Raw genomic sequence first — 288,358 nt, forward strand, 5'->3', positions numbered from 1 at the left:
ACAGTGCTCTTGCATAGCAAAAATCCCTCCAGAAATTATCTCCTATATGAACGGAATTTTTCCCCCTACTCTCATATGAACACCATCAATGGGTAGAGCCTTTTGATCTATGGCAATGTAAGTGTTAAGTGAACCAAGAGCAAAATTGGGTGGTGACTTATTTTAAATCATACAAGCGATTTTTCCGCTACCTAGCAGAACTCCACCCTTATATTCATTCTATTTTGTTCAAATGAATTGAAATGAAAGAGAATTTATCAAAAAAATCAAGCATGTCTGAAAAAAGAAGAATGGATTTGGGAAAGGGGAGGGGGAGAGAAACCATTCAGAGAAACATATATAGTTGAGCCATGAAGAGAAGAAGAAGGAACTGAAAGTGGAAACAGAACTTCATTGTGTCATAGAATAACAAGAACCAGGTATTCTTGCTGATTCTACCCACTACAAAAGAAGTGTTCTGTTTCCAATTCCAATTCATCCGCAATCTCTCCACAGCACAACTATAATTAACTTTTCCCTTGATAAAACGAGTAACAAATTAAGAGCTCAGCATAAAGACATTCTACTTTTGTGTTTGACCATTCACTTGTTTGTCGATCTAAATTTGAGAAAATTAAAGTAATGAGGTTGTGGGTTTTTCGCCTAAAACAAAATAATCAATGTTTATCTGGAGGGAAAAGAGTAAATTAAAAGTACATTGCATTGCACCCCGAAGACCCCCCCCCCCCCCCCTTCTCTACCGCATTTGCAGTTTACCAATTTTAGATGCCCGAAATGACTCACGCAGTTGGGGCTATCGGTACAGTTCAACCTCAACTCGACCCCATAGGAAAAGACGCCCTTTTACCGAGAGTCCGAAATCGAGAATATACCAGTGTTTATGCCAGATGTGATTACAGATTTTTGTTACAGTATTTACTTGCTTTTGAGCCAGAGGGATGTTTTATGTAAAAATTGCAACATGTTACATTCAGGAGATTGCATAAGTCAAAAAATTAAAAGTACAAAAGTGGTCCACTATACCCTGGTCACCCCTGTATCATGTATAAAAGAAAATGGTGTACTACTTTTTTTTTTTACTTTGTCCTTATTAAACTTGTACAGTACTCTTCTACTGCAAGTAGTACTGGATTAATGTACAATGTTTTAGTTGAAGAAAGGGAAATTATGCATTTATCCAAAATAGGACACTTCAATGTTTTTTTTTTTGTGTGGGGGGGGGGGGTATTTTCCTTTTTTTTTTTGCTGTTCTTAAACACGTTTAAAAAAAAAAAAAAAGATAATTTAAATGCAATTTTTATAAATGTGGGTGTTAAAGACCATTTTCTCAAAATGATTATCATGCAGTAAAAGTTTTCTCACTATTTGTTTATTTTATCTGACATTTAATCTGCAATTATCTTTAAAAGAAAACAAAAAAAAAACATTTTTGTAATATTTTTTTATGTGGTAATCTTTAGCATTTCTGTGAATTCTACGCAACATAGGTGATATTCTTTTAGGTTCTATAAAAATTTCTGTCTTCTTCTATTTATGAAAATTTTTCCAATTTTATTCCTTTTGAATTTTGAGATTTGACTCTTTATCCTTTCCCGGAAACATAAGAATTTACCATGCAAGATAAGTTTTATCAACTTTACATCTTAAATTTTTCTATAATTATTACATTGGAGAAATTTTGACAGCAGTCTTTGTGCAAAATGACCAAATTTCTTTTTTTCATATTTTTATTTATTTCTCAAACCTGTCATGCAAAAAATGTACGCAGCTAAAGCTTTGAGAACTACTTTCTCAGAATGAAAATTTTGGTACTTTTTATCGCTTTCTTTTTTGTAGCAAGTTAGTTCAATGACAAGTTAAGTCCTATTTTATACCAATAACTACCTTAATTTCATCATTATTTAAAATACTCTTTAGACCTATATGATTAACAAAAGATAAATTTTTGCATGATCGGTAAATTTCAAGCAGTACATTTAGTTTTTACTCTACTTTTATCTGCATCTTTCCATCATAATTTTTTATTGTTGATGCTTGTAAATATATAGTGGCGTATGTGTTGAAATGTACCAAAAATTGACCCTCTCCTAATTGTTTAAAATTATCCTCATGAACGTTGCAATAAAAATATCTCTGCATTGTTTATTGATCGGTTTCAGGCAGGTTTCCACTGTACATTGGCAGGTTGCTTCATGTGAACTAAAAGTTAGCTACATACTTTTTTTAATTATCACTTTTTGGTCTAGAAACTTAGTTCAAATACTCAAATTATGGGGAAAATCCATTATTTCAGTTCATTAATGATTAGTGTATTCAGTCACACATTTACCTATCCTTTCACGATACGTGTTAAATCTTCAATGAGTTAATTTCATGTTCCTAGAATTTTCAACAGGGTTATGGAAATTCTATTATATGCACCAACAATTAGAAAATTTAGAATATGTACTGAAAAGCAAATGGTTAATTTCATTGCCAAATTATAACTTATTTTTGCTTGGTGCAGTGCAATAATTTCTTTTCGTGTTGCAGTGATTGGAGTATACTAGGGATTAACATACTCCTACTACTCGTTTTTTATAGATCCGTTGTATGACTTTTAAAATTAGCCACAATAAAATTTATTTGCGCATAAAAAAACTTGTATCCTCCTCCGTGGTATTTTTTTTCTGTTGCACTTACAAAGTCATAATCTTCAATTCATAACTTAAGTTTTCTACTGTTGAGATATGTACATATTTTTATGCTTAACTTAATAAAACGTTCGACTATATATACAAAAATACATTTCTGTTTTTAAAAAGTTACTTTTGCTTTTAGATTTCTTTAGTTTATTTTAAAAGAGCATTACAAAATATTTGACAATTATACAGTACGCAAGGTTGTCTTTTAGGTAACATATGTGGTTCTTAGTGATTGATTTCTTATGTATCAAAGAAGTAAAATTCAATCGTATGTTTTGCTTAAATGTACAGGGTGTTCGGTTTTAACCTGCAAGACCTTTATTTTTGCAACCGTTTGTCCTAGATGAATACTTTCAGTTGCAAAAATGTTCAAAATCAGATGCAGAGTTAAGATATTGAAAGTTTGAAGCAAAAATAAAAATGAGTCAAAAAATACAAAATTTAGCTTTTTATATTGGCTCTGAGCCCCCTAACTAATATTTAGAGAAATAATCTCCATTGAAAATTATTACTGACACAAAAAACTTGAAATTTGTGCGACTAAAACTCAGGAGATATTCCATTTCAAAGTTTTATGGGACCATACAGAAGATGAGATTGGAACTTATTGCCCTTTCAGAAGAATGACAGGTCGCCAAAGTAAGAAAAACAAGGTACTTATATTGTTCATTACTATTCAAAAATAAGTACAAATGTTATGTCGTGATGCTCAAATGCACACTACAAAACCACGACTCAAGCAATTTGAAAAACCACAGTCGTGATGGGCAAAAGCACACTTCAAAACCTTGAACAATTCGAAAAACCACATTCAATGCACACAACTAATTTTAAACACTTGTTAACCGCCAGTAGCGTAACTAGGGGTTGGCAGGAGTGGCTTTCGCTATGAGCCCAGCAGCCAGGGGGGCGTCATTTCAACTAATTAAAAAAAAAATTAAGAGGGTTTTTTTTTTTTTTTTTTGATCATAGAATTTAAAACATGGAATTTTTTTTGTTTTAAACTCGCTAGAAACAACTGACAAGGAACATTGGGCATCATTAAAAATAATTTTAAAAAAGAAAATTTACAATGCTGCCTCCTATTTGTCGAATTAATTAATCAAAATGTTCCAAAAAAAAAAAATTTTTTTTGGAGGTCACAACGACCTCCGGTGACTTCCCATGTGGGCGACCCTGGGGGGGGGGGGCGCAATTTCTTTATTCGCCAGGGGCGCTAGACCCCTTAGTTACGCTACTGTTAACCGCTATATTTTCCCCCAAAAGGTTTTATTGATAGTGAGTGAAAAGTAGTTAGTCAAAAAACGCTGCATTTCGTAACTCGGTGAATACTGGTCGTACTAATTTCAAACTTTTTGTGTTGGAGTTATTTTTCAATGCAGATTACTTCCCTAAATATAAGTTATGGGACCTGGAGCCCGTATAAAAAGTTAAATTTTATGTTTTTTGGCATATATTTATTTTCACTTCTAACTTCCACTATCTTAACTCTGCATCTGATTTTAGACATTTTTGAAAATGGAAGTACACATCTAGAACTAACGATTGCGAAAAAAAAGGTCTTGCAGGTTCAAACCGAACACCCTGTATATATATGCATTTTTCAAAATGTTATTCAATAGAAACCTCGGTTTAAATATTTTAAAACAAATTATGCATTAAGAAGTTTTACTTTATTGTGGAAATAGTAACAAAAATTCAACATTAAATGCAAAAATAGCAACCAAAACTGCATACTAACTTTTCAGAGCTGGAAGGAACATTTTTTTTTTTTTAAAGAAAAAGAAGTGTGCTTTCTGATGAGCTTGCTTAAGATTTGTATAACTGGCACCTAGAAGGTCATAGGTCATATCTATTGCACTGATAGAAAAAGAGCTGCTTGTGGTTCGGAAAAGAGTATATGTTATCTTAACGCTATTTGAGGTAGGGAGAAGCAAAAAGTTAAATGCCAAAGTAAAAAATCTGAAGGTAACCAGTACTAATGATAGGAGGTACTCTAATTCATTTTGGGGCAAAAGTGGTACCATTGAAAAGGGATAACAGATGGAGAAATGGAAGCTCTGTACTTTTGAAGCAAGGGGCCCAAGTCACGTAACAATAGCATTTGAAGTAAAGTATTGAAAGCAGGCCCGTCATTTCAAATTTTTCCAGGTCTTGGTGTCAGGCTGTAGTTTCAATGAAATTGTAACAGGAAACAACAAAAACTACACCCAGTTATATGTAAATACATTAATTTCTCAAAGCCAGGAGGGGCAATTGACACACGCCGAACCTCCTAAATGACGGACCTGATTGGAAAGAAATCAAGTTTCTTTCATTTGTTTCATGCAAAACGTATCAACCATTCGTTGTTGTATAACCAAGTGACTTGGGGTGTTTGCCTCAGTTTTCCCTTATCAATGTATCAGACTTGTTCCCTCCGGTTATACCAGTATACCCTGGCAGATGCTGTTATAAAGCATGAAAAAGAAAAACTTTTCAATGAAATCCTACCTATGAACTTAGGTAGGATTTCATTGAAAGGCACTTAACACTTTTGTTTAGGTTTGAACTTAGCACTTTTGTTTTACTCATAATCATAACTTTAAAAAGTCCACTGATATCCCTTTTGCTTCTCACACTGCCTCTTTATGCATTTAACTTTATGTCTAAAATTATTCCTTTATTGTAGTATAAAGATAAAACAACTTCCTTACATTATTATTACCAAAAATCCTCTTGTCTTCATCTCTGTTCAGTGCGCAGGTACGCATGCTTTTTTCTCATGTATTTAAGTGCAATCAAAACGTCTTACAATTGAAAGAGTTGTTAACATTTAGTGGTAGATCAAAAATCTAGTTGGATATTTTGTGGCCTTGTGAATAGCGTACTTGATGAAATAATGAATTACAAAAATCAACACATCTTGTTTTGTTCTTGAACAACAGTTATATCTAAAATACTAAAAGCACTATGGAGGTCGTCTCCGCCTTTTCACCCTTTAAAAATATTTGAATTCTAAGTTGCCAAACACTCTGAGGCAGTGCTGTCTATTGGAAGGTTTGTAAAGTACACATTGTAAAATGCATAACATTGAATCGTATATTTCATGCATTTGAATGGTGGACCAAAAATATATTCACATCTAAAAATTAAATTTACCATTATAATATTGTGTTATGGTATAAAATAATTGAGAATTTTAATGCTTTGCTATCAAATGTATAGTTTTTCACATCTAAGTGGAAAAGTATTTTCATTAGTTAGTGAACAGAAAAACTCCCTCACTCTTAGAGAGGGAAATATTTGCCAAAGATATTACCTATTCTATATTAAAATCAATAAGCTCAAAAATAACAATAAATAAATAAACATTTCTTATATTTTTAGGTATACCATGAGTTTGTTCGTGATTAATAGTTTTCACTTTCCCAATCCCTGGAATATGTAGAACTTCCCCTGTCTCGAGGTGGAATGTTTTCGGAATCTGCTTCTTCTTGCCAAGTGCTGCCATTTTTAAAATTATATTGCATAGGATATAGAGACTTTTCCATGTCTTTTTGGACGAACTGTTCATCATTCAAGCATCTAAACCTTTCCTCTAAGTCTGCTAACCGTTGCATTGTTAGTTGAAGTTCCCTCAACATTTGGTTAGAAGAATCCTCCATCTCCAACTGTTTATTCTCACTCAATTCTAAACACTCTTTAAGCTCTAAATTTTCCATTTGTATCTCATACAAAGATTGCTTAATACTGCTCAACTGATCTTCCAGTTGCAAAGCGTTTTCAGCCGACAGTTTTAATTGCTGCTCTTTATCGTTCAGTAGCACTTCAAACCTCAGAAGTCTGTCTTCGTTTTCCTTAAGCTTTCCCATCAAAGAAGTCGAGAACCCTGCAGGGCTCTCGTACACCTGCTCTGTCTCTTCCTCTGGTCCATCGCAGCTGTTGAATCCTGGTTTGAAATTGTAACTATGAGCAGGGCTGTCTCCAGTACTGGTCTCCATCTTCTTGCACAAGTCGTCTATGCAGTGGTCAATGTCTTCTAAGTAGCCATAAACCGTCCTGTTTAACTCGTGCTTGTTCATGATTTCATTGCAATGCCTGTCTTTCAGCTGCGAGTGCAAATCCTTAATCATGTCCTGGCAAGACATGAGAGTAGCATGGTAACCGATGAGTTGGGAATGGATGTCCTGTGTCTCGTATTGCTTTCCCTCTAAAGCGATGTTGATGTTTTCAGCGTAAGGTGATGATGATGTCTTTTTTGTCGTGTGATTTCTCTTTTGTCTGGAAGGTGGCTTTGATGTTAATGATTTGACCGGAGAAATAACCTCTATACTTGGCTTTCTTTGACCTGAAATAAAGGAATATTTCAAAATAGCATAAGCACTGTTTCAAACAAAAAATAAAAATACTTTAACCTAACAAGCATAGCAACACCTGAGGATCACCTCTTCCTGTGATCTCCCAAAAGTTAATTATTTCATTGTCAGCAAAAAAAAAAAAAAAAAAAAAAAAATAATTAAAAAAATTCAAGGGCCCCTATCAAGAGAGATCTGCTTTTCTTTTAACAAGGGCTTTTACGAAGCTCATCTGCGTCATTACATGATAAAAATTATCTTTAAATGTGCTTAAGATGTGTTATTTAAATTTTCCATGTGTTTAAAAATTGACTACATCATCTTTTATCACTCTATAAAAAGTTTGATGTTGCGCATGCTCAAAATGTACATTTCTAGCAGGGATATCCACCTTTGGGGGGGGGGGCGGGTTGCGCCCTTGCTCTTAGAGGGAAGCTCCATTCTAGCAGGTGAGATGTAAGATGAAAAAAGAGCGGCAAGAGGCAACCATATCAAATTGTTTTGGCATGAAAAAGCTGTTTTCGGGTCCAATTAAATTTAAGTTTACTATGTCCGCTAGTTTTCGCATTTTCTTCAAGCATGATAGGCTAGTGAATCTCTGTTGTGACTGAATGAAGTTTAAGTATTCCCGAATAGGGGTGCAGAAAAGCGGAAGGGGGTTGACGGTCGACGACTTTTGCTTTCTTGCCATATTGCAAATCCTATCATGGTCAGATGGTTATGACCATCTTCCCCCCTCCGAGGAGAAAATTCTGACTTGTTAGAAATTTCGTTTAAAAATTTCGAATTTTTGGTACTCGCATCGCGCCAAAGAAGTACAACTTCTAACGAGCATGCACGTACTCTTTCCTTTTTTCAACTGTATAGTAAAAAATGAAAATTCAAAAGTTAATGTTCTCTAACCTTTGGCACCAGTTTAGTAATATTCTTTTTATTTTCACTCTCACTAAAAAAATATATGCACCCAGAAGAAGTTCCAAAACTCGGCGGGAATGTAGTCTGGTGGCTATATACTACTTACTGATTTGTAACCTTTTCCATGCCATATTTTCTTAATAAAATGATGTATTTTTTCTCAATTTGTAATCATTTGCTTACCTTCTGATGCACCACGTACGTGATAGGTTTCGTGATCATAGTTCTCCTTCTGGGTGCATATATTTTTTGTGACATAGGTGGCCGGTGCACCAAACAAGTGGAGGGTCAAAAGAAGTCGAAGTGTGGAAGTTAGGGAACGTGGCCCCTGAAGCTGATTTTTTTTTTTTTTTTGAAAATTGGGCTAATTGCTGACTTTTAATATCACTGATGAAATAATTTCTTAAAAAAGGGAATATTGCTTCAAAAATCGGGACAGAAGACCACCTTGAACTTATCTCTCATCCATTCCGAAATTCCAATCTTAAGAAATATGATGATTAAAGTCCTTTTGTTTGAAATTTTTATTTTCTCCATTTGTGAAATTAATCAATCTACCCTATAAAAAATCATTTTCAATCGATTATTAATTTTAACTCTAAAAGTGAGGGGGCAAGATCCCTTTCCTTTTGGAAATGAGGGGTCAGCCCCCCTGCCCCCCCCCGCACGAGCCGCCTATGTGACAGACTGTATTTCTACACAGAGAAATTACAAGTTTTGCTTGCTTCATGTCAATTTGGGACATGTATTATGTTGACATATTCTCTCCCCCCCATTCCTTTAGCTTTTCTACGAATAGCTCTGCCTGAATTTTCTGCAGGTGGCAAAGAAATACAAGATTTCATTAAAAGTAATAATAATTAGGTGATTGATTTACAAAGCAATTACAACTTATGCGTGTTTTGTTTTTCCAGAAATCGAACTCAAAGAGGAATTGCCCGCGTTTAATATTAGATGGACAATATTGTTTATTACGTTACAAAAAAAGCCTGGTTCAATCGTTCAATTCGTCACCAATATATTTATCTATAAGTGTTGGGCCTGATAGAAAAAATTGCGAGACATCACCCGAGACACTTTTATTTATCATAAAATGACTCAAGAGGTTCGTTCGACTCTAAAATCCCTCGAGATCTTCATTTGATTATAAAAATCTTTTGAGGGATTTCTTCTACTGTCTTGTCCAGAATCACTCCAATATGCGTGTCTCTCGGTTATGACCATTACTAATGTCTAAAACAGCAGTTTATAATCAGCCCGATTCACGCACACCCCGGATTAACTTCGCTACTGTTTTTGATTCTGTCACGTGATGAATTTCACTTCGGAAACGATTTCAGTCCCGTGACTGGTAAAAAACGACAGGGGAAGAAGTTCAAATGTTATGAGAATCGGTCGGAATGTTTCCCGTTTTTAGCCTACTTTCCCAGTAAAAGTCAGAAAAAGCATGAAAGAAGGCTTAATGCATCTTAAAAATATCGCGAAAAACAAAAAAAAAGTCAAAAATAAATAAAATAATTAAATAAATATCGAAAAATTAAAAATTGGAAAGTAGGGTATTGAGATGGGGGAAAATGTCTGTCGGTCTGTCTGTCTGTCCCCCCTAATAACTTTTGAATGAATAGTCCGATTCGAACCAATTTTTATTTGTTCGAAAGATCTCGGCGAGGACACCTCTTTCCCATATTTCACTTTGTGATTTAAACTATTTTTTGTTCAATTTTGAACAGTTCAAAAAAGCTTAACATCAGCGCCTACGGGGAAATTCAAGGCAATTCCGAACTGTGAGGCGAATTCGCTTCAAACAAACTTTTGTAAGAAAAAGCTTTTGATGAAAAACTTGTATATAAAATATTTTTTTGATTTGAACAATTTTCCGTTCAATTTTGAACAGTTCAAATCCCTTAACATAAGCGCCTACGGGGAAACTGAAAGTCAATGAAGATTCCGTACTTGAAGGCGGATTTATTTCAAACAAATTTTGTTAGAAATAGCTCTTGACGCCAAACTCCAGACTCTGACTCCGAGAATTTAGATGCACCTGACTCCGAATCCGACTTCTGTGCCCGACAATTAATCGGACTCCTACTCTCCGACTTCGACTCTGGCTTCGTTGCTTTGGCAAAAATTTATACACGGAGGACAAATGTCTGACTCCGATTCTTGGATATTCGTCTCCGACTCCTTTATCCCAAAATGAGATTGACTCCGACTCCGAATCCGCAGCTATGGTTTTAACTGTGAAATACTTATTGTTGATATGACTTGTTTTTATTTTCACGCTAAAGTTTTAATTTAGGTATTCAGTTTTCGGCGAATTAACTCGAAGTCATTTATGTTTCTACATAAAGATATGCGCAGACAATTTTTTTTTTTTGACAATGAAAATTATTTTTTTTTTTAAGTTGACATTTTACTGTTTTTATTTATTTTGGTAAGTGCATTAAGTCATTTAAAAAACTATTTTTGGCAACAGGGGAAAAAGAAACGATTTTTTTTATATGATGTATTTATTTTAATGAGCTTATTAATTTTAATTATTATTATTTCGTTTTGAAAGCTGTTAAAGAATTTTTTTTTAATGGAAAAAAGTGTATTAGTTGCTTTGTTAAAAAGGTGCTGCTATTTTATTTGTTCGTTTTTTTTTTTTTTTAGATGAGTGAGGAATATTTTATTCCTAGAAATTAGCTTAAAATATTTAAAAAAATGTTCGAAACAATTTGAGATTTTAGCTATTTTTGAGAATATTGATAAGGTACTAGAAAGTAGTATGGGTATACGGGAAAGTAGGCTTGTATAGTTCTAGACGGAACTTCTTGTTATCTTGGAAGTGTAGAGATGCATATATTCAATGGATTTTAAAGATTTTGTTAGATTCACAAGAAAATGTAGCGGATAATCCTGTGACTCCGTTGTTGCATGAGTATACTACTCGAGTACTTTTCACCCGAATAATCACTATTTCTTAGTTGGAGACTCCGCTAAGAAGTTCTTCCATATTCGTTAAATAGAATACACCGCGTTTTGGTTCTCTAATAACAAAAAGTGGAGTGGAAAATTTCCTGACAACACTCTGTCTATAAAAAAAAAATCGATTTTTAAATAAACACGAAAAAAAAAAAAAAAAAAACATATTTTACATCGAAAAAATATATACAGTAATATTTCATATGAATAGTAGATCTAAAATGCTTAGAAACTGAAATGTACTCACAGGAAATATTTTTTTGGAAGACGTCAATAAGCTGCCTGTTGAAGTGGATTGATTTCTCTAGTTTTTTCTGCATGAGGAAGTTCAAACGAATGTATTCTGCTAAATCTACCAGTATAGCTTCTGAATTGCTCTGAAAAAAAAATGTCGTAAATCAAAATATAGTTTAACTTTTTAAACGGTTCTACTTGTCCGAAGTATATTTTCGAATTATTAGGGATTGTTATATTCAGTTAATGTTTCGTAACTGTAAATTCAAACGGCGTGTATTTAGCAATAATATAACTTCAAAGGAACCAATTTAGGGAAATAGAAATTACTGTTCAGTTGCCTACTAGCTGCGTCACCCGGCTTTGCACGGTCCACCTCGAAAATAAAAGTTATGTCAAGTGACGCGTGTTCAACAATTAGGCTTGAACAAAAAAAAAAAAAAAAAAATAGACAGTAAAAATTTACGGCAGATTGCGGAAAAATAACCAAAAATTAAACATTTAAAATCTCTCTTTTACAGGAAAAGCCTCAAAACAAAAGCTAGAATTTTATTTGTTCATATTCGATAAAGTATCATAGTTAATAGTTTTAAATTGATATCTCTGCTAATTATTATCGGAGGATTATGTTAAATAGCCAATCAAAAAGATGGGAAAATTACGAATCTGTCGATACCTGGTTCGATGGTCAGTTCACTGGCGTTCGGGAGAATTAAATCGGATATAAATACATACATAGGTACGTACATAGATACATATGCTCAGTTTTTAATTGTATAAGATCAGTGCCTTTTTTAATTATCTTTCGTTTAGTTTCGTTCTGATGTTTCTTATACTATAAAAAGTAGTCGAAATATATTTAAAAGAAAGTTTGATGAAATATGTACCAGAAAAGGTCTGTTAAATTAATTTATTTCCCTAGTTACAATGAAAGTTGATCATACTTATCGTCATATAGTATTTATATAAATTAAACCTATAACCTTGAAACTTTTAAGCAAAATATTTTTTATCAGATTGGCTTTATACTACAAATCTGTCATTACCTTACATTGCAAATTGAACAAGTATCTATTTTACCCAGCGTAATCCTCATATAAATAATAGCTGATGATCGAGTAACCCGTGTGTTTCAACAATAAAACTCGCGCCACGGCATGATAATTTGATGATATGTTTTGGTAATGTTTAACCTGCAGGGGAAGGCTTTATTGAGACAAGGCTGAACTCAATCCGGTAACTTAACTGTTTTACTGGTAAAACTTTCATTTTAGGAAAACGAGGAAACCAAAACAATTAACGCTATCTACTGGAGTTAAGGGTTAATCCACTGATATTAGGGTTCAAATTTCAACTATCAAAATATCGCCAAACAAGCAATTGCTTCGTTCAAATATAGAAACAATTTTCACCCGTCATACCATAACGGGCGATTTTCTAGTACTATTAATGATTATGCTAAACCGTTTACCGCTTATACAATATCTTAAAAATTTGGTCAGTATTTTATACATTTTAATAATAAAATCTATTTTTGACCTTCCAAAGAGTTTTACCCAAAAGGTGTGCATTAAAACTTCACGAAACGTATTGATCACGTTGGGGCTAATCTAACCTGGCACGTCATAATGCTGTGGTTAGGATCTGCGTAGCCTTCACAATGCTGCCTTGCTAGGTTTGCCCCAACTTTAGTTGAAAGTATTGAATGTGGGTCTTGCTATAAATTCATTAGAATTTTCTCAAATTAAATTGTAGACATTGATTATTATCAACCTGTAAGAGAGGAGGGAGAGTACGTAAAATCTTTACAAAATATCAAAAATGAAAGATTTTTGCTCTTTAAATGAAGAGAAGTAATCTTATACTGTGATAAATGCTCAGAAACGTATATAAGTACAATAAAGGCTACCAATGAAATAATATTTTTAACTTAAGGGTTTATTTTACCATCATCATTGTTCCCTTTAGTTCTTTGCGCTCCAATGTCGAATGTGACTCAGCATGAGTTTTTGTCTCAAGTTTCTCTCGAGTCTCCCTCGACATCAGTTTTTAACTTAAGTACTCTGATTTGAGTTAACGCGACGCTTTTTTTTTCTCTCTCGACAATCCAGAATAGAAGGAAAACACAGACTTGTAAACAGCAAAACCAGCAGGGTGTTGATGAGCGATGGAGAATCGGAATTTCGTCTTCTACAGTTCCCCCCTAGTGACGTCATAAAAATAGAGTTCATTACTGGTCAGAAACAAATCTGATTTGGATAAAATTTTTGTTATGTTTCATTTGTCCAAAGTCTTAACATTACTTGATTTGTTTAAACCACCAAACTTCCTCGTTTCGCAAAGAAGCAACTGCAATGCTAGAACTAAAACCCTGGAACGTTATGGTGCTGGCCAAATAGGTTTTATCTGTCCCATGAGTTCGGCTATAAACTTCATTTGCATATCACCTAGAACATTTTTTAAAGAAAATTCCAAATCAACAGAAATAGCACAAACCTTATCTTCTGAAGCTAAAAAGGTCACCATTTGGTTTCTGACGTCACATAAATTGTTAATTTCATCAGTAAGTTGAAAATTAGCTTCTTCAAACATTCGTAAATAGTTCTTCAACCGCTCCAACCACCTTTTAACCTTGTTGGCTGTAATTTATTGCATAATTAGCTCAAGCTGCAAAGCTGTATGTTAAATATAGCACAGAAAAATACACTGAATCGATTATTTCAGAAAGGGCGTAAGTCCAAGGACTTATACCCTTCTGAAATAATTGGTTCATCTGTAGATAAAGATTTATTATATAGAGGAATAAACTTATTTAAGGAATGTGTTAGTTATAAAACATTTCAGGAAAATAAAATATTTTAAAATATTTGATGAATGTATGCCTCTGTTCTGGTTATCGGGCTACTTGGGTCTGGAGGGAATCGTATGTGCTTTTGACGTTCTGCTGCTCATCATCTGCAGTAAAAATTCTAGTATCCTTTATCAAAAAAAAAAAAAAGCCACAAAAAATGCTGTGATTAGGATTATTTGCATACCCGTTAACCGATAGGTTGCGACAAGTGTAAAGCTTGGTGCCTGGAAAATTGTGTGTTGCTTTTTTTTTGCTGAAATTAGGTCCTCAACGTGATAAATCGGAAACATCGAAGGTGCTTATTCTTATCGTAATATTGTTTAAAGTTAGAAAAAAAAATCATGTTGGGTCAAATGATCGCTTCTCTCGGACTTCTTCTGACGACACTCTATCATATCCAATAAATTATATCCATTATTTAAGTTCCGGATGTTGAAATCACTGCAGAGTGTTCGAGTTTCGATGGGGCCCTAAAAAGTAACATGTAGTATGTAAGGAAGTAAACGTGTGCGAAATCTCTACCCGTTATACCATCGCATTTGTGATTATTTATTGGTTAAAGTAGATTAAATAATAATCATTTTGTAAACATAGATTGCATACATTGATGTTTTTGAAATGAGTAGATCAGTGGAGCAGGCCCGGATCTGCGTACCCGCTGTGCGGGGAGGCCCAAGAAATTGAAAAAAAAAAAAAAGAAAAAAACTATTCACGTTACAAATATGCGCTGATGACCTCTGGAGAGAGACCCTACAGATTTTGTTGCCGCAGGGCAAGCAATTTATAGATCCGGGCCTGCTACAGAGATATTACGTTACGAAAAATAGAAGTTTCCCTTTTGTTTAAGGGCTTAAGCTATTAGTCAGAAAAAGAAAATCAGAGAGCTACTGAATATGTTCGCACATTACTACATCTCTTTTTCTGTTGAAACAATTTTAAAAACATTCTTCGTGCAAATGCAAAGAGAGAAAGTGGATAAAGTCTGACCGCGTCTGACCTTTGACTCCAGCTTGTTTCAGAATTGTTCATTTTCGTGAAGAGGCGATATGGAGAGGAAAGTTAGAACGGAATTTACAAGCGCGTCATTAGTTCTAGAGTTAGAACACGTAACCTTGTAATTTAAAAAAATAGCCAAAGAGGTGAAACATTTTAATTTTGTGCAGTCAAGGCAGATGTCTCATTGAACATGTCACATCCTACGTAAGTGGGTGGGTCTTGGTTTTACTTCTTTCAGCAGCCATTGGTGATGGATAACTACGACTCCCGTAATTAATTTCAATGGAAAATTGGCGAGAGTAGGGTTGCAATAAAAAAGGCAAAGCTTGTCATTGTTACTTTTCTTCGCAACTCAATGCAGTTATTGCTGCAACTTAAATCTTTCAGCTCTAAATAATCACATAATGAAAATATACTAGGATTACATTTTTTTCTCATTTAGCCAAAATGTTGCTAAACTCCAAAATATGGCACGCGTCCTTTCTTTCTTTTCTACCTATTTTAAGGCACGGATTCGTTTTCTCAAATGGTTGACAAGGGTCAATTGTTCGCGGTCGTACTATATAAACTAGAGATTACAAAAATAAAAGAGATTGACAGAAATGTGCCCCAAATGGGTGCAATTACCTGCTTTCTTAGTCGGAACATGGATGACATTTTTACTTCTTCTCGAATCGCACCTACTCTGAAGACAAACCAGGATCTTCCTCTTGAAGGGATCTGCGTCAGAAACATATGTCGTAGAATAGTCTGAAGACTGCGTCGTTTCTTCCACTCGCAACCCCATTCTTTTCCTGGAAAGGGTTGTGTCGGGTTCTGACCAGATATCAGAATCCGAGGACAGGAACACCATTCCTCCGCGCTGCTGGTCTTGCCTCGTCTCTTCGGGCAAGATGAGGTCCATCATGTCGATCGACCTCACATTGACCATTCCGCTGCTTTCGTCAGAGGCCCCCCGATCTTCAGACTGTTCGTAGGACATGAGAACCGAGTCGCTGAAGCTGCCAAAGCTCACAGACCGCTCGATACGCTCGATGCCAGAGTTTTCTCTGGTGTTGATGGAACCGTCCGAGCCATAGTTCTCTGTGATCTTCAGCCCACGAGGGAAAGGTGGCGAAGAAGCTGCAGGACGAGAGAGTTTTCGGGGACGTTTGTGGACGTTTGCATCGCTGGACGTGCCCTGAATGGGAGCTTCACGGTCGTTCAGTAGCAAAATAATTTCATCGCTGTCAGAGCTAGGTTCTTGAATGGATACCTGTTATAAAAGGTACACTGGTAAACAGAGGATAGTAGTAATGTAGCACCATAGTTAGAAGTGTGTATTAGTAAGGTGAATACTGTATAATAGTAAGATAGTATATTGGTAAATAGTGTATCACAGTAAGATAGTACTTTGGTAAATAGTGTATAATATTAAGATAGTACTTTGGTAAATAGTGTAGGGTAGACCAGGGCACATTTATGAGGATTTTTTTCAATGAATTTTCTAATTTTTATGTTTGAACCTCGGAAATTTTAGACATTGTGGTTTTATAAAGCAGTTAATGAAGTCAAAATTTGTATATTATTGCTCAGCTTGTGATTTTAACCGTAAAAAAAAATGTTTTTTGAGTTCAAGTCGGTTGCGTAAACTTGCCCCGAACACGGGGCAGGTTTATGTATCGAATGGGGCACGTTCACGCATATTAAAAATGATACCAAATAGTAAGTGAAATAGATATTTAATTAAATTGAAATATTTTATTTCTTTTAAAACACTTTAAAAATAAGAAAATCGCAAATAATTAATTAAACATCATTTTACAGGCTAAACTAAAATCATAGGACTTATTGCTGATTAAAAACAAAAACTATATAGTCATCTTCATCACTGTTAGATTTTACTAACGAAAATAAAGTATTTCTTTTCGCATACTTCTCATGGGACTGCGTTTTGACATCTAAGACGTTGAACCCTGACTTGTCCTTTTTTCAATTGGTTGTGTGCTTTCAAACAATAGATGCAAGCGCAATTGTCTACTTCGTAAACAGGATCGTTCACGTATTTCCTTTTTACAGAGTGTACTAACTTTTCCCTGTTGGAGGTTTCGGTTTCATACTTTTTTCTTTGATATCTTCTATTTCTGCTTCGATAGAAACTTGTAGATTTTAAAGTAATTTCTCCGTTTTGTTTTGTTTTGCTCATTTTGTTTCTTTTCTTTGTAGCTTCTAATCGCTCTTGTCTGAGGGCTTCTTTAATCGGAGTATCAGTTAGGGCTGTGAGCATCCTCTTTTTTTTTTCCTTTTCTGGTTCCTAAGCTTTGGTCCTACTTTTCATATGGTCTCAGTTGTCCATTATGCGATGATGCAGAAGGCTTGCTGGGAAAAATACTTGGATTATTGATAAGCCTTTTCATTATTTTGACATCTAATGTGGTTCTGTTTGAACATAATGTCTTATCATTTAAAATAAAGAAAATATCATAGGTTGAATAGTGTATAAAGTTAAAGCTGAACAAGCATGAAGACATCACTCTATGATTGTAAGCTATAAGATACGTTTCTTTTACTTAACTTAAAATAAATGATTATTTTAAAATTAAATAACCTAAAATTACTAAAGGTTTGAAACAGTACAGAGTGAAAAAAGCGTTCTAGGCCCGTTTAGAAGTAAGACTGAGTAGTAAGACACATTAAGAACGTGCGTAAATGTGCCCCGTCGGCAAGTTTTGATTTATTTTTCATGTGCAACAAAATTTAATATATTTTCTGTCCACACAAACACAATTCTCAGAAAATGATAAAATTCTGCTCATTTTTGTATATTTATTTGTTCTTCACTAAATAGTATTTATGCACTATAAGCTTTAAAACGTTCAACACAAAATTTACTCGACTTGGTAGAAAACAGATTTTTATATCTGCATGATAAATCAAAGCTCGACTGATGCTCAAAAACTTGTCAAAATATTTGCTATTAAACTTATATCATCAACTTCCAACATTAGGCCTACTTTGGTCTTTATGGTTTACTTTGATCTAAGTTTCACAAATACATAATCACCAGCTTTAGCAATTTTTGTAGCTTAACTATCAATTCCTACTAGGTCATCATAGTTGTCTTGTATTTCACTAATACAAATATTTAACCAGAGTTGCTTTTAATTTTAAAATCCTCATTATTATAGGGGACCCACTTACCTCTTATAGCGAAAACGTACGGGGTAAGTGAGACGCATCCTCTTAAACACTTATTAATAATATTTCATACAAAAATTCTTGTTGTAGTATGAACTTTAAGTTAAACTATTCGGGAAAAAAATAATGATCATAAAAAAAAATAATAAGAACTGAACTGGAAACACTTTTTGGAAAAATGTTGCTTGAACTCGGAAAAAAATATTTTTCAGATTTTTTTTTTTTTTTGACTAAGTGCTATGAACTGGAAAAACATTCCACGAATCTCAAATATGTGCAAAACCAATCACTGCGATGAACTTGAACATGATCAGTGTCAAAAAGTTTGAAAACCTTATCCAAATTTTAGTTTCAGGGGGGTCACCTAATACTTTCCCCCCAACCAACGCTACATAACATATACTACGAAAGGAAACTGGGCATCATTGAAAAGAATTTAAAAATAGAAAATAATAATATTAAAGTTTCAATACTGTCTCCTAATTTGTCGAATCAATTAGCCAAATGTTCCCCCCAAAATATTTTCTGGGTGGTCTTTTCTGAGGCACAGCAGTGACATATCCAGTAGCACATTTATCTTTCAGCAAGATTCCGCAGTGTGTCACATCTCTAAATCGACTCTTAGATTTTAAACAGAAACAGGGATTTCGTTATTAAACTGATGGCCAAGTAACTCTACCAATCACAATGCGATTGAGAATTTGCAGCATAATCAAATCCATACAAAAAGGTTCAAGACTTAGTTGACGTCAACAAAATTTAACTCATTGTCGCATTGAAGAGGGTATGAAAACAGTTTCAGTAGTTTTAGGCCGTGGTGGCCTGATCGCTGAGGCATGGGACTTGTGGCCGGAGGGTCCTGGGTTCGATTGTAGCCAGTCGGAGATCCAAAGTCTTCATTAATGGTAACTGGGGGACGTTAAAAATGCGCGTGGTCACAAAATCCATTGAGTGAAACGATACCTCTGGGAGTGCTGGGCCATTGATTGCTCGGTTTCTAGTCTGGGTCAAAAAATAAGAGCTGTTTTCAAGGTCCCATCCAACTGGTTAAACCACAAATAGTGGTAGGTACGGGGGACCCAGGAGTGAAAAGTATCAGTGGCCTTGAATGTAAACAGCTGGCGGAATTCATGTCAGAAGGATTAAAGTTGTAATTGGAGAAAAGAATGATGCGACAAAGCATTGATATTGTTTCGTTTGAAAACGGTTCTTTCTCTTCTAGTTTTAACATTCTATTTTTTTGACTCAATGAAAAACCATCAACACAATAAACTTTTATTTTATTCTGTCTACAATAATTTTTAATTACGTTTGTATGAAATATTATGTACACTTAAAAGTCTAAAAAAAGCGGCACTTTCATTTAAATACCTATACTTTGCACTTATATTTTGTTAGATTAAGCTTTTTCCGAAAAGGAAAAAGCATTATATTTATTATTATTATTATTATTTTGAATTTGGGTTGCTTCCCTTCTATAAATAAAAAGAAATGTATAAATTTATGAGTAAATTGGACATAATCGTGCACGTTAGAGATTTACGAGCATATTTTACTTACGGAAACTTCCGCCATATCACAGCTATTTCTGTGAGAGAGTTCAATAGCCGACATGGAGTGCATACTGGAATCTTTGAAATATTCAGCAGACACTGAACGCTGATTGGTATAGAAGTCTCGTGACTGTTGTCCATAAATGCTTACGTCTCCATAGCTACTGTGATGTGCCTCAAAGATGTAAGCAGAGGATGCAGGGTGGTTGCTCACTTGGTTCCTATTGTGAAAAATTTAAATTACACTAACTTTTGAGTTTCTGAGGAAGTCAACACAAACGTAGTTCAAAATGTCATTGCATTGATTAGCTTGCACCGTGGACGACGAAGCCAAAAAGTGCCAACCTGTACAAAAAAACACATTCCCTTCTAGATACGTTTGGATATCTTCAGGTTGGGATCCGCTTTCCCATACTGCTAATTTATATAAAAACCTGCTGATGTCCTGCTTAAAACAATACTTGAGAGAGACTTTCGAATTCAGTTGTGAATCTTTTTCACAATATTCAGAATTTCACCATTTGGTAATAAACATATAAATCCGGCACCCTGAACAGCGAAATGTGCAATTTGTAAACCAGTTTCGCCAGGCAATCCTTAAAGTAGGCGACTAAAAATTTTGAGACTTTAATTTGACAATTTTTACTGACAGTTATAGGACGTTGATAAATATTAAGTAAAATGCAGATGCATGATTTTAAAATTATATAAAGCTATTTGAAAATTAAAAAAATTGTAATGGTAAAAAGTTTCAATCATAACAGTTTGGATAAAAAAAAAAACTAGCCGAATACTGGTTTTTCTAATGTTTTAGAATTGTTTCTAGCCAAGTGTGATCAAAAACAATCAAATTGGCTAATATTAGCTAAACCTGGCTCCCTGACGCAGACCCTAATCACAGCATGACGACACGACCAGGTTAGGTTATCCCAACTAGAAACTAAAGCATTAAAAATGCTTTAAAAAATAGGAGTTTAATAACCTCACAATAGCATTTCCTTAAAAAATGCTCCATCAAAAATCTGAACAGTTTAAGAAATTATTTAAATTGGATTGCAATTCTATCTGACATGCAGAGAGAAAAGTAAAAAAAAAAAAAAAAGTAGTTACATACGTTTGCTCATCTTCCAAGTTAGCTTCTGGCTTGGAATACTCTATATCCAGTTGGCTGTTAGAGGAAACACCATCTGGAGCAATTCTTTCCTTAGCTGTATAAAAAGAATTAATAACTTGGTTTCATTTAGGACAAAGGTTTCTCAATTTATGGTTGCAGCAAGGTGACTACACTCCGTATTTCTTAAAGTTATAATTTCGACCAAACAGTTTTTTTACATATTTTATTCACATCAAAAATTATTCAAAAATATCACTAGTGAATCGTCATATTCAAAAAGGTATACTATGGTAGATGAAACAATAATTAAAAAAAAAATCTATCCATGCAGTAAGAAATGCACGCAACTGTCTAAAAGAAAATGGTAAACAATTCAAGACAGTAGAATCCCGAAAACTCGGCCTAATGTAAACTGAAAAGTGGCCGAGTTTGGGAAAATGTTGAGTTATTGAGAATGCGCGAGCAACAAGTTTTTTTCTCTGAGTTTGTGGCTGAGTTTGAGCATAGTTTTTAAGGGAATAACTAGCGATCAAGTACATAATTAAGCTTTTGATTTTACCAATTTATCCAAAAGTGCTTCGTTATTAACACTTTTGGTTGAAGTTAGAAAAATACACCCGAGCAAAATACTTTTCATATGATGTGACAACAATACTCTTTAATTTTGTGCCATTCTAAATTGCCTGTGTGATCGTTGGATAGATCAAATAAGAACGCTAGAAAAATTTTAAAATCCTATGCGTCATATCCTCATGTATATAATAGCGAATGATCGAGTAACGCTCCTGACGTGATCAACAATGAAACTCGCTCCATGATATCGCGTGATGATTTGATAATATTTTTTGATAATGTTTGACATGAAGGGAAACGCTTTATTTTGACTAGGCTGAACTGGACCTGGTATCGTAACTGTTTTAGTGGTAAGACCGTGTCATTTCAGGGGAATGAAGAAACGAAAAAATGGTCAACAATGAACGCTATCTACTAGAGTTTAGGGTTAAATAACTATCAAAATATTATCAAACAGGCACTTGTTGCGTCCAAATGTAGAAGCATTTTTCAAGTGTCATATCTCGACGGGCGATTTTCTAGTATATACTATATTATATTATGAGAACACCACATTACTATCTTAAGAGCGTGTTAAATGACGTGCTTTATTTTCAAAGCTAACTAAAGAATGATTACCTGAAAAATCTAAAAACCAAAATTTTTCGCTATAATAAACCTGACTGCATACACAGTAAAGTAATCAAAGTGTTCCAAAAAATATGTCTTGCTAACATTTGTCGAATGGCGCGAAGCTGAAACGAAGAATTAATTGATGCCTGGGAGAAAAAAAAAAAGAGTTGAAGTTAACATTGATTGGTCACAAATAACGAAAGGGCCCTATTGAAGCATCTTATGAATACAAAAAGGAAAAAGCAAAATTACTAGTTTCAACCTTCTACAATTAACCGTTATAAGTTATGCGAGATACATACACACATAAAGAAGTCTCAACAAAACTAATCAAAATGGAATCTAGGATGGTCGGGGTTGTTTCCGAAATTGTAAAAGCAGTTTTTTTTCTGAGAGAGCATGTTGAAAAACATAGGATTTATCTATTTTTTAAATAATTTGACAAAGCTTAATATTTTTTAACAATTATTTTAATCGGTGCGCAGATTGAAATTCAATTTTTACGCTTCTGCACCTGACCTCACAAGTGATGAAATGTCCTTCACTGATGCCATTAGCGTACAGTGCAAATTATCCTAACCTGTCAACTCGGTTGACAGCAAAGCGTAAATATTTAGCCCCGCAATGGAGTAGGTCGCCAAAGTACATCACTTGTGACGTCATAAAGATCACGCCTTATTTCCGAAATCGGATAATTAAAAAAAATAAATAAATAATAATTGTTGGGAAAATAAAAGCTTTTTCTCGCTCCGTGTCATTTTTTTTTTTTTTTTTTTTGCTTATTCTATCAATTTCAGTGACGAGTAGAGTAACGGGCCCAGTAACAGACAAGGGTCCAGTAACAGACAGTCATAAGTTTGGATTTAAATAATAAGAGTTTTAGGTGGGTAAAACTGACGTTGATGCGACTCATGAATACGGTGCAACCATCTAGCTCATCAGAGTGAGTTTTATAAGCCAGTTGGTATTTACAAGGAAGTGACGGAAGGTTATGAGCAGCCACCACGAGGTCAGCTGGTGTTTCATGTTCATTTGAATTTAATAAGGCTTTAGTTCTCAAAATGAAGATCTTTTACTCATTTTGAAGAGAAAAAGAGAATTTTATCCATTACTCATCCTTTCCTCATCCCATCTGGGTATCATCAGATTTTTTGGTATCTGTTATGGGGGTCGGATATTTTTTTGAAGTTGAGCAATTAAAAATAGAATTAACTCATTCAGAGGATCCAGAAGCAGCCAAACGTTGAATGAGATGTCGTTGCATGAGAGAAAAATACTTTAAAAAAGTCTAAATACATTAAAAGGCTCAGAAAATTGAGTTTACCTGAGAGCGATGTCTTAAGCATGTCTTTTACTGGTACCGTTACCCTAGTACTTTTGACAGAGGGAAACAACCCCATTGTGTTCAGTCATCACGCAAAACTATACAAAAGCGATTTATAGGTGATGAAAATGGAATTTTGGAGCGAGATTCCCTGACTTGAATCATCCCTTTGTTTTTCACAAGGGAAGATTTTGGAAACAATGCAAAGAGTCAATGGTTGCTACAACAGCTAAATTTCTACCGTAAATCTTACTTACATATGGCATGTATGGGAGTTTTCAGATGTTTTCCGTAATGCTTTATGAGGGATAGTGCTGGCAGGTTTTTAGGAGATATATCTATATGTAGCAGTTGGTCCAAAAAGTCAGTCACTTCCTTTAACTGCTCCTGCAGAATGCTGCATACGGCCTGCGAATCATTCACTTGCTGTTGAAGTTCTGCTAACTGCTGTTTATGTATCTGAAATATGTTGTGGAATATTTTAAGTTAAGATTCTAAGTTATGTGAATGGTTTACCCCCAGTTTCACTGATATTTAAAATTTCCTCCCTTTTACGTATATCAAAAGGTAAGATAAGTATAAGACTTTCCTCCCTGTAAAACAGAGGGGAAAGAAATTTCTGTCGGAGTAACTGGAGGGGGGTGGGGAGACACCATGCAAACGTCTTGCACACATTGAAAAAATATTGGGTCAAAAGTTTCGCATAAAGTCCCTATTTTTATTTTCCCTTTCAAGTCAGCCTATTTTTTGATGCTTTGATTTGTTCTCACGGTTTGGCCATGCTTGAATATGGCCCCATTAACAGTTGCAATTTTATAGCTCCGTACTAACCGTATCATGAACATTTTGTTGAGTACTTTCCAGCCTTAAAAGCATCCTTCCTTCTGTAGCAAATCAACTAATATCTATCCACTGAACATAATTATCGTCTGCAGCATTTGTTATTTTTGGCTGTATTTTGTTAAGTTATTTTGGTAAACTTCTTTAGTGGCAATACTTGGTTTTTACTATTATCGGTTGCTGCTCATTGAAAGCAAAAAAAAAAAAAAAAAACGCTAGGAATATAGTGTATGGATACTGAAGATTCTGAGAATGAGTTGAATTAGAAAAAAAAGGTCTATTCTAATGTGTTTATTATTTACTTCTTGTATTGTTATCTGATAAGTATAAGAACGCACAGCTTTTAATGTGAACCTCAAATTTGTTTATTTATTTATTATTCTACTAAAAATGGCTGCAAAAGAAAACTCGAAAGGTATGGATGGAAGCCACAATTCGAAGAGTACGACAACTCATCAAAGCATGAAATTGGAAATTGGATGAAACGGCAAAGGTAAGCATAAAAGGTCCTCCTTTTTTTAGTCAGATAAGCATGATATATGCTTTTTTTTTTTTTTTTTTTTGTTCAAGAACTCAATTTTTCAAAACCCAAAACTGCCGGAGATGTGAATGATCAAACCAAATTTAATAATTTGGATGAAATCGCACTCACTGAAAACGAAAAATCAGTGAAAATATTTAAGATATTGATAACGAAATAATACTGATTCAAAAATTCGCTTGTAAACTCATTTAAGAAGAGTGAAAGTATAAAATTAGAAGATTAACTCGGAAGCTTTGATTTAGGTGATTTAAAATAAAGCTAAACTGCTACCAAACATAATTTTCAACAGCAGATCCATCACGTGGTTAAATAAAAATAGAAAAACTACTTGAAAACAAATTTTAATTTATAGCAACAGAATAAATAAATACAACTAGCTTTTTTGATTACTGACAACATTAATGCATGCTCTGAAAATAAAGTAAATACTCAGAATGAGGAAATGAAAATAGAATTTTGAAACTCGAACAATATGCATGCTTTCATTCGTTTGAGGTGTCTGACGAAAGTTTGAATCAACTGAACAATACGGATATGTCTTGCAAAGTAATTCAACTAGGAACAAGTACTTTCTGGGGAAACCTTTTTCGACCAACAAGCAAAATTCCGTTCCAAAAAGACGTTAGTATTCGTTTGAGCACAAAATTCAAGCTTAACCAAATACTGAAAAAAATGTTGTGTAACCTTACTCCATAAAGCCGATGGCAGCTTAGCTGCCTCCACTGCTATGGAGTAACTTAACTGATATAACTGGTGTAAGTTACACATCGTTTGTGGAAGGTTACCAGGGCCCGACTAACACAAAATGAGGCCCAAGGCCCATAATTATTTGGAGGCCCCTACAGACTATGGTAGAGTGTAGTGGGAGGCCCATCGGTTTGCATTTTTTGATTCCCCTTTTGTCTATCATAGAAAAATGTTAATCATTATCATGTATCATGTACAATTTTAAATCCCGTTCGGGACCCCTTTAATCATGGGGCCCCCTAGTTATTACAACATGGTGAATCTGCTACTGGCAGAATTTATAAAAATTCCCTTTTAAGATTTTTTTTCCCAATTAATAATTCATTATTTATATGAAAAATGCAATGCATAAATCTTTTAAAAAATTGGGGCCCCTTAGGAGGATGGGGCCTCAGGTCCAGGCCTAGTAGGCCTGTGCGGTAATTAGGCCCTTGAAGGTTACACCATGATAATGTAACTATAGCGTAGCGTCTCACTCATTTCTGCGTAAAGTTACATCACAGTTTTCTGCATGCTTACCGAGAAATTGCTTGAAAGATTACAAATTACCAAAAATTTAAGCTTTCATCTGACTTTCTTGAACGATTAATCAAGTTGATGCTTTTTAACAACCAATTTACAACATTTATTTTAATTTGCAATATTTATTAATGTTAATATGCAAACAAGACATTTTTATTGGAGACTAAGAGATGAAATGACCTGAGTGATTTCCGAACTCAGAACGCAAATCTCACAGACTCGCAAAGCAAGAACTTTTACCGCTTGACTACCAAGGTCGGTTTATGCTTCTCTAATAAGAGTTTACCTGCTCTGCGCCGATTCTGATCTGTACGCATGAATTCTACTGAAACCATAGTGCAAGGTTCTAACAACAATTTGAGTTTTTAAAACAATGATGCTACACATTTCAGAATTCGTGCAACGTTTCATCCATTAATACTGGTAACCTTACACATTTGTTTTACCGTGAAGAGGTTAAGTGTGAAATTCGAGAGACATGAAAACGAATTTTTTGAATTTTCATTCACTGAAGTTATATGCATTATAATAGGACCAGAGTGCCCCTGAAAACTTTTAAAATCATTAAACATTACTGATAGTTATCAATTCAAACGTGTCTTATACAAACTTAAACAGCCATATTTTTCAACTATATAGTACGAATTTGCTTTATCACTTGCAAACGAAACATTGAATCTCAGACATAAATTCACAAAGGGTAGAACATTCCGATAATTCATTCATTTTAAAACGAAACTGTTCCGCCCACCCTGTATAGAGGTCAGAGGAGTTTGACTGCGATGGGGAGGTCCCGGGTTTAAATCCCGCTTCGGATATGGCTGCACTCTCTCTCTCTCTCTCTCTTGACCTTGTCCTTCCTTTGTGTGAATGTGTTGTGAATGGTTGCCTACCTTATAAACGGGTTCGTCTGCCGTGTGTGCACGGTGGCCTGACTTCACACCAAATTACGGTGCAGTTGAAAAAGTGAAACAGCGCACCCCAAATTGCCAGCCTAGATGGCACAACACGAAACTATGAAATGTAAAACGTTCTTTTTTTTCTGTCATAGTTTTTACATTACTATTGATTTTGAAATTGAAAACTTGAAATAGTAACCAAATAGTGACCAAAAATATTTTGAATAATAACGATTACTGAAACTTTTTGACTATGTAAGACATCAAATACTATAAACGTCTCGGTTAGTCTGTAGTTTATGCTTAAGAATCATTGTCTGTTATGAATAAAGCTCACTTAAAGTAGTTTAATATGAGGAAAGTGAAATGGTGGAATATTTACTCTCTTTTAAGAGCTATCTTTTCAGCAAAATTTTATCGATGTAGTATCACATGTAGGCTGTTATCGCCAGGAAAAAGTTAAGCTGAAGAACAAAGCATATGATATTGGGCAGTTCTCAAAAGGTGGGAACAAAAAAGTTAACTTTGAGCAATTTCAAAAATTTTCGAATTTGACATCAATTTTGATTTTATTCTATAGTATGCATACCTAGAACACAATATATGAACATGAAAAGACAGCAGGTATTTGTAAAAATTGTTAATTAGCAAATTAAATCAGCAATCTGTAGGTAACAGATTTTGGACATTGCTTTCCTGTAGGTAACGGATTTTGGACATCATCATAACGTAAGTTTCATCATTTTTGACAATTGTTAATCTGTTTTTTAACTTTTCCAATGAAAATTTTATTTATTACTTTTTAAATTTTGCAATTTAATAATAAAGAGGATATTAATGAAATACTTGAATGGCTATACATGCTGCTCCTTACATTTAATAAAGTTTTGGAATGATTTTGAAGAAATTGATGCAAAGTTAAAAAAAAGCTTCAAATTAAAAATAATACAATTGTAAAAAGTGACATCAGTTTTAATAATGAATATTTTTTCTAATGTCATAAGAATTAAAATGATGTCTAAAAAAATTATTGAAGAAAGAAATTCGTATTTCTATTTGGAGATCGTTAAATTATGTTTCCAAAAGAAAGAAGAGAAAAAGAATTCTAAAATAATAAAAGCGGAAAAAAAAAAAAAAAAAAAAAATTGCTAGCGCAGGTGATAAATTCGCCAAAAGTGGTACAGCTGACGATAAACTACATTTGTCAGACTGGAATTCCCCTCTGGTAACCTTTAGCGTACCGTATACTGTGTTGTCGCCAATGTCGCCAGCGGAAGTTTGCTTGGCGATGTTAGCGCAAAATGGCTTTCGTTCGATCATAGAAAGCCATGTTACTACTGTAATTTATGCATTGTTCAATGTGTAACGTATTAATTATGCAAAATACCAATGGATTAAAAAAGATAACATTATAATAACCTTTTTTATGGAGGTTAGAAGACAGTGGATCATCAAAAATTATGAATAAACGGACAGAATTATCGGCATCAAGATCGTAACGCCATTTGGACATCTCACATGTATGTTTAAGAAAAATCATTTTTCTTCTAAGATACTGCATAAAAGCTTATGAAAACACTTTTAAACAATCAAAAATTGATTCTGAGGATCGATAAATACCTTTAAAACAAAAACATCATATACTTAGTTCTCAAATAATAGCATTTTAAAGATCGCAACTTTTGGACATACATCAAATTTCAAAGTTACGTTTTTTTTAAATCGTTTACAAAGTAAATAATCTATCTTTATTTTTGTTATCTGTGTAAAATATTAACAAAAAGTTATTCAGTGTAAGATTCATACCTTTAATTTTTTTTTTGAAACGTATGGAAATAATTAAAAAAAATTTTTTTTTAATGGTACATTTGCTCAGTTAACGTTTTGGTATGTCCAAAATTGTGCCTTTTAGCAAAGAAAATATTTTTTTAAGGGCATTTGAAGAGCATTTTTTCCATAATTTATGTCAATTCTTGTCTCTATACAGTATTATAGTTTAACTCAAAAATTTTTGAGTTAATTAAAATGAAAGTTATTTGGTGTTGAAGCTTCAAAGTTGAGGTCTGTGTTTGTTCCCACCTTTTGAGAACTGCCCAATACAAGCAGTTTTCAAAAATGAATACTCATATTGTAATATTTTGTAGCAGGTCAAAAGTTAATTTATTATTATGAAATGATAAAGTTCTTGTTATTAACATTTTTATATCAATTGAGACCTAAAAATATTCTGTGCAGTATTTATTTATTTAATATCAAGTTGATTATTATTTTAAATTTTTGGTACGATGAATCAAGTTTATGCGGGACAAAGTGAAATAGCTTATTTTGTTTACTCATTCAATTATTTTTTAAATTACGCATGTATTTATTTTATTAATTCATTTATTTAGAATTCCTCCAATTAATAAATCCCCTTTTTATTTATTCATTCACTTACTTTCTTATTCCTTCCCTATTTTATTCACTAATTTATTTTTTCTCATATATTGATTAATCCTTTTTATTCATTTATTCGTTTGTTGACTCATTATCTAATTCATTTCTTCATTCTGTTTTTTATTTACTCATCCATTTGATCAAAAATATTTTTAATTAAGAAACTATTTCATTGGAAAAATATTTCATTATTCACTTTGTCCGTAGAAAAACAAATTGAAAATTTTCCATTTTTTAAAAGTTACAAATTGACTGAAAAAAATAATGTTTCAATGCAAGTTTTACTTTACATAACATTGTTCTTATAATAAATACATTGTTCTTTCTTCTGTACCGTTATTTTCAAAAAAAAAGTAAGTCTTCATTTTGAAAAAAAAAGTAAGCTGTCTTGACTGTATTTCACTTTGCCCCACATTTTTTACTAGTACAATTGATAGTATAAATATTACCTGTTGATTTGAGATTCCGATGGAACCCATTTTGTTTTTGTTATCAATTCGATGGTAATAGTTTTTGGCACTTGAGTGAATAATCTTTTCAATCACATCTTCATCTGACAGAACTTTTCTGCCCGTATACTGTAAAGACAGGTAATTTATTACAGTTCAATTTTGAAAAAAAGCTTTGTTACAAAACATTTCCAAAAATTTATGGTTTAAATATTTAAACAATTATTTAACAATTATTTATAAGCCAAAATATTTATAAACAAAGTTTTTGAAACGAAATCAATAATGGAGTAGTAGCTTAATGTCCAATCAACACCATCACGTGGTGCAATCTGTTAGTAACTATGTTAGTACATTGTGAACGGACGTGGATGGGCTTCCTCCAAAACGCATTTGGCCTGCGTGGAGGATTTTGGCCCATACCTTTCCAACAAAGTTTCTAAAATATGTCTAAATATGTTAAAATTAAACAATGGCCCTCGGTTTCCAGGCGTTGGAATGTTCCTCATTACAGCAGCGATCAAGTAGACATAAAGACAAAGGGTGCTAAGAATCACCGGTTTGGACCAGGCTGCCTTAAAATGATGACTTTGGCTGCGTATAATGGACGATCTTTATTTGCAGAAAGTCAGCTACAGAAATTAAAAGAAGAATTAAACAGGATTAAATGGAATGTTTTAGGAATTTCTGAAGTAAGAAGAAAAGGTAAAGAAATGATTGAATTGAAAAGTGGTCCTATACTTTACTAAGGATGGAGGGACAAGTGGAGTAGGATTCCTTGTGCACAGAAAGTGGAAGAATCATATTGTAGAATTTGATAGCTCCTCAGATCGAGTTGCAAGAGTTGTCATCCAATTATCAAGAAGATACAAAATATAGATTATCCAAGTTTACGCACCAACGATAAATTATCCAGATGAAAGAGTAGATGAATTTTATGAAGAAGTAAGCAAGATGAACCGAAAACGAAACTACTATTTGAAGATTATCAGGGGGGACTTCAATGCAAGAATTAGCATAAAAATAAATGATGAGCAGATGCTTGGTAAATATGGCTATGGTCTGAGGAATGACAGGGGAAACAGACATGTGGAATTTGCAGAGTACGAACAACTTTACATCATGAACTCATTTTTCAAGAAGAAGCCACACAGAAAATGGACCTGAAGATCCTCAAAAGGGAAAACAAGTAAGATTGATTATATTCTGGTAAATCTTAAGCATGCCATTCAAGACTGTGGAGTTATTAATAACTTTAATACAGGCAGCGATCATAGGCTAGTTAAATGTAGATTTCAAATGAATATCAATATTGAAAGGATGAAACTTCTTAAGAACAAGAGAATGTCTATCAATATTGAGAATCGGCAAACAACAAGAAGATTTTCAAGTAGAACTGAAGAACCGTTTTGAAAGCTTAATAGATGAAATCGAAGAACAACAGAATATCACTGAAATAAATAGAGCACTACTCGACACTTAAAACGAAGCAGCTTCCAAAATAGCAGGACAAGCATAAGTGGAATCAAATAGGAAACTAACTGAAAAAACTCGAAAATTGATGGAACAACGCATAAATTTTAAATTAAAACAAGATGATCACAAAACTAAAATTGAATATACGGAGCTTTGTAAGTTATTAAGGAAATGCATTACAGAAGAGGTGAGGAAATTTAATTGAGATTTTGTCAGGAAAACCATTGAAGATATTAAGAGTCTGAAAATGGCAAAACGTAAGTTATATATTGGACGGAAAGGAATTTACTCAATGAGAAAGAAAGATGGAGGAACTACCAGAAATGTAAGGGAAATTCTGCGCATCGTTGAAGAGTTCTACAACAACTTACACAAGTCGGAAGATAAAGAAAATAATGCTAGGTTTGATAAAGATGATGATAAAACATTAGAAATACTCACGATCCCTACTCACGATCCCTATACTGAAAGACGAGGTGTGTACTGCTACAAAGTCTATGAAAAATTGAAAGTGTCCAGGTGAAGATGGAATATCAATTGATCTCGTAATAGAAGCAGGAGAAGAATTCGCAAAAATGTTAGCTAAATTATTTAACAAGTACCTTGAAAAATCTGATGTGTCAGAAGATTGGAATATTGCAGCGATGGTTCTTCTTTTCAAAAAAGGTGACAAAGAAGATATAAAAAAATTACAAACCTATAAGCCTCTTACCAGTGATTTATAAGATTTTCACAAAAGTTATAACCAACAGACTCGAAACTGACTTAGATGAATCTCAACCAAGAGAACAAGCTGAATTCAGAAGTATTTTCAGCAATATGGACCACATACAAGTAATTAGAGAGTTAATTGAACGACACAAAGAATATGAATTACCACTCTGTTTTGCCCTCATCGACTTTGAAAAGATATTCGATTCAATATACACACACATCTGCATTAATAAAAGCACTAGAAGCTAAGGGAGTGGAGATAGTATATACTAACATTATTAAGCATATGTATAAGAATGCAACAGCAAACATTCGAACAAATAAAAGAAAAGCCAAAATTAAACTGAAAAAAGGTGTCAGGCAATGAGACACAATCTCATTTAAATTATTTACTGCAGTTCTGGAAGAAATTTTCAAATACTTGAGTTGGGAGAAAAATGGCATAAAAATAAATGGAGAACATCTTAGCCATCTTTGTTTTGCTGATGACATTTTAACCATCAGTAAAATTCAAATGAATTAGAGCAGATGTTGAATGAACTTGCAGAAACCAGTCTTCAAGTAGGACTAAAGATGAACTTTCAAAAAGCAAAAGTGATGTTCAATGAATATGCTTCAAAGAAGAAAATAGTTATTAAAGAGAAAGAAATTGAAAATTTACAAAATTATGTGTACTTAGGACAGAGGAAATATCTGTGGATAACTTCATAATGAATGAAATAAATAGGAGGATAAAAATAGGATGGAGTACCTTTGGTAGAAACAGTATCATCCTAAAGAGCAACATACCTCTATGTTTAAAAAGAAAAATCTTCAACCAATATGTTTTGCCTGCAATTTTGCATGGAACTGAAACGTGGACACTTACATGCAGGGCAGTACAGAGATTGAGGACAACTCAAAGAAGTATGGAGAGATGCATGCTCGGCATTACGAAAAGAGATAGGAAAATAAATTCTTGGGTCAGAAATCAAACGAAAGTTTTTGATATTGTTACAAATTCTGTAAATAGTAATTATTGTAGGAACGTAACCTGTAAATAGTTTCCCGTAATGAATATACAACCCCTTTTTCATATGGCTAAAGTATACGATCCCTATTTCCTTTTTGTTCATTGATAAAATTTGATAACGGTCTACTACTTTACAGAAGCGTGTGGAATATTTGAGAAATTTCTTTTCGGTGTATTTAAGCCGTTAGCGATGGATAAACAGTTCAGTTTCGATTGATATTTCGAACTGAGAGCATTTTGCTCTGTTTATAGCGAGGCATTTCGCTGTGTTGTTTTCGTATTTGGAAGTAAATACGTGTTTAAACGTTGAGTTTACGGTGTTGTGTGATAATTGCTTAATTGCTGATGAATAATTTAGCAGTTGTTGAAGATCTTTCCTGTACATAGTGTAAATAAATTTCCTGTGTTTTTATCAAGAACTGTGTTTTCATTTCAAGAAAGTGGGAGTCGCACCGAATCCGTTACAATTTGGCGCCCAACGTGGGGCTACTTCAGGACTTTCTTGCAGTAAGTGTGACTTTGGACATTTTTTTTTTCATAAAGACTTTTTAAATTTGGACTTTATTTTTATGGTGATTACCCGCGCAATGGATGAACAATTAAAACAACTGCTTGATGCAATCAACTCTGTGAAGAGTGATATGGCGGCTAATCAAGAACAATTAAAAAATGATATGGCGGCTAATCAAGAACAGTTAAATAGTGATTTAACTGCTAAAATTACTACAAGTCAAGATGAAATAAAAAGTGACCTAACGTCGATGAAAACCATGATGGAGAATCAACTAACCGCCATGGGAGATAAAGTTGATGCTCTGGAAGAAAAATTTGATACTGTGGAAGAGCGTATCGCCAATGTGGAAAATAAGTTGGAAGAAGAAGACAAGAAATTTACTTCATTTAAAGAAGAAATAATTAAAGACATGGAAAGGAGATTGGCGACCGCGAAAAACAGCTCTGCACAGTTTTGCGCTCCCACATCTGTTGCTCGACCGTCCATTAAACTGGCCACATTTGATGGGAAAAGTTCGTGGCAGGTGTACAAGACCCAATTCATGATAGTGGCGGAAGCGAACGGATGGGACTCTGCTACCAAGGCCTGCCATCTTGCAGCATCCCTGAGAGGTGACGCAGCGGACATTCTCCAGACCCTTCCGGACAGCCAGCGCCTGGATTTCGCCGCCCTCACAGCTGCGTTGGAGCTTCGCTTCGGTGAGAAGTGCCAGAAAGATTTCAGCCGACTCCAGTTGAAGTCCCGTTTCCAGAAAACTGGGGAAACCCTGCAAGAGCTTGCGGCGGACATCGAGAGACTGTCTCATCTTGCTTTTTACGACTGCCCTGCGGATGTTCGAGACAACCTGGCACTCAACTACTACATCGACGGGGTTCGAGATCCGGAAATCCAGAAAGCTCTACGGATGGCGGATGTCAAAGACCTGAATTCTGCCGTTGTGTATGCGATGAGATACGAGGCCGTGTGGATCGCCATCTAATCCGGACTCAGGAAGCTGATGAGTCTGATTCCAGGTTGTCCCACCTCGCTGAACTTGAGAGACAACTCGGTGACTTGACAAGACATTTGAGCAGCATAACAGCCCAAAAGAAACAAGAGCAGAAGTGCTGGAAATGCGGTAGTGAAGGACACCTGCGAAGGAGTTGTCCGGCTCGCCAAGCTACGCGAGGGAAGGAAATCACCACCACTAAAGCTCTGCAGATTTCCTCTTCTAGTAGTGGCAGTGATGGACTTTTCATTTACGCACATGTAAATGGGAACCCCTGCAGACTGATTGTTGACACTGGAGCCAATGTGACAATCATTAGGACAGATGTGGCTCGTGAATTTGGATTGAAACTGCTGTGGACATCGCCACGCGTAAGTCTCCAGACTGTGACAGATGACAAAATTGAGATTGACGGTAAAGTGGACTTGGAAATAGTGTTTGGGAATGCCCCCTACCATCATACGGCATTCGTAGCTAATATCACGGACCCCTTCATTCTCGGATTGGACTTTTTGAAGAAATATGACTTCACTCTCGACTTCAAGACTAATGAGCTGCACTCGATGAGAGAAGACATAGCCGTTTTCCCTGCAGAAAGTGATGTAAAATCCGCTCATCAAATAATAGCTCAAACAGATTTATCGATTCCCTCAAGGTCAGAATCATTAATACCTGGCTCCCTTGAAGAAAGCAATAGTTTTCGATTTGGACTCATTGAATACCCTAACCTAAGCAATAACCTAAAAGGAGTGCTGGTAGCATCTACGCTTGTAGACCTTTCTAAGGATGTAATTCCTGTGAGAGTCGCCAACGTGAGTGAAAGGCCAAGGAATATCCGGAAAGGTGAAGTGTTAGCAACTTGTACTCCAGTAAACTGCATCATTAGAAGAATCAATTCCCCCGAGACTGTGTCTTCTGAGTCCTTGACATCGAAGTTAATTGGGAGTGCACCATTAACGAAAGACCAAAGAACTGCTGCGGAACAATTGGTGGATGACTTCAAGCATCTGTTTTCATCTACATCGGAGGATGTTGGCCGTACGAATTTAACGCAGCATAGGATCTACACTGGAGAACACCCCCCTATTAAACAGCATCCAAGACGACTACCGTTCGCCAAGAAGGAAGAGGTTGAGACCCTCCTGAAAGAGATGAAGGAGAATGATGTAATCGAACCCTCATCCAGTCCTTGGGCCTCTCCCATCGTCTTGGTCCGAAAAAAAGATGGCTCCACCAGATTTTGTGTTGATTACCGACGGCTGAATGAAATCACCAAGAAAGACAGCTACCCTCTTCCACGGATAGACGACACCTTGGACACTCTTTCCGGACACAAGTGGTTTTCGACCCTGGACTTGAAGAGCGGCTACTGGCAGGTTGAAATACACCCTGATGACCGAGAGAAGACAGCGTTTACAACTCGACAAGGCTTATGGCAGTTTAAAGTGATGCCCTTCGGCCTCTGCAATGCACCAACTACGTTCGAGCGTCTTATGGAGACAGTATTAAGAAGACTTTCCTACGAATCCTGTCTGGTCTATTTAGACGATATCATTATCGTGGGACGCAGCTTCGAAGAACATCTGGCAAATCTTAGGAAGGTGCTGCAAAAGCTTAAGGAAGCCAATCTGAAGTTAAGTCCGTCCAAATGTAATTTGTTCCGCCGGGAAGTGAACTACCTTGGTCACATCATCTCTTCTGAAGGTGTACAAACCGATCCAGAAAAGGTGTCTGCTGTCAAGAGTTGGAGTCGTCCCGAAAACATCCATCAGCTGCGAAGTTTCCTGGGGCTCTGCACCTACTACAGGAAGTTTGTAAAGGTTTTTTCCAACATTGCACGACCTTTGCATAAGCTGACGGAGAGCAAGCAAAAGTTCGAATGGTCCAAAGAATGCGAAGATGCATTTCTACGACTGAAGGAGGCTTTAACATCAACGCCTATCCTCGCCTATCCTCAGCCTGAAAAATCCTTCATCCTGGACACTGATGCGAGCAACGAGGGCATCGGAGCTGTTTTATCCCAAGAAATTGACGGAAATGAACATGTCATCGCTTACTGGAGCAAATGCTTATCAAAGTCGGAGCGAAATTACTGCGTCACCAGAAAGGAGTTACTGGCCATAGTGAAAGCTGTAGAACACTTCCATCCTTAACTCTACGGCCGAAAATTTCTGCTTCGGACAGATCATGCCTCATTAACTTGGCTTTTGAACTTCAAAAATCCGGAAGGCCAGATAGCCAGATGGATACAGCGGCTCCAGGAATATATGGAGATCAAGCATCGAAAAGGGTTATCTCACGGTAATGCTGACGCTTTATCAAAGAGACCCTGTCCTGAGAACTGCTACTATTGTTCCCGAATCGAGAAACAGTATGGAACGACTAGCCCTACCGCCTATCAGGTGACAGTGACTCCAATATCATCAGAACCTGATCCATGGAGTGACGACCAAGTTCGAAAAGATCAACTTGAAGACCCCGACATAAAACCAATTTTGGAGTTCATGGAAAGTGACAGTCGGCGACCTAGCTGGCAGGACGTTTACATCTTCAGTCCTGCAACAAAAAGATACTGGGCTTTATGGAACTCGCTCCATTTACGGAACGGCGTGCTACACCGAAAATGGGAATCTGACGACGGCAAAACATCTAGGTGGCAGTTACTACTTCCCCGATCAAGGATTTCAGATGTTCTGAAAGAAATACATAGTAGTGCGACTGGAGGACATTTTGGTGTCTTGAAAACCCTCAATAAAGTTCGGGAGCGCTTCTTCTGGAGTAAGGCGAAGGATGACGTGGAGAAGTGGTGCCATTCTTGTGACGCCTGTGCTGCTCGTAAAGGACCGAAGAAAAGAAGCAGAGGGAAGCTACATCTGTACAACGTTGGAGCTCCTTTCGAACGAATTGGGATCGACATCCTGGGTCCTCTACCAAGAACTGCTGATGGGAACAAATACATTCTTGTTTCCATCGACTACTTCACCAAATGGCCGGAAGCATATCCCATTCCAGATCAAGAGGCTACCACCGTAGCAGAGACTCTAGTCCAACATTGGATCTCGAGATACGGAACACCTTTGCAGATTCATTCCGATCAAGGGAGGAATTTCATCTCTGCTGTGTTTAAGGGCCTATGTCAAATTTTCGGAATTGAGAAAACTAGGACAACACCACTACACCCACAATCGGACGGCATGGTGGAGAGATTTAACCGCACAATCCTGAATAATCTCTCGCTTATGGTATCCAGAACTCAACAGGATTGGGACAAGAAGCTACCTTTGTTCCTGCTGGCCTACCGCAGTGCTGTCCACGAGACTACCGGATACGCCCCATCTCAGATGCTCTTCGGACGAGAGCTTCGGCTACCTTGTGATCTCGTCTTCGGTCGTCCTCCGGATGCGCCTTCATCGCCTGAGGAGTACATCCAGGATCTCCAGGCCCGGTTGGAAGACGTTCATAACTTCGCACGAGAGCGAATCAACATCGCGGCGGAGAAGATGAAGACCCGATACGACACAAGGTCTACTGGACATGAATTCAACGAAGGCGACAAGGTTTGGTTATGGAATCCCATCCGACGGAAAGGTCTGTCACCCAAATTGCAGTCGCATTGGGATGGACCCTACAAAGTCCTTAACCGACTAAATGACGTCGTAGTGAGGATCCAAAAATCACCTAATGCAAAACCTAGGGTTGTACATTATGATCGATTAGCCCCATACTATGGCCATAGTTCATGAGTATTACGTAAACAACCATGGTTGATAACATAAAAGTTGTAGATAATTTTTTTGCTTTTAATGTTTAGTAATATTTCTTGTTATTATTGTGTTTCCTATGTATCTGTTAGTTATTAATTAATGCGAATATTTGTAAACTTTTGATAGAAGTTCGACACCCTTTCTGGGGATTGTACTGCCCGGGACGTGCAGTCCTTAGGAAGGGGGCAATGTTACAAATTCTGTAAATAGTAATTATTGTAGGAACGTAACCTGTAAATAGTTTCCCGTAATGAATATACAACCCCTTTTTCATATGGCTAAAGTATACGATCCCTATTTCCTTTTTGTTCATTGATAAAATTTGATAACGGTCTACTACTTTACAGAAGCGTGTGGAATATTTGAGAAATTTCTTTTCGGTGCATTTAAGCCGTTAGCGATGGATAAACAGTTCAGTTTCGATTGATATTTCGAACTGAGAGCATTTTGCTCTGTTTATAGCGAGGCATTTCGCTGTGTTGTTTTCGTATTTGGAAGTAAATACGTGTGTAAACGTTGAGTTTACGGTGTTGTGTGATAATTGCTTAATTGCTGATGAATAATTTAGCAGTTGTTGAAGATCTTTCCTGTACATAGTGTAAATAAATTTCCTGTGTTTTTATCAAGAACTGTGTTTTCATTTCAAGAAAGTGGGAGTCGCACCGAATCCGTTACAATATAAAGAAAGAAGTAAGCGCTTGAAATGGCGATGGGCTAGACATATTGCTCTAAGACAAGATAACCGATGAACCATTAATGTGTTAGACTGGTACCCACGTGATGTGAAACGACCTAGAAAACGCCTGCAAACTAGATGGAATGATGAAATTCGAAAGTTGGCGGGCATCAGATAGAAATCTCAAGAACAGACAGAAAAATTTGGAAGTAGTTGGAAAAGACCTTCACCCAGCAGTGGACTGACAATGGTTGAAAGTGATGGTGTATATATATATATACAGTCGAATCTCGATAACTCAAAGTTTATAACTCGAACATTCCTTTATCTCGAAGTTTTCATCGGATCCCAAACTCTTGAGACTGTTGAGGAAACTTCCCATACCTCGAACTACCAATAACTCGAAAGTTTTAGCCGATCTTGGGACATCGAGTTATCGGGAGTTGACTGTATATACATACATATATATATACATGCATATATTTATTTCTATGCATATATATATATATATATATATATATATATATATATATATATATATATATATATATATATATATATATATATATATATATATATATATATATATATATATATATATATATATATATATATATATATATATATATATATATATATATATATATATATATATATATCTTTTGTAGCATATAAATTATATATACATATCATTTTTATGCTACAAAAAATATTTTTGAACTTCGAAAAGAAAATAAAAACAATATAAGGAGAAAAAGATACTGTAAACATTTCCCTGATAGTTGAATATTTTATCATCTTCCTTCCGTGTTCTTTCGATTCTATCCTTGTTCTATTTCACTTGTTTTCTTTCGCTTCCAATGCGGTCATTTTCAAGCCTATTTGGTCATTGCTTTTCTCCATTATCCAACGTATGTGACCGCATGTTCTAGTAATGGTTTATTTATTTTTTGAAGTCAAGGCTTTCTATTTTAGATTAAGTTACTTTCTTCTCTTTGTTACTTTTATGGGAATTCTTTTATGATTTAAGAGAAATGTTCCGGATTTGAAAGTTTTGTATTTGAACATTCGTCAACTACGCTAGTATTCTTCAAACTTAGTCGACTACTGGCAACTTTCGTATTAAGAAATTTCTTTTTTTTTGGGGGGGGGGGCGGAGGGGGGCAAGCTTCTCCTTCTTAGAAAAAAACCCTTCTGCTTATAAATTATAATTTTCGCTTGAAGTGCAAATGTTTTAACCTCCCTCAAGAAAAATAAAATAAGACCTAGTTTACAAATGTTTTTTGTATTTGTCAAAATTATTGACAATTTAAAATTTTTTCTCTTCTTTCTTTTCGTTTCAATCCGGCATAAACTGCAATTTTTTCCATCTATTTGTTCCCATTTTTACCTTATTCTATGTATACATCTTTGAAAACTTTTCTCTCGTAAATTGGGTTCCGTTCAAAAAAGTCAAGTTTTATATTTCTTTCAGAAATGAAAAACTCTTTTTTTTTTTTTGCCCTATAGCTCACGCGGTGGGCTAAATGCTTTAAAAGTTATTTGGACTTTAATCGTTCAAACGTTCATAGTTGAAATATACTTGAAGATAACAGCCGTTTCGAATTAGGTTTTGCCGTCCTTTGTACATTTTTTTATAGGGAGAGAAAATCTGAACTGAATCAATATTTCACGTGTTTAATTATATATATTTAAAATTATTTTATTGCGTACATTCATAAAATTTTACTCTATAACAAGTATTTATCGAAGTTATAGCACCCAGTTTTAGTTTTGAAAGTTGCGGGAATATTGAATCAGTTATTAAGCAAAAGAGGTCTTACACAAAAAGACTAAAGCTTTTTTTTTTCCAGTGTTTTTTTTTTTTTTTTAATGGAAGTAATTTAAAAAAGGTCTGCTTTCATGCCAGTTTCACTTTGAATGTGACAGAAACAAAAATCTTTGCGTCTGCACACGCTATTGGTTCTATAAAACTTCTCTTTAATCCCTCTTAAAAATTGCTTTCTCCGTGAGGACAATATTTTGTGGGTTGTTATATGACTCAAAGAGTAGGAAATGCTCCGCTATTGGCGTAAGGAAAATATAGCAACAGTGAAATACAGTAAATTCTCATAAATGTGAATCCTATTAATCTGGACTTAACTTAATTCGGAAAGCCATTTTGCCTCTCCATTTAAAAAAAAAAAACGCTCCATTTTTGAACTACAACGATTAAAACTTTAATGGACTCTGTTCACTCACCTCTCTTCTCGTTTTGTAGAGCATCTGCAATTTCTCGGTTATTTCCTGGTCTCCAAGCAGTAGAATGCACATTTCTTGGATTTTGTTCTGCGTATGCTTGAGGCGTTCTTCCTTCTTGTGGTACTCTTGTTTCGTGGACTCTACTTCTTCCACGGCTGACGTCAGTTTGTCAACCAGGGAATTGATCTCTTCAGACATCTTATTCAAACTGCATTTCTCCTGGTTCAACTCCATCTTCAACGCCTCTCCTTCCATCTGGCTCCTATAGAATTTGAATCAGGGCTAACAATATGTATGAAGATTAAGAACAATTTTTTTTAATGCAGCGATAAGAAAGAAGACCTTTTTTCAATTAAGGTGAAGTTTTGTTTTCCAGAACTTTAACTCTTTATCTCAGAAATGGAGGTATCACCAATGCCCCTGTAGTTAAAACTAGAGCCCCTTCATATACCAGGCCGAACTGTCCGCCATTTTGGATCAAAAGTCAGAGAAATATTACCACACTAGATGTGTTTTCGCTTCCTTTCAGCTTCATTTTATGTAAGCGTAATGCATTCGTTTTTGTCCCAAATTGACATTAGAGCAACAGAGTGTCATATTTTGAAAAAATAAACAAACCAACAAGACATCAAGAAATCGAAAACATTTCAATTGGTGAAATATTACATATATTATTATTATTCGGTTATTTGTATGATTAATTAACTTGCTAATTAATTATGAAACTACTATTACTTTACATTATTAATGCTCTTAGTAGTATTAGTGTAACTATATAATTTTATGTGCTAATACTATATACTTGAATTTCCAATAAAGTGAATTAGTCCTATTTTTGGCAGCATTGCATTTTTGGATCTTAGCAATTAATTTATTAACTGATTTAAAAATGTCACAGTTGTATTAAAAAAAAGCATATTCCTTGAAACTAAATTACTCCATAGCAATAAAAATAGCACAGAAAATGTACATAACAATGTTTACTGCTTTCGCACTGCCAAGTCTTAGCTTCGGATTTCAAGCAAATCGTCAATAAAATTAATTTTTTTTTATTTTGGGTTATTAATTTTGAAGTTTAAAGAAACGAAATCCTTCCTGTGAACTATTAGCACACACTGCGGCACATTCACTTATTTTTACGATCTTAACATTCTTTCCTGCATCTTTTAATAATTCACCCTATGGAAATGGCTCAGGAACAGACGGTCACTTTGATCCAAAATGGCGGATGCGTCGGCTGCCTAGGTTATAGGGTCCTTAGTTAAAACTAATGTATTTACTCTAATATTTCTTTTAACAGTTGGGGATGGGGGGTCGGGGGAGAGGGGAGTTGGTCGGTCGAGTGGAAACACAGGCGAAAAAATGATAGTGGTGTAATCTGCAAAAAAAAAAAAAAAAAAAGTCTATTCTGATGGCTACCATTACCAAACTGGTAATGATATAAAAGATATCATCAAAAGTTATGTCAGACAAGAACATAGATGAGTTCAAGTAATATTATCAAAAGTGTAAAGATACCTCCTGGATGTATAATTTAAAGAATATTGTGACAACGATGTCACCTAAAGCATCTAGAAATACCTAGCAGTATCAACAAAAATATTTTGCTGGCTTGTTACTATCTGATTGCTTAAGCAGCCGAAAACTCAACAATTTGACGAATTTAATCTGGCGGTGAACATTTTATTAGATGAGATATTTTCGAGAAATAATTGAGAAGTTATTTATTTAATGGATTTCCTAAATGGTCTTCTCTACGCTTACCTCCATACTACGCTTGAAGTTTTAGTAAATCATACTTAAATTACTTCAGTTTTACTATGTTTCACCAAAACTGCTTTTTAAATAGTACTTAATAAATCATTATTATATGAATGCTTTATTACCATAGCATGAATGAATAAGCATTGTGTCAATTAAACATACTCAAAAAACAAACTCTTGTAATGTTTGTTTTCGGTTTCATTTACTTTGAAAGTAAAAGAAACGTTTGAATATGATTTTATGTACTTTAACGCAGTAATTCACTTCATTTCTGATCATTCCGAGTTTCAAACATAATATCTAAAGCGTCGTTTATGCACATCTTTGAAACAACACTCATAACCCATGAAATGTCACAGTTTAAAGCTTAAACAATTGAACTGTTACGACAGTCTTCGAAGCACAATGACATTCAAACTTTTTTGGTTAAATATATTGTTGATTGAGTTATCTGGCTATCCGTTCTTCACCAGACGAGCAAAAACTTCGATTAAGCCTATAAGTTCTACACGTCATTAGGTATTTTCATATACAAAATAGCGAATTCACTGATCGAGTAATTCTGAAGTCACCAACAAGGAAACTCGCATGATAATTTGATAATATTTTTTGGAAATGTTTGACATGCAGGAAAATGCTCTATTTTGAACTGGATCCGGTAACTTAACTGTTTTACTGGTAATAAGAGTCGTTTAAGGAGAAGGAAGAAACGAAAAAGTGGTCAACAAGTAACGCTATCTACTGGAGTTTGAGGTTAATCCACTGGAGTTTGGGTTTAAATTTCAGTTCACCAATGAGGCAATTGCTACGTTCAAATGCAGAAGCAATTTTCACCCATCATACCACAACGGGCAATTTTCTAGTTTTTTTAATAAACTTTGCCACTGTTGGAAGTCAGATTTAGGAATTAGTGGATTTTCGGGGCAGCTTGCTCAGAGCTCCTCCCCGATTAGGAAAAATTTCCTACGGGCTTCAATTATATATTTTTTAACCTTGTTTTGAGGTTTCGTGAACGATTCGTGAACTTTTGAGTAAACGAAAAATCCTGAACAATAATGCATCAAGAGCTAAAAAAAAATGATTTAGATACACAATGGGGTTGTTTCCATCAGTCAACAGTACTACTTTTTGTCCTTGAAGTTGATAGAATGAGCAAAATAAAAAAAAAAAAAAACATGGTGTGATGAAAATCTTTTACTTTCAAAACGTTTCATTTTTAATTTTTTTAAATGCCCAATTTTTCAAATAAGGCGTGGTCTTTATAACGTCACAAGTGATGTACTTTGGCGTGTTACTCCATTGGCGCGCTGAATGCTTACCTTTGCTGTTTACCGCGTTTCCACGATATGAAAAAAAGGAAGTGAATTAAATATTGCGCTCTGCTCTTGTTATAAACCATATCGTTGCCAGTACATGCGAGTAAAGAAGTGAATTAAATATTCCGCTCTGCGCTAATATCATTTCATCACTTGTGATGTCATGCGCAGAAGTGTAAAAAATTAAACTGAACCTACGCACAAATTAAAATAATTTTTAAAAAGGATTAAACTTTGTTGGTCAATTCCTATGTTTTTAAGCATGCTCTTTCGGATTCTTTTTTTTTTTTAATTTTGGAAACGACCTCATTAGAGAAGCAATTACAATTACGTTGACTCAAAAGAGATATCTAATTATTCACTAATTGCCTCTATATTAAATGAGTTTCTGGAATTCATTACATGTGAAAGCAATGAACTTTATTTTCAAACAATCATTTGGCGAAAAAACTTGATAGAAAAAAGATTTAAAGTAAGAAGAAAAAAAAATAAATAAAAAACATTCGGAACAAAAACTTAAAAAGAGCAAATTTTGTGGAAAATATTATAAAAAATGCCAACAAAAGAAACAGTAATTAAGAATAAGTTTATTCATTTTTGTCATTCATTGGCTTTAAATAAACGAGCAGTCATTAAAAGAGGCGGTGGAAGAAGAGATTTGAAAAGTCAAAATCATCGTAATAAAATTTTTGAAAAATATTAATAAAGTAAAACATAGAGTATGTAAAGAAAAACTGAAAGAAGAGATATGAATTTAATAATAGAAGAAGGAAGAAAGTAATACATTGTAGTTTGAATTCTTCCCTTTAATCCTCCCTTATTTGAAATATCTTCATTAATCATGAAATCAGTTGAAAACATATCATACTTTGGATCGAATCTCAAATTGATCTTTTGGTTAAAATCTGTAAAAACGTAGTTTGTTCTTAGTAAAAGTTTTGCGTGTGAAAACAAGATTTCGCTCTTTGAAATTATATGAATAAATCACATTAATGATTTTGAAGATTTCGATTTGTTCATCTTATGCATTTGTAGTTAATTGCATTTCCAATTTTAGTATTGCTCAAATCTGATATCAATGGAAGACATGAGTAAAGTTAATCTATTAGAAAACGCTCCAGTCGTATTGATTCGTCAAAAAAACGGGGAAAAGGAGCAAAAGAGCCAGAAGTAATAATCAGGATCATCATTTTTGAATTTAATTCTTAACAGTGTATCGATAGACTGGTTTATGTTATACATTGAGCAAATTTCGTAACACATTAATAGTACGAAATCAATTCTACAAAATTAAGTTTTGTTAGAATTAACAATGTAAAACGGTTGAGTAATTTGCTAATTGCGTCAATAGTTACTGCTGATTCATTATATTTGTGAAAACGAAAATCGATTAACTACTCGCTATGGTTAGTTACAAAAGCGCACACATTGCTAGTTAAAGATGTATAATAGTCTGGTTCTGATGAGCTGACTACCGATTCACTGAGGGTTAAACATCGCGGCGTACTTTTAGAGCATCAGTCTGACATCAGTTGCAGCTGAACTACACTCATGTCCAAAATTAAGATCACAAACGTAAAGTCTGAGAAAATTGAAAAAACTATTCACTGTGTTGCCACACAATTTGGCACAGAGGTATATTACAAAAGGAGAAAGAATATAGAAACATACTGTCTGACCATCGATTACATGGAAAGGCTAATATCCGGTTTATAGGCGGAAATGGATGCATATGTTAGTTTATAGGGGTGTTAGTTGGTTTGTTACAGATGTGCACTTTTGCCTCTCTATTATTTAGCCTTAGTTTTGTAAAAATGAAAATTTGCTCTCAGCAACATTTTTTAATCTAAAGTATATTCGTTCTATATTCTCACGGTGAAAATAAATTGATTTATTTATTCACAACAAAGTTCTTGAGCTTGCCATTTTGCTTTTACGTTCCTGAACGAAATGAAAATATTTTCTTTTCCTTTTGTTGTTTCCATGGTAGCTATCTTTGTTTTCCCTTACTTCATTTTAGAGAATGCAATAAATGAATAAGGCACTAGTGACATTATAAAAAGAGTGCATCAAAGTCCCATCGTTATTTTCCCTTCTCCCCTGCTAGATTTATTCAGAAGGAATTGTCTTTACTTGGCAGATTGCCAAATTACATACAATCCGCGGTCAATCAGTAACAGCATGGAAAATATTTTAATTGTAAATTAAGAAACAGGGTACATCAAAAAATGTTAAAATTATGAATCAGAGATAAAGCTTTTATCTCGTTAAAGGTCTGTCTAATATGTAATGTGATCATTGTGATCGGCTATACAAGCTCCACAACGAGCTTCCATACTGTTTATGAGGATGTCAATAAAAGCGGTGGCGTGATGGTTAGGCGCTGGCCTTCTACGTCTGTGGACCCAGGTTCTGACCTGAGGTGGCCTGTCGGTGGATTTCTGAGACGTAGAAAATCATCAGCGCCCATGTCGTATGATTATGCAGCATGTAGAAGATCCCTTGGGTATTCGTTTGGCTTAGAACTCCCTCGGAAAAATTAAAACTCCTAGAGCAAATTTCGCACCAAAGAGAGCTCAGGTGCTTCCTTCTGGTGGAAACAGGTAGTCCAAATTATCCACGCCATTGACATCCGCACCCTAATGATGGCATATGAAAGTCTGGACGCCATATCGGGGATCGCACTAGGCCTGCTAAAGGCTAAATAGAGTAAAACGCAGAAAAAAAAAACAAAGCCCATTCTTCCAAAAGCGCAGCTTTTAACTCTTGCAGGGTATTAGGAGGGGGTTACGCTGTGCAATGGATCTTCCTAGACCATCCCAAACTTTTTCAATAGGATTGAGATCTGGACATCTCGAGGGCCAGTCCATACGTCGCATATTCTCTTCCTAAACATGTTTATGACATTAATTTTGGACATAAGTGCATTAATGATTAAGTGCTAGCGCAAAGAGATCCTGTGTAATTTCGTTAAGAGTTGTTTTTGCTGTAATAAAAGATAAGTTGGCTCAGTTAAGGATTTATTTTGCCGGATTAACGTTAATCCAGATTGCATTTTAGTAAAGCCCAGAAAAACGAGGCTGTACTGTACCTGCTATCTGTTCTTTCCAACTTACCGGAAAAGTTCCTCATGAGATTCTTCAAGATCCCTTTGCTTCCCTTCGAGGTCTCTCTGGCGCACCTCTAGGGCCTCCCTCAATTGCATAACTTCTGTCTCTTTGGTATCCAGCGCTTCTTCTAGTTGATTCTGAATTCTTTTAATTATGAGCTCTTTCTGCTGTATTATCTCTTGGAGCTCTTGAATGGTGTTCTCTCCCTCGATAACTACCTTCGTTTTCTCACTTAAAAGACTCTGTAAAATGATTAATATTTTTAGCATAAAAATCAACAACATGCTTGAGTAATTTTTCGACTATGTAATGAACATATAGGACACGTTCAGAAACAGGGAATGAACGGTCTCACCGATGCCACCGCAAGCATTCGGAAACGGCGAGTAGCTGTTCTGTGACGACACCCGCCCACTAGCGTTCGGAACATTTTTGTAGTATTAACTAGATACACAAAGAGAACCGATTAAATGGGCAACCGAGGCTTTCTAGATAGACGGGCAAGCGTCCGAAAAGCGCATGCGCGGAAACAACTTTTGCCACTGATCCGGTGCAAACCGCTCTCACCTATCTCTCACTGCAATCTCGACGTGGTTAGCGAGATAACATGGCCAATCCCGTCGTGTTTTAAGTTTTACTCTCTTTGAGTGAAGCGTAATTTACTGCTGAACTAGAACTAACCACGCTGTAACCACGAGTGTTCGAAAACAAAGTTATTCTACTGGGCTCACCAGAAAAGCACCAGTAGGGCCGTTTCGTTTTCGACCCCAGAAAAAACCCGCTTTTCACGCATTCCGGTTATTTGCAGGGTTTATGTGGAATCTTTCTACTCCTGCTAGTTTCTGGAGTGAAAGCAGTGTTTTTACCCGGAAAGCATTACTCGAAACAAGTTCGTCTACTGGCCGCTAAGGATGCTATGTAAAAACCGCTTTCTCTGGTATAATGGGAGAACCTCTTTTTACATGAAAACGGGGAATTTTTCAATCTTTTTTGTGGAAGCAGAGTGGGGATTTACCGGATCGAAAAGTTTGTTGTGAACGCGGCTAATGATTGTCATAACCACAATCTGAAGAGCCACGCGGTGTAACCGGTGAATTGTTTCCGAACGCAGGGGTGATAGAAAAAAAAAATCTGCTTAAATGCTCTTTGTTGAATAAAGAAAACCCATGTGACCGATATTTGGGATACCAGGGAGATGATGATGCTGACATTTAGTGACTAAATTCTTTTGTAGTTCATGAATTTATACGCAATTCCTTCTCCTTTGAGTCGAGGTATTTTTATTGTTTCAGCGTTGGTAGTTTTACTGTTCTATATATTTATGAATTTGTTATCATTGTTCGTTTAACTCGATTTTTGAACTCCAATCTCATGATACATAGGAGCCTATGATGTAGGAACGAGTGCTTTTTCATTAAAAAAAAAGAGTATTATGTACTTAATTCAGATAATGACACATAAGCTTTGAAAAATCTAACTTTTGTAATAATTATTAAAAATCCTGGAATCACAATCAGTTACCCAATTAGATATTTGTAACTAATGTTTCTCAAACGTATTCTCACGATTCTTCAAAGGAAAGTTAAGTCAAGACTTTGCTAGAAGCATCCTTCTTTCTTGAAACTCCTTACCTTAAGATTGCTACATAAATTGGGAGAAGGAGAAGAAGGGACTCTTACCAGAAGGCTCTTATTCCAGGAAGCAATGTCATAAGCCTAAAATTTTCTCTACTTTTGGCCCGTAGTGTTTTGTTAATATTTGTCGTGCATTGTGTCTGCGCAGAATTTTCTCCGCTGCTTAGTAGGTAGCTATTTAATACACAATTCAAGCAGAATGTGTTATAAAACAATGTATTATCTTCCGTCGAAAATCAGTTTTTCTTTAACTGCTTAAAATTATAAGGGTTGTTTTTCAGAAAAACTGCAAAAATGATCGATTTTTTTAAAAAATGAATATATAGATGTAGTGTAAGGTATTTTTTACAAGTTCAGTCGCGTGAGAAGGCTGAATATGAATTGAGGGAAGGGGGAGCCATCAAAATATTGTACGACCAAAGTGAGAAATATTTCATGGTAAGTTTTTTAATCTGCAAGTATTAAAATCAAGCTAAATCAAACTGTCATACTTAGAAGTCTAAGAATAGCTAAAAATTGAGATCGGCAATTATTACTGATATATTACCTCTCTTGCACTAAAGAACTACTTTAGACATGAAAACGTGATTTACACACACACACACACACAAAAAAAAAAAAAAAAAAGCTACGTAGTAGTGCCACCGATGGTATATAATTTCAATAATGTAGCCTATATATTTTTACAAGAATGATTCTCAAAGGGACATTAGAAATAAATTAACGCGATATTCCCTATGAGAAAACCAAAATGAAAGTAAATACCTGCACAGTTTCTTCCGATTCCTTCAGAGAGTGTTGCAACTGCGTAATCAAGTTGTCCTTTTCTTGACACATGCTGTTGTGATGCTGCGTAGACTGCGCCAATTGGTCCTGGAGAACTTGTATGCTGCGCTGAAGGATTTGGATTTTATCCAATCTCCGGGTGCATTCTTCTTGAAGACCCTTTCAGGAAAAATATATAGTAAAAATTAACTTCAAAATCACAAAATAATAATAATAATAATAATAATAATAATAATAATAACAATAACAATTAACTTGAATTCTGAAGTTTTGAATTCAAATTATGTTTTTCGCAATCACAAGCTGCGACAGGACCCTACTCATTGGGGGCTATCGTTTCTAGAAAAGGACTCCTGTCCCCCTAAGCCTGCCCCTCCTCCTGTGTGGTTACGTGTGTGTAGTTGTGTGTGTGTGTGTGTATGTGTAGGCGCGCGTGCGTGCATGTGTAGGCTTGTGTGTGTGCGTAGACCTGTGTGTATGCACGTAGGCGTGTGTATGTTCGTAAAAGCTTGTGTATGAGTGTGTGTGTGTGTGTGTATGAGCGTGTGTGTATGAGCGTGCGTGTGTGTAGGACACGGACGCCACCGACCAGGAGAAACTGATTCCATCAGGAGGCAGTGCTCGGAGGGGCGTCTGCCGAGGCCTGTGGGTGGTGATGCTGCTGGTCCAAGCTGAAAAAGGCACGGACCTCAAAAATGGTCAAATGAGAACAATAAGCAATCGTGATTGCTCAAAAAAAAAAAAAAAAAACCCAAGAAGTTCCGTCCAAAACTAAACGAACCTACTTTCCCGTATATCGATGTCAACTTTCTAGTATGTGATGAATATTCTCAAAATTAGCTAAAACTGCAAATTATTTCGAAGATAAATTAATAACCTTTTAATCTGATTTCTTGCAATAAAATACGCCTCGCTCATCTGAAGAAACATATACGTAAAAAATGAATAAACGAACACATAAAATAGTAACACCTTTTAAACAAAGCAGCTAATACATGTATATTATTTCCCATTGAAAAACACTTTCATCGTTTTCAAAAAGGATTAAAAATAATAAGCTCATAAAAATAAATACATTGTATCAAAAAAAAAAAAAAAAAAAAAACGCATGTTTTTCCCCTGTATCCAAAAAATACTTTTAAAAAAGAATAAATATACTTTCAGAAATAAATACAAAATAATAAAATGTCAACTTAAAAAATAATTTTTATTATCAAAAAAAAAAAAAAATATCAACAATCATTATTTCACAGTAAAGACTATAGCGTCGGAGTCGGAGTTCATCTCATTTTGAGGTTAAAGAGTCAGAGTCGGGAGTCAAAGATTTTTAGTTCAAGGATTCGGAGTCGGAATCGGTCACTTTCTTTCAAAGTCCGCAACTCTGCCAATGTTTACGGAATCGGAGTAGCACTAATTTTGGGATAAAGGAGTCGGAGTCGAAGACTTTAAATTTCTAAGAGCCTGAGTCAGTCATTTCCCCTCCGCGTCTATTTTTTTGCCAAAGCTACGGAGTCAGAGACGAAGTTCGACATAATTGTCGGGTACAGGAGTCGGATTCGGAGTAGACGGCTCTAAAGTTCTAGGAGTCGGAGTCAGGAGTTGGGCATCATGAGCTATTTCCAAAAAAATTTGTTTGAAGCAGATCCGCTTTTAAGTGGGGCATCTATATTGACTTTTAGTTTCCCCATAGGCGCTAACGTTAAAGGATCTGAACTATTCAAAATTGAACGGAATTTTTTTCATATTAAAAAAATATTGTTTTCATCATCAAGAGCGTTTTCTAGCAAAGTTTGTTTGAAGCACATTCATCTCTACGTTTGTGTGGGATTTATGTTTGCCTTAAATTTCCCCGCAGGCGCTTGTTTTTTTTTTTTTTTTTGAAATTGACCTGAAATTTTGAATTGAAATTTTTTTGAAAAACACCTATTAAAAGTGGTAGTTCTCAGTAAAAAGGAGAAAGAATGAAATTTACCATATTTTAGCCCCGTAAAATTATGGTGCCAAGGTCCATGGACCCGCAGGACCCTGCTTAAATTAGGCCTGATGTCAGACCAAGATTACTTAAAATTTAAACCATTCTGTTTCTTTGCAAATGCGGTGAATGTTGTAAAGGGTGTCCCGAAATTAGCGCAAGATTTGAATTTGCCACCATTTTGTGGTAAATAGTTGGCAACCTTAAAAAAGGAACAATTTAACTGCTGAGAGTTTATGGTTCATAAAATTGAAAGGGTCGCGGTGGCTTGATCGGTAAGGCATTGGACTTGGGGCCGGAGGGTCTCGGGTTCGATCCTCGCTGGTCGAAGATCCACCGTCGTCATTAATGGTGACTGGGCGACGTTAAATATGCTCGTGGACACAATGTCCTTCAAGTGAAACGATACCTCTGGGGGTGTCAGACCAGAAAGGTATTCGGTTCCTGACCTGGTTCTAAATTCTCGAACTGTCCATAGATTCACCACCATCTATTGTGTTGTTTTCTGAAGGCAAGGCGCCTGGCACGCAGTCCTTCGTAGTTTGAGGGCCAGAAGTCCCTTTGATAGTTGATAATAAAATTGAAGCGTTATATGATACAACAACGTGTTTTCATTATCAAAAAGGTTTTTTTTACGGCATTTCAATTTTTAACACTTTGATATCGCATCTTCGTGACATTTCTTTTCATGCTGTAATACAAGTTTCAATCTTTTTCATCTTGTTCAAGTCAAGTACCTATTACACGCTTTGTATGAACTAAGTTAAAATCGAAAAACAATGAATTTCGAAAAAAAAAATGAATGCTGAGGCTGATCATGCAGTAATTGTAACTAGTGTTCGATATCGCGACACGATAATACAGGTGGTGTGCTTGTTGACACATACCTTTAACTTCCTGTGCTTGTTGACATATACCTTTGACTTCAAATAACCCCATAGAAGATATCTAATGATGTTAAATCACGCGATCTAAAGGGCCAACTCTGATCACCGGAACGAGAAAGTACGCGACTAGGAAATGCCTTATGCAGTAATTGAATTGTTTCACTGACTGTATGGCATGTGGCACCGTCTTGCTAAAACCATATACTGGCCACACCAATAACATCCAATTTCGGCAGAAGAAATTGTGCCATCATGTCGCGATATCGAATACCAGTAACAGTTACTGCTTGAAGAGCCTCAAGTTCATTATATTTCTATGCAGAAAATAAAGGCTGTTTTTTTAGAGGTATAGAAATTTAGGTTCAAATAAAGCACCGTTAAATGATATAAATCGCCATGAATTTAGCTTTATTCAAAGAATGATTCTTTGCCATTTTTATTTAAATGTGATTTCTGGTATATGGCCACTAATCGGGAAGTCCAATTTTCTATCACTTTTTGCAGCAATGGGGGCCGTATGTGAGTGATATGTGGCGAATGTTCTTGTCCAAGGCGTCAATGGTCTGTGACTTATCGGCGTAGACCTGAGACTTCACACAGCCCCACAAAAAATAGTCCAGCGTAGTTAAATTGCATGGTCTCGCAGGCCAATTCACGGGTCCATTAAGCGAAATTATTCGTTCACCGAAAGTTTCTTTCAATAAATCAATTGTGACACGCGCTGTGTGGCGTGTTGCATCGCCCTGTTGTCTATTCATGATGAAATGGCAAACCAAACTAAACACAAAACAAGTGACAACTATCGAAATGGCCCGCATATCAAACAGTGTTCCCGATTGAAAGTTCTATACCTCTAAAAAAAAACACCCTTTACGAAACAAGAGTTAAAAGGACGTAACTTTTTAAGAAAAGTACCTTAATCGCTTCGTCCTTGATTTTCAATCCATCTATTAAAGAATGTACCTCCTTAAGCATTTTATCCACGGATGTTGTTGACAGACTAGGGCAGTCCGTATGATCACTCGTGGAGGAACTCTAAATAGGGAAAAAATGAGGGAGTAATAAACTTCAATATGTATCTCAATAAGTACAGATGACATATCAGTAGAACATAAGTGCATGAAAAGTAGAATAAGTCTAATGGCCACCTGGAATAGGAGAGTTTTTGGAATAGGAGACACTGTGAGCATTAAATTACAATACTTAACTCAATTTGTATGTGAACACCATATCTGTGGAATTTAAACGTATCAACGGGAAAATAATCCTTTATTTCAAGATCTTGTTATCTGCCCCACAGCACAGCTTTTAATAGGCTTTAAGTTTGCTGAACACAACAAGTGAAAGAAATGATGCAGTATGAAGAACTGACTAAAGGGATATTCTCATTCAAAGTGTGACAAGTGTTTAATAGAATGATAGGCAAACTAAAGCTTTTACAGCCAAAACATTTTTCAATCCAACATCATCATAAGTAATATCAAACGATTTATTTCTTTTTTTTCTCTAAAAAAATCTTTGTATACCGTTGTACAAAAAAAAAAAAAAAATAGTGATTATTAGTGCTATTAATTTCTTTGTGTAGAAAAACATTCAAACAATAGCTTTTCAGAGAAGCTTGAAGAAAGGTGCGAAGAATGCAACTTTTCTGATTCTATAGATTTCGTAAAGATGTACAGGGCATCCGAAATGCTCTTGACACATTTTAGAAATTCATAGAAAAGCAACAAATTATCATATGAATATGCAGTTTGCGCTACAATATTTCCCAGGTTCAAAAATTTTGCAGCATTGTAAAAAAAAAAGGAAATCAACTGTAATTATATACGTAACTTGCTGTGATGCTATCACAGAAGTAAACCAAACGTCATGTGAGGTATTATTAAACAGAAAACAATATCTATCATTACCAGAATTCAATGTGTGTACCGTTTGTGGACATGGGACGAACTTGAGTACCGTTTAGATGTAGTTCCAGCAACATACGGTGTACACATTGAACACTGGCATAATAGGTATTGCATTCTGTTTAATAAAATTATTAAACACCTCACGTGGCGTCTGTTTTTTGCAGGGCTGTGGAGTCGGAGTCGAAGAGTCGGAGTCGGACTGATTTTGGAATAAAGGAGTCGGAGTCGGAGTCGTTAGAAAACATGCCGACTCCGACTCCGGGCTTCTTTTTTTCTTTCCTTTTCACTGACTCTCCTTACATTTTTTAAAAATTGATTACCAATTGGTTCGATTACATGTATAAAAAGATATTAATGAGAAAATAACTGCCATTATGGCAATTAGCTAGCTTGAATGCTTACCGAACTTTCTGTAGCCGTCCCCTAGTTTGCTTGCTTTTTAACTTAACTAATAGCAACTGTCAGCAAACGGTTTTGTTGAATAACATTTTCAAGTAATCACTTTCAAATAAAATTAGAAATATAGCGTTTTGTTCTATCTCAGTTTAAAATAGGAAAAGAAACGTTTACAAATTAGTAAGTCGACGCCCGTAGCTAAGGTTGAAACGTTTAAGTGTGATCGGCAAATTCAAAGAAGTTCTGGCTCGAAAGCATGAATCTAAAAGATTCGATGAAATAATCTAATGTTTTTTTTCTTTATTAAGACTATTTCTGTAAGCTTGGTTCTCACTAAAAGTATGGAACAAAATAAGTGTCAATGATTTCTTGATTACAAGACTCAAGAATTGCAGTTAAAATCTTCATATTTAGGTTAATTCTAAAGCAGCCAATAAAATGTAAATTAAAAATTTAGCGAAGAAGAAATATAGGTATAGTAAAAGCTATTCGTACAAATTTGTATACCGCCGCGTTTTGTGTAAAATTAGCTCCTGACGTATATGTGCCCTATTTTCGTTGAAATTTTATTGATGAAATGTAATTTAAAATATATTCGCGAAAATTTTAAGAATTAAAGTATTTATATTTTTTATAAACTCTGAAATTAACTTTGGGGGTCATCTACCAGATGGATGTCACCCGGGGCAAACCACTCCCTCTCAAGAACTTGGATTTAGAAAAAAAGGTTTTTTTTTCTCTCAAGTTACAGCTTTCAAAAATTGAAAGCGCACGATCTGATCAATATATATTTGTTAAACATTAAAGGGGGGCAAATTACAGATAATCATTTTCAAAATTTTTAAAAGGGATTTTTAAGTCATCTCACTTTTTAACTCGCAACTATTGGAAAGTTTGATTTTTAAATTGAATTTCTAACGTTGTATGACGTCTTGGGTTTACAATAAAAAACAAAATGCGAAATTTTTATTAAAAGGAATTAATATTTCAATCTCTGTTAAGAGGTTTTCCCCCTTCCCTTGAATGGAGAGAGGGAGTTGAAAAAATACAATTAAATTTTTTTTTAAAAATCCGGAGTCGGAGTTGGAGTCGGACGTTTCAAAATCCAGGAGTCGGAGTCGGAGTCGGAGTCGGCCATTTTCCTTCCAACTCCGCAGCCCTGGTTTTTTGCACTGTGCCGATGCAGTCGTCACAAAAAGTTATTTTTACATTTTTGGTTTCTCCCCCCCCCCCTTTTACGAAGTCATAAAAATTTTTTGAACCTGTGAAGTATAATGGTGCAAACTGTTCATTCGTATGACAGTTTGCTGCTTTTCTATGAATTCTTAAAATGCGTCAAGGACTTTTTGAACACCTTGAATATTTGTTGTATAAATTGGGTAAAATGCGTTTGTGGTGTAGAAAAGGAATAAATTATTTATTTAGTTTTTACTATCCATCGCAAAATACTAGTCGTCAACGAGGATTACGCTCAAAGATATTTACTTTCCTCGAAACATCAGTACTAAAAGAATATAATTCTTTGCGCAGTAATCCTGTTATAGGTTTATCTGTGAAGACAATTTTGATCTTTCGGGTTTACGTGTGTGTTGAAATACATAAAAGTCCAGAAAATGATCAAAAACTCATTGTTTAACTTCTAAAGTATTCTGGGAGTTGCATTCTACTATGTCAATAAAATCAGAAAAAATTTTCCTCGAGAGACGCTACTGAGAAGTTTATCTTTGAAACTCTTTCACAAATTCTTTCTTAAATGATTTTTTTTTTCTAAAACTTTATCTTTTCTTCAAACTAAACGCGTTTACTTTTCCAAGAGATGGTCTGTCACGAAGCCAAACATGTTTTCATGAAGAAACTGCAATTGAAACCTACAAAGGAATCCTTGTCTAGGGTTTCCTAGTTTGAAGAGCGAAACATTGGGGAAATACAAATACCGATTGACAGAGTAACAAAGAATTCGTAGTTTCGTAACGGTCGAAGTCATATTGTAAACTTTTTGTCATTGGTCAGTTTCAGCACACACACGTACCCATATGCCGGTATAAATAAATAAATTTTGTGTACGTGCATGTGCCTGTACCAGCTTATTTGTGTCTGCATTGACGGAAAAGGTGGAATAGAAAGTCTAAATGAAACCATTGAAAAGAACTAACCGAAATGAGAATAAAAATTTAATATGAAAACAAAACTTGGTAAGTTACTCATTTAAATTTAAAAAAAAAAAACTGGAACATGAAAAAACCCTCAATAATTCATTTAGAGAAGTAAAAAAAAATTGTAAAATGAAATAGCAATTAGAATTTTCAGTTTTCTGATGCCACTTCTCAGTTTCAGTTCATACAACTAAATTATCATTTCTTAAGTGCCTTCAATATAAAAATAGATTAAATAGCGTTTTGTCAAATAAGATCGTTTAAAATAGGCTTGTCAGACAACTGAAATGTTCTACTGGGACAACGGAAACCCTCCCCCCGCCCCCAGCATCTCAGGTATTTAAAAGGTTATACACTATTAGCTGGTTTTTCAAGTGTTAGAGGGTAGTTCATTCCCATGCTATGAATAAATGTCTACTAATTAAGCGATTGAACCTGGGGTAATAATAAATGACAAAAGCTGGTAATTTTAAACTTCGTATTTCTTACACGTTAATGCTCATAAATTACTTAAGTAGGAAGAAATACTTAATAAGGGGGAAAAAAACAATATTTACATGTACTTTGCATTGACTAGGACTTTGTTTAGATTTTTTTTTATTTTTAATCTTAATGTAAAAATCTTCACAATCTAATCTGATATTGATTTTAAATGTCAGCGATACAAATGACAAATTAATAATCCTAAATAATGTTTCACAATTAATTATTTTTAGACTTTTTTTGGTCGTCTATAATCAGTTTTTTTTTTAAACCGGGACATGAAATAAATCGGCAGGGACACTGGAACTTTGAAAACCGGGATTGTCCCTGTCAGTCAGGACGACAAGCAAACATATCCTCATATATATTATAATAGCACTAATCAACACAAAAAATGCATCCGGCTCAAAAATGACTTTTTCTGAAGTATTTTGCTTCGTTAAACACGAAAATTACCTTAAAAAGTTGAGATTAGCTCTAGTTTTCATGATACAGAGCCAACCAGGATAGTGAATTCTCACTAATGATCTTTTTTATGGCAGATAGACCCCCTCCCCCCATGGGACTGACTGCCTTCTCAACTTCAACCCCAGAATGGGATAGGAAATCTCACTACTTGACAACCGAAATGGACTTCAAGAAATTTAAATTCTGGGAAGAGAAATGCCCAAAATCAACTTCTAGTAGGTCCTCCCGTTTCTACTTTCACCTATACTCATTCTGCTGGGAATAATGAAGAACTTCGTGAAAGCTGTGAACAATGACAATTTTCTAATACCTTAGAAGGAAATTTCCAAGATATATTGAAGTTAAGGTTAAGGAGAGAATTTTTAACGGCCCTTCAAGTACGCGCAATTATCAAAATCACTGTTTTTGAAAAACAAATTGCGGGAGAGAATAAATCCCCCAGGAAGCCCTTAAGGGTGCATTACAAGTATTTCTAAGCAGCAGAGAAGACGAGAACTAAAAACAGTTGGTCAAACAATCCCTACGGAAGTTCTGTGACCATTGATGAATGATGTGTCTCTGGAACTCTATTTTTCTTCCAGGATATTTTGTTTAAAAACTAAAGCTATGAGCAGTGAGCATGAGGAAAGGTTTCACCAAGACATCTTTGCAATGAAAAGCCGATATCATGGTCAATGGGCTGAGTTAATGCTCACCAAATGCTGCTGAACTATTACAAGAGATGGTCCTTTTTGGACGTACACAAAGCAATCGAAAATGATGCGTTTACAGCAATAAAGCAAAAGCAATCACTGCTTTTCGAAAAATAAGCATTGTTTAATAAAACAGGACCTATTTAATAACATTTATTGCACAGAATTTTTTTTTCTTTTTTAGCAAAACCTTTAAATCAATGTGTGGTTGCTGTGCATCTTTCTCCAGTGGGCTTTTGTGTGTCATGAAAACAAGAGCTAATAAAAAAATCCACTACCCTATTCGTTTCTCTCGACCCAAAATTAGTTGGAATTGACTATTTAAAACCAGGATGCAAACAAAAAACACTTTTTTGTTGACTAGCGTAGCCAGTGATCGAGTAACATTCCTGACGTCATCAACAATGAAACTCGTACCACGGCGTAATTTAATGATATGTTTTGGTAATGTTCAACATGCAGGGAAAGGTTTTATTGTGACAAGGATGAACTGGATCCGGTTAATTAGCTGTTTTACAGTTAAGACTGTGGCATTTCAGGGGAATGAAGAAACGAAAAAATGGTCAACAATGAACGCTATCTACTGGAGTTAAGGGTTAATCCACTGGAGTTAGGGTTTACATTTTAACCATCAAAATATCACCAAACAGGCAATGGCTTCGTTCAAATGTAGAAGCAATTTTCCTCAGTAATATCTTGACGGGCGATTTCCTAGTTTTAAAATAATGTTGCAGATATCTAACGTTAAAAATATTTTAAGACACACCTAGAAGAAACCCAAAAATTACGGGTGATATTTATCAAATAGTATTTTAAGATAATTCTTTTCGGAAAAAGAAAATTAACGTTTTTAGTGTCGCCGATTCCGGAGTAATTAAATTACTCAACATCTAATGATACGGAGAGCAGTCTGTCTCCACTGGCAGAGAAGCTTGAGGAATGACATATTTCCAAGAGATTTAATGCCTAAGCACTTTCATTAATTAGGGCATCAAAACTCGTGACGAAAGCGCACTACCTTCCATCATAACTGTGAAATTAATGAAACGTGGCATTTCATAAATTAATCATGCGCGCTATAATTCGATATTGTGCACTGGGCTCTCGTTTTAATTCCGTTGAGGAGAGTGTCTAGGAGTGAGTTCTTCTGTACTTTTAATCTCAGAAAGAAAATGTCTCCTGACATCTCTAAATTATATTTTATAAAGCTAGGTTTTGTATTTAAGGTTTTTTTTATTTTTTTGCTTCTTAAAGTTATCTACCTCTTTCCATCATTAAGAACCTTCGAGTTAAGAATAACATAAATTTACTTAATCACATGAATAAATTATCTTAATATAACAAAATATTGCTTACTATAACAAAATTAGTTATATTTAATAGAGAGCAGGGATGCGTCACAACTTAATGTGCATTCTTACTCTCTTGGTAGTATTTTTGCTATCTCCATCTTATTCTGCTTTAGAAAAATATGCAATTGAACATCATTGTTTTTACAGTTTATCCAAATCCATAAAATACATTTTAATACGTTAAACATCCATTAAATTTGTCTCGTACAAATAAGTCAATAAAACACATAGACCAGCGTTACATTCAAAGCAGTGGCGTAGCTAAGGGGGGGTGGAGGGGGCGATCCGCCCTGTGCGGCACTTTTTAGGGGGTGGTAATTTCATATTTTTGATGCGGAAAAATTCAACGCATTTTTCTAATAAGGAAATCATGTCTTTGATCCATTAATGGAGGCAAAAAAAAAAAAAACTTTGAATGTAATGTTTTGGCTATGATAATAAAATTACTCCGATAAAAACCATGCGTTTTTCTAGAGGACATCTCGGCAGTACTATTGTCTTTTTTTTTCTTCCTTTGTTGAAGCTACAGACTTAGGTGGTAAAGTGAAGGGACCACTTTACTGTTAAGGTTAACTTTTGCGGAGGAATAATAAATTTCATAACATGATGAAGCTACTACTTGATTTTAAGAAAATTTCTTGAAAACTACCTTATTAGAAAAAAAAAAAAAAAAAGAAAACCCACTGTGTTTTTAAAGGAAAATGACACTAAAGGTAAGAGGAGAGAAATCTCAATTGGTGTTCGATTTCTTGCTTATTTTCAGGATAGCATCAGGATTTTCACAATTGCTTTGATTGGTCATTGATTGTAAAATTTTCATTGAGACAGAATGAATTTTATGTTCATTTTAAAAAGCACTTATTCCCAACTCAAACAATAATTGCTTGTATTACTGTTTTATATCAACAAATTCCTTTAAACAATGAGTTTCACACTTAGTCATTCATTTTAATGAAAGGTTTTAAATCAACTTTTTCTTCTCATGAATCAGAGTATGGTTAATCGAATGTAAAGGGCCTCTTTATTTTATCGTCCTCTATCAGTGAAAAAGGGAGTCATCCGAATTTGGTAATATAGCAGTACCGGATCTAGGGAAGGGGAGAGGGTAAGTCTTGCCTGTACCCTGGTCGGCAACTTCTGAGTTTCTCAACATTAAGTGATTCGCTCAAGCATGGATCCAAAAGGGAGTTATAACTATGTACCTTTGAGAAACCAAAGTTGCCCTAAATTTGTGTTTCTAAAATTTTAAATAGGGAAAATTTCCCCGACCTTTACGCTCCTTCCTACTGTCACAAAGCTTAAAATGCATTTTCAAGACCGCTGTCTAACGTTACCAAAAATAGCTTAAAAATGTATGGTGAGGTCTGACCCAACAAAGACAGCTTAAAATTACGTTGTTAAACATTCAAAAAAATGATACATTTTTCGGGAAGAGCAACCGAAACTTTCTATCCCTTAACGTCACAAAACAGCCTAAAAGTGAAGTTTTAGGTCTTGAGTCTCGAAACATTTCCAAGGGATAACGCTCACCGCATCCCTTCACATCTCATCTTTTAGCCTAATATTGAGTTTTTAAAACTTCAATACCAGCAAATTCCTGATGGCAGTCAAGTACTTCGAGCAGGAATTAGTAAATAAAGGGAGCAAATCCAATCATTGGCTTAACAAAAGCTGACCCACAGACCCCAAGTCACGTGATTCGACAACGGCGAATGGTTGGCACGTTTCGCGTGAAACAAGCGAAAGAAACCTGATTTCTACCAATGTTTTGCTATCACGTGCCTAGGAGTCTTCGATTCATGAACGAAAGTCTTCATTCCCTCCTCTTCTCAATGGTCAAGCCCTGGCTCTTTCTGTAACGTGATTAAAAATAGTCTAAAATGTGTATTTAGGACAATTATTTCGAACTTTAAAGTCCCCATCTCATCCAATGTCTCCAAAAAAGCTTAAAGTTGTGTTTTCGAAACTTCAATTTGAGAAAAATTCTAAGGTAGGGTCCGCAGATGTGCACGAAATCACATAACGTCGCCACAGTTGACTCCAAATTTCGTTTTTAGAAATTTCTGAGGGAAACCTGCAAAGCCGTATTTTTTTCTCAATGATGAAGAGCTTGAATTAAGAAACAATTTCGAAAAAGATTTCGTGTGGGACCCCCCCCCCCCCCCCGATTTTTCTTTCATTACGTAGTCCGTCAAACAACAGCTAAAGTCGCGTTTGTAGGACATCATGTTCAAAAAGTTTGAAGGGGAGACGGGAGAGCCATCTAATTTTCCTTCTTTGCTCTTAAGTCTTTCTCTAAAATTAAGCAGAACGTAATGAGGAAGAAGCATGATGATTTCTTACATTAAGATGTACTTACATTATTAGCATCTTTTTGCATCAAGTTATAAAACATTAAATATCTTGATTTAGTCTCGAAATACAATACATAGATTTGGTGTTAGATATATTTATTATTTGAAATCACAATCCATTCCCATAAACTCTCCGATGTTTCACCTGCATCATCTATATATCATCATGTTTGTGTAAGGAGTTGCGTGGGGAGGAGGGGGGCAAATGTTGGATTATCCACTTTCTGGCTAACTGCGCTCTTATTACTCTCTCCTTTCTCGCCTGTCAGACAGACATGTGGAGAAAAATGTCCCGGATTATTCCCTAGAGGATGACTCTGAATCCCCAAAATGATCCTTTTCATACGACGTAAAGGGTTTTCTACTCTATTCATCATCTCAAAATAATGAAAGGATTGTTCCCAAGAACTCATACATGTGGCGAGTTTCTTTTTCCGTGGAAAGCTGATCAAGATTTTCTTAGACTCAGAATATAAAATACTTACACATAGTTATTGTACCATAGGTTTGAATACGAGTCGTAACTGAGTTCCTACTAGGGTCAATCAATAATTAAAGACAAATTGAGGCAGTGAGAAGCAAAGGGATTTAAGTGGCAAAATTAAAAATTTGGAGATAACCAGCACAAATGGTAGGTGAACCCCTCCTCAGTCTTATGGCAAGAGATGGTACTAGTAGCCCTGGTGGGTGCTGCTGTGCTGTAATGTTATAGTCGGTTTACTCGAAACTTGAAAATGTCCTCTTAAATCCCTTAGCTTCTCACTGCCTCAATTGGTTTGAGGAAAAGATTGTTGGTAGAACGAGTTTGGTACATTTTGGATCATAAGTTGGCATCACTGGTATGAGTGTTAACCAGCTGATTGATAAACATTGCTCTGTTTATAACCTTAAAGTTAAGTTAAACGGTGTCACGTCTTCTTGAAAATTCCACTTAGGTTGAATTACGTTTTGTGATTCGTTTTCTGTTTGCTGAAGGGAAAAAACAGCTAGTGTATACGTAATCTTAAAAGACTACAGTGCATGTGAAAGTAGTACGAATCGAGGAAATTTTTGCAAGTGGATAAAAAAGTTCAAAAGTGGTCGATAACCACTGTCTTAACGGCATCGTTCTAGCTGGCCTATCGATAGTGAGGTACATTGCAATTATCTCGAGGAACAGCGTATAATTAACAGCCGATATTTCTCTGATATTCTTTTAAAGAAGGTGAAGTCAGCCATGAGAGAGAAACGTGGATCTCAGAGGAAAGACGTAATTCTCCAGCAAGACAAAGCATATCTTCACGTTGCTCAATCATCCCTTGAAACCATAGATATAATGGTATGGGAGGTACTACCACATCCCCCTTATAGCCCGAATTTAGTACCTTCTGATTTATATTTGTTTGGTCCACTGAAGGAGGCATTACGTGAGAAGAAGTTCCAGGATAACGAAGATATCAAGAAATTTGTGGGAAAATTGTTCCGACACCAAGACAGAGTCCTTTGCGCCGGTATAAAAGAGCTAGTAACAGGTTTGGACAGGTGTATAAATTTTGATGGGGGTGTGTTGAAAAGTAGTAAAAGTCTTATTTTGTAGAAATAAACGTTTTTTTCCCTCCAGGTCTGTTTGTCTCTTAAACTATTGAATGACCCTCGTAGTTCCATTTATGACATCAATTTATACGATTTCTCAGATTTACATTGGTGCACTATATAATTAGACTCATACCAGTATTTTTGTTAATAAAAACCACTTGTTAAAGACAAATTGCTACATCTTTCAGCGACAATAAATGAGATAAAAAGCAATCGGAGGGCTTTCCTCTGACTCCGATAGCTCTCGGTGCAGAGATTGGTTCTTTAGGTCCTGCTCACATGACTTATATGTGCTTAACCGATCCTTCCACCTGCTGCTACTGGTTCTTTAAAGACTATGGGTAGTGATCAGTAGAAGACGAACATGTTTTTTAGTCTTGGACCTTTGAAAGCATCACTGAAAATTTTTCCTGAAGTTTTGGGGTAAAAGTTACTGGCCTCCATGTTGCTAGTAACTTTTTATGTCAAATCCTATTATACTGTAAAATTTTATGGTAGAAAAAACAAGAACGCTGCGGCTAGTTGTACTGAGCAAAATGTACAAATTGCGCGTGGTTGGGGCCGAATCTGCGCAGCGCCGTCGTGATTCGAGACCGCTTCGTTATCACCATACCAAGAGGGCACGGGAAGTAACCGGGGATGGAGAAACATATGCTTCGCACCATAAGTTTCGTGGTGTAAATTGGCGCTGCAATAGCTTACTTTTTCCGTTACAATTTACGGTAAACTTTTTCTGTACTGCAAACACTTCGTTTTACCATAATATTTACCTGAAATGTTTCCCGAGTTTTTAACAGTGCAGGAAATAACTAGAAACTTAGCTAGCGTTTTGAGCGCATGAATATTGTATAAAGTCATTGCGTTCATCCTTAGAGAGAATTATTGTTTGCAACAGTAAAATACAGCGTTTTCATTTATTCAAGAGGAATTCATTTCTTTTAATTTAATCGACATTTTTGTGCAATTTTAAGAGAAAAACTCAAGAGACTCACCCTCCTCATTGAGCCTTGGAAATCGTCCCTGGATTGCCGCCTCCTGTCCCCGCTTTGCCTCGAAGCTTTAAGCACTGCCGCCTGCACAGCCGCCTCCGAAAGGTCCTGCCTTTTGTTGAGCAGATTCTTCAGAGTCCGGATCTCTTGTTCCCGGTCATGTATGATTCTTCCCAACTGCTCGGAGAGATTCCGCGCGTTCTTGAGCTGCCGTTCCAAAATCTCAGACATGCGACGCTCCCGAACCAGCTGGGATTTCGTGTCCTGCCAAATGAAAGAACTTTAACTATGCCGTTCTATCGGAAACATTCAACAGATTATACGCATTGTTTGATTGTCATACACATACATAAAAATACTTACTTATGCACAGGCCCGTCACTGTGATTAGCGCGACAGATACTTAAATTAATCATGAAAGCTTTCCAGTACATTTATACTTGACCATTCTAGCTCACATAACTTATGAGGTTTCTCACGTGTAACCAACTTCTGGTATGGTAGAAACTTGCTGGTAAACAAATGAATGCGCAATGGGAACAAGAAAAACGAAGGTAGCTAGTGTTGTTTGTTCACAGTAAAAATAAATATCACCTCAAAACTTGCGCCAAATCATCCAACAAGTGACACATTGTGAAAGTCTTGATTTGTCAAACATGCTGCCCTCGACATTTCCAACGAATTTGATGTTTTTGACTCCTTTACTGAGCACCATCGGTGCTGAAAAAGGCTATATCATAAGAGAATGGGGTCGATTAACATACTTAACCATAGAGTAAGAAAATTTAAAACAGAGGACACGTCTATGGTAAAAAGGAGATGAAATTGCAGCCGCAGTTATTGAATGAATTAGCAAGAAAGATGATGATTATGTGCGTTGATGATAACGTGTTTGCTTTGAAAGATTGATTATCAACAAATCTCGCGAAGCGACCGAATAAAGGAATTGGTGGATTCGTTTACGTTTTAATTCACATTTTACTGGAATTTCCTAAACGAGCTTCATAAACTTACAACGATACCTCAGTTTAAATTAACGATCAATTGAGATTGATTCGAATAATGCAATATTTTCAATCATTGTATCCCAAGATCTTTAATACGAAGCTAAGAATCTTGGGTTACATAGGTTCAACGTCCGGTTTCAATTTCTAAGTATAGCGTGTCATCTCTATGTTAATTTTCTTCGAGGTACTTAACTTTCTTTCTTCTTTCTTCTCTTTCCTTTCCTTTTTGTAACACCGGAATTCAGTGCAACATTTAGCCAATTTCAGAGCTCATAATAGTAAAATCTTCATTATTTTATCAAGACGTTTGCTGTGAAGCAACTTTAAGGTATAACAACTGCTGTGAATCGGCAAAGAATAATTTCTATCATAAATTCAATTCGTCATTTTATTTCTACTCCACCCAAACACTAAAACTTTTATTCATTCATACTTTGATATTCCTAAGGAAACATCTCTGACGCCTGGTATATCTGTTTGAAGTAAACAGCCTTCAACTGCCAAAATTAAAACACTAAACAGATAATTTTTGCAATGAAAGCTCATGATAATGAACGAACCACCTTAACTGAGAATTCAGAAAGCTGTTACTCTATAAATTTATAAATTTCGGTAGACTAAGCAAATTGTTGAGGGATCAAAAGCAAAACCCAAAAATATGAATTTGTTAAAAGTTTTATTTTAATCCTCCCTTGTTGCATTTTAGAAATTTATATTTCAAAGGCGAGATGTCGTGAATAGCGTTGCAAATTTTATCAACTGCTGAAAATGACTTTGTTACTTTAATTTATGCTTATTATGCAGTAATCCCCAACTGGCGGTGAAGTGAACACGGTATATGTTAAAATAATATTCAAAATTTGTTACCTGAAGTTTTGATTCCTTATCACAGAATGCTTCCTGCAGCTTTTCGATTGTGGCTTGCATTTTGACCTTTTCCTTTTCATGTTTTGTGCAAACAATATTGGCCTGTGAGAGGGAGAAAAAACGAGTGTTACATGCATAAAGTAGCAAAAATGTGAAATTGTTTTTAATGTCTTCCAAAAATCATACAAAGGAAAAACTAGTTGGAAACATATGCAGTCATTGAGGGTAACTGTGAAACATGTGGATTAACTTACAAAAACAGCAGTTTACGAATTGTTGGATTCAGCCGTTTTTTGTATTTACTAGATCGATGGCAAAACATCGATTTTTCGAAACATCGATGCAAGAAATTAAAACATCGATGGTATTGATACATCGACCAAAAAACATCGATCTTTTTATCAATATATAACAAACATACATTTTTGAATATACTACTCAGACATTAATTCCTTTTGTATATAGTATAAGGGGTAGGACATTGATGTCGAGGGTTCCGAGAGTTCAGTGTTTTTGGGTCAATTTATAGATACTATAGAGTGTTTTTTATTTTTTTTTAATTTTTTTTAAATCATTTTGAAGATCGATGTTTCGAAACATTGATGTTTTTCCACAATATCACTTATTTGTGAGAAATGTTATTACAATTTTCAATTAAAATACAAAAACATCAACATTGAAAAAGTATCGAAAGTTCAACATCGATGCTTTGAAACATCAATGTTTTAACAAAAACATCGATGTTTCTAAAACATCGACGTCGATGTCGCACTCCTAGTGTTAACTATTAACACATGAAACTGTGAGAAAAAAAAATTATCTATATTCAGAAGAAATCATTTTCCATTTCTCAAAGGATTTTTTTTTTTTTTTGTGGCAACGCCATGACTTTCTCAATGATTCATCAAACTTTATTAGGGGCAGTGAGGAGCAAAGGGAAGTAAGTGACAAAATTGAAAAAAATGAGATAAACAGTACAAATGAAAAGAGAACCTCTTCTCAGCGTTGGTGCAAGTAGTCCTGGTAGAATCTGCCATTCACATGATTTAGAAAAAAATTTCAATGAAAACCTACCTAAGATCTAAACTTCAAATGCGTTTTTCTCGCAACTTAAAAAAATCCACTTCTCCTCCCTTCCAAAAATCCCTTTGCTTTTCACTGCTACATATGTTAAGCATCATTTAAAATTTTTTTTTCTCCACATTTGACAAAAATAAACAGACAACACACAGGGTGGTTGTTCGGAAAAATTTGTTTATACTGTTTTTTTTTATAAAGCATTGCTTAAATGTATAGCGCAACACGAGAAAGACCGTACCGCGCAGTTGCTTAAACCGTCGTATGTTTGATCTCACCAAGGGTTTTATCGTTTTAGAATTAATTTTTTCCTTTCTAGTTAATCGAAATTTCCAAGAAAATTTAAACTCATTGCGGCATTTTAACCACAGTTGTGCATTTGCATTAAAATCCGAAAAAAAAAAAAAAAATTTTTTTGCACAGTTTTTTTTTTTTTTTTCGAAAAATTACTGGTAAAATAATTGAATTTTTGAATAACTGCTGTCAAGCGCGAATGCTTCGCACAGTTAATTAGTCTATTACTAATGCACACATGGTAACTAAATTAGAAAAGCATTTAGTAAAAGTTAACTGAGTTCTTAAAACTAATGTTTTTGGAATGAAAGCATGATAAAACGAACAATAAAGGATAGGGTAGACCGGGGCACATTTACGAGGATTTTTTTCAATGAATTTCCTAATTTTTATGTTTGAATCTAGGAAGTTTCAGACATTGTGGTTTTATAAAGCAATTAATGAAGTCAAAATTTGAATATTTACTGGTTGCTCAGCTTGTGTTTTTAACCGTAATAAAAATGTTTTTTGAGTCCATGTCGGTTGCGTAAACTTACCTCAAACACGGGGCAAGTTTACGCATCGAAAGGGGAAACGTTTACGCATAATAAAAATGATACCAAGCAGTAAGTGATATAGATATTTAAACAAATTTAAATGTTTTATTTCTCTTAAAACACTTTGAAAATAAAAAAAATAATAAATAATTAATTAATGAACATTTTATAGGCTAATTTAAAATCACAGGGCTTATTGCTAAGTAAACACAGAAACTATTTAGTCATCTTTTTCGTCACTGTTAGATTTTACTTACAAAAATAAAGTATTTCTTTTCGCATATTTGTCAGGGGACTGAGTTTTGACACCTAAAACATTGAATCCTGTCTTGTCCTTTTTTTTCGTTTGGTTGTGTGCTTTCAAACCATAAATGCAGGCACATTTTCTCATTCTTTCACAGAATCGTTCATTAATTTCCTTTTTACAGAGTGTACTAACTTTTTCCCTGTCGCAGGTTTTGGTTTCGTACTTTTTCTTTGATGTTTCCTATTTCTACTTCAATAGAAACTTGTAAATTTTAAAGAAATTTCTCTTTTTTTTTTTTGTTCTGCCCATTTTATTTTTTTTTCTTTGTAGCTTCTAACTGCTCTTGTCTGAGGGCTTCTTTAATTGGAGGAGTATCAGTTAGGGGGGGGGGAAGGATACTCGCAATCCTTTCCTGGATCCTAAGTTTTAGTCCTACTTTTTCAAATACTCTCGGTTGGGGTAGTCCATATGTGACGATGTGGAAGGCCTAGTGGGAGGAATGCATTTATTATCGATAAGCCTTTTCATTATTTTGACATCTCACGTGGTTCCTGCTATTGTTTTGATCGCAATGTCTTACCATCTTTAAAATAAAGAAAATGTATTACAGGCTGAATATTGTATATAGTTAAAGCCGAACAGGCATGAAGACAGCACTATATGATTGTAAGCTATAAGATACGAATCTGTTACTCAATTTAAAATGAATGGTGATTTTCAAAACTAAATAACCTGAAAATACTAATGGTTTGAGACAGTACAGAGCGAAAAAAGCGTTCGGGTCCGTTTAAAATAATACAGAGTAGTAAGACACAGTAAGAACATGCGTAAATGTGCCCCGATGAAAATGTGTAAACGTACCCCGTTGGCAAGTTTGTATTTATTTTTGACGTGCAACAAAGTTTAATAACTTTTCTGCCCATATAAATACAATTCTCAAAACAAAGGATAAATGTCTGCTATTTTTTATCTATTTATTTGTTTTTCACAAAGTATTATTTATTCACAATAAGCTTCAAAACGTTCAACTCAAAATTTACTCGACTTGGTAGAAAACAGATTTTTCTATCCGCATACTAAACCAAAGCTCGACTGATGCTTAAAAACTTGTGAGAAATTTTGCTAGAGAGTAGCATCAATCTGGTATGACTTTTGGCTCTCCATTTATAACTCGTTTTGAAAAAAGGGCACTGCGTAAACGTACCCAATGCGTAAACGTGCTCCGGTCTACCCTAAAATGTACAAAATGGATAGTTTTATCCTCAAGCAAGCTGCTATGACTCGACGTTAAATCCCGGTTATCACAAATTTGCCATTTCAACTGCGCTTGCGCGCGGACTTAGCTGATTTCAAAAATATTGCTGAAATTGATTAAACATTTTAAATTTGTTAATAAATATGAGATAGCAACAGATAAAAATTAGAAATCGCAAAGCTTTCTCTGATTTAGTTTTTAGGTCTCGTTAAAGATTGAGTTTTGAGTCTTAATTATTAATGGATTTGGAGTCTGATTTTTCTATCAAAGGCCCTTTTCAGGGCCAAATTTTCAACCTCAAAAGAGCGTATTAGAATTGCAGCATCACTTCTAATACAAAGTCGAACCATCAACCTAAATAGAATGTATAATACTGCTATTTACGCTAACATAAAATACCCACAAAAGACAGACATCTGTACTCATATTATTCCAATCATTTTTGAAGTACACAACGTGTTTTACGTTTACGTTAAGTAAATATTTTCAAACCAATAAATATTGAAATGTCATTTTTCCCTTTACATTATAAAGATTATCAGGTATTCATATCCGTAGTTTCATATAATATATCACGAAATCGCTGTGAAAATATTCTAATCGCATTCATTAATTTGTTGGGACTCTACCTAAATATAAGCAAGCAACACAAAATCTTAAAACAGAAAGCCCAAAAAGCCAAGTTCGCGCGCAAGCGCAATTGAATTGGCAAATTTGTGATAACCGGGATTTAACGTCTACTGCTGCTATGTTCTCAGGTGCTAATGAGCTTTATTCTCCATACTTAAAGATTCAACAATTGCGTTTTCAATACATGGTAACCTTTTTCCAATCACACAAAAGGTAAATAATTTCTTTTTAAAACAATAATATGTTCAAATGCGAAATTTTTCCACTGAAGGGTCAGGAAGTTTTGTCCTCATAAACTGAAATGTTCATTAATAAATTTACGTATTCAAATCTACGTATTATGCGTGACAATTTTGTTGTAATTAAATAACAAACAAAATTTAACTTACAAAATAGTCGTTTTATCCGTGATTTCGTATTAAACGCACAGTCCTATTAAAAAAGTGCATCTCTATTTCATATTGTTTGGAATATTTAATGTGAAAAGTAACTAGAAACCCCAATGCTGCACTAAGGCTTTTTACTCCTGTTTACAACTTTTATTTAGGAAAATAAGTTAACAACACCGCGCACAGCTACTTGTACTATCCAATACTTTTGTATGTTTGGAGTCTACTCTTAAACTCGGATTTCAAGTGGTTGAAATCTTTCAATCCACATAGTAGCGTTCGTTCAGTAAGTATAGTAAACCTTGGAATGCTTTAAATAAAAATGAGGAGTTTTTAAGAATTCAATTAATTTTATCTTTCTTGTTCAAAGTTGCACTTTTTTTTTCAGAATGATTCATTTTACACAAAATTCCTCGCTATGTTCAAAGTTTTCTTAAATAGCAAGATAACTTTAAGCAAGGTTTTTCTCAAAAATAAATTAATTTTCTCAAAAATAATTTATGCATGTTTGTTTTCTAGAATGTCTGTACAATACTTTCGAAATTCTTATGGCTTCAGTTTACAACCAATAGATAAAACGACACTATTAAAATTTGTGTAGGTCAGTTGGAGGTTACCAAAACTACCCTGCTTGAGTACTGCTCTACTCAACAAGAAACCACCAAAATTAAATTTCCTATATTATTATGGCTTGTATTTCTATCTGGTGTATAAATAAGTTTTAAAGGATCATCGTTAGGCTTTCATTTTCAGTATGTGACATTGCGCTGAAGTGGAAACAACATGGCTTTGAATATGTCAACTTTTGTGCCAACAAAACACAATTTTGAGGGAAAGTTTACTTTTTGCTTCCGTTTGAAAAAAAAGAGCTGCTGAAGGCCATTGAATGCTGCAAGAAGCTTACGGGGGAAATGCTTCATCGATTTCCACTTGTGAGTTTTGGTATAGACGTTTTAGAAGTGGTGATTTTGATACCAATGGCACAGAGCACGATGGACAGCCCCAAACGTTTGAAAATGCCGAATTGGAGGCTATATTGGACGAAGACTGGTGCAAAACAACTTTACCGAACTCAATTATTGCGTTTGAACCGAGCACTGCGGGAAAAACGGCCACAATATAAGGAAAGACAAGACAAGGTAATTTCGCAACATGATAACACTCCGCCTCATGTTGTACCGCCGGTCAAAACATACCTCGATACCCTGAAATGGGTAATCCTACCCCACCTGTTATATAGCCCAGACATTGCCCCTTCCGACTACTATTTGTTTTCGTCGATGACATATTCTCTTGAGGATCAGCACTTCTGCTCTTTTGAAGAAGTCCAAAATTGGATCGATTTTTTTCGAGTAGGCATCCGAAAATTGCCAGAAAGATGGGAAAAAGTAGTGGCCAACGATGGGTAATACTTCGAAAACTGAACATGAAACCATTTTTTTTTTCACAGAAAAGCGTCAAAATTGAAAAAAAAAAATCCTTTAAGACTTATTTGTACACCAGATAAATTTAAAACTCCTTTATTATGTGCCCTTTTTTGACCCTAGAGATTGCGATTCATAATATCTATATTCTTATGCAGATAAATCTAATGTGTCTGTAATTATATTTATGAAACTGGTGAATGATCCTACGAGAAAAAGAAATTTTTGAAGATCAACTTGAGATATGGTTTTCCCCCGTAGGAGTGATCAATTTCACTAGAAACAGAAGTTCTGTTTTTATATAGAAGTTGATAAAAAATGCTCAAGTGTAAAAATTAATAGTTGTTATCTTATTAGAAAATCGGCTGTCAAGGTATGACGGATGAACATTGCTTCCACATTTAAACGAAGGAATTGTCTGTTTAGTGATATTTTAATAGTTGACATTTTAACCCTAACTCCGGTGGATTAACCCTAAACTCCAGTAGATAACGTTCATTGTTGACCCCTTTTTCGTTTCTTCATTCCCCTGAAATGACAGAGTCGTACCAGTAAAACTGTTAAGTTACCGGATCCAGTTCGACCTCTAAAAAATAAAGCAGTTCCTTGCATGTCAAACATGACCAAAAAAGATTACCAAATTTTCATGCCGTGGCGCCAGATTCATTGTTGGTGACTTCAGTAGCGTAACTCGATCAGTGAATTCATCCTTATATTTATAAGGATAACTGATTATAAGTTATGTTATTCAAAATAAGTAGCAATTAAAAATAAAACTTGCTCGTTAGTATTTTTTCTTTTTTGGCAAAGCTATAAAAAACACAAGTTTTGGTATCACACCAAACATACGATATGAAAAGAAAAGAAACTTTCCTGCTTTCATACAGTAAGAACGAATCAAAAATTATCAATTATATAGAAATACAGAAATATCTTACAATATTAATAACATTTGTTTTTCCTTAGTAACTTCCTCTTCTCTATTTCCGTTCCGAACACCCTATTAAAAGCTGAAAATACGTTTACGGGAAAGACCTTGTTAATGTTCAGAAAGACGGGAACCAGAAACTCTTGTTATTTCGAATCACTGACTTCTATTTCGAGTCGCTTCTAGAATCAAGTGCAAGAACTGGATCCGTAACATATAAATTTAGCAAAACGATTGCGGACTCGCATCTAGAAAAAGCGCAATTTACTTTTCATGGTTGACTTTCTCAATAACTGAAAACGTGCGCTTTTATTTTTTTATCCCTGGTGAAATAAATGTAAATATCGTCATTAATCCCTTCCGCGGTAAATATAGCTCCTTATTGTATTACTGTTATCAAAAATAAGAATAAATATTGTATTATTTGATAATGATAATAATCATATCCTGTCGCATGCAAGATAGAATTCTATGTGCCGGTCTGTAAGTTTTGCCATTTACTATGCAGTACTCAGAGCTTAAATTTAAACAAAACGAGCTGATGTGTGCATCACATGACTTTCTTTTACTCCAATTTAATGTCATTTCCCCATTACTGGCAATTTTAATGTGATTCAATAGTTTACTCTTTAAATATCACTAACAGTGGCCAAATTGAAACAGTTTAAAAAAAAAAATCGCCAAATTTGTCGCCAAGTTGGAGACAAAACTTAGCGACCAAAAGACTGGCGATATATCGCCAAGTGTCCGCAAAATTATAACACCACTTGAGTTAACATCGAAATTAACAATGATTTCTACCCAAAAGGGGGCAAAAGACCCCTTTAGAAAGACCTGAATGCAACCAAAAGGTTGAGGTGCACAACTACCCCCCACTAGGAGTCTACGTACCAAATTTCAACTTTCTAGGACTTACCGTTCTTGAGTTATGCGACATGCATACGCACATCCGCACATACATACGTACATACAGACGTCACGAGAAAACTCGTTGTAATTAACTCGGGAATCGTCATTATGGATATTTCGCGTGTCTATACGTTCTTAGGCACTTATCCACGTGTGGTCGAGTCGAAAAAAAAAAACTCAATATTCATTCGGGGGTGAGTAAAATGGAAATTAATGTCGATTTTTGAGTGCAAATTTTTTCGCGAATATAATACTTCCTTTTTTGTAAAAGGAAGTAAAAAGTGGATACTCGTTATATTATTCAAGCTTTGAACTCTGATATAAACAGACTAAAATTTGTCTAATAAGTAGTAATCCATTGAAAAATAATCGAAGTACAGAAGTTGAACGTCCATGCAAATTACCGTGCCCCATAAATTTATCCCTATACATTTACAATTCGCTTCTCGGAGCTTAAACTGAATCCACAAAAGTTTGGAATCGTTATTCAACTCATAAATTCGTATAAATAGTCGGAAATTTATATACAGAGACTGACAAAAAAGGTAAAATTTTTGGGATCAAGAAAAGAAATTTAGGCTCCAGAAAAATTATTTCTGACAATTTTTGGAAAAATCATTGTAACAGGGAGTCTGATTCTTTTTCCAGGAGAACAGGGTCGCCAAGTTCCTTTTTTAATCCTCTGGGAGACTAAGCACCCGGGATTTGTTAGACCCTGTTCGTAGATAAGTGGTCTGAAATGTTTAAATTCCGTGTAATTAGTAGAAATTCGTTGAAAAAGTAGTAAAAGTTAAGGCGCTTATCCTCAACGTTCAACAAAAAATTTTTCTTGGCCAAACACACTGAAATGGAAGTAATGGTCGACCTACTCAGATGGGTTGATTGCCTAGAAAATGATCTTACCACCTTGAAAGTACATAGGTAAGGAAACCATGGTCAAGAAAAGATAGACCTAGAAGAAAATTCTTGAGAAGGCTAGATCCCACAGAGCATTCGTGTTACTGAAGAAGAAGAAGATTAGCTCATTCAAAACCAAATAAATCATTTAACATTAGTCTAAATTTCGTCTGATAAATAAAAATTTATTGAAAAAATAGAAGGAGATGAACTCATCCAAATTTCCCCTGTCTCCATAAATTTAGACAATTACCAATCGCTACTCAGAGCTTAAATCTAACCCTCCCCCCCCCCCCCACAAAAAAAGATTATTGTTATACAGTGGACGCCGGTTAATTGAATCAGTGGTTAATTGAATCAACCGTTTTAATGAATCAAATTGTCAAAAACCGAACAAGAAGCTTTATTGAAGTAGCCGCTTTTTGAACCAGTCGCTTTATGGAATCCAAACTGTTTATAACAAACGTGATCCATATAAGCAGCGGCCACTGTATTATTCAAATCAAAAATTAAATCAATAGTTTAAAATTAGTCGAAATACTGTCTGATAAGTCGGAACTCATTGGAGAAAACGAGCTGATGTGTGCATCACATGACTTCCTTTTACTCCAATTTAATGTCATTTTCTCATTATTGGCAGTTTTAATATGATTCAATAGTTTACTCTCTAAATATCACCAACAGTGGCCAAATTGAAACCAGATTTAAAAAATTAAAAAAAAAAAATTTAAAAATCGCCAAGTTAGCAACAAATCTTGACGACCAAATGACTGGCGATATATCGCCAAGTGTCCGCCAAATTATAACACCACTTGAGTTTACATCAAAATTAACAATGATTTCCTCCCAAAAGGGGCAAAAAACCCTCTTTGGAGCATTCGAATGCAACCAAAAAGGAAGGTGCACAACTAGTCCCCACTAGGAGTCTACGTACCAAATTTCAACTTTCTAGGACATTCTGTTCTTGAGTTATGCGACATACATACACACATACGCACATACATACGTACATACAGACGTCACGAGAAAACTCGTTGTAATTAACTCGGGGATCGTCAAAATGGATATTTCAGGTGTCTATACGTTTCTAAGCACATATCCACGTGTGGTCGGGTTGAAAAAAAACTCAACATTCATTTGGGGGTGAGTAAAATTGAAATTAAGGCCGATTTTTGGGTGAAATTTTTTTCGCGAATACAATACTTCCTTTTTTGTAAAAGGAAGTAAAAATAGAATCAGAGGAGCTCATCTAAATTTAACTTATCCCCATAAATTTAGACATTTACTATTCGCCACTAAAAGCTTAAATTTACCCCGCTCCCCCTTCTCACAAAAAAAGGAGGAGAGTTATATTATTCAAGCCCAAAATTAAACAAATGGTTTAAAATTAGTCGAAATTTCTTCTTGTAAGTAGAAATTCGTTGAAAATGAAGTAGAGGTTCAGGAGTTAAGCACTAATTTAAATATACTCTTTAATAGTTTCATTCATCCTAAATTTGCTTATGAAATATTTAAACTCCGAAATTGGGTATAGGTTGCTTTTCGCGAAATCGATTTTTTACAACACTAAAAATGTGATTTATATATGATACTGTTTTCGAGAAAAAATCAATTCGAATTTGCCCACAAAATAAATTTTCCCGAGTAAAATTTCGCTTTTAAGCACATTTATCGTTGAAGAGCTTCTTAACGACCAGGAATTTAAGCAGCAATAAACATGTTATAGTTCAAAAAATAAAGCATGGTTTCTAACTTTTTAACTTTAATCTTTTTTTTCCCTTCTGTGCTAGAAAATTGTGTGCTTAAGAACATAAAACCTCGCTTTTTTTCTTCTTTTCCGAAATGAGATAAAAGCACGTTTTTTCCCCTCCTCTTAAACACAACCACAGACCTTTCCAAAAAGCCATCACCTAGTCTCATTACGAACTGAAAATACAAAAAGTACATCTAGTGTGTCCCAAGGGTGAACTTACTGCACATATCTTGAATTTTCTTCCCGATTTGTTTACTTCTTAGAGTCAGAGTATTTCTAACAATAGGTGCTGCGGGCGGTTTATCTTTAACACTATGTTTTAAAACATACAATAAAAGCAATTATTGTGACATTTTTTGCAAATATTTATTACGTTTACATATTTATTGATAGTGCTTCAAGGAAAACTCATGTATCAAGATCGCCTGACTTCATTAGAAGACACCTTTATTATGTTTAACAACAACAGTAAATTACGATTTACGACTGCACACAATTAATTGCAAAAGTATTTAAAATATAGATTTTTTTTCTGGCTTGTCAATGAAATAATCTTAAAGTTGGAGAATCTGGGGAAAAGAACATGGGACATGAACAAATTGGCTGAAAATTACATTACATCATGAAATAACTATGTATTTTGTAATAAAATTTATATTGAAACTTTTTTTTTTGCTTTTGGCAGTAAATTTGTTCTTTCAAAAAAAAAAATTAGATTTTTTTTTTCATAGAGCAAAGTGAAAAATAAAATATTTTTACAATGAAATATTTTCTGCTTGAATATAAAAATATGTTTCTCAAATGAATGAGTAAACAAAAGAATGAATGAATAAATTAATAGATAATGAAACAATAAACGAATAAATTAAGTAACTAATTAATTAATATATGAAATTAATAAATGAGAGTAAAGTAGTGAAATAGTAAGAAAATAAGTGAATGAATCTATGAGTAAACAATAGAATTATCAAATGAAAGAATGTAAATGAACATATGTAAGGTACGCAATAAATGAGTGAAAAGGTGAAAGACTCCAACTTTTGTTCCAACCACTTTGCCCGCATACTCTATTAATTGTACAAAGCATTAAAAATAAAATTGGCTTACTATTAAATAAATAAATGCTGTACTCAATGGTAGCAGGTCTCATTTGATATTTAAAATTTTAATCACTACAACTTTATCATTATTAATAACAAAAAAATAATTAAATTTATAAAAAACATTACGATATGATTATTAATTATTTCAAAATTGTTCGCATCATCGCATGTTTTGATCTTCAGAGAAACTTTTTCTTGACTGGAATCAACTTTATGCGTTACTACATGCTTAAAATATTACCAGATATGCAGTGCTAAAAACAGAGTAATATATTTTACTTTCCCCTTTTCCCCAATAGATCACTTTGCCCCTCATTCCCCTACTAGTGTAATTTGAAGAAATAGAGAAAGTAAAGGAACATAAATGATAATTAAAAGAGTTTATGCATTTATACTTCTCTTATCAAATTCAATCCTCATCCTCCGCATTGGGATTTAAATATAATAAATTTGAAGTTAGTTTAAGGTAACCTGTAAAACAGCTAATAGCCTTGATTTGTATATTGGTACTACATCATGTAACTTGTACAAGGTGTTCCGTTTTAACTTGCAAGATTTATTTTCGCAACCGTTAGTCCTAGATGCACACTTCCAATTGCAAAAATGTTCAAAATCAGATGCAGAGTTAAGATGTTGAAAGTTTGAAGCAAAAATAAAAATGAGTCAAAAAATAAAATAATAACTTTTTATACGGCCTTAGGTCCCCTAACTTATATTTAGGGACCTAATCTCCATTGAAAAATAATTCCAACACAAAAAGTTCGACATTAGTACGACCAATATTCACCGAGATACGAAACGCAGCGTTTTGTGACTTACACCACTTTACACTCGCCGTTAATAACACCTTTTGGGGGAAAATATAGCAGTTAGTAAGGGTTTAAAATTATATGTATGCTTAAAGTGTGGTTTTTCAAAGTGTTCTAGGTTTTGTAGTGTGTTTTTACATATCATAGCATAACATTTGCATTTATTTTAAAATAAAAATGGAAAATATAAATACTTTATTTTATTGCTTCGACAACCTGTCATTCCTCTGAAAGGGCGATAAGTACCAATCTAATCTTCTGTATGGTCCCTTAAAACTTTGAATTCGAATTTCTCTTTCAGTTTTGGTAGAACAAAGGCCAAGTTTTTTGTGACAGTAATATTTTTCAATTCAGATTATTTCCCTAAATATAAGTTAAGGGACCTAGGGCCCGTATAAAAAGTTAAATTTTGTATTATTTGACTAATTTTTATTTCCGCTTCAAATGTTCAACACCTTAACTCTGCATCTGATTTCGAACATTTTTGCAGTTGGAAGTATGCATCTAGGATTAACGGTTGCGAAAATAGAGGTCTTGCAGTTTAAAGCGGAACACTCTGTATATGTACGGTTATTTTTTAGCTTCTAGTGCATTTCAGATTTTAAAATAAGTTTTTTCGTGTTTTTGCAACCACTAAGTTTCGGCATCATAGGGATGGGGCGGGGCATTGCATATTAATGTGTTATAGGCAACCAGGTAGGTATGATTTGATGTCCTGAGGAAATTTATTATCTATGAACTGTCAAATAGTTGGTGTGATTTGGTGTCTTGGCAGCAGTTCAAGGAAAAATACAGCTGCTGATACATAGTAGGCATGATTAACGAAATAAAAGCTTGAACCCCCTATGAGTGATTTGGACGAAAATCATAAGTGTATCATTTTCTATGTGTATCCCTGTACTACTTCTTGAGATATAAAAGTCCAGGGAACCGAGGAAAGCGTTGAAGTGTTCTACATCCCTCGAGTGATAGACTCGAAGAAAAAATCAGTATGAAATAAGGAAATATCATTTTGCAGAAAATTAAAAGAAAATAGTGCAACATTAAATAGCACAAATTCACAGAGAGCTATTGACACGTGTTGGGGGATTATAAGGAACGTTTCCGTCCGTTCGCTCTGAAACACGTCTGAAATACTCTACAAATTCGTGAGATTTAGTGTTTTAATATTTTCTTTTAATTTCCGTAATTAATCACTATGTCAGACAAATTTCATTCCATTATATAGTACACTTTGAGTCAGAGGGCCCGTAAAAAAAATAATCAACCACCTACAGTCACAATGAGCGATATTTTCAAAGTCAGTTAATTTAGGTTCAGCACCTCTGAAAATGCGTAAATTAATAAAATTTGAAAATCTGAAAACTTCACGAATTCAATACCTTCTTCACTGTATTAGATCTTTACTAATAATAAAACTGAAAGTCTCTCTGTCTGGATACCTCTCCGTCCGGATCTCTCTCTGTCCGGATCTCTGTCTGTCAGGATCTCTGTGACGCGCATAGCGGCTAGACCCTTCGGCTATTTTTCATGAAATTTGGCACAGAATTAGTTTGTAGCATGAGGGTGCACACCTCGAAGCGATTTTTCGAAAATTCGATTTTGTTCCTTTTCTATTCTAATTTTAAGAAAATTTTCCCGAGCAAAATTATCATAAGATGGACGAGTAAATTACCAAGTTATCATAATGTGGAACGGTAACATGGGCAAGCCAATTGGCGAAAAATTCATCATGCATTATTTGTAAATATACAGGCAAACCAAAACAACTTTTAATTTTCTACTACGGGCAAAGCCGTGCGGATGCCACAAGTACAGAATAAAGTAACAAGCACTCGTATGAAAATAAAATTCAAAATATAATAATGCAAACGAGTTTTAGATGAACTCCTTTCGGGAGTTTTACTTGAGAGCAAATGCATAATTGATCAATCGAGCTACATGGGCAAATTAGGAGACAAATATTTCCATGTTCCAGAATATGTTCCATCACTCAAACCTCGTTGCCATTGTGGAAAATTTTAATCATGGATTCGGAACATTAAATATGCTAAGCAAACTGGGAACTCAGAACAAACTTCTTTGAATAATTCATTGCAAGAGGAACGTTGTCAAGAAATATGCTTCGAATCCACTGCCATTTACTAAGGTGATTACTTCAAAGTCGCACAAATTTGATGTTTAAGTACAAATAATGCCATCTAATCTCTGAGGTGCTTAGTATCAATAAGAGTATAGTGTTTCTTTAAATATTATAGGTTGGCTGGCAAAAGTTACGGGCTGTCCAAAATGATGTCGCATGTTCTGCAGCAAAATCAACATTGCGTGACAAAGTGTCACACTTCGCCCCTTCCTCTCTTTGTCGCATTTCAAGATGTTTCCCGTAAGCATATTGCTGCGAAAAAATGTATGATGTCACACTTTTTAATTACACTCTCCACTTTGTAATCAACTGTCACAATTACAAACACCACTCCCCCTTAAAGCGCGACATCATTTGTGGAGAGACCATTATGCATAAAAGAAAAGGTACTTATCTGATATATTTTGTAGTGAATTTAGATACCTTATGAAAAGGATTTAGGATTGCGTCTCTATTATATTTTGCTTAAAAAAACTTTTTGAAGAAATTGAAACTCCGTAGTTGCCTATAACCAAGAAAATACTAATTGAAGATGCTATTAAATCAATTTTAAACTTGTAAATGCACCAATCTAACGTTGTTGTTGTCATGTGGCAGCTATGGTGGTAATTTACGATGCGTTGCTTCACTTTCCAACTGTTCCGTAATTTGGCGTGAAGGCCGACTTCCAAAGTACACACGTGCCATAAGACCCAGTTTATAGGGCAACATTTATAGAAATTGAGACCGCGTAATTAAAAAAGTTGATAAGTTGCCATGGGTTTCTAACCTGGACCTTAAACTATACCACTTGAACTGTAACTACAGCTGTGTCCCACAGTTGTTAATTCGTCGCGATTAAAGTTAGACCTTTAAACTTGGGCATTCAAAAAAAGAAAATCATCGTTTTTGAGACCGTTTAAATACTAAAGTCAAGAGTAACGAAAGCTATTTTATATTTTTCTAAGTACTATATTGTGGTGAGTAGTTATAAATATACTTTTTTCCGAGGGTTACTCGCGGCTTTAGCAGATATCCGGACCTAAACAAGGTAAAAAAAGTAGCAATTTCAGTTGACCTTTGCCCTCAAAGCTATGAGTGAGCCACCAAAGAATTTATGCTAACATGTACCTTGTATCAAGTAGCAGCCACATTTAAAAGAATTGGCTGGGTTTACTCATTGATTTTGAAGCAAAGCAATCATATATTTTGCTCTTTTTTTTCACGACCTTAAACTTTGACCCCTACTCAAGGACAAACAAATCAGTTTTTAACCGACTTCAAAAAGGAGGCGGTTATCAGTTCATACCGTATGTATGTTTTTTTTTTTTTTTTTTTTTTTTTGTCCACTCATAGCGTCTCACCTAGTGAACCGATTTTGATGATTCTTTTTTTAATGGACAGGGGATGGCTCAACTTAGGTCCCATTACTTTGACCATATTTGTTCTTTAGAAAAAAAGTTATGGGCAAAAAACTGTACATTTTATGCAATTTCCCTATTAAATGATTAAAATGATATTATAGCGAAGTACGCACTTTTCATCCGTGGATAACGGTGACTCAGTGGTAGAATTCTTGCCTCCCACACGAGCGACTCGGGTTCAAATCCCGACTAAGACAAAGTGATTTTTACTAAAATTTCGTTTCTACTGTTTCCCGTATTTTCTCGAATATTCTATTAATTTCTGTATCTTTCCAAGTCTGGAAAGTTCCAGCACTTTCTCAAGTTGTAAATAAGGAGATGTAACGTGCATTCGTGGTTCTGAATAAAGATCTCGAGTTGAGACTAACGAGTATTCACTTCATTTGGCTTTCACATTGTCTTCGCTATCTTCATCTACGCGACAATATGAAACTCATTGTTATAAAAGTTTGGTGCCATATAATAGTAATTGTAATGATAATTTTGAATAAAGGCTTTTCTAAAGCAATACAGTGATATAGAGCCGAACTTCTTACTAGGTAACTTCTTACTTTTACTGAAATATCTACATTTACACTAAAAAGAATGAAATAAAAAAATTTTGAAAAAAAAAAAAAATAGAACCGACTTCAAAATTGCTCTAAAAAGTGAAAAATAATTTTATTCTTTAAACACCATCGATAATGCTTTTAAACATAATTTTTGAAGTTGGCGCAAAAACGATAGATAAAATCATTCACAGTCATAACTCAACTACAACTATAAATTTAACCAGGCCCCGTTTCTTCACTATCACATAAATTATGTATTGATGACAACATATTTGAATAACGATATAAATGTTTCGTTCGTAACTTTGGATGCTTTTCTGAAAAAAATATGAACAAAGCATGGTTACACTGGATTTTACGTTTTGTTTTTGCGCCAACTTCGAAAATTATGTTTAAAACCATTATCGATGGTGTTTAAAGAATAAAATTATTTTTCACTTTTTAGAGCAATTTTGAAGTCGGTTCTATTTTTTTTTTTTTTCAAAATTTTTTTTTAGAAAAAGAAACTTCACTTTTTCTTATAATAGTACCACTAACACATCCTGAATTTTTTACAAAAATTGAAGACATCAACTATCAAAAGTGTCCAGCTTTCAAAAAAAAATGACTCTTAAGTTTTTTTAACTGATAGCAACTGTCAGCAAACGGTTTCGTTGCGCAACATTTTCTAAGTAATCACTTACAAATAAATATAAAAATATATATTTTACCTCGATCGCAGTTATAAACTAATAAAAGAAATACATGTATCGACTGAGCAAGTCGGGAAACTTCTGAATGTGCTTGGTAAATTCAAAGAAGTGTTGGCACGAAAGCGCGAATCCAAAAAACCCGATAAAATATAAATGTTTTTTTTTTTTTTTAACCTAAAGACTATATCTATAAGCTAGGTTTTTGTTCCTTCACTTTATATTTGTTCACAATAAGTAAATACAGTAGACCCTCGTTTTACACGGGGGTTACTTTCCACGGAAATGCCACGTAAATCGAAACCGCGTAAATTGAGACTTAATAATAGTGTTAACATTGGGGTTAGGTTCCGTAGATGAAAAGAAAATCCGTTCTGGTGATAGATAAATACATGTAATGAGTTCAATGTGTACTTATTCCAATGCATACCCACAACTTGTATAAAGAAACCATGAATTAACTTAGTGCATATTAAAAAGAGCTGTTTATTATTCTTTTGGAATACAATAAAAAAAATTATCTGTAGTTCTTTGTGAGCATTAACGCTTCCGTGATCACTCGTTCAATGTCCACGACGAGATCTTCCCTTACAAATAAATCAGATCATTTGCCATTGTTTAAGAATGGCTCAAAATTTTTAGAGTAAAAGCTCTTGGTTGTGTGTCATTGATGTCCTCATTGGTTTTGTTCTCCCTCCTTTTATCACTTCTCAAAGTTCTTCCTGTGAACTCTAAAAATTGTGCGAGTTTAACAACTGTATTTCTGGAAAGAGCTCTGGAACCAATCGCAAAAAATATCTCCAGTGGCCCAAGCTCGCTAAGCACGTCAAAACGCAGTTTATTACTTGTTATCTACAATCTCAGGAGTTAAGATTTTGAAAGAGGGGGAAATTTTATCTGTTTGCAATGCCGCATCAGAGTAAAATAAAATAAAAGTGTCAAATCTTAAACCACGTAAAATCGAAACCGCGTAAAATAAACCTGCGTAAAACAAGGGTCTACTGTAATGTACTTTTGGCGCAAAATAATGAAGTATGGCAACGAAACATAATGTTTTTTGGGAAATTTCGAATACCGGTTTTAATACCAGTATTCCGGGTATCACGTTAAAATAGTACCGAATATCGGTATTACATTTTTGGTCCGGCATTGCAATCCCTAATCGCAACTATTGGAAAATTTGATTTTTAAATTGAAACTCTGCATCTTAACTTTACAATACTAGTATGTTGTGGCCATCACGAAACTTTCTTCTACATTTTTCCTTTTTCTGATCCCTCCCCATGCTTGACGAGGAAGCAATATTCCTAACAAAAACAAAATTACACATGCAAAAACTTGACAACCATCCCAATGTCTGAATTATTGTAAAAACAAAACAAAGAGCGAAAATTGAAAGTTACTTTAAAAGCCTTACTTGAATTAATTACAAATATTTTATTTATTAACAAACATAAGATGGCAACAGTTAAAAATTTTAAATCATTGAGATAATATTTCCGATCATTTCCATACAATTAAAATCACGAGAAATACGCAGACGACAATCTATTACGATTTATCTTTCTTATTGTTGCATTAATAAAACTATTTTTATTCGCAAAAAAAAAAAAAAAAAAAAAAAAATCAACACCTCTTGGAGCGATTGGAGTCAAAATTGAACCAAAGCCTGTTTACGTATGGATTCACAAATATTCCAAATTTCAACCAGAACGTAGCATTACTTCTTGAGATAGGGCACTCACAATGGAAAAAAAAGAACGGGCGATTGCGCTATCCCCTTTTTAGCTGTTGACACCAAAATGAAATCAGCTCTTATACCCATTAAGGGCTACTTGTCAAAAATTTTTTGTTTGATTCTGTTCGTTATTTCTTGAGATACAGCAGTCACAATTAACGACAAAAAACGTTCTATAACTCAACCCCCGTTTGAGCTATTGACACCAAAATTGAATCAGCACCTGCTCCTGTTAGGGGCAACATATGGACCACATTTTGTTTGATTCCGCCAGTTACTTCCTGAGGAATAGCAAGCACGCGTAACTCAAAAAACGTCCCATTGCTCCACCCCCCTTGGAGGAATTCGCGCCAAAAACCAATGGGCACAAGTTCACATAGGGGCACATATGTGTACCAAATTTCGTTCAATTTCATGCGGTAGTTTTTGCTCTAGAGCGGCCACAAAAAACTGGTCACACACAGACGTGACACATATACACACACACACACACATACACACACATACACACACACACACACACACACACACACACACACACACACACACACACAGACAGACATTTTCCAAAAATAGTCGAAATGGACTCAGCACACCTCAAAACTTTCGAATCCGTCAAAATTCGAAATTCGAAAATTTGCACGAATCCAATACTTTCTTCTATATATTAGATATAGAAGAAAGTAAAAATGCAATGCAAAAATTTCATAAAAGGGAATTAATATTTCAATCCCTGTTTAGGGGTTTCCCACCTTTCCCATAAGAAGGGGGATCTGAAAAAAAAAAAAAAACATATCTGAATAAATGTTAAAGTTGGAGTCAGAGTTGGAGTCGGATATTTTTCTTCCGACTCCACAGTCCTGGATTTCTTGCATGAAAAGGGTACTTAGGGAAAATTTTAGTCAGATTATTAGTTGACCACTAACACAACAATATTTTGCAGGGGCAAGCCATTTCAGAATATTGTCAGTAGTTTTCAAGAAATTCAGTGTTAAATGATAGTGTACGTTAAAAGTAAAGTTTGAAGATTTTGGAATTTTTTAGTTTTTAACCTCCAGTTTTGATGGAAATAAATTTTAAAAATATGCATGCTTTAGTCACTTTTCTAGCTATCTATTGATATTAGTGATGTTCTGGACATCCGTATCCGTATCCGCGGGTATCCGAGGGAAAATAAAGATCTGTATCCGTATCCGTATCCGTTACTTTTTTAACGAATCTTAAACGGATCATTTCTATTCTAAAAAAATTTAAATATTTGAATAAAAGACTTACATTCCGTTTAAATTAGGTTTTATTCTCTATTTAAATTATAAGGTATCATTTCAGTAGCCAATTTGTACCCCCCTCCCCCCGTTGTAAAAAGGAAGGGGAAAGAAGTTTTAAAAGTGTGTCTTTTTGTGGCACCGTAGTTCCTAAACAGATGAACCGATTTTGATAGTTCATTTTTCGTTCAAAAGGTGACTTGATCGAAAGTGTTCTTAGCTTGGCCTCGTTTTTGTAGAATTTTAATTACCGGAGATATTAATTAAAAACCGATTTAATGTTTTTCACAATTATGGTAGTAAAAATTTACCCGTACGTTAAAAATGTTGGCCCTAATTGAAAGAACGAAGTTTTCTGCGTTTGATTTTCGAAACTTCCAACTTATATACAGTAGGAGCAATAGTCTTGTTAAGCAAATTTTAAATGCAATTCTAAACCTTTATACGCGTGATTGGTAGCGATTTCATAGTCGGAAGATAAGGAGAAAAAGCTCAATGATTTGAAATTTTTACCTGCTGTCAGTTCATATTTGTTAACAAATGTGTGTTCTGACCCGCGAAATTCATCTTAGTATGAGGTCGGCTCTCTGGGACATTTTTTTTAAATTTTTAATTTAATATTAGTTTTTGTTATTGATTTGGGGTTTCTGTTATTCTTCATTTTTGTTTTTCTCGGCATCCTTCAAAAAATGTGAGACTAAATTCTCTATTTACTGTTTGTGAAGGTGTACCCGGCTCTTTATTTCGTCGTTCGGAGAAGTTCGGTGGAATGGGTCAGCGCTGCATTTATGCTGAAATAAAATGGGAAAAATTATTTCTAGCCTGTTCCGTAGCAACTTTACACTCTTGTTCCTGTATGCTACATCTACCGAGTAAGCTAGAAATAATTTTTCACATTCCATCTAAACATTATTAAAGCGCTGACCCATTCGTTCGGAGAAGTTCGGTGGAATGGGTCAGCGCTGCATTTATGCTGAAATAAAATGGGAAAAATTATTTCTAGCCTGTTCCGTAGCAACTTTACACTCTTGTTCCTGTATGCTACATCTACCGAGTAAGCTAGAAATAATTTTTCACATTCCATCTAAACATTATTAAAGCGCTGACCCATTCCTTCCAACTCTCAATCAATTTTAACGGAGATTTCTTTAAAGAGTAAATCATAGTCTTGATTATAATTTCGCCACAGTTGATATTTTTTGAAGAAACTGCCATTATTCTGACGGGAATACCTTCCGTAACAAATTTTACACTTGGATAGTTGAATTGGGGAAAAAAAAGAAAAAAAAAGAGAGATCCGTATCCGTATCCGCGGATCTTGACACTAATGATCCGGATCCGTATCTGTATCCGCGCATCTACTTTTTTAACGATCCGGCGCATCACTAATTGATACACAGTAGTTTTATATAAGTTTAATCTAAGCTGCAAAAAATTTAAGGTAAACAAAATAAAGGTAACTAGGGAGCTTTGATATAAGCTAAGTAGGGAGACTTGACCCAAAGATTAATTTGATATTTTTATTTAATTTGATGTTTTTTCGATAAATTTTTACTTTTAAACAGATAAAATATTGTCATTTAAGCCTAATGACTTGATTTTGTTCATTCAATGACTCTAATATTGTGAATATGAAGGCCTGATTTTGTCTTTAAATAAGTAACTATAATATATAATATTTTGGTCTAAAAACTGTTTTTATTTGACAAATAACTAAAATATTAATAATCTTTGAACCCAATGAATTTTTACTTAACAAAATAACTGAAATATTGCTTAGATCTGATCTGATAAAATTTTGAATTCGACTTCTGCTCTTCTGCTGATATGGAGTAAGATTAATAATGAAAAAATATATTTATTTATGTAACATTTCATCACCTAAGAGTGAACATTTCGTACTTTCGCTTCAAGTATCACTTATTAAAACAAAAAACACCATCAAACATGCGTTTCTGATTTCAATATCTATGAATCTTTCTGCTGATATGGAGTAAGATTAATTTAAAAAATATATATTTAATGCAACACTCCACCTAAAGAGTAATCATTTTGTATATTCACTTCAAGTATCACTTATTCAAACATAAAACACTATCAAACCTGCGCTTTTGATTTCAATATCTATGATTTTTCTTACATTCATGAGGGGGTCATGTCTCCCTATGTGTGTTGGGTCAAATCTTCCTAGCTCTAGAAACATTTGAACCATTTGCAGACTTGATGAATATGATTTTTTATACCATTTCTGCTTGGAGTTATGCTATTATTTTTAGCCATAATGATGTGAAAATGGCAAACTTTTTATGTATATTTTTTATTTCGTTCTAACTATTCTACAAAAAAAGGGGGGGGGGGGAATGAAAAACCAAAAAATTGGGTCAAAAGTCTCCCTAGTTTCCCCTACTCAAAGTCTTTGTAGGGTGTTTCGTGCAAAAATCGATGCGTCAGTTATCGCAGAATTCTCCTTAAGCCTTACTTTATTAAACATTCAATAGCGTTAAAAATCGAACAGACGAGAATGAAAACCAATAAGAAGATGACTACTGTTTAAAAATTTAAACCAAGAAAAACTCAGAAAGTTGGCAAGACTTTCAGCGCGCCTAATGAGCTCAGGATACACAGGAGACTAACAAATAAATAAACGTTTCTAACTCTTCGTCAAACAAGCTCACGCACTCGAATGCTAATCTAAAATTGAAAACAAAAAGTTTCACATCTCCATCAGCAGAACAGCAAGCACTAATTCCGTTGTTCTTAAAATTAAACCGAAATAAGAAGCCATTAAAACTTTTATGACCGTTTAAACGCGAATTATCCTCAAGCTTTTTAAAAATAGTTTTTAAGAAATAATTTTTTCATATGTGTTTCTAGCAGGGGCGATACAGGATTTCATTTAGAGGGGGTCATGCCCAAGAATGTAGTCTTACGTACGACAATTTTCTTGAACTTAGGTTTCTTTAGGTGTCAACAAAAAGCACAAAATCGGCCATTGGTTGGTTGAAAACTTAATTAATATTAACTAGTATAAATTAAATATTTGTCTAATTGTGTTACCACTAACGTCTCGCATTGTACATTACATGACATGAAGAAAATTCATGCAACGAATTACTTCCGAATAATTGCTTTATGCTGCAAAACTTTGGACTTAACACATTTTTGATTTAATCATAATTAATGAAATAATCAAAAACTTTTTAAAAATCTATAAGTGTTAATTGTATTTACTTGTGCATGAAAAATGAAAAGTATTTAATCTTAAGTGTTCATAGCTTAAGTTCATAACAAAATTATACTAAATTAGCACAGTGCATACATAAACTAAAATACCTCCGAAGAAGGGACACCTCTATTTAAGGGACATAATGTCTGGTAACATTAGTGTCCCTTATTGAGAGGTTCTACTGTACTACGAAAGTTTAATAAAAAGTAAATGTTTATGAACATGATAAATTTAGATATTGCATAATACTCGACACAGGACTCACATCCTTCTTTGATTATAAATTTGCATGACACTAGACACATCTATCTTGTATGCAGAAAAATACTATAAAAACTTCACTAAATATAATAGTAAACGAGCTGATGTGTGCGTCACATGACTTCCTTTTACTCCAATTTAATGTCATTTTCCCATTATTGGCAATTTTAACGTGATTCAATAGTTTACTCTCTAAATATCACCACCAGTGGTTAAATTGAAACCAAATTAAAAAAAAAAATATCGCCAATTTGGCTACAAAACTTGGCGACCAGCAGACTGGCGATATATCACCAAGTGTCCGCCAAATTATAACACCACTTGAGTATCCATCAAAATTTACAACGATTTCCAAAAAGGGGCAAAAGACCCCTTTAGAAACACCCGAATGCAACCAAAAGAGGAGGTGCACAACTAGACCCCACTAGGAGTCTACATACCAAATTTCAACTTTCTGGGACGTACCGTTCTTGAGTTATGCGACATAAATACGCGCATACGCACATCCGCACATACGTATGTATGTATACACATATATACAGTGGCTCCCAAAAGTGTTCGTACACTTGGAAATTTTTTAGTAAAACCAAAATAACTCAAAGCTGAATTCGAATATAAAGTCCAATATTTTTTCACATCATTCCTATGTCATTCTAAATATAACCCATTGGTTTTTTTTTTCAAAATATTGACGGATCTTCTTTTTGAAATGGGTCAGAAAACGAAGAGACAGAGAAATAACACGCCACAAAAGTCACTTAACTAAAGTACACTTAAATATTTTCGAAAAAATTCATGATTAAAATTATCATATGCCGTTTTATTAATATTTTTGCATTGTGTTGACCCTTATAAGTCATTTGGCTTTAACTTTTGGTTTATTTATTCCATAATATATTGCTTATTACTGTAAAATGGCTGGTATTCGTAAAAAACCGCAAACGCCATTCAAAATTTGAATTTTTTCCCATAGTAGTGGTAAATTGGTTTAAAATGTCTCTAAATTAGTTAATTTATTTGTTTGTATAGTAAATTGCTTGATAAAATGCTTTAAAGATAGAAATCGGACCGAAAACAAGGTAAGAAAAGGTCAACCGGCAAAGTTGACAAAACGTGATCATAGATTTGAAGTTAAAAAATTAATGAAAAATACACATTTGAGCACTGTAAAAGTTTCTGCAGAGTTAAATGAAACATTTTACATTTAATTTTCACCTGAAATTGTTCGCCAAGTTCTTTGATTAGCTGGATTAAATGGGACCTCTTCCTGCAGAAATTTTCTTGATCGTGCGAAAAACAGAAAGCTTACGCTTTTCGGTCCAAAATCAATAATAAATAAGCTAAAAACAGTTTAGAATCATGTCTTACTTACAGAAAAAAATTAATTCAACATTTTTGGTTAAATTGTTGTATAACTGTAAGTAGAAGAAAAAATTTGGAACTTAATCTTAAGAACTTAGTTGGATCAGTTAATCAGGTCGGTGAAGGTGTTTTAGTGTGAAGGTGCATATCAGCATCAGGACTTGGTAGTTTGTATTTTTTTGATGAAATAATGAATCATGCTGTTCCTTTAAATATTTTAAAAACCAATTTTGAACTCTTAGTCAAAAATTTGGTTATTGGAAACAGCTTTGTTTTTTATCAAGATAACGATAAGAAGCACACGGTTTTCAACGTTTGCGTCTAGTGCCTCGAAAATTGTCCTAAAGTTTAGAAAATACCCCCTCAATCTCCAGATTGTAACTTAATGTAACGTATTTAGAGATATCTGGAGGCTAGATTACGAAAATAGGGCTTTAAAACGAAAATAAGAGCTAGAAATAGTAATACTCAAAGTGTGGTATAACACTTACTCAGAAATTACGCTAAAAAAAGAAAGAAAAAGAATGAAATCTATTCCCAGATGTTTAAAAGGTGTTATGAATACTGTATGATATTCTACTAATTAATAACTTAATCAAAAGTTAGATTAGTCAATAATATATAGACATTTTATAAAGTGTACGAAGACTTTTGTGAGATAAAATTTCCGGCACTTTTCGGTTTTTGATTTTTAAGAAATTAAGTTTTAATATTTTTTAAATACTTTTCATGCAGTTTTGTTAAAAATTGATCATAGATCTTATAATTAAATACCTATTCCGAAATATTAATTCTAACCAATGATTTGGGGCCTATTTCGTTGAAAGTCGTAGGTGTACGAAGACTTTTGGGAGCCACTGTACATACATACGTACATACGGACGTCACGAGAAAAGTCGTTGTTATTAACTCGGGGAATATCAAAATGGATATTTCGGGTGTTTATATGTTCTTAGGCACATATCCGCGTGTGGTCGGGTTGAAAAAAAAAACTCAACATTAATTCGGGGTTGAGCAAAATGGAAATTAAGGCCGAATTTTCGAGTGAATTTTTTTTCGCGAATACAATACTTCCTTTTGGTAAAAGGAAGTAAAAATGGGACGAAAATCTTCTTCAAAATTAAATATTTTATGAATATAATTCGGGCATTAATCAATACTCACCGATTCTTTTCAATTGTAGAAAAATCAGCGGTGATTGAAGACGTCGCAGTATCAGATTCTGATACAAGAACTCCGGATATGTCTTCATCGGTTTTGGGTTCTTCAGTTTTTTTCAATTGTTCAAAAAAGTCAATAATGTTATGTCACCCGAATGCTTCATTGTTTTTGTTACAGGTAGTCCTTTAAAAAAAAAAAAAGGTGGCTTTTTTCAGCACAGCTTCCGTCTAACACGATGGGCTAATTTACGGGAACCCTCGTATACCGAGGTTTTTGGGACAACGCGATACTACAATTGTACATTTCTTGCCCGACACTAAACCCAAAACACTGATTTAAACTATTTACAGCTCATTTAAAATTAAACTCAGCTCAAACAAAAATGAAACCATCTAAAAATCACAACAGATAGTAATAGCAATCTGCATAAACATTATATAAGAAATACTTGCATAAAACCACTAAGAAGATGACGTTGTTTAAAAATTTAAACCAAGAAAAATTTGGAATGTCGGCAAGACTTCTTTGTTACTTTTCATCTTACTGTTGCCTGAAGACAGCGCCGCGAAGAAGAGACTGTCTCAAGTCAAGCTATTTTACTGTCTACATATAGAAAAGTGACATGCAATTCCCCCAAAAAAGGATTTCCAAAATTATTTACTCTTTCTTGTGGTTTCCGTCAGGTGTTCTTTCCTTTCTTTTTCAAGCAGTCATTTTCACTACTCAAATGCAATGAGCCTTAAAACAGATTACAAAGTATTTTCGCAGATTGGAGGGGGGGGGGTCACGGCTCCCATGATTCCCCCCCCCCCTTTTGCATCCAGCCCTTCACGTAATGCCCTAAAAAATTGAATTCAGAAAGAAATTTACTTTTTCTTATGGTTTCGACATTTTTTTTATTGTTTCGAGCAAACATTCAAATATTTAATCGAGTTGGGGAGGAAGGGAGTCATGACCCCCATGCACCCCCCCTTGTATCCGCACTGGTATTTAGTTAGTTTCTATTTCGTCGCCTTATTATCAAATAATGCTAGCAATTAATACTAATTATTGTTTCAGATTCGAGGGTGGTCCATAAGTAATTTCACTTTGTTTACAACATATTTGACCTCTCTGTCCTCTTTGCAACAAAGTGTCATGCTTCCCTCCCCCCTTCCCTCATTGTCACACGTCAGTCTATATTACGTAAATATTTTGCTATAAAAGGTGCATTTTTTTTCCAAACAAAGGCGTGATGTCACGCTTCTTGTAACCCCTCCCTCCTTCTTGTTACAAACTCAATTACGATTAAAATTTACGATCCCCCTCCCCCCCCCCCAAAAAAAAACGTGATTTCATTTGTAGACTTCCACTAAGGGCAAGATTAATAAATATAAATAATTTTGTAGTAAAGAGCGCTCCGAACTTAACTTTTTTGAGAAGGAAAAATTCTCAATTTTCCGAATAGAATGCCAAATTTAGCCGAATGATTTAATACGGATATGTAATCTTACGTATATAAAATGGAAAGGGAGAATCGGGTGTTTAAAAAATGAAACATTCCAATGCTATCTCCACATTTGCCAAATCGTGAGATAAAACTTGCCGAGTGAAGTAACTTTTCGGAGGTAGCAGTGACCTCCTGTTTGTAGTTAGTACTTTGTTACATTTTCATTCAAATTGAATTCCAGTTGTCTGAAATTCGTGCTTAGTGTTTCAAGTACTTAAGACTTTTATTCAGCTCACCCATCTCTTAGCGTATAGCCTTAGGTTTCAGGTACTTTGACTCTTGGCTCAGATTACATTATTAAGGGCTAATTTCTCGGAACGTAGTGATGCTTGATCAGTACGATTGATGATCGCATTCACCAGGCTGTTTGACTCTTGATTGGACATCCGAACCGTAGGTTAGAAGCCTTCTGATTGATTGAAGAAGGTTTCAATCTACGGTCTGCTGACCGAGGGTCAAATAGTTTGGTAAATATTACCAGAGACTGTAATGCCCCATGAATTGAATGACATCTGGAGAACGTCAGTCGGCAGTATCACTAAAATAAAAGATCTCTCTCAGACGTCACTGTATGACATGGGTATATCGTAATCCTATATTATTTTACTAAAGTAAATCCTCGTTATATCACGCCTCGTAATGTTGCTCATTCGGATATATCGCACACTTGCTCTGTCTCCCAAAAAATAATATTAAAAAACCGTTGCTTTGCATTTGCAATCACAGAAAAGAAAAAGTTATATTTCTGAAAAAAGTATTTGCCTTTTTTTTAATTATTGAAAAAAACTGGCATGTTTCACATACATTTAATTCGTTGCTGTTAAAGCTGTAACTTTCAATTCGTGTTCCATCATAAAAGAATAGAATTATTTTAAACAAGCTAAATTTTTCGACCATAGGTCGAGAGATTTGGAGTAAAAAATGTCGCTTTTTCCAATGGTGTCAAGAAAGCTGTGGGACAACTCCTTCACTTTTTATTGATAGATTTAACGAAGAAAGTAGGGCCAAAATTTCAGCTAAGCTTAAAAACGTTCGAGCTAAAAACGCAAATTACTCCCGCCGTAATTAAGTTAGAGCATTGAAACAAATTGTTTAGAACACGGAAAATTCTACCCTTTTCAACAATATATTAATATGTGCAAGTAATTTTTCCCTCTCACATTCGGGAGTTTATGTGAAATTTGGGCCTAAATTGGAATAAAAAACTATTTACCGGATTTTTTCGAATTGTAGCCTATGTCACTCAGTAAGAAAGCACCTTCCATATAATGAAGGAATTTTTCAAATAGGTGCAGTGGTTCCGGAGATTACCTCGAACATATAAACACTCAAAAATCCATCCCTTCTCTTTATTATATTAGTATAGATTATTTTTTTATTCAAAAAAAAAAAAAAAAATGGTGACTAATTTTTTTTCGATAATAGTAAACAACGTAATCAAGCACACATCAGCAAACTGATTGCAAACACGTGTTTCGGGGTTTGATGAAACTCCTTTTTCAAATCAACGAAGTGTGAGCTTTAGGATGAACAGTGTCCTAGAAAAGCTTTTACTTACGTCTTTTATTAACTTTTCTCGGATGATTTCTCATCCTAAAGCTGACGCTTCGTTGCATTGAAAGAGGGGTTCCGTGAAACCCCAAAATACGTTTCTGCAATCAGTTTGTTCTTTTGTGCTTAATTGTGTTGTTACTATTGTTATTTATCGTTACTTTGTTGCGCAAAGGTATTCATTTCATAAGTTTCTTCTGTTCTCTTTACTAATAATAAAGTTGAAAGTCTCTCTGTCTAGATCTCTGGATCTCTGTGACGCGCATAGCGCCTAGATCGTTCGGCCGATTTTCATGAAATTGGGTAGAAAATTAGTTTGTAGCTTGGGGGTGTGCACCTCAAAGCGACTTTTCGAAAATTCGATGTTGTGCTTTTTCTATTCCAATTTTAAGAACATTTTACCGAGCAAACTATCATAACATGCACGAGTAATTTACCATAACATGGACGAGCAAATTAACATAACGTGGACGAGCAAATTACCATAACGTGGACGAGCGAATTACCGTAACATGGGCGAGTAAATTAACATAGCATATTGGCGAGAAATTCATCATCCATTATTTCTAAATATACAGGCAAACCAAATGTCCTTTTAATTTTCTACTTCGGGCAAAGCCGTGCGGGTACCATTAGTTATTAATAAAATCGTTCTAATAGTATAATAAACCAATCTTCGTTTTGTAGTGGCACATGTCATTAATTTGCACGCTGTTTGAATCATTACTTCTCTTGACTTCGGTTACATTGTGTTTTCGGATTCATCGCTCTTTTTTGTGGTCTCTCGACAAGCGCGAAATAACGAGGGATAACTGTATTAGGCTACCGAAATAAGCGGACAATACAATCGCGGGACTTGAAAATTGTTCTCATTCCCAGTTGACACCTTTCAGAATTCCACTCACAACAAGCGGGAAAAAATTTAAAAGTCTTTATTCTGATTAGAAACGAGGAGAGTAAAACCTGAAATAGCTCTTAGTTTGCAAAAACTCCTAATTAAAGTGATAAGGAAGATTGATGCCGCTGTTGCCTCCCCTCCCTGAAGAAACGAATGAAAGAATTGTGACTGTTATTCAATCTCTGAAGAAACAGGTAGAGAATTCTTTCACTTTGGAAAGAAGCCATCCTATCTTGCGCTGTCATCCACCAAATTGCATTTTTTCCATTACTTTTCACAATGGTTTACGTGAAGATATGTATGATGTATAAGTTGTCGCCTTTGAGTTCAGTTCGTTTTTTTTTTTTTCTTTTAGCTACCACCAACAATGACTTTTAAGACATTGATCCACACACGAAATGCTTAAAAAATGATACTGGAACGCGTAACGCCATTAGAAGGTAGTAGGCTGCAATAACTAAGAATTTGGCGAAAAGAGAGCAGATTATTTTGTGGATATGGGGGATGCCACTTTGTCTAAGGAGCAAGTACCAAGCGAAATTTAGAGGGTTAGTGTAAAAAAAAATATTTTAAAGAAAGCTAGAAACTGCTTTAAGTCTTTTGAAATCCCTTCTTCAATACTGATCGCAGACAGGGGAAGAAGAAGAAAAGAAAATTAATGCTTTTAATCTTCCTAGTTTTCCTCACCGGAAAATATAACTTATTTTCATTCCTTATGTATTTATTTTTCATTTCTATATTTGAATAAATCTTTGAAATAGGGTTGGTTGAATTGAGTGGGACCCCTTTTTAGAACAGGTAGTTTTTGAAGCCTTAAACAAAAGTTATGAGACAATTTGTTTTTAACTTATTGACTTATTTTACCTTGCACATTATTGGAAAACAAAAGTTCATCATTATTTTTTAAAATATACCTTTAAATGTTTTAAGCGATTGTATTTTTAAAAAAATTAAAGGAGTTTCCAACATACCTCATAAAAAGGGGTAAATGTGACTGATCAGTGTATAAAAGTATAAAAGTCATATTCATATTCCAGTTTTTAGTAGGGGAGACCCTACTAAAAACTTGGTAGACTTGGTAGACTTACTAATAGACTTGGTAAACTTGGAGATTTAGTTGGGTGGGGGAAGACCACTTCCCCCACCCAACTCTATACAGTAAAACCTGTCTACAACGATACTGTTGGGACCTAAAAAATATTGTTATAGTCAGGTTATCGTTATAGACAGTTTGACTATTTATGCTGACATTTTGCTGGGATCAAGGAAAACATCGTTATAGACAGGTTTGCTGTTATAGACAATATTGTTATACACAGGTTTCACTGTATTGTCTTATCACTTTTCCTAATAATATTCCGCATCTTATGTAATATTTGAGTTTCAATAATTTAACTTAGGATCTAAAAAGAAGTATAATTTTTGCAAAATACGTTCGCCCTCTATAGTTGGGGCAAACCAACTTATAATTTCACTAATGGATCATTCTCCAGAAAACATAACTTTTGAACGCAAATATTTTTTAATTTCGAAACCTTTTGTTTTCTATTTTTTTCATTCTTACATGAAAGTGTTACCTACTAGAAGTAACCATTAACAATGACCCAGCTGAGTTCCTATTATTTTACTCAAAAATTAAAAAAAATGCCTTGTTCACGGAAATTAAAAAAAAAAAAGAAAAAAACTTTTAATATTTAAAAATTGAGGCCAATTTAATATCAAAGTATTAATTTTGTTCATTTTGCATACAATCAGCTATTTTAATGATTAGTTGGAATATAATAATAAGCTCTCTTAATTAAAGTACGGCTTAATTAGTAGTTTCAAATGCATGTTAAAAATAGTATTTAGTAAATTTGAGGATATACTGACAATTTATAATTTTGGTAGAATACCTAATATTGATGTATTCTCCCTCCATCATTATTTTTCACCTCAGAAATAGTGACATTGATAAGGTCTGTCACGGAGGTGAGGAATTTTCCATTAATATAGTCCTAATAGATACATTTTCCAGGGATTTTTTTTCCTGCGTTGCTACAATCGGCACATGTTAAGCATATGAAAACATGTTCATTTCTTTTTTTACATTAATTTACATCTCTGAAATTCAAGTTCACGGATGTGAGTAGTCAGAATAAATACACTAAGTTTTTAAAGCAAAATCTATCTTCTTGCTTTTCGACAAAAATCTCACAACTTCAACTATGGACAATTGAAAATAAACAAGGGGGTCACGTGTTAGTGGGGAATGGCATTTTGTGTTTAGGTAATGGAGGTGAGAATTTATTGTGTGACATGACTCCTTGTCCTACCAAAACGAACTAAACAACAATATCAAAAAATTAAATGTACTTAAACAATTGGTATTTGAGACACTTGTGAAAGGAATAATAAATAAATAAGTATATACTTTTAATTAAACAAGCTATTAAGCAACATAAACAGTCACACAAGGTGTGTGACGTACCACGGAAGTGAGAACTCTCGTGTTGTGAACCAAAAATATACTAAAATAAAAATTATTATTAAAAATGTGTTGGAAGATTTAAATAGATATATTTTTGATGAAACAAAAAGTGATTGTTAAATGAAATGTTCCTTAAAGGTTTTACTGTAAAAGGCGTGTGACAGAAAAGTTACACCTTTTGAAGAATGAGCCTAATGTTTGTTTGTTTTTAATACATTGACGTTCTTGTTGAACATATTATGTTATAACTAGTTCATATTGCTCATGTCATTCTTAGCTACGAGTATTGCTTGCAAACATGAATTCATCATTGTCAATGTTATCTTTCAGATTACATGCATTATGCATCTTAGATGCATGTCATTATAAACAGTTTAAGTTGCGATACTATGTATGTTTTTCGTAAAAGCGCATCGATGAGGGTGTTGGAGGTAAGACCCAACTGTAATTTCGTGCAAAATTACTTTCATTGATTTATGACCGGTGTAATTTGAGTTTTCAGAATCGGTGTCGGCATTGACTTTTCCACAAATAATGCAATTGTGTTGAAAATAAAATTGTCTAAATTTGAAAATTTTTGTGTCCGATTTTAATAAGTAGCAACTATCAGAATAAAAAGATCGATTTTTTCCTAGTAGTTTTTAAATTAGTCATACTTAAAATATATATACATATTTTTAATGTCGTCAAAATTTGTGTTTACTATTAAGCAGTTATATGGGGCGCAGTAAATTTGCGCAAAAAGAGTGAAATAAAATTAAGTTGAATCAAGTACCATGTGGCCTCAGAGATTAAACATAGAATAATATAAAAAAAATGCTAGAAATAGGTTGAAGAAGTTTTTATGAACTTGTTAATATTTATCCTTTTTCACGTTGGGTGCTTCCACATTATGCTAATGTGAGAATATTTCGCTGTCATTACTTTTACATGTATTACTTTTTTGACTCATGTAGCCTTTATCTTTACGCATTTATATTTTCTCATAAAAAATATACAACTAATTTGAATGCTTTCATAAAAACTTAAAAAAAAAAAAAAAAAAAACTTGAAATCCTTTTCTATTTAACAAATGGACCTTGATCATTGTGTCTGAAATATTATAATATAAATTACAATTAACTCGAAAATAACTATAAAAAAAGTCTTTAAATCACTTAAGGGAATAATCAGGAATTCATTCATCTTCATATTGTCTCACTGAAAAAAGTAATATTCGGTGCAAAAAGAGTGCTGAAGTTGTTAGCTTTCATTAAGCCATTTAATTTGAGATTAATTAATCGACTCATTAATAAAATATAAAAGGGATCTGTGAAATTCTTTTTTTTTTTGTAGATTTCAAAGTAATATCTTTGAAGCATTGGGCCATCATTGTTACAAATAACACTAAACTTCAGTCTGAATTAATAATGTTGGCATGAGCGTATCCAGAGGGAGGAAGGGAGCTGCTCCCGGTTCCAAAACAATAATATTTAAAATTAAAAAAAGAAAGAAATAATAACTATAAACTAACGGTTTCTTAAATTTCTAAATCCTCATATATATATATATATATATGTATATATATATATATATATATATATATATATATATATATATATATATATATATATATATATATATATATATATATATATATATATATATATCGTGTCACGATGTTTGTTCGGGGAGACAGTCAATATTTTCAGGATCAAGTTTACACTCTGAAATCTTTGAACATTTACAAGATTATATAATTTCTATCGAATGATATTTTTTTCTTCATAGAGTTGTAAAACAAACGTCTTTAAAATGATAGTTGGTGTCCCAAACGATTATATATTGCTGCATACATGAAAGGAAGATCAAAATGTTAAGTGTCCCAAGTTAGGAAAGGAGGTCCCTTTCGTAACTTGGTAAGTTTTGTTGCCAACTTGGCGACAGATTTGGCGTTTTTTTTTTTTAAATCTGGTTTTAATTTGGCCACTGTTGGTGATATTTAGAGAGTAAACTATTGAATCACATTAAAACTAACAATAATGAGAAAATGGTATTAAATTGGAGTAAAATGAAGTCATGTGATGCACACATCAGCTCGTTTTTTCAATGCTTAACACAGATTTTACATTAAAAACGCCTCTCCCTCCTAAAATCGCATTTTTTTCAGCAAAAACGCCTGTATTGATTAGAACTTAAATAGCAAAACTTCATCTAAATATGAAATTTCCAGATTACTAATTCCATCATTTAATATTGATAAGAAATAAAAATACCTTAACGGTATATGCTGTAAATATAATTTCAATAACAAGTGTTCGTGTGCAAATTTTCCTTAATAACCATTAACTTATTACTTACTGCATTCTAAATACTTTTTCTTTTATGGATATGTCACCGTATTACAAAATCCGAAGTCATAATATCACGGGTGGGAATTTCTTCTCCTTTTCCATTTCCTATCATTTTTAGAAAACCAACAAATAGGACTTGTTGGGTTCATGATTGCGAAAAAACATAATTTGAGCTCAAGACTCCAAAATTCAAAAAAGGCCAGGAGCTGGATGATGTTTTTATTTATTTTAATTTATTTTTTTACTTTTTGGAACCTTTTTTCTAAATTTGATTCAAACGCATTCCTATCATTAATAGCGGCTAAAGAAGTGTTTAAAACTTTTGATTGCGAAATCATGCATTTAACTCAAAATATCGATTGAGCAGCTAAAAGTAATAATCGAACAAAGTCTTATGTGATACACGGGTTAAAGAAATTTCATTGAGCACCTGTACTGCGCTTATGTCAGCTTTCTATCAATAACTACAAGAAATACACGGGAGCGGCGTCTATCCCGGGTGCGGCAACTCTCCCGGATTTACCGTATTTGTATAATTTCTACATTTTCTTAAATGTATTTGAGTCTACAGCGGTTTTTACATATTCCTGACAACTTCCAGTTAAAATATTATGCGTAGGGGAGACCGGGGCAAGATGACGAGCCGGGCAAGATGACGAATGTCTTAATTTTTGTGTTTTCCACTAGGAAATAGCATCAACTGGACACTACTGGCTCTCCTATCGGCTGTTCGTTCAGCAATAGTATAAAGACGCTGAAATTATCATATTTGTGTTAGTTCTGAAGCTCTGATTGTTTACCGCTGCTAAGTCATAACTTTTATGCATGTGTAAATAAGCTCTGCTAAAAAAACAGGAATGATAGACTGTTTCTCTTTAGTATTTATGAGTAACTTAGTTTATATACTGCCTATTACCATGAATAAACATCAGTTAATCGCCTTCCTTTGTGGCAATGAAGACGAATCCTTTCAAACAGGCAGTCCGGGGCATGATGACAGGCCGAAGCACGGGGCAAGATGACAATACTTCTTCTTTACAAGTCCTGCTTGTTAAAGAGGAATATTGAAACCCTCCAACAGAAGAATGGTTCTAATGCTGCAGTGCCAAGAGTGCTGTCGTGGGGAATGTTCCAACTATGAACATGGCATTTTTATTTGTGACTATTGTTAGCTGCACAATTAAACACTTCAACATTACTTTGCAATTCATTACGCTTAATTTGATGCTTTTCTAAGTTGTAAAAACACAGTAAAAATTTGTTAAAATAGGTAATATATTCAAAAAACAAACTGTGTTCAACCTTTTTCAGTGTTGTCATCTTGCCCCTTTTCCAAAGTCATCTTGCCCCACTACTGGGGCAAGATGACGATTTGCTAAGGTTATGAAAAAATAAAAATATCCTTCATTTATTTCATTTGAAAAATTAAATGGTACTATATTTAACACTACAAAGGACCGCTCTAACAGCTCATGTAAAGGGCATTTTATTATCCTTAAAAATAAATTAATAAACAACAAAAATTGTTAGCATAGTCATCTTGCCCCGGTCTCCCCTAACTTTCGTATCTACAGTGATTATTCCACGATGTTCAAAGAAAACATTTTTGAACCGAATTTCTTATAAAAGCTTTTTTTTTTTATTTGATAATGCACTAAAATTCATCTTAATAATTATTTTTGAGTGTGATCATGGTAAATAAAAAATTAATATATTTTCAACACATAAACAGCAAATTTGTTCCGAGCATTATTTTTCCCAGTCACCTATTTATCCAAAAATTTCAAAACATTTGGCAGCCATTCAGATGCATTGAAATAAGAGAAAGGATTGGAAAACAAGAAACAAACTTGATTTCGACTTACTAATGCCAAAAAAGGGGAAAAAAATCAACAAAAAGAAGTCTTTACCACTGCCTTTGTATTCGCGTTAATACCCACATATTTTTCCGTGTTTTTGTCTTTTTTAACTCGCAATTATGCAAAGAAGTTTTTTCCGCAGGATTCTTTATTTTATTTATTTATTTATTTATTTTGGTAAGGAGACATTTTTATGCAAATAATAAATTCAACTGTTTTTCTCTTTTTACACATATCATTCGTAACGAAAGTTGAGAATATAGTAGCATTAGTAGCCTTAGTAGTACTCGTAACAAATAGAAGGCAATAAAAGTTTTAATAGATAACCATCATTAACATTATATATGTATATGTTTATTAACAAAAGTTCAATCATTGTTAATGAGTATCAATTCATGTCTATGCCGAGGTTTATAAAATACAAGACTATGCACGTTTTTCATTATATATGTTTAAAAAATCAATCGATTCGCAGTGCATTTTTTTAAAAAATTACTTTCCCTTTAAATATAAGAGAGTAGCGGCGAGTTGTACGAGCTAGCTCAAAAAAAAAAAAAGAAAAAAAGAAAATTCTGTCAAGATACGATGTTCAAAAATCAGGAAAAAATAAAAGAGAAATAAAAGTGTAAAATAAGGTGTAGAAAGCAATTTTATGACTTAAAATTTTACTTTTTGACCTCTTTCGACTTTTTTAAAATTCCAAAAACTCAGTCATTGTTATTAATAGGTGTTACCATACAATTTCATAGAATATCTGTTTCTCCCCTGATAGGGGCCGAAAAACCACCTATGTGAATTCCCGAGTATCAAAGGACCTATGTGCCTAATTTGGTTAAGATCAGAAGCAAACTTTGGATTTGTATAAGAAAGATACGCACACACACAGACGCACACGCAGATATCCCCACATACAAATACCGCCATTTATATATATACATAGATTTTTGGGTCCCATTGGCAACGTTAGCACCAGATATGTGAGGGTCCTGATAAGAATGCACATTCGCAAATGAGAACAGATTCCGGAATTGAGTTAGTTTAAATAATAATTGGTTAAGCAGTTAAGCTAGATAGTTTTATTTATATATATATTTTTTTTTGGCACCGAAGAAGGGGCTCCTCTTACCCCTGAAACACGTTATTGGAAATGTGTTCTGTATTTGCCTTAGAGCTCTCTCAGAAACAGAGCGCTCACTTTCGAAGATGCTTCAATCATAAAAAAAAATTTCGTTATTTACGACGATTCTTTCCTCGTTAGTTCACATGCTAAAATCTCACAATTTATTCAAAAATTCGACAAAAAGTTACTTGAAATTTTGTTCACGAAGCTTTTTTATGAAGTACGACAAAAATTTTGAAAAAGTTGACTATGTGTTTCTGAGAGTGACTTAATCAAGTCTACACTTTGTACAAAGGTAAAGATTTGCAGTTTAATTAATCATTAATTTTCTCTACTCTGATTCCAAGTCATTCGCTCAAATGTGTATGTTCATAAAAAATAATGTATAATTATTAAGTATTGTTAAATTACACGTGTGTTATGTGCATCTATTTTTACTTAAGTTCGATTCTGAAATAATATATTTCAAAGCAGTACGCGTCATAATGTTTACCATTGGTAAGAACGGAATGCGAGTTAATTTATTAAAGTCATTTCTAAAATTACTTTCGAACTTAGTTTAGCTGGAAAGGCTTTTAAGTTGCATTAAGAGAAGCAGTAATATTTTAAAGAAAATAATCAGAATGGTGAACTCTTTCCGACTCGGTGATGAGCATTTCGAAGCAAATAGTAAAAATTGTTTTCTGGGAAAAAGCCGTTTCTCTCTCTCTCTCTCTCTATTGAAACAGAATAATTAGATGTTCCTTCATTCGAAAGATTTTGAAAATCCAAAATGGAAAGTCGAATGCTATCGAATATTTTGCAACAAATTTAAATGCTTCTGAAATATTTCTGGATAATTGTAAAAGAAAGTTATTTAAGTATCGTGAGCTTTTCATAGAATCAACGCAAATAGGTTGTTTACTTCAAATAATGACGGGGAGAGTTCAGAAATACATAGTTCTTTGCTTCTGAAAGCATTTATTATTTTTTTATTATTAAAAAGAATTTATTAAAATAAATTTGGAAATTATTAGATGACTTTCCGAATATACGTATTTTGGAACAAAATGATTGATTAATATATTTTTTCCTTTTTTTTGAAATCAGTTTTTGTAAACCTAATTACATTCTGTTGTATCCCTCCTTTTTCCTTGGCATTTGTTAGTTGTTCATTACACTTGTTTTTGCTAGGGAGTTGTTTTTTAAACAAATTGGCTCTTGAAAAATGAGCCAATTTGTCTAATGAACTTGTATTGAAGTAACTACAGTTTCTGTTATTTACTGATTAATAAACGCCAACCATTTGACATATAGTAACTTCTCGGAGATGTAAAAGATGCTGTACGGCTCATAAAATTTAATAATGATTTGATGACATCAAAAGTGCAGATAGGCTCATGAAAAGAATGACATCCTGCTGATGTCAGTCTACAACTGCGGTTAAACTGAAGGACATTTCGGAGACGTCGAAGTCCGATCGATGTCTCAGAAACGTCAGTCTGCAATGGTATATTAGACGAAGGTCTTGGAGACGTCAGTCTATAACGGCGCATTGAATGACAACTCGGAGATATTCAACTATTAGAATGTCAGATAAATGTATCAGTGACATCAGCGTCTGAAATGACATAATAAACAAATGATGTCTCGATGACACCAAAAGTGCAGAACAACTCAGGAAAAATATGACACCCTACTGACATCAGTCTGCAACTTTGGATGAAGTGAATGACATTTTGGAGACGTCAAAATATGGAATTGCTCTTGAAATGAATGATCTCTCAGAAACGTCAGTCAACAATGATACATTAGGCGAAGGACGTCTAATTTCCTTTGAGGAACTTTTTGGGGTTTTTTTCTGTTTAATACCAAAATGTGAGGCAGCCCACAGAGGAAGTATTCCTGACAAAAGAATAGCCCCTTTAGTACAGTAAAAATAGGGGTCGGACCCAAACATCCAAAAAAAAAAGCTAAACCTGGAGCAAATTGTTTATTACCCTCCCAATAAGAACAGGTAAAAAGTCCCACCCCATTGTGCGTCGGGTTTTGGAATGGGGGGCATCTAAAAATTGCTATTTTGGGTATTTTTCCTGAATTTTTAGAGTAAATTTAAAGTGAGAATATTATGCTATACTAAATTTAAAAGCTTGAAATTAAAGGTGTTTGATTCAAAAGAGGGATTACATAACCCACCAATGCTACAGAACCCCCCTATCCCCGTAAAACGAAGCAGTACCCCCGAACCTCCCTCCATACATTTCATATGGAAACATTATTTTATGCTAAGTTAAAGTTAGAAATCAAGTGTGTCCATCCTCCAAGAGCGATGGTGCACCTCCTCTCAAAGCTACAGCACCCCCCCCCTCTGCCAAATAAAATAAATCCTCACCCCCCCCCCACCTTTTATTTCAATTAGAAGTATTATTTCATGCAAATCTAAAATGCATTAAATCATGACTGTTCACCCCATGAGAAGAGTAGCTCAGGTCCCTAAACGAAATTATATATTAAAATATTATCCTTCCCCCCCCACACCCCCTCTGATGGTGCACATTTGATTAAATGGCCAGAAAAATTACGCTGAACTGTTTTTTGCTTTCAAATGATTTCTCCTAAGCTTGTAACAAAAAGTCTTCGTTATCAAGATGTTTTTTAGAATCTTGATCCTCAGCAAAATCGTTATTGTTGCAGCTATATCTAACACAGTTTGCACTTCAGTCCACTTCCAGACTTTTCAAACATTCACTATATCCAATGAACCTCTCAGAGCAAGCACAAGATTTGAGACGCAGAAAGCCTTCTGGAGCAGAAGGCTTGGCTGTTGTAATAGGATGCAGATTATATTTCTGTGGTGCTTTCTTTGCATCCATCAAAAATGACACAAGCTTTCCCATACTTACAAGTGACCTATACACTGCATTGCTAGCATATTTCCTTGAAGCTTACATATCATTACCAAAAATATGATCAAGCAGGTATCTTCCATCTATTACATATGAGACAGTGAGAAGCAAAGGGATGTAAGTGGCAAAATTAAAAATTTGGAGATAACCAGTACAAATGGTTGGTGAACCTCTCCTCTATCTTGGGGCAAGAAATGGTACTAGTACGCCTGGTAGTTGCTTCTATACAGCATGATTTAGAAAAGAAAATCAATGAAAACCTACCTAGGATCTTATCTTTAAACGCGTTTTATTCAAAACTTGAAAATTATCCCTTTGCTTCTCACTGCCTCATATATGACACCAGCTATTCGTTGTGTGATGTTGGATGAACCTTTTGCTTCAGATATTAGCACTTTAACGATACAGGATTTCTTTCCTTCTGAAATCAGATTCATCGAATACTGATGGAGGATCAGCGCATAACTCGTACCAGAAGTTTTTAGCAATTTGTTATTCCATCTTTACTGTTCATACCATTCGGTGTAAAAGATGGTTTGGGCTTACACATCCTTACAGACAGTAACTACTCTCGTAACAGAAGCTAAAGACATAACTGCTTACCTCCTTTACAAAGAAATGCCACAAAATTGTTTGTCTTCAATTTCCTTTGATGTTACTACCCGAACGTTGAAGGTCTCATCGCAACTCACCTTATCATCAGCGAGCAATAACACTACCAACTTGAGAGGGAAAAACTTCCGGGGGCTTTAGAAACGGATTGTGATTTCCAAACTGGGAGACAAAAAGGTGTAAATATTTAGCATTCTATTGCTCATTGCTCTCATCAAGACTTGTTCTATCGTTGAATCACTACAAGTTCTAGACCACCTGAATTTGTCACTGCGTTAGATCGTTTGGTAGCTGATGTTTTAGCTGATGTTTGATGTGATCAAATTTTTTTTTTATCGCATAATGTACTCAAAAGTTTCAGATAGTGTTGCAAGTATATGTCCGCATATCTAGCATAATTCACATAACTAGCTGCGTAAAAGAGAGGTACACAATAGGGAACCCCGCTCTGCTATGCCATCTGGGGCTTCCAGAGAACGGACCTTTCGGTCGGGGCCCCCTTACCCATAAGGGAACGAGATCTAAACCACTTACGACTCTAGACACAGTGGACCCAGGTACAGACCTGACTCCGGTGGTGCCCATTGCCTACTCACACTGTTCCACTCGATAGCCACTGGGCAGATACAGATCTGCTCAAGCGTAAGTAAAGAGTGGTAGTTTTACATGCGTGGATGCTACACCATCGCAAAACCCTCCCCATTTACCCGGGCTTGGGACCGGAATAGGGACGGGCCTGGTCCCCCAAAGACCAAACCCCACCTACGGCTGGGTTGAGTAAAAGAGAGGTAGCTTGGTGTTTGCAAATGAGAACCCTCACCGACTTAGGGGGTGCAGCATTACCCATCTCAGTATTGGCAATTTCGATTTGTCCCACCCTTACGGTGATGGCAAAATATTGTAGAAAAGTTGAAGTAAGTTAATCAAGAAGAAGTAGGGAAACTTTGGTTAATTTGGACTTTTTTTATGCTGCACAGGAATTTTGTTTTCCAACGCTCTAAACAGTTTAATAACTCCAGTCACAAATAATTTGGTTACTGAGCTCGCTTAGATCTTTAAGAATTATCATTCTGACATTATCATATCATTGTGAGGCATTTTGTACTTCGGAAAAGTTTAAGTCAGGGAAATTTTTTCGTAAACTTCACTGCAATAGTTGATTTTGGAATGTAAATTCAGGGTTACCCCCCCCCCCTCAAAGCGATATCGCACCCCTTAAGTGTGACGGAGTACCCATCCAGAATAAAAGTCCTCAAAAAAGAAAGAAATACCCCTTGAAAAAACTGCCTTAAAAATTCCAATGTCGCAAAGCTGCTCCATGAGCCCCCCATCCCCCCCCCGTCTGTGCACCCCCTGTTAATTAGAATTTTTTTCTGTGAGAGTTTATTGTTTTACTATTATAGAGTGGTTTCTGCGAGGTTTGAGAATTTTTTTTAAGTAATAGAAATTATTTTTATTTAAATAGAGGATTCTTTCGTTCCCCCCCCCCCTTCCCCCCAAAACCCGACGCGCAAAGTGCTGGGACTTTTTACCCCTTCTTGCTGGAAGGGCAAGAAGCAATTTGCAACAGGTTTCACCTTTTTTTTTTTGGATGTTTGGGTTTGGCCATTTTTTGGCCTAATTTTACTGTACTACTTTTGGAACGGCGAGAAAGCTCTTCGAAGACCTGTCACTTTTTCCATCGTCACGTGACAGCTCTTCGCAATCTTCCCGTAGTAATAATTCAATTGCGCTCTTTACTTATTATTGGTTCAACGGTTTATTATGTGAGTTCAAGTTTTACAACACATTTTTTGTCTAAAAAGTGATACAGTATTTCAATAACACTACTGAAATTTGGCAGCGAGACAAAATATTATTTCGATTGTCGTGATTGTCAAACAAAACCCTCTTTTATGTTGGCGACAACCTTGCGATTACTCTTTTGAAGTTCTCAGTCATTCTTAAAAGTCCTTCAGGATGGCAGTTTCTTCTAGTAGCCTTAGCTTCTCCCAGATGCTCTGTACCGAAAAAGGATTTATTTCGTGCAGAGTGTATGTATATCCTTTGCAGGATTATATGCTTGGGATAAAAACCAAGAAGTAAAAAATAAAACTTATTGTTTATGCGATGTTTAAAATTATTTATTCTTCCTTTTTAGTTAATATTTCATTTCATGCTTGTGGTACGATTAGAATCCAAATTCATTTCTAGTATCTGACAGAGGAGGAGGGGAGGGGGGGAGAGATCTTACTTGTTTCCTTGTTTCAAGGAACGAAAAGGAAAACTAAATTGTTTATTCCGAATTGTAACACTGAACTTGGAACAAAGAAAATTGCCCAATGCAGTAAAACTTAGGTTTTCAGAAAAATAATTGAGGGATGAGAAAAGCGCTGAGAGAGAGAGAGAGAGATTGTCTTTAATAAGAGAGAAAGCAATCATTTCTCTTTTTCCATTAAAAGAGTAATTGTTTTCCCTATTTTTTCTGAAGAAACACGTATGCGTTCCATAGAAAAATTTATCGCAAATAAGGCTGTCAGGGGTATCTTTTATCTTTTGTTCTTCAGCAAAGAGTATCATTATGTCATTTAGTTACAAAATTAGTTATCCAGTTTATTAAGCCCAGATTAATACGATATTATAGCCGTAATGTGTTACAATCACATTTTCATTTTTGAGATAATTAGTAAGTGCGATGATTTTTTTTTCTTTTTGTCTTAGATTTGATTTAATAAAGTGAAATAAAATGGATTTTGGAAAAAATAATATCGTTCAAACATGAAAAAGTTGCTTAGTTTTCTTTTTGTTTGTGTGTGTCAGAAAATAACAAAGAACAAACGCTTTATTGCTTTGTTTGTTATTTGTAAAAAAAAAAATCAATTTGTTATTACTAGAACGCAATTATGGTGTAAAACTAGAATGTTAAGTATAATATTATACCCATACAGTCAGGGACGGATACAGAAAACCATTTTAGGGGGGGGGGAGGGTCCTGCTGAAGAAGCCCACCATCTGAACAAACCTACGGTTTTGGGTACGAAAAATTTCTGAAACTGCTTGGGGGTCAATACGAAACACCAAATCAACATGAATAAGGCATCTAATGGGGAATAAACGTTACAAATTAATTTCATAAGCAATGAAACGAAGTAGTAGTTCAAGTATTTACTGTAAAAAATAATTAATGAATTGAAAGGATACTGTAATGGGGTCGTGTGTTTCTAAAATTTTAAAAGTATTTTTTTCTGAAAGAGCATGCTTAAAAATATAGAGTATGACCACTTTTTTAATTATTTGTTTAAGTTTAATCTTTTTAAAAAAATTACTTTAATCGGTGCGCTTTCATTGTTTACACTTCTGCCGATGACGTTAAAAATGATGAAATGCCATTCACTGTTGCTATTTACAGAGTAAAATATTTAATTCGCATCTTTACTCACGTGTATTGGCAACAATATGGTTGATAGCAAGCGTAGAGCGCAATATTTAATTCGCGACTTGATTCTCATAACGTGGAAACCCGGGAGAAGGATGCGCAAAAGTGCATCATTTGTGACGTCATCAAGACCACGCCTTGTTTGAAAAATCGGACATTTAAAAAAACCAATTAAGAAATAACTGTTGGGAAAATGAAAGTATTTTCTGGGTCCATGTTATTCTTTTTGCTTATTCTATCAATTTCAGTGACTAAAAGTAGACTTGATTGAAGGAAACAACCCTTTGTTTACATTTTATGCATAAGTGTTTAAACACAATGTGGACGGATACTGTTGCCAACGATTTAGGTTTAATGACCTCCATGACCCCCTCCCCCCTTGTATCCGCAACTGCATACGATTAAAAATATTGTATGTGTATTCACTCGTTTGTAAACATCGGGAATCCCTTCCTTTATCGTGTAAATACAACAACGGAAACAATTTTTGCTTTTGAAACAAAACCAACCACTACAATTATTTCCCGAAATAAAAACTATATCCAGTGTCAACTAGAGTGCTGTTTCACACAAATAGAAAATGTAAATGTCTTAACTTGTTGTATGTCTGATCATTATCATCATCATTAGTATTTTGCATTGATACCTATTATAAACGATGTTTCGAATAAGTCATTTTTTCGCCCCCCTAAAAGAAACATTTTACTTCTTCAACTTGCATTATTTTCATCATCGCCATCATCATCAACAGCAGTAGCAGCACCAATAGTTCGTAATGATATAGGCAACACTATTCTGAATGGCAACAAAATATGGCAACAGTGTTTGATATGTATGCCGTTTTGATAGCTGTCACTTGTTTTGTGTTCAGTTCGGTTTGCCATTTCATCATGAAGAAACAACAAGGCGGAGCAACATGCCACACAGCGCGCGTCACAATTGATTTATTGAAAGAAACGTTCGGTGAACGAATAATTTCGCGTAATGGACCCGTGAATTGCCCTGCAAGATCATGCGATTTAACACCGCTGGACTACTTTTGTGGGGCTATGTGGAGTCTCTGGTCTACACCGATAAGCCACAGACGATTTACGTCTTGGAAGAGAACATTCGCCACCTTATTACTGACGTACGGCCTCTATTGCTGCAAAAAGTGAGAAAATTGGACTTTCCGAATAGACTTTCTCTGAGCCAGCCGAGGTGACCATATGCCAGAAATCATATTTAAATAAAAATGGAAAAGAATCATCTTTCGAATAAAATTGATAACACTAGTCTACAAAAAAAAAAAAAAAAAAAAAAAACATGATCTTAGTGTAAAATGATGCGCTGAATTTAAATATGCAAACGAGTTTTCTCCATCACTTACAGGTTTTTTGTAACACGAGACAGGAGTTTGAAAGAAATGTGCATATTCACACATGCATGACTAATACTAAAATAATGATCAAAAACTTTGCTATTGTTCTTTTCTTTCTGTATTTTTCATCAGGAACATCCCTTTAAGCGTCTAGTATTAATCAACAAAAATTTATTCGCTTGAACAATGAGGGCCCCTCCAAAGATACGTGTTTTTAGCTGTACTTTAATAATACTTAGAAATTCTGGTTTAAAGTATTCAAATTCATCACCAGTGTTACAAAATCTCAACAAAGTTTTTAAAAATGCCCAACTTAATATGAAAGGCCAGTAGAATAACAGGTCCAGTCTTTTTTCTTTTTTTTTAAATTCTTCTTGCCATTTCTTTCCCATTTGCGTAGGAGAAAACAACATTGTATTAATAAAATTTAGCATTTAGTAAAATTTGTTTAATTTAATTTTAGGCGAGAGGTAATTGTTCCATAATATGTGTTGAACTAAATTTTATGCAAAAAAGACTTACAAATCTCCATGTGTTTTCTTCATTTCGACTGAATATGCTATTGATACCGAAGGCAACGTGTTTCAATCATGCTTTTAAACTAGTTTTGAAAGAAGTAATACCAAGTCTCATCTGTTTGATATTAAAATACAAACTTATCCATTACAGAGTTAACACTATTACAGTTTTCTAAAGCCTTTTCCTTAGAGTAAAATCAATGAATTTTTTATGCTTGCTTTCAAAATTACAGAAAATTATTCTATTCAGGTAGCGTATATCTCGAAAATGGGATGCCATTAAGAATAACTACCATGTTACCACTGCAGTACCAGCACACCTGACTATCTATCTCCACACTACTTGTCTTTACGACAAGATTTTAATTGTTAGTTATGAATTTTTATCATTACGTAACATAGGAAAGGACGGGAAAAATAAATCACTTAAAACCTGCGATTACACAAAAACTGGGGATGAAGGGAAAATTCTGATGGAATATTTGAAATCAGCATAAAAAAATATTCTATAAAAACCATGAATGTGTCATTTAACAAAATCTTTGTTTACTAGTCTATTAGTTTTATCATAACGTGGTATAGGAAACCATGGGAAAAATAAATAACTTAAAACCTATAATAACACAAAAACTGTGGGTGATGGAAAAAATCTAAGTGGGTATTTGAAATCAGCGTCAAAAATTAGCCTAGAAACACTATAAATGTTTCATGTAGCAAAACCTTTGTTTACCAGTGTAATTATTGCAAACGATGGTTCGAAAGAGTCCGTCATTCATTACGTTTCACACGTATGGTGAATTTTTTACTTTTTAACCAGCATTATTCCCAACATCATCATTATCATCATTCGTCATTAACATTGAAGGCAATGTTTCGAAGCAGGTCCTTTGCAATTTAAATGTTTCTCACACTAGCCAGTAAAGCCTTCTAAAAAGGGTTTTTGATCAATTATACCTCCTGCAAGGGGAGGGGAATTAAAAATACCCACTGGAGGAGATTTTTTGATCAAAAATATCTTCTGGTATTAATTTTTTCTAAATCAAAATACCTTCTAGAGGGGTTTTTTCATCAAAAATATCTTCTGGGGCTGGTTTTTTGATCAAAAATACTGGAGAGAATTTCTTTATAAAAACAGTCCTTTCGTATGTTTAATCTATTGTATTAGTATACGCATTTATGTTGAAACCAATGCCTCTGGGGGAGGTCACCCCCAAAACCCCCCTTTCGCCGCGCCACTGGTTTCGCACATTCTGTGAACCTTTTTGACCAACATTTTTTGTTGCTATTACTATTAATATTATTATTAGTTTCCATTGATTTTTTTCATCAGCGAAGTTTTGAAGCAAGTCTAGCTTAAAATACGAAACATTCAAACTGCACTCAACGACATAGGAAGAAAAATGACGAATCCTGCCGGGCTATTTGCATTTAGAGTAGCAAAAGTTTAAAAACAGTTTGCATATATATTGCCATACTTGAACTGATCAATATATATTTTATAACGCAAGACAATGTGAATATTTTTTACAGTACCTTGGATTTTAAGCCTGAATTGCATCTCTGTCTCTTCAGCGAAAGGAGTAACGGATGTGAGTTAAACGTTTGGCGCTCGTCCAAAACTTTGAACTAATAAAATGTTTCCTATCTCAACTTTCTTTCCTCAGCATCATTGGATAATAAATGGATGTGTTTGTCTTATTGGATCAATAATGAGCTTTCACTTTCAGTTGCGTAAGTTTGTTATCTCCAATAAAGTCGCTTTTCCTTAAAAGCAGAACTTATGATCCTTTCTATCTGACGATGTGGAAATATTTTTTTGAATGGTTTTTTTCCGCAAAAAATAAAATAAATTTTGCTCACCTAAATAAGTGTTTTTTTACTTATAAAAATGCCCAAATCTGTACCTCAGAGCCAGACGGACGTAAATCACATAATTGTGTCATACAATTGTGCCATACATTGTGTATGGCACGTGATTGTTGCCATACAAAGGATTGGACTTACGCTCTTTTAACACTGGTAAATTATTACAGAGTATTTTTTTAAGTATTACGTTCACGTAGTTCGATGCGGCATAAGGTTTTACGTACATTACACTAATAAAAGGAAAATCGCAATTTCAGGACTTAATTAGCCAGACGGACGTAATCACATAACTGTGACATACAATTGTGCTATATATTTTGTATGGCACATACTTGGGCCATACAAAGGATTGGGCTAGCGCTATTTTAACACTGGTAAATTATTACAGAGTATTTTTTTTTAAGTATTACATTCACGTAGTTCGATGCGGCATAAGGTTTTACATACATTACACTAATAAAAGGGACATCGCAATTTTCGGACTTAGCCAGACGGACGTAATCACATAATTGTGACATACAATTGTGCCTTACATTGTGTATGGCACATAATTTTGCCATACAAAGGATTGGACTTGCGCTCTTTAAACACTGGTAAATTATTACAGAGTATTTTTTTTTAAGTATTACATTCACATGGCTCGATGCGGCATAAAGTTTTACATATATTACATTAATAAAAGAAAAGTCGCAATTTTTGGAATTACGTTAACTTTTTTCTGAGGCACAGAAATTAAAATGGTTGAGTAAAAAATTAATCTTTAATTGATTAAATTTATTCATTAAGAGTAAGATTTACATAGCTGTTTCACCCAGCATAATTCATGTACAGAAAGTAGATACTGCCTGAGCCTAGTAACTACATTTCGTTCTATTTTATATTACGTAAAACGTTTATGTAATATATTCCATATTACATAAGCCTTTATGCTGGTGTAATATGCTATGAAGTTAAGTTTTTGTGAGTTGTTTTTGAAGGAGATTCTCATAAACCTTTTGAAGTTTTAACCCTAGGTAAATGATAAGCGTAAATCCGATTTACAGCTAATACAATCATATGTATGGCCATCTTCTCCGAAATACGCTCTGTCAAATATTTTACGAAGCAGTTTTCCCCGTTTGAATTTTTTCTCATCACTTCTGACAATTTCTTAGGGAAAAAAATCTTTAAAATTTTGGAGTGGAATCATTACACTGCATCAACCTGACTCAAATGCGATGGATCAACCTGAAGCGAGCAACGTTAATTCAAAAACGGCTTCAAATATAAGAAACTTTAACTAAAATTCTGTTTCTGACCCGGGTTCTGACCTAAGGCGGCCAGTCGGTGGATTTTCAAGATGCAGAAAATCGTCCGTGCCCTTGCCGCATGATTATGCGACTCGTACAAGATCCGTTGGGTATTCGTTTGGCTTTGAATTCCCTCGGCAAAATTTAATCCCTAGTGCAGGTTCGCATCAAAGAGAGTCCAGGTGCCAACATCTGGTTGAAACTGGGCGTCAAAATTACCCGTGCCATTGACATCCGCACCTTAATTGTGGCACATGAAAGACTGGAAGCCGTATTGGGGGATCGCAATGCGTCTGCTAAAGGTTAAATAGCCCAACGCAGCCCCATTAGAAAGAAAGGAAGTCTAGGAACACAGTATTATCTAGATTTATACGATATAATTTCTTAAACATTCTGCGGGACTGTTGGAAAAGAGTCATAAGATATTACTTTCGTATAAACCGATTATTTATGAATACCTCTCAAACAAAAAAAAATGACGAAAGGCTCATTAAATTGCTTCTTCATAAGATGTTCAGTATTTGGAACATACGCACACAAAAATTAACGGCCTAGCATCAACTTAACCATGTTTCAACTGTACCCGGTCTGCCTATCTGAGAAAGAGATAGACCAACTGATTTTTTTCACGTAAGAAGTTTGCTTTGAAAACTTTCAATTTTAGTTTGATTTTTTACTTGCTCTTCTTTTCGACGTTTAGTGATAAATTTGCAAAAAATGCTACTTGCTATATTTATTGAGCGACCTATATTTTTACCCCCCCCCCCCACAGCAATATTTTAAAACCGAATCCGTTAATGTTGGTATTATGACAAAAAATTGTAGAATTCATGTTCCCACATCATTAATAGTTTTCAATCAATAGGAAGTTAATACTTCGAAAACAGTAATAATAACTAATATTACAGGTACAAAATAAGAAAAATAATATGTATTTTTTACTTAATTTATGGAGGAAGTAAATATTTTATATACAATTGGAACAACTTAAATATTGAAGTAAAAAATATAAACTTTTTATTAATGCAAAATTAAGAACTCGATCCATCTGTGCTGTTAACGTTTCACTCTATTTTATGAAAATACATATGAAATCTAATTCCTTCTTTTAAGGCTAAAATAGAAGAAACGAAGTTATTTTCTTGATTCATTTTATGTACTTAATTTAGACAGTTTTAACACATATCCCGACCTCAGAAAAGATCATAGAACCATAGTTTTAGTTACTTACAAGAAAAAAATACTTTGCCTTCAAAAAATGTAAAAGTCTTTTTTTTTCCAAATAAAAAAAACTGCAGCACAATAACAGAAAACGTAAAGGTTCCTTTTGTAGGTGGGGGGGGGGGGGGGGTTGTTAACGTCAAAAAGGACATTTTTTCTCGAACTGTGGCATCGGAAGAATTGCTACATAAAAAAGCTCCGAAAACCTTTTCTTTCTTACTGCATTTATCTTCATTTTGAAAGTTCCTATCTGGGCTCATTAAGACATGGAAGCTATCGGAAGAAAAAACTGCCTCTTTAAAACGGAAGAGTGTCTTCAGGGAGGAATAATTCTTATTGTTCTCACCTCAAACTTTTAAACCTCAACGTAAGCACCGTTTTGCTGATAACGGTTTTTTATGCTTTTTAATTACCAATGCACACAATCATATTACTAAAATTTGTAAAAAAGGACATACGGTCGCCTTAAGGAAACATTAGGATATCTAAATGTTCTTCCTGGAATTAAATGACTTACTGTTGTTCTGAGGCGATGATGAGCAAATGAAATATTATCGTGTTTAAATTTTTGGTTCGTTTAATTAGTCCATTCTTTAAACTTTGACGCAATGCAATTCGTTTTTTGTGCAATAATAGGATATATTTTTGTCGTGAAACACTTGATAGGAATGAATACGCACACATACATACAGGACCGTCTCGAATTTTTTCAGGGGGATAGGTGGCAAATATTGCATATTCAATGTATACGAACGAAAAGCAAAAAACACACTGAACTACGTATCAGCGAGCAAAAATTAAAAAGTAGGGGGTTGGGGACCCGCTCTGTATTTGAAAAAACCCATAAATTTACGGATATTTCAATACTTTCTCCACGAAATGTTATATAAATAACGAATTCCTCGGCTGTCACAAATCCTCTTAAACATAGCTATTCTCAAAATACAAGAATTTGTAAAGACATACCTTCTTGAAGCTCTGAAAAATTAACGGCACGAAAAGATATTTTTTTAATATAAGAATTCAGAAATTTAGATTTTTTAAAAGAATTTTTAAACCCATTCTATATAAAAACATTCAGATCCGTTTTAGTTTTGGTTATAACCAAGTTCAGCTACACGTTTTATTCTACCAATTTCACATCTTCTTGCTGCACGAAACTTAAGAAAAAGTGCCTTACTTCAACATAAACAACATTTGAAAATTCAGTTTCCCTTGAAAGTACATTTTCGAAAACGAAATAGAAATAATATTTTTAAAGCATGAAAACTCGAATAGAGGGATTTGCTAAAAAGATTTTTACCATACATCGTACGCATATTCAATATTTCAAATATTTTTTTCTTATGGATGTTTTCGTTGGATATTTTGTTGGAAAAATAAATTGCTCCTTGGATACGTCTCTCAAACCCATTGTAGTGCTTTTTCCTCAAAAACTACTTGTTTGGAAAAATATGGCACAAGTTTAGGGTTATATATCTATATTCATTTACTCTACTCAAAAGTATATTGATGTTTTCAATACATTATCCACAGAGATAGTGTACAATCATATAACTATTATATATGCGAAAGTTTGTATGTATGAATGGATGGATGTTCGTTACTTTTTCACGCAAAAACTACTGAAAGAATTTTAATGAATCTTTACAAAAAATATAGCTCATACATCAAAATAACACATAGGGGAGTTGTCATCCCGTTATGGGAGACAAAACCCCCATAGGGGGCGATAAAACAAAATTTTCTTATAAATTCTCTAATATGAGGGTGAACAAATACTTGTACATATTAACATTATATGTTCATCGAAAGCTCTGATTTTTCTGCCGAAGATGGCATCAGTTCAAAATTTCTAAGTAGAATAAAAAACGAGTTTTATAAGTTTTTTAGCTCCATGTTCGAAGGCTCTCATCAATCTAATTCAGTATTTAGTTTATCATCTCAACTCTCTGTAGATAGCTAGAATTGTTGTATTGTTGAACCATTTTTGCTTTCGTCTGTCTGTTCAAGGCTTTTCTCAAGTTAAAACTTAACATAACGTTTTGGAACAAGAATTTATGCTGATTGCACACTTACTCACTATCCATTCGACCAGCAGGAATTTCGCCAAACGTTTTTTGGGGAATATTTCGAAAGCTGAGGCATTTGGCAATTTTTTCAACTGCCGTTGTTTGTGAAACTAAAAACTATGTAATACTGTTTCTCAATTTTTACCATGTAACCAAAATATCACCGTTAAAAAAAATTCAAAATTTTTGTTAAAATGTAAAATTAGGCAAATTCATTCAAGCTGTCGCCAAATTTTACTACTTATTTTGGAAGCATTTTGTATGAAAGTATTTAGCATCATTTTATGTTCACCAAAAGCATCTCAGCATTTGGGCGACAATATATCTTTGACGAAAATTGGTATCAGACAGTTTTACAAAGCAGAGAGGAGGAGCATTGTCCAAGGTATCCCAAAACGATCACCGCAAATTTGGTAACATTTTAAATCGCTCCAAGAACCCACAATAAGCAAAATTTCCCAAATAACTATATAGCAAATATAGGAGGATTACGGGCGGCTACATTTTTTAAACAGTTTGTACTTCAACAGCCTTATAGAGATGGTTTGCGACTTTTATATACATACATACATATATATATATATATATATATATATATATATATATATATATATATATATATACTAGTGGGAAATAAAATTACTCAACATAAAAGATATGTATTATTTTTTGTCAGTGGCGGCTCATGCCTTAAAAAAGTGAGGGGACCTGATCATGGGTGCACTCGCACCCCCCCCCCCCCTCCACGGTTTTTAAGAAAAAATTAATATTTAAATTTGCTTAAAATAATTTTTTTGCGTTAAATAAATAAAATTAAATTCATTTTAAACACATGACAAGATACAAAATACTTGAACTACTTAGGAAATCACGAAAGATATTAATATCGTGTTTATGTTCATGATTGCCGGCTGGGTGGTGCACTTTCACCCCATGAGTTTCAAACATAAAATTTAATGAATCAGATAAGGAAAAGCTACAAAATACATCAAGAAAATTATTAATCTGACGTTTATGTCAGTACGCTTTTCGGCGCTGCAGTGTGTCTCCCTTGCAGCACCAGTAAGGGTCTGCAAGGGAGGCACTTTCACTCCCTGGCTTTTCAAAATAAATAAATAAATTTTAAAAGCAATATTAATCTAATATTTTTAATATTATTTTTAATCTTTTAATAACTAATTATTTTGAATGAGTAAAATTAATTTCATTTTAAGCAAGGCCAAATTACAAAAGTGCAAAAGTATTGTGATCAGAGAAATATGTAAAAATTATAAATTAACTTTAACAAAGATGAAAATACATCTCAGTATTCGCTTTAAAATAAATAAAATAAAAATAGATAAACTAACTTTCAAAAAACTATAAATAAATAAATTAAAAAATTAGTTTAAAATCTGAGCGATTTACATGCAGGTGTACCTTTCGGTATATGAATCTGCTGGCGCCCATGGGCCTGATTCAGAATTTTTATGCGGACAAAGGAAAAAATATATCGAACTCTTTTTATTTTCTACAAATTATTGCTAACTTGTCACATTTTCTTTAAAACTACGTGACCAGTTTTTTAAAACAAGTAATTTCTGTGTAACAATAGGAAGACATTTTTGAATTAAAAAAAAAAAATCTTGTAACAATATATGCCTACACGTATATAAAACACAACACGCAACAGTGGTGGGACTAGAAAATAGTTTTTAAGGGGAGAGGGAAAGGTTACAATAGGAAAAAAATCTCAACAATTTGTTTGATTTGATTTGCTCATCAAATCTCTTAGTTTTGAAACTTTTATAGTTTTAAAAACGCAATTTTAGATGGTCTTTGGTGATGTTAGGGGAAAGAACGGTACAGGAGATTTCGCAGAAATTTAGAAATGGAAGCCTAAAAACGCGGTTATAGGCCATACTTATTGACGTTAGGGTAAGGGATGAAGCGCCGGGACTCTTCCCGATCGTTTCTTTTTCTTTCTTTCTTTCTTTTCTTTTTTTTTTTTTTTTTTTTTTTTGAATAAATAGAAATCAATTCCTCCAACCCCCTCCAATTTTTCAAAATTGTAGTTCCAAAAACGCAATTGTAGATGAACTTTAAAGAATTTTACGGGAAGAAGTTCTAGAGCTCTCCTCTGGATTTTTTTTTTTTTTTTTCAACATTGAAGTCCTAAAATCGGCCTGAAGAAAAAAAAATCTTCGTATAATTCACGGCTCCGTATGATCCGCGAAAAAAACGATGCAAAAAGATGATTGAAGTTTTGATTTAACGTACAATTATAGCAACTAAATTGAAAACGTGAAGAACTGATAACTTTTAAGGTATATTCAAAACTTATTTTAAAAGTAATCAAAAAAATAATGATTTCTTTTTTAAATAGGCATTATAGTACGTTTATTACTGGAAGACAAAGAGTCAAGAAAGGAGCAAAGGGTCTAATCTTGTGCAGATGAAGGGTTCTTCCTTTTCTGCATGGTGTTTATTTTACATAGCCTAAATCACATATAGAACATTCAAGCTATGTAAAATAAACAACATACTGGCAGATTAACTGTCTCTGCGAATCCTGCTGAAATATTGAGGTTCAATGCGTCGGTGTTGAATAAAACACACACACACACAGGGAGAGAGATAATCTACGGTAACATATAATCCGCACCTCATTAAATTAAAAAAAAAAATAACAGATAATCCATGGATTATACGCAGGAAAATAAGGTACAATCCATTTTTTTAAATTTCAATCACAGTAATAATAATAATAATCAAAAAAGGAAAATAAATAAAAAGCCCACGAGACGCCTTTGTTCCTTGTCAAAAACAGAAAAGAAGTAGGATTTAATAAACAACCAATCTTCTGAAATTTCGGGACAAAAATTCATTTTATCAACGTTTATAATGTCCTATAACGTAGAATAGTGTTATGTAGTGGATGAAGACTAGCGTTATTTTATCACTTCCCCAAAGGGACTGCCTAGCATGTCCCGAGTCCAAAACGTGACAGTTTTTTTTTTTTTTCTTTGGGCTATTTCTCTCATTTTTTCGACGTAACAGAAAAACAGTGCAACTCTTTGCTCCTAATACCGCATGAAAAATTTTGCCTTTTAAACTCTACATTTTTATTTTTGAAAAGAAATTCGAACCTATGTTTTTCTAACAAATTATCTCTCTAAATTGTTCAAATTGTCCGTGCAAGAGTAGATTCAGACACATAATATAATGGATGGTGACATAAATAGTCTATACCAGTATTTGCATCTTTCCACATTTAACTTTTATTAATGCGATTTTTTTTTAAATCAACACACTTTAATTATATTTGTCACGTGTTTTTGTAATCTGCAGTGTCTATCAACTACCAAACAGTAGTTTGACTCACTTTTGATTATGTTGAAAGATAATTGCTTACATTTCACTTAACATTTTTTAATGATAAAATGTACACTTGAACAGTAACTACAGAGAAAATTAAAAAGTAATATCGCGATATAAGTTTAAGTAAATATCATTTAACAAAAAAAAAAAAAAAAAACTGGAGATGCTCCCAATATTTATTCAAATTTAATTATTACATTACAATGAAATAGTACAAGCATTTAAAATTATGCAAATACGATTACATTTTCAAATTATTTTTAATGAATAAATTATTATTGAAAGAGTCCTTTCTGAGCATCTATTCTCTGGAGATACTTTATACCTCATAAACAGTGTAATGTTTCTTGCAATATCTTGTCTCAATAAATAATATAGGGTCCTAATTTTAATTTTTCCACAAAAATAGCATTTTATACCTTTGTTAAAAGCAAATATTTGAGTACGCTGTAAATTATTTAACATGCATATCAAATAAATTTAAAAACGCGCTTAAAAATGCTTTATTCGTCTGTCATATCTCCTTCGCATGTTGTCTGATCAGAAAACACTTACCTGTACAATAAGAACTGAAGAAAGTTAGAACATTTTTCCTTCGCACTATTTAAAACATCTGTATAGATTGAGATCCTTTCATTTAAAAGCATCAAGAAGCATTAGTTCCGACCAAAAATACATTTTAGATGTCCGCCTTTAGTGCTTTTACTTGGAACATTGCCACAAAAGTGCAATTCTTTTCCATTCCCTTTAATTCACTCAAAGAATTTTAAAGAACTCTACCTGTCTTCATTAAGAGTGAAAAGAAACTCAAGTTCTTTATTTTGTCGAAGACAATATATGTACTCCGAGAAATAAATTGAGAATTTAATTCGAACATTCACTATAAATGGGATTTTTCAAAAGTTTGGGTCTTAGTTTAGCATATACCTGTCTTAAATATGGTTATAAACGAGAGTATATAATTTATTATAAAATTGGAGTAAAATAGAATTATTTAATTTAATTTTATTTATTTATTTATTTTAACTAGAAATAGAGATAAAAATTGTAGTAAATGCAAAATTTTTCTGGAAAAGAAAATGAAATATGTAAAATGTTTTGATTTGTGAGATTAAGTGAAATCTAAACGTTTTTAGGCGTTTTGGCTGTTAAATATTTTAAGACGTTGTTCGCAGTCCTTCTGTTTCGTATTTTTCAGAAAGTTATTATCGTATTGAGCTTTATTTAGAACGAATAAAAAATAAATAATATTGATAGATTGAAGCGTAGAGAATAAGAGTATTATTTATATAAATTCGATTTGAAACGCAAACATCAAAATAATTTATTAAAAGAACTTTGAAACGTTAATTGAGTGTTCCATCTACAGTAATTAGTCGTTCAGTTTGATCAGGAGCCTTCAATTCTTGAATAATACGAACACGATTAACGTGAAACTGCAATTTCTTTAAAGCTCCGTGAGAAGTTCCATATAATAAATCTGTAGTCCCTTTGAATTTTGTTTAAAAATTTTGCTTTTCACCTTGTCTATTTCGTGCAAGTCCAGTAATAATGGGCATCCACTTCTTCGGTTTTCATTAGTTCCAGTTTCCCGAAACTAGATACTCGTCTAAAGATTTTTGTCTTTTTATCTGCCGAAGTGTGTCCAGAAATTATTTATTGAATGCCTCAACAACGGCATCAAATGAATGAGGTGGGAAATTTTGCTTAACATTGAAAATTCTTTGATTCTGGAGACCATAATGAACAGCACGGCAAATTTAAAGCTGCGGAAGGTGTCAGTGCGTATGGAATATGAAAATAGAAATGGTGTGTCCTACCGCAAAAGTATTAGTGTTGCCACGAAGCAATATAATCTGCATTTAAAAATGATAGTATTTTTGAAATAATATATTTTTTATAAGAGGTTGCGTGGATCACCGTGCATAACTATTTTCAGTAGTTTGGTTAACGCAATGCAATGATCCACTAATTTCATTGTTTCGAGTAAAACATAACCACAAATGTTATTATAGATGTTGCTAATGCCGTTAGCAGTGGCTTATGAATTTCTAATGTACCCCATGCGGTTAATTTACACAAGTTATTCTCTTCAGAAATTCTGGCATAACTAGCGCAGCAACAGAGATCATAAAACGAATGGTAATTAAGCACTACATTCTGATTTATTTTCTTAAAGTTCTTCTTCAAATTATCTGCTGATAGCACAATAAGGAATGCAAAACTGCTGCATAAAATGACTTCCAGTACAAAAACCATAACTGTGGGGTAACAACGAGACGCCTCGTTGAAACAAAGAACTATGTTTGCAACGGATTTAAACATAACCAAAAATATCACCACGAAAACAAGTAAAATACATAGGGAACATTCCTCTTCTATCTGCACTATGATATTTAAAGCCTGCTTCCTCAATGACCATAACTTCTGAACAGAATCATTATCTGCTTTTAAACAGATCGAAACCTGGACGCAGCAGCAAACATAAAACAAAGCCACAACACTTGGTAAAAAAGTATTTCCTAATACGTTCGGTAAAATATTCATGAATAGAGCTAAATTATCGTCTGGGATGTCACTCTTAATGCTAAAAACCCAATGCGAGCATTTAACATTGGGTATGCTCCTGATGCGAACTGTAAATAAAAATGTGACAAGTGAGAGTGTAATTATTGTCCCTATTGTCCATATAAGAGACACAGCAATCACGAAATGATTCGGCTCGTTTTTATTTGAAAATTCCCTCAACCGCTCGATATGTTTCAATATTGTTTTCAGGGATTTTCTTCTAAAAAATACCGCAAACCACAGAATAAAACTGAAAATCTTCAAACCGACTGAACAGCAATCCTATAGGGAGAAACTACTAACTACGCACAGCAGTTTTCCTACAATTAATTTGAGGTATAAACAATGAACCAATACAGCGAAGGATACATTGAATATTTTGCTATGACTTCCAACGATATCTATTCCAAAAATATTTAGAAGACAGAGTACAAGACGCTCTTTGTTCTGAATCATTTTAAATTGTTCCTTGCTAAAGGGAAAAAATGTTTTGAACTTGAACGCCAATTCGTTTAAAGCATTTCAAATCTCTATCCTATTCCAGATTATTTTTAAAGTTAGTTGAATGATGTTCAAAGCTTTTGTACCTTGCTTTCTTGTAAGTGTTTTCTAAATTATTATTTCTTTCCCGAAGGTTTGTTGAAGTTTCCATGGAAACTATTTTTACTTTATTTTCGAAGTGAATAAAAAAAATTGTTTTTTAATTTCCAGATATTTCATCTTTGAATGATTGATTTATCTTTCTTATTCAAAGTTCTGTAAAATTACTTCGTATAATCTTTCAAATATAGGATTTCAATTTCATTGTATGAGGTAAAAAAAAAGACTTAAACACTTCTTAAAATTAATATAGCCCCAAGATTTCACTGAAAAAAATTTAGATGTGTGAACAGCTTTTTTAATAAAAAAGAAAAAAATTAAACAACATACACATTCGCTACACACTGTCTTTCTTTTAAATGTGTTTTACACTGGTGTCGGTATATTTACTTAATGAGTGCTACATTTTGCATAGTACAAAGTGCTTACATGTATGATGCCGTGTTAAGCACAAAAGTGGTGTCTGCAACTGAGTTCAAAATGAGAAATTCCCGTTTAAAGTTATGTGCTTCCATGCATTTGATTCACATGAAACTTTTTCAGATGTTTTAAAAAAATATTTCCCATCTACAAATGACCATAAAACATTGTATTTGGGTAAAGTATGTGACAAAGAACCACCTAGTGACAATACCTCAATTTTGACAAAAAGTGCAGATACAACTTTTGTGCTTAGCACGGCACTATGATCCTATTTAAACAATAGTTATGCTTTGCTTAACCAGATATACATTTATTCGTTGTTATTTTTTTCGACGTAATTAGTCACTGAAGCGATTTATTATTTATTTTAATTTCGAAACACTAATGCAAAAAATGTAGCAAATCATCTTTCAACTATACAAACTTCTTTTTTCAGACCCTAAATTTTAAGTTTTCAACTTAAGGGGAAAAAAGCATAACTTTTTAAAACTAAACAACAAACACTATTAAAAAAATAGGTTAGCCCAGCAAAACTTCTGATTAGCTCTCAGTTAAATATTTCACAAAAGAAAAAAGCTGTCGAGAAAAAGAATTTAAATTAAAATGTTTTTTAACAGTGCAAAAACAAAAACGCAAATTAAATAATTTCATGTCGATATATTTTGCTCTCTCATGCAAATCGTTTAATTGTTTGTTTTCAATCAGATTAGCAACTTTCAGTCTTCAAGACATGAAGCTGTTTTCTTAGCGGTTATCTCTGTTTTCTAACTACCAGTAACTAGAGTACCTTATATTTTTTTTAGAATAAACAGCCACATAAAAGAACGAACACTTTCAAACACATAATTACTTTACAGAAGAACATATGATCTTTCATATGGGTTATTTAATTCTCTTATAGATCCTAAAACTGCTCGAAAAGAGCAAAAAATGAGGGTTGATAAGACCGATAAAAAACCATTATTAATAGAAAAAGCTGCGCTTAGATCTAATCATTTACTGCCCACGACTAAGAAGAAGATAGTCTCCAAGAAAAATTATGTCAGCTGGAAACGTTGGATTCACGCCAAACGTTTAAGTTCTTCATTCTTTCTCCAAGCATAATACGGTGCAGTTCGACCATAAAATCGGAATCATCAACAAAAACAAGTGAAATAGTTCATACGCCATAAAAAGTCTAAGTCATTCTAAAGGAATTTGGTATTATTTTTTCAATGAAAATAAACTTTTGTGGGCACAAATAAATTATTATTTTAAAATGTTATCTTTTCTTTAAACTTTTTTTCGTTGTGATTTTCTTTGAATAAAAAAACTTAAAGTTTTCTGTTCAAAAACAGCCGCACAAGTAAAGACTAAACAGAATCGATTGACATTCACTCCACAACTAATGTGATTCTATTGAAACAAACTTATAAAATAGTATACTGTCTGGCTTTCACGAGAAAAGCTCCCGCCGTATAGTCTGAGCCCGTCTACTGCCATAGAAACGGACTTCGTTCATTTTCTGCAAGGGTAGACAGGAAGGCTTTTTGGCGCCATTTTGCCACTCGTCTGCTCGCCTTTCGAGTGCAGTCGTACGAATTTTTCCAACATTGAGCTTCCTTTGGAAAAATAAGACGCGCCTCGTTACTATAGCAGTAGACAGGCGCAGACATTTTGGTGGTGGCTTTTCTCGTGATGGTCGGACAGTATATATCGCACCTTGGCGAAGAAAGTGACACAATTCGAAAAAACTGCGTTGGAAAAAATCAAGGATTTACGCAGTAGTGTTTTTAAGTGGTTTTGTTCAAAAATTACCATAGGAGCAAAAACATTATGATGTGATGTTTACTGGTTAGTTTTTGTCGTCTGAATTAATAATGCATGCTTAAAAGTTCGAAAATGTTCCTCCTAAATTATGGAATTTTAATGACCTGTCACAATTGGTTACATCATTTTTACGCCACCACGAATCAGTTATGCAAGCTAACCTCGTGCGAGTTTTGGGGAAAGAAAGAGCATTGAATTTAGATTTTTGAATCAATAATTAGTACGTTTTCCCTGAATTTTGAGTTGCGTCTTTTTCTTGCCGGGATGCGATATGTATATAAAGCACAGTACTTCTTTTAATTAAAAATCAGTACTGCGAAATCTTCCATAAACAAATATATTTTGAATCAGAAACTGATAAAGACCATTCCAAATCGCTTAATTCAAATGTTGCCTGTGTTTGCTGGACACAAAAAACAAAAATAATAAATATTTTACCTCCTTGATGCTTTTCACAGTTGTTTCTTCTTCATAGTATTTCTTATTTTCCTGAGACGAGGAATCTGCAGTTATTTCTCGTTTAGCACCACCAACGGAATGTGCGAGACTTAAGGATTTCATGAGATTATGCAACACTAGTGGTGCCCGCACGGCTTTGCCCATAGTAGAAAATTAATAGGTCATTTGGTTCGTCTGTATATTTACAAATAATGGATGATGAATTTCTCGCCAATTTGGTATGGTAATTTGCTCGCCCTTTTTATGTTAATTTGCTCGTTTACGTTATGGTAATTTGCTCGTACACGTTATGACAATTTACTCGTCCATGTTATGATAATTTGCTCCGTAGAAAGTTCTTAAAATTAGAATAGAAAAAGAACAAAATTGAGTTTTCAAAAAATCGCTACGAAAATCTGTCGAAATCGTGCTCACCCCTATGCAACGAATTAATTTTGTGCGAAATTTCATGAAACTCGGTCGAATGGTCTAGGCACTATGCGCGTAAGACATCCAGAGATCCAGAAATACCGAGAGCCAGATAACCAGAGACACAGACAACTTATCCATGTATTTGTTTTTTGATTTAGAAATCAAGAGAAAAAGCTTCAAATAAGAACGACGAGCTCGTGACTAAATTCATTTGAATTTATTTTTCAATATTTTTCTCACCAATATTGCTAAAATTGCTGAATATTTTCTGCCCCAAAGCTAAGAAGTCTTTCCTCATACGTACCAACAAGGCAGTCAATAACATGGGCATTTTTAAGTGCCGCAATCTAGGTTAAAACAAATAAGTATTGTATTGAAGTCGAAACAAATATTGCTTTTTGCTAATTTATAAAAATGATAATTTTTACCCTTCATCCCAAAATACCTCGGAATAGTTTAAATTTGCTTACTGCAAAGTTTCTGCAAGAACTTAAAGAATATTTCCTTTCCTTCAGATTCAACAAGGATCCATTTATATGACGCATCGAGACACTAAGTAATTCACAAGCCTGTCATTTTTCGCCTCATGAGTCATAAAAAAACGCATCTTAGGAAAATATAAGGAAAAATAACAAATATAAAAGCGACTTTCCTCGGTTATTTCGTGGATGGCTAAAACTATTTTTCACCATGATCGCTTAGAGGAAAAATATTTTTCTCCAATGTTGGCTAGATAATCTAAAGTTAACTTAACGTAGCGCTCGAGGTTGCACATTTACCCTTTGAGGCATGGCAGCTTCGTTTAAGGATCCCATTTTTTTTCTTTTACCAACTGACAGTAGTTTCAACACAATGGGGTTGCTTCCTTCAGTCAAAATTACTACTTTTAGTCACTGAGTAACAAAATAACGTGGACCCAGAAAATACTTTCATTTTCCCAACAGTTATTTATTAATTTATTTTTTAAAATGTCCGATTTTGAAAAGAAGGCGTGGTCTTTATGACGTCACAAATGATGCACTTTGGCGCATCTTTCTACCACGTTTCCACGTTATGATAATCAAGAAGCGAATTAAATATTGCGCTCTACGCTTGCTATCAACCATATCGTTGCCAATACACGTGAGTAAAGATGCGAATTAAATATTTTTCTCCGTGAATGGCAACACTGAATGGAAGTTCATCATTTGTGATGTCACACGACGGAAATGTAAACAATGAAAGATCACTGATTTAAGTAATTTTTTAAAAGTATTGAACTTGAACAAATTATTTAAAAAATGGTCAGATCCTATATTTTTAAGCATGGTCTTTCAGAAAAAAATACTTTCACAATTTTAGAAACGACCCCATTTGCAAGAAAAAACAGGGTGTGTCGTAATGTAAGGACATACGATCGAAGTGAAAATTTTGTGTTATAAAGAAATATTTTAATTATTCATCAATCATTTTTAACATAGATTGTTTTTATCATTATTAATTTATTTAAATAAAATTATATACTTATGTGTCACTGTGAATCATCTTCTTCGTTCTTAGGATAAATGTTCGCTTTCGTACACATACTAATACCGCCGCACAGCGCAAGCTGACAGACAACAGCACTGGCTCAATCGGCAGAGCGTTTAGCTTCAAACCCATCGCACCCCATATCGAGTCCCGGCCAAGACGTTTCAGGCAAATTTATAACAAAGTTGTATATTTTAATGGAAAAAAATAGATTATAAACAGTGAGAGCGCTAAACAATACTCGAAATGCTTTAGTTATATACACGTGTCTCAGCCAATGGTCGGAAGTAGCAAGTAGCGATGCTACTGTAATTTACATTTTTTCATTTTTTAATAGTTTGTAGTGTAGCGCACTACTTTGAAAAAATAGTGTAACGAGTAGTTCGATACAAAAATATAGTAGTTTGTAGCGATTTCTGGAAACTACTTTTGAATTGAGTTTACAAAGAAAAAAAAGTTTATCAGTAGCGTGAGAAAAGGGATGGTGTCCAGATCCAGACCCCCTAGCTTGAAGTTCAAAGTTAATTGATTAGATCCTACAAAATATAAGTTCCCATAAAATTAATTCCAATTTAGAAATTTAAAGTTTTTTTTCCTCGGTTTAAAAGATGTTTTCGTCATCTAATAGATTTTATATATGACGATGTAAAATTTAAATCAAATTAATCTCAGCAACTTTCCGAATATTTTCGTTCAATCAACGGTATGTGCGTATGCGTTTTATTTATTTATTTTTTAAATAGTAGCGAAGTGGCGACTACATTTCGAAAGTAGCTTGTAGTTACTACATTTAAAAAAAGTAGTTGGAATTGTAGTTAACTACATTTGTAATAAAGTAGTTGTACATTTAAAAAAATGTAGTTTTTCCAACCACTGGTCTCAACGGCTTCTCCTTTAATAGCCTACAGTTGTATTCACCGCAGAACACACAACCATAGACTGCGAGAAAGAAAGAAAGCGAGAAGAACGCGTGTGCGACTTTCTGGCACACAAAAGTGCCGATCAGAACTTCAAATCCCTCTCATAAAAAGTATCGCTTTTAAGAAAAGTCTAAATTTTGACCTCAAGCAAGTCACTGAATCTCGAAGGGTTGATAGAACATAATTCTAATTTCCAACATCTTTAAGATCTCAACATCATTGAAAAAAATGACCTACTTTATTAACGTATACCAGGCTGTTTAAATGTAGGGTCTTTGGTTGAACGGGATGACGAGCAGACACATGGAATTCCAAAGCGTGTAAAAACGATATTGCAGCATTTTGTGCTTTATCAACTTTGATTCTCCCATTGAAATAGCAACTTTTTAACCATTGCAACTCGTAGCTATCTTGAGATGGGCCTTTACAGGAATATTTATGTCTCGAAGACGGTTTCGACCGACTCTACGCGATAGGTTTAATTTAAAACGACTAACTTGCCCCTGTACTTTCAACCTTTATTACCAGGACATAGGGGAGGGTAACCCAAAGCGGGTAGATTTTCGAAGAACGCTCAAAAGTTCTAGTATCTAGATTTTGATCGCAACAATTTCGGTTTTATTTCCAAAAGTTCTTGAACTTTTATTTTTGTATTATTTTATACCCAATAGGTATTTATTATCAAACTTTACACACATTTGAAATACTCGCTTTGCCGTACCAGGGAGCGCAAAGCGGGTAAGCTTAACTAATGGTGGTTTGGTGCATTTGCCAATCAAATATGAAGTTATAAATGGTTAAAATAGTTGACTAGCTACCTGCCATTATATAACAAAAAATAAAACAATTGTACTTATCCAATTTAAAGTCAGTACATTTGTTTATAAAACATAAAGAAATAACTGAGTTAACTAATAGACTAATTAATTGCCATCCTAAAAAAAAAATTTTTTAAGGTATACTTATCCTATTGAAAGAGAAAATATAAGTCAGCACACGAGTCAAGAAATTTTAAATAAACGATTAAATCCTATACCCGCTTTGCCTAAAGGCACGTTTTTAATTTCAATAATTATAACCTTAAATTAATAATTTGAAACAAAAACGAATGACCATCGTACATTATAGGTGGATAGTGTCAGAATAAGTTAATATTATTGACAATTTAAAAAAAAAAAAGTGGGTCTTCGACTTATCACAAGTTACAAAACTTCATTTTTTTTAAATGTATCATTTTTTTATCTTAAGCCTGGTTGCGCCATGCCACTTCACTGCTGCTTCGCTGGGAATGATAATAACTCGGGGGTGTTCGGGTAAACACGACATACGTATTCATCGCCGCTAACACAGCATGGGGGGAGGGGGAGCATACGAAGGCCTATCCGCTTTGGGCCACCTTCCCCTATCAATGGGACACATATGAGGCGGTGAGAAGCAAAGGGATGCAAGTGGCAAAATTTTAAAATTTGGAGATGACCGGTAAAAATGGTAGGTGTACCTCTCCTCTGTCTTGGGGCAAGAGATAGTACTAGCAGCCTTCGTAGGTGCTGCTACACAGTGCTTTTTTAGAAAAACTTTTCAATGAAAATCTAAGACCGGAAATTTAAACGCGTTTTACTCGAAACTGAAAAAAGTCCACTTGCATCCCTTTGCTTCTCACTGTTTCATATGTCTCACTACAGTTCTCATTACTCCTAGAAGTTTTCTCTCGGGAAAACTAGAAGTAATGAAGAAGTTCAATTAAAAAAAAATCAGATGTTTCTGGTGTAACTCTTCGTTGAAATAACAGAAGCTGTTCTTTAGAAATTGTTCATCGACAATGTAATGGGCTCATCTGATGGCGTTTTTTGATACCGTAATTATCCCGCATCATTTTCCACCAAAAGAGAACTCACTTGTCTGGTACTCCGACTGGCACCGTCTGCTGGTGGACCAACTTGTCGAGAATTTGGCCTCCTTCCGTTTCCAGCGTACCGCCATTGATGATGTTCCTGAAATCAAGAAATCAATTTAAAGTTGAGATACATTTTGATAAAAGCATTGTTCAAAAATGACCGTGATTAACAATAAATTTCCAATTGAAGGCTGATCTACATTTCAGCGTGAAGTAAGTTAAAAACAATATCATAATCCACGTTCTAAACACCTTAGAACATTGACACAAATTTTATCTGATGCAGAAAAATCAAAAGTTTCTGTGTTTTCCAAAGAGAAAAACTTTAATTAGAATGAGCTAGATGGTTTTTGCTTCTTCTGGTACAATCTCTGTGAAGAAAAAATTGGAGGCTCAGTAATGGTCTGAGAAAGTTTTGCTACGGACGAAACTATACCAACATTTTTTGTGTTTTTAACCAAAAACACCGTTAATTACGAGTTAAAACAATTTGTTCCAGCAGGGTAATGCCTAGTGACATGCTTCTAAAACCTCAAAATCATTGCTTGGTGTTTATTTCGTGAAATTACTGTACAGGCTGGACAAAGGCTCGATCTAAGTTTAATGGAAACTTAGTGAGGCATTCTTGCACCCGAAGTATGAAAAAATGGCATTCAATATTGAAAAAAGCAAGAACTAATTTTCTCCATCGAAAACGCCAGGATAAAAATTTCCAAGAACGTTCTTCATCTTCCATAACTTCAAGACTGATAAAAGTGACTGAAAAAGAAGGAGATATTATTAATTATTAGGGTTTTGAGACGCTCGTTGTCCTTATAATTTTGTAAAGTTTTAACAATGGGATTTTTTAAATTAAATCATGGCTAAACATTCACTTTTTGTATTCTTCATTCTGCAATGATTTTTAGCATAAAAAGGCATTTTTGGTATAAATTTCATTAAATTATTTCGGAAATATTTTTTCTGTGCAATTTTTCTGCTGTCCTCATCATTCTGACCACCACTGTATTAGTTTCATATCTCTAGAAGCTCAATGATGCACTTGATTTTTATCACAAAAGGATATGATATCGTTTTAAGGTAAAAACAAATCAAGTACGAAAAAAAAATTAAATTCTTAATTGAATACTTCTGTGTAATGAAATTTTAACAAATAAACAAAAACCATGAATTGAGAATTCCCAGTTCTTCGATGCAAAAAGTTTGTTACAATATGCTTTGCAAATAAAATTACTCAAAACGCTCAAGATTTCATTAAAATATTTTATAAAAATAATTTTAATTGATTAATTTTCATAAAGTCAAGAAGAGTTTCTGTCTTTTTATAAATGAAGTAAAAATTATTTAACAGTATCCTCAGGGATATAATCACAAAAGAATGTCAAAGACAGAATTTAACTATCTTTGAAAACTTTCATAAAACAGTTTATTAATGCAGCACAAAAACGTAAATATGCCCTTTAGCGCAAACATAAAATTCAAAAAAAGTTTATTCCCAAACACATTATCAAGATTGCACTATTGTGTGGTTTATAAAAAGTATTTGAATAGTTGAATATTAATTGAAAATAACTTCAAGACAGTATTTTTTCAATATCAGTTTCAATTTTAATATCGTAAGTTTTTCAAAAGTCAGTTTCTAAGCACCAATAATGGGGTCGTTTCCAAAACTTTAAAAGTATTTTTTTCTGAAAGAGCATGCTTAAAAACATAGAATCTGACCATTTTTTAAATAATTTCTCTAAGTTTAATATTTCAAAAAAATTACTTCAATCGGTGTTCTTTCATCATTTAACGCTTCTGCCGATGACATCACAAATGACTAAATGCCATTCAGTGCTGCCATTCACGGTCCAAAATATTTAATTCGTATCTTTGATCTCTTGGTAACGATATGGTTGATAGCTAGCGTAGAGCACAATTTTAATTCGCTGCTTGATTATCATAACGTGGAAACGTAGTAGAAAGATGCGCCATAGTGCATCATTTGTGACGTCATACAGACCACGCCTTGTTTAAAGAATCGGATATTTAAAAAAAAAAATAATTAAAAAATAACTGTCGGGAAAATGAAAGTATTTTCTGAGTCCATGTCATTTTTTTTTATTGCTTATTCTATCAATTTCAGTGACAAAAAGTAGTATTTTTGACTGAAGGAAACAGCCCCATTACCAGTTGCTGAGAGGAAAAAATGACGTTTTCTCCGCGGTGCAGAATAAGTACTTACGCAATATGTTTTTAGCCGAACGAGTTATGTACTTAATAATAGGGTGTTCAAATAGGGGAGACCGGGGCAGGTTTTCGCGCGGGGCACGTTTTCGATTTGCCTTTAACTCGTTAGCGAGCCAGTAGAGCGAAGCACCAACCAGACTATTTGAAAGGCAGCGCCACTAGACGACAACTACGAGAGTTTCAGTTGGATGACTGTTCACATCGCTGCGTAACGTCAGTTTCACTTGTTTTTATACAGGTAAGTAAATTTTGATGACCTCATTTAAACTAAAAACAAACATATACGTCTTAAGTTAAGTTTTGTCTGCTGTAATATTTCGAAAGAGCATATTTAGGAGCTACCAGTGATGTGATAGTTTGTCCATAAAATTCTTTTTTTGACCGTCTGCGTGAAGTTCAAGGAAAAACATGGCGACGGGGCATGTTTTCGAACACCAAGCGGGGCATATTTTCGCATCGACAACGTGCCCCGTCGCATCGAAAATACTCCCCGCCCCCTTCGATCGCTACTATTTATCGATGTTTATTATATTATTTACTCTTAAATGAAGCATAAATAGTTAAATAGACATGAAAAGGTAAGCTTTTTATTTGACAACTTATATTTTTAAACAAAAAACAGACAAAAAATAAATCACAATTTCAATCATTCATGAGAGATACATGTTAAAACAAAATAGGCCTAAGTGTTTATAAAAACAACATTAAACTGATACGTTCACAGAATGACTTGATTATTATGACTTGATATTGATCTGTGTGTTGGGTTTTCAAATTTGTCATGGTACGACACTACAAAAAGAAGTCTGAAAGAGGCAAGTACACCATAGAGACTATGGCAGAAGCTGTCAACAAAGTAAGAGAAGGAAGAAGTATGAAAAGTGTAGCGGCAGAGTTCGGATTATGCGTCAGGACTTTGGCAAATTATTGTAGAAAGTTAACCTCTGAAAAGGTAACTGAAACTCCCAGACAGTTCTGTGCTCCTGCCTCATTAGTGCGACTCCTGGACCATCAAGATCGAAGAAGTGAGACCTCTGGAAAAAGCGGGTCCGAGAAAACAGATCAGCAAAGGAAGAAAGAAGAGAAAGTCGGCCATTTTGACCGACACACCGGTCAAAGAGCAGCTTAGACTAGAGCAGCAACAAGCTAAGCAGAGAAAACAAATGAAAAATGAGAATGAAAAGAAAGGTAAGAAAAATGTCAAAAAGAGTTTATTTAAGAGACAAATTGGAAAACCTAACATGCCCGAAGAAAATGAAGAATCAAGTGATGCAGAGGAGAAAGACTGTGCTTGCATTTACTGCTTAGAATTGTACAGTAAATCTAAGGCTAAAGAGATATGGGTAAAGTGCACTCGTTACAAAAGATGGACCCATGAGTCTTGCATGATAGGAAACCCTATGTTCTTTGTATGCATTAATTGTGAAAGTGACGATGACGTTTAGTGTTTTTAACAGTCCTACATGCATTAAAATTATTAAGTAGCCAAGTTGGTGATGAGTTTTTTTAAATGTATATTTACTGAAAATCAATAAATAACCTACCTTGAAAATATTTTGTTTGATTTCCTAAATTATATTGATATAAGGGCATGCGAAAACTTTCCCCTGTCTATTAATGAGGTATGCGAAAACTTTCCCCGGTCACGGGGCACATTTTCGCACGTGACATAACGACACTTAAAACTATTTTTCTGTAAAACAAAGCTTAATTAATTGATGTAAGTAATTCCACGTTGTAGTCAAGGTTTCTCTGAATGGTGTAGTACATTTTTTTCAAACTTAGGTAAATAAATAAAAAATAATTTTAAAAAAAAGCGTGAAAACCTGCCCCGGTCTCCCCTACTAATATATGATTTTAATGAAATGCACGCAAGCACAAACTAAAAATAAATTATCTACTTAAAAGTGTGACCACATCACGTTACCCGATAATGTGATTTTTCTCTGAGTAGATTTTACACCAGTGGATAGACCACGTACACCCCTCCCCTAAACACGCACAAGTCCTTATTAAGGGTCTTCTTGTTTGATAACCCGGTAGGCATCTCCCATTTTTGTCAATCTCCGAAATGGGTAGGATATAATCATCGAATATAAAATGCCGTTTGTTTTGTCACTTAAAACTAATATGATTCAGAAAAAAATAGCAATACATGAAATTTAGAGCTCTGGGATTTGGATCGCTTAAATTTAAAGGCTTCAATCAAGAATTTTACTTTTAAGTTTTACTTCTCAAAAAAAATATGGAAAAGGTTTGTTTGCACGGCATGTATCCTATTATGGCGTTTCAAAAAAAATAAAACAATAATAAAAACATTGGGAAATACCGTTTGCATTTTACAAATCATTTATTTGTACTTCGAACAAATTACAGTATTTTTTCCAAAACCTGCACAGTTTATAAGAGCTGATTTGAAGCATTTTTGCCCCCGAACCTACTCATTTGAAAAGGACTGGATGCAACAGACGCGTATAAAACCATTTTCAACTTCATTTTTACGTCTCCTTTCTTTATTTTTTGAAGAAAAAGAAACTTGCTTCGCCCCATATCGTGTATTTTGCACGATATTGCTCCCTACCCTAAACTGTGCGCTTCTCCAACCTGACGTTCATTCTTAATTACACGCATCAATTGCTCTGGAAGTCGAATAAATAGTGAAAATGTTCGTATTTAACTTTATTGCAGAAGATATAGGGTAAAGGCACCAGTAACATACATGCTTAAGACATCGCTCTCATCATCAAGTTAACTCAATTTTCTGCGCCTTTTAGTGTATTTAGCCTTTTAAAACTATTTTCTCTCGTGATACTACATCTCATCTAACGTTTGGCTGCTTCTGGATCCTCTGAATTAGATTTTACGTTTATTCGCTCAGTTTCGAAAAAAGGTCCTACCCCCAGTAACAGACACCGGAAACCCTGATGGTACCCAGTAACAGATAGGTTGAGAAAAGGATGGACGAAATTCGCTTTTTCTTTTCAAAATGTGCAAAAGTTCTTTATTTTTAGACCTAAAACCTTATTAAAAGCAGATGAACAAGAAAAACCGGCAAATCTCGTGATGTTGTGCTGCTGTTCATATAACCTTCCACCACTGCCTTGTAAATATCAACTGTCTCACAAAATTCACTTTGATAAAACTAGATGGTTGTACCGTATTCATGGGCCGCAGAAATATCAGTTTCACTCGCCTGAAATTATTGTTTTTTAAATTTAAACTTACTATTATGACGTTATTGTTGGTTTCTCTTATTCGTTTTCGCGTTCTTTTCAAATTCCTTTAGAACTATAATTATGTAAACATTAGAATATTTTACAAATGATTACGCTTAACCTCTACGCAAACTTTCGATGCACTGTATAATTTCTAAATATATCGAGATGTGACAACAATCAATACCGGTGACAACAAAATCACTATTTGTTTTACTAATAAGAAAAGGGTTTTTTTGCCAAAATTCAGTAGAGTTGAGACAAACATTTAAAGAAAATAGCATAATGTAAGAGCATTACTGCAATTGATGGTTGGAATAAATTGTTCATAGGACAAATGCATTCAAAATTACACTCGAAATAAATTTCCACAAAAGGGAAAGTGAGTGATCAGGGAAATAGAAAATATAAAAACATGGTGCACAAAAATGCGGTTATCTCACCAATTTAGTAACGAAAATATCATTTTGAAATCTTTTCGGTACTTTTGTTTCATGATATTCTATTAGTACGTGCTTTTGAAGCCAAATAGATTGATTTTGGTTCTGTATCATGGAAAAAGAAAAATGTTTAAAAGTTTTTCATTGACATTATTTATTATTTTTAGCTAATACTGAAAATACCGGTATTTTACCTCAGCAAATACCGGTATTACGAAATTGCAAAATTTCTCGAAATACCGGTATTCAGTATACCGGTATACCGGTAGTGCAATCCACTAGTCACAGGGCAATTCCATTAAAATACATTATATTACTACTAATTTTACAGTTTATCACTGTAAATTTCACAGTAAAATTCTGTTATAAGGTAGTATATTGCTGAAAATTTTACAGTTTAGAATGGTAAATTTTAGTTTTTTTTTTTTTTTTTTGGAACCTCAGCTGCCTGTATTATACTGTAAAAACAACAGTTTTTTTTTTGCAGTGCACATAACACCACAAACATCTAAACATAAACTAACTCTACTGATGAATTATGTTTTGATCAGCCAAATGAGCTTGAACAAGTTGAAATAGATAGCAAATCCTTGCTTGAATGAGAGAGAGAAAAAAAATTTTGTTATAGTGTTAGATTTACAACGAAAAAGAGAGTTGCCCATTATGTAGGTCAAATAGGATGCAAAGTTGGATTTCCAGAGTTTGAAATAACTTTTTTTTAAGGAGAAAAAGTAATCTTAATGAATTTATTTTTGCTGAACAACTGACAAAAGTGTAGCAGATGAGAATGAATGCGTTAAGTTGCCACAGCCAGTTAGGTTGAGCTGAACTTCAACAATTACAACAGAACTACCAAAACCAGTTAAGAACTACAACAAACAAATAGTTTGCATTTGACTTTTCAGGTTTTGAAAACAAATACTAGGCTTTCATTTCTTTTTTATAAGTATACTGATAATTACACACATTTGTATTCTCCCTTTTTTTAAATCAGTTCAATTGATAAAACTCTTAATTTTATTATGACAAGATAAGAAGCAAATAAGTTGATTTTTGTACTTATCATCATAATTTTTTTTGTTAGTCGTTTTAATATTAGTCATTACGCTACTTTTAAAAAACTATTAGTTTTACTTATAAAATATATCGTTCACAACAGTATCGGAAAATTAGTAACTGATCAAAAGCATCATACGTTTATTAAAGTTGTGCACATTTTTTTTTTACAAATTGCGGAATTTAAAACAATGTTATTTTTAAGTTCACATTATTATCATCTACCTAATTAAGAAAATTAGAAATATTGATATTTTTAAATACATTATGTAAAAAGCTAAAATCCATAGGTAAACTGCTGATCTAATGAAATGTCTATGTATTTTCTCAGCGGGATCAAGTATCCCCCATGAGGGGAACATATATACCTTGATGTGGGGATACATGATCCTTTTACAAAAATACTGAAAAAAATTATTTTACCAAAAAACTATCTGTTTGATTTCAACTAAGAAAAATATTGTCAGATAGGGAAAAAAATATCATTGTTCAAGCAAAAAAAAATTAAAAACACTGATTATTTGCAGCAGACAGAAAAATTGAAAAATTAAGTGGAAAGGAAGTATCCCCAATTTTTCCTACCTATCCTGATGACCGAACCTTTAACCGAATGATTTTTTTTACAAAAACAGGTTAATTAGTGACCACTATATAATAGCTCTATATTATTATCATCTAATGAATTATTTATATTGTAAGGATATGATGCTACGAAAGATTAAAGTATTAGGGATTTTGTACAAGCATTATATTCTTTTTTCGTGCGAAAAGGTCGACTTTTGAGCAGAATAAGCGTCATTTGCGGAAACTTTAAATTTATTTCTAACTAGCAAAAATACCCGGCGTTGCCTGGGTCAGTAATAATTATGAGAAACAATCGTTACTTGCCCTTGTTTTCTGTTTTAAGCGAAAGAATTTAAAACAACCCTTTTTGACGTGATTAAAAATCGAGCTTTTTCCTTACTCATTACACTAAAATAGCAATAAGTATAAAGAACAAAATAATATCCAATTAGAAACAAAAGCACGACATTTAAGCATATACAAATTTGAAGAATTTCCGAAATATGAAGTTCTGAAGCTGAGAAACATTATTACGTAGTCTTTGGGCTCAAAAACTGCGACAGTGGAAAAAACTGCCAAATGCATCAGCTACTGAAATCTTTCTGAAAAAATTCTGGCGATATTTCTGCTGGTTGGTTGGATACAGTGAGCAAGTGTACTGCCCAAAAGCGTAGTGGCAACAGTTGGAAATGACGCAATGGATATAAGGCAGTACGAAAGAGCTAAAGTTTCCTTTTTTACGCATATCATCTCGCCTTGCGTGCGTGGCTGAAACAGCCTCTCGAGTTTCGTTAAAATGGTGAATGTGGGGATGGCCCTTTGCAAGGTTAAATGCAGATAAATGTTCCTCGCTAAGATGTGAAGTCTCGGCATCACATAAGTGAACCAAGAATCTATCAGAGTCTTCTGCCAGACTAAATTCATCGCTGTGTCGGAAATGGAGGCCCCATGAACCAGACCTGGGAGCTAATGAACGCATCGGATGGTTGAAAATTATAAGTCTTGTGGCCCGTGAAAATGAATAGCAGGAATTGGAGTTCGGAGCTACCGGCAGCGGGCGAATCCTCAAATCATTCAGCCTACGCTAGATCTTTGAAGCAAGGTCGAATTGGTGCCTTTTGTACAGCGTGTGAGATTTTTAGTGTTTGATGCCTCGTCGTAGAATTCAACCCCTGTGAAGTAATGTTTTAATGTATTACATGATAACTCTTTAATCTGTGCAAATTGTGGTATTATGTTGTTACAGGCTAATGTTATTTTAATGTGTGTAAAATGCAAATTTCATATTAGTTAATTTTAAGCAGAGAGTTATTTGGGCTTGGTGCTTTTGTAAATATGTATAGGCGGAAACTCTGGCCGTGTAATAACTAATGTATTTTAACTTTTATTGGGGGTTAATTTTAGAGTTAGTATTTGATCAAGGAGTAGTTTTAAATTCTTTTAAAAGCACTATTCTTGCAATTGTATTTGTGTTATAATGCTGCATCTTAACCATGCCACCTAGTAAGAATAAAGCTGTTTCTTTCTTTAAAGAATTGTAATTAATGTGATCTTGGGTATGTGTTTTGGTGTTTCGCGTACTGTACGTTTCATCAGTACACAAGTGTCGAATCAGCATAAATAATAATAATAAACCACTAACTACATAAGTTCCGTTTAAAAGTAAAATAATCAGCCAAATCCATTTATTTTTAGCTAATCATGTGGAAAAACGTTACTTTAAGATTTGACTTGAGAAAAGCCTCAAAAAGTCAGATGAAACGCAAAAATATTCAACAATACAACAATGCTTGGGAGTTGAGATGACACATTAAATAATGACTTGGGTTGATGAAAGCCATCGAACAGGGAACAAAAAAGCTCATAACTCGTTTTTTATACAACTTAGAAACTTCGAACAGATGCTATCTTCAGCAGAAAAATTGGCGCTTTCGATGGACATATAATGTTAATATGTGCACGTTTTTTCCACCCCCATATTGGGGCATCTATGCGAAAATTGGGACTAAAATTGGAATAAAAAGGGAACTATCAATCGGATTTTTTTCGAACTGGTCTATAAACCTTCCCAGTACCAAACCGAATAAACGGTGAAAGTTTCAGCCAAATCTGTCGGGTAGTTTCTGAGATCTTAGGGAACAAATTTACCAAACTCCATTTTTATATATTAAGAAGATTTGATGAAAATGGCAGAAATTGAGCAGAACTTTTGAAAAATTACTTTTATAACTTGAAGACATTTCAGGAATTCTGCAAAGCTTTTCAGAAGACTTTTTGCAGCAAAAATTTTGTCTTTGACTGCCTCTTCACATCCTTTACCTGCTCTGGAATACCAATCACTCACACACACAATGATGAACGTGGTAAATATTTTATTTGCATTTATAATTTGCATGTATTTTTTCTCGTTTCAGTTAAACTTGAAGTTGAAGTATTTTAATGTAAATTCATCACGTGATCTAACGACGTGGTATGCGCCCTTTAAATAGGCTGAATGCCGGTTTAGTTCACTTGACTCTTGAATCAATCGATGCTGTATCTTGATGGCAGTCACCCTTAACGTGACTGAATTACCTCTATAAAGATGTTAAATACTATATACGTGTACATATGTAAATAAACGCCTTTTATTTTAAAATAATGAGTCATGAATATATTGCTAGCATTTTAACTTAACTTGAATACAGAGGAAAATATCTTGACTAATGAGACCAAACTTGGCGTACTTGGAAATCTTATCTTGATACATTATATTTATTATATATTTATTAGAACAACTATATCAGTAATCTTCTCAGAAAACAATACTTCTTTTATCTTCTGATCAATATTTTTGTGTCTGGTTTAAAACTTTTTAGCACTTCTTCCTCATTTAAAACTTGTTTTGAAAAGTAAATAAATATGATATCTTGAAGAAATTGCTGCTTGCTATTAAAACTTGACCATGGAGAGATGGCGGAAGAACTGGAAGCGGAAGCGGACCAGTTCATTCTGTAATAGGTAGAATCATCGAGAACGTGACGAGCAGTAAAATTCTTACTACTCAGGGCGTTCTCGCAATTTCTACCTATAACAAAATGAAGTGTTCTGTTTCCGCTTCCAGTTCATCCACCATCTCTATCCGTAGTCAAGCTATAGCAGTGCACAAAAGCTAAAACTGGAGCAAAAACTTCCACATAGTTTTAGGTATGTTTTCTTGGAACTGTATTCATTGCGTTTGTTCTTGTAGCCAACTGTTACCCTTGCATCAACAAACTCAATCCACCCCCCCCCCCTTTTTTTTTCTTCATGAACATACGAGTATTTGAGAAAATATCACAACTGTGAATCATTAGGAAAAATGTTATTCCTTCTCCCACTTTCAGTCTTACAATTTTCCACTTCCAGAGACATTTGCATAAAAAATTACTCCGATCCGCAGAATTAAATTATATTCAACTACCTAATTTTCTGCAAATCGATATTTTAGCGAGAGTATACTTAATCCCCTCTTTCCCCTTCTTCACAGCTCCAGAATTTTGCTGAAAACCGCTTCCTGCTAAGCGAAACGGAATTTTATTTTAAGCGGGCCCACTGCCTCTAGATTTGTAACTGATAATGCAGTTTAACTTTTTACGCGACATTTATTCCAAGAAATTCTTTAAAATCCTGGAGATTGTGATGCTGAGCCCCGACTGGCACCCCGAAACGGCGAAAAATCGATAAAGATGTAGAAGTTTGTTTAGTTTTGCTTGTTTGTCTGCGGTAAGTCTCATTATTATTAATAGAAACTCCAATTAACAGTTTATCATTAATTTAAATCGCTAATTATTCCCTTCCTTCACTTTTAACGTTTTTCGGAAATTAGTTTCATTTTATATTAATTTGCTGTAAATAAAATAATTTCTCCGTGTTTTATGGGTTATCAGTTAACTATCCTTGACGGAATTTATTATTTGTTTATTTATTTATTTCCTGCCTTTATATTTTAGAGTTTGAATGGTAAATGAACCATGGTTTTTAATCCGAATAGATTTTTTTTCTGCATAAATATTTTTTGGCAATTTCCTTTAACGACGTACTTATAGATTATCTGTGCTCTTTCAAATACATTTGGTATAAGTTTCCATAAGTGTTGTTTAATTAGCCGTAGCATTTGCATCTTCATTTGTACTTAGTTTTCCCGTTTTAGAAACTAATAAATTTAGATTTTTTGCAAGTGAAAATTTTCTGTAACCATCGGATTTAATGGTAAAGTTCACTATTTAGGCAACTAAAAATATAATTTTTTGCAATTACAGGCGTCCCTCGTATAGCACGGTTAATTCGTTCCTTGTAGTATCAAAACCGTGTTATACTAGACATTTTAAAAATAACTTTTTAACTTATTTTTTACACAAATTAATCATGTACATAGCAAAAATCGTGTCAATATGTGTGTATGGAATTATATCGTGTATATCGTGTTGTATGGAAACCGTGTTTCGTGTTATATCGAAACCATATACGAGACTTAGAAATAATGTAAATCAAGGAATGTGTACCGGGTTATATCGAAACCAAGTTTTATAAAAACAAAGTAAAAACTTATTAGAGTTATCAAACATTAACAGAATGTATTAAGCAAATATGAAATTCCATCTTTTTACTTTCTTTTATATCTAATATATAGAACAAAGTATTGGATTCGTGCAAATTTTCGAATTTCGAATTTTGACGGATTCGAACGTTTTGAGGTGTACTGAGCCCATTACGTCCATTTTTGGAAAATGTCTGTGTGTGTGTGACCGTTTTTTGTGGCCACTCTACAGTAAAAACTACCGCATGAAATCGAACAAAATTTGATACACATATGTGCCCCTATGTGAATTTGTGCCCTTTGGCTTTTGACGCGAATTCCTCCAAGGGGGTGGAGCAATGGGACGTTTCTTGAGTTATGCGAGCCTGCTATTCCCCAGAAAAAAACTGGCCGAATCAAACAAAATTTGGTCCATATGTTGCCCTTATGATACACAGGTGCTGGTTCAGTTATGTCATCTTGTATGATATCATGCTTTTTTCACTAACAAAGAGTTGCTTATGCCAAACATTAGTGGAGATTGGGTATAGTTGATATAGTACTTTTTACTTTTTGAGCTTTCTAATTTTTTTACTAATGTCACGAACCAAAAAAAAAATTGTCAATGCTCTTATTAAGTTTCTATCAAATAATGATTTCGAAACCTTAGTTAAAATTATTTTTTGCACATGAAAAAAAATTTTCAAATTTTTTTTCGAAACGTATCAACTTAACCCATTGTGGGTTAAGTTAATATACAAAGGAATAAACTGTTTTGCTGACGTAATAAGCAATGAACTGAATAAGAGTAGTTTTTAAAGAAGAGTTTCATAAAATGTTTGAAGTATTAATTATTAGATGATAAACGTAAATCTGATTTACAGCTAAATACAAGCATAATTACGGATATCTTCTCTGAAATACGCAGTGGACACACTCTTCGTTTAATTCTGTCTCATATATACAATTTTATGTGATATCGAAACAAAATATGGTTTTTTATTTGTAACGATCATTTAATATCTTAATGTAAGGATATGTTTTATATATTGCCCGTAATCTTTCGATTTCTGAAATTGACTTGGTCCCAATTCTGATAAATAAGGTTGTACAGTATATTTATCGTCAAAAGAAACTGTAGAAGATTCAATGGTGAGCTCTGCTGGCAAAAGGTTAGAATAACCGTTTTCTACTTTGGATTTTACAAAATTACCTGGCAACACTTTTGTAATCCTAAAGCTGCTGTGTGAAAGCTATGCTGATTCGAAGTTGTTGGACTCTTATCAATTCTTAACTTGTAACATTATATTCAATCAAAAAGTTATAAAAGTATTGTAGCATTGCAAAATAAAAAATAGAATGTTTCTAAGCATTTAAAAAACATTCTGGTTCGAAGTTGCACTTCTTTTTTTAAATCAATTTACTTTTAATATCATTTCTCATACCGTTTAGAGTTACCTTAAGCAGCAGGATATTTTTAAACAAATAATTCATCTCAAATGGTTTGTTATAATTATTATTTATTAACTCTAGATGGTTGTATTCTACTTTAGGAAGGCTTTCTTCAGTTTTATACCAGTATCATTAACAACATTATCAAAATATGAATACGGAATTTTAAAATGGATGGACCTCTCAACTTACTGTATTGTTTTTCCGAACAATTGATTATCCCAACCATTCTAATTAAGTCACATAATTAATTCCCTACTGTATTAATTACTTTCTTGGAACTTTATCCAATTCGTTCGACCAGTGCTTCACTTCGGAAATTAGCATAATTGTTAACGAATCGCTTCGTATGCCAGTATTCTCCCAGGCGCTTGCATCACCAGCGTCCGGCTCCCAATTTTATGATTCAGACACTTCTAATGAAGTTATTTACTCTCTTTAATCGCATGCATTATTCACTGCATCGTTAGTACTGTTCAGACACTCTAATTCTAATCGTGAGCGAAATTATTGAGGAGAAAATGTGCATTGGAACCTTGCAGTATCTTGATGTCTGGGAGCGGGAGAGAGAGATTTTTGTTTTTTAGCATTCAGTACACTTTAAGAAAATTCCGAAACGTCTCAGATTCTTTCCGGGCAGCTTCGCTGATTTCGCGGATTAGCCTCAGTTTCCTGTGAAAAACAAATGTATATGCGAAAAAGGTTTTCAGAATCACTACACGTTTCACGAATGAAGACTTCATACTGCTGTGAAAAACATTTTTAACTACCAGTGTGAAAGTGTATTCGACTTCCTTATTGAGTGCTCCCTCTTTAGCACAATTACGGCCCTTCGCTGTTGATTAAGCCCTAAACAAAGACGAATTACAGTCTCTGGATAGTGTAGCTTTGCGAAGACAACATAAGCTGTTATTCTGCTCACCAAGCAACCACTTCACTTTGAAAAGCTTCTCTCCAAACAGGATAAACAATTTAAAGATCTATCCATATTTCTGAAGAGTTGAAGGCAGGAGGAGGTTCCAACGGAAGTTGGTGTGATAAAAGAGGAGAACAGGAAGGATGATAGTTTGGCAGATACTTGGCAGGCAAACTAGATATCATAACTTTTTAAGGCTGAGGGTTTTTGGGTTTAGAATGAAGGCCTTCTTTTTTGTGCGGAAAAGTTAAAGGTTTTCTTGGCGGGGACATTTTTACAACAGGGTTGTTTTTTATGAGATAATTGTTCACAATGTTATTGACATTATATTGTATTGTTAAATACACCTTTCGTTAGGAGATTGCGTTATGTTGCGAGGATCATCCATCTTCTGTTAGTTTCTTTACTTTTTCCACTATCACTAAACGGTTAAAGCTGACCCAAAGAGTAAAGAAACAGAATTTCCCCGAGAATGCGCGCTTCTGTCGTATGAGCGAACGAAAATAATGCCAGACGGGAGTTGCGCCGTTACGCGTTATGTCACAAATCGGTTTACCCTTCCATAAAAAGTTATCGTTTAAAAAAAAAAAAAAAAAATAGAACTTCACTTTATTTCATGTTAAAAATTAATTGCAAAAGCCAAGAACATCTGAGAAAAACCACTTAGGGATGGGAAACATCGCTTTTGTGTATAATTTCAAACATAAAACTTACAGCTTCTATAGTGTAGTGGGGCTAATTTGATGCTTGACTTTGGACGAGTTCATATATGTTTCAGTTGAAAGAGGAGAAATTCTTCGATTGGAAGAACGCCAATAATCCTTATTTACGCAAACCAGCTCCCCTCACCAATACTTTAATGCATAAAACTGTTTAAACCTCAGTTGATCGAAAATCAAGTTCACAAGCCAGTCAAGGAGGCTGGCTTGTGAACTTGACTTCCGGGCAGTCAAGGAACCAGACTATATTTACTGTGGGATATGGGTCGGAAACCTTTTTGCAAGAGTAGATCACATTGATTAAAAAAAATACAGGATAAAAGATGTGGGCAGAATGGGGTTTGACGAAAAATTATTATCACTCAAATACGTACATAGCATAACAAATGTTATTTTTTTAATTTTTTTTTATATTTTACCTTTAAAAAAAAGGACATCACAAATTAAATGTCTTCTGAAGATATGAAAATAGATAAAGAATTTAAAATATAAAAATAATAGCTTTGTGCTGAAATTATAAATTGAAAGCGTCAATAGGCGTAAAAATTTTGCAAAATGAAAATTGCGGACACTTATTTCGGTTTACAAAGGATCTTACTTTTTATTTTGCAAAGATTGCCGAATTGCACACATTTCAAGCGCTGTCCTGGCAAAAATATTTTAAAACGTAGAAAGAACCTAGGGACGGAAATTGCTTATAGCGAAAAAGTACCTCCTAATTTAAGAGAAACTTTTTAAAAATACAGATTATGTTTAAGTATGAAAACACTTTGAAAAGAAACATAATCACACAGAAAACATTTTATATGCAAAAAAGTAAACAAAGAGCATACCATAAAGTTATGATAACCTAGCAACTGGTAATAAAGTAATAGTGACAGGAAAATGAGAAAAATGAAACTGAATTGCTTCACCTAACAATCATTCGATTTTCAGCATAGATAAGGTTTCGAAGAAAAATAACTTACTTTAAGCTTCATTCCTTAATTGTTCGGTGTTTATCTTTTAGATCCTTACTTTACGTTGCAGTTAATTAAAATCGTAAGCTTCTTCTTACCTAATTATCTTATACTTAATTGAAATGCTTAAAGCTCAATTTATGCTTAGAGATAAAGAAATCTTTAATACCCTAATAGTTTTTCAGTGTCGGTTTCTTGTGGGGAAAATAATGCATGAAAAAATATGAGACAAGTAATCGTCCATGTTTATAATAAGAATGTATTTTTAACGAAGATAATATTTTGTTTAGTCTTTCTTTTCATCTTGTACATATTTAGTTTTAAGTAAAATATACTGTGTTTGAACTGAGAAATAACAATATTTCAGATTACTTTTAACGGGACTTTAAGACTAAGACTAAAACAACAGATCTTCTTAAAACCAAAAGATTGAGTAACGAGAAAAACATCAAAAGAGGTTATGAAATAATTTGCATATTGCTCGTCATGAAACTAAAAGACGGTAAATTAATAAATGACTAGGTTTGCTTCTGTTTTTGACATTTCATGGAAAATTAAAATTTTGAGGTAGTTGACACATTTAAAAGTTACTGGGATTAAAAAAAAAAACTGAAGCTTTTTGAAACCAGTTGTTTCTGACATCAATTAACTCGATAGTTTAAAATGTGAGCATTTATTAAACTGATTTCAACGATATTATAACGCTAATATTCAGGGAAAATGCGAGATTAAAATGTGCTTAAATGCACTTACTTCAGATAAAATAAGTTTTCTTCCTTTAAATAATATTATAGGATTAAGAGAATTACTCCGAAGAATTGAGACGTATGACAACATGTGGAAGTTTAAAGTTCGCTGCATTAGAATACATGGGGTGCGTGCAACAAATAAGACCATGTGGACCAACAAGGTCAAACTTTTCAATGTATGATAGTTATCTATGGATCGTGATTTTATCGTCATCAAAAAGCTAAACTGATGATACAACGTTATCAATAAACAGTTTGTTATCAAAGGCAAACGGGTAGCAACCGTTTTTAAAAAAGAGTTAAAATGCCTGAATTTGCTTCACAGTAAACTTCGTATCTTCAAAGTTCCTCGTAATTATCTGGCATATAAAATATAGTTAATTATTTTAAACACCATTATTTATGTAGTTGACAAACCAAAAACAAAACTGTCGCTGTGTACCACTATTTTTCCCGGTAATTTGATAACCCTGGAAAAGTAGACTGTAGCTAAAAAAGACCGTGATAAGATGTATTATTACTCCGGTGTCCTTATTAAGATATCGAAGGGTCAAGTAGAGGATATAATCCAGTGCTGCGTACGCTGCATACATGTGCACCAGCTGTGCACAGGAATCCCCCCCCCCACAAAAAAACTGACATCAGTGCCCTAAATGTGACAACTGATCTTTCTACTTTCCACTGAAGTTAACATGGAATTTTCGGTAATGTTTTTGAGCTTATCAAATGTTTAATATGTTTTTAGATTGGCCAACAAAGAATTTCTCACCAACCTGCCAACTATTTGACACTAACCTACCAACAATTTGCATCGACATTTAAGTCACAGCCGCTACTTCTGTTGCATAAAGCAAAGATACCGGCACTAATTATCTCGGAGTTAACGAGAATAATTATGAGCAATAGAAGTAAAACTAACCTTTTTACTTTTTAATTTGAAACTCTAAAATTTCGATTCATATTATCCAGCTATATCTATTAAAAGTGGTATTTTGAAGATGACACTGAACGTGTGAAGAATATTATAAAACGTGCTATGCGTAGTTTGAAGGTCTTATTTTTCATGATATTTGCATCTTTTAAATATTTTTAGAGTGTATTTTGTTCGAATTCTATTTAAATTAAGGGGTAAAAAACAATTTAAATATTAAAATTCTTGTTGAACGATAAGAATTCGTTTGAAAACGTTTTTTACGTCTTTAAGATCTCCTTTGTAATGAACTCATATGAGAAATTTTTACATCTTTAAAATCCAGGATCCAATGATAGGTATGAAAGTAAAAATGCATTTATATTAAATTATTTATTTCAATCATTTAGGTGTAAAAACTTTCAGTTCACCTTGCAATTCAATTTTTATTATCTTCTATCGTCTATGCAGAGTATAGTGTTGGAAAGTTAAATAAATTCTTTTTGTTGGTAAAATTTCTGCAAATTTCATATCCCTGTTATGTAGAACAAAATACTAAGTGAAACTACACCACAATAAATTTACACACATGTATACTATACAATACTAAATTTAGTGCTGGTTGCTAGTTTTATACTTAAGCAGGCATCTGTTGACGATATCACAGGGTTACTTGCCAGTCGCCAACATAAAAAACAATTGCCACATGAAAATCCATCTGCAGGTCTTCTATAGTTGGGGCAAACCTAATTTGGCAATTGATGGTTTAAGGGAGGGGCAGGGTTTCGCCCTTTCAAAAAATCGATTTTTTTTCTTGTAGTTAAACATTTCAGAAATATATTCCCAAAATCTCAAGTCAATCCGAGCCAAATTTTCAAAATTATTTAGTATTAGGTCTCATGTCCTTCAAGCTGCAGCTCTGAGAGCTGCAGAAGTAAGTCTGCAGCTGTTCCGGCAGCTGCGGACTCTCGAAAACTGCTACTTACTCGGGGTAAGCAAAATATAATTAAATAAGTATTTTAAAAAAAGAGGCTGAGGACATCGAAGCTGCAATAGGGACTGGTACTCTATGAAGCTGGAATCTATGGCTTGCAGCTTCTACAACTTCAAACTCGTTTTTCTCAAAACAACTTTTTCAAAATCTGTGTTGACTCCCATTTTAAAATTACAGGTCAGATTCGTTTCAAATTTAGAAGTCAAACAACCAATAAACAACCTCCCTCAACGGTGGGTTTTAGAATTCTTTTTAATTCGTTTTTCACTTTCAAAATGTAGAGGGTTTTTTCGTGAAAAAATAAAACTTTTCACTTAAAAGAGTCGCCAAAAATTTTAAAGTGAAAAAAATTAAAATCTGAGAACGTTGGATGGGGGGATTTATTAATACTTTTACTAAACTCAAGTAGTTTTTGATTTCAGAGTCAGTTGAGTTACAGTGAACATGGCAAATCGTCTTTCTCCGCAGATGCTCTGGGAAAAGCTCTATCACCGATTTGTCTTAGGATATCTTTTAATCAAAAAATTTATAGGATATTCTGAAAACCATACATAATGATGCATAGAAGATTTTAATAAATGTAATCAAACCATTTTCTAAAAATAATTCGAAAGAAACCCTAATCCTCTCATAAAGCCGTAGCAACCGGACGACAGCCGTCTGCTTTGTCCAGTGGTCATAGATGTCTGACTGCGACAGGAAGGTCCGGGTTCGAATCCCGGCTCGGGCATGGACGTAGTTTCTCTCTCCTGTCCTTGTCCTTCCTTTGTGTGAATGTGTTGTTATGCTGTGAATGGTTGCCTACCCTATAAACGGGTCTCTATGGCATGTGTGTACTGTAGAAGTCGGACTTCACACCAAATTACGGTACAGTCGGAAAAGTGAAGCAGCGCACTCCAAATTGCCAGTCTAGCTGGCACACGACAACAACAACCGGATGACAGCAGCTTATTTTGTAGCTGCAACGGTTAGTTTGAAATTCGAATAAGCAACGGTGACGCTGATACGTTTGAACGTTAGTTCAATTGTTTCTGACACATTTCAACATTTTTTAAATTAAGTAAAATAGATCAAGTTGATATACAGGGTCGTTATAAAATAACATGAGGTGTTTAGAGTCCTATAGTAAGTGAAGTATTGGTCGAAACATTGCCAAATTTGATGGGCGTACATAGTAGACCATGGGGTTTCGATTTCTACAATAAAAAAAAGTACCAAAAGCCACCACTATGGTGAATTTTGGCGCAGCAAAAGTGTATTACTTGCGAATATTGAAGAATTAAATGCTAAAAAAAATGTATCACACATCAAATTTTTAACTACAAATATTTGTTGCTTTCAAAAAAGGTTCAATAAAACCAACAAGAAATTTCAATTCGTAACGGGAGAAGAATAATACGAAAAGTCGTCACGAAGAAATTTTGGCGCGAAGCAATGATTTCTTCTTGAATAATATTCATATAAGATAGTGCACCACCCCACGTTGAGCTTTAGGTACTGAGTGTATGGCGACAACATTTCTTCGATATCAGTTTTATTAGTCATGCATTTCCTACGATATAGCCACCGTGGTCGCCCTATCTTTCACCTTGTGACGTTCCGCCAGGGGGATTCCTTAATGGTGTTGTATTTCTACGACATGTTCCCGATGCATAGACTTTGAAAACTCGAATAACATTGCAGGTAGGGGAAATTAATCCCCCCCCCCCGGTGTGTGGAAAATATTGTGTATGGTATGCAGTACATGGAAAATACCTCGATGTTGGTCATATTGAACCTCATTTGTTAGTAAAAATCATAGTTTGGGAATAAAATTGATGCATATTTGGCAGTTAATATTTAATCCTTCAATATTCACAATAATACACTTTTTCAAAGCCAAAACTTCGTCTGGTGACGATTTTTTGTATTATTTTTTTTATTTCAAAAATCGAAATCCCGTGGTCTACCGTGTAAGTTCATGAAATTCCAAAATGTTTCGTCTAACACTTCACTTGCTAGAGAGTTCTGAACAGCTCGCGTTTTTTCATAACCATCTTGTATTTGATTAAAGAATCAAATATACTGAGAAAAGTACGAAGACTAAAAAAAACTTAAATGGATCTTTTGTTTATTTTAAATTAATTTTGAAATCCACTTCTTTCTTCTCATCAAACTTTAAAAGTTTGCTTTAATTTTTATGAAAATTACCAAGAGTTGAAATTGACTACAAACCCAAAAAATCAACAATAATATTCTTAACTAGAATCTACTCATCCTGAATTTCTGTAAATGCTAACGCAATTAACCTTTCTTTTTTAAAAAATAATCCTTTTATTCTCTTATCCTCTAAATTAAGAAAAAACATAAAGAATTTCCTGTCGTTTCTTTCAAATCAGTCGGCGAGAGCCACTTTGGGAAAAGCGCCGCACGTATATTACTAAAAGCGAAAAATGTGTAGAATACATAACAGAAAATCAAAGTGATAGTGATTCCGGAAGAGTAAAAAAGCGAAAAAGAACTCGATCAAAGTAAAGTATAAAAAGAGAACATAAAAGATGGACAAGCCCAGGACTGCGTTGTTTCCAATAGAAGTATTTTCTGAGCAAGAGATTTTGTTCATTGGAGGCTATTAGTTAGAAAAGAATCTTTAGAAATCTTCTTGCGTTACGTTTCTTTATTTTTGAGTTCTGGATATAAATCATCACGTATTTCAAGGATTTAACTCTCACATTAAAAGTGAAATGATGATCACAAAAGCTAAGAATTGATGATATATATATATATATATATATATATATATATATATATATATATATATATATATATATATATGTGTGTGTGTGTGTTTGTCACTACTGGGGGGTCACTATCCGCCCAGAGTTACACCCTTGTGAAGGCGTGACACCCATACTGGTTAAACAATACGCAATACTTACGCAATACTGGTTAAAGTGTGTCAAAATATAATATTCTCTGTTTAATCAATGTGCGCGGTAAAGCATTATCTTTTTTTAAAAAGCTCTAGTTATATCGTAGGTTATGTTTGTGTCTTTGCTTATGAAAACACTAAGTTACATATTACATTTTAAACAATAACAAGAAACTTAATTAAAAAAACAGTAGTAAAACAAGTTTTGTAATTAAATCAAACAGTAATCACGTCTGAATCCAAACGTAACATAAAAAATACGTTATCTTTTAAAGTGAAGAACCAAACTGAAGACATTTTTCAACTTCCTCCTACTTCAATGATAAATATTTGCTCACGACATTGAAACATTTTTACTAGGATATTTTAAATTTCATCTCGGATTGAGTCGCATAATGATGAACTGGGGGAAATATCTTGAGCAAATGTTTAATTAAGTAGTTCTTGAATCAGTTAAATCGGCAGTTTGTATTTATTTTCAAGGGCAGGTAATTAAGTCTTACATTTCTAATGAAGTACTTAAATTATATGTATTGATTTTTTAAAGTAATTTAATGAGGATTCTGGAATGCAGACGTAATTTAGATTTTTTATTCGTTAAAATTGCTTGTTCTTTGAATTAAATTCATTTCTCATACTTTAATTAATATTACGTAAGTTATTGAAATTATGCGTCCTATGGATATTGTGGCGACGGGAGTGAACTGGAGGGAAAATGACATATAAAGGTCGAACTAGTTTAATCTTTATAATTCGTTATTTTTAAACGCATTTAATATTTTTGGCTGAATTAAGTAAAAAAAGTTTCAACTCGACTTCAAGTTTTACCGTTCCGGAAATAATTGAATATTAGTTTAACTTAAACATTTTTCTTTTTTAATTTTTGCTTGAATTTTTAAAAACTTCTAGTTGTCCTATTCCCATAAAAATGAATTATGTATGCTGTATTTAACCCGTATCAAAAGCTCTACAAAAATGTTTCACGAATATACTAGAGTTCAAACTTTAAATTTTTGCAATTTGGTTTTTAAAAAAAATCCTAAATGTGAATACTGTTTCAGTTAGGGAACTTGCGTAACCCCTTCGCTTATTGCCCCCCCCCCCCCTCAGTTGCTCTGTTATAACATTTGTTATATGATTGATTAGGACATAAATGAAATAATTTTGATAAACTTAGCTGTACCAATTGAAACCGAATTCGATTTGTTGTTTCATATTCAAGATATAGGCTGATATCGTTCAATAACCCTTATGAGAAATACTAAATTAATATTGCTTACATAGATGAATGGTTTAAAAAATATATATATATATATATATATATATATATATATATATATGGTAGAATTCATGTCAATTCAACAAGGGCTGTAACATGATGGTCCCGTATTTTTTTGAATTTAACTTATGTTAAAATTCATAAAAAAATAAGAAAAACGTTTTTTTTTTTTTTTAGCAATCACGATTGCTTATTGTTTTCATTTGACTGTCTTTGATGTTACGCTGATTTCATTTTCCCGCCAGCACCCTCTGCAGCATCACCGTCGACTGGATCCTCACGGTGCTGCTCCTCTTGCGAAAACCGTCTCCAGGTTGCGTCCATATCCTACACACACACGCATACATACACACACCTACAAACTCACACACCTACACACACACACACACACCTACAAACTTACACATCTACACACACACACCTACACATACACACACTCATGCCTGCACACAGACGCAAACACACATGCCTACATACACACACACACACACAGGAACGCTTACACACACACACACACACACACACGAACGCTTACACACACACACACGAACGCCTACACGCACAGCACTGCATACACAACGCGCACACACATGCATACATACCCTCACACACACACGCACCTACACACATGCGCCTACAAAAACACACACGCGCATACATTCACACACACGCTCGTGATTGCGAAAAATATAATTTGAATTCAAGATGCCAAAAATTCAAATCAATATATGTATTTTTTTTTTTCCCAAAAGACTTCCTGGGCCGAGATACAGGCCGCCAAAGATGGCGGTCCTGCCATGATTTCTCACTTGGGGTTTTCGTTAAAATTTTTAAAGTACATTATTTCAAGAACTGTAGAACATATTTTGTTGCGGTCTGTTTTATTTAAAAGGATATTTTTTCTTGTTTAAAAACATATGCAACATTTTGAAATATGTGCTTTAGTTTTTTCATACAGTCTTTTGAGAAAAAAGTTTAAAATAATGTTTTTGATTTTTCTCAAATATGTCAATTTCAAAAATTGTCATTTTTTTTTACAGTTTGTTAGTACCACTGAGCACTACGTTCCCTGAAAAAGAGAGCTTCCACTTTTTCGTTTAACAGATTTTAGAGGCATTCGAAAAAATGAGGGTTTTTAAGGAACTCTTTACGTAATTTCAGATCTGAAAACTCAAAATGAATTTTCGCAACAAGTGGCCAGAAAACACTTTTAATTAAGTTATATAGCGAAATTTTCATTTTGAGGTTCTACTTTATCCACGAGTTTTATTTTTTATGAAAACAAGAACGCGGCCTCTCCAGCCGATTCGCTGTATTTCCCCACGCAACCTTTCAGCGTAGCGCCGAAAGAATCTGAGGATATAAAATTTTATATCCTGAATAAAATGGTGACTCAGAATGAAAGTTTCGTTACATGACTGAATTGAAAGTGTTTTCTGGCTATTGCTGTAGAAAAAAAAAACTGAATTATAGGGTCTGTGTGTGTGTGTGTGTGTGTGTGTGTGTGTGTGTGTGTGTGTGTGTGTGTGCGCCTTTACTAAAAAGCATTAAAACCTCTCATTTTTTCAAATGCCTCTATAAAACCTGTTAAACGAAACAGTGGAAGCTCTCCTTTTCAGGATATGTAGTGCTCAGCGGTACTAATAAACTGTACAAAAAAATGAACATTTTTGAAACTGACATATTTGACAAAAGTCAAAAACGTTATTTTAAACTTTTTTTTTTCAAAAGACTGTGGAAAAAAACTAAAGCACATATTTCAAAATGTTGCATATGTTTTTCAACAAGAAAAAATATCCTTTTAAATAAAACGAACTGCAACAAAATAGGTTCTACCGTTCTTGAGATAATGTACTTTAAAGATTTTGAAGAAAATCACAAGTAAGAAATCATGACAGGACCGCCATCTTTAGCAGCCTGTATCTCGGACCAGGAATTTTTTTCGGCAAAAAAAAGTATTTCTTAATTTTTTATGAATTTTAATATATTTTAAATTAAAAGAATCCACGACCGTCATGTTACAACCCTTGTTGAATTGACATGGATTCTACCATATACACTCGTTTATTTTTTTATTTTTCTTTGGGATATTTATCTGGTAATTAATACTTATAAACAACTAAAATTCAAATGAATTAGACTAAACATATTTCGTCACAGTGACTTCTTTCTGTTTTGTTTCTAATCCAACTTTATGGGATCAGTTGTATCCATATAGTATGTCAACATTCGAGACTTAGTAAAATTTAAGGACTACAAATAAGTAAACTAAACCTTATATAGTTGTTTGAAACTAGTCTCGGAAATTTGTCGCCAAAATTGTAGTTAATGTATTGAAAGACGATGCACAGTTATTTTATTGGAATTTAAGCCTTCTGAAGTGTTACTAAAATAACTTATTACTGAGAAATTTGTTTGTATACAAGTTGCTAAAAATAAGTATGTTTATAGCTTAATATTTTTTAAATTCTAATAAGTGAAATATTTTTTTACAAAAAGCAATGCTCCCACTATTTTTAAGAACTTTATCATTCCGCAATTAACTCCTGTTAGTTTAGGTGTTTATTAATTCAAATCATTCCCAAATATGTCCAACAAACGAACTTCTATTGTAATTCTAAGCAGGGCTTATTTTGTATAGGAGCTCATGGGAGCTCAGCTCCCGCATTTCTTTTTAAATTCAAGTAAATGTTTGCATTTTTGCTATAATACAAGTCATTTCTACGCGTAAATATATTCTGAAGCCTGTACTGCCGTGGGGAGGTAAACAGCAGCATCTGCAGAAAGGAGTTTTCGAGATATTTGTAGAAGCGCGTTTTGGATTCAATACTAACAATAGGGAAATGTTTTATTTAGATTGTTTTTTTTTTCGCGCTTTCTTTCAGCAGAAACCAAATAAGGAAGTTTTTAAAATAAAGCTAACGTGCGAAATAAAACATGACGAAAATTTAAAAAAAAAAAAAAAAAAAACTGAAAAATGAAATATTTGCAATTACTGCAATTTACCTGCCCACGCTAGTAAAGAGCTCCTTTACTTCTTGTGCTAGAAATAAGGCCCTGATTCAAAGCTATTGAGGCAAAAAAAATTTAAATAATACTGCTATACTTTAAAAAAAAAAAGATCAAATATTTAAATCACACACATACATTGGAACCGTGATTAATATAAAACATAAAAACTTGCAACCTTTTCTTTGAAAATGGTCTGGAAAAATTTTATTAGAACGAAAACGCCTTTCAGCTAAGCGAATGCAGAACAGCCGGATGTAGAAACCCATGAAGAGTAAAGCTGAGAACTCTTCCAAGAGCCCTTCCCTTTTTCACGCCTCAGATTTCTTCACCGGAAACTTGGGGGGTGGCGGAGAACGTGAACATTTCCACCAAAACATTCAATTGTGAGAAATTGTAGCCGGGAAAAAGATTTTTTACCTTTGAAAAGGATTTTCTAAACATAAAGTATATATATTCCAGTATACATTTAAATACAATCTTTTAGCCTTTATATATCGTATCTGTTTAGTGTACTTACCACAGAATTCAATGCGTACATATGTGTTTGACAGGGCCGTATGGTAGGTCATCAAGTTCAAATTCCCTCCAAATTTTTGTAATTTTAAAAACTGCTTTTTGTTATATTTTCTTGGCGAAAGAATTTATAAAATTATTATTATAACTTACTTTTTTCTGCAATTTTATTTGAAAAATGAAATTAATATCATTGAAAAATTATACAAACTCAGGGCTGCTTTTACAGTGTTTAATTGTTTGTGGCTATTAAGAACTTCATTTCTCATAAAACAATCTTGATTTAAAAACCTGCCAATTACATTAATATTCAAATCGCTACAAATGCTTATTAAAGCTAGGTGAAAAATAGATAAAGAAATAAAATAATAGTTTTAAAAACTAAAAAACAACACGCTCTCGTAGCAAAATGAACTAAAAAGTGAAAAATAATCTTTGGAGGATAGTAGTTGACCAATCACTTAATTTTAATGTAATACAAAAAAACGTGTTCTTATCAGTTGTCTTGAATTTCTTCCATTTGTTGTCCAAGTAAAAAATGTAAATAGAGAGCACTCCACGCTTTTTGGTATTACATTAAAATTAAGTGATTGGTCAACTACTATCATCCAAAGATTATTTTTCACTTTTTAGTTCATTTTGCTACGAGAGCGTGTTGTTTTTTAGTTTTTAAAACTATTATTTTATTTTTCTATTTTTTAGTCTTATGTTGGAGAATTATCAGGCGACGAAATTATTTATAAAACGAGTGCGAGGTAATATCTTCAAGTTAAGACAAGGGCACCCCGATGGGAAGCTACTGTGAGTCATCGATGTATGTTTGCGGAAATCATATTTATATTACTTTGAAAATTTGAGATGCATTTGAATAAAAGTTTTGTTCAACAATGGTCTGATCAGCAATGAATTTTCAATTGAAGGCTCACCTAAATTTTGGCATTAAATTAGTTAAAAACAATTATATTTAATGTTCTAATTACCTTGGAACATTGGAACAAATTTTGTCTGATGCAGAAAAATTAAAGGTTTTTGTAGATATTTTTAAATAATTTTTGCGAGCATTTTTTAATGTATTTTTTTAAATTTTTTCTTTTTCACATTGTTGGATTTATGCCAAAATATTGATTAAAATTGGTGGAAACTAACAATTAAAAGAGTTAATTAATTTGATCATAGAATATTGCATTGTCATCTGGTCTTAGGTCGCGTGCCAAATTTCAAAAGAATCCGATCGCAGGAAGTGGACGAAATTTGAGCTGCAAGATTCCGTTACAAGATACATACATACATACATACATTCATACATACATACAGGTGAAGTTAATAAAAGCGTGTTAAAAAGGCTCAGTGTGAGACGTAATGGGCAAGAACTATAGTGAGCATAGAATGCTTATAGAACAGTCTTGCTGTATGTATGATTTTTTTCCTTGCAAATTACCAATAAATGCAGCTGCGCCATAATATCCCCGCGCTACCGGAAATCATCTTCAGTATTTTCATATTAATGAGTCTAAAATAAACTTAGCCAAACCTTTCCCAATAAGATCAACATTTGAGAAATTTCCAAGAAGGATTCCCATATGTAACTCTTTTTTTTTGGGTGGTTCAAAAATACATGTAAAAAAAGTTTCTCCTAGATAACAGGACACCCCTCAATATTTTTATGCTTGTGGATATTAATATAATGGAAGAATTTCAGCTTCCTATTTGAACTGAAAGAGAATGCTCAACCCCCTCCCCCAAACTTCATAGGTTTGGGGGGGGGGTTAAAAATACATTGAACTGAAAAAACAATGCTACATATTATAATATACACGAGTAATATGCATATACATTGCATTAAAATATTTACAAAATTCCAGCTGGGGAAAGTAAGTGTTTCTAAATTTGTGTCATTTTCTATGCTACGGCTAATGCTAAATTGAGGGGTCATTGAGCGCCCTCTTAAAATTTAAGTAAGAGGCTAAAATTTTTACAGCATAATACTATTAGTAAGTCAAAAAAATATAGGGGGTATCCTGGACTCTAGCTGAAAAAAAGTTTTTTTGAACCCCTCTACTCTTTTTTTTTTCATCTAAAATACCTTAAGCATATTGAAAGTTGCCCACATACCTTAAGCATATTGAAAGTTGCCTATCTTTTTGAGAAATGTCCGTTGTTTCATCAGCCATCACAGTGAAATATTCTGCAGTGTTACTTTTTGACTATTTCTTCCTCGATAATATTTTCAAAATATGATTTAAATGATTTTGTATTAAAGGAATTGTATGCTGTGCATTTCTTGAACCTGGCTCTATGTGTTTTTATTTACTGAATCGTCAGAAGATACTCTAATCTTTACTAATAATAAAGCTCAAAGTATCTCTGTCTGGAGGATGTGTGTAGGATATCTGGATGTCTGGATCTCTGTGACGCGCATAGCGTCTAGACCGTTCGGCCAATTTTCATGAAATTTAGCACAAAGTTAGTTTGTAGCATGGGAGTGTGCACCTCGAAGCGATTTTTCGAAAATTCGATTTTGTTCTTTTTCTATTCAAATTTTAAGAACATTTTCCGGAGCAAAATTATCTTAAGGTGGACGAGTAAATTACGAAATGATCATGACGTGGAATGGGAGAGCGAATGAACATAGTCAATTGGCGAGAAATTCGTCATCCATAATTTGTAAATATACAGGCGAACCGAATAACCTTTTAATTTTCAACTACGGACAAAGCCGTGCGGGTACCACTAGTTCTTAATAAAGAAAGAAAATTTACACAGTTGATTGTTCTTTTTATCTATCATTTTACCAAAGTTTTGAGTCCCTCTGTGTGCCATTTCTGGGTGTAGTAAAGTAATTGTTTATATAAAAATAGCTATTTTCTTTTTTTTAGTTCTTTTTCCAAAAACTTCAGCCACCAACAAAAACATCAAAATTCTATAAATTTAAAAGTGCCATTTTCTATATTCAAAACATTTTTATAAGGTTCAAAAATATTTACTTGGGGATTATTGCTTCTAGTGTTCCAACGTATACGAGACATCCTACCTATTCCTTTCAGTTATAAAAAGGCATCGATTATTTAATTGACTTACAAAGAACTTGTGTAGTGCATTCATTATTTTTCTCCTCATTAAATACCATCATTTTTTTAATCTATGCTTATGTTAATTCCCTTAAAGTAGCATCACCTTTCATTTAAATAATCTATTGTAATGAAAATCAATAGCATACACGTATGAAATTCAATTTGATTGATCATACAGATTTCTCAGTTTCAGTTCTTTTGTGAAACCTCTCCCGAAACAAAAGTCTGGGTTTATAGATTTCGAGTCCGACAAAAATGGTAAAATCTTTGTCGGCAGGAACATATTTCAGATGCCAGATAAATTAAAAACTAAAACAAATTTTCTTTTCTTTTTTTTACATTGAATAATTCTAAAGACCTATTTCTTTTGAAACGCAAAATATTGAAAAAAATAACAGTAATTTAAAACTTCCAAAAAAAAAACCCCTCTTACTCAGTTTAAAATTTTTAAAAAGATGTTGGTAAAATTTAACTGCATAAATGTAGGCGTAAATGATATCTTGTAATTTGACAACTTTCATAACTTAATTGGTGACTAAACAACTAAATTCTTTACTTCTGAATTAAATTTCAGTCTACTATTTTATTTATTTCTTAAACATCAGCTTTATGTAACGTATCGGACATTTAATTCGAAACATCACTTAGTATTTATAAGGTAACTGAAAGAATGATAATTTTCAAGGTTAAAAATTATGTTTCTGTTGGATCTCTTTTTCTCTCGATCTGAAAAAACTAGTCGCTAAAATAGTTTTTTTTTTTTTTTTTTTTTTTAGCCGCCGGTCAAGTTGATATTCAGGATAGGTCGGACCCAATACATCTTTATATGTATGTATGTATAATGGGCAGTGGTGGCCTGATCGGTAAGGTGTCGGACATGTGACCGGAGGGTCCCGGGTTTGATCCTCGCTGGTCGAAGATCCACCGTCTTCATTAATGTGTACTGGAGGACGTTAAATCTGCTCGTGATCACAAAGTCTTACAAGTGAAATGATACCTCTGGGGGTACTGGACCAGGGATTGCTCGGTTTCTGGTCTAGTTCAAAAAATCAGAGCTGTCTTCATGGTGTCATCCAAAAGGTTAAACCTCAAATAGTGGTAGGTACGGGGGACCCAGGAGTGAAAATGTATGTATGTATGTATGTATGTATGTATGTATGTATGTATGTATGCATGTATGTATGCATAGTGAAAATCCGTGTTACTATTCTTTACGAATACCATCATACTTGACAAACAACTGCTACGAAAAAAAATAGAAACTTTAGTGGTAATTTTATTTGATAGCTTCCGAAAAGTGCAATGCGAGAAAGTTGTTTACGTCAGACAAACCGTTTATCTCTACTTAGTACGAAAGGAAGAGTAAATATGTGTGTATGCTTGCAGTGTTCTAACGAGTCTACCACGCTCACAGCCCTAATAAACATTGTTGCAGATCCCCATTACCCCCCCCCCCCCAAGCATGAGGCAGTCCTTCTGATAACTGTAGAAAAAAATCACTGCATCATGCCTTAAAACAATCAGTTTTATTTAATCAAAATTTGTTTCTTGAATTTACCCTGGTCTAATCCATTTTGAGAGCTTTTAAAGTATTTAACAGTGAACTTATTCAATCCAAATTCACTTTTTATGGGGTAAAAGTATTTTCTACAATAGCTTTTATCATAGTAAGATTTTATGTTAAGTAGAAGTTTCCTTCAAGCAAAATGTTGCCGATATATCTATTTTAAAGTGTGGAAGAATGTCTCCAGGAACAGAGATTCAAAATGAAACCAACTTTATTTAGAAAAAAAAAATCTTATTTTTTTTATACACGCTGTATTGTTGCTTTTAATGCATCACTTCAAAGGAAAATCTTCCCTTTTAAGAATTAAATAAATTGTAAAAACAAAAAATAAAAAAATCTACCAAAACAGAATGAAGTTTCCCTTTTTGCTAATAAAATTTTTTACCTGTACTTTTGAAATCAATATATAACTCTTCAAAAATTATATCGTTAGTACAAACGTATGTTCCTTTAAAAAAAGGTCTTAAAAAATCGTTACACGAACTAATGAACTTAAAATCTTGATCCGAAGTAATTGAAGGATGTCTTCCTATTCCAAAGTAAGCCTGTGCAATGGGCTGAAGGACTCATTTCTTTGGGGAGTAACTTCTTTTTCCTTGTGCTCTGTTCCTGACATCAGAGAGCAATCAATTCGTCTGTGTGTGTGAGAGTATGCATTATCCTCCGCGTTCAAGAATTCCTACGAAGTTTCTTTTCATCAAACTGCAATCGACTTTTCTTTCCTTTAAACCTTGACAGATTTAATGAAGGTATAACAAAGAAATGAACGTTTTAATCACATTAATCTACGAAACAAACGCAAAAAGTATTTCGTTCATATGAAATTGACAAAAATTAAATTATTTTATAAATTTGTAAGAAAATTACTGATTAGTCTCCACTTCAAAAAATTTGCGTCGGTTTCGAGGACGTATTTTTGAAAAATATGCAATATTTTCAAAATCAACAACGTAGCAAATGTGTGTTTTATCTTAGCTTAAATAATATCACTCGGAAGGAGAAAATATTATTAAAATCATTCTAGTGCAGATATTGAATGTGATTAAGTTTTATGGCACTTTTATTTGCAGTTTAGTTTCATTAGTAATTTAAAGAAATAAACATAATTGCAAAAATATTTTAACAAGAAACGCAGCCCATTCAAAGGATAGCGTTCATAAATGTATCTGCATATATTTTTCGAAACCTTACTATAGCAAGACAACAACTACAACAAAAAAAAGCTCTTCAGCCCTGTTTCATGAAGTAAGTTTCCTTGCAGTATTTCTAGATGAAGAGGAACTGGAGGGAAGGAGTGCGGGGGGAGACCATGATTTCCTACAGGACTACGGCAATTTCAAATTCCGCATCACGAAAAAGAAAGCAAGGAAAATTCAAAGCAGGCAACTCAGTACATGGTTAGGCGACATTCCAAACAAGGGATACATATTCCAATCACAGGATGTTCCCGCAGGAATTCGAACATTTCGTTTCATATCGGACAGGGCTTTCTGTTTCGTAACGACATCGCTGAGTTACGAGGCGAGATAAATTTCCATTGACATGATATCGATCATAAATTATACTGAAAATATATTTTTTTTCTTCATCCCTTAAAATGTTGATGAATCATACACTAAACAAGAAGTCCCGTATAGAACTAAACGAGCCTACTTTCCCGTAGACCAATATCAACTTTCTAGTATCTGATCAGTATTCTCAAAATTAGCTAAAATCTCAAATTATTTCAAACGTAACTTCTTAGCATTTTAACCTGATTTTCTAGAAATAAAATATGCCTTTCTCATCTGAAGAAATAGATGCGTAAAAAATAAATAAACGAACAAATCAAGTAGTAGCACCTTTTAAACAAAGCAGTTAATATATTTTTTCCATTAAAAGAAATCTTCAATCGTTTTCCAAAAGAAAAAATAAATAAAGAAAATAATTCGAAACTCCAAAAACTATAGGGGATACTGCAGCCACTGTCTAATGGCTGATGAAAAAGGTAAAACAAACATGCCATAGCGTATAAAATGCTAAGCCTAGTAATTTTGTTTGTATGTATGATTCTTTTTTTTTTTTTTTTTTTGTTTTATTCATTTCAAATTAATTTTTATAGTCTTGTGGATATTCCGGCGCACGTAGAAAGAAATGAGAAATCAAGAAGCATTACTAAACGTCAGAAATTAATGCAAATCACGTAGTTCGTAGTTCACAAGTAACCATTTCCACGATGCTGAATTCCATACTTATTAATTTTTGATGGAATGAAATTTTCATTGTGACAAAAGGACTGACAAGAATAACATTTAAAGCTAGATAATTTAATTATATGACACTACGATTGATTATCAAAGGAGGAAGATGATACTTCTTTGTCTTGTTTGGCTAGCGCTAATTGCTTAACATTAGTAGCTAAGTTATTTCTCAAATTACCAAATCGATTATTTTTATTTATTCTGTTTCGTATGTTTCTAATTTCTGAATTGTGATTTAATTCTATCATGCTATGCAAATCATCAATAAAATTCTCACGGATATATGGCGGTAGTTTTCTTTTTAAATGATCTTGCATTATTTCGTTAAACTTATCAAATTCTGCATTATTTCTACCATTTTAAACCACTCATTATAACAAAAATGGTTAAACTGATAAGCGAAATCTCGTCAAGGGATTTCGCTTTGCTCGCACAATCCTTAAACTATAAACCGAAACAAATTTTTGGTGAAACTCTTCGGCCGATTATGTAAGGAATAATGAAAAGTTGGCACACTATTTTGTAGTCAGAAAATTTTCAGCTTTTGTTTTTGCTAGTTCAAATTCTAAACATTCTTTCTCGGTTAAACATTTTTCATTTCGTACTGCGATAATATTTTCAAGAAAATGTTTTGCATACTGTCCATTTAAAATAAATACTGCAGTAAAATAAGGTTAATTAAATTAATTATTTTAAAATTAGGCGGAGATGAATGCCCTAATTCTTCTGCTAATGTTATCAAGTCTTCATTTCGAGCTTCAGATTAAAAAAAAACCTCACACTTATACATATTCACACAAAACAATTAAAAATGTTACCTGGTAAAACTTGATCCTCTTTCAAAATAATGCTTCGAGCAAACGAGCATATTCACAGCACGTTGCTAATTTCATGCCAATGCGAAGTTTGTTGATCTAGGGTTTTCTTCTGTTTACACGTTCGCTATTTATTACAACAATCCATTCCCTTTCTAGAGGGAAATAATGAAAACTATCATTATTTTGAGAAGCTTGAGAATACCATTGGGGGACAAATCAATTTCTGTTGCTGAAAGCAATCTAAGACAAATCGAATGCGTTAATTTAACTCAACAGACACACGTGGAACTCAATGTTTTACCTTCTTTTTTTTTTTTTTTTGTAATTTTGTAAACCGCAAGAATCGCGTATTTGAACGCAGAAGTTGCGCATAAAATCATTAAAATAAATACATTATGTCAAAAAAAAAAGAAAAATCGTTTGTTTTTCCCTTGTTGACAGAAAAATTATTAAAAAAATGAATAAATGCACTTTCAAAGAAAAAAAAACAACAAAATGTCAATAAAAAAAGGAAATATCATTATCAAAAAAAAAAAAAAACCGCTTGCGCAACTTTATGTAGTATTATTTAACATATATAATTATTTCAAAGAAAAAAACCATGACTGCGGAGCCGGAGTCAATCTCATTTTGGGGTAAATGAGTCAGTTTCGAGAGTCGATAGTTTTTAATTCAAAGACTCGGAGTTGGAGTCAATCATTTTCTCTTAATATCCGCAATCCTGCCAATGTTTGCGGAGTCGGAGTTGGACTTATTTTGAGATAAAAGAGTCGGAGTTGGAGTGGGACTTATTTAGGACTCGACCGATGCATCGGCGCCGATGGTTCAACAATTTAGCCATCGGCATCGGCATCGGCGGCCGATGCTAACTTGCAGGAAGCATCGGCCCATCGGCCTTAAAAAACATCGAAAAGCCGATGGAATTGGCCGATGTTTTTGAAAAAAAAAAGGACCTTTGCTGTTTTACTTTTTAATACAAAGTAAAGGAAGTTATAGTTTTCATACAAAATTGTTTACTTAAATTTCTGTATGACACCCCTATCAGTCACCCCCTGAAAGAGATTTTAATACTGCATTCTTAGGTACCAAACAAGTTAACTATTGCTTTGTTTCTTGCAGCTGGATGTACGTATGTATCTCTCATAAATTATAACTCAAAAATGGTAAGCTGTAGAAGGATAAATTTTCGCATGTGGGGTGTGCGTACGTTCCAGTTGTGCACTTCCCTTTTTGTTTTCGATCGCGTGTTCTGAAAAGCCTGTTTACTCATTTTTTGTGGCTATTAATTACTTATTTCAATGCAAAACTAATATAGCGTCTAGGACTGACGATCACTTATTTGGTGATATATTGCAGAATTGGAGACCATGAAAACAAATATGAGATAGCGAAACCTGTTTTTTTTTCATTTTGTTAGATTCCCGTTGAACCGACGGTAAGTTTTAATTTTTCGATATTTGTAATATGAAACACAGTAATGTCTTTTCTGTATCGCTTCGGCGGAGCTACAAGTTTGAAGCCCGTCGAAATGCATTTTGGGGCCCTATTTCTCTATCACAGAAGTTGTAAAACATTTATCATACGCATTTTTGTAACTCCTACGGTGCCCCTATGGTTATGGGGCCTCTCGCGCAATTGCAACATTTGCTATATTTTAAATCCGCCATTGCACGTCAAAACAAACTCGGGTGCAAGTTTTAAAAGGGTTTTTTTGCTCAATGTTTATGATTATTTTGAACTCTATTTTTTACGACTATTTTTTGTATTTCCGAGAACACTTGCGTGCCCCTCCTCCCACTCCCTCAATTTCTGAAATTAAACTCTAGTTGTATTTCTGAGATGTTTAAAACTAATACCATTCATAAAATTAGAGATTTTTTTTTCAAACTTTATCTATTGTTCAGGAAGACATTAGATCATTAATGTAAGAAATTGATTAAAGACGTTTTGAATAGTGACATAATTCGGAAATCAAAGGGACTTGAATTTTTTCTTCGGAAGTGCTGAAGTAGATTCAGAAACTCTTCCGAGGCGTTGGTGGTAGCGGTTCTGTACTAAAACGAGCTAAAGTGTGCATCACATGACTTCTTTTTACCCCAACTTAATGTTATTTCCCCATTATTGGCAATTTTAATGTGATTCAATAGTTAACTCTCTAAATATCACTAACAGTGGCCAAATTGAAACCAGATTAAAAAAAATAATAAATATATTTTTTAAAGCGCCAAATTTGTCGCCAAGTAGGTAACAAAACTTGGCGACCAAAAGACTGGCAAATTATCGTCAAGTGTCCGCCAAATTATAACACCACTTGCGTTTGCATCGAAATTAACAATGATTCCCCCCCCCCCAAAAGGGGCAAAAGCCCCCTCTAAAAACACCCGATTGCAACCAAAAGGGGAGGTTCACAGCTAGACCCCACCAGGAGTCTACGTACCACATTTCAACTTTCTAGGACATACCGTTCTTGAGTTATGCGACATACATACGCACATACATACATACGGACGTCACGAGAAAATTCGTTGTGATTAACTCGGTGATTGTCAAAATGGATATTTCGGGTTCTATACGTTCTTAGGCACTTATCCACGTGTGGTCGGGTTCAAAAAAAAAAAAAAAAAACTCAACATTCATTTAGGGGTGAGCAAAATAGAAATTAAGGCTGATTTTTTAGTGAAATTTTTTTCGCGAATACAATACTTCCTTTTTTTTGTAAAAGGAAGTAAAAATGAGGCCGAAGTGTGAGTTACTCCAAAATCAGTGGGTGACCCCCCCCCCCCTAACCCTCCCTCGTCGTTTCAAGCATTTCTTAAATATTTAGCGATTATTTATTTTAGTCAAGAAATGTCATTTTGCGTATTTATCATACTTGTTTCACCTATATTTCGTAATGCGCCATCTTTTTTGCATCATTAACATAGCGATCGATTTTTTTTCCTGTTGTAAGTAGTTATTTTTATGTATTTATATAAAATCAATGAATAAGATATTTTCGTTTTTTATAGAAAAGTTTCAAGGATTTTCTATTATGCAATTTTTTAAATTTCAGAAAATTGTTAAATTGAAAAATTTAATTTGAACTTGTTTGAAAAGCTTCATAAAAGATTAAACAATCAAATTGTTCAATATTACGTGTGCAAACATCAGATCAAGTAGTATATGTATTCAGTTATTAACTTGGTGTAATTATTGAGTTTGTTTATTGTAGCGGCGTTTAAAGAACCTCGCTCTTTTCATGGCTATTTCTTTTTTCAGCAAAATTTATGTCACTGTTATAGCTTTCATGAAAAATGCAAACTTTTCTATTCATAAATTTTAAATAAGTATAAAAATATTCCTATTTTGATTTGATATTGTAATTTATCTGTAACATTTTTTTTTTTTTTGGTTAATTTGATGACTAAAAAATGTCTACGTGCAATTTTTCCACTTTAATTGCGTAATTTGTTGACGGTTTCATAGTTTTATTCTGATTTTTTTAATGATTAAACAAAATAATTTAACGTTTTTTAACTATGTTTAATGTACCTAAATCCATACATTATTACAATATTACTGAAATCTTAGTTGAATGTTCAATTAAAAAAAAAACAAAAACAAAAAAAAAAAACAAATCAATTGGTTATTAAACAGTCTCTTTGTTTTTCTTCCTTTTCTTTCTTTCTTTCTTTCTTTTTTTTCTTTTTTGGCTGTTGTTCCTTCTCTTTCATCATACAGCAGTCAAAAAAAGTAGAAGCATAACTACACTCTATGCAGATTGTACGTAGTACGATCCAAAAGTTCGGGGACAAGCTGTATAAAACCTTACCCAGAATAGTTTACATTACCGAAGCACATCCACCTTCAAAAGGTCACCTTGAAAGACTGCACTTCTGCCAGTGTTCATATAACTTTTGGGAACACGCCTAGAAGCCATTTTTTGCTACCTTCTATGATGCAGCTTTATCTTCTCCTGGCGGATGAAAGCGGCGTCCATGCAAATGTTTTTTGCTGGGAACAGGTAAAAGTCACATGAAGCTAACTCATGGAGCGAAACGTTATTTTATTAATTTGTCATGTCAGAGTATTGACCAATCAAACCGTGCATCCTCAACATGAAAATCGTCTTCTTTCCCACGATGAAGTTAAAGCAACAGCGCAAGAGGCCTTACAGGAGGTTGCGAAAAATGTCTTCCAGAAGTACTTAAAAAAGCTACATGAACGTTGGCAGAAGTGCATAGTCGTTCAAGCTGACTATTTTGTTGATAGATGTGCTTCGGTAATGTGAACTATTCAGGGTAAGGATTTATAAAACTTGTCCTAGAACTTTTAGAACATACTACTTACGTATGAGTTTTCAATTTACTATTTCATAACGTTTTTGAGTGACGCAATTTTACGCGCATGACGACATCACAAGAGAATTTGCGATAATTAGCTGAGGAAGCTTTCAAAATGGATATTTCAGTCATCTATATGTTCTTAGGTACATATGCATGTACAGATGTGGCGAAAAAACTTGTGAAGTATAGATTGGGTAATCGTAAAATAGAAATTTAGGTCGAAATCTGAATTTTTTTTTGTGATTACAATTCTTTATTTGTAGAAAGGAAGTAAAGTGAAATGAATCAATGATCCTTTAAATCCCTGACACTCTTATCAATTTATTTCTGTTCGATTTTTTTTTTTTTTTTTTTTTTTTTGCCATCGGCCAACGGCATCGGCCATCGGCCATCGGCAATCGGCCATTTGGAGGAAACAATCGGCCATCGGCCATCGGCCATCCTTGAACAATCGGCCAACAATCGGCATCGGCCCATCGGCCAAAAAATGCCATCGGTCGACCCCTAGACTTATTTTGAGATAAAAGAGTCGGAGTCGGACATTTTTGGGATAAAAGAGTCGGGGTCGGATTTATTTTGGGATAAGAGTCGGTGTCGGAGCCGAAGACTTTAAATTTCCAAGAGTCGGAGTCATTTATTTCCCCTCCGTGTCTAAATTTTCGCCAAAGCTACGAAGTTAGAGTCAGAGTCGTGGAGTCAGAGTCCAAGTAACTTTTGGGTACAGGAATCGAAGTCGGAGTTGACTACCTCAAAATTCTAGGAGTTTGAGTCAAGAGTTGGTCATCAAGAGCTATTCCCAACAAAATTTATTTGAAGTAAATCCGCTTTAAGTTCGGAATCAATATTCACTTTCAGTTTCTTAGTCTCAGTAGGCGCTATTGTTAAGGGATTTGAACTGTTCAAAATTGAACGGAACATTGTTCAAATCTAAAAGATATTATCCATACATGCTCTTCTTCAAAAACTTTTTCCTACAAAGTTTTTTTGAAGCAAATTCGCCTTTATTAGTTCGAGATTTATATTTGCCTTGAATTTCCCTGTAGACGCTAATGTTAAGTTTTTTAACTGCTCAAAATTGAACGAAAAATTGTTCAAATCAAAAAAAGAACTAGTTATTGGGGTGGGGAGGGGGCAAACAGACATTTTTGCCCATCTCAATACTATACTTTATAATTTTTACTTTTTCTACGTTTAATTAGTTATTTTATTCATTTTTGACTGTTTTTGTTTTTCGCGATATTTTCAAGACGCATTAAGTCTTTTTTTAAGCTTTCTACTTTCTTCTATATCTAATGTATAGAAAAAAGTGTTGGATTCATGCAAATTTTCGAATTTCGAATTTTGACGGATTCGAACGTTTTCTGGTGTACGGAGTCCATTTCGACCATTTTTGGAAAATGTCTGTGTGTGTGTGTGTGTGTCACGTATGTGTGTGACCAGTGTTTGTGGAAGCTCTACAGCAAAAACTACCGCATGAAATTGAACGAAATTTGGTACACATATGTGCCCCTATGTGAACTTGTGCCCATTGCTTTTTGGCGCGAATTCCTCCAAGGGGGGTGGAACTATGGGACGTTTTTTGAGTTATGCTTGCCAGCTATTCCCCAAGAAGTAACTGGCGGAATCAAACAAAATTTGGTCCATATGTGGCCCCTAACAGGTACAGATGCTGATTTAATTTTGGTGTCAATAGTTCAAACGGGGGTTGAGCTATAGAACGTTTTTTTCGTCAATTGTGAATGCTGTATCTTAAGAAACAATTAACGGAATCAAACAAAAATGTATCGACAAGTAGCCCTTAGAGAGTATAAGAGCTGATTCTATTTTGGCATCAACAGCTGAAAAGGGGTGGCGCAATCGAACGTTCTTTGTTTTCCATTGTGAGTGCCATATCTCAAGAAGTAATGCTACGTTCTGGATGAAATGTGGAGTAAATGTCAATCCATATGTAAACAGGCGTTGATTCAATTTTTTTCAATTCAATTTCAATCACTCCATGGTGGGACTGATTTTTTTTCGTGTGAATAAAAATAGCTTTATAATTGCAACAATAATAAAGATAAATCGTTATGAACTGTCGTCTGCGTAATTCGCGTGATTTTAATTGTTGGAAAACTACAAGAAAATCGCGATAATTTAAACTTTTTAATTGTTGCCATTTTGTGTTTGTTAACAAATAAATGTTTGTAATTATTTTAAGCAAGGCTTTTAAAATAATTATCAATTTTCATTCTTTGCTTTGCTTTTGAGTTAAATCGGTGATTCGCAACTCCAACGAACTATAGGGGGCACTGCAGTCACTGTCTAATGGCGGAATTAAAAACTAAAACAAACGCATGTGGTAACGAAGAAAATGCTAAAAGTGTTGTGATTTTTGTTGTTATGTATGATTTTTTCGCTTTATTCATTTGAAAAGATTTTTCAAAGTCTTTTGGTTATTCTGACCCATATAGAAAGAGATTAGAAACCAAAAAGTATTACGAAAATAAACAATTAATGCAGAACACACAGTAAGTTGTTCTGAAGCAGCCATTTTCACGATGTTGAATTCGGAATTCATAAATTTTTGGTTCGCTTCGAACGGCATTTTCATTTTGTACCATTTTTTCTATACATTAGTACATATTAAGTTCAGTTTCGTGACATTTCCGGCATTTGTTGACATTTTTGTCACATAGTGCACATACGTGGCAGACTGTCAAGAGTAACGTTTAACACTAGATAATTTATTTCTATGACTATATGATTGGATATCTAAAGAAATCATGCATTTAATTCATTCGTCATGGAAATGATTTACCTGATATGCGAAATCTTGTCAAGATACATTATTCTTTCACACAATTTTAAAACCATAACCTTATAAACAGATTTTTGGCGAACTTTTATTTTTTATTGTTCAAATTCTTAACGTTCTTTCTGAATTTTTCAATCTGTTCTGCGATAAATATTTTCAAGAAAATTTATTTGCATACTTTCTATTTCAGTAGGATTCTGTAGTAACAAAGGTTATTTAAATCATTTATGTGGAATTAGGTTAAGGAAAAGTGTCCAGTCAATGTTGTTAAGTTCGTTTTTTTTTTTTTCTTCATCGAATTGAAAAACTGATATTTATTCAAATTCACTCAGAACAAAATAAATAAAATGTGTACTCACAGTTTATATATGGTGGTAGTTTTCTTTTCAGTTGATTGACCATTATTTCTTTTTACTTATCGAATTCTGTAATCTTACTATCATTTTATTCCACTCATGATAAAAATTAAAAATGGTTTAACTAAAAACGCGAAATCTCGCCAAGGCTACTTTGCTCGCACAATTCCAAAACTATAACCCTAAACAAATTTGGCGAAACCTTTCAGCTGAGAATAAAAGGAATAAAGTAAATTCTTTCTCGGTTATTCATTTTGTTCTACGATAATAAATTCAAGAAAATATTTTGCATACTGTCCATTCCAACTAAATGCTGCTGTAAAATATGATTAGTTAAATTAATTTAAGATTAAAAAAAAATCATATTCTTAAAAATTCATACAAAACAATAAAAAATTTTACCTGGTATAACGTTATCCACTTTTGTTAATCCAGAGTTTTCTTGTTTACGCTTCCACCATTTAATACTTTTTTGAAAGAAATAAGGAAAACTAACATTATTTTGAGAAGCTCGAGAATACTACTAAGGGACGAATTAATTTCTGTTGTTGAAGGCGTTCTTAGACATGTTGAATGCGTTACTCAGAACAAACTGACCGCGTTTACGTCAACAGATACACGTGGAGCGCAACGTGGCAATGTTTTAGTTGCATTCGCAGTTTTATAAATTACCGCAAGGTAGCGTATTCGAGCGCTGGAGTTCCGAATTGGGATGATCGTTAAGCTTTGGCGTGTGTAAATTTGGTTTTGCTGGGAATATTGCTACCTTGTCAAGCATGGGGAGGGATCATAATTATGCGAAAGATATTGAAGAAAGTTTTGTGATGGCCACATCATACTAGTTTCTTTGTGTGAATAAAAATAGCTTTATAATTGCAACAATAAGAAACATAAATCGTAATAGACTGTTGTCTGCGTATTTCGCGTGATTTTAATTGTTGGAAAATGATCAGAAAATCGCGATGATTTAAACTTTTTAACTGTTGCCATCTTGTGTTTGTTAACAAATAAATGTTTGTAATTACTTTAATCAAGGCTTTTTGAAAACAATTTTCTATTTTCATCCTTTGCTTTGCTTTTGAGATAAATCGAAAATCGGGATGGACGTCAAGTTTTGGCGTGTGTAATTTTGTTTTTGTTGGGAATAATGCTTCCTCATCAAGCATAGGGAGGGATCAGAACTATACGAAAGATATAGAAGAAAGTTTCGTGATGGCCACAGCATACTAGTTTCTTCTGTCTCTGGCTTTTACTGGGAAAGCCTAAAAAAGAAACTGATCGTTTTATTTGAAAATATCTTTCACAAAGGTTTCTAGTAATGATACAGCTAAGCATCTTCTTCGGAGATTTACTTGAGAAGACGGCTTATTGTTTCTAGAAACGTTTATGTGGAAGCTGAGTCTCCCAAGATCTTTTCTCGCAAACGGACAGTTTTTTTTTTTTTTTTTTTTTTGCAATGTAGAGACTCTATAACAAATGGTGCTGATTAAATGATATACTAAAAATTAGTAAATCTTTTAAAGAGCTAAAATATAAAGACCCCAAATTTTAACATTACGTGATCGGCATGTTATTATCATTGAGAAGGGATAAAAAGTGGAGAGGGTAAAGCCCTCAATTTTTGAAGGCAGGGTCCCAAGTCATCTGATAGAATTTTTAACAAAGTATTGGATGAAATCAGGTTTCTTTCACTAGCTTCACGCAAAACGTTTCGACCATTCGTAGTAACTGCTCAACAACCATTCTTCTTCCGTTTAAACCATTCGAAGAAGCCACTTGACTTGGAATCTTTGCTTCCGCTACGGGGTTCTAATCCCTGCTCGTTTCGCCCGGAAACCCCCGTTCACCACTTGTGGTAGCTCAATACCGACTGCGGCGGGTGACAATTAATGATTGTAATGCTGTGATTAATTATTTTAATGTCCTGAAGACTGTCTTATCAATTCATATCTCCTGCTCCTTGATGTTTAGAGGGGTGAGAAAGGGTGCAATGGCTTTCCCTGATTGTCCTGTATCTAACAGTACCAGTACCCACTAACAGTTCCCAGAAAAAAACCGAGTTTATTCACGAGAATGAACCGGGATTTTCGGAAAGAAAAATTTGACAATCCCCAGGAATTTTCAAATAACTTTTAAAAAGGAAAACTTTGTTGATCTTTTAACCTTTTTTCTACACGATTTTTCAAAATTTTTATGCTTTGTACTGTTGTAAATGCAAATTACGTATTTTTTTCCCCAAAAAACACCATGCTGAATAGACTGTTTAGCTACCCTCAACTGACGATTTTTTATTGTAACCTTTGTGCTTGAAAATTAAATGAATCAATAAACCAACGTTTTGAAACACAAAAAATACAAATTACTGCAGACACGTGTTTCAGTGGTGCAAGGAACACCTTTTTCAATGCAAAGAAGTGTGAGCGTTTGGATGAAAAGTCATCCGAAGAAAGCAGCACGCTGAAACAGGAGACAAAAATGGGAATTAACAAGATTAGTAAGACAAAATGACACCTGGAGCCCAAATTTATTATATAATTCCATCAGGGAAAAAACCGTTAAATAATAAATTGACATGAAATCCCATAAACAATGCAAATTTTCGAAAACGAAACCACTCCGAATAAATTAGCAATATATTTACCGACGGGGGAAATAATGTACGGAAGCAATGTGACAAATAGAGAAATGCAGAAAAAAAAACAGAGTGAAGGATGAACAAATTGGAATTAGTTGATCGCAAAACAAAAGAAGAAAACAAAAAATGAAAAGAAAGAAAAAAGAAAAGTACAGGGAAAATGGGAGGGGAGGTGCCAGTTTACATAAAAATAATGGGAAAAAAAACAGTTATAAAAATGAAGTCTACACAGAAGAAAATTACGAAATTGCAGTAAGGTCGTTAGCTAAATTACACCGGTTCCTCAGGATGTGGAAAGATTCCCAAAAATCAAGATCCGACGAATTGGGGCATTTTTGGATAATTTCATAAGAGTTAAAATCAAATGATTTATTTGTATGTTTTGCACACTTTAATAATAGTACAGAGATAAGAAAAACATTTTATTTTTCAGTTTGCCCCGTAAAATAAACAATGGAAAATTTTCCGCCTTTTTTTTTTTTTTTTGAATGTACCAATATACTTCCTAGAATAAAAAATAATGTTTCGATGCAAGTTTTATTTTAAATACATTTAAATACATTGTTCTATCTTTCCGTGCCGTAATTTTCAAAACAAATTTCCAATTTATTCATTTTGAAAAAGGTAAGCCATCTAACTATTTTAATTTTCCCCTCATTCCCTTACTTCATTAAAAAAACGGACATTCCGAATGCTATGTTTCATCGGCGTTGAACGTTGAAGAGATTAAATTTTCACAACCTCTCTTTTATAAATGCATTGCATTTCTGTCTTCCGTGCTTCCGTGTTCAACCAGCGTTAGTAACGTGAAATTCGCGTAAAATCCACTTACGATAGTGAAGTATTTTGTATGTGGAAAGAGTTTTAGAAATGCAAAACACACAAATAATGTGTTTTCGAAGAAGAAAGTTTGTTTTTCTAAGAGTAATCAGTTTTTTATTCTTCTGAATACAGTCATGTTTCTCCTTTCAGGATGCCATTAGTTTTTTTTTTTTTTTTTTTGTGTGTGACGTTTTTTGTTACTTCTTCGATAATCAGAGCTTGGAATTGGCAACAAAATTCAGAGTAATGACAGGAAGAAAAAAAATGCTGGGCTCATAACTCGTTGAGTTGAATGGCGAAAATACTTACCAGGGTGTGACGTAATCGATAGCACCGATCTTCGTCGAAGCATCAGAGAATATACCTCAACCCCCGCCGGTATCTTTGAACATGGTATGTATCTTCAAAGTGACTCCGTCTCTGTCAATTACTGTGCTTTGATACAACTCGCAGTCGTAACTTTAAAAAAACCTTCTTTTTTTTTGGGTATTGAACTCACATACACAACTAGGTGTTACGTAACTATGCTGTAACTTTTTTTGCACTTACTATTGTATTTTTTGTTGCTCAAAATTGGCCTCCCGTGATGCAAAAATATGTTTGCCCAATTAAACCTTATTTTCACTATTGACATCTATGGTATTCTTAGTGCACGTGATACTTGTTGTCACTACTCTGAATATGTGGCACTCTACATGAAAAAATAAGTATCCATCAACAATTTTCCTCAATAATCACTTGAGTGAGTCTATTGTTTGTCAAGGGGAGCATTGGGTCAACCTTGCCGCTCTAATGATAGACCTGAAAGCCTGGTTTTACAGTAACTTCAACTTTTCCATCGAAATTTTTTAAGGGAGTCAGCAACTACTGAAAAGTTAATAAGTATTCCTTAAACCGCGACTATTACCTCTTTATTGTTCGCAGGGCAATAAGAACCTATAACCTATTATCACCTATTTATTTTCTTAATTAATTATTATTTTTTATATTTATTTATTTATTTATTATTTTATATATTTATTTATTTATTTATTTTAATTATTTCCAATTTCAAAGATAAAAATATTTTTTGGTCGCATTCCTGGATCGTAAACTTGAAGTGACAGCACAATCTGCAAAATGAGGGACAAAAAAACTGCAACACATGTCATTTAGAATACCAAGGGGAATATAATTTCAGTTCCTATCTATATATAGCCCAGTCATATTAGATATTAAAATCGCAAAACACGATGTAGTTCTGATTTTTTAGTATGTTGTTTGGGTCAGTTAGGGTAGTGTAAATCTGAGTTTGCAGTTTTCAAAAACCTGTGCTCGCTGCGCAATTCGCGAAAAACTGCGAAATTGTCGGACTTTTTTTAGTTTGTCCTTTATAATTCCTAAACTATCCAACTTTTGATACTAACTGTGAATACCCGTTTTAAAGCACATTAAATTTGAAACAATTTAAGCTCTAGTGGTGTTCTGTACGACCAATAGTTTAAGGAGATTTCGTACTTCAAATATTGGCCTTTTTGGCGAAAAATAAAATAAATATGCTTTGATCATATTCCACACCAATTATGAGCATGAATTCCCACTCTTATTAATTCTTAGTAATTCTTAGTAATTATCTAACTCCAAAGCAGTAATATGAAATCAAACAGCGCCAACAATCGGCACATTTTGGAATTTTTTTTTTCCTTCGCCGAACAAATTCCATTGCTTCCCTACTGTTCTAGTAAAATTTGAAGTTACTCTGACCAGTAGTGTTAAATTTAAAACATTTTGAAATCACAACTACAGTCAAGTCCCGACTTACGCGAGGGATGCGTTCCAAGACTCCCCGCGTAAGTCGAAATTTCGCGTTGTGGAAAAATATATGCAAACAATTTTTTTAAAGCATACCAAATACTTTTAAACACCCCTCAAACTACTCTTAAGCATTCCTTAACCATACAGTACAGTTTCTTGCATAAAGAACTGAACTTTTACTGTATTTAAAAAATAAAGAACTGTTACTCAATATGAAATACTTTGGGATGCATAAAATGAATGACTAATGGGAATGAAAGACATAAAATAAAACAACAACATGGTACGCACAGCATGTAGTAAAATTAAAATGATGCACTATAATAGTAATGTACAGTAGATACAGTAACAATATTTAAGAGTTAAAAAATGAAGATAGTGATGATTTATGCTCCATCATCAGATCGGTATTCTTATCTAATACATTTTAAATTACGGTTGCTTCGCCTTTTCTTTTAGAAGATTTCAATGTGGCAACATCTCTTCTTCCTGATCTCTTTATTAATCCACAATATAAGAACAGCTTCCATTTTCATAATATTTACTTTACTAGATGACTCTGTAAGCTTCAATATTGAAACTAAGTTCTGAACTTTTACAGATATCTTTTTGCTTTGACTTATAATTGTACGTATGGAAGATTCACTCATACTTATTGTCGCGCTACCGTCGACGTTTTGCAGTTGTTCAAGCATATCGAGAATCTTAGCCTTTTTCTAATTTTTTTTAATTAAAAACTTTCTTTTTCTTCTCATTTTCAGAAACTTTAGATGAAGGTGACACTAAGGTGTCATTATGTTTCATCAACTTTTATATTTAGAAGTGGAAAAAATAAATAAATGAAAGATGCTGAGTGGTTATTTGATGCACTAGACTAGTTATTCATTATATCATATTTAGTTTATAACATTCACAAAATAAATATTTAGTAGCCAATAACGAAGCTGATACTTCTTTCCAAAAAAATTCGTGTTGTTTGCGAAGCATTCGCGTCAGCTCTAAAATTCGTTACTCGTGAAAAATTCGTGTTATAGCCATTTCGCGTAAGTCGAATCACGTTGTAGCGGGAGTCGACTGTATATTTATAATAACTTTATATACGTATACAATAGACATGCGTAGACTGGGGTGAAGTGAGAAATTCCAATGCTTCAGAGTGCCGTGAATCGAAAAGTTTGGGAACCCCTGATCTACGTCAAATCAGTTGTAATATTTCACCTTTTTTTCTTACTAATGCAATGAATGTAGTGATTGTGTTTCATGTTTTATAGAACAATTTAATGCGTAAGATATTCGCAAAATTCGGATAATCAGGTGACTTGCAAACTCATCCGTATCATCCTTATTCACGAACAATCGGAAACTCGGTGCATTGACGATATTTTAAGCAAGCAACTTGAAATTATTTTTCTCCGTTTTCTATTTAAAAAAATATCGACCGGAAATTCGACATGTATTCATTCGGTTGAAAATTCTATACTCCTGCGTCAGAAAAATTTCGTGACTTTTAAAGAAATCTTGTGACATTTTATCCGCATAATACCGCAAAAAAGATGACAGTTAAACTTCATTTCAAGTTGTCTCTTATGTAAACGATTCAAGAGATTCAAAAATAATTTAAACCCCAATATTATATTTGCTTGGATCACTTATGCTCTGACATAATATGAAGGTAAACGACGTTAAGGTTTTATCATAACAATTCATTTATAGAAAAAGTAATCTTTCAAATAACAATAGCCATGAACATAGTTCGACGGCGATGTGTAAAGCATTTTTTTAATGTTTTTTTTTTTAATTCCATACACCGTTTTCTTAAAATTTAATTTTACTTATCCATTTCTCATCCTGTTGTTTTCTTGTTCATTTACAAGAAACCTGCAAAAAGGAGCACCTGGTTTTCAACGGAAAGTTTCTTTTTGTATAACAGGATTGGGACCCTAATACCCTTCAACGTATTCATGCTCCTTGGAACACCACACCGTCCTGTTATTCTAATACATACAAAAAACAGTTGTAGATAGCTCTTTTTGAAAAGGTGTTTATTTCATCTTATGATTTCTTAAATGAGGTTTCTTATACTATTGTTTTCAATTTCAAAAACAAAAAGAAGTTGAAAGGAACTCCATTCAGTGAATAGAGAAGTCGGTTAACGACAAGAGTTTTGGTTATTTCTTAAACTAATAAGAAGACATTTAAAGGATTAATTTTTGAGAGATGAGATTAGATAATATCAAACGCAAATCGCAGATGAACATTATTCTGAAAGGGACCTTGTAGAAGTGTTTTTGGTGGGTTTTAGAGGCCCAAAAAACCTACTTTAAATGAGATACTTTTGTGAGAACAGATTTGTTTCATATCTCTTTCTGAGTTAACTAGGAGTTAACTTATGTATCGACGTAAATAATACATTTATCCAGAAAAAAAATAGAATACTTTTGCGAATAGGGCTCGTATTATCTTCAGTGCACATTAATTCAAGCTCACTCGAATTCTCATTTCGAACTTATTACCTGTCCTTTGATTCTTTTTTCCATGTTTATTTAATATTTTCATTAATTGTTTTTGGAGACAATCAAGTACGATTCATCGTTCACGTGATTTTTATGTTAATTTTGAAGCAAAATCTCATTCAAAACTACTATTACACATCAAAAAGTAGAGAGAGTTGGTAAACATACCACATTTTACACGTGATGTTACTGGATAGGCATGTAGATTCTTTTGTAATTTAAAATAGTATCCCAATCGTAACATAAGCGTGTTAAAACAAGAAAATAAATTTGAAATTGTCCCGTGATAAATTTAAATTGTAAAAAAGAAAAAAAAAATCAGTAGCGATCAACTGAAGATACATTGAATTTCCGCATGACAAATTTGAAAATCATGGCGTAAAACTAAGAGCGTTCTTGAATTTAAAAGGGAGTTTCAGATTAGTTTAGAAACTTTTAGCAGTTATCCTCATTTATACGTGGTGATGTTGTTGTCGTGTCCAAAGAAGTGCAGAGTGCGAAGGTTTAAATGGCTCCAAAAGTCTTAAAAACAAGATCCGCTAATTTTGGAGCCCGATGACTGTAAAGGATTTCATGTGGTGGTGCTCTAAGTTGGAGGAGGGAGCGAATAATGGCCTGGCAATTAAAGACATGGTCCGGGGTTAGTTGTGAATGGGGACAGTGCTTGCAGATGGGATAGGATTTAATATTATTTGGTAGAATCTTCATGCCCTTGAAATGTCCAGTACGTAGCCTAGCTATTGTAGAAGAGAGGTTTCTTGGGCAGTGGAGGTCAGGAATTGTTGCCTTGCTGAAAAGCTGATTATAGATCCTTCGCCTGGCTACAGCATTAACGTTTTTGAAGGTGGCTGTTAGTGGTTGGTCTTGGTCACGTGCCTCCTTTGCAAGGGCATCTGCACACTCATTTCCCTCGATTCCGACATGAGCTGGGATCCACCGGAGAATGCAGGTTGTCTTGAGTGAGTGGAGAAAGAAATTAATTTCTTGTGTCAGTCTTGTCATACCGTTACGTATGGCTTCAAGTGCTGATTTTGAGTCGGAAAAAATCACGATTTCTTCTATTAGGTCTTCAGGAGTAGGGGAAGAAAGACAATGAGCAAGAGCCTCTTTAATACCAACAAGTTCGCTAGCAAAGTTTGAGGCGATTTGGCCAGTGGGTATTTTAAGCTTGACATTATTTCCTGAGGGATAAATGATGGAGATTCCTGCGCCACCTCTATTACAGTCAATGTCAGAGGAACCATCTGTGTAGATTAATACACTGTTTTTTTTTGCAAGTGAACGAATAGTGTCTTCGCCTTTCTGTAATAACATTTGATTTGGTTCCTTCTTAGAGCATGGTTCAAGTAGGTAGGTATTGATTTTAGTACTCTTAGGAGGTCTAAAAGTAGAGAGTAGTTCTTGAGTTATGTCCAGAGAGGAATGAGCAAGACCAATGGCGCTTCTGATATCCCTGTCTAACTAGCGTTGATGATCTCTGAAGCCTTGATGTGCCTGTCCAAGCGTTGAAGGCTCTGTGGGCAATGTGGTCTTTATTGTGGCTTCTGATTTTATTTGTAAACTTTACAGTAGCAAGTTTCCGTCTGTTCTCGAGGGAAACAAGACCACTTTCGAGTTCAGCCTTGGTGTTATTAGCAGAGGATACTGCACCAATAATGATTTTGGAAGCTCTATATTGGACTGAGTCTAAAGTCTCTTTGGCAGATTCGGATGCATGTGCCCAAATGGGGGAACAGTACTCGAGTACTGGCCTGATGACGGTGCAGTAGGTACTTTTTAACGTTGATGATCTTGAGCCCCAGTTGGTGTCGCAGAGTTTGCGTAGGATGTTCAATTTCTTTAGACTTTTGTTTGCTGTGATTTTCGTATGTTTTGTAAATCTCAATTCTGGATCTAGAAACACTCCCAGGTATTTGGGATTTTCGACGCGCTTAATAACGGAGTCTTCAATTCTTAAGTCCGGTTGGAAGGTTCCACGATTTTTCCGATCAGTTGAAAAAACACAGTAGTTAGACTTATTGGGGTTAATAGTAAGTTTGAGATCTGTAGCCCATGTTACAATGCCCTTAAGACTAAGATTCAGAAATTTCTGGGAGGTTTTAAGATCTTGACTTGTACACCAAATGGCAATATCACCTGCATAGCAGGCGATTTTGGTATTCTTATGAATATAGGAATCAACTGTGTTCATGTAAAGTAGAAACAGCAGAGGGCTCAAGACAGAGCCCTGTGGTACACCAGCCCGAGTTTTGCAGGTCTTAGAGAGTGCTCCATTGAATCTGACTGCGAAGCGTCTGTTTCTCAAGAAGTCATTTATCCATACAAGTGCATTGCCCTCGATGCCAGCTTCATGGGCGATGTGGATGAGTTTTTGTCGCCAAACACGGTCAAAAGCAGAAGACAAATCGAGAAAGACAGCGATCGTCTTTTCATGAGGTTTTTTCTGATCAATTACTGATTGGCAAAGGTAAAAGAGCTAATCCGCGGTGCTGTGATAGGCTCGGTAGGCCGTCTGGTAGAAGAGTAATTTTCTGTGTTGAATTAGCCATACGTGGTGATACTGAACAGGTATTTGCTGATCTGCGGAATAGTCTTTTCTAATTTTAAAACGTGTGCCAAATATAATACAAGAGCATTATAACGATATTTTGTAAATTATGTCGTAATATTTTTTTAATTTAAAAATAAAAATTGTTGGAAATTTTGAAATTTTAAAGATTTCATGTCATGATTAACTGAAGACACGGGGAATTTACAAATGTCGGATCTGAAAAGGCCACATTTCACAATAGAAAACTGTGTACGAAACTCATTAAGTGTAGAAAGAATTTTTCAATTGAAGGGGTCGGGACAGAAATGCGACAAACCACATAGAGTGACTTTTTGATCAAAATTTTTGTTTCTCATAACTAAAATTGAAATAAACATGACAATGGATTATGTTATTTGGAGAGAAAAATATATAGATTTAGAGTATTTCAGAATATAAAATGTGTAATACCTTTAAAAAATTCTACAGGTATTTTTTATAACTTGGAAATTGGCCTACTAAAAAATCCACATCCCTTGGAATATCTCATTCTTGCTCCGAGCCCTTCAATTAGAAACTTCTACCCGTTGGTTAAAGCATCGCTCAGATGAAAAGAGAAATAATGGAAGAAAAAGAAAGGAAAATAAGAAAAGGAAACTAAAATTGGAAAACATACACTTGGTAAAGTTGATAACAAATTCTATGCATATGATCCAGAGTATAGTATATGCATTAGGGTATAGTGAAAAAAATCAAAATATGATAAACGTTAAGTAATAGTGCGGAAAAATTGCCTTTTGTAGAGATACTTAGTCATGCAAAAGGATTTCGACAGAAAAAAAATATCTTAACGGTTCGCCCGCGCCTTGAAATTGACCATTATTGCATAAAAAGTGGGAAAAGTTACAATAATTTCATCAAAAATAAAAATTTGATAAATTTTATATAATATCACTTAAGAGTAGGCTTTTTGTGCATATTACACACCACATGTGATCATTTTAATATTTAACTAGATTTTTAAGTTTCACACATGCTTTGAATTTGACGAATACAGCGTCAGAACTGAATAACATCGTGATGCTCCGCACATTGAGGAAAAAGTATTAAAAGTTATATTTTGCAAAAATTTGCTTCTGTATTAATTAATTCTTACATAGATAGTACAGCGTAGCGTCTCACTCATTCCTGCGTTATGGTTACAGCAGAATTTTCTGTATGCTTACAGAGAAATTGCTTGAAAGGTTGCACATTAGCAAAAATTAAGTATTCATCTGACTTTCTTGAACGATTTATCAAGATCATGCTTTTAAACAACCAATATATAGCAAGTACTTTAATACACAATGTTAGTTTATTTTACTATACAAACAAGACATTTTTATTGCACTAAGAGAGGAAATGACCTGAATCAGGTCCGAACACAGAACGCGGATCTCAGACTCGCAAAGCATGAGCATTTTACCACTTGGCCATCAAAGCCAGTCTTCGTTTCGCTAATTAGAGTTCACCTGCTCTGCGCCGATTCTGATCTGTACGCATGCTCATTAAATTCTACTAAAACCATAGTGCAAGGTTCCTCCAACAATTTGAGTTTTTAAAACGATGAAGCTACACACTTCAGAATTCTTGTAACGTTTCACCCATTAATGCTGGTAACCATACACATTCTTTTAGTATACAAAAGAAACTGAGTAAGGACGTCATTAAATACAGAAGCAACTTTTCAGTTCAATTCTTTTTCCATGTTGATTAAAAACGGCACTCAAAGAAAAAAAAAAGACACCTTTCAAGTAAGGAAAATTGAAAACATACACTCATTGTGTTCTTAACAAATTCTACTCACATGATCATTTGTATGAATTCATTCTCAACCGTCATTCTGCCTTCCATCTGTGAGATAGAGAGGGGAAAAAAGCTCAAAGTTTTGGGCTTGAAAATTACCATCTTCCGAATTTTCCGGGGGGCTACTTTCTTAATAAGACTGAAACTGTAATAAAGTTCTCTCCCTTCTCTTAGTCCTAACTCTGTTTATCCTCGAAACAATCTCCGAATTAAACTACTTCCAAGAGCAGCGCGGGGTGGTTTCCTCTTTCACAGCGGGAAAACCGCAGAAGAAAGATATTTCCTCTGCAACTTTTACCACAAGATAAATAGATTCGAGGCAGAGATAAACCAAGGAAAGATGCATGAATAAATGGATGAACTCACCTGCGATTTTTCGTGACTGATCCGTGTCTGCTGAGATTTGTCCGTCATGTTCGGCGGATCAGATTTTTTAGCTTCTTCTTTGCCTCCCTTTTTGTGGCATCTGAAGAAAGGAAAAAAAAAACAGTCATATAAAGTTGCAGATCCGAAAAGTGAATTCTCAATAATCTGTACCCTATTAACCCCTTCAGTCGAAACTATGAAATATTGGACCAAAAATGTTGATATTTGGTGCACAGTGTACTATGGTAAAGGGTATCTTATCGACAAAATTTTGAGTTTGTGGGAGAAAAATTAAAAGAGTCATGGCACGTCCAATATTCCGGACTTATATTTTTGAAATCAATATTTCATATACAAAAACGATAAAATACCGAACAAACTTCATTATAAAATGTTCTACAAACAATTATAAAACATAATATAAGCGTTTGAAACGATTAATTAAAAATTATATATTTTTAAAAAAATCAGGAAAAAAACCTCGCTTTTCAGATGAAAATCCATGGTTGGAAAAATGAGCCACTCTCTATCTCTCAATCCTTATATGTCAGTGTTGTCAATCTCAAAACGAAAAAAAATATTTCACAGATTATAATAAGTAGAATGTAAAGAGTCAACTACAAAAAAATCAACTAATTAAATCAATTATTAAATGATTAGCAGCGGTTATAGTGTATGTCCGGTATACCGGACACCAGGTCTGAAGGGGTTAAGCTGAACTTCTCTTAATCTGGACAGCCATTTCAATATGTATATTGCATAAACGAAAGGCGATTTTACTATATATTTCATTTTTGTTGACATTATTCGTACTTTTGTAATTTTGTCTTTCCTGTACCCCAAAGCCAGACTGATGTAAGTCCAAAAATTACGATTTTCCGTTTCTGAATTGTATGAAGAAGGATATTCCGCATCGAGAAATGTAACGTAACTGTTTTAAAAAATCCTTTTAATTTTTTCACCGGGGTTAAAAGAGCGCACGTTCCATTCTTTGCATCTTTACGTTCTTCTGGCTTTGAGGTTCAGTTATGGGTGATTCTCCAAAATCCTAACAATATTATGCCCCAGTAGCCTAACACAAAAATTGTTTAACAAAGAAAATGTTTTCATTTTCTTAATAGTTAGAAATAACTTATCTGATGTGATTCTACTATTATTAAAACAATAACTCATTTAGTTTTTCTACAAAAATATTTAAATAACCAGAAAGTCACACTTTTGGCGTGTCCCCATCAGTTTTTCAAATGGACTTAAATAATTTAAAAATTTTATATCAACATTCTCCACAAATTCAAGTACAAAATTAAACATACTTAAAGGTGTAAAATAGCATTCCTTTAAATAAATTTAATTATTTAAATCATCAAGGTACATCGTTTTAAACTTTGTCCCCAGGTTTCATGTCATTTTCCTGTCCTAGGAATGAGTTCAATTATTATGGATTAAAAAAAGGAATTTTTGATTTATTGTGCTACAATACTGTTTATTATTACCATTTTGTTAGTTTCCTTGAGTATCAAGTTCATATGATTTGGATCAAAAATGGGTATGAAACAATTTTTGCTGTCATTCTCCTGAACAAAATTTCTGTGTTAAATAAAAGAAAAATAATAATTCTACTCATAGTGTGAAGTTGAATTAAGAGGTTAGAATCGAAAAGTAACATTAGTTACCTTAATTATAACTGGGTTTACGCAACAGGCTAATTGTATGGAAAATGTATTACTCTTGTCCCAAAGAAAGGTGTCATACTCCTGTCCTAAAATAATCACTCTTCCTAGCATTATTTCTGAAGCACTGGTAATGCATCCCGTAGAATAGAAGGATTAATTTCCAATACATTGGTTGGAAAATACGATTCGCAACTCTAGAGCTCGAATACGCTACCTTGCGGTGATTAACAATACTACCGAAAAAGGTAAAACATTCTGTTTCAAATGTTTTCTTTGGGGTAAATTACAGGCTTCAGATAGTTTGTGGTGTAATGTAATTTCAGAGGAATGGAAAAGAAAGCTTCCCACAATTACGGTGAAAAATTGCTGTCATTCACTAAGCTTCGAAGCAAATTATAACTCACGGCATTTGCTTGTTTTACCTTTTTCATCCGCCATTAAACAATGGCCGCAGTGCCCCCTATAGCTTATTGGAATTGCGAATTGATTGAAAAAAAGAAAGTTAAATTTGGTAAACGATAGATAAATATTGTATCCGTGTAATAATTCTATTTATTTAATATTTTGTGTTGTTGTTCAGACAAATTGTTCCAAAAGAGATTTATTGGTTAGACATTTGTTTATCTAAATGTTGCTCTAATAGAATAGTGAAGTTTGCTATAAATTTCGAAGTTGCTTTAAGTAAAATATATGTTATTAATATTGCTGATTCCCTTTTTGTTTTATGTTTGTATTTCGTGAACCATAAAATAATTTGCAGGTAATGAGAAGATAACTTTTTTTTTGTAAGTTTTATCATACTGTGTATGGCTAACTAAAAGAAAGTTTTAATATAGAAATAAATTTTTTTCGTTGAAATGAAAGTTCGTTATTCGGAGTATAAGCTATTCAGAGTGAATAATGTGGAAAAATCTATGTGGGACTTGTACTCGAAAAAATTGGGGGTGTCCGTTAAGGGGGGTTTCACATAAATTTTGTTTTGTCATTTAATAACCATACTTTTCGATTTAGGCTTCAGTTATTTCTTCATTACTATAGTTAAATTTTAGAAAACCCACGAAGAAATTTATTTTGTAACTCTCTTCTGGTTCCGCTAGTCAGTTTCTTGCTGTATGAAAATTTAACCCCCTCTTTTGAGGGTGTAACATAGTTGAAGCGAATTCCTTCTATTTTTCTCTTAATAAGTTCCTAACAAAGAATAAGTAAAAAATTTTTCAGGTTTCTTTCAGCATTTTTATTATTTTAAAAAATGTGATAGGAAAATGTCAGTTTTTTGGAGAATCACCGTTATGCAGTTTTATATTTTATTCTCCGAAATTTAAAATGCAGCTTTTACTGTGTACAGTATAGTTGGGGCAAAACTAACCTGCCAGCATTGTGAAAGTTACATAGACCCGAATCATAGCATTACGAACCTGCAGGTTAGGTTTGCCTCCACTATAGTTTGTGCACCTTGGCTTAATTTTTAGGTTATTTTGTTTAATCCCGTACTTTCATAAATATGGATAGCCAGGATTCTTATTAGTCCGGATTATCTGAAATTCTACTATACTTACATTTCAAATCATCAATCAAATTTTCAAATCATCATTCAATTTCAATCATTCATTTCAAATCTAAAAACATAGAATAGGGGGTTCCTTTTATTTTGTCACCTACAACTGACATGATAAAGAAAAAGTAAAAAAAAATTAAACGGGAGCTAAAATTAAGGATTCTGGTATTAGTTTAAACCAAATTTTTTGCTACATATATTAATTTTGAGAATAACTCAGAAAAAGTTTATTTACACGGGATGCTTCCAATTATGGGTACTGTAAAAATAACATTAGAAAATAAGTGTTTGCTTTTCATAAATGAACTATATGCCCTTTAAACAAATACTATTTTTTTCGAAAACCAGTGAGTTTGTGTGAGCTTATTTGAAGTCTTTTTTTCACCAAATCTACTGTTCAACCCCTGATCATTTGATGACTACGCTGTGCAATGAAAATGCGAAGTAACATTTTCATCGTTACTTTCACTTCTCCATTCTTCATTTTCTGAAGAAAAAGAAGGTTGCTTCTCCCAAAAATGAATGACCTCTGATGAATTTAATTTGATCTCTTTTACTCATTGCAGCTCCCTTGGTCAGAAACACTGAGATGGGCAAAATAGGTCTTGGCCCCCATGGGCTGTCGTGCCACTGTGTTTGGTTTTTTTGGCCTACTTTCCCAGTAAAAGTCAGACAAAGAACAAAAAAAAAAAATAATTTGAACTTTGACATCTTGAATTCAAATTATGTTTTCCGCAATCACGAGTGTGTGTGTATGTAGGCGTGCGTGTTTGTGTGTGGGGGGGAGTTGTGTGTATGTGTGTTTGTGTGTGGGGGGTATGTGTATGTGTGGGTAGTTGTATGTGTAGGTGTGTGCATGTGTTTGTGTGTGTATGTGTAGGTGTCTGTATCTATGCGTTTGTGTGTATGTGTTTGTGTGTGTAGGTGTGTGTGTGTGTGTGCATAGGTGTATGTGTAAGTGTATGCAAGTAAGTGACGCAACCTGGAGAGGGTTTTCGCTAGATGAGCAGCATCGTGAGGCGGTCGGCCGACGGTGGTGCTGCAGAGGGTGCTGGCGGGAGAATAAAATGATAGGGCCTCAAAACTGTCAAGTGAGAACAATAAGCAATGTGATTGCTTAAAAAGCATGAAAGAAGGCTTAGTGCATCTTGAAAATATCGTGAAAAACAAAAACAAAAGTCAAAGTTTAAATAAAATAATTAAATAAATATCGAAAAATTTAAAAATTGGAAAGTAGGGTATTGAGATTTGGGAAAATGTTTGTTTGTCTGTCTACCCCCCCCCTAATAACTTTTGAGTGAATTGTCCGATTCCAACAGTTTTTTTTTTTCTTTTTTCTTTTTTTTGTTCGAAAGATCTCGGCGAGGACACTTTATTTCCATATTTCATTTTTTGATTTGAACATTGTTTCGTTCAATTTTGAACAGTTCAAAAAAACTTAACATTAGCGCCTACGGGGGAATTCAAGGCAATCATGTGAACTTAGATGCGAATTTACTTCCTACAAACTTTGTAGGGAAAAGGTTTTTATGAAAAACATGTACATAAAATATCATACATTTCATTAGTTTTATTTATTTTTGAAATTGCATTAATTCATTTTTAAATTATTTTTTGGCAACAGGGAAAAACAAACGATTTTTTTTTAATATGTATCCATTTTAATGATCTTATTAATTTTAGGTCCTTTTGTTTTCTTTTTGAAAGAGGTAAAGTTTTTTTTTTTTTAATGGAATAAAATGTATTTTCTGCTTTGTTTAAAAGGTGCTGCTTTTTTATTTGTTCGTTTATTTATTACTTACGCATCTAATTCTTTAGATGAGCGAGGAATATTTTATTTCTAGAAATCGGCTTAAAATATTTTTAAAAATATGGTATAAGTAACTTGCGATTTTAGCTAATTTTGAGAATTTTGATCAGATACTAGAAAGTCGTTACTGCATACAAGAAAGTAGGCTCGTTTAGTTCTGGATGGAACATCTTATTACTCATTGAATAATTGTTTAAATTTGAGGACTAAGTTTCTGAAACAGTAAGAAGCATCCTACGTTAGGCCAGTGCAACATCGCAATCATAGAATAAAATGCCGTAATTAATAAGTTCCAAAAAAGTTTACGTGTATCCTACATTATGAGTACACAAGCAGCAGTAATTACTGGACTGCTGTCATAACTCAGAATGTTCTTCATAATAAGCGTGTAAATATAAAAGAGAAAGACTAAAATTTGACGTTTTTCCTTTCTTTTTCGCGAACCCCATGTACAAGATATCGGTTTCAATCGTCTTGCAACGACAAATTAATCAATAGATTAATACGTCGTTATCAAAAGCTCTCCCTCCCTTTTATAGTACTAAATTTAAGGGGAGAGGAGTGAAACATATTTTTCAAATTGTACGGAGCGCAGAAGTGCCCCCCTTTTTTTCCCTCAAATCAAGTTTGTTCTTAAAAAAAATAATAATAAAATGAAATTTTTATTTAAATTCCTCACACACGTTTGATTTTAATATCAATTGAAATGTCTTTTTTATTTTTATGTTAAACGAGCTTTGCTAGAACCTTCTAAGACAATAGAACTGGAATAATTGTCGTTTTAAAGAATGAAAATGGCTAGGCTTAGCGGTGTTTTGTTTGCTGTTGATCTTGTTCGGGGTCTTTCTGCGCATTTTTATATGGAGGAAGGGAGCGTTTCCGAAAGAGAAAAAGTGTTTTTTTTTTCTACATTTTTACCATTTCAAGCTATTTTTCACTTTTCTCACGCTTTTATTTCTCTCTCTCTCTTCTTATCGATTTTAATGCATTTCTGATTGCCCATCCCAATTTTATTCAATAGTCTATTTTGTACTTTTATTTTATTTTTCTGTTAAATCTTCGCATAAATTTGGATTGATTGAAATGCAAATATGATAGGAAAACTAAGTTTTATGTCAAAAAATAAACCGAAAATGTATTTGTGATATACCTCCAAGAATAACGCTATCGAGTCGCATCGAAACGCAAAAGGATAGGAAGAGACACTAAAGACAATTGGTCGAATTTGGACTACAAGCTACACTAGTTATAATTAATCCCCTTTGTAAAGAAATCTTTCTTTAATTATGTTGCTGAATTCGTCTTACAAACGATTTTTTTTTCAGAATCAAAAGATTATAAAAATTTTTAAAAAATGCACACCTGACACGCGATCAGAAATAATTTGCTCATTGCAGTAAAGCACTGGACTTAGCAGTTGAAAAATATCTCCATTAGTCATTGTGAAGACGTATTATTGTATTTGTCAAATTGTAGTTGCAATAAATTATAAAAAGCGTCATGGTGTTAAAAGTAATTATACGCTCAATTGCTAGAAGTTCTTCTCAAATTTTATATTAAAAAGAATGATTCAGAATCGATTCTCTCGGAATCGGCTGTTGTATTCCTCAATTCCGGTTTTATTCTCAAAAAAAAAAAAAGAAGCTTTGATGATAAAGATACTTTCACAATTGTATTCATCGATTGAGAAAAAATAAATCGATGGCTTTATCCCTTTTTGAAAGTCTTTTATTGAGCTGTCAGAGAACTTGAGTGATCGACTAATATTTTAAAGATCTCACAATCTTAAAAATGATGCATTCCATATCAAGAAAAATCGGTTGATTTTTAATAGAAATGGAAATTAATATTAAATTTCGATTACTTTGTTAAAAGCATTCGTTACCGTTAATAAAATATCTAGCAGACTCTTGTTCCTCATTTTTGGATGCATTTCCATTTGAATTATTTCAAATACAATTATGAAATACATTATTTTCTTTGACAGAAAAAAATCAAACCTTACAGGAATTCAAAGTTTGAACTTTTCAAGGACTTCAAATTGCAGTAAAATTATTTGGAAATATTTAAACAGGCGTGCTGACCTGGGGGGAGGGGGGCAGACAGCGCTATTGTCATTTTTAGAGGAGTGTTTTGAGTCTTTTTTTTTAAATTGGTTCTCGCTTTTTTTAGTGGGGCAGTGTATTTAGGGGATGCGCTCTTGCTCTTGGGGGAGGGGCACCCTGATTAAAATACATTATATCGCTGCATTATAACACGGAGTCACCAACATAATGTATGCCCTGATAAATAACCTCACGATAGTGAACTTTTTTGATTTCGTGCACTTATTGTTCACTGAGGAAGTCTTTCTGACGACGCTTACTATACTGCCGTGGGCAAGTAAATGGCAGTATCTACAGAAATGAGTTTTTTAGATATTTGAGAAATTTTTGTTGGATTCAACAATAAAGAAATGTTGCAAATAGACGTATGTTTCGCTCCTTTTTTTCCAGCGGAAACTAAGTCTTTTATTTCCGTTATACGTTAGCTTTATTGTATAAGCTTGTACTATAATGTTAATGTACAACAGATGACAAAAATGCAAAAAAAAAAAAAAATGAAAAATGAAAAATTTGCAGTTACTGCCCTTTACCTGCTCACGACAGTATATTGTATTATACTTCGATGACAATATTTCATATAATAATTAATTTCCCTATTGTGTGTAATTTACTCCAAGGGACGAGTCATTTTTCACCGGCGAAGAGCGAATTTATTTCCAATTTGCATCTTTTTATCGGGTTAAATAGTTTTTTCTGGCTATATTTTCATGTAAAGTGTCATTTACAAATAAGGTTTTTTTTTTTTTTTTTTTTTTCAATTTTATTATTGTTTTTTATCTCAAGTGTTTCAAAAAACTTCAAAATATTTTGAAGTGCACTTTGTAGAGATCTTCTGCGACTCAATCCTGCCCATTTTAGTTTTTTTTTCTTTCAGTTGCAAGTATTGGTTAACGCTCTTCCTCTTTTAAGCACTTTTAATATAAATTTGGCATGTATGTCACGGAAATTCTGAGAATTGCTTTTGCTTATATCTCAGCAACTAGACCACTTAGAGACTTCGGGGTTTCGCTGAACGATTTGTTTAATCTTAAGGCAAAATTTAACACTAAAAAATAAAAATTCTGAAACCAGCTAGTTTGTTTAGCTAAGAAAGCAAACAAGGAAATGCAATGCAGAGTTAGAAATAACAATCCATTTCGATGAAACTACAAATGTGTGGGTTTCTTTCACAAATGTTTGAAAAAATAAATGGCTATCGTTTCCTAGAAACTGCTTGGTAAAACATATTCGAAGATAGATGTGTTAGCTCTACCAGCGAAAGTACGGGAAATAGCCACCAATCTAACAAATCCACCTGCTCTGACACCCCTCGACTTGTTCGCTTAATGTAACATCAATACTGCAAAAATAATTCAGAAACGTTCCGGGAAAACAATGGGCAACTGATGTGCTCAATTTCTGCCAGTAACATATCTTGGCAAAAACAGAAACATTTTCTGATCAAAGGCAGTAACTTCCCTGAAATTATTCTTGAATCTTTCTGAAGGATTTGTAAATCTTCCCAGTTAAAGCTAGTCATGTTTCTGGAACCTTCAAGGAAAATTAGGTATATATTTAATGTAATTGATAAGAACTCTTCTGATTTACTATGAAAGCTTCGGAAGCATAAATGCAATCATAGCCAAAGCTAAGCCAGTATTGCAAATAAGAACCTAGCATCTGACTTTCCTGCAAATTTTTGCCTTGCAAAGAATCCAGAGAATTATTCGCTCTCATTGGGAGCTTAGTCAATTTGGACTGGCGGTAACTGAACCAAAGCCAATAAGCTTAATAAACACGCACAGTCAATCTTTAAACTAGTAGCTAAATTTTTTTTCCACACAATAGTGAAAAGTCTGCATTTGTATAACTTGTAGCAGTTTAGGAAACTTTCTTGACAAAAATACTTAATTTTCCCAGAAAATTGGTTAAAACCTGGGAAATCCCGAAGTGTTTCACGGAAATATTCAGTGACGTTTGGGATTTTTCTTACACTTAAATTCTTTGTGTACAGAACTAAAATCATATTTCTGAATCAGCTGCGGGAAAAAATTTTGGAAGCAGTCAGCAGCATTTCAGCTGATCAATTAAAGCATATGTTCTGTTCCATTGCCGAACGTTGGTCGCATTCAGGGTTGACAAGTCGAACCCGATTAAATTCCTATGTACATAGGCTGCTCAATAAGTAATAAGACTAATTTTACTGAAGGGAAACCACTCAACGAAATGTTAATTTCCGTGGCACGAAAAATGTATGTTGTTTGTATTAACAAAAGCTACCGATAGTTGGCGAGTACAGACTCATGTTCCTGAGTATCTCGTGATTGAATTGAAGCCTGTTGACGGGTGCCTACAAGACGCAGCCAGTTGTCAAACTGGAAGCGTCATTGGGACAAATTTACGCGATTAAAGTTTGTTTTCGTCTTTAAAAATCAGCATCAGAGATCTTTGATATGATGCGTGAAGTTTTCAGCGAGTATTTAGACTTAGAGTTAGTACTTTTTGCTGGCATAAAGCTTTTAAGGAAGGCAGGCAAAATATGGAAGGTATTGAAAGTGAGGGACAACCTTCAATGTCCATCACAGAGACAATAATTAACACTGCTGCTTCTTTTTCATCAAGAGACATCGCAGAATTATTTTACACCAGTGGTTTCTGGCTGTTTCCTAAACTAAAGAAACCATTACGAGGCAAACATTTTGAAAGCAACAAAGCATGTCTAAACTCTGCGAAGGCGGTTTTGAAAATGCTCTCACAAACTTTTAAGAAGTGGACAGACCGTTGGAATAAATGCATTTAGTCCCGCAGAAGGATTTCTTTAAAAAAAAAAAAAAACATGTAAATTATGACTAGTGAAGTTGTTCTGTATTTTTTGAGCAATCACGATTGCTTATTGCTTTGATTTGACTGTTTCTGGCGTTCCTTTGATTTTTCCCACCAGCACCCTCCGCAGCATTACCGTCGACCAGCTCCTCACGATGCTGCACCTCTAGCGAAAACCGTCTCCAGGTTTCGTCAATATCCTACACTTACACGCATACATACACTCGCCTACACACATATACATATATACACCTACACACACATACACACACTCACATGCACACAACTACTCACACACCCATGCATGCACACAGACACAAACACATATGCCTACACACACATACGCATACCCCACACACACACCTACACACAACTACACACACACTCATGCCTGCACACAGACATAAACATATATGCCTACACACATACACACACATACCCCCCCCCCCCACACACAAACACACACGCTTACATATACATACACACTCGTGATTGCGAAAAACATAATTTGAATTCAAGATGACAAAATTCAAATTAATTTTTTTTTATATAAATTTAGCCTTATTACTTATTGAACAGCCCTCGTATATATGTTCCTTTTTTCATGCATGTATTCGTTTCCCTCATTAAACATGTGGATCATGAAAATGGACCGTTACTTTTGAAACAATATGAAGTTGCACTCAGATATACTTATAAGTAGCATGTCGTACCCAAACCTTAGAAAACTACATATTAATATAATTTGAAAGGTTAGCAAATGAAATGTAATTAACTTGCTGCAACATTTTTGCTCAACTTATAATTTGCTCTATTTCTATTATTCTTCTCGAATGTGATACAAATGAGTAATTTAAAAAGCAACATTTTTCACCGACTTGCTGCTTTGGTTACTAATTGAGAATAATAATTGATGAATTGGAAAACGTGAGCTGCATCAGCTATGCGCTTTGATTGGCTGATCGGTTATATTTGCTTTCCCATTTGGTCCAAAAATTTCTCGTGGTTTTGACTGACAAGCTTATCTTAATGTGTTTGACAGTTTGAGCCAGCTGGAACCTCACCTACATAGTAGCGAGTGTTTTGAAAAGATCATTTTGCACTTGTTCTGGAAAGTTGAAAACGAAACGATGCGACGTATGCAGCATTTTTTTCAATATTTTCTCAATTCAGTATACATATTTAAAATTGACATTATTTAAAATGTAATGTTAAAATCAGTTTGAAATGCAATGTAAATGGGTATTGAAAATATAAATAATTAAAATAAAAATAAAAGACATTTGAATTTCAACGTCTTAAATTCAAATTATGTTTTTCACAATCACGAATTGCGATAGGACCCTACTCATTGTGTTTCTTGTTTCAAAAAATAGAATGGCAATAGAAAAGAAATTCACGCCCGTCATGTTTTGGCTAGTGATTTTCTAGAATAGATGATACGTCTCAAGTCCATAAAAAAAGAAACGTTCGTTAGGATGCAGTAACTAAGATGTGGTTATTATGACCAATTTGCAACAGTGCACTTATCATAATGATTATATTTACAGCATACACCGTTATGATAATTTTTATTTCTTGACAAAATTTCATTCTGCTGATAACGAGACATGAACATTCAAATTTTTAGTTAGTAGACCTTAGTCTATAGACACATTCAGTTTAACTTCGACTTTTTTACTATTTGTAACCATTTATTGCAGGTCTTTTATATTTACGCAAATTATGGGGCAATATCAAACACGATGATAAAGGTAGACTCTGGAGAAAAGTATTTACACATGAGATGTGTGCAATATTGTTTAATGATAGATGTACAGATCAATACAAAAAAGAAAAATTCAATTTAAAAACTGAACATTGCTTTAAGTATTTAACAGTAAGTTAAGTTATATTGCATGTATTGCTTCAAGTGTTTATAAAATTTCAAAAAGATCATAAAATATTTCATAATACTAAAATTTATTGAGTAAAAAAGTAATGATTTCAAAAGCAAATTAAAAATTCTATGTTGTAATCGTTCCATAAACAGTGAATACAGTATAATTGAACGATGGAACGAAATAATAACGAAAAAAAACGAGTTTTAATTGGAAAATTTCCTTTACACATTTTGGGTTAGAAGGGTAAAACTGACAGAGACAGAAAATATTCATTTATTCAATAAATATTTTTAAAAAGGAATTGTTGATGTTTCTCAATTGATGTTTTTACTTTTATTAATAATAATTTGCAATAACATATTACCTTCTGATGCAGAAAATTACATTTATTTATTGTTTATCTACTCGTTCAACATAGGTTCGAGATTCAGACGTGTTCAAAATACTTTTAATTAAAAAAAAACAATTAAAAAAACATATATATGTCAAAATCACAAATGCACGAAAAGTTTTTTCTCCAGTATAAAACTAAAATTAACTAGTTGAATTTAATAATCAATTAATGTTTGAAAAAAAACTATCAGCATCAAGGGTCATGCGCTACAAGTTTTAAAAAATGCATTTGATTTTGAGTGGACGAATAAAACGCTTTTTTTTAACGATTGAAAATATGAAAAGATATGTAAACAAATAATATAATGACTTTTTAAAAAAATACCAAGCACTTTTCATAATGCACTCAAAAGGACAAAATGACTTTCCTGAGTCAGAAAGAACAATTTAAGTATTCCTGCAGTTTTCAATTAGTCCAAGAAAATGACACCACAAACGACGGACCTCAAGACATGTAGAAAATTTCGATGTCTCCCCTATTTCGCCGACACGAAATCCCCTCCCCCCCCCGTCCTGTTTTTCATTTTCAACTTTTCAATCATACCTTTTGATGCACAGAAAGGGGGGTGGGGTTGAAATGTCAGTGAAACTAGGGATAAACCAGAAATTCGAATTTCTCTCTCTCTCTCTCTCTCTCTCTTACCATTATCTACCTTACAATCATAAATTTCAGTGTTGAAACATGCATAATTTTCTTAATGGGAAAGTTTGGTTTGAAATGACTTATGCCACACTTTTCTTCTTTTATAGTGTCATTTTCTTGGAATAATTGAAAACTACAGGAATACTTAAATTGCCTTTTCTCACCCAGAAAAGTTATTTGGTCCATTTAAGTGCATTATGAAAAGTGCTTTTTTTTTTTTTTTTGAATTTCTGTTATCTTATTTTTAGTGTAACTGTATTTCACAAACAGAATAATGTTACCATTACGAAACTTTACCTTATTTTTTCCTATAAATGCTCCGTACTAAAAAAGGAGAAAAACCTACACTATATAACCAAAAATATTGGTAAAAACACTTTCAAAAATTCATATTTTTAAGGATTTCTCAAGAAATAAAAGACCAATTGTTTTGAAACTTTTGTCACATAAAAAATATGCTCCAGCTGTCATTTTTCAATAAAAATTATATCACCCTTGCGTTTTGGGGGTCGGTAACAAACTGAGGAAAGCAAAAATGTTTTGTGGTCATCATTCATCGTTAATGAATAAGCTGAAAATTTCAGAAATTAGTTAGCTTACTATGTACAATCTTTTTTCATACTTTTGAGAATGTATTACTGATATTCACGAAAATGTAAGAATTTCTTCCAAAACAACAAATTTTATTTGAAGGGTTTTGGCTCATAACACGCAAAGTTTTTCATGAAAGCTTACGAAACTTTCAAAAAACTTGACTGCATATAAGAGAAACATAATACTAAAATTTGAAATTAAAATGTTCAAAATTTAATAAAATATGGACATTTAAAGCACTTAATGTTTAACTGCGCATGCGCGAAAGATAGCAATTTAAAAATTTCATAATCTGAAACCCAACTAACCTCTTCAACTAAGAAAAATTCCAGTTCAATACCTTAAAAATTCAGAAAGTTACCAGTGATCTAATGAGCCGAATTTCAATAATTCTTGGGTAGGGGACGTACCGTGAGGGGTCGTTCGCAAGTTTGTAACATTTGCTTGCAATCGTTCAGTGTGATTCATGATAAAAACGGCAAATTTGCGAACGATCCCCCGCGATTCGTAGCCTATCCAACAGTTATTCAAATTCGGCTCATTAGTTTGCTGATAACTTTTTAAATTTTTGAGATATTGAACTGGAATTTTTCTATCAGTTCAGGAATTTAGCTCGGTATTAGACGATGGGGGGGGGGGAGTTATAAATTGCTATCTTTTTCGCATGCGCAGTGATAAATGAATTGCTTTAAACGTCCATATTTTATCAAATTTTCAACATTTTTATTTCAAATTTTAATATTATGCTTCTTTTGTATGATGTCAAATTTTCTGAAAGTTACGTCAACTTTGATGAAAAACTTTGCGTGTTATGAGCCAAAAACTTTCAATTAAAATTTTTAGTTTTGAAAGAAATGCTTATATTTTTGTGAACATTAGGGATACCTTCTCAAAAGTATGAAAAGTGATTGCACGTAGTAAGCCAAACAATTTCTGAAATTTACAGCTTATTCTGAGCTGTTTAAGATAAATGATGATCAAAAAACTTTTATGTTTTCCTCAATTTGTTACTGATCCCCGAAACGCAAGGGTGATATAATTTTTATTGGAAATTGACAGCTGGAGCATACTTGTTTTGCGACAAAAGTTATAAAGCAATTAGTTTTTTATTTCATGAAAAATCCTTAAAAATTTGAATTTTTGAAAGTGTCCCAATGCTTTTGGTCATATAGTGCATATACGTGTCTAAAGCTTTTAGCAGTTGGCACTAAAAATTCATCTTTGCTCCTCGCTAGGATTTATTTTGTCTGCTAATTTAATTAAAATCCTTTAAATATTAAAGGTTTCCCAAACTAATTCAACACACAAGTTACCCGTGATAAAGATCCTATGTCTCTTTAGCAAGATAAACCATCATTCAAAATTTTCATTATAATTCCTTTTAATAGAGACAGTACTTAACTGCAATTTCATTCGCGCAAGGAAGATCGTAGTCACAGAGTTATGACAGGGAAACGATTGGATCTGACACGCAGGAATGATCGACTTCAAATTGTAAAATACGCAACATTGCAAGTTTTTTGTGTGGTGAATTTTTATTGTTTTTTATTACCTGTCAAATATTTCAGTATTTAATAGGGGAAGTGTTTTATAAAAGTGAACAGATGGAGAAACCTGGCAACGTGTCGTACCGCCTGGAGGAAGCAGACGGAGAAAACCTTGGCCTGCATCAGGCTGTTGTTTGTTGAAGAAGAAGAAGTTTCATAAAAGGGGTATTTAAGTGCCCCTTTATTTCAAATGGCATGTAAGGGCATTGTACATTAAACTTCTACGTCAGTGTAGTGAAAGAAGTTTAACTTTAGACATTCAACTACTAATTATTTATTTAACCGAAGTGTCATCTAACAATCTATTTTTACAATACAGTAAACTCTCGAATATTCACGAGCGTTATATCCATGGTGCGTATTATCCGCAAGGCAATCAACAATCAGGAACATGCATTTTCGCAGCAAAAAGAGTGTACCAATGGGGGGGAGGCGAAATTTTTTTAGTTCAAACTCAGTTGTTTTTGTTTCATTTGTTTATTTGCTTTATTTATTCTTTGTGCTTTCTTCTTCGAACACTTTTTGATTTGATGTTAAGTTCTGATGTGCAAAAGTACAAAACATTTATACTGTATTATTTTCAGTTTGCAGAAAGTATTATGCATCAATACAGCCAAAATTTTTGAAGAAGGAAAAGTTTTTTTTTTATCTGTCCCTCATTTTAGCCTTCTTGCGGTCAATCCGCCATTTTTATTATTCGCGACACTTGTGCCACTCAATGGGGTTGTTTCCTTCAGTCAAAAGTAGTACTTTTAGTCAAGAAAATTGATAGAATAAGCAAAACAAATAACATGGACCCAGAAAATTCTTTCATTTTCCCAACAGTTATTTTTTAATTAATTATTTTAAATGTCCGATTTTTCAAACAAGGCGTGGTCTATATGACGTCACAAATGATGCTTTTTGGCGCATCTTTGTACCGCGTTTCCACGTTATGATAACCAAGAAGCGAATTAAAACTGCGCTCTACGCTTGCTATCAACCAATTCGTTGCCAATACACGTGAGTAAAGATGTGAATTAAATATTTTGCTCCGAGAATGACAACACAGAATGGCATTTCATCATTTGTGATGTCATCGACACGAAATGTGAACAATAAAAGATCACCGATTTAAGTAATTTTTTGAAAATAGTAAACCTAAACAAATTCTTTAAAAAAAAAGGTTAGATCCTATATTTTTAAACATGTTCTTTCAGAAAAAATACTTTTAAAATATTGGAAACGACCCCATTCCATGGATAGTCGGGAGTGTACAGTATATATTTTTACTGTATTTGTTTATTTATGAAAAAAAGAGAAAAAAAATGGAGAATAGTTTCAAGAAAAAGAAATCTTCACCTCTTCTCTAGGAGAAGGAGAAAACCTTACTGGAGTGACAGGAATGCAAATGATTATTGACAAGTATATGGGCAGTATATATCATTCCGCGATTTTATTGGCTGCTCGGCTTCTCTGAACATCATCGATTAATTCCCCTCTCCTCATCCCACGCCTTCTTCAGTTTATTCTCCGGCAATTTACAACTCTTTCGGAAACATTCCCACAAAGCCTTCATATAACTTCTGTTTGGTTTAAATCTCCGATGTGAGATTTGGAAACCGTTCGAGTTATTTCCTCACTTAACAGAAACTGCGCTGCATTAATCTCGTACGGTTTGAGATGCAAAATGTTTGATAAATGAAACGGTATAAACATAAGCATAAGATAGGGGAGGCTGGGGATACTTGATCTCCATTTTAGTTTTCAATTTATTTTTTCTCTGATGCAAATTATCAGTGTAAAAAAAAAAGAAATTAATTTGAATTCTGAAATTTTGAATTCATTTCATATGTTTCTCAATCACGAGTTGCGACAGGATTCTACTCATTGGAGTTATTGTTTCTAGAAACGACTCCTGTCTCCCCAAATCTGCCCCTCCTCCTGGGCGTTTACGTGTGTACGGTTGTTTGTGTGTGTGTGCGTAGACCTTTGTGTACACTCGTAGGCAGGCGTGTGTGTATGTCTGTGAAGACGTTTGTTAGTGTGCGAGCGTGGGTGTGTGTAGGAAATGGCTGCCACCGACCAGCAGAAGTAGGTTCCGGGGGACAGTTGCGCCTGCAGAGGCCGGCGGGCGGTGGTGCTGCAGAGGCCCCTGGTCGAAGCTGAAAACGGCACGGACATCAAAGATGGTCAAGTGAGGACAATAAGCAATCGTGATTGCTCAAAAAAAATACGTGAACAATCATAATTGTTTCCTCTATCAGACAGTATTTTTTAAAGTTGAAACTAAACAAATAAATATAGTAAAATATTTCTTTTTCAAAATTTTTAAAAAGATATCATGTATTCCCACATCAAGGGATATTTGATTCCTTCGTGGGAGATACTTGATCCCACTGAGAAAATACGTAAACTTTTTATTAGATTAGCAATTTACCTATAGATTTTAGTTTTCTACATAATGTTTCTAAAAAATAACAACATTTCTATTTTTCTTTCTTAGATGGTCACAATGTGAACACAAAAATAACATTATTTTAAATTCAATCAGGAAATTTGTAGAAAAATGTGCGCAACTTTAATGAACATCGATGCTTTTGATCAGTTACTAATTCTCCAATACAGTTGTGAGCAATACATTTTATAAATAAAACTAATAATTCTTTTAAAAGTAGTGTAATGAAGCTACAATTAAAACAACTAGTAAAAAAATTACGATAACTACAAAAATCAACTTATTTGCTTCTTGTTTTTCCATAGTAAAAAAATAAAGATTTTTTCAATTGATTTTTTTTTAAAGAAGAAAAATAAAAGTATCTGTATTCTTATGAAAAAGAAAAGATAGCCTATCATATGTTTTCAAAACCTAAAAACTCAAATGCAAACATTCCAGTTTTTGTGTTTCTTAAAGTTCCGCTCAGGGATTGAAATAATTAATACTGGTATTTGAAATTTCTCAAAAAATATTTGAAAACATATTGTTTCGTTTGCCACATTTCATAATTTTGTACAAAAATTGTATTATTTATGAAAACGTATTGTGAACAAATGTAAAATGAAGGAACAAATGAAATAATAAAAAATCGATAGTGGTAAAAAAACATTATGCATCAAATGAATTGTTTCTGAGCCTAGAACTGATTAGCCCCTGACAGCCTAGACTCTACTTTCCAACAGTTAAAAGTACTTATTCTGAATTTACGCAGGTCGGTGGTACTGGTATCAACGCTCGATACACATCCTCTAATCGCCTAGAAGTCTTTCATCTTCAAATAATTAGGTCTCTTGCGTGTTATTTTTGCATAAATCCTGTTATGTGTGTGTATTATTATTATGTGTGGTTTTTTTATTATTATTATTAATTTATAGCTAGTTTTTTTTTTCCGTCAAACGATACTTTTCAAATGTTAACATCATTTTCTCTTGAGCAAGAGAGGTTTGTATTTGATTTTTATTATTAGCCTTTTGGTTTGAAATTTACGATAAACTCGACTAAATTTAATTTATCTTATTCGTTTTCGCGTTCTTTTCGAAATTCTTAACAACTACAATTACATGAATTTCTGAAAATATGTTTCAAATGATTATACTTAACTTCTAAGCAAATTTTCAAGGCACTAAATAATATCTTGACAAGTATAAAGCGAGAAGTGGCAATAAACCAATACTGGTGACAACAAATTACCAGTTGTTGTTTTACTAAAAAGAAATTTTTTTTTGCCAAAATTCAGTGCAGTTTAGACAAATATTGAAAGAAATTATTATAAAGCATTATTGAAATTGTTGGTTGGAATAAATTATTCGTAGAACAAATACATTCGAAATTACACTCGAAATTAACTTTTACAAAATGGAAAGTGAGTGACAAGAAAAAATAATGGTGAATAATGGTGCACAAAAATACGATTCATCTCACCATCTAGTAATGAAAATATTATTTTGCAATCTTTCCGCTAATCTTGTTTCGTGATATTCTTTAGTTCGTGATTTTTAAGTTAAATTTTTAAATCGATAGATTGATTTTGGTTTTGTATCATGGAAAAAGAAATGTACATTTAAAATATAAGTAGGTATTTAAAAAGTTAAATTGAAAATTCTTTAATTAAAACTATTTATTATTTTCAGCTAATACCGAAAATACCGGTATGCTACCTCAGCAAATACCGGTATTTCGAAATTGCAAAATTGCTCGAAATTCCGGTATTCGGTATACCGGTATACCGGTATTGCAATCCCTAGTTCCGCTCATCCTAACTGGATGTGGCATATTAATACCTTCATTCTCATTTGCTACACTTTTGTCAAATTAAAAAAAAAATAGATTGATTAAGCGTATTACTTTGTCGTTTTAAAAAACTTATTTAAAACTCTGGAAATCCAACTTTTCATTACATTTAATTTACATAATGGGCAACTCTCTTTTTCGTTGTAAATCTAACTATAGCAAAATCATTTTTTTTTTTATATTTCAAACAATGACAATCATTTAAAACTTGTTTAAGCTCATCAGAACATATTTTATCTTTTGAGTTAGTTTATGTTTGTATGTTTGAGGTGTTATGTGTAATTCAAACCTTAAGTTTGGTTACAAGTGCGAACTGGTATTTAAATTACACATTATATGTTTGAGGTTTTATGCGTAAATAAAAACTCTAAGTTTGGTTACAAGTGCGAACTGGTATTTAAATTATTTAGCAGATTAATTGCAGTGATTGTTTATGTCTTTCACTTATACTATGATAAAGGTTACAGTGGCTCCCAAAAGTCTTCGTACACCTACCGCTTTCAACGAAATAGGCCCCAAATCATTGGTTAGAATTAATATTTCGGAATAGGTATTTAATTATAAGATCTATGATCAATTTTTAACAAAACTGCATGAAAAGTTTTTAAAAAAAGTTAAAACTTAATTTTTTAAAAATCAAAAATCGAAAAGTGCCGGAAATTTTATCTCACAAAAGTCTTCGTACACTTTATAAAATGTCTATATATTATTGAATAATCTAACTTTTGATTAAATTATTAATTAGTAGAATATCATACAGTATTCATAATACCTTTTTAACGTCTGGGAATAGATTTCATTCTTTTTCTTTCTTTTTTTTAGCGTAATTTCTGAGTAAGTGTTCTACCACACTTCGAGTGTTACTATTTCTAGCTCTATTTTCGTTTTAAAGCCCTATTTTCGTAATCTAGCCTCCAGAAATCTCTAAATACGTTACATTAAGTTATAATCTGGAGATTGAGGGGGTATTTTCTAAACTTTAGGACAATTTTCGAGGCACTAGACGCAAACGTTGAAAACTGTGTGCTTCTTATCGTTGTCTTGATAAAAAACAAAGTTGTTTCCAATAACCAAATTTTTGGCTAAGAGTTCAAAATTAGTTTTTAAAATATTTAAAGGAACAGCATGATTCATTATTTCATCAAAAAAATGCAAACTACCAAGTCCTGATGCTGATATGCACCCTCACACTAAAACACCTTCACCGTCCTGATTAACTGATCCAACTAAGTTCTTAAGATTATGTTCCTAATTTTTTCTTGTACTTACAGTTATACAACAATTTAACCAAAAATGTTGAATTAATTTTTATCTGTAAGTAAGACATGATTCTAAACTGTTTTTAGCTTATTTATCATTGATTTTGGGACGAAAAGCGTAAGCTTTCTGTTTTTCGCACGAGCAAGAAAATTTCTGCGGGAAGAGGTCCCATTTAATCCAGCTAATCAAAGAACTTGGCGAAAAATTTTAGGTGAAAATTAAATGTAAAATGTTTCTTTAACTCTGCAGAAACTTTTACAGTACTCAAATATGTATTTTTCATAAATTTTTTAACTTAAAATCTATGATCACGTTTTGTCAACTTTGCCGGTTGCCCTTTTCTTACCTTGTTTTTGGTCCGATTCCTTTCTTTAAACCATTTTATTAAGCTCTTTACTATACAAACAAATAAATTAACTAATTTAGAGACATTTCAAACCAATTTACCACTACTGTGAGAAAAAAAAATCAAATTTTGAATGGCGTTTGCGGTTTTTTTACGAATACCAGCCATTTTACAGTAATAAGCAATATATTAAGGAATAAATGGACAACAAATTAAAGCCAAATGACTTATAAGGGTCAACACAATGTACAAAATTTAATAAAACGGCATATGATAATTTTAATCATGAATTTATTCGAAAATATTTGAGTGTACGATGACTTTTGTAGCGTGTTATTTCTCTGTCTCTTCGTTTTCTGACCCATTTCAAAAAGAAGATCCGTCAATATTTTGAAAAAAAACCAACGGGTTATATTTAGAGTGACATAGGAACGATGTGAAAAAATATTGGACTTTATATTCGAATTCAGTTTTGAGTTATTTTGGTTTTACTAAAAAATTTCAAAGTGTACGAACACTTTTGGGAGCCACTGTATGCTATTAGTTATGTCTAAAATAAAAAGAGGGTTTCCTGGACTCTAGCTGTAAAAAAGTTTTTTTGAGCCACCCTAGGGTAGAGGTGCACTTGTTTTTTCATTCCTTCTCCAAACTAGACAGACTCCAAGCTATAGAAAGTTTCCCAATTCTTTGAAATATCGTTACATATATCAATCAAAATATTTTTACTGTCGTGTGCCAATTGCTGCAGTTTTCCACGATGTTATAAATTTTTAAGAACTAAATTGTGCTTAAGTGTTTGTTCCTGAATTTTACAATATTATTTCATTGCATAAAAATTTGAGCATCATTAAAAATGTATCGGAAGATCCCGGCAAATTTGCATATGCCCGCGTCTCAGACGAGCATCTTGTACCGCTCGTTATTTCCCTTCTAATGCCCGTCTGAGATTCGTTCTAGTTAAAATAGATACAGTACATTGTAGTTAAACTATATTAATATAAATGGCAATACTTATGCAACATTTTTCTTCTGTAAAATAAGTTGTGCATTTTGATAAGCTTGTTAAGCCATAAGCTTGTTAGGAAGTTTTTATTTTAACACTAGAATTACAGCGGTCTTCGTATACCTAGAATAAGGCGGGTCATTTTGACCCTGTGGGAAGAAAATCTGCATAGTTCATTACATTATGTTATGTACTTGTAAAAATTAGTTTAAAATAAACATCCTCATGCATGTAATAGTCAATGATCGAGTAACGCTCCTGACGTCATCAATAATGAAACTCTCGCCATTGCATGATAATTTGATAATGTGTTTTGGCAATGTTTAAAATACAGGGAAAGGCTTTATTATGACAAGGCAGAACTGGATCTGTTAACTTAACTGTTTTACTCGTAAGACTGCCATTTCAGGGGAATAAAGAAACGAAAAAATGGTCAACAATGAACACTATCTACTGGAGTTTAGGGTTAATTCACTGGAGATGGGGTTAGGATTTCAACTATCAAAATATCACCAAACATGCAATGGCTTTGTTCAGATGTAGAAGCAATTTTTACACGTCATATCTTGACGGGCGATTTTCTAGCATTTATAACAAATACAGTTCATTTAAAATATTCTGAGATTTAAGGATGACAAGAATTTTTAAGTACCTTTAATATAACCAGCGCTGCTTCAGCTGCATTTCAGAAACTAGAGGCTAATGCTTCCTTTTATGCACAACAACATTAAGAGTTTCAAGTTCTTGCAATAATATGCTGGTAGAGGCATTTTTGAGTTTCTGTTCTGTTTCAGCATCAGTAAATGTATTTGCATTTCTTTTTCCTGAAAGGTGTCAAAATGACACCTGCAAATTTTTCTAGGCATAACCCTTTAATTTGGGTTTAAAAAAATTAAAAAAAAAACATTATTTTCGTGAAAACTTTAATTTATTTATTACGTAGCACGATGATTTAGGAAATGTCAAGGAAGGATTAAGCTAATTATGAAAAAACAGTGGGGCAGTAAGCAAAAAACTTTGCTTGGGAGTCAAAATGTCCCGTTCCCGTAATTCTAGTGATAAAAATATGCTTGGTGAGGGAAAGATAATACATCCCCTTTTTCACTGAAGTTTTTACCATCCTTATGTTTGTAAGTAAAACTCGATTCCCCCCCCCCCGCCCCCCACCATCCTAGTCATCCTTCTCCTCACACAATTGAAATTGCAAAAAAAAAAAAAATACTTGCACTACACTTATATATTTACTTTCTGTCAAAAATAAAGTTGATCATTTTATGCTGGTTTTTCTGGGGAAAAAAATGTGTTTTGAAGGGTTAACGTCACTACTGTAAAATACATAATATATCAAGTATATGTTGATGAATTTCGCTTGTACACTCAAACCTGTTTCTGTGCGTTTTTTTTTTTCTTTTTTTTTTTTTGAGCAATCACATTGCGTATTGTTCTCACTTGACGGTTTTGATGTTCCTATAATTTTATTCCCCCCCCCCCGCCTCCCTCTGCAGCACCACCGTTGACCGGCCCCTCCCGATGCTGCTCCTTCAGCGAAAGCAGTATCCAGGTTGCGTCCATATCCTACACACATACGCATACATATCACACACACACATACACACACACGTATACATATCACACACACACATACACACACACACGCATACATACACACACCTAAACACGCACGCATACATACACACACCTACACACACACGCTCATGAATGCACACCTACACAGACACACTCATGCCTGCACACAGACACAAACACACACGCGTACATACACATACTTATACACACACTTACCTTCACACTCATGCATGCACACACACACACACACACACCTACAAACACAACACACACACTCGTGATTGCGAAAAGCATAATTTGAATTTCAAAAGTCAACATTCAAATTAATTAATTATTATTATTATTATTTTGTGAATAAAAATAGCTTTATAATAGGGTCGTTTAAAAAATTTCAAAAGTTTTTTTTTTTATTTTATTTATTTATTTATTTTTTTTTTTTTGTGCGATTTTTTTTTTTTTCGGTGTATGAAAATTTTAATGAGGTTGGGACTCAATTGAACGAACTTATTTATAAAACGGACGAAGTTATTTACAAAACGAACGATTTTTTATGCAATTTTTTTACGCGGTCCCTATCTAAGGCACGAAAAAAAAAAGATTGAGTGTGATAAGTTTTGTCTCTTAAATACATCTTGTTGCCATTTGGCAGCACAACTAATTTAGTCTTCTAAAAAACTATGAGAATAAATTAAAGTTCAAAATTGTTGCAATGACCACGAAAATACTTACTTAAGATCAAACTTGTAAACTCTCAAAATCAAACTTGTAAATACAGCACTAATCTAATGGAAAGTAAAAATATATTTTTTAAAAAACATTTTAAGATGTTTAATTGTGAACAATTTGATGTTTTTTTCAGTTTAAGACCAATGTTACGAAGTGGTGATTTCACTGTAAACCCTGTCTAAATTAAACTAAGATTTTTTAAAGTATTTTCCCCGTGATTTGGACAACAGTTAAAAGCATGCATCTGAACGTGGAAGTTCTTCCGAACTTTCTATTCAGTTATTCATTCACGGCATCAGGTTTCAAAAAATTGATTTAAGTATATGTATTAAAAAAAATTACTTCTAAAAATACACAGACATATTTTGAATAACTGAAAAATCAATTTTTCAAAGTGAATATTGATTTTCAAAGAGCGCAGATTAAATTTTTCATCAGCTCTTTACTGAGTCACCAGCATGACAGAAAAAAATGTAATAAAAAGTAAATATTTCTCATATTTTAAAAATTCAGAGAAGAAACTTTATTTTCTTGAGTAAATATAATTAACTTGAACTAACATTCCTTGAATAAATGAAATGTACGCTTATTAGAGAGTGATATTTTTAAAAATGCACTTATGAAATTGAAAATCTTTTTTTTTTAATTTGTGCGAAGAAGTTTTTTTAATATTATGAATAAATAACAGCTTTATTCAGTCACCAAATAGTTCATGCATAGAAATTAGAAAATTAATTTTTTAGTTGGAATAATAACATTACTTAGGCTGGCATTCTCAAGTTGGCAATGGTCTCCCTCGGATTTTGCTTTTTTGAAATATTTTCAGAGTTCGAAGAATACGAGAAATTTATGTTTCAGTTCAGCTCTTAATTATTTCTCCTCTATAGTTTAGCATTAATTTTTAAATTTTATGTAAGTTATTTTGTCTTTTTTACTTTTTTTTAATGCATAGTAAAGGAAGTATTGTAATCGCGAGAAAAATTTCCCTAAAATTTTGGCCTAAATCTCCATTTTACTCACCCCCTTTTGGTTCATCCGTTCGTGCATATGTACCTAAGAACGGACGGACAGTCGAGAATATCATTTTGACTATCCCCGAGTTAATTATCACATGCTTTCTCGTGACGTATAATGTGCGTATGCAGTGCAATTTGCACTGTATCACCAAAAGTACTAGGACAATTTCAAAAATTAACATATTTCCTGAATTCTCAAAAAATAAGAGACTAACTGTTCCGTAACATTTGTCACATAAAAGGTATGCTTCAGCTGTTACTTAACTTTCCAATAAAAAAATCCCCCATGCATTTAGAGAACCAGCAATAATTTGAAAAAATAAAAAAAAGGAGGGGGGGGGGGTTCGATTATCCTTCATCATAGATAACTGTGAAGAATAGGCAAATTTCAGTTAGGTTTACTCTTCACTCTCAACAACTGAACGTTAACAACTCAAGTATCAATGTTTGTTCTTTTTTGCATTAGTGCTGTCAATGTTTTCTTTTCTAATAAAAATAGATGTTCTTTTTAGTTTCTCATGATATGGAAAAATTATAAATAACAATTTGAAACCAAAGTTTTGTGTAGTTTGCTATTGTGAGTGAATTATTTTGCAACTAGGCACTACTTTTTCAAACTTAATGTGGCAACAACCTCTTCAACTATTATAAGTATGAACAAGAGATCAAACGTCCACATCATTCAGTCTAAGGAGACGTCCATCAGAAAGAAAGGCTATGACCTTGTGTTTTTATTTCAAGCAGGTTATGTAGTAAAACAATAGGAGTGCTTTCCATTCGACAGCCATAAATATCATGGAAATATTTGAGTTAAAGCGAGCTAAGCACTAATTTTTAAAACACTTGTGATTAAAATGTTTTACTCAAAAATGTGCGAATATGAATCAGGAAGGGAGAGGTGGAGAAAAAGAAAGAAAAAAAAGCATTCTATTTCAATAATTCAAAAAGAAAATTAATGGTAACTGTTAACATTGCTCTAGCTGGTGATCCTTTACGCACGATCTCGATTCCAGACCATAAATTGTTACTGACTAAACAAAAATCATTCTTACAAGGCAAATCGGGAATGAATAAATCTCTAATTAAAAAAAGATACAGAACGTTTGCGAAAGGAAAAAAAATAGAAAGAAAGAAAATCGGGAGGAATCTGAATGAACACTAATAAAAGTGTAGTTTTAGCATCTGCAGTAATTGAATACTCGTATACTTTGGCTGATCCTGAAGAATGGGAATCTACATTAACATGTGAATTGTGTATTTAGGTCTGGTCTTATGTTGTTGAAAAGCATTTTCACTTATGCAATTATTTACTTTGAAGGCGACATTTCTGAAGATACAAACTTCAGAATGGTATTTCCTTAAAACAAAACCTAAAACAACAACTCCTCATTAATCAAAGATTTGGAACCTATGTTAGACCACCCCATATCCACTAAACAAAACAATCATAAAAACGGGTTCACTGAGACTATATACAAATTTTGTGAAGTTCAAATCACTTTAAATGTGAGTATGATACTTGAGGAGTTTCTTCGATTTCTTCAAACCCGGACTTGATTACCATTAGACCGCCGGGGAAGTATACCGTTTCAAACAAAAGGAGAATTTTCCTAATCGGTGCAGTGTTTTCGAGTATTCATGGAACATTGTACAAAGAAAAAACAAATCCGACGAATTCAGAACCTCCTTCTTTTCTTTGAAGCCTGCTAATTAGTATAACCCTAATTTCAAATTAAACTGTCGGCATCGGGAAATAGTAAATCTAGAATACTGGTCAAACTTCAGAAATCAGATGCCAATTACAATATATTATTAAAGAATATAATTAATAAATTAAATCATCCGGGGAGGGAGTGTTCTGTATTCAATTCCCCTTAAATTGAACACTAAATGTATTTAAAAAGTAAAATATTTAAAAAAAATAACATTTTAGTGACTAAATAAAGATATTTATTAGTAAAAAAAAATAAAGTAATTGATTCAACTATTAAAGTAGCAAAATATATTTAATTTACTGCTTTGCTACGTAGTAATAAATACATTAATAACGCCTGTAATAAAAAATTAACAGGCGGTGTCGTGAAAATTAATCATTCATATGTCACGAAAATTAAATATCGTTCAAGACGAAGGCAAAACCTTAGCTGTGAAAATACACCGATCACGGCAAAACCACGTGACCTGTGACGTATTCCGCCCGCTGACGTAAGCTAGACTACGAGTACAAAGCCACAACGTGTGAAATTTAAAGTTTCTTGGATTTCTCCGGGACCCCTTATCAGATCCAGACCAAATTACTATGGGATCATCTGGGAAGTTTTCCCATCCAAACAAAAAAAGAATTTTTCAAATCGATCCAGTAGTCTTGGAGTAATCAGAGAACATACATAAAGAGTCGCAGACGAATTCTTAACCTCTTTTTTTGAAGTCGGTTAAAAATCCAAGGAGAAAAGGTTTGAGATATTTCTTCATAAGTATCTTATCATCAAGTTTTAGAAGATATATTAACAAATACTCTGTAATATAAGTAGCAATCAGTGAAAGGCTTGTTTATGTCACATGTAAATAACAAAGAGAGAAAAATTACAATATTGCTGGATGTAGGTGACTGAAAGTGTGATATGAATACCGTAATCGAATTTTTGCATGTTTTTTTTTAAATTATTACGTAACGTTAAGATAATGAAATGCTCACTATTTTATTATATGTATAAAAAATAGGTGTAAGAATAGGTTGTGCTATGTTTCTGTCCTAACCAACCCAATGTCATGTTGGTTAGAAACATGACAATTGATAATAGAGTACAGCATCTCCTGAATTTTGTTCAAATCCCATGAAAAAAATTTCTGAGTGCTTCATCATCAAAAGGAAGCAATTAAAAGGTGCCTCATAAGACGCACCATTATATATATATATATATATATATATATATATATATATATATATATATATATATATATATATATATATATATATATATATATATATATATATATATATATATATATATATTAGGGTGGTCCTTATTTATATGGGAAAAAAAAAATTCGGAATTCAACAAGTGACGCCCCCTAGTTTTGTGACACTATAATAAAAAGTAACGTGTGCAAAATTTGAACTCGATCAGTCAATAATAACACGTGCCCCTAGGCCGTTGAACTTTAACACTTTTGATAATTTTCATACAAATCTTCTGAGTTTTTACTTCAGACCCAGTACATCGTTTCTCCTAGGTTTGCAAAATATTTTTACAGTGAGGTAGCACTAAAATTAACCTTTTTAATTACTTTATACCATCTAAAGATTTTACGTTGAATAAGAATGAAATAATGCTTTAGAAACTTTCCTTAATCGTACGCTTTTCTCAATGTAGCTTAATAATGTGTATTTTTTTTCCGATAGTCTTGGACGATCTGTAAAATAAATTGCTTTGTGACTCATTTTTTGGTAAATTAGTTGTGAAATTCTTCGATTAATATTGTGTTCCTCTTTCAGTTGTATCATTCACAATTTTAAGTATTTTAACAATCTCTCTTCCCTTTAAATAGCTTAAACATTTTGCCGTGAATCAGAATCAAATAGGAAAAAACCTTTTAGTATTTGCAACTTATCAAACAATTTTATTGACTCGTAATTGATTCTATAAAGAGGAAGATCTTTACTAAGAAAGTATTCTAAATCATCTACTGTTATCTGAAATTTGTTAAACATCAGACACGTCTTCCTTATCACAAGCATTTTTTGGACTAGTCTTTTCCTATCTTCAAAGTTATTTCCTTCATTCAATACGGACAAATCTACTCGTTTATCCCCTAAATACCATAGATCATTTATGAAATTTCCAATCACTGCTTCTGCTGCATGTTTGTCGTCATTTTGTACGCTGCTAGTTTTTCAGACATATTATATTATTCAAAGGAGCCTCGATTGGGTTTCTGCGAAAAACCATATATTCATACAGCATTTAATTGTAAAACAGCTTTGTAAAAAAGCATTGAAGGGCTTTCTTTTCATGTAAGGTCAATTTAAATTGTTTCCTAAATATAAAAATTTTCAAACAAAAATTCCTTTTGCCACCCATGGGGCTCAGGGATAAGCTCCAGGTTGCCGAAAACATATCCCTGTAGGAGGAAATTCACCAGGAAATATTATTACAAGTTATGAGAATTCTCTGTAACCTTTTTCAATTCCGCTTTTTACGAACAATAATATGTCATCCACTTCATCCTTTAGAATTTAAGTGCTATGTGTACGTGATTGAAATGTTATAAGTTCTGAATGATGGAGATCTTTCCACAAAATTTTGAAGGTTGGTATTGCAAGTCGTTGTATCAAACACTACAGCTAGAACAGTTAGCAATAAAGAGCTATCATCTAAGATATCATATACAACTGAAGAAATAAGGAATATCTAAGGAATTCCTAGTAGCTGTTCAATATTAGGACCTGCAGCTATCACGGTAACCCTGTCGGCGTTCTTTTTCCAGTTACATCTGGATGCAGCTTTGTATCCCAGTGAATAACTACAAAATCTAAATTTGAATTCGTGAAATTTAATTTTACCTCTCGAAGATTTTCTTTTGCTCTCTTAAGGAACGTACGATTGATCACTAGGTCATTTGGATTTAAATTTATTGCATCTACATAGGCTGTAAATAAATGAACAACATCTTTATACCTAATATGGCATTTGTCTAACAGTGATGAAAGGCAAGCAGATATCAATAGTTGTCAAGCTTTTTTGCATTGTGGTAGATCAGCTGTAGAAAACAAAAGTTCAACAGGTTAGGGTAGATACCCATTTCGGTTTTTAAATCTTGTGAATCGCAAGAATTTGTTGATAATAAAGGACTATATGCTGAAATAGAAGAAAATTAATTTAAAGCATAGATTTCTACACTGTTCCGATCTGGATATTTTTTTTTTAATTATATTTTAGTAATAGAAAATACAGTATATTTTTATGTTAGCAGTAATCGAGGATTTCTCGAAATTTACATTTTAAAAATTAAAAATTGCATAAGAATTTAGGTATGTTTATAACTAAAGAACAGCGAATTAAAATATACTTAAATTTATAGCACTGAAACCTTGCGACTCTATTTGACACACCTATTACATACACAGGGAATTTTGTAAATCCACACCCCCAAAGCCTGGAGGAGGAAATTTGTTATTGTCAAAGATCGTTCATTAATGGCCTAGGTCATTCATTAATGGACTATAGAATCCCTTGTGTCCATCTTGATGGGAAGAAACGTTCTCCTGCCGCTTGGTTGGAACAAGCGCAGAAGAGCGGTACGCTTACGCTTGACCCAAGGCAATTGGTGTACATTTTATTCTTTGTAAAATGTTAAATTTTACAGAATGAAAGTGAGAGAATGGTCTATCTGGAAGTAGCAGCACCTATTGAGGTTCAAAGTTACTTTAAATATAAAAAGTTAGAATATTTTTACATAAAAATGAGAAAATCCGCAATTTTTTCTTCGAAACTCAAAAAAGGGGCCCCTAGGGGCATGTGTTAATATTCATGGACTGACTTTAAATTTTGCAAGGATCATTTATTTGTACAATGGAACAAATTGAGGGGGCGTCGCGTAAAATATCTGCAACTTCATAAATAAGGACCACCCTAATATATATATATATATATATATATATATATATATATATATATATATATATATATATAAGAAAGAGAGAGGTGTTCGCATAATATTAGTAGTGGTTGTAGATAATATTATAAAGAACAAACTTCTAGAAAAGAACATTGCAGAAAAGTAGGATGAAGCAAAGACGCCCTCAATTTTACCTTCGATCGATCAAGCAAGCGACTGGTTTTTTATTTAGAAAACCCATTAAATGTATATATAATTGGATTTCCCTTTCAGTTCTTAAATTTCGAAATGGGGACGAAAATGTGAAGACAAACAAAATTCAGCGCTTTGCTGTTAATGACTGAATCACTGCAGATTTCAATACATCTGTTAATAGTTTGAACAAAATTTTAAGGACAGGTATTCACTCCTTCTTCAAACCATCAGAATAGTCGGATTAAAAATATTACGTGTAAAAGATTTTGTTCAATATCAATCATAGTCCATCAATACCAGGTTTTTTTTTCTTTTTTTCAATTTCTAAATCTGATTCAGTGACAGTTTGTATCTTTCCTTTTCATTTCTCTAAAAATTCGAAGATATAGGTCATATCATCAAGGAAACATGTCAGAAAACCACTTTCATAATACGTAAAGTTTTGTAGTGGCTCATTGTTTAACCGGAAATAATATTTTTCAAATTGTATTCAATTAATTCAAATTTTTCAAAAACTGTAAATAGTCTACTTTGCTGACTACATAGTTTGTTTTTATACATATATCATGCTTGACAAATTATTTTTAAATCTTTTCTTCTAACAACGAATAAGCTTTGAATTGATGCATAATAAATGCTTATTAAGATAAAAACTGTTAAATAGATACTTTTTAATTTCCTATCGGTATTTATAAGCCTCTCTTAGAAAGATTAACGAATAAGGAACTAAAGTATATGTTCATGGCAAATGTAAGATCGTTCCTTGCAGTTTTAAGACCTAAAAAACACAGATATTCTGTTTAAAAGCTTTTCAAATAACAAACTTAATCGTTAACTTACCCTGTTGTAGGGGAAAATCTCAACGAAAAATACTTCAAAGAGCTAAAAAGTTAAAAGTAAAAGGGATAAACTTCGAAACTTGTGCAAACTTTACCTAGTTAACTATCATAATGTTTGTTCTACTAAAACCAGAATTATCATCCAATCGAAGTTACTAGACGTGACATAAAGATGCTTCAAAGAAATGATTAACACTAAAAATTAAAATTTATGATTTCTCCGCTCAAGTATGTAGTATCTCAAGTTTCTTTGAGGTACATATCTCATAAAAGAGTTTTAAAAACTATTATTGTCCTGATAAGGTAAGAATATTTATAGGTATTGCAAGTGTTAAATATTTTTAAGAGACCTTAAAAAAGGAGGAGGCTATCCATTTGCAGTGCATAGGCAATGGTGGTGTAACTGGTTTATAAGTATACTTGGATCTAATATAGTTTTTAGTTCTACTTTAATGGGGGAAATCAGTTTAGACCGATCAAAAAATCCACTTTTTTTCATATCAAAAAATGTTAGTAAAACTATTCCAGAATGTGTTACCAAAATTTCTGTGAACATTTTCGATTCGTTCCGATGCTATGAGCACTTAAAGTGACTGGAGATTCGAAAACGTTCACAGCAATTTTTTTTTTTTTTCAAACGCGTTTTTCTCGAAACATCTTTTTTTCAACTGGTGTGCAACTTAGCTCAAAAAGAATTGTTGACCAATCATTCTGAATATTTGTGTGAATATTCTTTATTTAATTACACTCTATATGAACCTAACTCTTTAAAAAAATGTAATGCAAAAAAGGAGAAAAAATGGTAGAAAAACGTGACACTGTAATCAAACACCTCAAAATCGTGCAATTTTTAACTTTTTTTGATCCGAATTAAGTTCCTATTCTAGGGAAATATGTTGTTTACGAGAAAGAAAAATTGTAATGATTACAGACACAAATTGTGGCTTCGGTAATGCACACCAGCAACAAGCTTTGATGGCGACCGCCCAGCTTGTTGAGATGGCGACAGCAGCTTCTAACTTCACTAATTCTGGTGGAAATGACTTCAAAAAATTACAAGGTACTTCAAAAGATGAATAAAATGTCCTTCAAGTTAAAAGAACTTTTCTATCTTGTTAAAAAAATCAATAAAAACACTAAAATTTCGGCCTCCTAAACTGGTTTCCCCCCTTAAGTGACATGACAATGCAAAACTACCATATTTCTTGTTGTAGTTAAGTTACTTTCAGCAAAGCTGAAAATTTGAGATAATTATGTGCTAATGACTAACTTCATGCATCAGAAGTAAGCTTTTTATGCTTGCCTTTCAGTGTTACAGCTGAAAACATGTCATTTCTGTTTTACAGTGAATGTAATAATTTAAAATGCACCATTTTAGCTGTAATAGCATGTGCTTAAAGTGGAGATTGGCCTAAACTCAACATTGGGATCAGATATTTTTTTCACTAGATGTTCAAGTAGAGTATCTTGCCTCTTCAATCTACGAAAGGAGGCGTACATTTGTACCTAAAATTACTACAAAACTCACCATGCTGCATTTTATTTCATTGGCACTGCTTTTCATAGAAGGGTAAGGTTTAGGCTGGATATCGTTAGTGCGATGTTCTCTTTCTGTGTTTGCAATTCTGTGGCAAAATACGGTTTATCAAGATTGAAAGTTTTACTCTGGTTAAACTGTCTTCATAAAAGACTATACCGCATTTTATACAGTGGCTCCCATAAGTGTTCGTACACTTACGATTTTCGATGAAATACGCCATAATCCATTCGTTAAATTAATATTTTGGAATGGGTATTTAATTAAAAGATCTATGATCTATTTTCAACAAAATTACATGAAAATTTTTAATAGCATAATAAAATTTGATTTTTAAGAAATCAATAATCAAAAAGTGCCATAAACTTGATCTCACAAAAGTCTTCGTATACTTTGAAAAAATGTCAAAAAATTAGTAAACAATCTAACTGATATGCACCCTCACACAAGAACACCTTCACCGTCCTGATTAACTAATCCCAATTAAGTTCTTAAGATTTAATTCCTCGTTTTTTCTTATATTTACAATTATTCACCAATTTAACCCAAAATGTTGAATTTATTTTCATCTATAAGTAAGACTTTTTCCAAAATGTTTTGAGCTTATTTATCATTGATTTTACGACGGAAAGCGTCAACTTTCTGTTTTTCGCACGAACAAGAAAATTTCTGTGGGAAGAGGTCCCATTTAATCCAGCTAATCAGAGAACTTGGTGAATAATTTCAAGTGAAAGTTAAACGTAAAATGTTTCATTCAATTTTGCAAAAGCTACTCAAATGTGTATTTTTCATAATTTTTTTAACTATAAATCTCTGACCCAGCTTTGTTAACTTTGCCAGTTGACCTTTTCTTACCTTGTTTTCGATCCGATTATTGTCTTTAAAGCATTTTATCAAGTACTTCGCTATAGAATGGTATAAGTTAACTAATCTAGCGACATTTCAAACCAATTTACGGCTACTGTGAGGGAAAAAAATCAAATTTCGAATCGTGTTTGTTGTTTTTACGCATACCTGCCATTTTAAAATAATAAGCAGAATATTAGGAAATAAATAAACAAAAAATAAATCCAAATGACTTTACTGTGTCATCATAATGCAAAAATTATAAAAAAAACGACATGATAATTTTAATCATGAATTTATTCCAAAATATTTCTGTGTTCGATGACTTTTGTGGCTTATTTTTTCTCCGTCTCTTCATTTTCTGACCAATTTCAAAAATAAAACCTGGCAATATTTTGAAAAAAAAAAATACTGAGTTTGTTCAGAATGGCATAGGAATGGTGTGAGAAAAAAAATGGACTTCATATTCAAATTCAGTTTTGCGTTATTTTGGTTTTACTACAAAATTTCAAGGTGTACGAACACTTTTGGGAGCCACTGTATTTCATGTATTGTATATGACTGACAATGAATATGTACTGTGTAAGTTTTAATATTTATAAAGATTTAAACTCCAAAACTTTCACAAGGCAGTATCCTGCCTTGTGAAAGAAAAATATATCTGGATCAAGAAAAATATATCTGGAAATTTACTGTCACAAATGAGGTGGATAAAGATGATGTCGTGTGGAAACAACTGGACCCAGTGCTGATAGGGGGATCTGTGAAGCAGCTTACATTCGGAGTTGACTTGTCCTACATCAATGTTGGTTAGATGGGTTATCCAGGTTATATTTGTTATAAACAGTAAACTTTGGTCAATGTATATATTTGTATTCGAGAAATTATTCATTTTCTAATTTAAACTGTTGTACATGCAACACTTGTTTGTAACTTGGCCAATTTTTTTATAACTGGTACAAGGTACATTATGGTTGGTTGGTTGGTTGGTTGGTTGGTTGGTTGGTTGGTTGGTTGGTTGGTCATTTTTTTCCTTTGGTTCAAGGGACTCAATAGGGGCTGCGTCCAACGATTGTTTAAAAGAAAAAACGTTGGTATACCTTGGCCCCTTGGAATCAATGTATACCAAAATTGATACCTTGGGCCACTTTGGTCCTATTTACTTTTTTTTTTTTTTGCTTTCAATAGTTATGTACTGAAATACATCAGTAGAAATCAAAAAAGGAAAAGAAATGATGGAAAGGCTTATCAATGGAAAAATGTTTTATTATTTTATTGTCACCCTGGTCCCACGCAAAGAGACCAAGAATCCTATCTAAGAGAGGTTAATTGTCCCCTCGGTCCTACATACATTTTGCAAACTTCAAATAGTTATGTCCTGAAATACTTCAATTAAATCTCGAAAAAATCAATAAATAAATCCAGGATGTGTATGAAAGGCTAAATATATTGATAAAAATTGTTTTTTTATTTTATTGTCCGAAGAATGGTGTTTGAATTTTTAGCCCATTATTTTTTTTAAACGATATGATGGCTGAATCGATAACAAAGTACAGAAATAAAAAGAAATTCAAACTCTAAAAATGTTAAAACAAATATTTCCGGAAATATTCATATTAAAATCGTTAAAATAGTGTTAATGGAAATGTTTCCCTTGTATTATGTTTATTAAAATGTGAAGGGTATACAGCAATATTTAAATCTTTTATGAAAAATTGTAAATGTCATACATTCAATCTTTGGATTTGTTGAGTAGTATTACTTGTTGGCATACTTGTTAACATGTATTTAAATTTTAGTAATTTAGTTAGGGATGTATGTACAATTCAAAATTATAGGGATAATTTTGTCGAAGAAAATGCAGCAATTGTCTAATGCCAAAACATAAACACTAGAGAAATTCAAACCAACTGCTAAAGAAAGTCCTGTTAATTTTATATCAAACCCAACTATCGAGAAAGCTGAAACGGCAACCGATACTTATAAAAAATCATGCAAACTTTTTTTTTTTTGAAGAAATATTGATAAAATATTTGAATAGATTTCTGAGATTACTGTTAGTGGAAAGTTATTTTTTGCTCAGACGAAAACAAGTAGGTTTTTTAAATAAATTAATCTTATCATTTTATTTGAAAAAATTTTGAAAGGACGCTACTACATCTGTACTTAATTCCCTAATTTTGAGAGCTAAATATTAACATGTATCAAGATAATTTTTTTTTTCAAATGTTTGACGAAAGTACAAGTTAGGATAATGGTAGTAAAAGAAAACTATTGACACACAAAAATAAATTACTTTCGTTTTAATATAACGTTAATACGTTAAGTTTCAGACATTTTTATCAAACATTTCACAAAACTTTAATTTACAAAAAGAAAAAGAAATGGAAACTAAAGCAACCTGAACTATTAAAAAGAATTTGTTCAAAAAAAAAACAACATAAAATACTAATCACAGTTTTCATTTACAAAATTGTGTGTATAATGCACGCGTAAAATTTTAAAATTTTATTCCTTACTAGTGGTACCCGCACGGTTTTGCCCGTAATAGAAAAATTAAAAGGTCTTTTGATTCGCCTGTATATTTACAAATAATGTATGGTGAATTTTCTCGCCAATTGGCTTGTACCTATGTTACGGTTCCACCATATGATAATTTCGTATCTCGCCAATTGGCTTGTGCCCATGTTACGGTTCCACGTTATGATAATTTCGTAATTTACTCGTCCATCTTATGATAGTTTTGTTCTTAAAATTGGAATAGAAAAAGAACCACATCGAATTTTCGAAAAATCGCTTCGAGGTGCACCCCCCCCCCCTTGCTACAAACTAACTTTGTACCAAATTTCATGAAAATCGCCCGAATGGTCTAGGCGCTATGCGCGTCACAGAGATGCAGACATCCTACAGACATCCAGACATCCTCCGGACATGATACATCCAGACAGAGAGACTTTAAGCTTTATTATTAGTAAAGATAAAGAAGATAAGCCTTCATAGTATTGAGAAATTCCTACAAAAATGTTCATTAAAAAGGCTTTCACTCTATCATTTTTAACCTACTTCCCCAGTAAAAGTTAGAGATAAAGAAAAAGCATGAAATCAGGCTTAATGCATCTTGAAAATATCGTGAAAAACGAAAAAAAGTCAAAACTAAATAACTAAATAAAATAATTGAATAAGAATCGAAAAATTAAAAATTGGAAAGTATGGTATTGAGATGGGGGAAAATGTCTTTCGGTCCGTGTTTGCCCCCCCCCCCCCCCACAATAACTTTTGAATGAATAGTCCGATGTGAACAAAATTTTCTTTGTTCGAAAGATCTCGGTGAGGACATTTCATCCCCATATTTTATTTTTTGATTTGAACAATTTTTTATTCAATTTTGAAAAGTTCAAAAAAATTTAACATTAGCGAATACGAAGAAAATTCGAGGCAATCCCGAACTTAGAGGCAAATTTGCTTTAAGCAAACTGTGTGGGAAAAAGCTTTTGATGAAAAACAGGTGTACAAAATTTCTTTTTGATTTGAACAATTTTCCGTTCAGTTTTGAAAAGTTCAAATCCCGCAACATTAGCAACTACGGCAAAAATAAAAGTCAATATAGATCCCGAACTTAAATGCGGGTTTACTTCAAACAAATTCTGTTGAATATAGATCTTGATGACCAACTCCCGACTCCGACTTCTAGAATTTTAGGGCAGTCGATTTCGACTTCGATTCCTGTACCAAAAAATTAGTCGGACTCCGACTCCACGACTTCGACTCTGACTTCGTAGCTTTGGCAAAAATTTAGAACCGGAGGGGATATGACTGACTGTGACTCTTAAAATTTAAAGTCTTCGACTCCGATTCCGACTCCTTTATCCGACAATAAGTCGAACCTTGACTCCGCAGACATTGGCAGAGTTGCGGACTTAAGGGATATTGACTAATTTCGACTCCGAGTCTTTGAGTTAAAAACCTTCGACCCTAGACCTGACTCTTTTACCCCAAAATCAGATTGACTCCGACTCCGACTTTGCAGCCATGTTTTTTATTTTTAAATAATTACTGTTGATATGATATGTTTTTTTTTGTTTGTTTTGTTTTGTTTTTTTCACGCTAAAGTTTTAATTTATATATTCAATGTTTTACGTAAAAATTAGAAGTCCTTTATGTTTCTACATAAAGATATGAGCAGACGATTTTTTTTTCCTTTTGATAACGAAAATTATTTTTTTAAGTTGACAATTTGCTGTAGTTTTTTATTTGTTTCAAAAGTTCATTAATATTGTATATTAATTATAATTTCGGCAACAAGGGAACAGTAAGTGATTTTTTTTTTTTTTTGACAAACTATTTTTTTTAATGAGCGTATTATTTTTCATTCATTTTTTTTTCTTTTTGAAATCGATTAAAGATTTTTCCTAACGGAAAAAAATATATTAGCTGCTTTGTTAAAAGGCGCTACTACTTTATTTGTTCTTTTATTTATTTTTTGCGCATCTATTTCTTCAGATGAGAAAGACATATTTTATTTCTAGAAATCTGGTTAAAATTTTAAAAAGTTACGTTTGATATAATTTGCGATTTTAGCTAATTTTGAGAATATTGATCGGATACTAGAAAGTCGATATTGGTATACGAGAAAGTAGGCTCATTTAGTTCTGGACGGAACTTTTGTTGAAGAATTAAAATGTTTTCAAATTTTTGAATGTTTTTTGTAGTTTGTATAAATGATTTAACTTATCGCTTTTGATCATAAGAGAAAACGTAAAAATAGGATTTACTATTATATCTGCTAATGTAATACATACAAAAAAATCTATACCAAAGTCCATTTTCCAATCCGTTTTTCACTTGTTTATTTCATTGCACATTTTTTTTTTAATTTCATTTTAAATTATAATTTATGAGACAGTCTGATCTAACATTAAAACAGCACAACTGCATAATTTACGCAAACTTTAATTGTATCCAGAAGTTTAAAAAGTTGTCCAACGATCACAGAACGGGATGTTGCTGAATCATGTTTTGCATTGTTTACATTCATCGATTGGAAATTTAAAAAAAAAAAAACACTTGTTTTAAACAGTCCTAAATTTTTAAGCAGCACAATTTGCGAGCGCAAGTATTACTTTCATGGGGACATTAAAGAGCTCTCTACATCCCTTCAATCGAATCATTCCTTACCTATCACAAGTGTGTTGATCCTGTTCTCTACTTCCATCTTTCCCCTTGGGGGGACTCAGGCTCCTTGAAGCCCGATACTGGCGCGACGAACTCATCGTCCTGCTCCTGAAGAAATCACAAGGAGTCCAACGACTACGACACTCAACAGCAACAACCCGCCATCACTTTCAGCTTTGAAATGCAGCAAATAATTGCTTCTGGGGAGCAAAAAAACACGTGTTCGATTCAGGACGAAATTCCAGACATGGAACTACAACTTCCGGGATAGAAGGCCGCGGAAGTAAGGATGCTTTACTTCCCTGGCTCGCGTTCTGAAGCAGTGTGCTGTTGGAGAGATTGGGAAGGATACGCCCATCTGCGCATGCTCCGTGGATGTGGGAAGGACGGAGTCGAAATCCCAGAGAGCAGATCCCAACGCGTAAAGAGAGGGCATCCATTTCCATCAGAAAGGGTTGCAGGGTAGGTTATCAATGATGAGAGATGTGTGATTGCCAATTTCGGCGGTTGATTGGATGGATTTGTGGTATGAATACCGTAGGATCTGTTATCCCAATCTCAAATATTTGAATTGCAGGGAAAAGGGCATTATTTTTCCTCACAAAGTTTTTTTTTTCCAATGTGAAATCCTATTGCTCTGGTTTAAAACGTGCTCATAGATATTGTTTTAAGTTGGTGTGGATTTTTCAATTAAATAATTGAGTAACTCGCTTGATAATAGGTTTTGAAATAACTTAACTACGGATTCCAAGCATCTAATCACATAGATGTCAGTGTTGGACTAAAATGTATCTTTATCAAATTGACAATGTATCTTTTAAATTGCGTACGTAATGTTAGAACTTATTACTAAAAATCTAAAAATTATTGGCGGTGTTGAAAAGCTTATATTCATTATAAAATAGAAATGTAAAAATTGAATCCAAAAATATTATTTTACTAACCTAAGATGGGGCTTTTCTGTTATCTTCAAAGCAATGAAACTATATGGAAACTAATAGGAAAAAACATCGGTTAATTGCACAAAATTGCAGACTACTGCAGATGCTTGGCTCAGCGTTACAATTAACACCTTTTTCATTGCAAAAAAATGAGCTTCTAGATGAAAACACATCCGACAAAAGGCGTTCCTTGTATCGCCGAAACACGTGTCTGCAGTTTTCTTTAATTTTGTGCAATTAAACGTTGTTTTTTCATAGATTACTTTTCAAGCACAAATATACTTTTTTGAAAGAAATGTTAATGTCTTGTATTTCGACAAAAACATTTTATTTATACTCTCTACTATTTATGGTTTTAAGCGTTCACATTAATCAGTCAAATTATGAAGAAAATGAATAATTATTGTGATCTTTTACTGAGCAATAGTACATTCCCTGTTACTAAAGAACGTACAGTTTGAGAATGCAAAATACACACAAAAAAATAATAATAATAAAAAATAACGCAATAGAACAAAAAAAAATTAAAAAACAAGAATTACTGAAACAATTACTGAAACGGCAGTTCTTTTACATTTCCAGAGCTGAAAACAAATCGAAATGGAAAACAAGTCTTCGATGGTTTAAACTAATGCTCGAGAATTTTAAATGTTATTCACACTGAATTTAGAACATTTTCTTTTTCGATTGGTTTTTTCCAAGCGATAAAACTTCTTCTTTTTTAACTGTTTTTAAATATTTTTCTTTATACGGTTTTTGTCAACGCTCAGTCCTTATCCTTAGATAAAATCAGTGTTAAATAAGTAACCCAGTAATTAAATAACAAGAAAAAGCCATTATAGCTGTCCCATCAGTAAATAAACACTCCCTAGTGACTAAACAGTAATTTAAAAATGAGGGGGGTTCATAAGTTTTTTCTTAGCTGAATACGCTTCAGTAACTTTCTTCTATTCAATTTCAAAAAGGAAAGGAGAGAAAAATGCTGTTTCTCTCGAGGTTAGACATGTTCGTTTACTGAGATGCTGCATTTTTCATTTACACCCCCCCCCCCTCCGAAAAAAAAACAAAGCCAAAAAATGCCCCCCCCCCCCTCTCTCTCTCTCTCTCTCTTTCAATAATTACACGCATCAATAAAAAGGTTTTTTTTTTAAGTACCATGTTGTAAAAGTTACATTTTTTTTTACCTTCGAGCGGGCGCGCATGTCTGAGAAATATACTAAGAGGTAATTTCGTTTTGTAACTAAATTATAAATCGTGCTGCGAATTTCTGACTTTAGATATTCTTCCCCTCCCGTAGAAATGCAGTCAAACCTCGTTATCGCGACATCCGGATTTCACGGCACTCCGGATGTCAGGTCACTTATTCTAACGTATTGCATATAGTTTTAATGTTAAGCTCCTCCGGATTCACGGATTTATAGTGAAACACTGGTTATCTCGACGCTTTGGGCTGCTTGACCAAGATGAAATTTTTCTTTGCAGTAGAAATATTTTCAGTATAATTATCAAAACAGCTGGATTAGTGTTAATTGTAGGAATTTCTGCTAAGCGATAAGAGACCTATACGCGCCATCTGCAGAATGCCGGAGCAAGAACTCGACAGTTTGAAAGCGACAGATTTTAGCCTTTGGCATGATGTAAGGCCCCTATATATACGAGCCGACGCATCAGCTTAAGATTAGCCATTTTGGATCGGAGCGCGTGTTTAAAGGATTGTCTTTTCAGGCTAATTATCGCGTTTGTTGACTGTTCACTGTGAGTAATTATTAGCGGCACACGTGAATTGTTTATTAAATAAAATATTATTTTCGCAAATTTGGCGAAATACGAAACTTTGCTGTGGTATCCCTAGCAGCGAAACAATGAAAAATCCTATCCAAAATGGCTAAACTTAAGCTGATGCGTCGACCGATCTTTATAACGGCTTAGCATGAGGGACAAGGAACTCTAAACTAAGAAAGTAGCAAAAGAAGAGGAAAACCATTGCTGTAGCATTCAGCTGTAGTTGATCATTGCAAGCTTTTCCTGTGGGAGAAAGAGAATGTTATGAAGCCCCTTATGAGGTTGACAAAAACCACACAAAACCTTTAAAGTATGAAAGAAAAATAATAAGCAGCGTTCTTCCATGTTCGATAGGCAGGGACTAGCTGTCAGAATCTCTTATCATTTAAAAATCAACTTCGTAGAAAGTACGATTGCTTAAGTTAGAATTTAAAAAGTAAACGACCTGACCAAATGTACTACCTGAAGAATGGCAGAGCTTGACTGTAAGGTCTGAGAGCGACAAAATTAAAAAGTAAATGATTTTTTTTTTTTTTTTGCCTTGTGATTTTAGCCTAGCCCGTCAATAAATAATTCAAAATTACGTTATTTGAATCTAATAACCCCAAACTATTAATTTATTAAATATGTAATTTTATTAAAAGATTGTTTGATTATGTATGTTTAAACTTTTCCGGTTAAGAAACCACTCTCTCTATGACGACACTTTGTAGACAGCCCCCAGGGTGATGTGATAACGAGGTTCGACTTAGTAATCATTGGAGTCTTTCCCACTCTCAGTAGCAGTCTGCACATCTGCTCTTTGTATCTGAGAGATACATGTGACTGTTTAAGTAAGTTTTGTTTCATTCGGTTTTCAATTCATTTTATCATTTTAGGTTTAAATATGTACAGTACAACCTCGTTTATCCGGACTAACTGGTACCAAATGAAGTCCAGATGAGCGACAATCCGGATAATAAGGGAAATAAGCAAAACACATTGTTACATAAAATTCTTTTCACTTTACCCCGCATTCACTTGATTAAATGTAAAAAATATTTAAAGTAAAAATAAGTTTAATAGAAAATAAATAAGTACTGCACCGAAAATTTTTGTAGGTTTCAATTAAAAGTTAAAATGTTAATGACAAGAACTTTATCATTTCATAAGAAGAAAAAAAAATTGACTTACCACAAAATATTCCTACTGTCTAACCACGGATTGCATGGAATTTTCAAACGTCCAGATAAGACGAATCTATGTGAATAAGGGAGAAAACTAAAAATTTGATGCGCGTATTCCGCTTATTTGAACGAAACTCTGCTTCTGCAAAAGCTGACATCGGAAAAAATAATAGATTCGTCCATTTTCGGCTGTAGAACGGATGCTTGTCTTTCCATACAATCTGTGGTCAGACAGTATGAGTATCATTTTTTGTAAATTGCTTGTATTATTATATGCTTTGATGCCTAGGGAAAAAAATTTTCCCGAAAAAATATGATACAAAATAAAATGAATAGAATTGTTCAATTTTCGTTTATTGTTGGTCGAATTTAGGTTAATATTATTTTCCAACTATAAAAGTTTCTACAGTGAATAGAACGGAACTGAAATTTCATTTTTTTAAAAATCGCTTTATATCAAGAGCTGTGTAACATTAAAATCTGTGTTATAATAATCGCAAATTTTGCACCGTGTAATATCGAAACCATGTTGTACTATTACTGTGTTATACGAGGGACACTTGTGTTTACTATTGGATAATGTTGCTGTTTTTTTAATAAAAATGAAGATAATTTCACTCTTAAAATTTAACATTACTCACAACAAACACATTTATTTTCACCATATTACTGTGAAAACGCATAAAATCCAAGAACCGAAGAAATAAGCACAAATTTGTATCAGTAGGTGAGGTTGGCGTGTAACCCCCCCCCCCCCGCTTCTCCCCCATCAGTCACCGTTACAACATTAACGAGAAGACTTAAACTGTTATTTAATATTTATATGAGGCTGTGAGAGGCAAAAAGATGTAAGTGCCAAATCAAAAATTTAAAGGTGACCAGTACAAATGGTAGGTGAACCTCTCCTCTGTCTTGGGGCAAGAGATGGTGCTAGTAGCCCTGGTAGTTTCTGTTATACAGCATTATTTAGAAAAAAATTTCATTGAAAGCCTACCGAGCCCCGCAACTTCAAACGTGTTTTACTCAAAACTTGAAAATGTCCACTTACATCCCTTTGCTTCCAACTGCCTCATATGTGTCCTTAATACTGAATAAATTATAGTTATCGTTTTATTTCATCTAAATACTCACGCCCCCTGGAAATTCTTCTATGCTCCCTTGGGAGACCCCCCCCCCCCCAAGGTAGAGAACTTCTGTTCTAAATCATGCTGTATAGCAGCGGTTCCCAACCCATGGGCCGCGGCCCACAAGTAGGCTGCGAACTAACCTGTTACTGGGCCGTGGACACTTAACCATAAAAATAAATCTTGGGGTCTTATTTTCCGGGGGTTTTTTGCCAAAACTCACGTATTAGATGTACTCTAACTCCCTGGCTCATAGCCAATAAGGAATTTTAAGTTACAGATATTTCATATTTATAAAAACATTTCCCCTATAATTGAAGATGAAATCTAATGAATCAAAAACTCGTTTTTAAAGAAAATTGCCAAAGAAACTAGTATTAGCTTCAAGCTTCAAGTTAAAAACGCTTTTTTTTTTTTTTTGTTGAATTGGCAGGACTATCCAGTGAATTAAGACACTTGAGTGGGCTTTCGACAACCTACCTATTTGAATGAGATTTTTCATTGCAGTTTTTTTTTTTTTAATGATATAGGAATATATAGGAATGCATTGAATGTTGCGAGTTATTTAGGACTAAAATTATCCATTTTTAATAGAGGAGGAACAGCGTTGGAAATTCCTAAGGGAGCTTTTTTTTTTTTTTTTTTTTTTTTTTTTTTTTTTTTTTTTTTTTTTTTTTTTTTTTTTTTTTTTTTTGAGTTTTCTGACAGCTATGCCAGCTAGGCAAATGCAATAAAATGATTTTCTTTCTGAAAATTTATTTTAAAAGTTTTTCTTGTACAGTATATCTATATTAGTGGTACAGCATGACGGAAGAGGGAAGTTAACATTTCCAGAAATCTTTGTTTTTAACACACTTTCAATCTTAATACGGGCACTTAAGAACAGTTCTGAGCAGACGCCAAACCCTCCCCCAGAAATTAAATTTTGGCTATACAAGTAATATATAGTAGCTAGTGGGCCTCAATGGTGTTTTCTACAAAACTGGTGGGCCGCACAACTAAAAAGGTTGGGAATCGCTGCTGAATAGCAATGACTGGCGTGACTACTATTACCATCACTTGCCTCAAAACAGAAGAGAGTAACTCTCCTAAAATTTGTACTATCTACCTCAAATTTTTATTTTTCGCACTTACACCTCTTTGCTTCTAATTTCCCCTTTTTATAGAGTTGCTGAAAATATCTGCACGAGTTCATCGAATGAATAAAATGTTTACAAAGAAGCTTTTTCCCCCCTTCCATCAATTATGTATTTTGATTTTAAGTAACTTTCTCTGTCGTTTTATATCACTTTATATCATTATTATAAAACTTTTAGCTCGTTAAGAGTCTATTAGCACCTCCCATCAATGCAAAACATTCTTGTTCTCCAAAATTCAATACTTCTTCACTCATCTTCAGAAACATAAAAGATCTTCTTTGAGAAAAATGAAAAATTGGCTTTCCATTTCTTCAGAAACAATGCAAAGTCATAAATTATTATTCAAAAGAAATCTTTAAAAGAAGTGTTGAGCTCAGAAAGTGGAGAAAATAAATATCGATGATAATGAATGCGGAAGACTATCAACTCCATTCCTTCCTAAATGGTGTTTTGGGGAGAAAGCTGAATTTTAATGATGCATTCAAGACTCATACGTGCCCGGCCAGCTTCTTTGCTTTTGATAAAGGAACTTGTTAAGAGCAAGAACGAAAAACATTTTTAAGTCTTTCTAGAACATAAAAAGGCCTACAAAGAAGGATCTCATAATTGGTACAAAACTAATGCAATTTTGATGTTATCGTTAATAAAAATTTAAACCGATAGTATGTGACGAAACAGAATGGAAACTTTTTCTATGTATTCTGTCTCCCCCCCCCCCCAATTGAATTAGGAACACGATCTTTTTTAATGTTTAAACGAACATTATTCTTATCGTTTATTGCATACAGGATGTGAATGGATAAATTAATTGCTTAAATTTATAGGAAATATTCTTTTTAAATTTCGGACATCAAACAGCAAGACTATTTTTGTGGTTATACGACGAAACTTTGACTTTTTCTAATGAAAATTTCAGTTATGTGCATTGTGTAATTGAATGCCCAGTATTCAAAGAGCGTTTTTCATTAACAAACATAGTGTTTTAGGAAAGTAGGTGTGCACAGCTAAAAGACTTTTTTCGTTGGGACTGCAGTTTCTTTAAGAAAAACTACTAAGCCTCACAATTTCAGAGCGCATTGGAAGAATAGTGCCACATAAAAAGTACAAGGTGTTTCATATCGAATGGCACAAAATAGCATAATATTAATTCCGTAACTGATTTATTTAGCCGAAACCAATTTATTCTGTAGCGGCAGTCCTGCAATTTACATATAGCAACATCGAAAAATCTTTTTGCTTTGATATCGCCAAACTAGAGGCATTCTTTATCAAAATGGAGCATCCTCATAAGAGAAAGCATACATCCAAACCCTGTTTTAATGCGGTGGGTGGGTACCGCATAAAAAAATCGCGTAAAAAATGTTCCAAACTTCACGAGTAGCTTTAAAAAGTTTTCGCAACACAGTTAAAAAATATTTTTTATGAGGTGGATAGGGACGGCATAAAAAAAGTCTCACACACAGAAAATAATCCAAAACCTTACAAAATTGTAATTTTTAAACGAAATCAAAATGAACCAAGTGATGCTTTTTGCAGAGTACTCGGATAAAATTTCCCGAATAAGGAACTTTTTGGGAGAGCACAGTGACTTCCCATCGGGGTGCCTATGTCGTCACTTGAAGGTACTACCTCGTACTCGTTTTAACAATAATTTTGTCAATTGAATCTCAATGCCGATTGAAATTTTAATGTACCGCACAAAAAAATTCGCACAAAAAAATCGCATAAAAAAACTCGCATAAAAGCAGGTTTGGGTGTATTATTTTTTCCTTTGAATATGCTAAAACATTATGCTTTATCGTTGTTCAAAGACATTTTTGCACAAAGTTTAAAAAGGACTCCCCGCATAGTTACAACATCGAACAGTGACTGAAGCAATTTCATCTTGATAGTCCGCCCCATGATTAGATTGGTCATACTGGATCAAACAACGTATCATTGTTGTTTTAGCCACCGAGATCTCCAGCTCTAACCCCTTGTGGGTTTTTCTATGTAACTTTTTCAAAAAGAAAAAAAGTTCAGGTGGCCATTTTTTAAGTATTCAAGCTTTTAAAGCAATATGTTCTACCACATTTTAAACTAACGATATTTTAAAGTGTTTTGTTCGAGATTGTTTAAATAAATAAAAATTTATCTAAAGTTGGAATTAAAAAAAAAACATTTATAACTATCACGGTTATCATCTTACCTCTTCATTGTGGTTTAAATCTATTCGCAATTTACTTCATAAAACTTAAGGAGGGAGTTTTCTCTGCGAATCTGTAAGGTTCATTACTGTATTCTGGGACATATAATAGCAACACGTATCATACATTGATTTTAATGTTCAAAGCTGTTGAATTTCAAGTAGCGCTTGGTGTGCAAATCTAGTTTTACGGCCATCGTTTGTTTCTCTAAAAGGGGCAAATTTCTACATTTCCATTCAAATAATTTAAAATAGATTAACGTCTGACTTACGTATCATAAGGAGAAGTGGTTTGAAGACTAAGATAGAATTCTGTTTTGGAGGAAAGCTTTTCTCCTAGAACTTCTATCTACGCCAGAGAAGAGATCATGTCCAACACTTTTCAATTTTGTTTATCTGTTTTTACAATTTCCACCAATCAATAATTGTTTACATATATATTCTCCATTTATTTTTGAACCAAAAGGTATCAGTGGTTTGTAAATAAGTCGTTTATGGTGGGTTTTAAAGTATTTTGACCACTCCGAGTAACGGACTAGTCAAATAAGCCTTTAAAAAAATCGTTTTAATCATAAAGAAACGTTAAAAATACAGATCAAGTATAAAATAAAATTATAATATTAAAACTGTTATTCTGCTGGATAATACCAAAAAAAAAAAACTTTTTTTAATCATCAGAGTGGACGTCCAAGAACTCACGTTAACTAAAAACGAATGAGACTCACATTGTTGACTGTAGAGGTCAAAATTGGTTAACTACGAACATACAGATTAGTAGTTTCTCACTACTAAGTGAGTTCAAAAGTGTTGAAAAAAAATTTTTTTTGGCTCATACTTTTTTTTAATGCGCCATTTTAAGTTTGCTTAGTTGCCGTCTTTGGACCAAAAACAAGTTTTGCGTAAATACATCTAACTCGGTTAATTTTACAGCTATCAAAATAAAACAAAATCCTATATCATCAGAAGCTCTAGATATGATTTGATTGAAAAATATTATTTAAATCGTGAGAAAGGTGAAGAAAAAAATTAACAAATACAAACAGAAAATTAGCATCAAATACGAATTTTATTGCTGCAAAATTAGGAAAAGGAGGTCTCAGCTCTTTTTTTTCTTGTGTAGACATATTATAGGACTACTTGTTGTAGAAATTTTAAGCTTGAGAACTTTGTCCTTTTTTTTGAAAAATATTTCAAAAATGCAAAAATCGAATTTTGACAGAGTTTAAAGTCAAATATCTCAAAAGGGACTGAGTGAAAAATTATGAAATTGATACAGGTAACACCTTTTTATGACATGAAAATACGATAGCAATTTGACGACTAAGACTCAATTGGTACTACAGTTATAGGTATTAAAGTTAGCCAAATATTGCATTACTGAAAAGTTTAAAGTGAAATATTTTAAGAGGGATTGAGTGAAAAAAAATGAAATTTATACAGGTAGCATCTTTTTATGATATGAAGCTTTGATTACAATTTGGTGACTGAGATTCAACTATAGTATCAGAGTTACAGTTCATCAAAGTTGGCCAAATATTGCATCACACATACACAAAGTTAAAAAATAATTCATAGAAAAGCTCCACTTTAGAAACATTTAAGAACAACAAGAGTTCCTCTTCTTTAATAAATTAAATTCATGCAATAGAATTATGCACAGAAAATAAACAAATGAATTAATGAAATAAGATGGACAAGCATTATAAAAAATATATCTCTACATACGAAGGTTGATCGAAACGTAAGGTTCCCATCAATTTTACAAATATACAACACTGTATATTCTCATTGAAATTTACATCGTTGGAAAGAAAAAACGTTTCTCTGTTTTTACACATAATTGCCATCTTTTTCTGTGCATCATTGTCGACGGTGCCTTAACTTCTGTATCAAGAACGGAGTGGTTTGTTGACTGTCATGTCCCACTATCCTTACAGTCCGGAGCAATATAGATATGTATAGAACAAATATTTTTTTAAGCTGAACATATATTTTTATAGTGTTATTTCTTTTCCTAACCTGGAATTTCTGGCATGCCGGATAATACGGGGTAATACGATATATATATATATATATATATATATATATATATATATATATATATATATATATATATATGTGTGTGTGTGTGTGTGTATATATATATATATATATATATGTGTGTGTGTATATATATATATATATATATATATATATATATATATATATATATATATATATATATATGTGTGTGTGTGTGTATATATATATATATATATATATATATATATATATATATATATATATATATATATATATATATATATATATATATATATATATATATATATATATATATATAATGTGCGTGTGTGTAACTTGCTGTGTATGGGTGAATGTTCCTTATACAAACCCGAAGTTTTATTTAGACATTTGCCAAATTCGCCACAGAAGTCCTTTGACGCTCATACATTTACATAATGGGGTTTTCGCCAAAAACTCCGCGAAGCGAAGTGTTTATCCCTATTAATAACAATGATTACATTACATTCCAGGCAATGGCAACTCATATCTTCATAGTAATTATTAACTATGACACGAAAACAACAACACAACTGCATATACCTCGTATCAGAGCTTGATTAGATTAAACCACTTATTATGGAAGGTACGGGGATCGGGGGTGGGGAGGGGCTGGTATAGTGTATCAGATGTCAATAATATTGAGTGATAATCAAGCCAAGATACTGGCTTTTTACTGGTTGTCTTTCACACTTTTTACACATGCGCACACGAAGACATAACATTTCAAACATTCACATGTGTGAAATATTGCAAAACTTATAGCTTACCCGAGTAGAAACATGAGTTTTGTCTTAATCGCTTTTAGAGCTAAGAACAGCGAAGTCATTAAGCCTGACGATTATTCACGCGTTGTATGACCATCATTGTTGTCTCGTTTTGAGCTGAGCAAAATTAAACGTCTTAATTAAGCCAGAGGAATCTGTGCAAATTGCACTAGAGTCAATAATGTTTCGTTTCACAATAGGGCACAACAGATCAATATGCGAAAGTCTACTTAGACTTAATTTCATTGTCCCATTTTCCCTATGTATGGTACTGAGGCAACAGCATTAATAGAGACAGTTCTGAGATTTTGTCTAAAAGAGGATTTTAAAATACTTGTAAAAAGAGACCTTCATATTCTATTACGCCAAAATCATTGTCATAAAATTTGTCCTTTCAAATTAAGTCTTAGTGTATCAACAAAACTCAAAATACCTTTTAAACACTGTAAACTATTAATAGAGCAAGAGTGTTTACGAAGTAGCTTTATTAGGATTTGTGAAGGCTTAGACAAGAAGTTCCGTCTAGAACTAAACGAGCCTACTTTCTCGTATGCCCATATCTACTTTCTAGTATACCTGATCAATAGTCTCAAAAATAGCTAAAATCGCAAATTGTTTCAAACATATTTTTTAAATACTTTGAGCTGATTTCTAGGAATGAAATATGCCTCACTCATCTAAAAAATAGATGCGTAAACAAAAAAATAAATAAATAAGCAACAAATAAAATAGCAGCACCTTTTAAACAAACCAGCTAATGTAGTTATTTCCATTTAAATAAAATTCATTAACCGCCTTGAAATCGAAAAAATAAAAATTAAAATTAATAAGCTCATTGAAATAAATGCATCATGTCAAAAAAATCGTTTCTTTTTCCCCTGTTACCAAAAATATTTGTTTAAATGAACTAATGCACTTACCAAAATAATTTTCTTTGAAAATGTCAACTTAAAAAAGTAACTTTCATTGTCAAAAAAAAAAAAAAAAAACTCTGCGCATATCTTTATGTAGAAACATAAATGATTTCAAATTTATCCGCCGAAAACTAAGCGAAATTTAGAATGAAAATTAAAACAAGGCATATCAATAATAATTATTTCACAGTTAAAACCATGGCATCGAAGTCGGAGTCAATCTCATTTCGAGATAAAGGAGTCGGAGTCGAATATCCAAGAATCGGAATCAGTCATTTTTTAGTCATTTTTTCTCGGTGTATAGATTTTTGCCAAAGCTACGAAGTCAGAGTAGAAGTCCGGCTAATTGTCGGGCACAAGAGTTGGAGTCGGAGTCAGTTACCCCGAAATTCTCGGAGTTGCAGTCGGGAGTTGGTCGTCAAGAGCTATTTTGCAAAGTTGGTCGTCAAGAGCAAAATTTGTTTGAAGTAAATCCGCCTCCAAGTACGGAATCTACATTGACTTTCAGCTTCCACGTAGGCGCTAATGTTAAGGGATTTAAACTGATGAAAATTGAACGGAAAATTGTTCAAATAAAAAAGATATTTTATATACAAAGTTTTTCTTTAAAAGCGGTTTCCTACAAAGTTTGTTTGAAGCAGATTCGAGTCTAAGTTCGGAATTGCCTTGAATTTTCCGGAAGGCGCTAGTGTTAAGTTTTTTTGAACTGTTCAAAATTGAACAAAAACTAGTTCAAGTCAAAAAGTGAAATGTAGGAATGAGGTTTCCTCGCCGAAACCTTTCGAATAAAAAAAATTTTTTCGAATCGGACTATTCACTCAAAAGATATTGGGGGGTGGAGGCGGGGCCAGACAGACAGACATGTTTCCCCATCTCAATACCCTACCTTCCAACTTTTAATTTTTCGATATTTATTTAATTTTTTTTTTTTTTTTTTTTGTAATACTTTCAAGATGCATTAAGCCTTCTTTCATGCTTTTTTTTTTCTTTCTCTGACTTTTACTGGGAAAGTAGGCTAAAAAAGTGTACTTTTAGTACAAATGGTGTATGTTACGAGTTTTGACCAGGGCTGTAGAGTAGGTTAGTTCGAAAAAATCGAGTTTTTTTTTCGGAATTGCGTCACCTCTCAAAAGTTATTATCTTTAGTTCGCGCATGTGGCTGAAAGTTTAAAAAATATATATAAAAAATTGAATGATTCAAAAATTTAAAAATTATTTGTTTTCAAACTTTTTTAGTGCAATAACTATAAATTATCAGTATATAGCGTAGTTTGAACCTAAAAAACTATTTTATAGCTTTTAGGTAAGATCTTTAGTTGCATGTACGCAAATTTCAAATTATACACTACTTTAGCCCAATTCAAGGCGTATACGCGAACTAGCGTAAGACCTTTAGTTGTACGTAAGTAAATTTCAAATTTTAGGCGATTTTTGCCCAATTCAAGGCGTATACGCGAACTGAAGACCTTATGTAAAGGCTATAAAACATTTTTTTAGGTTCAAACTACGCTATATACGGATAGTTTATAGTTGTTGCACTGTAAAAATTAGAAAAAAATAAGTTTTAAATTTTTGAAAAATTTAATTTCTAACATATTTTTTCAAACTTTCAGCCTTATGCGTGAACTGTAGGTGTCAACTCAGATTTTTTTTTTTTCTTTTTTATTTTTCCCCAATTGTAGATATCAAACTACAACTTTTGAGAGGTAACGCGATTCTGAAATTTAAAAAAAAAATCGGTTTTATGACCGACTCCGACTCCGCTAGCACTTGTTGAGTAGTTGAGGAATTTGAGCGAAATTGACAGACTCCGACTCCAATTCTTAAAAACTAAAACCTCCGATTCCCGACTCCGATTCCTTTACCCCAAATCATTCCGACTGCGGCTCCGCAGCCTGGTTTTTGCAGAAGTGTTTGAATTTTTAAAACTGAATGCTTGAGTTTTTAAAATTGAACTGGTGAAAATATTAACAACTCAAAAATTTCTCATCTGTTCAACTAAAAAAATATAAATAAACTGAACGAAAATTCTGTAGAAATTCTTTTCCTTATATTTAATAATAGTTAAATAGCTTCCTCAATTTTACAAAAAGGTTCTTTTATACGAGCCAGACTGAGAGAATAACGATGAAGCATCCGACATTACAAAGCAAAAACTCCCACTTAAGTAAAGAGTTAATGCAATACAAATGTTAACGATTACAGATTTATATATATTTACTTTTAAAAATAAACACCCTAGCATGTTCCATTGTTAAGCATTAACGATTCTGTAAGAAATAACTGAGATCGAGAAAAACTTGGGCGCATATAGATTGCAGACGCGAAATCCCAAGGATAAAATTGCGCCTGGTAAGTCAGAAAACATGGTTTTGCCATACGAAGTTGCTCTGGTGGAGGAATTAGATGCATTGAGGGTAACACCGAAGACAAGACATTAATTGATCAATGACTCTTACACTGAGAGGGGAGGATATTCGGGGGCAGGTAGCAGCTCAATTGGATGATGTACAATCTGCAGGAGAAGGTGTGATGTGTGAGGGGATATCGAAATCATGATTTGGATCTAGAGAGATCTAATGACCTTTTTTTTTTCTTTGTTCAGGTCTCATTAAATAGGGAAAGAGAGAAAAAAATGATTTCTAGTGCTTTTAGGCAAGAAAATGTGTATTAGGGATGTATCTAAAAGAACGACTCCTTAAAATGAACGGTGCAGTTCGATCTCTCAAAAAATGAACGGCCGTTCTTTAGAACGATGATATTTATTTTATGTAGCTCTCTCTCACTCTCTCTGTGCCTCATTCTATTTCTTAATTAATTTATTTATTTTTTATCTTTTGATGTCACTTTCTTTTTACACATTTAAAATCGTTTTTTTTTTCTCCTCGAAATGTTTTACAGAACGTATTCGGAAATTTTTTTCTTAGGATCAATTTTCCAAATTTTTTTGACATCAGGTCAATTTAATTAATTTTATTAAATAAATTTAATTATTTTATTTTGTGCCATGCAAGAATTGAACCTGCGATTTTCGGAATAATGTGTTTCACCACTAGATTACTAAGAAATAGAGGAACTACTGAAATATTACAAAAGGAACTATAGTTACTTTATACATGTAAACCTAACTAAAATATTTCTTGTTTGAACTTTTATTTGTATATTTTCTAAGTGTTAGGAAGTTTTAGTGGCTTTTCTTTGAAAGAATGTAAAGAAACTAATAAAACATTTTTCAATGCACCAGAGTAAGTCTCGTAGAAATATCACTTGCATTTTTTTTTAAATGAAAAAATTCGTTCAAGTGTCCAGGTCAAAAACATGCACGATCCTCTGATGAACGGATCATTAAAAAGAACGACTTTTCTCATCTCTAGTGTGTATGAAATAGAAGGGTTTTCTCCCGATGCTATTTTATTACATAAAAAAGTTTCTTTTAGAAAGTGGTACAATAAAAATCAAAACAACAGAATAAGAATTCCAATCGAATTTTTGTTCCTAAGTCTTGAAAAATTGTCAAAGGATGCTGCTACAAAATGAATAACATAAAAATCGGAAAACGAATCGAATTTTTCCTTTTTGCCTGTTTGGTTTCGATTTCAAAGGAAGTCTTTTTTTCCCCCTCGAAACTTAATTTTGAATAAAGGTTTTCGTGTTATAATTTCTGAAGTAAAGGGTTTTAAAGTATCTCTCTCTGCATATATATATATATATATATATATATATATATATATATATATATATATATATATATATATATATATATATGTGTGTGTGTGTGTGTGTGTGTGTGTCTGTGTGTGTGTGTCTGTGTGTGTGTGTCTGTGTGTTAACGTATTTATTCCATGTTATTTAAGCCGATATCAACTTTGAGTGTTGTAATAAAGAATTTTACTTTCTGTTCTTCTTATTACCTTTTTGAAAATAACAGTAACTTCCACGTTCATTCCTTCATAAAATATCACGCTTTCAGGTTGTTATCGCTAATTGTATGGCTTCGGAGAGATATTTTTTACATGTCACAGAGTTTAAAGTTTCTCACTGCTGACTTATCTCGTCAGCATATTATTTTTGACAAATGATATAAAATTAATTGTAAAGAGTGAAATTAGCAATTCCAATGTCTTTGTCTGCTAAACTAATAACAACATTTTAGTAAAAAGTTATGTAAATGGTTTTATGTGTAAAATTTAGTAATTTAATACATATAAAAACATAGAGTTTAAAGAAAGAAAGCCAAGGAAATGTACGGAATTTTAGAGTATGAATAGAATTATGCAGAAAATTAGAAATTATGAGCTCAAATTGCGTATTAGGAGTTCCTAACTTTGCTAAACTTACAGCGCCTTTCTAATTAAAAGCTTTTAACTAAGTCTTTACAATTTATTAATTCAAAAGACTGCACGAAAATATCGTTGTATCGTCGAATCGTTTTATCGCTATCGTCGAATATCGTTTTAGACCCAAATATTTCACATGGTTCTTATTTCAAACCTCAACTCCAAACTACTAAAAGGGGTAAAACATTCCGTTCTACGTATCTCTTTGGTAGTAAAACATAGGCTTCGGACAGTTTATGATGTAATGTAATTTCAAAAGAATAGAAAAGAAAGCTTCCCACTAACACGATGAAAAAATACTGACGTTCACTGAGCTTCGAAGCAAGTTATTAGTTACGGCATTTTGTTTGTTTCATCTTCTTCAGCCGCCATTAGACAGTGGCTGCAGTGTCCCCTATTCGCAACTCCAGAGCTCGAATACGCTACCTTGCGGTGATTAACAATACTAAAGAAAAAGGTAAAACATTCCATTCCACGTGTTTTCTTTGGAGCAAATAACAATCTTCAGACAGTTTGAGGTGTAATGTCATTTCAGAAGAATAGGAAAGAAAACTTCCCACGAACGCGATAAAAAATTACTGTCATTCATTAAGTGTCAAAGCAAGTTATAAGTTACGGCATTTGTTTGTTTTACCTTTTTCATCCGCCAATAGACAGTTGCTGCAGCGCCCCCTATAGTTTATTGGAGTTGCGAATAGTTTAATGGAGTTGTGAATAACCTTTCTTACTACAATTTTAGCATCGTCTGCTAAGTTTCACATTTGATATTTAACAATTCGCAATTCCGAAGCTCGAATACGCTACCTTGCGGTGATTAAGAATACTAAAGAAAAAGGTAAAACATTCCGTTCCACGTGTAAATCTTTGGAGAAAATTGCAGGCTTCAGAGAGTTTGTGGTGTAATGTAATTTTAGAGGAATAGAAAAGAAAGTTTCTCACAAACACGATGAAATATTACTATCATTCATAAAGCTTCAAAGCAAGTTATAAGTTACCGCGTCTGTTTGTTTTACCTTTTTTATCCGCCATTAGACAGTGGCTGCAGCGCCCCCTATAGTTTATTGGAGTTGCGAATGTTGTTTGCACTTCTATGTTATATTTCCTTGCATTGTTTAATTTTATTATTATCAGCGCTACCTCTTTTTTTTTTTTTTTTTTTTTTTTAAGCGTCAAAAGGAATTAAATAGAACAGTTGATATTATTTGATGGAATGTGAAAGTTGTTTTTTCTCGCCGGTTGTTGGCAGAAAATATTGCTTTTTCTTTTAACGCAATTAAGTAGTTAAAAGTATTTTTATAAAAATTTAAGAACTTGATTTATTTACCTTGAAATACAGAAACATATTTATATTTATAGAATTCCAGAAAAGTGAAATGACGAAGCGACTTTTGAAATCAATAGTGCTGATGACGTCATTTATTTATTAACAATTTGAATACCTAGCAATTTCACTAGCGTAAATTACACACAAAATGTTTCGCAAAACAAAAAAGCTTCCCCGGAATAGAAAATGAGCTGGGAACTAGTTTTCAAACTTTTGTAAACGCCAGCACAACAAAGAGAGGCTTTGTAAAAATTCGTATAGCTCGATCTCGTCAATGTCGGAATAAAATTCAAACGGATTTGATGAAGCAACCGGTAAAAAAGGCTGCTTGTCTCTGTCATTGTTCATGTAGTAATTAATGTACTATTTAGAAGTCAATTAAATGGCATTGAACAGTGATCGAAAGTAGAAAACGGTTTTATTTGCGGTAGAAATAAATTCCCTTTCAAGAAACGCTCATTAACTTTCTTTTGATTGAATTGATTTTCTGAAAAATATTTATAAGCGCTATTTATTTGGAAATGAATAGAGAGTGTATTGAATGGAAGTATTTAAACTGCGCGTTTATAGAGATATCAGTGATTAAGCATAAAAGAATTAGTTTAGTGTAGAATTAATGCTAATACGTTCTTGGAACAAATAGATTAAATGCAATTAAGAAATGTTCCAATTGGCGGCGTCACCCGCATGTCTGGTGTGAACAGTAGAGTGGATCGGAAAAACTTTTTTTCGGAATTTCAAATCGGCCAGAGTGAGAAAAGTTGTCCACTAGAACTAAACAATTACATGTGAAATTTCAAGTCTGTCAGATAAAATCTTCATGCTTCGCAAGTATGGCAAAGTGTGCAAATTGAGCCAAAAAATGCATTTTTCTTCTTTACGAATTCATTAATTTTTAATAACTTTTTGAATCTGCAAAGGTGAAAAGAGGTACCCAATGGTGTGAAATACAGTGATGTAAAATTACATCACAGTCCGATAAAATTTTCATGAGTCGTATGGCAGTCGAAATTTGAAAATCGAACCCTAAAACAATAATGTTTCATCACAAGCGAAAAAAAAAAGAAAAAAAACTTAAATTTTGAAATCGACTACGGGTACTTTATACGATTAAAACAATTCATACACTCCACGGAAAGCAATGGATCACGTGATTCGCTTTTTACCAATCTCATTTTCATTAGAATGAGATATGTTAAGCCACAGTAAAGTGGTGTTAATGAACAATCTTTATTACTCGATTTAAAATACAACAAAAAGGGAATAAACCATCCAACATTAAAACAAAAACAAAAGGCTTAGATAGAATAAAACATAATACAAACCCGATTTTGCCCCGATCCTTAAGATCCGTTTGAATTAAAACTCAAGCACCGAGCTCCTATCACATAGGTCCGTGGATCAAAACCCGCCATGGACATCAATATGAGACGTACGGATGAGTAAACGATTTATCCGTCGCTGGTTTTATTCTACGGACATTTATGATAGTAACTCAGTGCTTGACCTCTAAGCCAAAAGGACATCAAGGCTTAGGGGCGAATTTGGGCTATGTTTTTGTGCGTATTACCCGAAATAATTCCGAAACGTCGCAGATTATTTTCGTGCAATGTTCCGGGATTTCGCTGGTTTCCACCGGTCCTGTGAAAATCAAGTAATATCTTCCCGAAAAGGTTTCCTAAGTTCTTTCTCTCTCGATCTCATAAATTTACTTTAAATATATTATTTTCTTTTCCCATGTTAAAATTAAATATCAGTTCCTCACAATTTCACCACAGTTTAAAGTCAAAAATCCGTGCTTCTACCTACCAAAAGGAATGGTACATTTCAGCTAAATTCATTCATCTTTTTGCTGGCTTTAAACTAATTCGAAGTGTTTTATTTAGTTGAAAACACCTTGACGAAGTTTAAAACTTCGTAGTTTGCCACTCAAAAAGATTTATGACTTTGATTTTTTATTTCGATTAAGAAATGAAATTCATCAAGTAAGATTAGGATGTTTTTCTCGCTAACAGCTGTTCAACTGTTTTTCAAGCCGTTTTTCCACATTGCTTACCTCAGTTTAAGAAAATGAGTATAAACATTAGCAAAAAGCAAAGTACAGTAGTTAAAAAATTGTTTTTAAGTAATGCACTTAAAAACAAATTTTATGGAACCTTTTTTTTTCTGTTACATTATAAAATTTTGCCACTAAAAAGGAAGACTTTGGAAGCATTCAGGAATTCTTTCTTTTTCTTATGCTTATTTATTTATTTATTTATATTTTCATGTGTGCTTTTCCCATGTATGTCGGCTCTTTATCTGTTTTGTGTTTAATGTTTCAAGAGTATCACTGACCTTTTCTGCACTAAACTTTATTTCGTTATTTTCTGGGTTTTATTTCACTTTCACATTAAACAAAGGCCAAAATAAGGGTGGGGGGAAAAACATGTAGTTTTTCAAATTGACACACATGTACAGGAAGGGCTCCTAGTGAACATACTAAAACTCTCCAGTGGTGGGGAGGGAGGGAACTCGCAGGGGTCACCTAGGAGCTTAGGTGGTTTCTTCAGTTTTCGTCTTATAACTCAAAAATTATTTCTTAGCTAACAAAATTGTTATTTGAGGAATTAAAGAGCTTAAAATTATCGTTAAAAAGCTTTTTTTATTTTTGATTGTAGCTATAATACACTCTATAACAAAAAAAATCGACGCACTGAGAAGGAGTTCTCCGATTGAGTGAATAGGAAGACAATCTACAGAATAGTAAATGACTAAAATCTCAGAACAATTGAATAACTTATATCAGAGTTACAGTAATAAGTTCAATAAGGTGTTGACCCACCTCTAGCCTGGATACAAGCTGAAGCACGACGTGTCATTGACCGATAAAGCTCCCGGATGGTTTCCTGTGGTATTTTCTGCCAAATTCGCTCCAATTGTCGAACGAGGTCAGCAACATTCCGTGCCAGATGCAATCGCTGTCCTATCGTATTCCATACATGCTCGATGGGAGAGAGATCTGGCTGTCTGGCAGGTCAAAGAAGTGCTTGACAAGCTTGCAGACAGTTCACAGCAACACATGTTGTGTGTGGTCTGGCATTGTCCTGCCGAAAAACCAGCCGAGAGCACTGCAAAAAGAGCGGTAGCAAAACAGGTCTTAAGATGTCGTCGACGTACCGCTGTGCAGTAAGTGTACCTCTAATTACGACCAAAGAGGTCCGGCTATCAAACGAAATGGCACCCAAGACCATAATTACTTGTTGTGTGCCGGTGCCAGGGGCGGCAAATTCCGTGCCAGATGCAATCGCCGTCCTATCATATTCCATACATGCTCGATGGAAGAGAGATCTGGCTGTCTGGCAGGCCAAGGAAGTGCTTGACAAGTTTGCAGACAGTTCACAGCAACACATGTTGTGTGTGGTCTGGCATTGTCCTGCTGAAAAATCATCCGTGAGCACTGCAAAAGGAGCGGTAGCAAAACAGGTCTTAGGATGTCGTCGACGTACCGCTGTGCAGTAAGTGTACCTCTAATTACGACCAAAGAGGTCCGGTTATCAAACGAAATGGCACCCAAGACCATAATGCCTCGTTGAGGGCCGGTGTCTGGGGTGGCAGATGGGGGGGCAAGAAGGGGCGGTTGCACCTTCAAATTTTTTACAAGAAATAAGAAAAAAAATTAGTATATTCAATTTAGATAACTTAGAAGATCATTCGCCTGCATTTTCAGAACAGAAAAACTGATGGAGGATAATTGTTTGCCTCAACTAAAGAAGTAATCTCTTCATGTAGGTTAAACATTTCAAAATTGTGTACTCTATGTTATGATTGTGCATCTTGTATGAGATGCGCACACAGTGTTGAGACTGCAATTTTTACTCCATGTCATTTCACATAAATTCTCATGCTCATATTATAGCTTAATGTTTAGCTATTAAGTGTTCATTGATTCCTTGTACTAGAAACACATTTTATCAACTCGATGTTTTATATGCTTTTATAGAAATTTTTTGTAAAGATGTGATATTTTTAAACAGCATCCCACAACCAAAAATACTTTCATATCAACAAATATATCTTGAGGCTCTTTGCTTGACAATCTCTAAGTGACAAAAGATGGTATTCAAGAGTAAATATATAAAAGCCCCCTGAAAGAATTACTGGAAAGCGACCTTTTCAATGATAGAAAATCTGTTGTCATTTCAATAAATTTGATTCTTAATTTTTTGTTTACTTTATTTGTACTACGGAGCGTTTTTTGGACAATGCTACACTCTACAATCATAAAAATTTCAATTCGATAATCTTAATGATTGACAATTGAAATTCTTAGTAATTTTCGCACTAATGCATATTTGAACTAAGTGCTTTCACAAAACTTTCCATTACAATTTTTACTGTATGTCAATATAGAAAAGGTGACAAAACCCACATAAAGTTGTAGTCAAAATATTAAATAAATATTTTGAATAAAATGATCAATTCAGTTGCTCAAGTAATAGAGACAGAATTTGATGAGATGTATTTTTCATTGATCTTAGTTTAATATTATGTAGGTCGCTTATGGAAAAAGAAAAAGAAAATATTGCACTTATCAGTAAAATTTATGGCATGAGGGAAAAGAAATTGTTTTGTGAATTGCGACTATATTTTAATGACGAAAAAAAAATACTATCCCAGTTTAAAAAAAAGCTTTCTTGGTTATTTTAAAGAGAGGAATCTGAAGAAAATGTGTTTTTTAACATAACTTTCTTGCTTCCATTGTTTTTTGACTATTTCAATCAGGTTAGTCATTAGAAAGATGATTTTTGTCTCTCAGGAGGTTATAGAATTACTTTCGAAGAGCAGTGAAGCAAGCAACACCTCCATCTTTAGCCTATTGGCAATAAAGAAAATAAATTTAAAGCTTCGGTTGCAAAAATTTTAATAGTTCTTAACAAACCTAGTTATTCTTAACATTACCATTTTATTATCACTTCCTGGTAACCAATATGTATTTTATACCGTACTTAGGAAATTCATGTTCAAGAAACTCGACCCCCCCCCCCCCAAACGAAATGCTGAAATACCACTCCTGGCCGGTGTGGCGTACAATTGTGAAAGCAGGATTCCCCCTCTGCCCTGGGTGTCTCCAAACACGTCTTTGATGATCGTTAGGACACAGTTGGGAGCGGGATTCGTCGCTAAAAACTATACGTCCCCAGTCTACATCATTCCAACCTGATCGAGCCATGCACCACTGTAATCTGGTTCGACAGTGTGCAGGCGTCAGCGGCAGGTTGCGTAATGGTCGGCGCGAGCGTAGATTTCGCTGTCTCAACCGTCTGTTAATAGTCATGATGGACACTGGTGTTTAGGTTGAATGTCTGATGGCTCATAGAAATGAAGAAAGCGCTGTGAGAGCTGATGGGACAATCATTCTGTGCTCACGATCTGCTGTGGACCTAGGTCGGCCGCTACCATCCTGATGCTGAGCTCTGCCATTTTCCACCCATCCCTGCCAGCATCTTCGCATCGCTTCGACTCAAATGACAAGCGATTCTCCGATTTGTCCAACCAGCCTCTTTCGGTCCAATGATACGACCTCTCTCAAACTCTGACAGTTGCTTGCAATGAGCACGAACCGTGCGGCGAGGCATTTTTTAAGTTGTTGAAAGGTAATCTGAATCGCAATCAAACTGAAATTTTTAACAACCGTCGAAGAACTGCTCCATATATAGATCTGCTGGATACGCAGTTCTGATGCGCTGGAATCAAACTGTTTATACATTGGACACCAAATTTTAATCATTTTCATATCTGGTCAAAATACTCATGCATACGAAATTTCAAAGCAATCGGATGATTGCTTCTTGGTGCGTCAATTTTTTTGTTATAGAGTGTAGTTTCTGAGAAATTAAATTTCAAAGTTTGAGGATTTTTGAAAAACTGACCTCTTTTTCGCTTTTTTCTATTTTTGGAGCATCCTCACAGATTGATTTGATGTGATTTTTTTTCTCTTTTCAGTCTGAAGTAGTAAAGGTCATTATGGGGATTTGATTTCTTAAAAATGGAAAACAGGTGCGGGTACTTTAAGTCCCCGGTGGTAGGGAAGGATCTCGCACGTCCATATTGAAATTAAAGTGCGTGTTTTCAATTTTTGTCCTACATCTCAAAAACTATTTACTGCAAGCAAATTTGTTATTTGATGAATTAAATAACGTAAAATTATCTTTAAAAAGCTTTTTTTTTTTTACTTTTATTGCATCTATAATATTTGACGAGAAGTAAAATTTCAAAGTTAGTGAATTTTCGGAAAAACTGACCATTTTTTTCGCTCTTTTTTATTTTTGGAGCCCTTCGAGGATTTATTTGATGTGATTCTTTCTTCTTTTCGGTCTGAAGTAGTGCAGGTTATTAGGAGAATTTTATTTCTTGGAATTAGAAGGCAGATAGAGGATGAAGGAGGTGAGTAATGCAGAAAGACAAAAATACGTGCAGGTGTTATTTTAATTCTTTTTCCCCTCACCATAATGTCATCAAAAACAACCCTGTTGTAAAACTTTCCCCGCCAAGAAAACCTTTAACTTTTCCTCACAAAAAAGAAAACCTGCATCCTAAACCCAAAAACCCTCAGCCATAAAAAGTTATGATATCTAGTTTGTCCGCCAAGTATCTGCCAAACTATCTTCCTCCCTCTTCTTTTTCATCACAACTACTTCCATTAGAACCTCCTCCCACCTTCAACTCCTCAGAAATATGGATAAAACTTTTAAATTGTTTATCTTGTTTGGCGGAAGCTTTTTGCTCCCCAAGCAACCACTTCACTTTGAAAAGCTTCCCGCCAAACAAGATAAATAATTTAAAAGATCTATCCATATTTCTGAGGAGTTGAAGGTGGGAGGAGGTTCTAATGGAAGTAGCTGTGATGAAAAGGGAGAAGAGGGAGGATGATAGTTTGGCTGGTACTTGGCGGGTAAACTAGATATCATAACTTTTTATGGCTGAGGATTTTTGGTTCTAGGATGCAGGTTTTCTTTTCTGTGCGGAAAAGTTAAAGGTTTTCGTGGCGGGGAAATTTTTACAACGGGTTGTTTTTGATGACATATCACATCTTTTTGCATTTAAATTATTACTTGTTTGTATTTTTAGAATTGAGAACTTCAAGTCAGAAAATGTTCAATTGAAACAACGCTGTTTTGTGTTTTTAAGGAACAATAATGGCTAGCCTATATTTACGTATAATTAGTGATTTTCAAACTTCAATTACTCCGGCCCATGATGACCCTGGGGGTTGAATTATTGTATATGTACTTAATGGCCCCTCAAGAATATGTATACAAAAAATCATTACCGTAGCCCACCGGGGGGCTGTGATAGAACCCCGGGAAGGTACAATTTGGGAGGTAAAAACGAGGGGGGAAGGGAGGGGAGTCAAATGGCACAAAAGGCACATCAGTAGGGCACAAGGAATGTGTATGCGAAATTTCAGCTTGGTTCCTTTTTTCGTCTGGGCTGTAGCCCTGTCAAAGAAAGCGAAAACTTTTTTGAACAGCGATTTTATAACTTTAATACCTCCTCCCCCTGATGATCCAGGGAATTGTATTTTGGTTTACGGCGTCAGGGGCCACTAGAGATTGAGTGTACCGAAAATCAACTCCGGGGGTCTTCGTGGGGCTGAGATACAGAGGGGTGAAAAACCCAAAAAACCTCAACTTGTTCTGTCGTGTAATCTTGGTCTTGGTCACTTTTATTTTCCTTTGTCTTCGTCGTCGGCGGTGGATTTGTTTCTGTTGGCTGCTGATGTTTGGTTTCCTTGGCGGGGCGGGACGCCCCCGCGTCCCGTGATCCAACAAACAAAGGACCAAAATGAGGATGAAAAAAACATTGAGTTTTGAAAGTTGGCTCACACGTACAAAAAGGGTTTCTTATGACCATGCTAAGAGTCTCCAGTGGTAAGAGAAGAGCTCACGCCGCCATGTTGGAATTAAAATATGTTTTCATTTTTCGTTTTAAATCTCAAAAACTATGCACTTGCGAACAAAATCATCAACTGGTAAATTAAAGAGCTTAAAATTAAATTTAAAAACAGTTGTTTAGCTCTTTTATGATTGAAATAGATGAGATTGGCTTGGTATTTAATTTCTAAGTTCATAAGGTTTTAAAAACTATCCTTTTTTTCTCCTTTCTTTAATTTGGGACTCTGTAAACGGTATATTAATGACTTTTTTTTTTACAAACCTCGGACTGTGTTACATTATTTAATTCAACAATGTCCCAAGAAACCCTAAAAACATGTTAGTGGTAAAACGTAACCCTTTGGCCGAAAAAATAAAACGATAAAAATAATAATTAAAAAGTTCACATTTAAAAAGTAGAATAATGCAAGCGCTCTGTAAAAAATGACGTTGTGATAGGTGAAGACGTTGATCTTCTTGTTCTATTAATAGTTTTGACAACAAGTAGTACTATTTCTTTTTGTAAAACCAAGCAAAGATAAAGTCGACACCAAGATTTTTTGTTCACAAGAATTGCGAAATACTTGCGAGTTCAAGGATAATTCTCTTCCTCCATGCTTTCTCCGGTTGCAACACGACAGCAACTTCACGTAACAAAGGCAAACATGGGCGCCCATATAGGGGGGCAAATGGGGCTCCAGGCCCCCCCCCCTCCTAAGAAATTATAACTTTCTTATTTTTAGTACTTTTTTCTTTGCAGAAATGTAAAAACATTTCTTTTTCAGCCATTAATGAATAAGTTACTGAAAATGTCAAACTTTAATAACTCAAATCTGTACTGAAATCGGTTTCTATTCGGAAAATATCCTGCTAAACCGGGGGAAGAATATCTGAGCCCCCCTCCCTTAAAGTTTTGCATATGGGCTCCCATGAAGGCAAAGCCATGTTCATTAAGTCGTTGCAAAAAAATAAATCGTTGAGGTACGTTCCGAAAGTTTTCTCTAGCCCCATTTCTACCACAGAGCAAGTAGTGGAGACAGGTTAGTCATTTTTCTTGGCCTACATCGAGCTCCTGTAAATGTAACTTCTCTAAGTGAACAGAGATATGTTTCCAGAGAGTAGCAAGAAACATTAAACCAGATTTCGCTTCCTTCCCACCAACTGAAGATGCCGCAAAATTTCATTCATCACGGGACGCGGGAGCGTCCCGCCCCGCCAAGGAAACCAAACATCAGCAGTCAACAGAAGCAAATCCACCGCCAAAGACGAAAGAAAATAAAAGCGACCAAGAACAAGATTACACGACAGATCAAGTTCGGGTTTTTTGGGTTTTTCACCCCTCTGTATCTCAGCCCCATGAAGACCCCCGGAGTTGATTTTTGGTACACTCAATCTCTAGTGGCCCCTGACGCCGTAAACCAAAATACAATCCCCTGGACCATCAGGGGGAGGAGGTATTAATGTTATAAAATCGCTGTTCAAAAAAGTTTTCGCTTTCTTTGACAGGGCTACAGCCCAGATGAAAAAAAGGAATCAAGCTGAAATTTCGCATACACATTCCTTGTGCCCTACTGATGTGCCTTTTGTGCCATTTGACCCCCCTCCCCTTCTCCCCTCGTTTTTAACCCCCAAATTGTACCTTCCCGGGGTTCTATCACAGCCCCTCGGGGGACTACGGTAATGATTTTTTGTACACATATTCTTGGGGGGCCATTGAGTACATATACAAAAATTCAACCCCCAGGGACATCATGGGCCGGAGTAATTGAAGTTTGAAAATCACTAATTTTCCCTAAATTCTTATGTTCTTACTCTCAGCTCATAGGGTTTGTTTATCTCAGACTGCAATTGCAAGGTTAGAACAGATCTAACAGTTATTCCAAAGTTGTCTTAGGAAATGAAATTCAGTCAAGACTAAAACATATCCAACAGTTGCAACTAGACGTTAAATCGCGGATATCACAAATTTGCCACAGCGACTGCGTATGCTCGCAGACTAGCTCATTGGGCTTTCTGTTTTCAGATTCTATGTTATTTGTTTATACTTAAGCAGAGAAACAAGTTAATGAATGAGATTAGAATGCTGTCCTCCCCCCCCCCCCCCAGTTTTGCCGATACGAAATTTCCTTTCCCCTGTTTTTCAGTTTTGATATATTTATGGAGAGAAGAAATTTTAAATGTCGGCGCGAAACTGGGGTTAAATCATTACAATATTTTACGTGACAAGTTATATGAAACTGTACACATATGAATACGGCACATATAACTTTTTAATTGAAAGCGAAAAATAGCACTTTTTTTATTGGTTTGCTTATTTTCTAAATTAATGGATTTTTCACAAACAACACATAATGAATTGAAAATATATGAAATACGTGTGCGGATATCCGTGCTTTGCAGTAATTTGTTAGCTGAAAAATTTTTTGCAATTAATTTAAGCAAGTCTTTTAATGAGCTTAGTCCGCGCGCAGCATGCGCATTCGCTATGGCAAATTTGGAATATCCGCGATTTGACATCGAGTAAAGTTGTATAGATCTTCTGACAATTCAAATTTAAAATATTTAATGGCTTAGTTTTTTTTTTTTTTTTTGCTTGGTGATAATATGCGTTTATTTCGTTTTTTAAATGAACTTTTAAACAAACTAGGTATTAAACAAGACAAAGACTTCTATCGAGAAAAAGATAAATCACCAAGCAATAAAAATTATCCCATAAAACGTAAAATAATTCACGATTTAAGAAAAAATGTAATTAAACACAAAGTGAAAAGCTAGATTAAAATAGCCCTCAAGCTGTAAAACATTTAAAGAAACCATCATGAAAATGTTGAATAATCTTCAAGTAAAGAAACTGTAATAGAATTTATTGAGAAGTTGTAAAATACTCGAAAACAATATAATTTAAAATATAATATTTTATTATCCAAGAAGTTTTCTTTGCAACAGAGAGGATACAAGGATTGCAATAAAATTCAAACGGCCCAATTCTCGCAAAATGAAAATAGATTCTTAATAGTCAGAAAATAACTTGACGTAAAATTAGGCTTGCCATTATTGTTCCTTAAAAACACAAAACAGCGTTGTTTCAATTCAAAATTTTCTGACTTGAAGTTCTCAAATCTAAAAAATACAGACAAAGAAATAATATGAATGCAAAAAGATGTGATATCTCATAAAAAACAACCCTGTTGTAAAAATGTCCCCGCCAAGAAAACCTTTAACTTTTCCGCACAAAAAAGAAAACCTGCATCCCAAATCCAAAAACCCTCAGCCATAAAAAGTTATGATATCTACTTTGCCCGCCAAGTATCTGCCAAACTATCATCTCCCTCTTCTCCTTTTTCATCACAGCTACTTCTATTAGAACCTCCTCCCACCTTCAACTCCTCTGAAATATGGATAGATCTTTTAAATTGTTTATCTTGTTTGGCGGGAAGCTTTTTGCTCACCAAGCAACCACTTCACTTTGAAAAGCTTCCCGCCAAGCTTTTTCTACCAATGCTGGCAAAACTAGACACCGTGTGCTCATGTAAAGGGATGGGAAAAAGGTAGAAGATCTGTAACACCTTGTGGAACTTTATGGTGCAAAATGTGAATGGGAAGATACCGTAGATATTTTCCACTTCCATACTCCACCCATAGCTCTTGCAGTTTCGGAACTCGGAACATAGCAATCACTACATCATCACTGTCAACAGTTTTCACGGTGATCTTTACATGACCCAAGTATTCTATTGCATGCTGCACATAGAGGAATAGCCTCGCACCGGCTTCTTCGTGGGATACGGGAAACATGGTTTCAAAATTGTTCTTGACTGAAGCAATTGCAGTGTCTTTGTACGAGCATACAACCTGCTTCCCATCTGGTAGATCCATCTTTACGAGATTTTCTGCCAAAAATTCGAAAAGCTCCACTTTATTTTTATCTTTCGCAAGAAATTTAGTAAATGACTTCGGTATCAAAACATTGGATTTAATACTTATTCTTGGTCCAGATCCTCTCCGTTGTCTCGTGTCGCTTTTCAAACTTCCTTTTGAATACCGGTCAAAAATCAAATCTACCCTATGAACACTTTTTCGTCTCATTAATATGTACGGCTTCATAATCTGATCGCAGTATTATTGGACAGTTCGAGCAGACTGAGGAACAAGCATGTGAATTAGTGCAGCACCATCAATGAACAATTTAGTTCCGGAATAGCCGTCAAAACCAATCCAGTTGATTGAACGATACAAGAAACTACGCCGGACTTTTTTCTTGGTTTCCTAAATTTGCCAAGATTGGATATAGAAGGTAGACACGAGCTGTTTTCATGAGAAAAAAAATTCTTTTACATCCATTTGAATTGCTTGGCAGGCAACATATAGCTTAGTAAAAAGAGTGCTGCCCCTCCTCAAATTAACAATGCTTTGCTTGTCTTTGGAATGAACAGATATTTTTCTGCTCATCAAGAGGATATTGTTTCTTTTAATAACATCATGTATGGATAATTTTCTTAACACTAAGCGATCTTCTACAAATGTATTGAATTGACTTGCGTTGACATCACAGCAATGGCACTTTCTTCCGAGAGAATAATTTTGTTGCTGTTTACTGTAGTTAAATCGTCATCTTCGAAAGGATTCCCGTGTTCTTCAAATGTTTCAACTAGGCTGGAAACATGAGTTTCATACAGAATAAAAAAGCTTCTAGTATCTTCATGTATCTAGTATCTAGCTTTTCAGTAGTGACGTCAGACTTTAGGCTCTGATTTTCTTCAAACTCCCCAATCAGGCGCACAACTTCCGGTCCAGCAACCATCCATTGTATTAATGACGCCTCAGGACTTAAACGTGATAGATTAGTTGATGATTTTTAAATTAATTTGTTGTTTTGCTCATGCAAATGGTCGTGTGCCATCCTGGAAAATTTCCTCTCAGTTTTGGAGCCAGATATATTTTTCCTATGAAACTCTTGAAAAATAGCTGGATGCATCTCTACTGCTTCAAATTGCACAGAAATACTGAAGGCCATCGGGCATAATATGTATGATCAAACCAAACATCCATGGACATATGTTCTCAAGAGTGACAGTAAAATCTGAGAAATTTCCTCGACGAATAGTACGCATCAGATTTAAAAGTATGCATTCTAGCTCCATGGTGATCTTTCAGTAAACTGAGGCGATTCTTCTGATCTTCGGTTAATCCAGTCTGTATATGTTTTGTCTATATCTCTTTTCGATTTTGAAACGCTTTCTCTAACAGAACTTGGAAAGTGGTTACTGCAAAATCGTGAGCGTGTCGACTTCATTTCACATGCGAAACTTTTTGTGTTCTTTCTGCTCTTCCTGATGTTGTAACATGAGCTTCTACTAGGAGTTCAGTTCATCCACTTCCTTCAATTCATGTACCTATTGCAGATAAAACAGCCATTTCTATATGTGAAGACCACCTAACATGACCAACATTTTATCTTCGCCATACTCATTCAGCATAGCCCACTGAATAGATTTTAGCAGGGGTAGATGGGATCTAGATTACAAATTTATTTCAGAGCGGGTTAGATGAGGTGAAACAGTTGGAACAGTTCAATGAGAATGCACCCCCCTCCCGCCTCATGTAGTTACGTTTTTGCAGTGAAATTTTTAAAACTATTTACTAAGGGGGGAGGGGGAGAAAAAATGCATATTTTTATAGTTTATTTTAGAGCTTTTATTTAGTGTACCTATTTTTTACGGAAGAATGATTTCTAATGGCGTTTTGAGCAGTTAAGCGAAACTTTTCACTTTTTCACGACGGCCATTTTGATGACCGAAATTTTAATAACTCTAAAACTACTTGTCTTAAGAGGAAAAATCAATCTCTGTTAAATAGATCTTTTAAAGCTCTTTCAGATGATGCACATTCATATCACAATATACAGATCTATAATGTAGTTCTAAGCAGTCAAACGTACGTACTCACCTTTCCAGACGGCCATTTTGATGATATTAATTGTAATAACTCTTAAACAATTAGTGATAGGAAAAAAATCCAATCACTATTAAATAGCTCTTTTAAAGCGCTTTTAAATGATATACTTTAATATCGCAATATTAAGATCCATAATAGAGTTTTAAGCAGTTAGACTAACGTACTTCTCTTAATAAGGCGGCCATTTTGATGACGTCATCACAGGGGGTTCATGACCTCTGATCAAATGCCTCCCGGCGGATTTTTGTTCTTAGATATGTACATAAGCATTGTGCAAAATTTCAGACTGGTATCCGGAAGTGAAATGTTTTGGGTATTTTTGTCACAAACTCCACGGACTAGTATTCCGGGAACAGAGTTTAGAAGTTGAAAATCCGATGCGTAAAAAACTCCGTAGCTTCGCATTCAAACGAGAGTGACTCATCTATTGAGGTTTTAAAAGTACTGAATTTTCAATTTTAACAACTGCAATGAACTCATATCGTTGCTTAAAATTTCGGACAGAAAATATATATTACAAATTTTCAAGTTAGATAGTTTACATGATTTGAAAAAAGGTATTTCTGTTTGAAAAAAGCAATTGTATGTAAGTAACTTTTTACTCTTCATTACTGTTTCAAGTTTTTTATGAAACGAGTTGATGTGTGCATCACATGACTTCCTTTTACTCCAATTTAATGTCATTTCCCCATTACTGGTAATTTTAATGTGATTCAATAGTTTACTCTCTAAATATCACCAAATTGGCCAAATTGAAACCAAATTTTAAAAAATCGCCAAATTTGTTGCCAAGTTGGCGATAAAACTTGGCGACTGAAAGACTGGCGATATATCGCCAAGTGTCTGACCAATTATAACACTACTTGAGTTTACATCGAAGTTAACAATGATTTCCCCTTAAAAAGGGGCAAAAGACCCCCCTAGGAACATTCGAATGCAACCAAAATTGAAGGTGCAGAACTAGACCCCACTAGGAGTCTACGTACCAAATTTCTACTATCTAGGACATACCGTTTTTGAGTTATGCGAGATACATACACACATACGCACATACATACGTGCATATGGACGTCACGAGAAAATTCGTTGTAATTAACTTGGAGGTCGTCAAAGTGGATATTTCGGGTGTCTGTACGTTCCTAGGCATATATCGACGTTGGTCGGGTCGAAAAGAAAACTCAACATTCATTTGGGGCTGAGTAAAATGGAAATTAAGGTCGATTTTTGAGTGAAATTTTTTTCGCGAATACAATACTTCCTTTTTTGTAAAAGGAAGTATAAACGCTTATGGTTTAAAGGATGAAAATTCACCGAGAATTTCAACTTAACTGAGAACGAAGTTTTTCTTCTGAGCAGGCACCAACAGAAATCTAAGCACTCCAGTTAAGAATAAATTTCAGTGAGTAAACTAAAGCTGGATTAATTTAGATTTTGCGATGAAAGTGCACTTTTTTTACTTTGGAATCAAACTAAAAGACTAGGGTAAATTTTAGCCACAGGAATCTTTGTATTGGGTTTAAGAATTGAAACAGAGGTTGAGTGGGAAACAAAAATCTCTTCACATCAGAATTCCAATGAAATACAGGAATCCAATTAACTACAGTGGTGACTGCTATTTTTGTTTCTCAAATGCGCATGGGTCAACACCAGAAATTGAAAAGAATTTTTTACTCAAACATTTCATCGGCTACACTTCGAAAAATTCAGGAAACTTTTATGGAAAATATTACTGTAAAATGGAGTGTTTACAGTACAGAAAAAATTGCAGTAAATTGTACCGAAAAGAGTAAACGATTGCAACGTTAATTGATACACCACGTGACTTAAAGTGCGAAGTACGTGACACCGTATTTCCATTCACGCGATGTGCCTAAACTAGTATGATCGACCGAACAGCCGCCTGCCAATGCGAAGGTTCCGAGCTCGAACCAGCTGCTCGCATGTTGCTTTTTTTTTTAATCTCGTTCATTCTTCCGTAAAATTCTACAGTAAAATAGAATTTTACTGTAAAATTTATTGGCAACATGGACGCCAGTAACTTTAACCGTTAAATTTCAGGATTTTTTTATCAGTGTATGTATGCATCCCGCGCCTCATATTCCCCACATTTTATTTATTTTTTTAAAAATACGGTTGCATTGGAGGCACTTCCTTTTGTAGACCTAGCACGTTCCCCAGATACAGCTTCCGTTCTTTCATGTAGCACCAGTATCGGCGGATGCCGTTACTATGAGAATTTTGACATTCAGTTTACTCATCAAATGGATGCACCTGGTCTCTATTCGATGCAGAACTGCACTAAGAAATTCATTTTGCCAAGAGCACTCTAAGCCAAACGAGTACTCTAAGGATTTTTACATGCTGCGTACGACATGGACGTTGTGTCTTGAAAATCCACCAACTGGAGCCAGGATCAAACCTGCGTCTTTTTGGCGTGAGAGACCAACAAATATCTATATCCAAACCACCAGGAAAACGTTAAAATATATTTGCCTATTCCAAAGAAGGTGACGGTGACTCTGATGACTTTTTCGATGCAGCAGGAAGTAACAAACCTCCTTCTCTTCTGATAATGTCAGTTGAATGAATAAATGAGAGATTCGTTTACAAAACTAAATAAATTTATCTTAAATAACTGTTTTGTTTTCCTTGTTTCATTTTTATTTTTGCACTTGTGCATCATTCCTTTTCTTTTTTACTTCCTTTTACAAAAAAGGAAGTATTGTATTCGCGAAAAAATTTTCACTCAAAAATCGACCGTAATTTCCATTTTACTAACCCCCGAATAAATATTGAGAGTTTTTTTTTTTTTTTTCGACTCGACCACACGTAGATAAGTGCCTAAGAACGTATAGACACGCGAAATATCCATAATGACGATTCCTGAGCTAATTACAACGAATTTTCTCGTGACGTCTGTATGTACGTATGTATGTATGTACGTATTTGCGGATGTGCGTATGTATGTTGCATAACTCAAGAACGGTAAGTCCTAGAAATTTGAAATTTGGTACGTAGACTCCTAGCGAGGTCTAGTTGTGCACCTCAACATTTGGTTGCATTTGGATTTTTATGAAGGGGTCTTTTGCGCTTTTTTTAGGGGGAAATCATTGTGAATTTCGATGTAAAGTTAAGTATAAAATAATTTGGCGGACACTTGGCGATATATCGCCAGTCTTTTGGTCACCAAGTTCTGTCACCAACTTGGCGACAAATTTGGCGATTTTTTTTTTTTTTAAATTTTTTAATCTGACCACTGTCGGTGATATTTAGAGAGTAAACTATTGAATCACATTAAAATTGCCAGTAATGGGGAAATGACATTAAATTGGAGTAAAAGGAAGTCATGTGATGCACACATCAGCTCGTTTTCTGCACCAGTTTGGATTCATTTGAAGTACCTTCCATGGGATTATACATCATTAGTTCAGGATATCGTTGACAATACTGACAATCTCACCAGCAATCATAACTTAAGGTTTTTACCATTTGTATACACGGTTTTATTAGCTCACCAAACTTTCATTAAAATTCAGTAATCTAATTACCTATGACCTCCTAAAAGCTTCAGACAGAGATATTAACACAAAAGGAAACATTTCATGTTTAACTAAAGCATCCACTGGAGTGCCAATCTTCGGGGACGGTAAAGATTCTCCCACCATCCAGTTAATTCGAACACAGAAAGCAACAGGTTTCTATTTCTGGGTTTCGGTTTGCAAGAAGCATCCGTTTTGTTCTCAGGAGGCATCCCACGCAGCCTTCTTCGTTTCATATCCGCTACTGTGAGTGTGAGGAGAAGGATGGAGAGAAGGGTGGTGCGAGTGGATTTTTAAATATCGTGGTTAAAATAAGAGGGGCGACTTGCTTTCGAGTAATTGAAGGTTTTTTTAAAAAATCAGCAAAAAAAAATCAGTTCTGCTTAAATCTAAATTTTAGAGAAGGATTTGTATTTAAATCTACACTGAGGAATGTGGATGAAAGTGAAAATTTAAGATTATTTACCCTTTCCGAAATGAACAAATTAGAAAAAAAGTTTTAATTACAGTACTTAAATAAAAACATAATTATAAAAAAATAAAAACCCGACTGCGTAAAAAACCAAAAAAAAAAACCTTAAAAGAAAAAAATAAGTCCAGTAGTTTAGAGCGTTATTAAGCACTACTGAATAACTACACCATTGAAATAGTTTTATAATTGATACACACAAATCATAAATTCAAAAGCTGGATAGAAGGATCAACAGTCGGGGGCAATTCAAATTTTACGGGGATCCTTGATTGGCCAAAAAGGAATGGGCCCCAACTGTTGATCCTTCTACTCTGCTTTTGAATTTATATTTGTCTTACGTGTATATTTATTATAAAACTATTTTAATGTTGTTGTTATTCAGTAGTACTAAATATAACATTCTAAACTACTGCGCTTATTTTTTTTTCTTTTTAGCTTCTTTGGTTTTTACGTAATCGTTTTTTACTTCCTTTTACAAAAAAGGAAGTATTGTATTCGCGAAAAAATTTTCACTCAAAAATCGACCTTAATTTTCATTTTACTCAGCCCCAAATGAATGTTGAGTTTTTTTTTCGACCCGAACACACGTATATATATATATATATATATATATATATATATATATATATATATATATATATATATATATATATATATATATATATATATATATATATATATATATATATATATACCTAAGAACGTATAGACACCCGAAATACCCATTTTGACGTTTCCTGAGTTAATTACAACACGTTTTCTCGTGACGTCTGTATGTACGTATGTATGTCGCATAACTCAAGAACGGTATGTCCTAGAAAGTTGAAATTTGGTACGTAGATTCCTAGGGTCTAGTTGTGCACCTCCCTTTTTGGTTGCATTCGGGAGTTTCTAAAGGGGTCTTTTGTCCCTTTTTGGGGGGAAATCATTGTTAATTTCGATGTAAACTCAAGTGGTGTTATAACTAGGGCGGACACTTGGCGATATATCGCCTGTGTTTTTTTCGCCAAGTTTTTTCGCCAACTTGGCAACAAATTTGGAAGTTTTTTTTTTTTTTTTAAATCTGGATTCAATTTGACCACTGTTGGTGATATTTAGAAAGTAAACTATTGAATCACATTAAAATTGCCAAATGACCTTAAATTGGAGTAAAAGGAAGTCATGTGATGCACACATCAGCTCGTTTTTTTTAATTGTGATTTATTTTACACATTTTAGTTCATTTTCATTGACTTAGTTATTATGATTAAAAGACAGTAAATTTCGCAATCTTGTCATTTCATTGAGAGAGTTTCTATCGTGAGGATTATTAAGTAACTTGCGGTGGTCTTATATTAGGGTGGACCGAAAGAAACTTTTTTTTTAATTTCGTTGATGGGTAGTGAGGAAAAGGTGGCATTGATGGAGCAAAGCGCACATAAGAAATTTGAATTTTTTCTGACAATTTCTTGATCTGCCGCCATTGGGTTGAAGTTCGAACTAAATGATGTTTTTCGATGTTTTTATCAAAATTAGTAAAAAAAAAAATTCTATTTTCGATGACGGATGGTGCGAAAAAGGGGCTATTGATGGCATTACATTCCCATAAAACAAGCTGATGTGTGCATCACATGACTTCCTTTACCGCCAACTTAATGATAATAGCGCCTTGGAGTAGGCAAGGAAACACTAAATATTTTCAACCCCTAATTTCTTGCGAACCGAAGCAAAAAAAAAACGTTTTACACAGATTCATTTCCACATTATTGGAAATTTTAATGTGATTCAGTGGTTAACTCTTTAAATATCACCAACATTGGCCGAATTAAAACTGGATTTAAAAATTAAATACATATATATATATATATATATCGCCAAGTATTTGACAAATTATAACACCACTTGAGTTAGCATTGAAATTGACAATGATTTACCCCAAAAAGGTGTAAAAGACAAAAAAGGAAGTATTGTATTCGCGAAAAAATATTCACTCAAAAATTGACTTTAATTTCCATTTTACTCATCCCCGAATGAATATAGAATATATATCGAGGGTATGGAATACCCCGAATATATATCGGGGTATGGAATACCCCGAATATATATCGAATGTTGAGGGGGTTTTTTTTTTTTTTTTCGGCTCGACCACATGTGGATAAGTGCCTAAGAACGTATAGACACGCGAAATATCTATTTTGACGATTCCTTAGTTAATTGCAACGAGTTTTCTCGTGACGTCTGTGTGTACGTATGTGCGTATGTATGTCGCATAAGTCATGAACGGTACGTCCTACAAAGTTGAAATTTAGTACGTAGACTCCTAGTGGGGTCTAGTTGTGCACCTCCTCTTTTGGTTGCATTTTGGTGTTCCTAAAGGGGGTCTTCCCCCCCCCTTCCGCCTTTGAGGAGGGAATTACGATGTAAATTCAAGTGGTGTTATAATTTGGCGGACACTTGGCGATATATCGCTAGTCTTTTGGTTGCCAAATTTTTCGCCAACTTGACACGATGAATTTGGCGGATTTTTTTTTTTTTTTTATCTGATTCTAATTTGGCCATTGTTGGTGATATTTAGAGAGTAAACTATTGAATCACATCAAAATTGCCAGTAATGGGGAAAATACTTTAAATTGGAGTAAAAGGAAGTCATGTGATGCACACATCCGCTCGTTTGTAAACGAAAGTAAAAATTGAAGTGTTTGTTATAATTAGTTCCGTTACCACAAGTCCGTAGCAGTTTTGAAAATTTCTGTTTTTACTTCCTTTTACAAAAAGGAAGTATTGTATTCGCGAGAAAATTTTCACTCAAAATTCGGCCTTAAGATCCATTTTCATCACCCCCGATTTATTGTTGAGATTTTTTTTCAGTCTGACCACACACGCGGATAAGTGCGTAAGAACGTATAGACACCTGAACTATCCATTTTGACATTCCCCGAGCTAATTACAATATATGTATGTGCGCATGCGTGTATGTGCGGATATGCGTATGTGCATATGTATGTCGCAAAACTCAAGAACGGTATGTCCAAGAAAATTGAAATTTGGGAAGTAGACCCCTAGTGGGGTCTATTTGTGCACCTCCCTTTTTAGTTGCATTCGTACGTTCCAAAGGGGATCTTTCACGCCTTTTTTGGGGGGAGGGAAATCAATGTTAATTTCAATGCAAACTCAAGTGGTGTAATAATTTATGCAAACATTGACAATATATCGCCAAGCTTTTGGTCGCCAAGTTTTGCCAAGAATTCTCTGAGTCGCAGTTTTCTTTGTTTGTGGTTTCATTTTCTTGAAATTTTTGAAAACTGCAGAAATACTCAAATTGTCTTTTCTGACCCCCCAAAAAAAGTTATTTTGTCCTTTTGAGTGCATTATGTGCAAGTGTATTTTTTAAAAATATCTGTTATTTTTAAAACTAAGTTATCCGGTATTCCAGCTGAGCTACCAATATACTATTTGTTGGTTGCTTTTTTCGTAATGCATGGTAGTACTATATGTATGTAGGTATACAGTACTGTAGCAGGAAAACATTTTTTTGAAGGAACTCTTTCTTTTGGGTAGATGTCATGGTTGAAAGATGTTTGTTTTGGGGTTGTAAAAAGGTCAATTTCGACAACTTTCGCCAGTTTTTATTTAAAAAGCAGACGGTTTTAATAGCTTAATTTTTGACATGCTGAAGCGGAACCTGTGTTTTTTTTTTATGGAAAACATCGTCACTATCTTACCATTCGGCAACTGAGAAATATCTTACAAAATGAACTATAATTGCTTTGTACATCGAAACCAGATTATAGTTTTTTTGATTCATTGTTCATAGGCATAATTTTTTTTACTTTCAGATGATTTTAGTTATTTTTCCTTCAAGGAATATTACTGATCTAATGAAGCATTTCGAATGTACGTGAGTATGTCGTGCAGAGAGATCACCTGCAACCAGTGGCGCCGACTCCATGGGGCCTGAGGGGGCCCGAGCCCCCTCAAAAATATTTTTGAGGGGGCAGAGCCTCCTCAATAAATCAAGAAAAGTATTAGTTATATTATGTTTTCTAAACTCATAAATTTATCTTTTATTTTCCTTGTTTGAAGATAGTTTACCTTGTAAAATACATTCAGTAATGAGTTAAAACAAATAATTATTACGGTAGTAAGCAGGTTAACTGAAAACGAGTAGTGTGAATAATGATTGTGTTATAGTGCTGCAAGCACACTTAGAATTTGTCCCAGTGTGCGAACATATGGGTCAAATCTGTTGCCGGTGGGCAGTGGCGGCGCTAGGCGTCGGCGACGTCGGCGATTGCCGACGGCCTCGCGCAGATAAGGCCTCGCAAAATTCTCAGACGTAAATTCTCAGAAGTTTTAAGAAATTTCCATGTTTTCAATTGAAGCTCTTATAAAAAACAACAGACACAAAAGTAATCAAAATAGTGCATGCAGGTGAGAATGCACAGAGCCAGCCTTAGCAAATGCGGGGCCCAATTCTTTAAGGGCCTGAATTAAAAATATTCAATAGCTACAGCTTATTGATCATCCAACTCTATTCCCCCCACCCCCCGTTCTATTTCTTTTCTTTTTTCTCTTGTTTCCTATGTTCGTTTAAAAATAAGAAAATATTCAAAATGCTACTCCTCCGAACTCCCCCTCCCCCTACATACACACACACACACACACACACACACACACCGAAAGCATTATGGAGCATCTGAAATTTCGTTTCCAGGTCTTTAATTTCGCGATATTTCCAGCTCAAAGCCCCCAAATACTCAACAAGATCAAAAATCGCTTAAAATTGCGTTTTTGTAGCTTGAATTTCAGAAAATATTCAGGCAAGGGTCCCCATACCGCCTTTCTTTTATATCATAAGCAATTGAGGTTTTTAAACTACATTAACAAAAAGTTTAAGTGGAATGGCTCCTAAATATAAAATATTGCTAAAGTTTTTAGGACAATAATTTTCAAAATTTTCCGAAGGGAGAGCTCCCTTCCTAGTCTAAAATTCTGTTTTTGAAACTTCAATTTCGAGAATTTGCAGGGGATTCATTTTGACCTATTTTTTTTTATAAAAAAAGAATTGATCTGGGACAGTCTCTGACCCTAAAGTCAATAAATATAGCCTATAATTGCGTCTTTATGGCTTCAATTTCTAGAATTTTTCACCGAGACCTCTATTATACCTCTTTTCCCCTAACATTAGCAAAGAAAGCTTAAAACGGCGTTTTTAAACTACAAATTTCAAAATTTTTCCGGGGGAGAACACCCGGACCCCCCCCCCCCCTCCTTTCCATCAGGTCATTTTTCCCCTTCAATGTGCCGCCCCCTCCCCCACCACCAAAAAAAAAAACTTCTTTTTGATTGTGCTACTGGTCATGAAATGTTTTTTTCCTAGCAATTAAGTGAATTAGGAACTCAAGTGCTAATAGATAGTACGAAAATTTAATTCCATGAATTCAATTACTTGTCTGAGAATATTTTATGATTAAAAGGGCCTCGCAAAACTGTGCATCGCCGACGTCTATTTTTGCTCTCGCGCCGCCACTGCCGGTGGGCAGCGCTGCGGCGAGCTCATCTAAGTGTTGCTGATCTGGAAAAAATATTTGAGGGTTTGATTTGTATATTAAATGGGAGGCGTGATAGTTTTGAATACTTTTGGGAATTGTGTTTAAAAGAAAAATCTTCACAAAATGATGATCCTTCGCTTCCTCGGAGTCGACGTATACCAAAGTATGAAAACAACGAAGCCAGCTCACCGCACGCTTTCAAAATCCCAAAGGCAATTTATATTGAGGTTTGTGAAATGGTGCAATCTTGCATTATTGGGCTCTTTACATCAACTGGACTCACACAGATCATTGCAGTTGAACTAAAGTGCTTTGCTTTTATTTAACAGAGGTGAAACAAATATTGAAAAATCGAGTTTTCAAAAACAACCTAGACATTGAGAGACTGCGTTTACACTTGAATATGTTAGCCGGTATAACTAATGAAAAAACAACTGGTCTTAAAAAAAACATGAGTAAATTAAATTACCTTTTTACGAAAATACTGTGTGTGTTTGTATTTATTTTTTCCTTTTTTCAAAGCCAAAAGATATGTGTCAGGCTTGTCGAGTTTTTGGGGTTCTAATGTTGATTATATGCAGGGCCTGATTAATGCACGGTCCGGCGGGTCCGCGGACCTGGGCACCAAAATGGCCTAGTCTAAATTCCCATACTTCCTTTTTTTCTTTAAAAAAAAAGCTTATTTTACTTTTTCTCAACTTTAAGGAAGAAGGGGCTCAAAATTTTTTAAAAATCGACTCAAAAACTCATAAAGTTAAAAAAATTTCGCGTAAAGAAGTCGTTGTTCCTTAGCACTGGAATTTCAGAAAAATTACTCGGATGACATGATGAACATTTTCTAGAAGAATTAACACATTTTAAAATTTTCGCAAACGTAACCCTTCTCCTGGAGAATGTTTTAAAAGGATAAGATCACTAAACATTACACATACACCGAATGTGGATTCACCCCTGCAGCTTCTTCTTACCTTGCCTATCAGCAGCTGTTCCAGTGAACGTTCCTTTTCAATTTTGAAAAGAATAAAAAATCATTTGAGAAGCTGCATTTCTCAGGATAAGTTACAGGTGTTTTCCTTATTAACCACTGAAAATTCTGTGACATCAAACATAGATTTCGATTATTTGAACGACACATTTGCCTCTGTTAAAGCCAGAAAGAAGCCTTTTTAAAGCTTGCTGTCAGAATTAGTAAGATTTTTTTTTTTTTTTTGCAGTTTTAAATTGTTTTTTTTTTTAACTCTTTTTCGCCTTAAGAGGCAACTGTGATTAGTTTGGTGACTATCAAGTGTTTAGTATTCAAATCCCAGGTTTCCTTTTTTAAATGTAGTAATGTTCCTTTAAAATGTAGTTTTTAGTATGAAACATTGACTTTAAAATTGTGCGGATTTTCTCATGGGGGAGGGGCACCAAATTCTACTCAGGACCTGGGCACCAGTTTGGCTTGATCGGGCCCTGATTATATGACTTTACAATGCTTAAAAAAAAAACTTTAAAACTCACTATTTTTCATCTCAAATTTAGAAAATTTCCCCCGGTCCCCCCCCCCCCATTTTTTAAAAAAGTCGCCGTCTCTGGGAGTGCCTTTCCGTTCAAGTCAAGTGTCCTTCCTACCTTATAATATCAATGCTTAGCTACGGAACTGCACGGCTCCCCATAAAATAGAACAAAAAAATCTCTTACTAAGACAAGTGATATGATTTAAAAGTTGAACCAGAAAATTTGTAAACCAATTTTTAGATTCTTTTACTTCGAAAACGCCGTGTCATATACTGTTTGTTAAAATTATACACACCAGAAAATATGGCATTAACAAGGTTCAAAAATCTGACCTTTATTTGGGGTGGGGGACCTCTGAGGGATTACATAACACCCTAAACCCCCGGAGATGTCCAGCCCCCTCAATAATTTTTGCAAGTTGGCGCCCCTGCCTGCAACGTTTTATGAAGTCGTTCAAATGAACCAATTGAATGAAAGGATCAAAAGAATGAACGATCCTCTAATGAACGGATCATTGAAAAGAACGACATTTCCCACCTCTAGTTTAAATCCATTGAAAGCCATCAAAAGTGTAACTTCCTTTTAAAAGGTTTTAAAAACAATCACTTTACAAATAAGGCAATGAGAAACAAAGGAATGTAAGTATCAAAATTAAAGATTTGGCGATAACCAGTACAAATGGTAGATGAACCTCTCCTCTGTCTCGGGACAAGAGATAGTCTAGTAGCCCTGGTGGGGTCTGCTACACAGCATGATTTAGTAAAATATTTCAATGAAAGCCTATCTAGGGCTGGAACTTTCAACGCGTTTTACTCAAAACTTGAAAACGTCCACTTACATCCCTTTGCTTCTCTCTGCCTCAAATGTCCTTCATACAAAGCACTAAAATAAGAGGGCATAAAAGTTTATTACAGAAGCTATCTAGAATCGTGAAAATGGAATGTTAAACTCAAGTTTGTGAAAAAGAAAAATGCCTAATCAGCATTAAATATGGTAATTAAATCAAATAGCTATAATGTACCAAACAAAAGTAAAAAGTTTCATCAAACATATATTTTAAACTATCAAATACTCTCCTTTTGTAAAAGTTCTCTCTAAAACTTCCTACGCAAATTTTAACATCAAGATGAGCATCTAACGTTTTTAAGATAAATGTACTTCACTTTAGTTTTCTTCGAAAATCCTTGTCTGTAAAATTTTAAGGACAGGAACTTAACAATGAATGTTTCATTACTATAAGATAAAAGAGGACAGAACCTCTTAGAGAAATAAAGTTAAATATTCTGTAAGTAGCAAAATAAGAAAAATAGACACCGTCGAGAAGGATTTTAAGATATAATTAAGACTAAAAATGAAACACAAGCTCTAAGAAGCAACAAAAACTCTTACATTATAAAATCTAAACTTTTTTTTCTCGTGTTAAAAAACAAGAAGTCACTTTAAGGAATTATTTAGTAAGCATTTAGCAGAAGAATTCTTCAGCTCGCTTTTAAGATTATACCGGGTGACCAAAAAATGAGTATAAATTTGAAAAATGAATAACCGTGTTGTTCGGAACGTTATGTCTGTTGTAGTAAGGAAATAATTGACACATGCTTGAAATGATGTGGGGTTTTAGTGTGACCGCGAAAAATATTTATGCGCAGGATTTTTATGCAAGATAGAGCTCCTCCCTCATCCTATAGGGGGACCCTTTAAAGACTTAAGCAGTCACCTACCTTTCCTATGTCGGGGCTAAGGGAGAACTATATGCAATATACCATATAGATCGGTTATCACATCCAGAGACTGCAGTTCCGTTCTTGTTAGAACTTCCCTGGCTTAAGAGTAACTTACTGCTTAATATTCAAGCTTTGCCTTCAATTTACTTGTTGAACCGCATTATGTCTGCGGGCTCTCGCTGGTGAGATAAATTTACTTTTTCTACCAGTTTGTTGACACTCTTAGCTTCACTGAGATGACATCTGCCTCCAGCTCTGTTATTCACTGTTCCAGACTGATGAGTCCAAAACAAAGACGAAACTGCAGTCTCTGGATATGACAATCGCGCTGTCGGTTTATTGCATGTACTATCAAATACCACTTATTAAAATTTTACGTTCAAAATTTCACACAATATAATGACTAAAATATTGAGCTAACAGATTGGGTAGGTATTTAAGTAATTACGTGATTGATTTTCTAACAGCAAAAAGGGAAAAGGTGATTTTCTATTTATTTATTTATTTATTTATTTATTTATTTGTTATTTATTTATTTATTTATTTTGTTTTTATTTATTTAATTATTCATTTATTTATTTATTATTATTATTATTTTTTTTTTTTTTTTTTTTTTTGAAAAAACATAAATGCAAAACAACTCATAAAATGAGACTAAAGAGAAATAAGAAAAGAACATCAAAACTTACAAGAACGTATGAGACAAAGATTGATGATGCAACTGTTGTTTGCATTGTAGTTTATAATTTGTTTAGTCTCCTCATTCAACCCTCTACTCCCCCCCCCCCCCCCAAAAAAAAATAAAGAGGCCGAAGCAAAGAATTCAATTCTGAGCTCAGAAAATACGTGTTAATCACAAACAGCTCAAGAAAACCTCGCTCTAAAATGCTCTTTTCAGTTTCTTCGTCTTCAAGGGGGTATGGATATTGATTAAAACAGCGCGTACGCCTAAATAATAGAGCTCTTTAATTACCAAGTCCTATGTTTGTCTCCTCGATAACAAAAAGATATGTTCTCAGAATGCTGTCGACAAAAGCGAAAAATGACGCTCCCACGCCCTCGCTCGATAACAACGATTCTCTTCTGCTTCGTGCAAATGTGTGTATTGCGTGGGCGGGGGAAGGAGCGTGAAAACTTGATACAGTTATGCTATAGACTGGTGGGAAGATGTGGAAGCGAAAGGTTCCATAAGGTTGTGGCGGGGGGTGACGAGTTTCACCGAGAGGGCTTCACCTGGAATCATCTACGCACTGGGCTTAATTTACGTGGGCGTTCAAGGGAGAGCAGCTCTCATAATTTTCAGTTTTATGTCAATTTTTACACATTAGATGAAATTCAGAATCTTTACGTTTCAAAATAAAACGCCTGCCATAAATGATGTCACGTTTTGAGAAGGGAGGGACTAGAACCGCTATATAGATAGGCCGACGCATCAGCTTAAGTTTAGCCATTTTGGATCGGAATTTTCATTGTTGCGCTGTTAGGGTTATCAGAGCAAAGTTTCGGGTTTCGCCAAACTTGCTTAAAATAATACTTTGTTTAATAAATAATTCACGTGCCGCTAATAATCGCTCTCAGTGAACAATCACCAAACGCGATTACTCGCCAGAAAGGACAATCACTCAAACACGCGCTCCGATCCAAAGAGGCTAATCTTAAGCTGATGCACCGGCTCGTATATATAGGGACCTTAGGAGGGACGTTCGTGAGATTGTGATAGTTTGTCGCCAGGGGAAGAGAGGGCATACCAAGAAGTGTGCAGTTACTGCTTTTTTTATAAGAATATGTTTGCGAAAAATAGCGTGACATGTGGCAAAGATGAGGGGGTAAGATGAATTATGACACTTTGGGACAAAGAGGGCAGGTAACAATAAGTGTGACATCACCCTTTTTTAAGAACATTTTTGTGAAAAGTAGCGTGACATGTGAAAAAAGTAAGGGGGTAAAGTGAAATGTGACACTTTGTGACAAGGGAGAGGAAGCGGGTAGCAAGAGCGGGTAGCCATTTTTGTAAGAACATGCTTGTGAAAAGTAGCGTGACATGTGAAAAAAATAAGGGGGTATAGTGAAATGTGACACTTTGTGACAAGGGAGAGGGAGCGGGTAGCCATTTTTGTAAGAACATGTTTGTGAAAAGTAGCGTGACATGTGACAAAGATGAGGGAGGGCGTATGGTGAAGTTCGACATTTTGTGACAAAAGAGGGAGAGGGTAACAAGAATTGAGACATCACCCACTTTTTATGAGAACATGTTTGTGAAAAGTAGCACGACATGTGACAAAGGTGAGGGAGTGGGTATGGTGAAGTTCAACACTTTGTGACAAAAGGGGGCGAGGGTAACAAGAATTGTGACATCACCCACTTTTTATGAGAACATGTTTGTGAATAGTTGCGTGACATGTGACAAAAGTAAAGGGGAAGTGTGATACTTTGTGACAAAGAGGGGAGGAGGACAAAAATCTTGAAAGATAATTGTGACATAATTTATGGACAGCCCCTAAAGATATGAAGACTGTAGGGTTACCCTGAGATGTTTTTAACGCCTCTATATTCAACGAGCGTAATTTACGAAATGAAAATTGAAAATACTCCTCAAAAGAGATCTCCGTGACTCTAAGGTAAAAGCTTCAACTTGCATGCCACAGGTCGTGGGTTCAATGTCCTGGGTGTGATTTCTTCTCTTCATGCTGTAAATCTTTCTTGTACTGTCTTGTATGTCTTTGAAAAACTTGTTGTGATTATTGCTGCTGAGATTTATGCCACCCGACATACAGGACCATCGGGCCCACAGATTCAACATGCATATACTCGGCATCCGAGTACCCCGTATATACTCGGTGGGTTTATACATTAGGGTTATGCATTAGGAATTGTGACTCTGATCCTTCGATCCCAAATCCGATGCATAACCACTAGGCTTCATAAAACTTGAAATTAATATCAAGGACATATCGTTTTAAATAGTAAAGATCTGGTTTAATAAATGGTTCTCTAAATTTTTAAAATGCATCAGAAACTTAGTAAACGTAGAACTAGTAATGAATGACTTAGTAGGTTAGAGTTGTCTCTTTTTGTTTTTCCTGTGTCAGCACAGAATATTGTGCAGTAATTTAGATTCAGAAATTTATGACTCAGGCTTTGTTATGGTATTCAATAGAGACTGTTATTAAATTTAGAAAACATAATTTAAAGTAATTTTAGATGTTTAGTAAATTACCGCCCATAAGCTAGGGCTAAAGCAGAAATACATTAAATACACCGCCAGCTCAGTCATTTCCAGCCGAGGACTGCAGTTTCGTGCTTATTAGCACTCATCAGCCCGGCATAGGAAAGTGACTGAGCTGGAGATGGAAAACCTCTTATGGAAGCCAAGAGTGCCAAACAAACTGGTAGCTAATGTAGAATTAGCACAGACCAGACGAGTGACCGAAGCAGTGGTTCGGTTCGACTCGAAAATTGATGGCAAGGCATGGTATATTTAGTAAATTACCGCCCATAAGCTAGGGCTAAAGCAGAAATACATTAAATACACCGCCAGCTCAGTCATTTCCAGCCGAGGACTGCAGTTTCGTGCTTATTAGCACTCATCAGCCCGGCATAGGAAAGTGACTGAGCTGGAGATGGAAAACCTCTTATGGAAGCCAAGAGGGCCAAACAAACTGGTAGATAATGTAGAATTAGCACAGACCAGACGAGTGACCGAAGCAGTGGTTCGGTTCGACTCGAAAATTGATGGCAAGGCATGGTATATTTAGTAAATTACCGCCCATAAGCTAGGGCTAAAGCAGAAATACATTAAATACACCGCCAGCTCAGTCATTTCCAGCCGAGGACTGCAGTTTCGTGCTTATTAGCACTCATCAGCCCGGCATAGGAAAGTGACTGAGCTGGAGATGGAAAACCTCTTATGGAAGCCAAGAGGGCCAAACAAACTGGTAGCTAATGTAGAATTAGCACAAACCAGACGAGTGACCGAAGCAGTGGTTCGGTTCGACTCGAAAATTGATGGCAAGGCATGGTATATTTAGTAAATTACCGCCCATAAGCTAGGGCTAAAGCAGAAATACATTAAATACACCGCCAGCTCAGTCATTTCCAGCCGAGGACTGCAGTTTCGTGCTTATTAGCACTCATCCGCCCGGCATAGGAAAGTGACTGAGCTGGAGATGGAAAACCTCTTATGGAAGCCAAGAGGGCCAAACAAACTGGTAGCTAATGTAGAATTAGCACAGACCAGACGAGTGACCGAAGCAGTGGTTCGGTTCGACTCGAAAATTGATGGCAAGGCATGGTATATTTAGTAAATTACCGCCCATAAGCTAGGGCTAAAGCAGAAATACATTAAATACACCGCCAGCTCAGTCATTTCCAGCCGAGGACTGCAGTTTCGTGCTTATTAGCACTCATCAGCCCGGCATAGGAAAGTGCCTGAGCTGGAGATGGAAAACCTCTTATGGAAGCCAAGAGGGCCAAACAAACTGGTAGCTAATGTAGAATTAGCACAGACCAGACGAGTGACCGAAGCAGTGGTTCGGTTCGACTCGAAAATTGATGGCAAGGCATGGTATATTTAGTAAATTACCGCCCATAAGCTAGGGCTAAAGCAGAAATACATTAAATACACCGCCAGCTCAGTCATTTCCAGCCGAGGACTGCAGTTTCGTGCTTATTAGCACTCATCAGCCCGGCATAGGAAAGTGACTGAGCTGGAGATGGAAAACCTCTTATATAAGCCAAGAGGGCCAAACAAATTAGCATTAGCTACCAGTTTGTTTGACCCTCTTGGCTTTCATAAGAGGTTTTCCATCTCCAGCTCAGTCACTTTCCTATGCCGGGCTGATGAGTGCTAATAAGCACGAAACTGCAGTCCTCGGCTGGAAATGACTGAGCTGGCGGTGTATTTAATGTATTTCTGCTTTAGCCCTAGCTTATGGGCGGTAATTTACTAAATATACCATGCCTTGCCATCAATTTTCGAGTCGAACCGAACCACTGCTTCGGTCACTCGTCTGGTCTGTGCTAATTCTACATTAGCTACCAGTTTGTTTGGCCCTCTTGGCTTCCATAAGAGGTTTTCCATCTCCAGCTCAGTCACTTTCCTATGCCGGGCTGATGAGTGCTAATAAGCACGAAACTGCAGTCCTCGGCTGGAAATGACTGAGCTGGCGGTGTATTTAATGTATTTCTGCTTTAGCCCTAGCTTATGGGCGGTAATTTACTAAATATACCATGCCTTGCCATCAATTTTCGAGTCGAACCGAACCACTGCTTCGGTCACTCGTCTGGTCTGTGCTAATTCTACATTAGCTACCAGTTTGTTTGGCCCTCTTGGCTTCCATAAGAGGTTTTCCATCTCCAGCTCAGTCACTTTCCTATGCCGGGCTGATGAGTGCTAATAAGCACGAAACTGCAGTCCTCGGCTGGAAATGACTGAGCTGGCGGTGTATTTAATGTATTTCTGCTTTAGCCCTAGCTTATGGGCGGTAATTTACTAAATATACCATGCCTTGCCATCAATTTTCGAGTCGAACCGAACCACTGCTTCGGTCACTCGTCTGGTCTGTGCTAATTCTACATTAGCTACCAGTTTGTTTGGCCCTCTTGGCTTCCATAAGAGGTTTTCCATCTCCAGCTCAGGCACTTTCCTATGCCGGGCTGATGAGTGCTAATAAGCACGAAACTGCAGTCCTCGGCTGGAAATGACTGAGCTGGCGGTGTATTTAATGTATTTCTGCTTTAGCCCTAGCTTATGGGCGGTAATTTACTAAATATACCATGCCTTGCCATCAATTTTCGAGTCGAACCGAACCACTGCTTCGGTCACTCGTCTGGTCTGTGCTAATTCTACATTAGCTACCAGTTTGTTTGGCCCTCTTGGCTTCCATAAGAGGTTTTCCATCTCCAGCTCAGTCACTTTCCTATGCCGGGCGGATGAGTGCTAATAAGCACGAAACTGCAGTCCTCGGCTGGAAATGACTGAGCTGGCGGTGTATTTAATGTATTTCTGCTTTAGCCCTAGCTTATGGGCGGTAATTTACTAAATATACCATGCCTTGCCATCAATTTTCGAGTCGAACCGAACCACTGCTTCGGTCACTCGTCTGGTTTGTGCTAATTCTACATTAGCTACCAGTTTGTTTGGCCCTCTTGGCTTCCATAAGAGGTTTTCCATCTCCAGCTCAGTCACTTTCCTATGCCGGGCTGATGAGTGCTAATAAGCACGAAACTGCAGTCCTCGGCTGGAAATGACTGAGCTGGCGGTGTATTTAATGTAATTTTAGATGATTCATTAATTTATACATTTTCTGCACTGTTAAAAATTCAGGAACCTTTTATGGTAAATATTACTGTAAAATGTGGTGTTTACAGTATAGGAAAAATTTACAGCAAATTTTACCGAAGAAAATAAACGATTGCAGCGCCAATTGATACACCACGTGACTTACAGTACAAAGCATATAACACCGTATTTCCCTTACTCGATGCGTCCCAACTCGTATGGTGGGCAGCCAAGCCGCCTTCCATTTCGAAGGTCCCGAGATCGAACCAGCAGTTCAAATTTTGAGTTTGTTAACTCTCGTTTATTCTACCGTAAAATTTTACAGTAAAATAGGATTTTACGGTAATAGTTACTGGCAACATGAAAGCTAGTAATTTTTACCATAAAATTTCAGGAACTTTTTTAACAGTGTGCATAAATTTAGCCAATAAGAATCAAAATAAAGATCGGTTGTAACTAATGAAAGCAGAAAAAATAATATTTTACTTTTGAACATAATTAACAGTCAAGTAAATAACTTTTGGTTTTCCTAATGGAGGTCAAAAGTACATAATACTCTGGAGTTACAGCTCGCAGTTTTTATGGGTGAATTAGCATAGTTATTGCCCCAAAATTTTTGACATTGAAGAATTCCTTTTTATCAGTCCAACTATTGAAGTTTTGATATGAAGATTATTCTCCCTTTACAGTCGTATCTTGACATTATTTTAGAAATTACCACAGGCTGCTATATCTCATTTATTCATAAAAATTAATAATCTTCTGTGTTTAAAATGTCGTTGATAAAGCATCTTTTCAAAATGAAATAAGTAATACAGCGGAATGACACAAGCAAAGTCAACTATTCTTTAAAAAACAGTATTAATAACTGTCTCAGCGTTAGCTTTGTAAACAGTACATGGATAATCGAACAATTAATTAGTATGATTTTGTTGAATTACGTGGAACAAAGAGCAAGCTCCTTAGCAGAAAAATAAATTTGCTTTCACTACTCATTCATTTCAATATGCCTCGCATAATCAAATTACCTCGACATTGTCTTTGTGTAGACAGCGGGGAACATTTAATTATGCACACAATTAATGACTCAAGAACAAATTCATTGAGAATCAAAGGTAATTTATGCTTCTTTATCAGTTAATTGCTTTGAATATATATTGACGCTTCGGTTATGGTAAAGTAACATTGGAAAATCATGCATGTTTTATTCGATATATCTCAAGTATTTTATACTTCAGGTTTTCACCCTGTGTCTATTTTTTTTTTAAATACAGTGGACTTGCGCTACAACGCAATTTGACTTACGCGAAATCGCTATATCGCGAGTCTTTTTCGAGTAACGAATTTTAAATCGAACACGAATTCCTCGCCCTCAACAGGAAAATTTTCGAAAGAGAACCGTAGAGTTTAAATATCTCCTTCGTTATTGGCTACTGAATACTGTTTTCATGAATGAACTCTCCCTTTAGCATCAATGTTGCGAAATGAATACTTATAATCAGAAATATTTTTTTTTCTTAAGTGAATGCTTTCGGGGTAAAAGTACTACTAATAATAATACTTCAAAGATCATTAATTTTTCAGACAATGAGAGGTTCAAATTTCTCGCAACCCTTTTCTGTACATGTTCTACATTGAACCTTTGACAATATATATATATATATATATATATATATATATATATATATATATATATATATATATATATATATATATATATATATATATATATATATATATATATATATATATATATATATATATATATATATATATATATATATATATATATATATATATATATATATATATATATATTCGCGAAAAAATTTTCGCGAATACAATACTTCCTTTTTTGTAAAAGGAAGTAAAAAGAACATGATGTTGGCTTACCGAGCTTGTTTATTCATATACATTATACAATAATTCATTTCGTAGTTAAAGGGTGCGCACACTTAAATTTAAAAAACGAAACAAATACTGGATTAAATGCAGCTGGCAGAGGAAAGAATTAACTTATATGCCTCGTTGGTTTTCGAGTTCCATAGAACATCGTAAGTCCATTGAGCAAAGGAAATGAATGTTCACAAATTGGCACGTCCATCGGGCAAAGGAACGGAAAGTTCAGTATTGGCACTTAGGATCGGTTTTTTGTTTCCCTTGAGAAATATTGCCTCAGCACTGATCACTTTTGTAGAATTATTATTCTTCACTTGATACAGAAGCAAAATCATCAAAAAAGTGTCTTCGTTTATTACCGTGGCAAGCACATGCGCAGAGGCAGATACTGCAGAATGCAGAATTTTTCCATCAGCATCATCATTAATGTTTAGAACAGAACACCCTTGTTTCCGCAATAAATCCCTTTTAAAGAAAATCATCGCTTGCCTGTTTTTTCCATTAGACATAAACGGTTCTTTTTTCCAGAAGAAATGCATGCCCGGACTGAAAGTAATGTCTTGACTAAATTTTGTATAGCGTTGTTTGTGAGAGGCATCTTTGTTTGTAGGAGACCTCTCTCCTCCCATCAAAAACAGCAGTAGGTTTCCCGTACGTTTTGAGAACAAAAATAACATAAGAAAGAGCAATATGCTCTTAAGTATCGCTACTACACCAAGGAAAGTGATGTTAGAGAGATCCACCATCTAAAACATACGCACATCTCTGCCTGTACCATGTTTTCAGATTCTTCACTGCACAAATTTTTACTGCATTTGACTACTGTTTGAGTCAATTGGATTTTGCTGCGTTTCTCATCATAGCTTCAGATAATGCTGCAGGGTATGTGCAAAGTTCATTCAACAACACACACATCTTCAAGATTCATTTCACCCCAAAAGGCAATTGTCATCATTCTTTAAAAAGGATTGCTGGATTTATCTGTATATCTGGATCATTTTTACTACCAAATAGCAGTATGTGATCCTAAAGTGTTTTCTTTGTTCGATCTTTCAACAGTGTACCTAAACACTTCCTGTCCTATCATTTTAGAAATTATGCTTGTACCAAACAAATGGAATTCATCAGTATTAACACCATCTTCAGCTGTTAGGCCTGTAATAGTATTGCGTAGAATGGGAGATCCAAGAATGGGATTCTAATAAAATGGGGAAGAGATCTTGTCCGAATGGGGTTTCACAAAAGATTATATCATTATTTTTTCAACATTTTGTACTTAACTAACGCTGTGTTCTCCACTTGTAGCAACTAAATTATTTAATAAAGCGATTATAATTTTCACGTAGTTCATAAATTCAAAGTCTCAAGCCATATGTATTTTATTTGAACAAATGGAAAACTAGCATTATAAGTTGCTTCTCTTGTTAAATACGACTAAAATGTACATAGGAAATGACATAATTTATGGGAAAAGAAACTTCTTTCGAATTAAATAAAGCACTGCAATGTTTTTTTTTTTTTTTTTTTTTTTTTTTTTTTTTTTTTTTTTTTTTGTCAGTGGGAATGGATCGGCATGCAATATGGGCCATTTACGACTTACGGGCCTCAGTTTTTCAACCTCTAGCTTACATAGTAGTCGATTAAGGAGAATTACCTCTACGTGGCGTAACCATATTGTTTCAACTAATTTGAACATAACATTGTACTAGACAGGGGAACAAATGCGTCGAGTTATCAGGATGGTCAAATTATCCAAGTGGCGGGTTATCGAGGTTCTTCTTAATTTTTCGGGACATACGCATTAACTAAGACTCTTTGTCCATGATTATTCCATTTGAGAAGGCTAAATGTGTTTTTTTATATGTTTTAAAGAAGAATACTAGCTTACCTATTTTAAAGATAATTGCCACTAGCCCCCCATTTTCAAACCTGATTTTGAGGGTATTCCTTGAACCAATTTTGTCAGAGTTTAGATATGTTATTCTGTTTGAGTTACTGATATAAAAACAACTGAAAAAACCTTCTGTTGCAATTTTGTCCATGCTAAGGGTATTAGTTTGACTGGACTAATGTCCCCTTTCCATCGTATTTAAACATATTCAACCTTATTGACTCTCTTCTCTGCTCATGTGGAGAGGAGGGGGACATTTCCCATCTTTGTCTCTCCACTGACAGCCACTCACCATCTTCACTGCTTTGTGGGCACACCTCATCAACATCGTCTCAAACAAGCCCTTGGACTGCCTTATAACACCGCATGTCTCTCCGCAATATTTCATTCCTTATCAGCGGAAGGCTATCTATACCAGAGCACAGTTTAAACTATCCTCTTCTCTCTCCCATTTCGTTTTAATGTTCTTTCCCATTTTCCTTTTATTTGGTCCACAACATTTAATCACGTTGGTTCGCCTTCATGAACTGCAGTTTGTTTTTACTGTATGTGTTTGTGAATAATTTCAACACTTCATTGTAAAATGTTCAATCTGCCTAATTCACTTGTTTCACTGTTGTTAATTCCTACTACCTGGAACCTTTCCCAATGTTTTTATTTATGTACCATATTCTCAACGTTCCCCATTCTACACTCATCTTCTACCCAAACAATTGCTATGATCCTCTGTGTAACTCTGTTTTTAATAGAAAACAGCTATGGAATGTCCTCCCGTCTTTGCCTATGCAATTCCACAATGACTGTAGCACTTAATTCACACCTTCTTAATGACACTTGGTACAGGGGAGACCGGGGTTATTTGTTACACGGGGTAAGTTGTTACATTCGAATTTAAAGTAATCGCCAGGAGAAACTGACTTTTCTTGCAGTAGATGTTAGCACTCACCCATCTGCATTCCCTGACAATCACTGGAGTGCTTGCAGTCAGTAGCGTGGAGAGTGCTCAAAGAAAACGGTTATTTGAGTCTGGAAGTAATTTTTCTTTCCGCTGTTATTTTTCTATTTCTGGCGAAGCCGTTGCAGATAACGAATTTATTTCTATATCACGTGAAAGCTTACATTTTTAGATAAGTGCTAACATATTTAAAAGTTTTGTACAAAGCTATAATACCAGTAATATGTGCCAAGAACTAAAGTGGCGTCGTATGGGGCAAGTTGTTACAATTTTGATGGGGTTAGTTGTTACAAGTAACAACTTGCCCCCATGCAAGTTTTAAGTTTATATTATGTTTTATTTTTAAATGTTATATGGCGGGGGACTATAAAAACAAGACGGACAGGGGCAAAATACCTAAAGAAACATACCTGGATGTGGCTAAAGAAGTAATTGCAGTAGTTCAGCCGATGAATTTCATGACACTAGAGAGATTCTGTAGTAAGATGAAAAATGCTAGTGGTTGTAAGTAGTATTTCTGATCTGTGTTATTCCATGATTTAATTTTTATAAAGTACTGTAGTTGGATGACGATAATAATAATAATAATAATAATAATAATAATAATAATAATAATAATTCTGATCTCTTTCATTCTATGATTAATTAGTTATTAATATGTATGGTTGAATAAATAATAATAATAATTGCAACAATGATAATAATAATAAATAATGTATTATTCGAATGTATAGGTCTTTCTCCAACGCTGCAGGCAGTGCAGAAGTGAAGACGATTTGCAAGCGGAAACCATATAGGTCAGCGCCACTTTAACAGATACACCAGTAAAAAATGTTTTCCAAGCCGAAGCTGGGAAACAAAAATCTGTGAAAAGGAAATTGTGTCTAACAGAGAAGAAATCAACAGACACAAAGGCAAAAAAAAAAAATGCAAAAAGGTGCGTCCAAACAGTGCATCCTTCGGATGAAGATGATGAAGACTGATTCTGCATAGAGTGCTCTAAACCGTACTCAGAATCCAAAAAACCAACTAAACGGCTTCAATGTCGTAATTGTGACAAATGGGCACATGACCGATGTGCTAAGTTTAATAAATTATATGCTTGTGAAAATTGTAATTCGCGGACAATGATAATGATGATGATAGTTTGTTAGAATAAACCATTTATGAAGTAAATTTGTAAAGCCAAAACGTTTTGATCTTTAACGTGGTTAAGAATTTTTAAAATTTAACAGAATAAACCAGAAAATGTGTAAAATTCATTTCATTACTAAAATATATCTCATGTAACAACTAACCCCATATACTGTAACAACATGCCCCGTGAGGGGTAAGTTGTTACAATCTACATCTATCCAAAAAAACTTAAAATATTTTGGAGTAGTGGCTTCTAATCATTTTTTTTTAAATATGTTATGAATGTTAAACAATCTAGATGCATTTTAAAGTTTCACGCGTGAATTGAAATAGTTTAGCGTAAAAAAAATATTAAAAAAAATTGTAACAACTAACCCCGGTCTCCTCTATATTACCACCATTCACAATGTCTACTCTTTCCGACTGTGCTTGGTAAGAGATCTTTGTGTAACTATATATATCGTAATTGCCTTGTGTTTTTGTGCAACTATACGTTGTAAATGCCTTCTGTTTTTGTGTAACTATATGTTGTAATTGTTTAATAAAAAGCCTCGAGGATGCCTTAACAGGTTAAGTCACAACAATGGCAGGCATTGTGGACCCTCGAGGAGTGAAGTGAAGTGTAGTTGCATGAGAGTAAAATAGTTTTAAAAGTCTAAATACATTAAAAGGCTCAGAAAATTGAGTCAGCCTGAGCATAATGTCTTAAGCATGTCTGTGACTGGTGCCGTTACCCAAATGGAATTCAAAATTTTCTTGTTGAGCAAAGTGTTTCTTCAAACTGTTGAATTTTGAACGAAAAATAGTTCAAATTAAAAAATAATGAAGAATAAGAATGACATGTTCTAATCTAGCTCTTTCAAGGGGAAAAAAACATTTTGATAAAATCGGACTATTCCCTCAAATGTTACTGGAGATGAACGAAAAACGAAATACAAACACACTTTTCCATACACCTTAGAATCTTACATTTTTTTTTCTTTTAGGTATTTAATTTTATATTCTGAATTATTTTGTTTTTAAGATATATATTTTATTGAGTTTTCTTTCTTTCTTTCGAAAAAACTGTGACAGGAAAGAAAGCTAAAAGCAGGAATCTCAAAATGGTTCAATTCGGTTAAACAAAAACCACGAAAAATCAATTTGACATACCAAAATATGAAAACTCAGAAAACTGAAGATTCCAAGAAAATGGATTTATTTTTTGTCGTGTTTTTAAAAACATATTTCTGACATGAAAAAAAATTCCACCTACTTACGTACGTATCATGTGACAAAAATAATAAAGTTCTTGAGTTTTTCCTTGCAAGAATTCTAGAATTACGCATTAAAATGCCTTTCCACTTTCCTTTCTATAGAGAAAGATGTATTGTTAGTATGATATTTTGAAGACTTGTTTTTACGTTCGAATTTATCAAGAGGAAAGTTTTATTCAGTTTATTTCAAAATATTTTACATCTCGAGGATCATAACTATTTGCAGTATTGATATTTATTTGTAGTAGTTATTTTATCTATTATACCGCATGGTTTTGACCGTAGGAGAAAATTAAAAGGTCATATGGTTCGCCTGCATATTTACAAATAATGGATGACGAATTTCTCGCCAATTTGTTATGTTACTTTGTTCCACGATATGATAATTTGGTAATTTACTCTTCCATGTTATGATAATTTGCGCGGTAAAATGTTCTTGAAATTGGAATAGAAAAAGAACAAAATCGAATTTTTGAAAAATCGCTTCGAGGTGCTACCCCTCTATGCCACGAACTAATTCTGTGCCAAATTTCAGCTTTATTATTAGTAAAGAAGATATGTGAGCTGATACACGTCCTCTTTGGTAAATTTTCTCGTAAACTGTGTTTTTGATTTCCCCTGTTAATGGAGGTATATTAATAATATGCTTTTCTTCTTAGAAATAGTGTATAAAGTATTGTATGTTTATGACGGAGAAATACTTTTTGCTTATACGGGGCATTCATGAAATTGAACACGCGTATCATGGGTCGAGTTCCAGAGGTTTAAACGGAATTAATGCTTCTTTTTGTTTTGCCTTTTTATAAAGACAGAGATTAGGAGGAAAACTGGCGCTTTCATAGAGGATTTCTCGGAATGTGTTTGCCCTGAACTCCTACATTGAGTAAAGACATGCGACAAAAAATCTTATCAGAGAAGTCCATGAGGAAGAGTCACAAAACAACTACCTACAAGTGAGGCAAACCTAACACGGCAACATTGCAATGATGTGATTAGGATCTGCGCAGCCTTCATAGTGCTGCCATATTAGGTTTGCCTTAACTATAGCCTAATCTTTTTTTCAAGCAGAGACTGCATAGCTGGGACTAGAGCCAAGGATCTTCAGTTTTCAAATCAAATGCGTTACAGCTGAACTCCAAATAGGTAGATTAATGCTTTATGATGCCTAAGACTTTACTGAAGCATTTATATATTCGAGGGCGCAACTAGAGGTCTTGGTTGTCAAAAGGAGTCATGATTCTTATACCCTTCCCCTTGGATCCTCGCTTGCAGTATGCAGATTTAATAATTTCTCCAGTGTTTGGCATTCGTTCTTTCATGTGGCACTTCTTTCGCCGGATGGCCACTACCAGTTAAGAATTTTGACGCCAAGCTTCCCAACAGAAAAGTACATGGGCTCTTCCGATGCAAAATTGCACCAAGAATTAAATTTGGTGCAGAATTTCCGAGTCAAAGAGATGCTCCAGGGAGTGCCACATAGCCATAGACGCTGAAGCCTTCCCAACCTTGGTAATCCATTGACTAAATTCGGATTTGAACCCACGATCTTGAGCGTAGGAATTCAAGACTTCCTATTCAGAGTCACAACTGACTACAACTGTATTTATGTCGAGGACTGCATACTAGGTGCCTTGCCTCCATTATTTTATATACCAATAGATGGCAGCACCATCACCGGATCGAACAGTTAATGAGAATTTAGAACTAGTACAGGAGCTAATAGCTACCTGGTGCTAGCACCCCCAGAGGTATCGTTTCACTTGGAGAACATTGAGACCACGAGCATATTTAACGTCGCCCAGTCCCCTTTAATGACGACGGTGGGTCTTCGACCATCGAGGCTCGAACCCAGGACCCTCCGGTCCCGAATCCGACACTCTACCGATCGGGCTACCACGGCCAATTCAAGACTTAATCACAATTTATACCACCCTGCAAGATCTGTTCAACCTCTTCTTACTCCTTTTGATTGTCTGCGCGAAATAGTACATCATTTATGATTTATCCCAAGATAGAATTGATAAAACAGCGTATAGGCGAGGGTGACCCAAAGCGGTTACGCTTTCGAAGAACGCTCAAAAATTACAGTTTTTGGATTTTTGTCGCAACAATTTCGGTTTTATTTCCTAGCAGTGTTCTTGAAATTCAAAATAAAAAGTGATTTTTTTTATTATTTCAAACCCAAATTTATTTATTTTCAAACTTTACAAACATTTGAAAAACCCGTTTTAGCCTACCAGGGAGCCCAAAGCGGGTAAGCTTAATTAATTGTGATTTGGTACATTTGCCAATCAAATATGAAGTTATAAATGAATAAAATAATTGACTAGCTACCTGCCATTATTAAAAAAATATGTATAAAAAAGTTGTACTTATCCAATTTAAAGTCAACACATTTGTTATAAAACATAAAGAAATAACTGATTAAATGAACAGAGTCGTCCTAAAAAATAACTTTTTAAAGTTATACTTATCCTACTGAAATAGAAAATCAAATTCAGCACACGAATCAAGAATTTATAAATAAATACCTATATGATTAAATCCAATGTCCGCTTTGCCCGAAGGCACATTTCTTGATTCAGTAATTATAACCTTAAATTTAAAAAAGAAGCAAACGAAATGATTATCGTAGTTTGTAGGTGGAAGGTGTCCGAGTAACTTAATATTATTGAAAATCAAAAGAAAAAAGAAAAAAAAGCTGGTCTTCGACTAATCACAAGTTACAAAACTATTATATTATTTTAAGCCTGGTTGCGCCAAGGCACCTGCTACTTCGCTGATACTGATTAAAACTTGGGAGTGTTAATGTAAACACGACATACGTGTGCGTACACACTGTGGGGGAGGGGGGCATACAAAGACCTACCCGTTTTGGGCGATCCTAACAAAGTTCAATCAATTCTACTTCTTACCGAATCAAAAATTAAAGCATATAGAGACTAAAAACAAAAAGAAGTTTCTATTCCATAACGAAGCGTACTTGTAAAAAAATTCCGAAACTTTACTGAATATTTCCGTGTAGCGTTTCGGGATTTCAATGGTTTTTATCCACTTCTTGGAAAAATCAAGTATCAGTCAAAAAGTTTCGTGAATTGCTGCAAGTTGCACGAATGCAGATTTGTGACAGTTGTGAAAAATATTTTAACTCCCATTTTAAAGATTAACTGAGCGTATTT

General features: G+C 34.0%; 1 protein-coding gene across 1 annotated transcript; it reads right to left on the reverse strand.

Moving 5' to 3' along the window:
- Nucleotides 1-6,076: 6,076 nt before the first annotated feature.
- Nucleotides 6,077-227,673, reverse strand: LOC129234320 (golgin subfamily B member 1-like). Its single transcript, XM_054868313.1, has 17 exons — nt 227,394-227,673; nt 187,973-188,072; nt 133,837-133,932; nt 66,875-66,976; nt 65,004-65,264; nt 53,544-53,663; nt 49,749-49,928; nt 47,356-47,591; nt 41,160-41,421; nt 29,775-29,903; nt 23,595-23,796; nt 20,829-20,922; nt 19,722-19,935; nt 15,612-16,239; nt 13,619-13,776; nt 11,151-11,280; nt 6,077-7,014 (listed from the first exon to the last, which is right to left on the reverse strand). Exons 1-17 carry the CDS (start codon nt 227,486-227,488, stop codon nt 6,077-6,079), a joined length of 3,945 nt encoding a protein of 1,314 aa, XP_054724288.1. The 5' UTR covers nt 227,489-227,673.
- Nucleotides 227,674-288,358: the final 60,685 nt, after the last annotated feature.

Source organism: Uloborus diversus, chromosome 1 (genome assembly GCF_026930045.1).
Source record: "Uloborus diversus isolate 005 chromosome 1, Udiv.v.3.1, whole genome shotgun sequence".
Lineage (NCBI taxonomy): Eukaryota > Metazoa > Arthropoda > Arachnida > Araneae > Uloboridae > Uloborus > Uloborus diversus.

Excerpts from the sequence above, each read along its gene's own strand:
- LOC129234320 (XM_054868313.1), bottom strand. The coding sequence starts at position 227,488 with ATGAGTTCGTCGCGCCAGTATCGGGCTTCAAGGAGCCTGAGTCCCCCC. Across the intron at positions 23,797-29,774 it reads TCGGAATCTCAAATCAACAG|ATACATAAACAGCAGTTAGC; the intron begins GTAATATTTATA and ends AACATATTTCAG. Across the intron at positions 16,240-19,721 it reads GTGATATGGCGGAAGTTTCC|GTATCCATTCAAGAACCTAG; the intron begins GTAAGTAAAATA and ends CTTTTATAACAG.